The 262646-nt window shown below is 42.3% G+C and overlaps 11 protein-coding genes across 17 annotated transcripts in view; 3 read left to right on the top strand and 8 right to left on the bottom strand.

Annotated features, from left to right (window-relative positions):
- The window catches only part of nfic (nuclear factor I/C), a 72745-nt gene extending 43368 nt beyond the window's left edge, over window positions 1-29377 (top strand). Inside the window, exons 3-11 of one of the 2 annotated variants that reach the window (XM_030783759.1) lie at window positions 8967-9038; window positions 10596-10670; window positions 13368-13491; window positions 14880-15001; window positions 17912-18025; window positions 19147-19331; window positions 21052-21211; window positions 23530-23615; window positions 29302-29377. In XM_030783759.1, the coding sequence (XP_030639619.1) occupies window positions 8967-9038; window positions 10596-10670; window positions 13368-13491; window positions 14880-15001; window positions 17912-18025; window positions 19147-19331; window positions 21052-21211; window positions 23530-23615; window positions 29302-29322 (959 nt within the window). In that variant the 3' untranslated portion in view covers window positions 29323-29377. Of the gene's footprint in view, window positions 1-8966; window positions 9039-10595; window positions 10671-13367; window positions 13492-14876; window positions 15002-17911; window positions 18026-19146; window positions 19332-21051; window positions 21212-23529; window positions 23616-29301 lie in introns of both variants that reach the window. The other variant, XM_030783758.1, reaches the window with a different exon arrangement.
- Window positions 29378-46070: 16693 nt separating this feature from the next.
- smim24 (small integral membrane protein 24) lies at window positions 46071-47997 on the bottom strand. Its single transcript, XM_030784917.1, has 3 exons — window positions 47925-47997; window positions 47248-47380; window positions 46071-46518 (listed from the first exon to the last, which is right to left on the bottom strand). Exons 1-3 carry the CDS (start codon window positions 47989-47991, stop codon window positions 46413-46415), a joined length of 306 nt encoding a protein of 101 aa, XP_030640777.1. The 5' UTR covers window positions 47992-47997; the 3' UTR covers window positions 46071-46412.
- A 7361-nt stretch (window positions 47998-55358) lies between these two features.
- On the bottom strand, window positions 55359-62976 carry dohh (deoxyhypusine hydroxylase/monooxygenase). 2 transcript variants are annotated; one of them, XM_030784129.1, is made up of 5 exons: window positions 62969-62976; window positions 57434-57708; window positions 57230-57306; window positions 56774-57026; window positions 55359-56197 (listed from the first exon to the last, which is right to left on the bottom strand). In XM_030784129.1, the coding sequence occupies exons 1-5, from the start codon at window positions 62974-62976 to the stop codon at window positions 55881-55883; spliced, it is 930 nt and encodes a 309-aa protein (XP_030639989.1). In that variant the 3' UTR covers window positions 55359-55880. The 2 variants fall into 2 exon arrangements, with proteins under 2 accessions (XP_030639989.1, XP_030639988.1); XM_030784128.1 differs by lacking the exon at window positions 62969-62976 and adding an exon at window positions 58219-58292 and having other exon boundaries at window positions 55360-56197; window positions 57434-57736.
- fzr1a (fizzy/cell division cycle 20 related 1a) lies at window positions 62828-66531 on the top strand. Of its 3 annotated transcripts, none has more exons than XM_030784126.1 (13): window positions 62828-62943; window positions 63186-63314; window positions 63419-63482; window positions 63614-63741; window positions 63842-63924; window positions 64012-64195; window positions 64364-64429; window positions 64519-64621; window positions 64767-64951; window positions 65275-65508; window positions 65694-65798; window positions 65964-66056; window positions 66234-66531. In XM_030784126.1, the coding sequence occupies exons 1-13, from the start codon at window positions 62875-62877 to the stop codon at window positions 66273-66275; spliced, it is 1485 nt and encodes a 494-aa protein (XP_030639986.1). In that variant the 5' UTR covers window positions 62828-62874; the 3' UTR covers window positions 66276-66531. The 3 variants fall into 3 exon arrangements, with proteins under 3 accessions (XP_030639986.1, XP_030639985.1, XP_030639987.1); XM_030784125.1 differs by having other exon boundaries at window positions 63611-63741; XM_030784127.1 differs by lacking the exons at window positions 63842-63924; window positions 64012-64195.
- A 531-nt stretch (window positions 66532-67062) lies between these two features.
- haus5 (HAUS augmin-like complex, subunit 5) lies at window positions 67063-73211 on the bottom strand. Its single transcript, XM_030784362.1, has 19 exons — window positions 73114-73211; window positions 72968-73030; window positions 72829-72861; window positions 72591-72615; window positions 72211-72343; window positions 71954-72113; window positions 71656-71737; window positions 71392-71480; window positions 71243-71297; window positions 70895-71022; window positions 70528-70606; window positions 69959-70107; window positions 69025-69187; window positions 68830-68910; window positions 68577-68722; window positions 68190-68286; window positions 67921-68059; window positions 67629-67761; window positions 67063-67165 (listed from the first exon to the last, which is right to left on the bottom strand). Exons 1-19 carry the CDS (start codon window positions 73209-73211, stop codon window positions 67063-67065), a joined length of 1956 nt encoding a protein of 651 aa, XP_030640222.1.
- A 694-nt stretch (window positions 73212-73905) lies between these two features.
- Window positions 73906-83523, bottom strand: sin3b (SIN3 transcription regulator family member B). The gene is made up of 20 exons (XM_030784361.1): window positions 83148-83523; window positions 81922-82028; window positions 81665-81818; window positions 81066-81296; window positions 80707-80859; window positions 80424-80546; window positions 80234-80323; window positions 80005-80123; window positions 79663-79873; window positions 79203-79319; window positions 78857-79095; window positions 78286-78469; window positions 77763-78044; window positions 77288-77657; window positions 76861-77030; window positions 76563-76736; window positions 76254-76346; window positions 75969-76063; window positions 75114-75312; window positions 73906-74925 (listed from the first exon to the last, which is right to left on the bottom strand). The coding sequence occupies exons 1-20, from the start codon at window positions 83253-83255 to the stop codon at window positions 74695-74697; spliced, it is 3450 nt and encodes a 1149-aa protein (XP_030640221.1). The 5' UTR covers window positions 83256-83523; the 3' UTR covers window positions 73906-74694.
- A 5077-nt stretch (window positions 83524-88600) lies between these two features.
- On the bottom strand, window positions 88601-145807 carry xpr1a (xenotropic and polytropic retrovirus receptor 1a). Of its 3 annotated transcripts, none has more exons than XM_030784471.1 (15): window positions 145423-145807; window positions 140146-140197; window positions 105615-105716; window positions 102038-102258; window positions 101599-101748; window positions 100831-100914; window positions 99993-100074; window positions 99706-99893; window positions 98675-98854; window positions 96427-96610; window positions 95136-95330; window positions 90966-91132; window positions 90146-90285; window positions 89714-89935; window positions 88601-89452 (listed from the first exon to the last, which is right to left on the bottom strand). In XM_030784471.1, the coding sequence occupies exons 1-15, from the start codon at window positions 145489-145491 to the stop codon at window positions 89392-89394; spliced, it is 2097 nt and encodes a 698-aa protein (XP_030640331.1). In that variant the 5' UTR covers window positions 145492-145807; the 3' UTR covers window positions 88601-89391. The 3 variants fall into 3 exon arrangements, with proteins under 3 accessions (XP_030640331.1, XP_030640330.1, XP_030640332.1); XM_030784470.1 differs by having other exon boundaries at window positions 96442-96610; XM_030784472.1 differs by lacking the exon at window positions 95136-95330 and having other exon boundaries at window positions 96442-96610.
- A 2106-nt stretch (window positions 145808-147913) lies between these two features.
- Window positions 147914-174172, top strand: acbd6 (acyl-CoA binding domain containing 6). Its single transcript, XM_030784842.1, has 8 exons — window positions 147914-148303; window positions 148872-148936; window positions 149484-149580; window positions 153384-153466; window positions 157084-157189; window positions 161439-161528; window positions 171996-172026; window positions 173849-174172. The coding sequence occupies exons 1-8, from the start codon at window positions 148028-148030 to the stop codon at window positions 174001-174003; spliced, it is 903 nt and encodes a 300-aa protein (XP_030640702.1). The 5' UTR covers window positions 147914-148027; the 3' UTR covers window positions 174004-174172.
- A 6062-nt stretch (window positions 174173-180234) lies between these two features.
- Window positions 180235-188626, bottom strand: lhx4 (LIM homeobox 4). The gene is made up of 6 exons (XM_030785100.1): window positions 188517-188626; window positions 185019-185190; window positions 182886-183088; window positions 181724-181878; window positions 181278-181449; window positions 180235-180623 (listed from the first exon to the last, which is right to left on the bottom strand). The coding sequence occupies exons 1-6, from the start codon at window positions 188599-188601 to the stop codon at window positions 180235-180237; spliced, it is 1176 nt and encodes a 391-aa protein (XP_030640960.1). The 5' UTR covers window positions 188602-188626.
- Window positions 188627-197654: 9028 nt separating this feature from the next.
- On the bottom strand, window positions 197655-216987 carry qsox1 (quiescin Q6 sulfhydryl oxidase 1). Its single transcript, XM_030785098.1, has 12 exons — window positions 216599-216987; window positions 215245-215345; window positions 214190-214238; window positions 213734-213836; window positions 213100-213190; window positions 212740-212885; window positions 211111-211245; window positions 210659-210788; window positions 206039-206161; window positions 204617-204755; window positions 202887-203063; window positions 197655-199528 (listed from the first exon to the last, which is right to left on the bottom strand). The coding sequence occupies exons 1-12, from the start codon at window positions 216882-216884 to the stop codon at window positions 198630-198632; spliced, it is 2379 nt and encodes a 792-aa protein (XP_030640958.1). The 5' UTR covers window positions 216885-216987; the 3' UTR covers window positions 197655-198629.
- Window positions 216988-219198: 2211 nt separating this feature from the next.
- Window positions 219199-252249, bottom strand: cep350 (centrosomal protein 350). Its single transcript, XM_030783797.1, has 39 exons — window positions 252212-252249; window positions 249789-249877; window positions 249559-249602; window positions 248973-249087; window positions 248640-248805; window positions 247422-247987; window positions 247085-247198; window positions 245735-245848; window positions 244280-244396; window positions 242172-242833; window positions 241518-241642; window positions 239364-240328; window positions 238333-238492; window positions 237534-237679; window positions 237229-237412; window positions 235592-235824; window positions 235148-235317; window positions 234692-234802; window positions 234319-234459; window positions 233903-234042; window positions 233491-233592; window positions 233111-233277; window positions 232779-232981; window positions 231979-232163; window positions 231506-231593; window positions 231258-231404; window positions 230912-231069; window positions 228894-229016; window positions 226811-227043; window positions 225861-226057; window positions 224982-225129; window positions 224483-224643; window positions 224070-224206; window positions 223863-223945; window positions 221769-223765; window positions 220940-221410; window positions 220661-220807; window positions 220440-220562; window positions 219199-220303 (listed from the first exon to the last, which is right to left on the bottom strand). The coding sequence occupies exons 2-39, from the start codon at window positions 249859-249861 to the stop codon at window positions 220139-220141; spliced, it is 9381 nt and encodes a 3126-aa protein (XP_030639657.1). The 5' UTR covers window positions 249862-249877; window positions 252212-252249; the 3' UTR covers window positions 219199-220138.
- Between the last annotated feature and the right edge of the window lie 10397 nt (window positions 252250-262646).

Genomic DNA, 262646 nt, shown 5'->3' with positions numbered 1-262646 from the left:
AATAGAATGGAATGGAATGGAATGGAATGGAATGGAATGGAATAGAACAGAACAGAACAGAATAGAATAGAATAGAATAATGTTGAAAAGAATAATGTGGAAAAGAATAGTAAAGAATAGAATAGGATAAATACATAAATAAGGACAGTGAACAAATATACGATCTACTTCTCTCTCTCTCTCTCTCTCTCTCTCTCTATATATATATATATATATATTTATCATATATAATTATAAGAAATACCAGCTCAGTGTGTTATTATACCTGTTATACCTGTGTTATTTTTGTTTAAAGAAACGCTGTACGTCATACCCGGATTATGCGGAGAACGAGCGGTGGTTTAAAAAATCCTTACAGCTGGAAATTTCCACTTTTCTTAGTGAGGGGTAATAGACTCCAGCCCACAAGCCTCCACTGACTCTCACTCAGTCACCTGCAATAGACCTGGAATCAACATTGCCCCCTCTTGTTACGAATAAGAACCACGTCTTGCCGAGAATTTAAAAAAAAAAAAAAAAAAAAGACATCCAAAAAAAAAAAAAAAAACCTCACTGAGGACAGCTCGTTGCCCATACAGTGAAAAAGTTTGGTCATGTGTGACACAATACTGTTGTTAAGTTGTAAATCTCTGGAGACGCTGACATGTGTCGGGAGCGTGTTGACTACCCATAAACACGCGACGTGTGGTTTTTATAAATAGCATTGTTTGCTATCAATGAAAAGTGTCTTGGCTGGTACTGCTATCACTCCAGAGAGGTTTCTCTCGAACTCAGTGGGAATCTGAGAAGAAGGGTGCAGAGAACCAGATCAGAAGAGGTCTGCTTAGTCTCTGACCACAAAGAGAGAAGATCTCTTTCTTTCTTTCTCTCTTTTCTTTTTTTGTTGGGTTTTTTTTGGTATTTGTTATGGATATGAGACATGGTTGCCAAGCCAGAAAAGCCCTATTTGAAAGAGAATACGCGGGGAGACGGAGAGAGAGCGTTAAAGTTTGCCTGGCGCTATAATTCCCTCCCTGTTGAGGGTCTTGGTCGTGAGCAGACAATCCGGCCTTGGAGCCGTTTCCAACCCAAACAGCCTCACGCCGCCCACCCAGGTAGCTGCGCCGAACCCTGGACCCTGCCACACGTTCGCCGCACCCCCCCCCCCCCCCCCCCCCCCCCCCCAAAAAAAAACGAGGAGGGTGACCCAGGGGTCAACGCCATGTCGTCCTGACGCCAGCACCCTCGCCTGATCTACCGTGTCTGTGACATAGGAAGGACAGACATGTGGAAGAATATGAGAGGAAGACTTTTATGGTGACCTTAAACCAAAACTCTGAACTCCTTGTCCTTGTACGCTACGGAAAGCTCCACCACAACGTCACGCAAACAGACACAGGCCCCAGCTTCACCACATTTCACTTGAACATAAGCTATGTTATAGTTGTTGAGTGTATGAATGTGTGTGTGCGTGTGTGTGTGTGTGTGAGCTTGCATACATTTGCACATATGTGTGCGTGTGCGTGTGTGTGTGTGTGTTCGATCATTTATGATTTCATGTGTGAATTTTTGTGTGCACATTGCTGAACGAGCCCTCACAAATGACATGTTGTGCTCAAATTGCAGGGAAAAGATCTTTATGGCTTATCCAACTGCTATGGTGGGTGGTTTAAGCTGTTTTATATAAATATATATTTTAATATGTCTATGAAATCCGTCCAAAAATAACTTGAAAAGAACACGACGTTCGCATCTGGTTTTTATATTGTGGCTTGTGGAGAAGCGGGAAAAATAGAGTTTTATAATTCTTTACTCACAATATGAAAAAGGGCCTTCGTTTCAGACCAGTAAACCTTGGGACCGATCACCATTGTTGTTTAATAACTCTCTGTGCTGAAGTAAAAATCCCTTTGACCTGTAATGACAGAGCGGGAGCTGACGCTGCTAATTGGAAGTGGGAGACACTTTGGCTTCTTCGCTGGAAGTTAAACGATCCCTTTTTTTTTTCCTTTTTTTTTATATCCTCTGAAACAGGAACGACAGTCTCCTGTGGATGAGATGATTCATGGTCACTTACCCAAACAGCATAGTGCACGATTCAGTGTCATTCTTAGGAAGTAGTGTGTGTGTGTGTGTGTGTGTATGTGTGTGTGTTTCATTATATTTTATGTGCTTGTACATGGATCGAATGTGTGTGTGTGTGTGTGTGTGTGTTTGATTCTGCACCTGCAGTTGGAGTCTGTATTTAACAGAATGCCCCATTCCAGCTGGCAGCTATTTGTCCTGCCCCCTGATTGAGCAAATGACTGGTGTGTCTCATTACTGTCAGGCCCTAGCCACCCTCTAAAGATCCCATGCCACAGGAAGCTGCAATCTACTCCAAAAGGTCAGCTGGCCCAATTAGCAGGCCTTGCCATTTTCGCTGAAATAAACTCCTGACACCAACACTAACCATCTTCTTCCAAGGGGTTTCAGTTAAAGAGCCCCCCCCCCCCCCCCCCCCCCCCAAAAAAACCCCATATATTTTGGATTTTGCAGCTGTGTGACATTTTTCTTCCCCACTGACATGCAGTTTGTTTTTTATCTGTGGATCTTTTCCGATATTCTGCTTTTGTCGCTTGACGCATTCTTGACACGCCGGTCTTTCGCTCGGTCATGCGCTGCCCGGCTCGGTTTTTTCCTCACCTGCTCCACGCTATTCCTCTCCGTCGCCTCTCTTTCGGTTTATTTGTCATTCTACATCTGCTTTCCGCAGTGCGCCCTGCTTTACGGTGGGTCAGAGCCGTTTATCAGAGAGAGCACGGCGCGCTCTGCCTGACAGATACGACTTAAAGCCGGACTTCTCTCCTGCACGTTGCCCCTCTCAAACTCTATATAGGACATTGTAACACTGAAGCATATAAAACCATGGCTGCATTCATTTAATGTCAGAGCTGCAGCATCCGCCTCTTTCTGCTGAGCTCAGCCGCTTTTGCCAATGAATTAAGAGCGAGAATGCCTCTAAGCTGACTGAAGGTTCGGTAAGACCGCGTAGAGTGGTCCTCTGCACCCTTACAGCTGCAACCGCTGCGTGTCTGTGTTCTAGCGTTTTCCATTCCAGTGCGAATGAGACGTTGCCCACCGAGAACCCTAAAAAAAAAAACGGACCTTCCTCATTCAGCACAGAAGAAAAATACATGCCAATATAGAATGTTCAAAGAAAACATATTCTGGTGCCACCTTTCTGACTTTAACCTTGTTCTCATTGATTGAGAGAGTTTGCACTTAAATTAACAACAGTCTGATGCTTATTAGATATTATGGCTAGCCATTAAGAGTTTCCCCCGATGGATTCATATCTGTGAGGGCCTTGAGGCCAGACCACTCTTCTCTACTCCTTTTCCTAATGCACCAAGAACACCCCCTTCCCCCACCCCTACCCTCTGCACCCCCTCCTTGTACAGTTCTGACATTCTCCATCCATTCCACTCTAAATGTTAAACAGCGTGAGCCAGACTGAAGGGAAAGAGAGCCTGTGGGCTCAGGCACGGTCGATAAGTCAAACTCAAGCAGCTTTTCACGGTCAGGGAACGACAAGCAGAGATAGGAAAACAGCAAAGGAAAGAGAAGAAATTGAACCTGGACAGAAGCAACCGAATGAAAGATAGAGAGGGAAAGAGAGAGAGAGAGAGAGAGAGAGAGAGAGAGTTGGAGTCTTCTCACGAAGTCCCTTTGTATCCACTGTGTCCGTACTGTATCAGAAATGAGATTATAAATTAAACTGGTGCTGTACGATTGATCCAGAGTGCCGGACAGAGTGAATTCAGAGAGGCAGAAATGAGGAGTGAGAGACAGGAGAGATGGAGGTGGAATAAAAAGGTACCAGTACCACGTCAGAGAGTCATCGATCGGTTTGTCGTCCGTTGGCATGCAAGACAATAGCACAACAATGCTAGCGCGAACATTCTGCCCAAGGCTCCCAACACCAACCTAACTTTAACAATACTTCCCAAGACAGAAAGAAACCCACATTCTTTTGGTGAAAACCTGAGTGTTGTGTCTTAGCAGTCCCGCAGAGCTCTGGCTTAAAAAGCCTTGTTTACAGTGAGCATACTGGAAGGATTGTGTCGGGCATTACGATAAAGCAAGGTGCTGAGGTTAACCGGGGTAATCTCTCTGGGTGCACATCTCCACCGGTAGATACATGGGCTACGATATGATTCAGGGACGATACATTTTAATACCGAATGATGCAGTGCAGTTCAATTCGGTGCGATTCGATGCTGTACTTAAACACAGACCTTACAAATGGCCAGACTTTTTCTTCCAACCTTCCTTCGTACTTATAAAATCCAAATGTCTATCAAACGTTACATTTTAGATTTGATGGTGCGCTGTGCTCCGTGTCGGCGCTGTCGGACATGTTGTTATTGTTTTTATCTAGCAAGCAACGCTAATGTTACGCTTCTAAAAGGTAAAAGGTCAATGCAAGACGCTGTGCAGATTTATTAGCGAATGAGAAATGGTCGTTATTATTTTAAAAGTAACATGATTTGTAATGTTAGATCAGTGGGTCCTCTGCAGCAGCTTAGTTTATACCAAAGCAGAATTCGCAGCAAAGCTTCAGTCAACCGATTCGTAACCTTGGAATCGGGCTATCGACCGGTTCATGGTACATTTAGATCGACCGTGGGGTCCGTGTATCGATGTAGACGCATCTTTAATGTTAAAACTGGTTTCCGATTCGTATTGGTGAAACTTCACACCCCTAGTAATCTCATTCACTCAGTCAAGCCAGATGGAGCCTAGGATGAGCTTTGCCTTGTCAAATTCAACAGTGTTAAAAGGTCCATTACTCTGACTACTGTCTTACCAGTCACTGAGGTGCTATCCAGTCCATGTTCATGTACAGTTCTGCTCAAAACTGTGGAAGCAGATTTTCCAGACCCGCGTAAGACTGTCAAACGTGCCACCGCTTGCACTGGATTAAAGGCATTTATGGGTTCAGATGTTGAAAATAAATATTTGTAAATTAGTTGCAAAGAAGGAGAGCCTGTGGTAGTAACATACAAACTGTATATATCCTTAGAATATCTGTTACGTATTTATGTATGCATATATGTATGTGTGTATGTATGTATATATGTATGCATGTGTGAGTATATGTATATATATATATATATATATATATATATATATATATATATATATATATATATATATATATATGTGTTTGTGTGTGTGTGTGTGTGTTTACTAACGAGGTGAATAGACAACCAGTAACATTTCAGAAATACTAGGCGTGGTGCTTCCCAAACTGCGTATGAATCATACAGATATCTGCTTTTCAGTGTGAAAGGAACAGTCAGGTCATAATTGTTTCAATATTTTGGCTGAAGCTTTAGCGGCTCTTAGGTAACGTCGTGCTCAGGGTTTCCTGTTTCAGCGCAGATGTAATGCAGGAGACATAGCACCTCTCCCCTTTTCCAATAGAACGAGAAAGAGAGGGCTGAGAGATGGCAAAGGTTGTCTCGCCAAATCAGTTCAGGCACAAGTGTGAATGAAAAGACACTTCTTTTTTTTTTTTTTTTCGCACCAGCGGTGGTGTCGGGCCAGTTTCTATATACACACGCAGAGCTCTCGCTCTCCCTTAAACCATTCTCACTCAATTTCTAATCAGCTCTTGGCAAAGAGAACCCCTGGAATGGTTCACATCATGAACATAAAATGAAGGGAAAAGCAGGGGAGTGAGGAAAAGTTTCTGTCCCTAGCACTGGTTTTTATTTCAAGCTCCAGTTTCATGGTAATAGTGGAAACTGTTTGTGTATTTTGGATTGCGTTTGGGGGGATGTGTGCATTTGTGATCCTTTATACGTTTAGTTGCTTTATGGTGGGGGGTCCAAATGATCTGGCCGAGCAAGTGTGCTGTGGGGTAAACGAGTGTGTCTCTAGGGCTGGAAAGAGAGAGAGAGTCGAGGAGTGTGTTCGCTCTCTCCGTCTGTTTGCCCTGGGTCTTTTATGTCTCCTTGTGTCGTTATTTAGCTGTTAGTCACTTTAATTGCTGGGTTAGTCCCGAAGAATGTCTGTCTCGTTAGGTCATTTTCACAGCAAAACTTTCTCTTTCCTCTCTTTCCGTCTTACTCACTTTCTCTCTCTCTTTCTCTCTCTCTCTCTCTCCCTCTCTCTTTCTTTCTACTGCTCTCTCACACATGTCTTCCTTTTTCTCTCCTGCTTTCTGTCCTCACGGTCCCTGCCAACCATTTACTGGCACTGGTTTGTTTCTCTCTCTCTTCTCGTCTGAACGGGGTGACTTGGCAGTGGGGCACATGCTGGCACTACTCAACAGGGTTTGCTGTACTCTGTGTATTCTTGCTCTGAGAGAGAGAGAGAGAGACAGACAGAGAGAGAGAGTGAGAGAGAGAGAGAGAGACGGGAGAAAGAGCAATCTAAAATGGCTGCCAACGGCAAAACTTCTCTGCACATGAAATGTCTGCCAAAAAAAAAAAAAAAAGAAGAAGAAGAAGAAGAAGAGAAAAAGAAATTCTGTGCCGATCAACAGCCCTCGTCTAGAAAAATAACCTAGACAAAATGAAATTGTATCAACAACAAAGTTACCCACCGAGAGTCTTTGTGTGAAGCTGTGGATTTGATGACTCAGACTTTGAAGGAGCTTGGTAGACAGACAAGCACTAAATGTGGTACAATAGGAACAGGTATTACAATGATAAAATCTCAGATTACATTTTAGTTGCTATATGATTTTAACTGTTGTTAAATATTCAGGGAGAGGTCGGAGAAAAACCATTCAGTAAATGTGTCTTTCACAGTGAAACTCGATTTTTTTTTCTCCTCATGCTAGCTTTTCAGTCTGAATATCTCAATATATTTATGACACGATAACATAATCCATAAAACAAGGAGTGAAATTGCGATATGCTAGCTTGACAAAATGGCTGCCTGGAGCTCCACACAGAGAGAAAATGGACGGTCTGTCTCGTGTTGTTTAAATCGTTTTTATTACATCATATTTTCCTTTTCGCGTTTCTTCTCATTTATATTCATATTTGTGGGGGGTGTAGGGGGGAAGGGGGCCCAAAAAAAATCGAAGAAACAACTACACGAATTTTCTGACATTTTTCTGTTCTCCTTTATTTTAGATTTTGTCGTTTTCACCAATACCAGGCTATTGAATCTGATGTGTTAGAGTGTGTTTGTGCCAACGCTCTCTCTCCTTCGCTCACCCTTTTTTTCCCCTCCTAACTATTCGTTCTTGCCAGGGATTTTGTCTGAGGGCTCCTTGCCTAGAAATTGCTGCAACACTTGGCAAGAATATTCTGGATATTCATGATAGCTAAGGAGGAGAGAGGAGAACAATTGGACAAGTTCCCTCCCTGTCGTTTGGCAGCTCTCAACTTTGGCCTGACTAGAATCACTATGATAGACATGTTTGTTTATATTTTTGTTTTTTGTTTTTTCTTTGTTTTTTTTTCATTTGTAATGATCATGTCTTTATTCTAAATCAACTGCAGCACTCATCGATTGGAATCAGAGCTTAGACTTTTCTGTTAGATGCTCCTTCCAAGTTCTCATCACTGTAGACCTCCACTCTTCATATATATGTCATTGATATCCCTCCATCAGCTGCCAAAATGCATTTGGCCTCCTATTTGACTACCAACAAATAATATTTTTACATAGCGTGATATGATTCAGGGGATTATAAAGGGACCTGTTTTTTCTCTTTCTTTCTTTCTTTCTTTCTTTCTCTTTCTTTTTTACTGAACAACAAAAAGTTGAAAATCGAAAAAAGGTCGAGTTGCATCCTTGGAGGGGGAGGCAGAGAAAGGGCAGATGGTGACGTAAACATGAATGGATGACTGGACACGAGGGGAGAAAAAAGGGAAAAAAAAAAAGAAAAAAGAAAAAAAAAGAACAGAAAGGCAGATAAGAAATCACGTCAGGAGGTACGGATGACATCACAGATGTTATCGGGGCTGCGATTGTGAGACTGTAGTGACGTAGGCACTAAGACAAAGCCGTGGTGTTACTCAGTGGCTGTCCCCCCCCCCCCCCTTTTTTTTTTTTTAAGTGGCGGAGTTAAAAAAGGCTGTTGAGTGCGAGTGGCGTAATGAACTGAATGCTAAACTCAAACATATGCGACCGAAGCAGCAGTTTCCTTGGCTTTGATTTGACAATGGAATCAAGCCTATCTGATAGGGTAGGCAGTCATTTATTTATCTTACTCAGAGTTTAGGATTTTCCCTTTGAACTCTCGCCAGAGTCCTTGTGGTAAACTTTCCTCTCTCATATTCAGCATTTTTTAAAAATCTGTCTTTGTATGTATGTGTGTCTGTGTTTTGTTTTTTTGGCTTTTTTCTCTCCTTTTTTGTTTTGTTTTTCTACCGAATCATTTGATCTACACTTACTAGGTGCTACAGAAAGACTGAAATTCACTCAAATAAAGTTGTTTTTTTTTATGGTTCGACCACGTTGCTGTGTCATTATTGTGCAGCTTAAATACATTTACAATCGCGATTGATCTGCCAGTAAACCCAGTTGGCTTAAAGTTTTGGTCAGGCTTGCCGTGCACTTTGTAATGGAGAAGCGGTATTTGAATGTTTATGTGTACTTTTGATATGGTGTGTTTCTAATTCCTGTGGAATATGTTAAACTTTACAAAGCCCTGTTGAGTTGATTGAGGTTTTGGGTGGCACGGATAAGTCTCTTGAATCGATTTACATAAAACACACCACACAGTCCCATCTTTTGCCATTATTTATGCTTAAACATGTTTTCTTATGTCAGATTACGTGGGTTATCTGTCCTTACATCAGCCGCATTTCAGCCTATGTGACGTTTGCGTTTATTCACACTTAGCAATGAAAATGTAAAGTTTAAAAACTCTCTGTGCGAAAACCCCAACAGGTCTGCCCAGTAACTGTCATATATATTCATAATGAATGAATGAAAGACTCATTCTCTCTCTCTCTTTCTCTCTCTCTCTCCAGAAGCAGAGCAGAGCAGTAGTCCGCGCACAGCTATTGGCTCAGACCAGGAAGACAGTCGAGCAGCCACCATGGGTAGGAACTTCCTGTCTTTTCTGAAAAAAATTTTTTTTTATTCAGTCAAAAATTGACCACTGAACCACCCAAGCATGACATGACATGACATCACCCTAGACCAACTTTCACCTAGATTACCACATTCAATACAAATGCAAATTTGATTTAGGTCTGTAAACCCCCTGAAGTGATGCAACAGGGGTTTCTTAATTGCTTTTTTATTTATTTATTTATTTTTTTACTTTCTGTTTATCAGTTTATTCATTCATTTTGTGCTGTTATTGTGATCAATGCAACAGAGAGTTCAGTGAGTCATAGTTTCCTTTACCTCTCTGCATTTTTTGGTTCTACATCTTAATGAAAGATTTCCTCTGCATTGTTAATCATAATCAAGTGCATGTGAACTGAATGTTATATGGAGCTGAACCATTGCAATGTCATAAATCATCAATTCAAGTTCCTCCTCGGCCTAAAGATTTCATCTGAATTGTAAAGAGTAATCCAATGCATTTGAGCTAACAACGTTCACTTATACAGACGTAAAACACTGCAGTACCATGGGAATGAAATCACCTAAAAAGAGAGTGCGAATTATACAATGACAATTGTGGGGTGGGGTGGGGGTCCCAACCTCCAGGGCTATATAGCATAGGATATATAAATGTTTTGACCCCCCCCCCTGCCCCAAACTGTTGTTATTACCTCTTTTGGGGGGGGGGGGGGGGGTCCAAGCCTTAATTAGGGGGGTCAGACCCCCCAATCCCAGCACCCCCCCCCCCCCCCCCCCCCCCCCCCAATTCGAACCCTGTATAAAAATCAGCTCCCGTATGTGCCTAAAAAAATAAATAAATAAATACAAAAATAAATAAACAAACAAGTAAAAGATGGTTTCCCAGTGTTGTGAACAACCACAGTGATGGAACAGACAGCAGTCTCTTTTATCTGCTCTTAGTCACTGTTCAAACATCCTGTCTACTCAGACCAACCTACACACAGCCCAGCTTGGCAAACTTACACTCGCTTCAGCAAAAGAATACTTGTCTTTTTCTCCCAGCCAGACTGTTACTGTTTTAATGCAGATGTTCTTATCACGATCTGTGGTAATAGTAGGTGTGAAACACTGGTATAAGTGTGAGACACTTAATCCCAAATGTTGTCGAGCAATCTGCAGTGTTTTAATAACTGTACGCAAATCATCATGCGTAGGGCATAACGCCCTGCTGTCAAACACCGTGCCCTGGTTCACAACTCGGATTGGTTGGGCATATGCAGACTTTAAACCATTCTTTTTTTTTATTATTATCATTATATTTGAAATAGTTATGAGCACTGGAAATTCTTTCTAACTCTATCAACATCAAAGTTCTAAATCGTAAAAAAAAGAGACAGATAACAAGGGCAATATTACACACTCATTCATGTCCTGAACTGCCCTTGGATAAATATACACTCCTTCTCTTTTTCTCCTCTTCTTAACTGTCTCTCTTTGTTTTCTCTCTCTCTCTCTCTCTCTCTCTCTGCCTTTATCTCTTTATCTCCCCGTCTCTCTCTCTCTCCTCATTCTATCTTTTTCAGATGCGCCTGAATTTCAGGAGAGCTTCGTGACGTCAGGAGTTTTCAATGTAACAGAACTGGTGCAAGTGTCCAGAAGTAAGACGCTTTTCTTCAGTTTTTACTCATGTCCATGAAAATTTACTCATGTTTGACTTCCGCTGCTGCTGCTGCTGCTGCTGCTGCTGCTGCTGCTACACGATCGAATTAACCAGAGAGTTTGGATGACGAAAATTACTCAACGATGACTCTTCTGTCTCAGTGCTGATATTTTAACAGGGGGATTCACATACACCGTGCTAAAAAAGAACCTAGACTCCCCTTGCGTGGATAGAAACTTAAAATAACCACCAAACATAGGCCCTTGCTGCAGTTGCTAGCTAAACGTTCTCTGTCAGTTACTACACTTCAGTCTCATTTTTCTGCTGGATTTTGTTTTTTTTTTTATCGCAGCTCGAATCAGGCAGCAGACACAAGCTAATGGACAATGGGAAAAAAAAAAAAAATTCAGGGATGGCGCAGGAGTGGGGGGGGGAGGGGGGCGATGTGATAAGCATCTCTGTGAACTGGCAGACCTGAGGATTATGGGAGGGAGGGGGGAAAGTCCTATCCACTTAGAGCATTAATCTCAGACAACATAAAGAGTAAAGCCCCCCCCCCCCCCCCCCCCCCCCCCCACTAACCGTTATCCCCTCTAGATATCTCTGTCTCCAAATATGGTCTATGATTCAAGGCAAGCTATGTCAGTCCACTGAATGTGCTATGCAAATTGTCGGGTTATTAGCGTACCCTGTTAGCCGCCACGTGTTGTGTGCATCTCTGAATTCTGCTCGAGCTATTCCCATAGCATTTTAAGCTCGTTTCACTGCATCCGTTACGGAGAAAATGCTCATCAACGCACACAAGATCTCTCCATCTGTGGCAGTATTGTTTATTCATTGTGTCAGAACACAGCTACGGACGCAGCGGGACACTGATAGCGTACACTGATCGCTCCCATCATTTGCATTAGCTTTGAATGGAACCTGCAAGAGTCCAGTGCCATTCTGTAACCTGACCTCACATCACAGCTGAAAAGAGACACACACACACACACGCACACCCTCGAACAAAGAGGGACATTCACCACACAAACTCTCATATAGAGACACACACTTATGCGCGCCCACACACACACTTACGCGCACACACACACACACACACGCACCTGAGTCCTCCACCCAAAACTTTCACTCATACCCAGTGTCTCAAGGCTTGATAATTGTTAGATTTCTGCAGCTGATTTTAGCAGTATTTAACGACAAAGCAACTTGATCTGTTCTTCTGTCAATTCTAATGAATTTTTATTTTTGTGTCGATGTTGTTGACATGGTTTTAAACCCCGATAGACTGCTTTTGTCTTTCAATCTGATGATGACAAGTGACAGGGAAATGAGTGATTAGTGTGTATGGAAAATATTTCGCACTACACCTGTTACACATAACCTCAGTGTTTTCCCTGTCAAAACGAAAATGATTGATGGAAAATGAAACAATGTGTTTAAAAACATTCATCAGACACCTGTCAGCTGTCATCTCATAAGGTCACAGCACAGATTTCAAATGTGTTCATATTCTCTGGACTTAACCTTTTCAAAAAGTCTCTATTCACAAGAAATCAGCTCAGGATAAAATTATTGCTCCATTTCCCATTGACGCTTCTAGACACTTTTTCATCATTTTGAGGAATTTAATGAAAGTCAAAATGCATGCAAGTTCATAGTTGTTGATAATTATACACAGACGCATGGTAATTACTCATGAGATTATCTTTTTTTTCATAATTAGTTTACTTAACTGATATATTCAGCATTAAAAGATCTCATTTTGTTTGTTCAATCTTCATATGGAATATTTATCCTATCAGACACAAGACGCTCCTCTGAACATCAAATTCCTCGTGGGATTATACATATTTTTTTTTTCTCTCTCTCCCTCTCTCCTGCTTTCTTCCAAAATTAAATCGAGCTGAAAATCTCGAAACCGCAGCTCGCGTATCGACCTTGCTAGCTTTCATTTAGCACGATTTGTGCAGTGAACAAATCTCGACTGAGAATAGTTTGATGAGCTTAAAGGTTCCTGTAAGAACAATAAGTGGGACTTTTCATGCTTCGCAGTGTGAATCCCGCCTTTGTTTTCCTTCATGTGTCGGAGAGAGAGAGAGAGAGAGAGAGAGACTGACTGATTGCCCGGGGAGTTTGGAATGGCAAAATCAGTTTGCTAATAGGCATACCTGTTTTAACAAGTAGGCCATTGTTCTCAGAATCTCTCAGCTCCAAAACAGCAGAACACGTGCATTACAGACAGAACCCCGGCTACACCGCCACTTCCCTGTCCACTCTGGTTAGGCTGCCGCTGCAGAAGGCTTTAATGGAGACGACCACAGAGCACATTAGTGGTAACATGAGAGGGTTCTGCCTGGGCATTTGTTGATTGATAGCTGTGTGTATGCAGTCCTGTCTTGGGCCCGAGCTTTAATTCCACATAGTCCTCACAGTGTACCCAGAATATGCCGCTGATGCTGTTCCCAGTGCAAAAACATCTCCGCAGAAACATAGTTTGCTTTGAGCGTGCCTTGATTTTGCATGTCCCTGTGCCCACTGTTTCCATCCACGTTCAAAATGTTAGTGTTTTTCATTCAGAGAGTAAGGGTGTTTGTTTTGCTAGTGCCTGTTTTCTCTGATCTGTTATGTCTTTGTGTGCGTGTGTGTGTGTGTGTGTGTGTGTGTGTGTGTGTGTGTGTGTGTGTGTGTGCAGCGCCGGTGGTGACAGGGGCAGGGCCAAACTTCTCTCTGGGGGAGCTGCAGGGGCACCTGGCCTACGATCTGAACCCATCAGGTGTGGGCATGAGGAGAACTCTGCCCAGCACCTCCTCCAGCGGGTCAGTATACACACACACACGCATGCACACGCATGCACGCGTGCGCACACACACACACACACATACACGCGCGCGCACACACACACACACACGTATGCTCTTGTATGCAAATTTCTGGGGACCCTCTATTGACTTCAGTTATAAAAAAAGTAAAGAATACCAACTTAACCATAAGTCCAACCCCTAACCAAACAACACTTTCACACTTTTAATTTTACCAATAAGAACAATATCATTTATAACGAGATACGTATTTTTTTTTTACTAGTGGGAACTAACTAAAACTTTCACCCTGGTTTTACAAGGAGTGGGAAAGTATGCTTTCAGTAAAATGCCCTCCAAATTTTACTGAAAACAAGAACACACACATACGCACACACACATACACACATACACACACTTTTATATAGAAATCCCTATTCTGGGTCAGTATACACACACACACATACACAGACAGACACACACACACACACACGTACACACACACATTCCCTGCCCATCCATCAGCTAGCTCTGATCATACACTGTGTCCTTGGGCTATTCCTGACTAAAGACAAGACTCCATAAACTCTGCATATGTATATCTGTATGCCTGTGTACGTACACGTGGATTATAACAGGAAACACTTAGTTTAAAAGAACAGGAAACACTCGGCTCCATTCAACTCGTGACGTTCTTAAGAGAGCCAGAAATCAAACGAGATTAGACGTTTTTTACGAGGGTGGATTAACCAGTATCTTTGTGTGATTTATTTACCCCGTATTACGCTTAACTCTGTTATTACCACCAAAAAAAAAACCAACAAAAAAAACACACACACACATACACTCCTCTCTCAGCCACAGTCTAATGAGTGAGACAACAGAGGACAGAGCCTGAGTTCAGTGTAAACCGATGGTTGATTAGCCTGAGCCCAGTGGGAGACGCCAGGAAAGGGGGCCGTTTGATTTCGGCTCTGACTGCAGCCGTGGGCTCAGGAGAGCCCAAACAGAACAAGAGCCTGTAGCTCAGGTGACTGCGGAAACTTTGATTTATCTGCAGTCGCTCTCAAGCAGAGCCACACAAGTGATTCAGCCTCTTCTTTCTCAGCGTAAATGCACGGCTAAGCTGGAACAAAGGGTGTCTGTTTGCAGTTCTTTTTCTTATCATAAGTTCCTTAGCTCTCTCCTTAGATTTCCAAGATCCTTACCAACTCAGCATCAGTACGAAAGTGTGTGTGTGTGTGTGTGTGTGTGCGTGTGCGTGTACGTGTATGTGTGTGTGTTTTCTCCTTACATTTTTTTATCTGACGGTAATGCTACATCTTTTCTGGTCACTTAATGTATTCTCTGTCATTCATATGTGTTTCCTGTTTTTTTTTTTTTTTTTTTACTCTTTCTCTTAGAAGTAAGAGGCACAAATCCGGCTCTATGGAGGATGACATAGACACCAGTCCAGGAGGTGAATACTACACTTCACCCAACTCCCCTGCTAGCAGCTCCCGAAACTGGCAGGAAGACATGGAAGGAGGTTAGCATTAGCATCTCTGCTAACCAACGTTATGATACACTGCTTTCATATTTCCTGATAAAACAATAAGGTTAAAGGGAGGAAGACGTACAGTATCAGTGCCACGATCAAAATGTCACACCCGCCATTGGTCTCATCCGAAAGGTCGTAAAGGCCAAAAGACAAATGGGTCATGTTTTGAAGTTTCAGTTTAAAGAAAAAAAAAAAAACCCTTAGCTCAGACTGTTAAGTTACTGATGGCTTTGAATTTCCTTAACCGAGCCCCGAAGCGTTCATTAATTCATGAACTCTCAATTTCGTGAAAGTCTGCAAAAAAAAGCTGAGTGCTACAGTCTATTGTAGCTCTAGGCAGTACTCACAGATGTAGTCCTCCCAGGCTTTAAGTCTCTGCTGGATTTCTTTTCCCTCCCAGTTCCCACACTGGTACCGAAGCAAACGAACTACTTCTCTCAGTCTAAAGGCTAAAACTGCTCTCTGTTTGATCTCAGTGACAAATTTCAGTTCCATCCGTGTCCAATGATTAACTGTAGACTGATCTAGCATCAAGGACGCTCTTTCCTCCCTGGAGTGCGTTGTCATACAGAGCGCTTTTTGTTTCTTTGTTTTGTGTTCATTTTGCGATTCAATAAGTGTAACAGCATCACCGACGTGTTAATTAAGCCACTTTATCAGCCGTGGAGCATTTTATTGTACCATAGAGCCTCTTCCTCCATCGTTGGCCGCCGCTGGCCTGCCTACTTAAACCCAGCAGGTAAAAATTAGGCCAGGCAGTGGTGAGAGACTCAGCAGTAGGGATGGTGTTTTTTGAGTGTCTGTGGGGGTGTGTGTCTTTGAGTAGGCCCTAGCAATATTCGGCGCGCACTTTGTGGACGACAGCTGAGTTTGTGAGCATTCAGCGCTAAGTGCATTTGCAAGTGAAGGCACTGGGTAAAACAGTGGAGCCTGTGGTTAGTGCGTTTGTGTCAGTGTGTCGTATTTGATTTGACTGGATCGCCGTGTATTGCAGAGGAAGGCTTTTTGCACAGCAGTGCAAACTCACTGGTGTTCACCTTAACTTTAAGCTTTTAATTCTGAATTGCTTTTAAGTGCCGGTTTAGGAGCGGGACAGAACTCCGCCCTGCTTCTAATGATAGAAACGGCAGAAGCGTTGTCTTTTCGGTGACGGAGCACCACGGGGCTTGGTTCAATGGCTCTTCTCTCCAAACCTCCATCTCGCTTGATGCTCTCTGGGCTGTGGTTCTGCCGCTCACTTAACTGGCCTAAGACCAGCTGCCTCTGCTTTTCTCCCATCCGTTAACTCCTCGCAGGGAAAAGACCAAATTGGTCTCAGGTCAGCCCTTGAGGGGAAGCTGTAACATGTGTGGAAAGTTGAGGAGATTCGGGGGGAACCGAGGCCCTCGTCCTGTTACCCACCTCTCCTCCTGTCTAGACACCCTAACGAGTTCCTATTTAACGACCCCCTCGGCTGATTGCTCTGAGAAAGGGAGAGGGAGAGGAGAGAGAGAGAGAGAGAGATAGTGAGAGAGAGAGAGAGAGAGAGAGGGAGTCTACTGTATGCACATTCTCCAGTACATGTAGTTGTGTAGCTTGGGATACTCATAATGAGTGAGTACACTTCCTTTTCCCAACCTTGCCCAGCAGAGCCTCGATTTGAATGCAGTCCTTCAGGTTTTCAAGCATTCTGCCTCAGTGCCATTTGTTTGTGTAATCAGATAAGAGGCCGTTAGAGTTTGATTAAGAAGAAAGATCTTCTTCTTTTTTTTTTTTAAAGAAGTGTTACTAAGAAAGTCTAGAGCTGATGAATGAAAGCGTGCGAAAGAATGGCGTAATTGCCCCAGTATTACAGTTCAGCATCTACATGTTTATCTGTTGCTAGTGATCTTCAGCCCAGCTGGCCTCTTGCATTCCTGAAAAGCTGCCATTTAGATAGACACAAGTATGACAACATGGAAGGAGGGGGGAGAACTCTCTCTCTTTTCCTCTCTTCTTTTCTCTCTCTCTCTCTCTCTCTCTCTTTCTCTCTCTCTCCCTCTCTCTCTCTCACTGTCTGTTTGTCTGTCTCTGAAAGTTAGGATTGCTTCTTGAATGTTTAAGATGACATCACAGACGTTGGAATCCCATTATGTTACGTGATATAATATGATCGGTCTACTTTTCCGACACCTCTGTGTTTGGTAATTCGGAAATGGCGTGATCACACATGGCAGTTTGAAACCCTCTGAGATGTTTAAATTGGGAACAAGATGTGAACATAATATAATGCACAAATAGAACAAAGGCATTCTTAAGAGTTGATGTACAGTTACGTCAAACAAACAAAAACAAAACAAAAAAATATCTCTAAGCCCTCCGCATGTTTTCACACAAATGCAAAAGACTGAATATCGACGCCAGAAGAGCATTCATGACCCAAGAGTGACTGGTCTCAGTGAATCACTCCAAGAAATATTCTCTTTTTCCAATCCCAATGTTCTTGTTCCATGAGGAAATTAGGATCCAATGTGTACACTGCAATGCACTGCAGCACTGGTAGGGAGGATAGCGTGCTCTCGTTACACTGTGCCACCTAGTGGCTGCTTTAAGTAAAGACACCAAGTCGATGTAGCTCCTCAATGACAAGGACGGATACAATACAGAAAGAGACTAATGTCAAAAACTGTAGGTCTGTTTCTTTGCATAGACCTACACGTTAGAGATCCATAGATTGACCGAACTGAGGTTTTATTTGTCTCAATCCTCAGGAGAATAAATAACAAATAGAAGCAAAAAAAAAAAAGTGTTTTGATGGTTGGAGGGACATGTGTTAGAGGGGCCTCTTTGTGTTTATGTTTATGTTCATGTTTGTGTATCTGCTTAATATTAGTGATGCTGAGTGTAAGTCCCCTCCCCATCCACTCTGTGTGTATTCAGGGATTTCCCCCACTGTGAAGAAGACTGAGATGGACAGCCCGTCTCCTCAGGAGAGCTCCCCTAGGCTCAGCAGCTTCACACAGCACCACAGACCTGTCATCGCAGTGCACAGCGGTGAGGGCCCGGGTCTCACACATACACATACACATAAACACACACACACACACATAAAAACGCACACAAACACAGACGCACGCGCAAATACACACGTGCATGCGTGCGCACGCACACACACGCACACACACAGTTGTAAACACGTACAGTCTCTGCAGTGTGACCAGACACTAGTTACATCACATCACATCACACTAACATACTGTCAACAGCAAAGCCAATAAAACAAAATGATTGTGTTCCATTATTTTAGTAATTTACTTGTCCTGGAACTCTTTAAATTCACACTGTCTTTCCTTTCTAAGGTCTCTTTCTTGATCACTGTAGAGAGGATAAGGCTGACAATTTTCATTAAATGTAGACGTTTGTCCTGTGGGAATGCATGTTGCTAAATGGATACAGACAGCCAGTGTCAGACAGGCAAAAAAAGCAGTTTGTCTGTGAATGTGTTATTAGATGTTTTATCGAACTAAACAGAGCGGGAGACTGCCGTACTCTTTTTGACAGGTAATTGTTTGTGGGGACAATGAGGAGTAATCTGTTCCCTGGCAGCTCTCCACTGCCTACAGACCGCTGCTCGAACAATTAGCGTGGCTGTTAAAATGAATTGGTTTGTGCATCGCCATATGCCCGCCGCATTAGAGCATTACGTTGATAGCATAGTTGCCTCTTTCAATTATGGAAATTAGCATCCCTTTAATAAACTCATTCTGTAAAGAACTCTGGCAGCAGATATTACACAAAAATGACTGTCAAGCAAGTAAAGATACATTAAGTTGTTGGCAGTGTATACCATAGAATGCTGAAGGCTTTAAGCTGTTGCTTCACTGGTCTCTGGAGAATGCGATGCTAATTCTTAAATCCCACCCAACACATTTACATTTTTTATTACACCAACCTAAATGAGAGAATTTATTGTTCGTTATCCATCGCATTTCTGTCAAATAATACGTATTAAGTGCTGTCAGCTGCTATGAAGGAATGGCATTCGTTTTTACCACAAGGCTAACCGTCCGCGACTGAAATAAAGATGTTTACGTCGGGGCGGAGACTGTCTGTAAACGCTGCTCTCCTCTCTCTCTCTCTCTCTCTCTCCCCCCCCTCTCCCCGGCAACCTCCAGGTATCTCACGGAGTCCGCATCCTTCCTCGTCTTTGCACTTTCCCGCCGCCCCCATCCTTCCCCAGTCGGCCTCCACCTATTTCCCTCACACAGCCATCCGCTATCCCCCGCACCTTAGCTCACAGGACCCGCTCAAGGACCTGGTCTCCCTGGCCTGCGACCCGTCCAGTCAACAGCCCAGTCCGGTAAGTCTGCTCCCAGCACTGCTCAGACGTTCTAGTACGACTCTTTTTTTTTTTTTTTTCCCCTCTCGGTCTGATTAAAAACATGACCAGAACACAGTTCTGAGCCAGCCATAATTCCAGTACAGAACCAATGTATGTTCGTCTATAATTACATTTGGCCTTAAGCTGTATTCTGTTATGTTATTTGTGTATTAATGAGTGAGCCAGACGTTCTCAAAACTCTAAATCAATTTTCCCCATGTTGACGTGGAGAGGAAAGCATATTTTGAGCTGGAATCAATTTTATCTTAAGAAAACAAATCCTTTTTTTTTTTTTTTTTTTTTCCCTAAATTTGTGGAGTTAAGTGTCTCTTTCAGTGTGTCGCGATCTTTGTGAGAATCCACTGGTGACAGAAGAAAACACACACTCTCCCCCCGTCCTGTCCAGTGCTGAGTATAGCCGCTGTAACCCGAGCGAGAGACAGTTAACCACTGCTATGTAGGAGTGTGCTATAACACAGGCCAATGTTTCTCCCTGTTCCCTTCTCCAGCATTGCAGTGAGCAGACCTTACTTTGACCCGCGTGCCTACGAGGGGTTTGCAGCAGAAACGAATCTCTATAGATTTCGCTGAAATGAAACTAGGTTAACTGGGTCCTTTTAAGTCAAAGTCAGCATCTTCATACCGTAAAGATTTAGACCTGGATTTTTTTTTTTTTTTTTTTTACCTCAGGGACCTTACGGCCGTAATCATTTCTGCGCGGTGAGATGTTTAGCACTGAACCAGAGTAAGAACAAACGCGCTCTCTCTCGGCATTGCCGTGTCCTGACACACGCCTCTGGTGCTGGAACCGAAAAACAAGACGCAGCCTTTGTCTCGAAAGGTTCTGATTTTGTCGGGGGGAGGGGGGGGGATATCCAATTCTGTGACTGATGCGTCTCTACAGGGTCAAGTTTTGCCTAAGAGTAGGGCAGAAATCCTTACAGGCGCCATGTAAAAAAATGTCAAAAAAAAAGAAAAGAGAAAAGAAAAAAAACCAAAAAGGAGGGTGCTAAGGAAGAAGAACGGATCTGAAGGAGATCCCCGGCTCTCTGGGTGATGATGCTGACGTTGGCACAGTGCGGCAGAAAGAGAGAGAAATTTATCAAGCCTGGCCCCCCGGCACTCGCACTCAGTCTCATTCTGCAGACTCATTGAAATTCCCCTTACTGCAGTGCGACTGCAGCCAGGCATCCACAAAGGACAGGCGCATGGGACCACAATGTAGCTGACTCATTCACCATTCATTGTTGTGCAGGACAGTGAGTGTGCAGTCCTGTGTTGGGGGGGGGGGGGGGGGGGGGCGGGGGGTTTGGGGGGTGAGGGTGGGGGTGGGGTTGAGAAGGACTGGGGTGCAAGAGAGTTTTGGGGGGGTGGTTTATCAGACGAAGGGGAAGAGGACGGGCGATGGGCGTCCGGGCGGTACGGTACCGAGAATGCTACTCTCTCTCTCTCTCTCTTCCAAATAACTGCTGATTGGTTAGAAATAAAAGCATTTAAGAGAAAGTAAGAGAGCGAGAGAAAAAGAGAGGGAGAGAGAATGACAGAGAGAGAGAGAGAGAGCGCTGGAGCAAATGCTGACTGTACAGTAGACGTGACTGTAGAGCCCCGAGGGCTCTCTCCCCGCCCCCCCCCCCCTCCCCCCTCCCTCCCCAACACGTCAAAACAAGGAGCTCATCCTTGCTCTCTCCTTCATTTTCAGCTGAACGGCAGTGGTCAGGTGAAGGTGCCCAGTCACTACATCTCGTCTCAGATGCTGGCACCCCCGCCGCCCCCTGGCATCCCCCGCTTGGCGCTGCCCCCTGACTCCAAATCCAGCACCACCACCACGGACGGAGGAGCCAGTTCTCCCACTTCACCCAGTAAGTGGGCTAGTGGGATGTCCGCTCCCTCCTGCCCCGATCAGGCTACCCATAATGCCAGACACTAGAAACTTATCGCCCCCATTGCCTCTCTCATTGCCAACTGTACTCCCAAGCTGGTTCATTACTAACATATAGTATCATTTTCAGAGGCAAAGCTCAAAGAAGTGTTCACTCTCTATCATACATTTGTCCTTAGACGCTGTATTTTCAGTAATCAGTAGAACAGTGTAATGTCAAGATGTTTGATTGCATGGTTGAGTGTTTGATCTCATGATCTGAATCTAATCGGAATGTATTCATTGTCCACACTGGACTCTGTGATTATTGACAAAGATGTGTAATTATGGTTGGCTCAGAGTTTATGATCTGGATTCATAGTCTCCATCCAGCCATTGTCACAGGGAATCAACATCGTAAATTCGCATAATTATAAATGCATGCCTGTGTTTGTGATTGCTTCTTTGATCTTATGATTAGGTGTGTGTTTGTGTGTGTGTGTGTGTGTGCGTGTGTGTGTGTGTGTGTGTGTGTGTGCGTGTGTGTGTGTGTGTGTGTGTGTGGTCCTCTTAATTGACTTGTCTTGCTCATCTTGATATGACTATTAATTGGATGATTAATGTGGATTTCAAGCATTTTTGCTGACATGTGTTTATGCAAAGCATCACAGATTGACTCGATTGCATATTTTATTGCAGTCAGTATGGTCGTCCCAAATGGGCTCGTTTCAGAAAAAAAAAACCCTGAAGGGCAAGGCCACTGTGTTTTCCCCAAGAACAGGAAGTCCATAAACAGCCTTCCTACAGCCTTAGACAACAAAGCAGTCAGGCGTAGCAGCCCGGCTCCGTCACCTCTCACCATTAATCATGATAATTTAATTAAGATATGCAGAGGACAGCTCAATATGCTAACGGAACGCCGAAATGCTGCAACAGAATCAATCAGTCGTCCAGTTTCGCGCTGTCCTTCATCGCTTCACATTACCTCATAGGCTTATCCTCCACGCACCCTAAGCCAATAACCTTCCTTCTCTGGGAAGGGCTGGTGCCCATAAAATGATGAGCGTTTTTTCGACAGGGAGCCAAAAATTAAGGTCGTGTGGATGTTATTGTTTATGCTTTGGGAACTGAATTATTTGGCCATTTTCCACACCGTATTTTGACAGGTGTAGTTTATTAAAATGGGGTAACGTAAGGGTGACTTGACCGTATTTTGACGTGTAGTTTATTAATATTAGATAACATTAGGGTGATTGAGCATATTTTGATATGTGTAGTTTATTAATTTGGGGTAACGTTAGGATCACTTGACCATATTTTGACGTGTAGTTTATTAATATGGGATTAACATTAGGGTGATTTGACCAAAAGCAGTTTAATACTCAGAACATTTTAAGTGGACTGCCAAGTTTCAAAAGAAAGTAGACCCTTAAGTTTCAAAAGAAATTAGACCCTTAAGCTACTCCGAGGAGGCATCAGACGCATGTTTATGTCCTCATAGATTCAAGAGACATGGTGAACGCGTAAAAGAGCTTCACTTTGCGCGGCACGAGAATTTCAAATTCCGCCGCGAATCCCGCTGATTGCATTCCCTAAACACAAAATTAGTCGGCGGATCCCAAGTGGTATATAGTTACGTTTAGAATGGGATTCCCAAGAAAAGGAATGTCGAGCAGCATCTGCCCTTTTAATTATCCCGCGCAGGCAGCTAATTCAGTTTACAAGGGATTAAGACGTGTATTCATTAACAAGGAGCTCGACTGACATAACAAGCCATTAAGTGCAGGCAAGCATCCTGTCTCTCACGGCTGGCATTCCGACTCTGCTCCCTGTCGGAGCAACACTCCCAGACGGCACATCCTCGCTGGGAACAGCAGGCAGATGCCACGCAGCTCAAAGCTTGGCAAAGCCTAAAATATTTGTGTGTGTGTGTGTGCGTGTGTGTGTGTGTGTGTGTGTGTGTGTGTGTGTGTGTTTTAAAGCCATTTTACAAAAACCTCACTCACCTGTTTTGGCTCTCTGACGAAGTGGCTCACACAGTTTTAAATTAGAACGGAGAGTGAACAGGGGAGTGAGAAACCGAGCCTGTATTTCATCTCTGATTAAGTTCCCGAAAATGAGTGAAACGGGAACGAAAATAATTTCAGTCGCTGGTTCGAACATGGAATAATGGCAAAAATGTCAGCACACGTGTGTTTTAATGCAGTATTTGACTAGATAAGGCAATTTCAATAACCAGAAGTCACAACGTCTTAAACAGATGATCGAGTAGATGTTTGACACTTGTTTTTTTTTTTTTTTTTCTCTGTCATATTGCAGCTTACTCTGCTCCAGGGACACCACCTGCCAACCGCTCCTTCGTAGGTATCGGTCCACGGGACCCTGGCAGCCTCTATCAGGCTCAGGTATGGATGTAAAGACGCAGTGGCTTTGTCCCACTGTTGCTGGATTATAAGCCTAATTACCACCAACTCAAACTTAACCACTGTCCCCCATAAATCAAAATGACTGTGGATATTGTGCTCAGTCAAGATACCAGCTCAGACCTCTTCTCTAAATGTCACTGCTTTGTGTAAAGATTACATTACCGTAAATACCACTGTATCTGAAACCTAGAAATCCTATAGAAAACCACAGTCCTCAATTCAAGGTTTATACTAGACGTATCAACATTTGAAACTGTTTAACCTTCACTTCTGTTATTTGAATGTGTTGCTGAAATTTAGAAGTTTACATTTAGTAGTTGTCTCTGTACCTTGCAGTTCACTAAAATTTGCTGGTGGTGTGTTTCACAGATATCAAAGCCACACTACTGTGTTCAATTATAGATCAGAGGATAGCAGCTATCTCCTGCAGACAGTCAGTGTTCACAGCGTTCTTTAGACTCTTTTCAATAAAACAGGGTATGGATGTGAGGGACAGGCAAAGATAGATTGCAACCCACAGTGCCTTGCTCTGTCTCAGTGCATAGGTATATTAAAACGGTATGAACGCGTACGGTCTAGCGCCATAAATGTGTCATTCAACGGTCGTATTCTCCTTGTTGTCGTCAGTGGCTGGCTGGTCTGTCTTTTTTGATATCTATTGTTTAGACCATCTGAATTTTTTTTGGAGACTTGCTAGCAGTGCATATGTTTGCACTCAAAATTGATCCAAGATTTGCAGGTTAATTGGGGGATAACTGAAAACTTTCGATTACTTTTGGTCTCTTATAAATGAACAGTGCAGAAAAAAAAAGTCCTGTATGTCGACAAGGCTTTTCATACATTTTTAATTTTCAGTCGATTGGACTGTTATTTATTTTTGAATTGCTGCAAGTCTTACCAGAGGTGGACAGTTTTATCGTTTAAAAGAAAATATATTGGACCCTATATCCTGCCAAGCTAGAAACAGTTTGCAACCAAACATAGTCAAGTTGGGAGAGTGGAGAGTGTTGTTGTTTTTTTTTTTGTGTGTGTGTGTGTGTGTGTAAGTGCAGAGCTGAGGAGCTTGCTGCTGCATTGCAGTGCTCTTTGCTCCATGAAGAGAGCAGGAGCACCTCAGTCAGGCATGGGATGATGTAGGTAGCACTGAGAAAAGAGAGGAAAAGAGAGGGAGAGAAACAGAACAAGAGAGAAAGGAGTGAGAGAGAGAGAGAGAGAGAGAGAGAGAGGGGAGTTTAGATATGGTGTGTGTGTATATGTGTATGTGTGTGTGTGTGTGTGTGTGTGAGAGAGAGAGAGAGAAAGAGAGAGTGTGTGAGTGCATGTGTGCACATTTGAGCGTGTGTGTGTGTATGTGTGTGCGTGAGAGTCAGTGTGTGTGTGTATGTGCATGTGAATGCATGTGTGTGTGTGTGGTACAGTGGACAAAAAGCTCCAGGACAGATGAAATATATATATATATATATATATATATATATATATATACACACACACAGTCCCAAGGCACTGTCCTGTCTTTCATCTCTTGGTGCATCTTACCGTAACGCGGGATGAATCCGGTCTGCGAGGGAAAGTGCGGGAAAGTCTTTCTGCCGTAGAGTAAACTTTCCTGGGACTCTGCAGCTCTGTGACTGTGGCTGCTGGGGTGAATTATGTGTGGACTTTAAACACTGCAGCAGTGTTTGGGGAAAGGCAAGCAAGAGCTGGAGGAAGAGAAAGAAGAGCCCTTCTGAGCGTGCTCTGGGATGGTCACGTCCAGAGCTGTCTGGTTGCTAGGGGAAACCAGACATGATGTAATTGCAGGATGAACTTGAACTTTTAGGGAGGAGAGGAGAAGTAATGTCAGACCAAGCTAATTCATGCATGTCCTGCTTGAGCCACCGTTTAAAACTGAGGCGGGATAGAGTATGAGCGGGGATTGATTGTTCAGGCCTACCTGCATCTGAAATCTTCCCTCCCCCTTTTCTCTCCCTCTCCCTCCCTCCCTCCCTCTCTCTCTCTCTCTCTCTCTCTCTCTCTCTTCCACTCTTTCTCTTTTTCTTTCTCTCTCTCTCTCTCTCTCTCTCTCTTCCACTCTTTCTCTTTTTCTCTCTCTCTCTCTCTCTCGCGCTCTCTCTCGCACTCTCTCTCTCTCTCCGTCTCTCTCTCTTTCTCTCTCTCCTCCTCTCTCTCTCTCTCTCTGCATGTGGGTATGCATTCATGTTTTAGTAGGCATAAACAGTTTGTTCTGCTTTGAAAGTGAAATCACAGTGCTCATGTGCTCATCTTTCCACTTACAGATTCTGTTAAGGGAGTTTAATTAGAGACTAAATTTGTCACAAGCTCTTGTAATACTTCTCTCTCCTCCTCCTTGGATGTAAACACGGCCCTGTACCCCACCAATTTTTTTTTTATCTTTGCCATCTGTCACCCAAAACAAAGTATTTGTAAGAAACAAAATATTTCTGCTGGAGCAGGCAACTAACCACTGCAACGAACAGCTAACGGTGTTTGTGCGCGCCCCACACCCCCCCAAAAAAGAAAAAAAAATATTTTCCTTTGGGAATTGTGGTTAATATTCAAATAATAGAGCCCTTTTAGAGGCTGGCATGCTTTAGAATGTGCTGGAATAACTGATGGGCACCAGGCCATGAGTATCATTACACTCCAGCTCTTATCCTAACCACTCCATTTTATCATACGCCAACAAAGTCAAATTATGTATTCCTAAATGTTGGCAAAGAGTAAACCACACTGATATGCAGCAAAATGATGAAGAGCTCACTTAAGGAGGAGTGCAGAGAAGAGCTTCAATGTAACGTTGCAGTAATTCCTCATTAATCAGTCTTATGTAAATTACAATATACCTCAATGTACATTTTGCACTTACTAACTATTATTAGCCGTTCAAGCTAATGAGAAGATGAAAGAAGATTATGAGACTATGGAAAAAGAGAGAATTCTCATCATATTTGTCTTCCCGGAAACTTATTTAGATAATGTTGAGACATCGTGTTCGTTAAATGGAAAAAAAAAAGACTCATGCTACATAGAAGATAGCCTTTTTGCACCGTAGATACCAATGATGCTAGCTAGCCGCCTCACGCGGCGGCCTGAACGGTTGTCTCTGCAGGTTCTTCTGTCACCGTATGTTTGTTTCAGTTGATTTAGCGTATGCAATATGAGCTCCTGAACTGTTAAGCCATAGCATTGTTTGTCTGCCTAATTGCCCAGGGAGGTTCGGTTTCTACTGCCCTGACTCGTTCACTGTAATCGTCCCCAAAGAGCTGTAAGGATGGGAAAAAAACTAAGTGGTGTCAGCGCTCCAAATGTGTATGGTTTTTATTGTATTTTTGAAATAGCTCTTTCCAAACTCTGTGTGTGTGTGTGTCTATGTCCGTCGTTGTGTGTATTTGTGCGTGTCTGTGTGTGTGTGTGTGTGTTCATGTCTGTTTTTCCATCTCTGAGAGTAAACTTGCGTGTGATCGACAGCTTTGAATATTTTTTTCCATTTCAACCGACAGTACTCAGATTTCAACGTACCGGTGCTTACAGAACCGTAAGAACAGAGCTTGGATTCGGTTAAGGCAGACATGAGAAGTACTGAGAAATATTTTAATCTGTTTAAATTGAGGCAAGGTAAGAATTTGCTGGTAAATCCCATATTTGTTTGTTAGGCCAAACGCCAGAGGTTGCCACAGATGAGGCCAAATGAAAAAAAAAAAAAAAAAAGGGAGAGAGACAGAGATGTTCAGCATGCTCAAATCCCACTCTGTGCTGTGGCAGAGATTCGGTTTCCTTCGTGTAAACTGGAAACATATTGAATAAGGGGCCGGTGTCTTGAGAGAAAACGGATTGTATATTTATCTTCAACAAAAAAAAAAAATCTCAATACACCGGAATGGCACGCAGACGTCATGACATAAGGTACAGATGAGATCCAGAACTTGAGGAATATATTTATGTATGTAATTATTCCTCTGGAAGGCCCCTTAGAGGGTCGTTTTTTTTTCCCCTGAGTCAAAATGAATTTTCAGGATTGAGCAGCTGCTATGCCGGGTATGACGTTAGAGAGTTGCCAAATGACAGGATCACAGCGTACGGTCTGGGCACAGACATAGACGTGTAGCATCCGTCGATGCCCGTCTCGCCAGATTACCTCTCTATCAGCGCTCTCACGGTAATTAGATTGAGACTCTCCCTTCTCGATACGTGTTCTTACCAGAGAGGTCTTCCTATTTTCACACAGTGCCCCCCTGTTTCACAGGACATAGCCCCCACCTGTCTCAGCTCCCTTGCTGACACAAAACTGAACACCTGTCCTGCATCCTGTGTTAATGCCTAGTACCGTTTAATGGGCCATGCCGTACCGTACTCCTGGCTTCTCTATGTTCCATTCGATTTGCTTTTTTGTTTTTTTTTTACGCAGTTTCTTTTTAATAACACTAGTTTCCCAGTCACTTCTGATCTTCTCATGCGTGAATGGTATGTTTTGACCAACGTTGTCTGCTGTGCATGTGTGGATTACATAGCGTAGCGATGGCATTGAGAATGTTGTTTATGTGAATGTGGGTCTGCTAACACAAAATGAGGTTTCTAACCATAGTCATCAACCAGATGTTTCTTTTTCTCTGTACCCCTATAGCATTAGGCACAGCAGTAAGAATGGTTCTTCCCTATTTAGCTTTATGAAATCAATACAGTTGGGTGTAGTTAAGGACGTCTGTTGGACCGCTGTTAAATTACTTAAACCTTCGTGGAAAATGTTGAGCCGGGGGTTTCGGGGTATAAGCCTTGTCAAATTTTTTAAAAAGACTTCAGTGGTTTGTGAGCAAAAGCCAAAATCCTATTATGTTTTTTAAAAGGTTTGGGTGGGATCCTGCTGGGATCTCTCGTTGGCTAACGTAGCCCTTTTTTTTTTTTTTAGTCCATATTATTTTTAATAGCCCCCCATTCCATTTCTGGGCCCTGACTGGCGCTAAGTGTTTTAGAGCCCATTAGATTAGAGAACTCTGATTGCAGAACGTTTTGGAAAGTACAACTGATTTGCCTGAGCTTGGAACGAGAGAAAGCTGTGGTTTTGCATTATTTATAGCTCACAGCCTCCTAACACCGCGGATCCAAGTCTAAAGTCCTCACGCCGACCTCTCCCTCCAACGTATATATATGATTATCAATTATCTTTAGCTTATTTATATTCTGCCCCTAGAAGCAGAGAGCATTGTTTCTTAAGTACAGAACTGAAGTCACGTAATGGAACCGTGTAACGATTGGCTATATCGTATAAACACAGCTCAATTTTTCCGAGCCTTCGCCCGAAGAGAGCTAACAGATCACGACAGACCGTAAGCTCATTAAGACCGAGAAAAAAAACAAAGGAGAGAGAAACAGTTTACTCAAATTACTCATTAGTTATTTCTGTTTTGGAAATGTACTTATACAAGTAATTCAGTTGTTTCTGTCTGTAATACTGGGTCTGGACTGGAGCATTTTAAGGCTTTGGTTTATTTGGCCTTCTTACCCTGGCTTGCATGATACCAGAATGGGATAAGTTAATGTTTACATGTTGTAGTCTAGGGTATTATGGTATGATAACAGAATATTTCTGCTGTTATTTTCTCATTTGAACTGAGTACTGACGTTGTTTTTTTTATCGTTGTTGTTGTTGTTGTTTTTGTTTTCTTTTCAGTCCTGGTATCTGGGGAACTGAACAACCCAAGGATAAAACAAACGGGGCATGGACATGGATGTGAGATTCAAAAAAAAAAAAAAATTTTTTTTTTTTTTTTTTTGGTGGAATTAAGAAAAAAAAATTGTGAACGAGATGCAAGAGGGAAGAAAAAAATGGATATATATGCAGTGTGTATATATATAAAGTATGTCTGTGTGTGTATATAGTCATTCAGGATATTTTTTTTGAATGATAATGAAGAGAAAGAGAGGAAACGGACAGAGAAGAAAGAAGAGAGAAGAGGATGTCTGGGGGCAGCCTAAATGAACTCTTGGGGGGGCAGAGACAATACCCCACATACCCCAATTTCGCCTCCCTCGCCTTTCTGGAACACCCTTCTTCAACACCCCTCCCTCCCTCCGCTACAGGTGCTGCTTCCTCATATATGCAAAATAAGTATCCTTTATTTTCTTAATCAACAGGGAAGAGACAGCCTAATGTAATGAATTGAATGATTTTTTTTTTTTTTTTTTTTTTTTCACTGGCTCTGGGATGCAAATTGCCCCCCTGCGTTTGAAAGTTGGAAGAGGTTGAAGCAAAAAAAAAAAAAAAAAAGAGAGAGAGAGAGAGAGAGGGGGGCAGAGGCAGAATGAAGTGGGGAAAAAAAAAAAAAGTTTTGACGGGTCGATCGCTTCCCTTCACCCAAACATTTTTTGACAAAAAAAAGAGAAAAGTCTTTTACTTTTCATCGAATTTTATTGACAATCATGTTATCTATGTCAATTTTTTTCTTTTATTTTCTTTCTTTTTCTTTTTTTTTTTCCTTTTTTTTTCTTTTATTTGGGTTCAGAGGGTGATATTTTTAAAACACACATTCTCCACCATTTGTATTGGAGTCCACTTTTTTTGTGGATGCCTTATCATTTTTTTAAACACTGATGAATATTTGTGGTACGTCTGTGACATTTATGAGTCACAGTCAAACACACACACACACACACCAACAGGCATGTGTGTTTCTGTACGCACACGTGTGTGTACAGAAACATACATACACACACACACACATACACATACACACACACACACACACACACACAGACACACAAACACAGAGGCTTTCAACACTGGCCTGTACTGTTATAGAACTCACTAGGTGAGGTTACTTTTTTAAAGTCCTCAAACATAGAGCAGTGTTTTAGGAGCAGTGAGAGAGCGTGGATCCTCTCCTCTGCTCAATGTGAAACAAAGCCCAAGAGCTCCTTCAGTCTGTTGTGTGTGTGTGTGTATGTGTGTGTGTGTGCGTGTGTGTGTATGTGTTTGCGTGTGTGTATGTGTTTGCGTGTGTGAATAGAAAAATACATATAATTGATAGTCCCTCATACATCCTCCAACGAATTTCACTCTCACAGGACATTGTCGTGTTTAATGTAGATAAGTAGGTTGTATTCTGCATAGTGACAAAGGGAGTAATACAATAGTTTTGTCACTATAAGACAGTATTGGGGGTAGAGGATAGAGTTGTTTTTTTTTTCCTTTTTTGTGTAATTAGTTAAAACTGCATTGGAAATTACAGGCATTGCACTACTTTAAAAATTAATTTTCCTCTTTTGCAGATATCTTTTGGCCTAATCATATGAAATGCTGCAAGTCAGAGATAGTTTCTTTTTTTCTTCTTCTTCTTCTTCTTTTCTTTTTTTTTTTTTTTGTAGGATTTTATTTTAGTAACTTTTTTGTGTTCTGGTAGCAGGGTAATTGAGTGTTGGCTTTGATTTGATCAGAACAGTCCAACCCTTTGTGTTTTGAAAATCGTACTCGCGAAGCTTTTCCCTTGTTTATGTGTTTAATTACCGTGGACGTTCGTTGTTTTTCTTTTTTTTTTTCTTTTTTTTTTTTCTTTTTTTTAATTTATTTATTCCCACCAGTCTGGCTCTCTCTCCGAACACAGTTTAATTTGAACACAGCCTGTTCCTTTTTTCTTTATTCTTTTTTTTTTTTTTTTTTTTTTTACACAGGCTTTATATGGCCTATAACAAATTTTTTTGATTGTGTTGAAGGCAGATCACACACATAGATGCACAGCTGAGAATGTGAATGAGTCGATCGTCTTATGCATGGCAGTCAGAGCAACTGGAGACGGTGCCCTCCGTGGCCTGTCGCTCGGTCATCGCTTGGGCAGGCCGTCGGCCACGCCGGGGTCCGCTCGCGTCGGTTCGACGCTCGCTCACGGCCGACCGGAGCGCGTGGCGGGGTGGGGGGGTGGGGTGGGGGGTTGGTTGAGCCGCTGACCGGCAGTATATTAGACCATGTGTGTTTACTTAAAAAGAAAGTTCTCCGAGCTGGTTGGCCAGCGTCTCTGATTGGATGTTGTTTGGGGCGTATGCGAGAACAGGCCCGGAATGCGGCGTTCTGCAGAGATTTATACTGAAATCAATCAGCATCAGGGCTTAAGAAATCCTCTACCAAACCCAAATCTCTAAGCCATGAAAAGTGCCTCAGACATTGAGAGAATTTCATTTGACCTGTGTGTTTTTTGTTTTTGGTTTTAATGTTTTTGTTTATTGTGAATTTCCTGAGCCTGCGTTAGCTCCAGTTACAGTAGTAGAGATGGGGAAAAAAAAAAAAGCAATGATTCACAGAGAGAGGAGAGGTGAAGGAAATTTGGCAAGCTCTCTCAGTCCTGTGCAAGCAATCTATCCTCAGCATGGACTGTATGCCTGAACAAAGGCTTCATAGGCACTACTAAAGACAACCGAAAACAAATCGAAAATACGAACGACCCCCCCCCCCCCTCCCCCCCCACACACACACACGTTATCAGCGACACGATTAAACCTACGACATATCAAAGCTACACACAGAAACAAGCTGTACATACGGATACAGTCTGATTGAGGTGATAAGGAATAAGGCCCAGACACACTGGTTACTCTTTCTGCTAATCTTTTTATATGGCTTTGCTATGGCAAACTTTTTTCAAATTCAGTTGCAGATTTAAAGAAAAAAAAAAAAAAAAAGGAAAAAAAAAAAGAAAAACCCAGATTTGTTAAGAGAATACATACAACATGACTCGTGTTTAAGGTGCTGAAACGAAATGATATTGAAATATATACAAATATATATATATATATATATATGAATATATATACAAATGCATGGTGCTTTCTAAAGAAAATCATGAGAACTAAGCTGAAATGACCACCGTACCGCTGACTTGGACGCATGGCAGAAACTAGTAGTACCCATCTGAAGCGAATCCTTTACCCCATGTTCCTTCTAACCCCTACAACAGAGAGCAAATTACATGGATGGGTTTTTACCTTTGTACCACGTCGGTTTGGACTTTTATGCCTCCCCATCCCTATTCTACTTTGCACGATATTTTATATAACACGTTATGTGCCTTGCCTTTAGTTAAGAACAATAATACATAATTGAAAAAAAGTGTAAATTCGTTTGTTTTCTTTCTTTTTTTTTTTTTTTGATGTAACCAGTGTCGCTGCAAAAAAAAAACCCCTAACAACAACAAAAATGCAAACAAAAAAAACAAAAAGCAAAAAAAGACAAAAAAAAAAACAGTGCTGCATGTTTGATTGCTTCTCATTATCCAGTTAAAACTAACAGATAACAGTAGTTTCTAATCAGCAAGATTGGTTCTTTTTTTTTTTTTTTTTTTTTTTACCTTTTTTTCCCATTTGATAAGTACAAGTGTTGTCTTTTCATTGCATGAAAACCCTTGCTGCGTTTTAAATCTGTTCGATCTTATTGTTTTTACCGTTGCTTTCCCTGTTCATGAACCGTCTTCCTGCTTAAGTAGAATTAGAATGTGAAATATGCAAGAACAGGTTTTCTCTCTGTTCAGCGTTTGTGGACGCTGAATTACTCGCCCATGTTTTTTGAGTCTGTTTCAAAGTTCGTAGAATGTATTTAGCTTGCTTTTAAGAAAAAGGAGCATATTTTTCATGAGTTGGAGAAGAACGCCCCTCGGCATAGCTACGAAATCAACTAGGTACACACTTTAGGGACACGCCCCTTTTGCACTCAGTCGGATTAGTCTGTTTGGCCATGTGGATCGAAGGCTAGTGGGGAGAGGTTGGAATCTTCCGATTTGTGTAGTTGCTAACAAAATGCTAACGAAACTGATTTGTTTTTTTTTTTTTTGAAATCTTTTTAAACAAATCTCTAGGTTGCCGATTTCTAAATTGACCTAACTAATGGAAGGGAAGTTTTAGCACTTTGAAAAGAAATTGAAGAGACAGTAAAGTTCAGCTGATTTGAACTGAAATCAGATTCTTTTTTTTCTTTTCCTTTTTTTTTTTTCTCCCTCACGAATAAATGCAAGCCATGTGTTGAAAGCAGTGGCACAACTGAGGCATTTTTGATCACAGATGCTATTATTTCAATACGTAAGAAAAAAAAAACAAAAACAACATTTAGATAGATTTTTGGAACATTTCTATGACGTTGGATCTCTCTGACTTTTCGTTTGTTTTTTTTTGGTTGAATGTAAACTGTCCAGTTCCCTGTATTAGGATTGAGCCCTCGTGCAGTGTTTCTCCGGTCTGCTGCGTTGCTTTGGACTGGGGGTGCGTCGTCAGTCTGTTTGTGTGTGAGACTTGGCAAGAACCACGAATGAAAGATTAAAGGCAGCAGTTTGTTGAGATGGACTCACAAAGCTCTGGCATTTCGCTAGACTTCTCAGTTGAAGAATCTTTTAGCGCGTAAGTTGAATTAATTCAAGAGGAAGAGAGAGAGAGACAGAGAGAGAGAGAGAGAGTCTTAGATGGGGATACAGGGAGTTTTAAAACGCTAACCTCGGTGGACTTGATAAAAAAAAAAGAGGGGGGGGGGGGGGGGGGGGGGCTTTGTATGAGATGGGTCTTGGAGCACTTCCCCACAGAGATGGGTTTTTAATGGAGCAGAAAAAATGCCCGGGGTTGAGTGATGCCTCATAAACCATGAATTTTCCATCTCTGATTGACCAGGCTTAATTCACCTATATCAAGCTCATCATTACTCCTATAGTTTGAACTCTAGACGAGTATTATTAATATGAATGATTCAAATGAAATTAGTTATTCTTTTTGTTCCCCCCTAGCACAAATTTTCTTTGAGGGGTCAAATTCACGTTTGTTGTACCTTTTTCTCGTTTTGTTTCTCGAGAACCCTAGAGTGATTGGTTTGAAATATGAATTGAAAGAGAATATGAATTAACACTGGCTAAAATAGAATGTTTAGTGATATTGTTTGTGATTTGTAGATAGGTTTTTTTTTTAGTTTTGTTTTGTTTTGTTTTGTTTACATTAGTAAATATATAGGTGAAAATTTATAATATCCCTTATCCCAAACTTTTAGTCGTCTACTTCCAGTGATTAGGCCGAGTTAATATAGTGAGAATGTCCAAATGTATGTTTTGAGGAAAAAAAAAAAAACACACCCCTCATTTACTACTTGATCAAGTTTTGTTTAAAGGCACCACAAAGCTTCCGTAGTGTTGACATTTTTTTTTTTTCTCTTTCTCTCTTTTTCTGATTTAGTGTTTTGGTGATAATTTATCATTTCCTGCTGCATACTGTACTGGGATTGTTAGAGAATAAGAGAGAGAGGACGCTGGTGTATTTGTTTTTTTTTTTCAGCAGGGTCAGGAAAAGAAAAAAGCCTGTGTGGTAGTTTGTGATGCAGTGTACAGTATTGTTTCTGCAATGGATATTGCAACGCTGTTAGCGATTAAGATTTGATGGTAGCTAATAAGAATTTAAGTCAAATTGCAGAACAAGAGGTATTGTTTACATGCCCGTCGGAAGATCGAAGCGGTGACGGTTTGTTTTGGGTTTTTTGTTTTGTTTTTCTTTTTTGTTTTTGTTTTGTTTTTTTCATAAGCCTCAGTGTTCACCCAGGTTGAAGTGGAGTGCTGTTGCAAAAGGCATTCCATCAATAAATAAATCCATACAACCCACAACACACATCTAACAAGATGCTGTCCACATTCAGCATGTAATTTTCTATATGTTTAACAGGACAGGTGATGAAACAAGGGTCTGACCTTTTGCTCATACGGATATAATAGTTCACCATGCATTTCTTTTTCTACGTTCAGCGTGCTTGAGAACTCTTGATTTGAATATTCCCCAATGATAGAAGTGGTTTTATGCAGAAATATTAATAATAACACATCTATTGGCTACCAAAACCTCCCATAATGGGTTCCACAAACACCTTTTACAAAGTAAGTGAATCATCTTAAAATGACCAACTCCGTTTCATAGACTAGTTAAAACTGCAAAAAAAAAACCCCCAAAAAACACCTGTCATCTCGCACTCTCAAAAATCATCGAGAAATCTCAATTTCCACACTAAAACGTTCAAATGGAAGTTTCCAGAAGGGCAGACTTTAATTGTTTCACCACATGTTCTGTGAAGATTTGCACTGCTCCACACCCACCTATCAACCCTCCAACCTGGGTGAGACTGTGGCCCTTAGAAACAGGGCCCTTGATAGCCTAGCCAGCGCAGTGGCCCCGTGGGACATCCGCAGCACGCCATCTTCTTCTTGTTTGCTTTTTTTTTTTTTCTCTTTCCTTTTTTTTTTTTTTAAAAATGAGCTCAGCTATGTGAGACTGACAGAGAGAAACACTTTTTATGAGATAGTCGTTACCCCAACGTAAGCGTTTTAAAGTGGCCGCAGGTGATGGTTGAAACTTACTAATGACATTGAGAATGCATCGGCTGTGATGCATGCAAAAAAAAAACCTTATCATATTTTTATTTCAAAAAACCCTCGACTAATATTTTTATATAGAGCAGTAATTATTATTGTTATGCTTTGTTGAATTGTTACATTTTTTCTTTTTTTTGGACACAGTATATTGTGTATAAATGCTTACAGTATATCCATTAGAATGAAAAAAAAGGCAAAATGTACATAAAATGTCCTTTTGTATGAGAAAATATATGTTTATGTTTGTGTGTTTGGGTTTAGTTGTCATAAGCTTGTGGCTAAGCCACAAAGTCATGAGAACTCCTTGTAAAGGATCTGCTAATTGCTGGTGGAAGCACAGCTCCATTGCTGCATACCTTGTGTAAGAGGGTACCCAGCTCTGTTTTGTTTGTTTTTGTTTTTGTTTTGGGTTTTTTTGCCTCTTTTTTTTTTCACTTTGAAATGTGGACTCCAGTAATTTCAGCATCACTTGTAGTCATTTTAAATACAGCCAAGAGCTTCAGTTAGCTTTGAGGGGATATGCAAATACCATTGCCGTTTTTTTGTTTTTGTTTTTGTTTTGCTTTGTTTTGTTTTTTCTTTCCACAATTCATTTAACAATTTCTGCACTTCTTTTGTTTTCATTATTGTTGTGCAAGCTTAAAGTTCTTAAACACAATTTTTCCTTCCTTCCTACCTTTTTTTTTTTTTTTTCTTGGAAGATTGCACTAGATAACCTGGTATTGATATTTTGTCTTTTTAAGATGTGTGTATCTCTGAAAATATTTCTGTAACTCAGCCTGTATGGTGTTTTGTGAAGAGGAGGTTGCACATGAGGAAAAGAGAAAACAGCTGCTTTAATTGCGTTCAGTTTTTAGGAACATGTATTTACTCCCCCAACCACACCCCACACCACCCCACCCCACCCCACCCCCGTTGTTCAAGTGAGTCATCTCTACCCCTCTGATGGTACACCTTTCATTTTTCAACCACGTTTTGATTTTGATTTGTGAGTTTGAGGATGGCACACTCAAGCTATCGGACCGGGTCTTGACAATCCCCCGACTTGACCGTCCTTGGTTTTTTTTGGCCACCGGTCAATAAGCGTGTGTGCGTGCGTGCGTACAGCGGTCGTGTGTGTTGAGTACGAACGAAGTGCTGTCGAGCGGGAGTTCAGGTGTGAGCGGGAGTTCAGGTGTGAGGCCCTGCCCTCTCTGAGTGCCTTCTTTGTCACAGCCTAGCGTTGAATGTCATTGGAGTTTTCAACTCTTTAAGAATGAGCTGCTTCTTTCAGCGACGCGGAGCTGCCGCTGAAAGGAGCCGGCAGACCTGGTTGTTATATGTGCGTGACCCGAAATCCTCCCTAGCGTCAAACAATTTAACGGAGAAAGTGTTTTTAAAAAAAAGACCTAATCAGTACTGTATTTATGAACAGTGACTTAATCAGACATCGTCGCGGTGAAGCTCTGCGACCCGGGGTCTTGGCAGAACACGGAATTCACAGCTGAAGTATCGGTCCTTTCAGATCGCGATCGAAATATATGTTTTTGTAGGCAGCAGTGTTAAGATGCGACCCGATTTGGAAACCGGATAGTTTGACCCTCTGTGTCTTTGATGGAGGGAAAAAAAAAACAACATTTTTGTTATGACAGACCTGGCTGTAGGTTTTTATTTTATTTCGAAACCACCCGTAGGAATACAGTCGCCTACCTCCTGCCCGTTGATCTTAAGTTAACAAGGAGAACAACGTGCACAGGCAAGTCCGGGAGAGACGAAGAGCTGCAAAGACTTGTTTTTTTTAGAGCTTTGTTGTATACTTTTCTTCCGTGGTTCGCTCGACCGTCAGCACGTGCTTTTCGAAAAAAACAAATGTGCTAGGGTGAAGCACATACCAATACAAGCTTTGCTCTATGCAGTTCTCCTTAGCGTTGTAACTTTTCCTTATCTTAAGGGCTGAACTTCTTCAGGGCAGAGACTATGGTGTTTGGTTTCTTCTTTCTTACCTCCATTTGGATCACTTGCTTCTTTAGTCTTAGTACATCGTTTTTACGTTGATCTCATTTGGTACAGACTACAGTTACTGCTGGACTAAAAACAGGCCCCTGAAACGTCCGGGATCTCACTCGTTACCGCTGCACGGTTAAGTCAGCGTGCACTTGCAAGAGACTCGGAATAGCAATGCCCAGAATGAGTAACTGATTCCATATTCCCGAGGACGAGAAATTGCTCTGTTCACCGTGCCATATTCTGACTTAGACACAGGTGGACTGAAACAGTCTCAATATCCCTCATCCCTTTAGTTTTGCCCAATAATATTCAAACGTCTTACAGTTCAGGGTTATAAAGTGTTTTTTTCAGGAAGTTCATACGTAGATCTAGATATTGAATCCTGATAAAAATAAATAAATAAATAAATAAATAAATAAATTGTATGGTAACCTGTCCACAGCAGTATTGTAGTACCAAAGCCTGAACTCTGCTTATCCCTGTTTCATGTTTTGGAGATAGAGAATGTGCTCTATGAAGAATTGGTACACTATTGTTTAACAGCAGTCTAATTCGAGGGGTACAGCAATACCCTCGTGTCAATTTTTGCTTGTTCAGCAATTGCAATATGTAATGACAGTGTTTAAATGTGTTTGCATTGACCAGGGGCACTAAAGGAGATTATTTTATGCAAACTACAGTGCAGAGCAGAACACCACCCCACCCCCACTCCCTCCCCCTCCTCCCATTACACTGTATTGAAATATTGATAAAAAAAGTTCCGTTAAGGGTTTGAGATATCCTTAGGTTCTCGTTTTGAAATATCCTCGGGTCTGTTTTAATTCTGGCCCCCCCCTTTTTATTTTATTATTTTTTTTCTTTCTTCCTCAACAAACCAGCAGGTGAAAGCAAAATACATACATGTGAATAGTAAATCACCAAAAAAAAAAAAAGCAAAACAAAAAAACCCTAACTTTCTCAACAAGCAGGGCCTGCCATTTCACTGCTTCCTTTCTTGGGTTACCACTTTCCTTTACTATTATTATTAATTTTTTTGTTTTTTTTCTAGAACTGTGTGTTTAAGCTGTGACCTCTCATATGGGCTGTGACCATGAGGTTAGAGTCATTGTTCTTTTGACTTGGCCTGGTTTATGTTCTGTTCACTACTCAACACACACACACACACACACACATACACTGGGTCAGATTTGCTCATGCTTTTTAGGTCATGGTAAAAAAAAAAAAAAAACCCAAGTAGGCTGCCTTTTGATTGGTGCAATACAGACTCTCTTGACCGGTCATAGGACGCGTTGCTTGGATTTGCTTGTCCTAAGGGCATGACTGCAAATCTGGTCCCAAAAATGTAACAACAGAAGTAAAAGGTCCCTTTTAAGGGTGAGAGGTGCCTACTTGTCATTGTCTTTGTCCAAAGGGGTAAAAAAGCCATGCAAACAATTATGCAATTTTTTGATAACAAAAAAAACCTAGGAATAATAAACATGCCAAACCTTCCTGAGGTACACTTTTTTATATGATAATGTAGTGTCCTCCAGACATAGAAAAAAAAATCCTTTAAAAAAAAAGGTAATACTTGAATTTGGGCTCATTCTTTGAATATAAAACTCATTTTCTTTGGCTTAAGGCTCCCTCACCCTATCAGTACAATTTCTCTGACTCACTTTGATTTCCCCAAGGTTTGTTATGATTCCATTTCTTTCGATGATTATAATCCATGTCGATTTGTTTTTTTTGTTTTGTTTTTTTGTAGTTGTTTTTTTTTTTTTTCTAAAGTACGCTCTTTTCTCTGTGTGTTGAGCTTGATTTGAATGGAAGAAAGGATGAGGCTAAGATATTTCTCAGAGAACATTCTAATGCAGTGTTAAATTTCAAGGTTTTTTTTTTTCTTCTTTTTTTTTTTTGTTTTGTTTTGTTTTGTTTTGTTTTTTTCTTCTCATTATTCTTTACAAATATTACCATAGTAGTTACTCATTCGCCGCTTGCTTGCTGCACAGACAAACACACTTCACACCAGGACAGATCATGTGAGCGTTTAGTTCAGACTCAACCAGTAGAAAGACAATATAACCGGCACAATTACCTACACACACACACACACACTCTCTTTCAGTTTTTTGACAGCTTGTAAATTTTTTTGTCGTTTGTTTTCTTTTCTGGACTGTTATGACAAAATTGTATCAGCAAAAGTCGGTAATCTTTTTTTTTTCCATTTAATCATTTAAAATAGAGAAAAAGATACTTTTTTTTTCTCATGCACAAAAAAAAAAAGACTAAATTTGCCATGTGTTTTTGAACTGGTGTGGGGGGGGGAATTACAGCTTTTGACAATATTTCATTATAACATTGTATTCAGCCATCGCTGTTAGCAAAGCGCTCATGAATTCAATACTGGAAGTGAGTATGTTTCCCTATGCAAAAAAAAAAAAAAAAAAAAACTATAAAAATAATAAACAAGCTATGCTACAACTCAGAATACCCAGGCTTTTGTTCTCCTTTGATGTCCAAAAAAAAGCAAAAACAATAACCCTGGAGTGGATGAGTGTTGAAGGTGCAGAAATGGTAGCTGGAGCTGAGCAGAGTGTAACGTGTAATGTGTCTGTGATGTTTTGACCTGAGCTGCTTCGCCATAGGTCAGACCACAACCCGCTGCTGACAGCAGACATGAGCCATGCCTGAACACGGCCTAATTTTAGCCCGCTCTGAAATACTTCCAGACACACACTGATCTGTTTCACCACCAACCCTCTGCCACGCCGTCGCAGAAGGAGCGGGGTGGGGGGAGGGGGGGGAGGGGCTGTTTTAATTTCTCAAACAATATATGATAGATTATTTGGGCTGGTAATGATGTATAAAAGTGACCGCTGCCAAAAATACATAAATGAGTATTTTTACATATTCGCTACCTCTGGGCAAAGGATTATTTCAGGACATTTAAAATATACAAAACAACCCTTTTTTTTTACTGGATTCAAAGTTACATTGTCATTAGAGACCAGATAATATCAGTTTAATGTTCTCAAATAACATGCATACTTCTGATATGAATAATCTAACTATTCAACTCATAAATATACCCCCACTTATGTACTCGATTCAGAGTCGTCAGGGGGCCTGACCATATGAATGAATTCTCAACTCTCTGCTCTTCGCGGTCGATTAACTCTAGCTTTTGTCAGCAGAGCGGTCTTCTGCCTACCACAGTGACATGGATGGAAAAAGAGTAGGTAATGTGTTGTAATGAACAAACATTACGCTCACAGGGTGGTTTTGGGCTGATAAAATGAGACAGAACGAAAGGGAAGATGAGGGCGAGAGTGGAACACTTGCAGTAAAGGGGTATGTTTTCATTCTTGGCTTGGCTGCAGGTTTTAACGCACCTGACTCTAATCATTCTTCGATCCATTACCCCAGATATAACTTTACTGAAACCAAGATTGGAAAAATACAATTTCAGCTTTGGAAAGGAAGTCAAGTTTTATTTCATTTTAATGATTCAAAATAGCACAGGCCTGCAAAGAGGTTTTTTTTTAAAAAATTTTTTATTATTATTCTTTTTCATATTCCAAGGGGTGAATGAGTACAATATCCCTCGTTGAACGGTTATACACGAACCTCACAGAGTATCCACAAACCGATGGTTTGGTTGATACGTGCTTGTTAGGATCCATTGAAATGAACTTGGGCAGCTTCCACTGACGTCTTTTCTAATTACATGCCACATCAAAAGATACAAATGTTCGGAAATTCTTTGACGTTGTAATTAGATTAACCAGCGCTTTAAAAACGCGTGGCGGTATCACACCAACTTTCCGACAGGATAACCTCGTGGGATGTTGCGAAGAATGGGTGTTAGGATAAAAGAGTTTTCGAATGAAACCAGTTGCACTCGAAGTGGCGCGAAACAAAGGCGCTGAGGTAATCGTTAATGGGGCGACTCGACGAACTGTGAACCGATCCGCTCCTCGCTCTGAAATTACACCTCCCGGCTCCAAAGAAAACAACGTGCCTCTGAGTCAAAGTCGCTTGTTTTTGCAAAGGGAACTGCTGCTTTGGGACAGGAGCTGAGGGAACCGAGGCCGGTTCGTGAAAAGGGTCCATAAACCGACAACAGGAACGTTTTAATTTACGTACTGACCTTAGCTGTGCCTGCAATGCAGTTTCTCCCTCTTTAGTCTTAGGCACCTGAGCGGTTGTCTTGCAGCTTGCTGGCTGACTTTGTCAGTGAGACACTGTAAAGTAACTACTATATAGACCTGGATTATCACTATTCCACACATCACGTCTGAGAAAGTTTCCTGTTTACCATGGTTTTGTACCTATGGTTTTGTCCATGCATGATCTTATTTTTAGACTCTGTACCCCGGGCACAATTGTTGTGATACGGCCAATTCTGAATCCAATAGTGAAATCTACCACAATTGACCTTATGTTTACAAACACAGCAGTTAGTGGTATTAGATGATTGTATTATTCTCAGGGCATTGCCAGAGGCACTGATGTAGCAAGAAAAAATCATAACCCAGACACTAATCTGAGTGGCCTGGAAAGTTGAGAAATACCAATACGCATACTCATGTTTTCAATCTGATCCAACCAATAATCATTTCTATCTGTTTCTTATTACCTGGTTAAGGATTTTTTTCTTTTAAAGCTCTCTCTCTCTCTCTCTCTCTCTCTCTCCCTCACCCACACACACACACACTCACACACACACTCACACACACACACACACACACACACACACACACACACACACACACAAAGCCTTGAGCACAGTTGCATAAAGCCAAATCAATACTTCAGTTAAATGGCTTTGACATGAGACAGGCTTCAAAGTACAGTTCCCACATGTAGTGAATATGGGCAATTAAGGTTTATAAAAGTGTATAAATGTGTGGTTGATGGAAAAATGTTTCAGAACTACTACCAGATCAGCTACTGATAATACAAAACAGTTTAACCACATGCCCCCTCCCACGGACACAAACACGCAAATCAAACTCAGAAGTTTCTCTGCAGAGCTGTTCCCGGGGTTTTGTGTGTCAGTTTAACATTGGGGGGAAAAAAAAAAGATTTCACAGTTTCTTTCCATTCTGTGGTTGCGTAACCATGGATATCTGAAGGATGTCCAATGGAAAAGGTGGCACTATCTGAACCACCAATAAGCAACTGATAAGTTCCCACCTGGTGCCTGACTTATGCAATGGTTCTCATTCACGTGAACTGCCAAATGAGGATGAATGGTAAGTACAGTTTTATCACTGTCCATGTGCATAATGTCTGCCAGTTCAGTGTAATCATGGTAACCCATATATTTTAATTACAGCTGTTTAAAACGTTGCACAATGCGTTGATCTTCTGATTTCCTGATACTGGAGAGCGTTTGTGAGAATTTTTTTTTTTTTTTCATGTTTAAAGTTTTTTTTTGAGTCCATTGGTTTGTAAAACTGTGTGTATATGCGTTTGAGATCAAGACCTCGTTTGTTCCTTTACTGATTGCACGTACACACGCAATAAAAAAAAAGGAGAACTTGATGCTCAAACCATGTGTGTTTTAAATCATATAAACTTTTCCTGGTCTTACGTGATGTGAGTGGCATATAGCTAATGATAAATAATGATTTTCACACAGTTGTTGGAAGGACAGAGTACCATTGTTCTGAAATACATATATCGTCACATTCTTCGTATGTATACACTGAATCACACATGTATATATTTAACTAATGTTAAACACACAGGAAAACAAACTACACACACGATGACCGTGCTCAGCAGGACCAGAGCGAGGTTAATCTTTGGTTATTTTCGTTACCTTTATATAGACTTGTGTTTTAAAAGTGATTTTTCTGGATAGCTTTTTTTTTCCCCCCCTTCTCTACTGTGCTCTGACTGCACTTATCAATTTAATATCTCAATTTACAGTATGTGATGTGAACATGTTGTAAAAATAGAGCCGTAATGGCTTCCAGATGTCTTAACAAAGGGCTGTGTTCCCCCGAGGACTCTCCTTTTGCCTATATGATCCCAATCAGTCCATGGAGCTGAACAGAAACTGCTGGAAAAACTGCATGGTGTTGCATTATGAAAATGACCCCGTGCTTGTTACCAAGACCTGTGAGAGAACTGTGACTTTTTAAAAAATATCCCAGTGAACCTTGACTGGTTCTTCCAGAACTTTACCAGTGCTCTGGTAAATTCAATAAAGGCCGAGTGTTTGATAACATCTGGCTAATGTGTCGGTGATTTGCTAAGATTATTAGAATGAGAGGAGCCAATCAAGGTCTTAATTACTGATCCTGGAACATTTTTTTTTTTAAACACTCAAACCGCACATACTTCAAAAGAGAAGTGATTAAAATGCTGAACGTTAAACGTGTATCACACATGATTCCTAAACCCTTTTCATTTCGTCCCTGTCGCTGTTCCTTAGGCACCATAAGCAAAACAGAGGAGAAATCTCTCTTTCACACCAGCAGCAATGCCTGCTGCTCCAGCGGGACCCCGAAAGACTCCATACTTTGGACCGGGACAATGTTGTCGGTCTGTAAAGAGTAGAGTTTCAAATAATACAGTCTGTAGCAGAAGACCCTGTAAAACAGCTATCTTACACACGCTCCTCGCTCTCCTTGCGATGTGCTGTGAGATGCTGATGTCTGCGAGAAGCTGAAAAAGAAAACAGTGAGACGGAAACTTCAAAGGAAGCTTTGACTGTGCGTGACCTCAGAGAGAGGGATCGAATCTCTCTTGACTAGGGCTCACCCCCGGCTTGGGTCTGCGCGCACACGCTGCGTTTAGTTCACGTCAGTCATCAGCTGCTTATATCTTAACTTTGGGCAGTTTGATTTTATTTATGTAGATGCGGACAACGGTTAATATTTATCGCAGCGTGATAGAGTATGTCCAAGTTTGCCTTTTTTTACGAGTTGTATTTATACGGCGCGGAGGAGTTTGGCCATCGATGTTGGCTTGCCGCTCTAGCAGTCACTTGAAGGTTCTCCTTCCAACCATTTAAGTTGCGTAACTCAATGACTTGGTAATCACCACGGTTACATGGAAGTTAAAATGTGTTAAACGCTGAGAATTTTTCCCCTCTTTTCAGTTGGAAGGGGAAAAAAAAAACCTGGCAGGTGACACCTCTCTCTCTCTCTTTTGAAAAAAATCAGTTGGAAGACTTGTTCAGTATATCTTCAGAAACTTTCTTCAACTAAATCAGATTAAGAATAAAGGGTTTTGTTTTGATTTTTTTTTTTTTTTTAATATATCAGAGCTTTAGGATGTAATGATTAAAAATGAAAAGCGCTATGAACTGCTATATATGACATCATCGCACTGGAAACATTTAAGCTGTCAAAACTGTCATTCAAAATGAGTAATCGGCCTTATTTTCTGAATCGCTTTGCATACATACATACATATTGAATTTAAAATTGTCATATAATGAAAAAGCCAGTTTAATCAGTCCACCATGGAGCTGGCAAAGTCTAATGACTCAAAACCCCACATGATTTAACAATATGGTAGAAACAAAACATTGTGTATTCCAATTTCATACATCTTCAATAAGAGACTGCATATGGGCTGGATATGGATTGGTAATAATGGGTTCATTTTAGGTCTTTAAAAAAACAAACAAACCCTGTTTTTTAGTTGCCAATTTGACAGTTAGCAGAAGAGTTCTGGATGGGAAATTATATCTGCTATGTTTAATAAGCTGTTCATTATGCATAAAGCAGAACATTATCAGTAGTTTTCAAGTTTGTCCGATTACCTTGATTTTTTTTTTGTTTTGTTTTGTTTTTTTAGCATTGGTCTGGACAAGTAGCACACTTGTCCAGATCAATGAAGCAGTTTCTTGTGGAAACGTGAGGAAAATGTTGTGTAAATGTTTTGTGTATGTGTGTGTGTGTGTGTGTGTGTTTTCTGAGAACAAAACAGTGAGGGAATTTCTTTAGTAAATTCTGTCCCCTTCACTTTGTACAAGGTGCGTTTTGTTCCATCTAGTGGCTGACACAGGGCATAGCAGATGCCAAAGCCGCATAGCTTTATGTGACTGGATTGCTTTCAAAATGAACTAAAACCACACAGCTAAGAACTACAACTAAAATGAGATTAAAGAAAGAAAAAAAAAAGACTAAATAAATATTTTCTTTAGCCAGAGGACTTTTGCTCAGATTTAGTATCAGGGTCAGAAATGCAGGTCTTTATGGTTGAAAGTTTGATTCACAGTGAAAGTCCAGCAGCAAACCAGTGCTAGTAATCAACCCTGAAAAAACGGTGCTTTCCAATTTGTGGGAAAACGTTTTAAGAAAAGTACCCAGATTAACAATACATTATATTTTATGCAAAGAGGAGTTATAATTTATGTACAGAACAAACAACTGAGAGATTTCCACAGGAGGGCCTTCTTCTTCCAAAACGTTCCAGTCTAAAAGCTGGTCTGTAAGCTGTCTTCAACATCTTCCATCTTTCTCATCTTCTCCTCAAGCCTCCTCTCTTCATCTTTCTCTTCCTCTTTCTCTTCCTCTCTGGAGCTGAGAAGCAGAAAACTTCATTACGACGTGAAATACTCATTTGTCATTTCACTTATCAGCACAGACAAACGTGATGAATACTAACTGGTTGTATATTGGAAATGATTATTTCAGACTGTACTCTGGACACAGGTGTCGCGTAGTAAACGTGTTTCATAAATAGTCATAAACAAGTGAGCCAAGGCCGTGACTTGGGTTCGCTTATCGGCCGTCATTGTCCGAATGTGACCTTGGGGAGGGGGGTTTCGGGCGAGTGCTGATAAGAATGTACTACAGTCCACATCCGAGACGCAATAAAAAAACTTCAGCGGGGCCCTGTCATTAAGTCATTATGACTGCTGTATTTCACTCAAGCCAGCCTAGCAACAACACAACACTTTTCTCTCAACCAAAGAGAAGGTAAAGAAGTTACAGAATAACAAATGAAATCTCTTCCTGATCAATATGAGAAAAAAAATATGGTAACTATGTGTGTGTGTGTGTGTGTGTGTGTGTGTGTCTGTGTGTGTGTGTGTGTGTGTGTCTGTGTGTGTGTGTGTGTGTGTTTGTGTGTGTGTGTGTGTGTGTGTGTGTATGTCTGTGTGTGTGTGTGTGTGTCTGTGTGTGTGTCTGTGTGTGTCTGTGTATGTGTGTGTGTGTGTCTGTGTGTGTGTGTGTGTGTGTGTGTGTGTCTGTGCGTGTGTATGTGTGTGTGTGTGTGTGTGTGTGTCTGTGCACGTGTGCACTCACCGCTCTTTTGTGAAAAATAGGCGTTTCACAATAAGCAGGACGAAGACGATGAAGAGGAATCCGACGACGGCAGCCAGGCCGACCAGCCACGGCTGCAGGACTCCGCCTTTGGCTGTGGTGGCCCTCTGTCCCCCTGAGGAGGGAAATGTCACATATTAAACATGAACCAATGCTCATTACTATAGTTCTGTGATATTATGGCTCACTGACTATTACATTCTGCATTTTTACGGAGGTAACTTAGATCAGATGTGATCTGATTACAGATTAATGACGGTAGTCATCCTGTTTTGTCTCAATACTGTCATACTTTTATGTCAATATTGTTAACATATTTTATCAAAGTAACTGTATGTTATGCAGTTGTGGACGTTTTGAGCAATTCAACGCATCTTTCTCTCACAGGAAAAAGTAATCATGCAAGTTGCACGTTTAAAGAGATTAACCACCGCAGACAAAGCATGCACATCCTGACAGCTGATTTGACTGGACTGTGACACAAAATCTCAAAATCAATGATGGAGTGCATTGGCATGTAAATCAGGGATTCTGCGTCGCTTTATTATTTATACCATAACTCCACAGAAATCAATTCCTGAAAAACAAACTCTTTAAAAAAAAAAAAAGAGGATCAAAACATAACATCTATAGAATAAAGTGAGACTGGTTTGACTCACCGGCTGCTGCCTGACAGAGGGAGGCCGAGAGAAGTAAACAGGCGAAGACGTGTCTGAGAGGAGACATTGTGGCTCTCTGGACGACGCACCAGCTATTGTTGGTTTCAGGGAATGGCTCTTCACTTTAACTATGCGGATATGATATTCAACCGGTCAAAGTACGAGGCCCTAACCAAGCACCAGCTGATTATATCATCGAATCAAATGACTCGCAGCTCTTAACTGCCCTCGGATGATCTGCTCTCAAATTTATGTCTCTTTCATTCATGTTGTAAAGTTAGTTTTTTTTTTTTTTCCTGGACGCATCTGCACGTCTTCAAGATAAAATAAAATTAAAAAAAAAAAAAAAGGCCTATGGTGCCACAGGGTGCAAAAAAAAAAAAAAAGAACTTGGAACTCAACTAAAAAAATGCAAAATATTAGAGGATACTCGATATAGACAAACTGAATTTTATTGATTTGTTTATTTATTTTTTTGGTCTTCATTCATGTTTTCGTACATGTTTTAAGGTGTGTAGCTATGTGTGTGAGATACTGTAGTTGGTTGTCCTGTTGGATTCTTAAGAAAGTGGGACTTTGAGATTCAACAATGCAAACATCTACTGGGATTTACAGCCCTTAAAACTGCGTTCTTCGGCAGGTCTCTGAACGGCGAGGTGTGCGTCCACGGTGCCCGTCCCCCGTAGCTTTATCCTGAGGCTAACTAATCCTCCCGAATGCCACTCTGGGCATCGACCGTTGGGCACGCAAGTCTCGTCCTTCAGATATGACCCAGATAGCTGGCATGTTGTCGGAGGCCTCTGTTAAAACCTCAATTTCCTCCGCTTTGACCATGGCCTCCAGTTCAGGGTTGGTCTCGGGACACCAGTCAGCTCTGAATTTATCTCTGCTCTGTAGTGCGTCCACCACTTCTTCCTCTGGCTGCTCACCAAATAAGAAATCTACAGGGAGAAAAAAAAAAAAGAAAAAAGAAACTTGAGGTTAAATGTAGTGGTCCACTGATATGAGTAATCACTTATCTTTTTTAATATGTCCAGTTTCATTTGAATACAGCCTTGTCTACTTACTAATGTTTTCTTTTTTTTTTTCAGTTTTGTTTCATGTTACAGTACAATAATGCAGCATCTGCTATTGCTGTTGTATTATTAACCTTTGACGTGCCAGCCTAATTATTCCTGTAGAATCTTTCCAAAGTTTAATCAAGAACAAAATCTCAGAGAGATCATTCTAGTATACATCAGTGATTTAACTTTGAGTCCAAACTGTCAAAACCAGACTGTCATATATTAACCGCAGTCTCTTGTATCATTTCCATGGTGGAAGATTTATGGTCACAAATTACGTTAGCTGAACATTGTTTAGTCCACCAACAGATTTATTGATGAAGAATTTGTGTATTTGAACACTAGAGGACAGTGTGTTGCATATAGTGGAGTTTAGGGGGTTTTGTTACAGTACCTGCCAGATCATGGAGGAGGTCTTTAATCAGATGTCTAATGATAGCAAAGAGGGCAATCATCATCATGCCAGCCGCCAACAGCAGGTAGATGACGTATTGGGGTAGAAGTATTGCATCCCGTGCAGGAGGTTTGTACTCCTTAAAGAATACCTCCTCTTGCTCCAGTTCATTAACATGATCTGGGTCCATAATGCCCGGGTCTCTGCACACAGTCCCTCCTCTTGTCCGGTTTACTCTGCGCAGTGTAAAAGTTCTGTCTTCTGAGTTTTCATCTCGTCTTGGGTTTTCTCTCTCATGAACCTAAAACCGGGGGGGGGGGGGTCGACAGGAGGAAACACCACGACATTCTTCATTATAACTACAATACAATTACTACATTGTATGTACTGATTACTGCGTTATAATGACTAATTACTACATTGTAATTACTGAATTTGCAATTCAAAATTCCAAAATACATAATGATTTTTTGCGGAGTCTACCTCTGAATATCAGCATGTGTAGCATATTAGGAGGATGGAAAAGGACGCATGCACTGCTCGGATGGCTCTCTTTTCTCTTCCTTTGTGTTTGACTTTGAGCGATAATCCTCCAATTTAATCCTGTTCATGGGTGGCGAAATAGTGAAGTGCCGTTAAGGTTGACTGCTCATCAATGGTGAGTATTCATAACAGATTCTATACGGGAAGCAACTGCAAACCGCGCAGTTTTGCAGCGTCGTATTATTAAACCGATGTGACGGTGAAGCGCGGTTCTTTGGCCACAAAATGCCGTAACAGCACAAGGCATTGAAGCTAATACACTTAGTGACATAAGGAGCAGATCCAGGTCAGTACCCTGAGCCAGGATTGAGCCGTTCTGTAAGAGAAGATTTACTGATAACATGTCGTCTTAATAGCTGTAATACCAATATATACACAACTGATCTATTCATAGACTATTATAAATACTCTACAGATATACACTGTTGGAAAGGCTATAGTTGTAGTAATTAGCGTTGCTACTTTTATTAGAGTGCTCCTTTATGATAATTACATGACTGTTATAACTATTTAACTGCACATGGTGGTAGGGAACATGCTGTATTGGCAGCACATGGCAAGAAATAAAGTGGGCTTCAAACTTAAAAAAAAAAAAGTATTAATATTAAAGTCCACTGGAAAATATTTGAATATTGCTGTGAATGTAGTGTGTCAGGGGGTTGTTTGTTCTGAACCTGACAAGGATTTTTATTTTTCAGATATGCAGTTTGTGCAGGTTGGTCTGACTAATGATTGTAGAGCCTGGAAAAATGTTTTGTTTGTTTGTTTTTTTTGTTTGTTTGTTTTGCCCTTCAGTTATATTTGCCTTTTGACGAATGAAACTTGTACCACATTTTCACATCTTGTTTGCAGTTATATATCTCATGGATGAATAACCTAATTACTTGCGGATATTATCGTGAAATGACTGTCTTTTTGAGAGCAAATAAAATTCTTTACACTTTCACTGTCAATCATCTGCAAAAGTGTCTTATTCATATAAATGTAGGAAGAATCAAAGCAGATTTAGAAAAAGTTTTCCACTTCACATACAAATAATTATTAACTGCCATACTTCTGTTACTATTCCAAGAGGGTGCTGCAAGTGTTTGTTCAAATCTGGAGTTTCTGTCTGTTTGTTTATTTGTTTTCAGTGGATCGTCCTGTAATATTTACTACAACTACTGTCATTTTTAAACATGTTTATTATGCCATAAGTAATTGCTCAAGCATTATGTTGTATAATTCAGTTTGGAGAAAAAAAAGATACTTTTCACACATATGGACTTGCAGGACAGATGAAAACAACAGGTTGCATGTAACCTCTGTTCTTTAAGACTAATTATGATAGTCCCTGCCCACTCGGGGCACTGAATGGTCCATCTCGGCTTAGCACCTGTGATCAGATTACCCGTGAGTATTACTAAGAGATGAAGATCAACACATGAAGCAGATACCACACAAAACAGGTCCAATCCATCTTTTATTACAGGTGGAACTACCATTTTGGTACATGAATAACAATAGAGACAAAATGAAAAAAGCACAACGTGTAATAAAAAAGCAGTGTAATTATAATTGTGTTAATGTTACAGTGATATTCTCTAAAGGACTGTGCACATTATTAAAGATCAGATAAACATATTTCAAAATTATATTTGATGTAAAGAAAGACAGAAAACAATGCCAAAACACTATGAAATCACAATGGGGAAAAATGAAAAGCAAAACAGAACAAAACAAAACAAAACAAAAAAATCCCAAAACATTCAGCATGACAGTTCAGACCCTGAACAAAGTATGGGTGTTAATGGATTTATCGAGTGAAGTGTTCAACTCTGAAGTGTATGGTCAGAGTTGTGAACACCTCATGTTTTACACCGGTTTTAGCGATTTTGAATGACAGACAGGGACAGACAGATAGAAGTAAGAGACTGACGATTTTTTGGAAAGAAATCATCATTTCCACATTCTTCTAGCGTGCAGGTGCATTTTTTTTTTTTTTGTTTCCTGGTGTGTTCGAATCCTGGTAGAGTCTCCAACTTCTTCCCTGTGATGTCACAGAGTGGACTCATCCTGTTGTCTGTGGTATATCTGTCCCTCTCCTGCTCTTCCTCATCAGGATCTGAACCAATGACCCGGTCTAGTATGCAAATACAGTATTAGCACAGAACCAAAACACTACTCCAATCACTGCACACAGCATGGTACTACCTTAACCGACCCTCTGTAATCTACAGACAAATCCCAGGTGAGACGTCTAGCTGACTCTGATGTTCCGTGGCTGGTAATCAAAGCTGCCTTTCATGAAGGTGAATGCTTTGTATCAAGGGTTGGCTATGCTGTAATCCACCAAAGCCTGCCAAAGATATTTCTTTGTGCTATGCTCTAGTGTGTGTAAGGCGAAGGCAGACGTACTTGTGCGCAGCAAAGTGAAATGGTTTGCAAACGTCACATAGTTTCATACTTAATATATTACATTTTAGCCATGAGGAATTGGTCTTTCTTTTATAATGTATGCTGAAGAAGCCTTTGGAACAAATCAGTCAATTATTTTCACTTTTCACTTTGCTGGCTGAATTTAATCAGGTCGTCTCTGTTCAACATTCCTTAGGGTTTATGTTTTTTCACACTGCCTGACGACTCCAAGATGAGTGAATTGTGAAAAGAATTGTTGAAATGGTAGGCTACTCGATGAGGTCACAGTACGGGCTAAAACGCAGGTAATGGCCCAGCTATGTGAGTTGGATGTGGAGCAATCTTTTTATACATGAGTTTAAGGTGATAGGTTTAAACGATGATAGAAAGATATGAAGCTCTGAATTAAGGTCTGAGTTAAATAGAGATGAAGTTAAACAAATCGGATATAGTCCTAATCATAGAGCACAGAGATAAAATAGCAAACAACAACAACAACAAAAAAACGGATTTATTTAATAGGCCTAGTACTTTCAAAAAGATGCATTTCTCATATACCATTAACCATTATTTCCATTCTATGTCATTCTTACCATGAATTTTAATGTCTTTTCTGGTTCCTGATTTTTCAGTTGTCTACATCTAAATGTTTTTTGGGGTTTGGGGTTTTTTTTTGTTTGTTTTTACCTCATTGGTTCATAGTTTTTAAACATCATTTTTAGCCATCATAGTTTTCGCAAAACTAACCCGCGAGGTGAATAAACATCCTGAAACTGTAACTACATTAAAAATACACCACAGAGATGTTAAAACAAGCAAAGCTTATATTTTTTTAAGCAGCAGAGACAACTCTTACATATTTATAGCTGACTTGGAACACACGCTTGCTGGTTGAGATCCGACAGACTACCTCTAAGCGCTAGCTTTCTCCAAGAAAGTAAAATACAAGCTCACTCAAACAGGAACATCCTCAGGGTGAGGTGCGTCCTTTATCTTCCTGCAGAAAGTCTGAGACAAGATGAAGTTCCAGAAGACTATCGTTAAAGAGGTGTTAGCTGTCACGATGCCGACCAGTATGGGATGCATGTTACCGTGCGTGCGTGCGACGCTGGCGTTTGAAGGAGAAGCGATACCGCTCTACCTAGGCCGCTGACCGACCGATCCTGGAAACCGACGGAGTGAAAATGTCAGTGGAGGAGCTCAGACAACTCCTCCTCTGTCTCTCCTCTTCCCTTTATCCGCGTGAGTCACCTCTTCCAATGACCTCAATGCGAGCTCAGACCATCGCACTGTTATGACTGGAGGTATTAACCAGGTAGGAGATCATTACAGGTTATCCACATATGATACGTCAATCAGTATGTTATGAAAAACAAATCGAGATCCACAAACTATGAAAAGAGTATTTTTTGTAAACACTAAGCTATAACCATAGCTTTGATTACAAGCAAAAACAAAATATACGATGCATGAAGTATTTAGAAGATCCCCATAACGTAAGATATTAAAAACTGTAAGTAGATTCGTTCTTTTCTTTTCTACTTTGTCAGTGGAATGGGATCGCTTATGTGTTTTGTTACTCACAATATAAAGCTTTTTAGACTGATCATATATTTGTGTGTTTGTCCTTTAGAGGTGACATAGGTACAACTTGACTTAGAAACATGACCAATCTTTTAACAGATATCACCCTTTTCACCCTTGAGTCACAGATAAAATCCATCAAACCAACAGAAGAGATATTATCATTACATTATGATCACATTACATTACTCACTATGATCACTGAAATAGTCGTTAGCAGACCTCAGCATTAAGCTTGAATATTTCCTATTCACAACAAAGTCCAAAGTCCCAAAGTTGTCCAGCTCTTCTAGGGCTTTATACTGCAGATTCCACTTCTGAAGAGGCAGCTGTTTGGTGTTGAACTGGGTCATCTGGTGTTCAGTGGATGACTCTCAAACTTGAGCAAGACAGAAGGTTTGTTTCACAATGTGACAATTTATTTAATCTGTACTGAGAGAGGGAGACACCATCTGTTACAGAATTATGACTTTCAAACAGAAAAACAACCGGTTAATATCACTCCCCTGTCAAAACACACAGTAACGCTTAAGCCTTAACAAAGGCAGAGGAGAATTCATTATTTTTATGGAGCCATGCCTCGATGAATCAGGAAACCGTGGATAAATTTCTAATGCGTAACATATGGGAAATATTTTTAATGTGGAACTCATTACGGTACCATAAAATTATAGTCATACCTCATACTGAAATGCATTACCTGCAGGTGGATGGTTCTCTGTTTATGAAAAAATGCGGAACATTCTCGAAAAGTACGGCTCACAAGCCAAATCCGTGGGACGATGAAAAACGACCTCGGGTCCGGTAACGTATAAAACAATCAGTTACGTATATATCACTCAACGCACACCCACAAAATATGCTCCGGGCTAATCTATTCAACGCAGGACTACAGACTTAAGGTACAGTGGGTGTGTGGTTACGCTGGATTCTCCTTAGATTTGGATTCATCATCTCTCTTCTTATAAAAGGCCTCTACGAGAATGAAGGTCCAGTAAATGACCGTGATGGAAGTGTTGATGGTCACGATGCCGATCATGATGGGGTGCAGCATGTTGACTCGGATCGCGGTCCTTTGTTCCAGTTGGGCTTCGAGTCCACGTATCCTCCCCCGTTCCCTCTCTGTCCCCTATAACGCCGTTTATAATTCCAGACCCACCTGATCAGGAGGGCCGTGCCCACTAAAACCTCTCACTCTCGTCTCGCAAAGCCTGACAAAGGGGACACTTAAAGATATCAGATTGTCAGATGTTTATGAAGCATCAAGTCCAGGGTGCCTTTTATTTATCTATTTTTTTCTTTTTTAATATACATTATGACTTAATTTGGAGCTATTCATCTTTCGCTGATACCAGTCTAATCCTTTGGGGAGTAGGTGTGACTGTATTGTGGGTTTCAGATTAGTTTGTACGGATTTGAGCGCTTTTGGATAAGGTTACGGTGAGGTTAGGGAACTCTTAGTGAATGAGAGAACCCGCTGTGGGTTGGATTAGCTGTAGCAGCGAGTACACCGTTTGATCCTCTTCTAAAACTAGCCTTGGATGAAGCCTTAATTAACTCGAGCTGGATGAGGGCAGATTCCCTCTCGCAGAGACAGGTGAAATACACGTTACGTTGTAAAAACCTATCCCTGTCTGACCTCAACCAACAACTCACTGAAGACTCACAACAGTTGACCTCAGACAAACCTTTATTGTTTATCATATTTTATGCACAGAAATGCCAAGTTACAAAACTGACCAGTAGTGTGATGAGGACACTAGATCGACGGGAATTCCTAAGAGGAGCCAGAAACACACATTTTTACCTCAGCAATAAATAAATACGCGGATCGCATCATCCTTGAGGTATACTGGATCTGTATTCTCTGAATAAGGTACAAAAGGTTGAAGGCCATCTCCAGATATTTTTTTAAAACGACGTCGGAAGAGAACGCGGTTACGACGATCACTGTCCGTCAGCGATACCTTGGCCTCACTGAACCTCCTGGAGCCGTAGGAGTCCGTCGGCGTACTGAAACTGCGAGCTGTTCTCGTATTCCAACATGTCCAGCGCGACCTCGCAGCTTTCCTTCACCACCCGCTCCTGGTCTTTCCTGTAACGTTCCAGGATCTGGAAGCATGCCTCTTTGCCGATGGATCCCAGGGCCTCCGCGCACTCGTGCCTCACCATCGGGTTCTCGTCTTCCCTCTCCAGGGCGGCCTGGAGCTGGGGGATGCTGGCCTCGTGCTGGATCTGACCCAGGACGTAGCCGATCTCGTGGCGGAACAAAGCGCTGCCGCACTGCAGGCCTGGAAAAAAAAAAAACAAAACAAAACAAAAAAAAAATGAAAGGGATTATATTGAAAACCAAGTTTATATTCTCTCTCTTTTTTTTTTTTTGGAGCATATTTTATTGGCGTTTTAGGAATCATCACAAAACAGCAGAGTGACACGTGATGCCCCTGTAGTGAACCCATCTGCCCCCCCCCCCCCGACCCATCCGCGTCAGCCTTTTGAGCTCCTCATAGGACTGACAATTAACAGAAAGACATAGCAATTAACATTAGCAATAATGAATTAGTATTAAAATAAAATAAATTAATTAAATAAAGAAAAAATAATAATCATATAATAATAATGAGGGAAAAATAATTAAGAGAGGAAAGTGTAGTGAATACAAGTTTGTATTCTCTGTTAACCAGCAGGTATGGGTTTCAGGACTACAAGATTGAAGGCAAATGCCTGGACCTTTCACAAAACAATGATCTTGGTATAAGTTTAAGCTGTGCTGACTGAAGATCACATCTTTTTTTTGCCATGTATGACACCAAACCATCTTCCAATAAATAAACAAACAAACAAAAATCTCTTTCTCTCTCTCTCACCATCTCCCAAAGCCAGGACAGCTTCCTTGGTGCCCAGGTTCCTCAGGGCGAACATGGCCCGGTAGCGCTCAAACAGAGGCAGGCTTTCATCCAGGAGCTGTGTCCTCAGCTCTGAGACGCCCCTGCGCTGGGCAGGAGGGGCTGGGTCTACAGAGAGGTAGGGGTTGTTATCTGTGGTTTCCCCTGAATTTCTGTCACCCCCACTGATCTTCCACTCGAGAAGTCTGACAGCTATCTGACAAGTCTCTGCCACCTGAAAGGGGAGACATTTTAACACAGCTTAATACTGCATACTTCTGCATGCTTCCAATGTCATTTTGTTTACCATCACTGATACAGCCTTTATGAAAACAAAATTTCTTGTTTTTCAATGCTTTTGACCAAAGTAGGACGCCTGACGTTAATAATTTAAATAAAGTGTTTACTTATGGAAGTTTTTTTATATATATATCATACCTCAATAACTGGATCTTCTGAATATTTCTTCAGTAAGTCTAAGACTTTTGGATTTCCAATTGCTCCAAGCGCTTCGCCTGAAAAAATTGAATGGAAGGTGAAAAAAAAAAGCAAAACAAAACATTAGTTGTGTGATGTGATGTTATTAGACCAACATTTCCTCTGCAATACAGCTTGTACACAAATAATTATGAAATTACTCACCTGCTTCGTGTCTCACCATTGGCTCCTGACTGGTGTCCATTAAGATTTTCTCCAGAGTGGGAATAGCCCTCTCGTCTTGCATTTGGCCAAGACAATATGCTAACTCATGTTTAAGCAATGCAGAGTCATCCGTAAACGCCTCACCGATCCATTTAATGGCCTCCGATCCTCCGAGGTTACGTAAGGTAAAAAGAGCCCTAAACCGAGTTGTCAGACTCTCATTTGGGTTAACCAGTATCCTGCCCACGGCCGCCACATCCTGCTCGCTTGCCATGCTTATGGGTTAAGATGCTGGAAAGACAGCTGGTGAAACAAAGAACAAAAATAAGTTGATGAAATGTCTATCCAACGTGCAACTGAATTGCGTTAAGCGTCTTTCATATGCTAGTATGACGACAATTTGTCGAAAAGCATGTGTAATATTATACTGAGCTAACTGATTGCTCACAGCCCACCATACAATTATTTTATCTATGACGTCGTAAACAATCAGTGGGATAAAAGCTGACATACCTCATTAGCTCTCTTCGGTAAAGCTATCTAGTTGATCTATTATTAAAATGACTATGATACACGAACTGAACAAAACTGAACAAATTAAATGCGTAGTTTGGTCAGATGTCTCTACGTTACACAACGATCCGGACTAGCTGGCCAGCCAACTAGTGGCTACTCTAAGTTACAGAAGTTTACGCCTCAAAATGCTGACAAAACTGGTGTTAATGGGCTTAATTTGCTAACTATGATTGCTGGCTATGAAAAAACAACGTGAGCAATGTACTTACTATTAAAACTGCGACTTTAACCATTCATAAGTTGGTAAGCTAGCGTCCACCTTTCCATGCGCTCACGGCAAAGGGAAAGGTTTCTTGTTGCACATCAGTGGGGAATCTCCAAGGTTCAGAGTGGTGATACTGCCGCCTGCAGGATCGGGGTGTAAATGTCATTCTTAGGGTCACAATTTTATACAAGGAAACAGCGAGTAATGATCGGATTATCGTCACTTATCACTTTATTGGGAAATATTTTGCTCGGTGATAACATCATGGATTCCAAGCTTAAAGCCGGATCAAAATAACTCGCACCATGTCACAGACATGATAAGAATATATTTTTTGTAAAGAAATATCATACAAATATGACAAATAATAATAAAAAAAAACCCAGTATGAACTATTGCAGCGCGGATTGAAAATGTCAGTGAAAACTCATAAATAGAATAAAATAATAACAATGATAAAAAAAAAAAAAGGCTTTTGGAAACATAACACAAAATGTGTCAGAAAGCTCAAGTTTCTAGTCAGAGCGTAGTTAAAAGTTGTACTGGTTCAGCACTGCCTTGTGGAATATTCATGGGGACACCGGGGAAAGGCGTGTGAGGATGCGAGTGTGCTCTACCCTGTGCATGCAGCTGGAAGTAGTTGCAGAGCAGCGATCGGACCTGCTCCGCGTTCGGGTCGTCCATGTAGACGGGAGCTGTAACGCTGGACTGCAGACACTCTGATTGGCTCAGGTCTTCCAACCACTGTTCCTTAAACGGATCATTGTGGACCATACTCACGTTGTGCAAGGTACAGCAAGCGAGTGCCATCATGGGAACGAGATCCAGCTGGGTGTCGTTGGTCTTGTGCAGACACTGCCAACGGGCTTTGAGGCGCTGGAAAGAGTTCTCTATCACGCTGCGGCATCGACTTAGGTGTATGTTGAAGGTGTGCTGTTGTGGTGTTAGCTGAGGTGTTGTTGGGTAGCATTTAAGCAGCCAACTCTGCAAAGGATAAGTGGTATCTCCTAACAGCAGATACCCAAGTGGCTGGCCCATGAGTTTTCTGGGTGGTTGAGGGCACAGACCCCCTTGACCAGCCATGGTCCAAACTTCAGAGCTCTGGAGGATTGTCAGGTTGTCTGTGCTGCCTGGGAAGCCCACACAAACGTCCCAGAAACAGCCTCTGCCATCAACCACGCCCTGGAGGGCCACAGAGTGCCACCCCTTCCTGTTCCAAAAGTCATTTGATGACCTGTTTGTTATTTTAACTGGAATGTGAAGGGAGTCAATGACACCAACGCAATGCGGGAAACCCCACTGTGAATGAAACTGCCTGGAATAATCCTCTAACTCATGTATGCTAGGAAGATGCATGTACAGCGGTTTCAGTAGCAAAACAATAGCTTCACAAACCTCCCGAACACATCTGCCAATGGTGGCAACACACACACCAAACAGATCGCTGATGAAACAGTACTCCATGTTGGTGGACAAACGAACAAGGGCAATAGCGACTCTTTTCTCCGTAGGAACACTCGGCCTGCTTGAAGGTGCCTGGTCTAACTGAGGTTTAAGTTTGGTGCATATTAAAAAGAAGACGTCTTTGCTGACATGAAACCTGTCAAGCCAGTCTTGAGGCTGAAACTCTGTTAATACCACCCTTTCCCACCAGTCTGAGCTCTCTGACGCACGCGAAGGCCGACAGTGTGGTCCAGTAGACAATGGCAACGCAGGACTCTGGAAGAAAAGGGGACATCGAATATGAAAAGCACTATCCCTGCATATAACTAAAAATCAGCCAGATCTTAACCATTTAATAACAAAAATGTACAGAGGCACGAAACTTACCGTTCGCATTCGTTCGAGTTTGTGAAGTAGATACCTGCGATGTCTCATTCGTCTATGAATTTCAGCTCGTCTATCTATGATGAAGTTATGCAAAACCTCTTTACGACGTCTAATTTTGTAAACAAGCAACGCTTTCATATCTGCAGCAGACTTCTCCCTGTCCATTTTAAAGCGCAGACCTACAACCCAATACAGTATCACGTAGGTAAAAAAGCGAGTTCATACACACCGGTGTTTCTTCAATAACATCTTTACACCGGAAGTTAGTATTTGTCGTCCTGGCGTCCATGAAGCGGGAGCCAATTAGCAACAACAACAACAAAACTATAGCCGAAGAATTGCGATTGTTTGCGTCAATTTAAAAGATGTAGTGTCAGTCGTCTGCAACATTTTCTTTTCGTTGGGGTTGTTACTTCATGTGATGCGTAACTACAATGGACTTCTGTGGTGACTTTGGACACAAATTTGTTTAATTTAACAAAATGGCGTATATTTTGTATATTTTCCCTGTTAAATATTCTGACATCGTGGAACCACAACAATATGTGAGTTTTCCAAAACCTATTAGCCCTCTAAAATCAGAAAAGCCTTGTCTTTTTTTTTTTTTTTTGCCTTTTTTCAGTTTATATTGAACTAAACTCACTATTGATAAGTAATCCAAAATCCTAAAAAGTCCCCGTAGGAAACATTTCAATAATGTCACAATATTTTAGTGTTTCGATTTTTGCCCAAGGAATTTTACAGTTTTTCTAAACTTTGATTTTATTTTTGTAATTTGTTAGGTTTTGGCATTCTTACATGTACCCCATTTCTGAGTTCATCTACATTGTGAATCACAATGGATTGGTGAATCACCATGGTACGTTCTTTTACAGTGCATGTATAAAAAGTTCCACACTCAGTGTAATTTTGTAAAAAGGTACATAGCTCTGAATTTTCAAAAATATGTAGTCTGCTTGAACTTTTACTTTAAAACTGCTCTTTCGGTGGCCATATTGAAAACTTGTTGCTGGTGTTGTTGCATATTTCACATTCCTTCAATCGTTCCTTGACGAGCTGTGCCGTTAATGACAACTTCCGGATCATGTTTTGGCCAAAATAAAAGCATTTGCAACAACAATATAAATCACTGAACATTGATTATAATGTATCGCTTTTGTGGGACAGGAAAAAATGCTGTCTTCTAGGTGATTATTAAATCACATTATTTTATTTCATTACGATGCTTGATATTTACAGATTGGGGATAGTTACTGAAGAATATTTTGGTTTTTTTAGACGTTTAAAAGATGTTGTTATGCACGCTCTGTCATAACACTCTTTATCTCTGTCAGCTGTTCTTTTTTTCTTTTCTCTTCTTTTCTTTTCTTTTCTTTTCTTTTCTTTTCAGACACCACAATGTACGTCCTCCACTCATTCAATTTTGCTCGTAAACTCTCCATTTATTTTTCAAATGATCTTAAGTCTCCTCCAGTACTACACTCCAAACCCCTCTCTATTCCAGTAACGATGGCTCTTGAAATATTATAATATTGTTTAATTTAAGAGTGGTGGGGAGCAAGTGAGTGAAATGGTAGTCATGTAAACGTGGCTTTTAGTGTTTTTGTTTTGTTTCAAATAATATGACGTCACTGATTCAAGCATTTACCCACAATCCAATGCAATGCCATCAATAACATACTAAAGCAGACAACCAGTCAGCGAGCTTTAACTGCGCTTTAACCAAAGCAATCCAAATCTTTTGAAAATTTTTGGATGGTGAAAGAGAGAATCGTATTTGGGGTTAATTCTGTTGATAATTTCCTAAATTACCAACTCGAGGTAAGATTGTTGCATGTTGGACATAATCTGCTTTCAGACTAGGTAACCTAGGTGGCCTGTTCGATTATACCAAGTATAGTCTCTTGTTTGCTCTATCAAAAAGATAATGAAAAAGTTAAATCGCCTCCCGGAGTGACTTATATACATATGTGCTCAAACCGAGAAAGCGAGCTGCCTAATTATGTAACGCATCAATTAAGATTTACCACCCATAGATTTAGCTAGCTTCAGCAGTTTGACGCCCTTACGAAATATGTAAAGCGAGGATATGCTCTCTCCGCAAGCTTTAGAAGTGATTTTTCATTTATTTCTCGTGATGAATCCATCAGTCACGTTTGCTTGATATCGGAAGTAGCGTTAACTTACTAGCGTTAGTATTTTTTCGGACTAAAAAACACAAAGTCATTCGAATGTGTGGGTATATTCGTAGATGTACGCTGAATTGTACAACGCTAATGCGTTCAGCCAGCCAGCTGATGCGGGTTGACAAATTTAGCTGGACTAATTTCGTCCACCGCAAATTTTAGACCGCATTATCACCTTATACATGCCCGTCGAGGACAGCGCTTTTAGCATATTACAGCTTGCTATTTAATGGGTGTCGAGAAGAAAATTTTGGCCCGTTTGGAAAGCACTTGAGACAGACTCGTACCACTGGGTGGGCTTTACTGCAGTGCGATGTTATGAATGTAAATAATAGACCAGTTGTCCAGCACCTGTTCAGCGGAGAACTTAACAGTTGGTATTCGCTCGAGGTCCTTTTGAAAGCAGGAGAGTTTACCAGCAGTTTCGATTAGACTGTGTTACATAATTAATATGTTTTGCTGACATGATACATTACAGATATTCTTTTTGTTCTTGAAAATAAGGGTGTTTATCAGAAGAAGTAATTGTGCTGATTTTTTAATGTTCTTTTTTTTTTTTTACGGGTGTACCCTGGCCCCTGACTACAGCCGAAGAACACATCTGTGAATTTACGTCTTACTGCCTACCTCTTTGATTCACCTCGATGGACCAGGACTATGAGTGCCGGTTATTACGGCAAATCAACATCCAGAATGATAACACCAGTCCTATGGTTAGTGCTGCAGACTGCATACCACACACTCATTTCACAGTAGTACATTCTAGAAGCTTTCAACAGCTAGGCAGTGATAGAGAGCCCACTTTGATGTGGACAGCTTTGCTTTTGTGGCTTGCTGTGCAAATTGCCAGTCAAATATTTAGAGGACAGTAGAATTATTATTTTTTTGAAAGAATTTGTCAGTAAAAGGTAAGCTTGAGTTCTTTCCGTCCATGCACTGTCTTGATGATTAACAGAAAGTGACACAAACGATTCGTCACCTGACGCCCACGAAGTCCCCAATGTCATCCCCCAGCAAGCACGGGGACAGGTTCATCCCATCCCGAGCTGGAGCCAACTGGAGCATCAATTTCCACAGGATCAACGTAACCGTTTATTTCCTCTGTCTTTGCCTCAGTGTCACAGATAATCGTGACTCCTGAAGGAAATGGAAATCATCACCAAACAGTTGCTTTTTGTTTATGCACAGGAGAATGAGAAATCACCGAGCCAGAATAAAAAAACAAAGGATGCCTCGTCAGACGCCAGCAAAGGTGGGTGGTCCAGGAAAGCGCCTGCCGAGAGAGTACCGTCCTGTGTTAATGCAGTATCAGTCGTCTGATTTGGAGTTTTAGACTGTCGATCTTCGTTGATTGCTCTGTTCTGTGTCGGTCGCACGCAGCAGATGGGTTGGCGTATTCAGCTCTGTTGAAGAACGAGCTGCTTGGAGCGGGGATAGAGAAAGTTCAGGATCCGCAGACGGAAGATCGGCGTTTGTTACCGTCCACGCCCGAGAGGAGAAGTCTTTTTAATGTAAACCGCTTTCTCACGCTGGTTAAGGGTTTATGTTTGTCAAACGCTCCTGGCTGTACAGTACGTTAAAACAGAAACCTGTTTCTCACTTCGCTTTTAGTATTCTCTCAGTGCCAAGAGGTCAACCCCTGATGATGGCAACTGTGTCTCCCCATATTCCCTCTCTCCTGTCAGCAGCAAAAGGTAAACTGGCAATATTTCAGCAAAGTAAAATCAAATAAAGTCTGAGAGGCGTAATTAAGTTCTTACGTGTGGCTGGTTTCTTTACAGCCAGAAGCTGTTACGGTCTCCACGGAAACCCACTCGTAAAATTTCGAAGATTCCGTTTAAGGTGCTAGACGCGCCTGAGCTACAAGATGACTTCTACCTCAACCTCGTGGACTGGTCCTCCCTTAACGTTCTCAGCGTCGGACTTGGAACGTGTGTTTACCTCTGGAGTGCCTGCACCAGCCAAGTAAGCAAAAACGTTCAGTAAAGCCTTCGATTGTTATGTGTCTCTCATTTAATTCGTCTGTAGTCAAAGTAATGAGATTGTCCTCGTTGTTCCTGGTGAGACATTCGTCGAGTAGACACAGCATGTGTTTTGGTCTGCTAATGGGATTTTATTGCGATTTCTCCTCAGGTAACCCGGTTATGTGATCTATCAGTGGAGGGAGACTCGGTCACGTCAGTTGGCTGGTCTGAAAGAGTGAGTTGAACCTCTGGTACGCTTTGGAGAAGGAAGCATTCAGAAAAATGTTTCGAGATGAGATTTCACATTTGTGATTTCATATTTAGGGAAATCACGTGGCGGTTGGAACACATAAAGGATTTGTACAGATATGGGACGCAGCTGCTGGCAAGAAACTGTTTGCATTAGAGGGTCACACCGCGCGAGTCGGTAAGACGTGCATGTCTGATCAGCAGAATCACAAGCGTCTTTGGAAAACGAGTTTTTAAATGGTGAAACAGTTTTCCAGTTCCTGCCTTGAACATTACTGTTGACGGCCTCCCTTTTCACCGCGCCTTTGGCCCGTGGTCCGCAGGTGCGCTGGCGTGGAACGCAGACCAGTTGTCGTCCGGTAGTCGGGATCGCATGATCTTACAGAGGGACATTCGCACGCCCCCCCTCCAGTCGGAGCGCCGTCTGCAGGGTCACAGGCAGGAAGTCTGCGGCCTGAAGTGGAGCACCGACCACCAGCTCCTGGCCTCGGGAGGCAACGACAACAAGGTTCCTGTTCCTTTCTCCTGTATCACGATTTAACTGTAGACCAGAGTAGACTGTCTCCTTTCTTCACACACCCTCTGACTCACCAAAAGTTAAATTTGGTTGTCTAGCCGGTATTCTTTTGTATTTAAGGTGTAATGTACTCATAAGTTGGATCTAGAAAATGCTGCTAGTCTACTGGATTTTAAGAGGACAGTTTTGTAACAGATACTGGGGGGGGATAATAATTCTGTACTATGAATGTTTCCACTCCTGAAGAAACTGGTCAAACTGGCCGTTGGGTTGATGGTGGGTATTGATGGTCCCAATTGTCTTTGTGTTGTCAGCTGCTGGTGTGGAACCATTCCAGCGTGCTTCCGGTCCAGCAGTACACAGAGCACTTGGCTGCGGTGAAGGCCATAGCCTGGTCTCCACATCAGCACGGACTCCTGGCCTCAGGCGGAGGGACGGCAGATCGCTGCATCCGATTCTGGAACACGCTCACCGCCCAGCCGCTGCAGTGCGTCGACACGGGCTCGCAAGTCTGCAACCTGGCCTGGTCCAAGCACACCAACGAACTGGTACGAACACACCGTTCACCTGACAACTCGTTTGTTTCTCAGAAGGTTATTTTTGTTGTTTTTGATATTGCTGTGGTTTATTATACCTCTCAAAAGAATCAGTTCTTTTTTTTTTTTTTTTTTTTTATAGTTGGTGAAAGTGCCAGTTTGTATTAAATGGTCTTGTTTGTTTTTTGCTTTTCCAGGTCAGCACACATGGTTACTCTCAGAATCAGATCCTGGTGTGGAAATACCCTTCTCTCACTCAAGTCGCCAAGCTAACTGGTCATTCCTACAGAGTGCTCTACCTGGTGAGAACTGGGCTGTGTTTTTTTTTTTTTTTTTTCTTTTTGTTGAACAGTTTTACAGTGAAACAGTCATTTAAACAAGTTTTTTTTTTACAACCCTTTAAATGCCATCGCTTTCTCATTCCACCCTTTGGTGTCTGTCTCTCTCTCTCTCTCTCTCTCTCAAAGGCCATGTCTCCTGACGGTGAGGCAATAGTCACGGGGGCCGGGGATGAAACACTGCGCTTCTGGAACGTATTCAGTAAAACACGGTCAACGAAGGTGAATCATTTTGATTTGTCAATCTGATTTATAGCTGTATTGCAGCTTTTAGATGTTTGTTCCTCGTTTTTCTTTTCTTTTTTTTTTTTTTTTTTTTGAAGAGACTGTAGTTTAAAATGTCCATCTGGTTTCTGTTCTGCTTAAGTATCTGACGGAAATCTTTGCCTTCCCATTCAGGAATCCGTATCAGTGCTAAACCTCTTCACCAGAATACGGTAGTGATGTGGACAAGAACGTCATCCCATCAGAACTTTCATATTTTGCAAAAACAAAACTGTTCATTGAGGCTTTTTTTTTGTGGTACAGTTAAAAGCAAGGAGGACTGAGTTAAAGCATTATCTGTTATTCTTCGTTTACAAAAAAAAACAAAAAACAACAAACAAACTGTGGGACTTGAATTGGCACTGCCATCTGCATTCAGTTTGAATGTTATTTTTACTATTAATGTACAGTTTAGTTCATGTTTTTTTTAATTGTTTGTTTTTTTGTTTACCATGAAGTGTCTATTGTACATATATGTGCTACAAGCCTTAAGTCAGTGGATGCTAAAATGGTGCCAGCTAATCAGGGTGTCAAAGAAAAAAAAACAAAACGTGTGAGTAACTTATTTCACATTGCTGGTTAACCACACATATATTTGTCAGTAGTATATATTACGCAGTGTTAATTTGGCAAGGAGAAAAACACCAGCCCGAGATCATGCTAAAAGACATTTTAACATTTTTAAGATAACATTGACAAATATTGCTGTGTGAAAGTAGATTAAAAAAAAAAAAAACCAAAACACCCTCAAAAACGACTCTCTGTCGTCATTATTTAATTCTTTATTTCCTGTTTTTGCAAGCAAGTCGGATGAGAACTTGTCAAACCACACTTCAACACGGGTTAGTTTCTAACACAAGTGCGTGCGTCTCTGCTTTTTACATTCACGCTTCCAGCCATTGTTAAAAGTAAAGTCATCTTCTATACATACACTAAAAAAAAAAAAACAACAAACACAAACAAATTAAAATCCTTTGGCTGCTAATTTCCATCTTTGCAGCCACTGGTGGAAGGTCAGACCCCCCCTCTGCATCTCTGGCATGGCAAACTGAGCTGGCTGTTCCCACCTACAAACGGCACAGGGAGCGTTAATAATCATTTCTTTAAAGACACGACATGTAAATGTTTTATATTACAGCCTCCTGTCTGTGTTGCAGTAATAGGGATTTTGATATAAAGGGATGTAATTATGATGTCTACCCCATCCCCAGCCTGTCAAAACAGTCACGTGTATAGCTCACTCTTAGCCATTATATGCAGTCGTTTAAACAAAGACAACTTAGTTAAGACAGGAGAGGATAGTACTTTGGTGTGTGGTTTTCATGCACAGATAAAACCACCAGGATGAAATGGCTGGAAAACAGACAGCACAAAAAATAGAATGAATAGGGTAAATGACTAAGCAATACAGTCACCCCAAAAAAAAAAAAATATATAAAACCATGAGAAGGTCAGGAGTACGTTTTGACATTTTGAATCTTACTCCACCCCGGGGCTGTGTAGGAATAGAAATGTTCACTTGGATCTCACCAGTGTGTGATGGCGGTTTTGACTTGACTGCAGTTGGACAGGCCTTTGGAGCAGCGTTTGATTAGCTCTCTGGCCCGAGGCAACAGAGACTGCAGCAGCTCCGCATCTTCCGTCCGCACCAGCTGCAGGAGAGCTGAGAGACAGAGAGATAGGGAGAGAGAGAGAGGGACAGAGGGAGGGATGTGGAACTGAATTCAGACAGTACGAGACTAAAGTACTCCTAAAGCAGCTGATTTTTTATAGCTCTCTGCTGTTCGGTCGACGGCGTAAAAAAAAACGGAGATTTTCAGACCTTGCTGATCAGATGCGGGAAGCTGAGCCGTCAGCCTCTGCAGACTGGCTGACGAGGAGGAGAGGAGCTGGAGTAACTGGCGGAGGTGTCGCAGCTCCAGCTTCTGGGCCACAGTCTGAGACCACAGCTCCTCTGGAGCCTGAATGAAAGAGAATGAACGACAGAGCGGTGGTTTTAAGAGTGGAATAATCCTGAGGGGATAGCACATGTTAACAGTACTGACGTGTGTATATGTTAACAATGGCTGGGGGAGACTTGTTTGGACTCACCATGTACATTGGAAACACCAGACTCTCACACAGCTGATGACAAGTTGGGGAACGCAGCCGATAAAGTGAAAGCCAGCCAGCCGGAACTCTCTGCTCCCTGCAGAACAGAACGCACTGCCTTAACCTGTGTGTTAATAGCCTTAATTCAATAATACCTGAAGTCAAATTCAAAAATTGCTGGACAAGTGAATAGTTAAGGTGCTACGCTACATAGCAGCTGCCTTAAGCCCCCCCACCCCTCCCAATCATTAGACTGTTTGTAATTTCTCTCTCTTCGGCGAGTGTAATTTTAATTTGTAAACTTTGATCGAACAGCCAAGGGGAAACATAACATACGTTGATTCAAATACGTGCACAATAACTTAAAAAAAAAAAATAAAAAATTACCCATCCATCACTCTGTAGTCAAGAGCAGCCAATGACACCAAACTGAACTGTCTGGCTTCCTGTGAGACCGAATTACGAAGGCCACCCGCCGCTTTGACAACGTCGCCGAACTGGGGGCCGAGTTTCTCTCCTACGAACTCTTTTATCTGAGGAAGTGTACGTGACAGACAAACAAACGTAATACACTGGCATACTCACGGTTAAAAAACCCAAAATGCAACATTTCAGACCAGATCGATGTGATATGCTCTACCTCTGAATGAACTCTGGTTAGTTCAGATTTCGCTGTAGAGTTGGCTTTGATCAAACTTCTTATCTGTTCCTGTCTGATATCCTGAGGACACACACACACAAACAAAAAAAGATCAGCAAGCTCATCAGAAAAGCGCACGTTACGAGCGAACCCCAGAGGAAACGGTGAAGTGTGTTTTTTTGCTTGCGTCCCCACCACTAGCCGTCTGAAGTTGATGATGCTTTGCCACTGTGTCTGGAGGTTCTTCAGGGCCTCTTGTCTCTCTCTGGCCTGCAGCTCCAGCTGCAAACACTGCTCCCGTATGCTGTCCCTCACCGCCGCCTGTAAAACACACTGCAGCTCCAGGCCAAACACACACCTACCGCAGAGAGAGAGAGAGAGAGAGAGAGAGAGAGAGAGAGAGTTACATATTAATGTAGAACACAAGGTATTTATTCAAATCATTTCACTGAGAGTTTAAAAAGCCAACAGTTTAAAGTGTCTGTAATTCACTTAAAGGGATGTTCTCCAGCGTTGACATAAGGGTTCATTTCGACAGCGGTCTCCTTGTTAAACAGTTGACGAGATCTTTGCGGTTCCAGTAAACCCGATATGTCCAAGGTTTTGGTTATTTATACTTTGAAATCCAATATTCATATGAATGTGTTAATGCACAATTTTCGCTGTTTGACTGAACAAAAACCCCTTCACATCAGTGAGTATATCCCAGAGCGATACTAAAATACCTGCTTCCCCATGCCTCCAGTGGGAACCACTTAAAAAAGGATCAAAGAGCTTACACATCAGAAAATATGTCAGAAAACCCAGTGTCTGCAAGAAATGTCTTTTTTTTCTTTTTTTACCCATTTGACATTTTAGAAATGTTTTTTTTTTTTTTGGGAATTCATTGTTGACACAGTTGCCACCATTACTGGCAGGTCAGCATTTCGACTTTTGGGTGCGTTTCAGGTTATTACAGAATATGAGTGTTCTTGTTGAAAATACCTCCCTCCAAAAAAATCCAACTGCTTGATCAAAAAGAGACTGTTTGTTCCACCGCTTGAGATACTGACAAACACTACGGTTTAGGTTTACAGTGAACCCGCGCGTTAAAGAGGGACAAACTCAAAGACCGAGAAACAAGACGTACCACGCGAGAGAGTCTGTCGCGAGGTCCTGTCCATGCAGTCTCAGCTCGGCTTCTTTAATACGGGCACCGAGTTCTGTTTTGAGCTGTTGGGTTCTGGAGCGGGTCTGCGACAGCCGGACGTAGCTCTGCTCCACCTCCTCCTGGGCCCACTGCGTACATCGCCCAAACAGAGACAAGACCAGGACGGAAACAAGATCATCAACCAAAGTTAACCAGGACAAAACATCTTTTCAATCCGGAAATGACCGTGCGCGTGAACAAATCTTATCGCTTTCGTTTCTGACACAAAAACGCATGTGCATTACAGAAATGTGTCCGGACTCTACCAAGCAACCTGAATGACTGACTAAATGAAAGAACTGGGGTAAAATACCCTTTTTTTAAAAAATAAATAAATCTTATATTCAACAAATCTGGACACATCAAACATATTTTAGATTTTAAGCAGATGCCTTTATATGGTGTATTTCTCATCATTAGTGAGATGATAATTATAAAAACGATTTGTCAGGAAAAAAAAAGACCTTACACCAGAATTGGATGAATGAATGAATCTCTATGCAAATTACCTGTAAAAGACTCTTGACGGGCGGAAGATCTTCTCCGTCTCTTGAAACATCATGCAAATGGTTACTCTCATAACGAAACCTGTCCAATTTGAACATCAGTTGAGATGATGGGCATGCTTTCTCACTGTAATACAGGCATTTGTATTCAGGATGGCTAGAATCGCATCCTACATATTTAAGAAGGGCTCTTTAGTGAGAAAAGGAACATTTGGCATTCACTTAAATTCATATTTCATCATTTTGCAGATGCATTTGTCCAGAATGATTTACAGAGAAACATAGCAAACAGGCCCTCAATCAACCCGTCTCAGCAGGTAAAAGCTAACGTCTCGCGACCACTCAGTTATGACCAAAGAGTCCAATTCACCCCAAGGCAGACACGTCACGCCCCACATCCAAAGCGGCAAGCTTCTCCTCCAGCACCACCTGCTGTTGGGAGGCCAGAGCCTGCAGGGCTGACACCACTTGACTGGGTGGGTGAGACTGTAGCAAGCTCTACAAATAAAAGCATCAAAGTATAGAAAAGGTACTTAGTGCAGAAAACCACAATATATCCACACTATATATCAATACACATACACATCATCGGCATCAAAGAAAACTCATAAGACATGGTGCTCTCAGTTTGTAGGTATTTTTTGACAAAGGTTGAGAGATTGTGTGGTATAAGTTACACATACACAGCTGTATGCATACAAACACAGTCAACCCTTACCTCCACAGCACTTAACCACTGCTGGAATACAGCAGCTCTCTGATCCCGGGTCAGTCTGGTGGGAAAAAAAAAACGTGATCAATATCAGTGAGAAAAGTAAAGGAGCAAAGCCCCCTAATCTTTTTTTCTCTGTTTAGAACAGCTCTTACTGTGTAGTGGATGGATTTGTCTTCAGTTCACTCTCTTGTAAAGACTGGAAGAAAAGGACTCTCTCCTCACAGAGGTTCCTCACATCACGCTGAGAGAGAGAGAGAGAGAGAGAGAGAGAGAGGGAGACAAACAGATGTGTGGCTGATCAAAAAAAGATGAATAAAGGATATATGGTTTTACAGTATGTTTGATATATTCTTGTAACATGTGATATTTTTTGTATGATCAATACATCTAAACAAGCCAACAAAAAAAACCCATACTAAAATCACAGGTTCTGGCCCTGTGGGGTCGAGACCGTCTCCACTCTCAGTAGGTTCGAACACCAATTCCACTTCAGCTTTCCTGCAAAATGTCAAAATATTACGTGCGGTGTTTTTTTCCCCCCCCAAGCACAGTTCAGTTCACTGTTTCTTTCTGTGCCACTGTAAACAATGGCAAAGAAAAAGCCCATACAAATATATTTCCCCCACCACAATTACACAGTCATCATGAAGCTGTTGTGGTATATGGAGAGCTTTGGAGTATTAGAAGTGACAGTGAAGGACAGACAAGGCAAACCTGGAGAGGTCCTCCAGAGCGTGGCTGTGTACACTGATCCGCTGCGCGTCCCCCGAGAGCGCGCGTCTCTCCTCGGCGCAGCGCTGTCTGAAAGCCTGCAGGAGAACGGCACGCTGTCGGTTCTCCTCGCACAGTCCCCAGCTCCTGCTCACGGACTGCTCTGCTCAGAAACAGAGAGAGCGCGCGAGGGGTACCAGACGTACGTTAACGTGTAAAGTTAAAACGACGTGGAATGGCGTGCGTGAGAGGGAACTCACCCTCGGCGGCCAGCTGGGACTCGGCCCCGCTTATCTGTGAGTCCAACTGGTTGAGCTCTGCCTTCATCTCTTCAATCTCTCTCTGGAGCTCCAGACGCTTCGCCGCTTCACTCTGGCCCTCCATCTCTTTCAGCTACATATGAACAGTTCACACAAACAGTTACAACACAGTTCTAATTGGGAAAAATAAGTCTTTTTTTCCCCCACTATATCTTACCAGAGATTTCAAGCCCATGGCATCACAACCGATCTACACTATATTACAAAGTATTTTTAGTCTGAAAGAAAGACTATTTAAAAGAAATAGTCAATTTTTTTTTTTGCTGTTCTCTTATTAGTTTTGACTTTTTACTTATGCTTATGAAAACAAACTTCCTTACCTCTTTATCCTGCAGGATTTTGTACCTTAGAAATCAAAATGTCAAGGAAAAAAATGTTCTTCTCATTGACAAGACCTAGGTCAACAGTATCCTCCATATCCTTACAAAGCCTGCATAACGGTGCTCATCAAAACGGTTAAGTATGACTTTACCAGTCACTGTACACCTTCAAATAGGCTTGTATGCTTTTCGACATTTACAACTTCGACATTTTCAAGTTTAACACGTGGAAGGATACCACTGAAGATTCCCACGCATCATTCGTACATTCCTGCAATAATAGGAAACATTGAAGTTCTATTTAGTAAGTAAGCAGCAACACAGTCCGATCAGCAACTGAAGGTAAATGGAATATTGAAGGACCATCACCCACTCACCGCTGATTGAAGACATGTCGTATCACATACTTCCAAATGGAGGCTCCAGACCCAACGCACAGCCTGGCGCACCGTAACAGAAATGCATGAGACAACACATTTGTAAGAAATCATTGATGTAATACAAGTCTTTCAAGGTCACTCACGTCTTGATGTAACTGTCGTGTGGTAGGCTTTGAGGGGGTATATTGAACTCCTCGATCGCCCAACGCTTAAGTTCTCGAGTAAGGCTTCTATCACCCATCTTCACACGCCACTCGCACACTGGTAGCTAGCAAGTTACAGCTCACTATATTTCAGATATACAGCTCGAAACAGCGAGGAGTTAAGCAAAATAAACTGAACAAATAGCCGCACTTTTGTTGTCTCAGGCTAGGACAAAATGGCAGAAAACCTGACTAGCCAAAAGAACTGAATTTTGATGTTAACTTATAGCGTGGTGTGGATAACACTTAGCTATCATTTCTGAAACCATGCGAATCCGATGAAAGAGTGCTGCTGTAAATAGGGTATCACATGTATAAAAATCAGTTTGTCCGAAAAACTTGGAAACCTTCAACGAACTCATATAGTCATATTTGTTATGGTTTGTGTAATGTTCAAAATCCCACCCAACTTCCCGCCGCCCATATGTGCCCAGGTCACTAAACTACATCCGGTTAGAGAATTATGGGAATTGTTGTACTGTTGGAGCAAAGAACGTTAAAACCCCGTTAGCCGTACTAAAGTTAAATTGGTACGTAACTACCCATATTAACAATACTTACTTTGTGTTGAGACTGTGAAAATTCAGCTGAAGAATAAGATTATAATAAAGTAAACAAACAAACAAAATCTACAAAAAAAAAATCCCCCAACTCAATATCTTATGAACTTCACAACTAGGTTGTTTATTTCGTGATAACTGATACAGGATAAATGTTATACATTCTTTTCAAACACTGATATTCTGTTGTTTTTTTTACGTTTACGTAAAATTACACCAACCAAAGCAAGGACTTGGTGAAATCATTGACGTGATACATAATTCAGATGCTTAACAAAATTAAATCAGTTGAGAAAAGAGCCGTACGTCGGACGACAACTGGCAATGATCTGTTTAGTTACGAGAGAAAATGAAAAGAATAAACACTCAACATAAACGAAATGAAAAAAAAAAGACATTAGGACTCAGTCACAACAGAAACAACAAAATGTTTCGTTCACCATTCATCATAACCTTTCATCAAGTTAAAGCATACATAAAATGCATAGAGCATATGCAAATACAATATATATATGCAATTACTTGAGTTGACCATACTGTACAAAAGACATACAGAGGCAGAAGACACACTTACCATTTCTTTCATTACTTCAGTATAAACATGTACAAACAAAAGGTCCTCCTTGCTTTACATAAGCTAAAAACTATGATGGACTTTTAAAAATGTAGACATTCACATTTCTGGAACAAACTCAAGGATTTTGATCATACTGCATCTCTTGCAAACGGCCACCTTTTACAGCGGAACCTACGTCACCTTTTTGTTTTGTTTTTTTTTTTTTTTTTGCGACCGGCTCCCCTTAAAAATCCAAAAGTAATGCTTTCCTCCAAGATGTCTGTCCCCTCAGGCTCAACATGTCTATTATGGTCAGCTCAAGTCCATCCAGTCTCCGTCATGTGATAGCGAGAGTGAGAGTGTGAGTGTGTGCACAGGATACCGAAAAAAGAGGTGGACGCCCTTTTAGGGAGACGCTGGGGGTTTGCTGTAGTGCACTTGGTACCTATTAACAGGTAGGGCTTTAACTTGTGTGGAGATACACGTGGTCTTGCACGGAATCATATCCTCCTCTTCCTCTCCCATCAGCCAGTCCTGCACCGCCCTTTCGGCGGTGGAGGGCACGTGCTCGGCCAGCCAACCCTGGTGCCACTTCTCGAACCTGTCGTGCTGGGCGCGCGCCACCCTGTGCTGAGACTGAGAGGGAAAGGGCCGAGGGGCAAAGGCATCAGACGTTTGACTGGAAATTGGCATAACTCGAAGAGTAAATCAAGCATGTGTGACTGAGTTGTTAACAAGGCGTACAGTAGAGCAAAACAATTAGAGGAAATTAGAGGAGCGACTTAACAACGACAACGTTATTGCTCATACATTCGTTCACGTACCTTTCTGGCTTTGACCAGGGCACCCCTGCGATACATGTAGTCCTCCGAGTTCATGACAAAGACCATCTTGTGGGTGTTCAGCTTGAAGCGGCAATCCAGGCTTCCGGCACTCTCCACACCCAGTTGCCGATGCCACTCTCTCCTGCAGCGCATGGCCTCCACCTGCCGGAGCTGCCAGCGACGGAAACGCCTCAGATTCCTACAGAAAGGACACGCCCGCAAGTGCAATTTAATCAACTGAGACCCTCTGAATTAATTAAGAGTCCAAGAGAAACCAATTAGGGCCGAGCGATATGAATTATTATCTTTATCATGGAATACTGTATCACGTTTGCCTTGGCGCCGTTAAGTGAAATGATGACAATTATTTGTTGTATGATACTGCAATTTCTGAATGATGGTTAAAAAAAAAAAAAACATGTATGAACAGAAAAAAGAAATATGAAAAGACACAAAGCAGCAGCACAAACTAACATCACTGGCTGTTTGGTGTTTTTGATTCCATTTGATGTACACAAAATTTCACACAGATCTGCGCATATTTACTCATCAAATCAGTATTTTCTGGAAATTTTTCAAAGTCTAGATTGTGTGTGCACAATGAAAGGATTTGCTAAAGTCCTGTTCTATTCAAATGCATCCCTTTGTGTTTGAATGTGCCTGAGAAGTGAGTCACCGTAGTGACCGATCTGTGCGAAATCAGGACAATGTGAGACTTAAAATGAACACAGGTTTCTGCTTTCTGTCTTGCCCGATTCTAACGCAGATTAAGGACGTCTCTTAAAGGACATCCTGCTTAGGATGTTAAATCAATATGATGTCCAGCTCATTCACGCATGCTTGGCAGTCAGTTACCTTGGCAGGAACACTGGTTTGAAATAATAGCCCTCAGTCTGGGAAGACAGCGATGATTCTGTTCCCACAAACTGCTCCATGTAGTTTGAGAGAGACTGCAAAAACAAGACATCAGAGCATAACAAATGTAGATAACCTGAGACACATTTAACGAGTAATTAAATATGGAAAAGATCATTTCGCACCGTCATTCTGTCTCAGAACAAACTAGGCGTCATTAATCTAATAAACAGATCATTCAGAAATCAAACGAGCAATTGCGAGATCATTAACGACTCGTGTTACCTGCACGTCCAGTGGGTCGTCCCCCTGTGCTTCCTCTGTGTCCAAGAGCTCAATTGTCAAAGTCACTTGACCTTTGTTTTGTATGAACATGACCTGCAACGTCAAAGGAACACTAAACTTTAACTCCTCTGATATCATTCAAACCACATACATGAATTATCATTCACTGAAACGGAATAATTTTATAACAGCTTTGATATTTCATTGGTCAGAACCAAAATCTCTGGCCTCCGGGGCCTACAGCAAAGAGAAACCTTTGGAGACGGCGTCTCCTACATTGATCCTCTAGTCAAAAGACTGGTGCGCTACCTTAAAGCAGTTCTCCTCAGCCATGACTCTTTCTGCCTTCCACTGGTAGCTGGTCTCCCAGGCGGCACGTACACACTGAGAGGAGAGGTTGCCTCCTGCTGCCCCCCGTTTACGCTCGGCAAGATACAGCTCCGTCACCTGAAGACAGACTTCATCACTCACCAAGTGCTGGAGCTGAAAGGAAAAAAAAGGACAGAAAACATGTTACTTTCAACAGAATGAGAGACTGCAGCATCACTGTCTTCTAACCACTTTTCAAAAAAAAAAAAAAAAAAAACCATTATGCATTTCTCCTTACTTGTCTGACGATATTCTGGATAAGTTTGTCGATGGTGAAGCCAATGTAGGCGTGAATGGTAAACATCTCTCTCAGCGTGTCCTCGTACTGTGTTGACTCGAGGTTCCCGTCCAAGAGACTGCGCACCATGTCCAGGAAAGCTGGGTAATATTCTTCCAATTCCACCTCACCTACGCAACAGATACCAAAAAGCAAGTCATTAAACAGTACCCTTACCAACAGTACCCTTACCAACAGTACCCTTACCAAGACTCACACCAAACCATTCACATCTTACATCCGTTAACACACACAGCAATGTAGTATCTACAGAGCTGTGTCCACAAGCATGTGCCCACGCACTTCCGTTTGGTAAAACCAATAGGATCTAAAGAGCATCGCCGAGCTGAACTTGTGTTTTCGACGTCCGCTGCACAAATGCTCTTACTTGGCTGTTTAAGGCGAAGCTCCATAGCCAAATCGCTGGCCTTGTCCCTGCGGCCCTCCGCCATGAGGAGCCTCTCCCTGTTCTGCTCCGCACGGTGCTCCAGGAGTTGCCTCTCCGCCTGCCGGTACACCCGCAACAGCCGGGAGCACAGCGTCTGGTGCAGCCGCAGGAAGAAGTACCAGTTGTTGTTGACGAAGAACAGGTTGTAGACGCCGTCCAGCTCTTTCTGGTGTTCAGCTTCCGGGTCGCGCAGGTCCACTTTCTCCCCTTCCGAAGCCATGTTGTGGGAGACGGAAGGGTCCATGTTTTGGGGGGAGGTGCAACGCCGCCTTCTGGATTCCCCGTTCAGCTGCTGCTGCTGTTGCTGCTGCTGTTGCTGCTGCTGCTGTCCTCCTGCTGTCGAGGCTCCGCCACCTCCTCCTGCCGCTCCTCCCCCAGAGTTTCCCCTGTCTGTTCCTCCTTCCTCCGTCTCGGCCTCTTCGTCCGTCCACTCCTCGGTCTCGCTGAGCTCCCCGCGACGGGCGAAGAAGAGGTCCGGGACGAAGTGCTGGATGATGCGTTTGATGTGGTCCTTGTCGTCTTTGTGGATGGTTGGCTGGCGCTTGACGTGGTAGATGATGAGCGAGGCGGCGTCCTCCAAAATCTGTTTGTCCTCGTACGTGAAGACCATGTGAGGCTCACTGACCGAACCGCCTCCGCCGCCGCAGTCGCGCCCCTGCTGACCAACTCCTCCTTCTTCAGTGCTCTGCTCCTGACGCTGAGAGGAACAGAACATCATTACATTCACTTAAGCACTTCAGTCTCTTATATTGACACATGGAACAGCTACAAAAAAACCCCAAACATCTACACTCCTAAGAGCAAAAACGACTTGACGAAAGTTAACACGGACGGGGACGATTCGAAGAACAAACCTCTCAATTTGATCGTCCGAATGGGTGAGAGCTTTTGTGAAAACTGGCCCGTGGGAGGTAAAAAGGTTACGGTAAGTGACATACCTCATCATAAATGCTCTCTATCTCATTAAGGAGGCTCTTGGATCTTAAGGCCTTCATGTCATTCTGTTTGAAGTTCACGCCCTGGTGGTCCAGAGACTTGAGGTAAGCCTTTTCATACTGCTCACGCCAGATTTTATTGAAACCCTGTTGAGCTTCTCGCCACTCTTCCTCCTTGGCTTTCAATCTACAGAGACAAACACACACACATTAAACAAAATCATCTAAATGTTTGATCTCCTAATAACACCAAGGAAGTCCCAAAAGGGAAAATATTATCCACGCTGGTTTAAGTAGCTCTAGTTTCCTCTTGACCTGTGTAATGCACTATAACTTTTTCAGAACATGTAATTGAGTTTTAGCACTATGTTTTGTTTTTTTTACACAAACACTTTTACGCATCATAGATCAAACCAATTTCACACTGATGCATGTGAGATGCCTGTGAATGTGAACAAGGTTTAGACCAAGAAAAAAAAAAAAAAAGTTATTCAGAAAGTGAAACTTTATAAGTTGTACCCACAACAAACAGGGAGAGAGAGAGAAAGAAAGAAAGAAAGAAAGAAGCGTTAACCTTTTGAGCACTACAGGGACAGCAGTGGCTGGGCTCCTCTTTAGTCCTTCTATGATCTCTGGGGCTTTGTCCCCATAGATACGGTAGACCGCTCGCCGTTGGATGACCTCAGAGGTGCCTCCCAGACAGTCGTCCAGACGGAAACGGTCCTGATCCTCTGGCGAGAGGCGAGACAGTTTTTTCTGCACGCTCTCCAGGACGCGGATCGTCGCGAGGTTGGTCTCCAGGACGACGTCCAACTGGTCGAAATGAAATTAAGCACGATGAAGCGCGGGGACGCATTTTTTTTCGAGCGAGACGAGCAAAAGCGTGTGTGACGGGTACGGCTGGATTACCGCCGACTAACCTCAAACCTCTCGTCCTCGCAGCGATGGAGTTGCTCCTCGTACGGCGTCTTCTTTGAGCTCACAAACGTCGAGTCCTCAGACCAGGAAGGGAAGGACACCCAAGTGTCGTTTAGCACCTGTAAGCAAACAGACACAGTCAGCGTTTTCGGCCGTTTAAGTACTAAAGCAACAAAACGAATCTCTCTTTTTTTTTGACCAGTGTAAGATAAAACTTAGGAGACCGCCGCGCTCTGTAACGAATAACTGAAGCATGTTCTCATATTTAACAAGCTCAAACTAAAAAAAAAAAATAATAACATTGGAAAAAAAATCTATTGTCAAGCAAAAAAAACAAAAAAAAACCCAAAACACAAACTCCTGCCTTAGGCGGGCGGGTCCAATGAGGTTTGACAGTCTCACTGTGGTTAAATGAGTTTAAGTTTCTTTAATGCTGGATCGTAACATGTGTCAAGTGAGTACCTCCCTGCAGAGAGCCGTCCGGCCGCTGCACTTGGGCTGCTGGTAGGTCTTGGGCAGAGCTCGGTAGCTTGATCCAAGACGTTTACAAGAGGCATAGTCCACTTCCCTGCCCCCACCCTCCATGTAACGGTCTGACAGCCCTGACACCGAGTGAGACAGCTCTTTGTCCCCAAGAAATGACTTGAACTGGGTGTAAAGCTCTGGAAACTTCCTAAAGGGGGAGACAAAATGAAAAACAACAAAAAAAAAAAATGAATAGAAGGCAACACTTGCAACACAACATCTTTTAATGTGCTGTTTGCAGATCAGTAAAATTAGAGCGTTTTCCTTTTTGCTACTTACCCTAAGAAGGGGGTCACTAGTTGTAGCAACTCCGCTCCCGAAACTACTTCTTGATTGAATAGGGCGATACAGCGGAGGAAGTTTTCATACACTTCCTGGCTCTTGAACAAACGTCGGACCTAAACACACCGAATAAGTTACAAATTCGGCATCGGACAGCCGTATCTCCGTCACCGCTCTGAAGCAAAATGATGCAACCTCATAACGGCTTGGCGGGAGAAGAACTCACTTTATCAAAGAAGGTGAACTCGCGCAGAACTCCGTGTTTCCCGACAGACGCGAACGACTGGTCTTTGGAGCACGAGTACTTCATTTTCTTCTGAAACGTTAAATCAAAAGAAACGTGTCACTTGAATACGTAACTGACTCAGTATTGGAGAACGACATGGGGACAAATCCTATGCTGAGTTAATCCAAACCTTTAACAGGGGGGTCATGTGAGGCAACAGCATGGGTCTGGGTCTCTTCTTGCCCTGTTTGCTCACGTCATCCTCTTCCGTCTTTTTCAGATGGTCTTTCCCCGTGAGAGAGCTTCCGGTGAACTGTGATTTTTTTTTAAACACGCGTAAATTACATACACGTTACCACGTGTGCATATACATTTCACAGTGAGCTCTGTCAGGTACGGAACACATGGGTGGTGCAAGGACAGCGCAGTAACGAAACTCCGTACGGTTCAAAGAAAAAGAGGTCGATTCTTACCAGTGACCTTTTTGCGTCGGGTAGAAACTGTCCAAATTCTGCTAGCAGGTCCTCTTGTCCTTTGAAAAGGCTTGCAACCTTAGAGAAGACTTCATCCTCAGTCATACCCCCACCGCCACGACCTCTAATCTCCTTCACCTCCAACTGCTCTTTCTGAACACCACAAAAAAAAGGACATGTTACGGTACCAAAAAGTGAATACAAATATCTCTTCATGTTTTCAGGGACACCAATTGAAGACCACATTCATTTTAATCATAATTCTAAAGGACAAACGGACACTATTTGAAGACACTATCTAATGCCCCCACTGAAGCATTATGACAACCATTTTGAAATGGGCCGGTTGTTGACCGTACCTGGTAGGTATGTAGAATCTCTAAGAAGGACCGGTAGATCTCTGGGTTGTCTAAAAAACGGTTTTTGATCTTATTAACGTAACTGATGGCACTGTCAAACTCTACAGGGCTGGGTTCCGAGGTGGGGGGGGAGACGGACGACGTGGCCGGCTGAGCCTGGCTGTCCCGACTGGGGAGTGGCAAGGAAAGTCTGCTGGGAGGTTCGGGAGGTCCAGAAGACGAGGAGATACTCTCTGGAGATCTGACGGCCTCGCTCTGAGCCGGGCCTGCTTCGGCCACAGCCGAAGCGGACGCGCTGACAGCTGGGCTGGCCGCACTCTTCCCCTGTCCCGGAGATACCTGCAAATAACATGCTAGCAGGTCAGTACACTACAATACAGGCTAAAGCCACACTCCCCCCCCCCCATTTATTTCATTCACATCAAATTAGGTAGCATCCGTCACAACACGAAGAATTGCTTTATGAAGCACAGTGACATTTAGCCCCCCTTTTTTTTTTTATATACAGCGAAGTTAATCACATGTGAATTGAGAAAATGATTTATCTTTAACCATCAGGACATGGAGGAAGAGTCTTATTCACATGTCATTATTCTCACTTGAGCAGAAAGAGGGGACTGAAGAAATACCATTCCATTCTTGGGCAATTCTATTCGATAACCTGGCGGCAGAAAGGCATTGAATCCCAAGACAAGGTCCGGATGACCGTGGAACAGCTGAGATACACGATTGATCACACCCGGCGTGTCAATACTGTAAAAAATAGTGGAATATGATTAAAAACAAAAATGACATATTTTCAGATGAACCTGAAGCCTGTTTTATTGTTTATGGTGAAAGTCAAGTTATTCCATACTTTTGTGATTTGAACTCCTTCATGATGTCGAGAAATTTGTTGTAGATTCCAGGATCATTTGCAAACCGTATTTTAACCTGGTCCAAATACGATAAGGCATCTTCGACCTGAGAGGGAATAAAAATCTGTTTTTCATTTCTCAAATCAAACGTAATTTAAATGCATGAATAAATCAATCAATTTCTGGAGAGAGCACTGAGACAATGGGCGAGTGGTACCTCCACTGCTAATGTGAAATCAGTTACAGACAGCTGTCACACTTGAATAAGCTCCAAAAGTACTTACGTACCTACGTATTTTCGGTAAAGCAAAAATTAGCCGAACATATTTTGAAATGCTGCTGATATAGTATCACGGAGCCTGAAATAGCCTGCTGTATGATACTCTTTATCAGAAATCAAGTCGACCGGAGAAAACAAGCCATCCTCTGCAATGAACAAACTCAAAAACTGAAGCAAATAGGTGCTCTGCACATCTAAACAATAACAAACACTGCGAACACAAACGTTGGGGCAAATTCATGAAAACAGTGAACTGTAATCACATCAGGTCGTTTCAATCATCCACCGAAGGCTAGTTTGCAGTCCTGTAAATACTCCGTTTCTTGGGTCTCTCGACTCCGAAAAAGAGGAGAAAATAGTACCTAGACAACATCGTTATCGAAACAACTAACTAGTTAACCTCGCTAGTTAATTCTCTTGTTACTAGAAATCGTTACCTTGTAATTGTTCGGTTAACGAGTGACTGAAAAACATAGGGAGCTAGATAAGTAGCTATTAGCGTACAAGACGAATGCTTCAGCCTGGTGTTAACAAAGACCATTCTAGTAGCTGGCGACATAATGAAAACGGGAAGAAAACAGTGACTTTCTTCTGCGATCTGGCTACAGACATGACAGACTGACCCCTTAATGTAGCCGGGCACAACTGTAAAAGTAGCTTACACCCCCAAAACATGAATATGTTCTAAACATTATCTGATTATCTGGCTCCGTGAATACATGTCGAAGATCGCATGCATCTACTCTGCCGTTAATAAGTTTTACTGTGAGCTTGCCAGAGTGCGTTCAATTTTGTCCCATGTCTTTTTTCACATTAGCGGGTAAGACTGAATAGTGTGCTGAGAAGCCATGCACTTTCAATTTGGAAATGGTTCTGTAGGAAGCCACGATATGACTGTCTCTTTTTTCATTGTTGCAGCGCCTTTACGTTAGATTATTGCCTTACCTTCAGTTTTTGAAAGTGCTGCTGTTGTACTTGCTTTTGAACAACATAGGCCTTGTCTTGGATTTGGTTTATTTGCTTCGTGTTGCTGTGTGACTGAATTTTCGCCATTGTCCCCAACAGCTACCAAGCCACAACTTGATTATTTGCTTCGTTCCGTATCTGCCGAGAAAGCAGACGGATCTTGTAGCCTCGTATAAGTAGCCAGTTAGCTAGCAACGTCTATTTGGCTAGCTGATAGCTAGCTAGCCAGCTAAAAAAAAAATCTTGGCAAGTGTGAGTACCAGCGACCACTTGATTTGAATTAAATAAAACATCCAACACTGAAGTTTACAGATGCATATCTAACAGAAGCCCAACTGGCGGAATTAATGTAGAGTCTAAAGAAGAAAAAACGTTTACGTAAAAGATTGCAGGTTATATTATTTTAAACAACTATTGCCTGTCTCTTTAAATTCGGCGGCAGCTTTGCAGTCTTTCTTGGCGTCCGGAAGCGAAGGGAGTGCAAAAGATTAAAGGACGCATGTGCAAACACATCGAGGCGGAGTTTTCTAACATTTCCCTCTCCACAAATATGAATGAGATTCAGGGAGGAGGAGGGGGTACACAGTTCCAGTGGAGTGCTCGAGGGAAGGGGCACTCTGTCAAATTGATTGTAGATCAGCAGATAGTTAGTGATTCAAAATTACAAGGAGGAGGACAATATAAACCCAGCCAAAATCGACGCAAAGAAACGTGAGTGTTGAGGCAATCAATATGATATATGAATATGATATGTTACAGAATGAACATTATGTTCCTTTTTTTCCAGATATCTGGTCCACGGTGATATATTAGCTAAACGCCTGTCTTAATGTCTTTTGTGTGTGTCAAGCATTTGTATGTATTTATCAAAAATAATATTTTATATATATTAATAATTTTACCCTGTTTATACATGGTTACATGCGAACAGAAACGATATGCTCACTGCATTTTACAGGACCTCATGTACCACCTGTGCGCGTTATGATAGGTACGCATAACAAGTGGATGGGAACTGGTTGCATTGAATAAAAAGCCTGACACAGAATGAAGGTTTTAAAAATAAGCGTGGTTTATAAAACCCAGATATGACAGGATCACCATAGTGTATACAGAAATACAAATGAGACCATCAGTAGAACCATCATAGTACAGTGTAATACACTCAACATTTACAAACTACTCTGTAAAAGGGGAATTGTAAGACATTTCCTTTCTTTTATGTCTCTTTTAACACATAACCACAAAAAATGTATCTTTTTTTTTCTTAGCTTAATCAAAAGTACCACCAGCTATGTACTACAAACATTGTCACAGTCATTTGTTTTAGAAAGAAAGGACAGAACATCAAGAAGTTAGAAAAAGATACAGAAATGTCAAGCACTTAACATCATGGGTTTAGCAAGCAGATAAATTAGCAAATAATCGTGTTCTCCCATGAGAAAATGATGCTTAATCGTTCAGGTCTTGAAGTGTAAAAAAAAAAAAAAAATGTACAAAAGAACCCTCAGAGCTGAGGAGTCTTCACTGACCCCTTTTTTTTTGTCAATGTCACACATAGGGCAGTTGCCTAGTATACCCAAAGTGTTCTCCCATATCGTGTTTCTTGAGTATAGATCTGTATCCTCTCTTGAGTGGTTTTGTATCAGCCTCGAAACCATTTCCACTCTTACCCTAGCCCGTTTGCAAAACTATTGGATAAGGGGGGCCAGGAATAATTCAAAAAGAAACACCAAGACAAGATCGAACATATTCCATATTCACTAAGCTTATTCTTAACACACCAACAGGATTTCTACATATGACAAAATGTTGGATTGTGAATAATAATAAAAACAAAACAAAACACCTCCCTCTTCACCTTAATACTGCTTGTTTAAAGCAAAAAAAAAAAAAAAAAACAACCTCCCAACAAGTACATAAATAATTAGTACAAGTACTAGTCGTTGTTCTTATGCACATCATGTAAAAATAAATTAAAGTATTTACAATGCAAAATGAAAGCAGCATGCAGGCAAGACAAATTGGCAAAGCGACACAAAAATAGTCAGTGAGGGTAGAGTAGAGGCTTGTGCTGTCCAGGGAAGGTAAAATGGCTCTAATTAGTAAGAGCTTTTAAGAGGGAAAGGGTAGAGAGAGTGTGTATGTTCGTAAACATGTGTGTATGTGTGTGTGTGTGTTTGTGTGTGTGCGCGCGCCAACATGCAGGTGAGTGTTTTGGAGGCAACATGGCATGCAGAGCACTCAAATGGTTCTAAAAACTCCTAAATGCACAACAGCTACAAGTAAATACAACAGCTGTGTTCTATCAAGATCAAGGTCTTTGGTGATGTGACTGGTTGGCTGTCCTCTTCAAGCAGTTTTGGCTAGGAACTCAAGGTGGAGAAAATGCTTTCCTCCCCCCAAAAAAACAATTGCAATTTTATGAACTAGGTAGAAATGAATTATTTGCCTCCCAGTGATTCATTAAGATTTGAGGACTTTGTATGACAATACACTTAATAGCACATTTAAGACAGAGGTCAATCCTCTAGTCACAATTACAGCCACAAAATTACCTTACATAGTTCAACATCACAAGCCATTGAATATTTTACTTGTTAATGGTGGGTAAAGTATGTTACACTTCCTACGTGATTTTTTCTTTGTTTGTTTGTTTACATTTTGGGCGTACCACCCTGATTTTCACATGTCTACAAATCAAAAGGTTGATCAATAAAAGCAAAATAAACCAGCTAGTGACAAACAGTACAACTGTTCACTGTACATCAACTTGAGAACAAGAACTCATCTTTCCACAGGGATCAGAGAGAGTGAGAGAAAGAGAGAGAGAGAGAGAGAGAGATGGTGTATTACAGAGACAAGAGCAGATAGCCATCCAAAATGCAACAGTTAGAGTTTCTTTGAGAAGTCCAGAGGCCCTGGAAGAGGAGCTCACGCACTTTCAGAGCTAACAGCCCACAGAGATTGTGCTTGCAAATGTCCACAAAAGATATGATAAAGGGAAGAACAAAGCATGAGAGAGGGGGGGGGGTGTTTCTAAACACACAAACAAACAAAAATATTGTATTAATAAGTTGTACATTGCCCTGAAGGGGTTTGAAAAATACAAGACAAATAAGCTAATATGACAGCAGATATCTACGTTTTATTAAAAACATGAAGTAAAAAGGTGGAATGTACCATCTTGACTCTTCAGAGGTGGGGTTTTTTTTGTCATCAGGGAAACGCATGAGGTGTGTGAGGAGTCAAAAAAACCCCCATATTAATGGTGGTTGAGAAAATGAGTATAAACTGGACAATAGTGAGAATAAATAGGCTTTGTTCTCCACTAAGGATAGCAACACAATCTGTGTTGTATTCATGTGAAAAGTTGTAATTTCGCACAGCACATGTAGAGTTGACTGATTTTTGCATTTTTGCCAAAATTGTTTTGTATTTCCAAGGACCATAAACAACCTGATAGATAAGGGAGTTTATTATGAGTTCTTCCCATGTGGACATCATGCCCTTTGTAAGCAAATTCTCTCTAAAACAGAGCTAATGCTAGTGACTGAGCTTGGCTGCGACAAGAACACTCAGAGCATACAAAAAATAACAAACCTTTAACCTCTTTGTACAATGTTTTTACTAAAAGGTTAATGTGACATTGTTTATTAGTATTCTTCTTATTATTATTATAATTATTATAGGAATCAGCCTTAGGAACCTGTAGACGTGGCTGAGGTTAAGGCGTAGATCTTCTTAAAGGAAGCCAATCAGCTCCTTCGATTTTTCACGTCACACAGACATAAGCATCGCAAGATCGATGTCATCAACGCTTTATGCATCGTGCTTCCCTTTTCTTTCTTTCTTTTTTTTTTTTTAACATGTCTATGATATAAAACAGCAATATTATAACAATTTATACTGTTTAAGACTCCATAGAAGGATGGTCTGAGCCTATGCGTGCACGAAGTTTACGGCAGTGTTTCAATCTCCCTTTTTAACAAACATTTCAAACAAAAATAATGGCGTTGGAAATGTCTCCTGATAAATGATGAAGGTCCTTTGGGGACCTTAACTGTCACATAATTGATTTGTGAGTGTGTGTGTGTGTGTGTGTGGGTGTGGGTGTGGGTGTGCTGTCTACAAGTGAAAAATGGACTACAAAACTTCAGGTCCTTTTAAGTTAGCCTTGCGACCGTCATGCAGAAGAGGATGCACATGTCCTAAGTACTTTAAAAATAATCGTACCAGTCACTGGTAGAGAGATGTATTTGAAACCAAACTGGTTGCTCTCCGATGCTTAAAATCCCCCTCAAGTGGCAAGAGAGGACTGTCTCGTTTAGTAAGCAGAGCACAAACTAGATTAGTTTGCTTAAGGCTCCAAAGTTCTAGAACAGTCCAGGGATGCGCTTTGTGAAGATGCTGATTGTTCTGCAGAGTAGGATGTTTTCCAGGAAGACCCTGGAGTGGGCCTGTGTGTCTCTGCCAAGTTCTCACAGACTCGAGAATCAATCGTTCTAATCAATCATTATGTCACAGATCATTTTGCTTGGTCCCAAAACTCGGTCAGGTAACCTCAAACAGCAAGGACAACAAACGGGTTCAATTACGCATCAGGAATGTTGCAAAAACAAACAAACAAACAAACAAAAGAAACCCCTGCAACTTCTAAAACTCTTTTTTTTTTTTTATCTTTTCCTGCTTTAAGTCTTGCAGTCCAGTAGAATTTGGCTGATATTAGCATTGTACCTCAGCAATGAAAACATTCAAATGAATAATACATTATAAACAACATTAAGCAAAGTAAAGCTTTGGCATTAAGCATTGTGCACATGCAGGCCGCGTAATGCAAGTACATTTAAAAACTGTTTGGGCAATTTAATTCCTGTGAGCTTTGCCGTTATTAATGCACAAGCCGAAAGCTGTCAATGTCAAGACAATCTGACAGAACTGAAAAATAAGAGCCGGTCTAATTTGTTTTCAAAGCCTGACACCATCGTGATTTCACAAACATCTCTAAATATCACTTAACATTCATCTTGTTTTCGTCTCTCTGTTCAATCTGAAATTCTGTCAGATTCTACAGTCTCAAAAAAAAAACAGATTTTCTGACGACTCAACTTTTTCTTTTTTTTTTTCTTTTCCTTTTTCGTTTTGCGTGGAGTTTTGGCAAATCTCTGTAAGGGACAAGTGTTCACTGTCTGAGACAGGGAGGAGTAAAATGCCACCTGAAGAGTTTTTATTCACCTAAAGAGACAAATCCGGTATCAGCTTTTTAAAAGTTAAACCTCAGCCTTTCCTCTCTTGAGAAATGTTACCTGGGACATTGTTGCACAGATAATCTCACTGCTCTCATTCTCATAAATAACAGATGTTAAAAAAAAATCAAAATAACAACTATGAGATCGAGACAATGCACATTCAAAAATAAAATGAGAAAAAAAAGCAACTCTGAATATTAAATATGATTTAAAAATGTCTCTCTCCTATATGTTGCTTTTGAAATCAAAAGCACTTCTCCTGCAAGTGCAGCCAGGGCTGTACACTGACTCGATGAAGAAAACGATTGAAAGAGATGAATAGAAAAAGTCCAACAACCATTAAGCTGTTGTCTTTTTTTTTTCTTTAAGATGAGCTGTGGTTATTGTTCAGTTCTGGAGTCCATGCTCTGTAGTATATTATTATTATTATTATTATTATTATCATCATTATTATTAAAATTATAATTCATGTTAGTTCTCTGATTTTTAATAATGATTCTTCTCCCTGTAGATCCTGATATATCAAATGTTTGTAAACAGTCATATGTTTATGCATTAATACATCTTCCAAAAATGAAATTAAAATAAATGTACAAACACAAAAAAAAGTATTAATATTGAGAAATCAAATTAAAAAGTCTAATAAAAAAGTACTTGGAGGAAAATTCCATTCCTGGCTTTTTCCAAGAGTGTGCCTGTATGTGTGTGTGTGTGTGTGTGTGTGTGTGTGTGGGTGGGTGCGTGCTGACAAACAGTTAACCAAAGGTATTGCATGTTTGTGCTCAAGTCTGTCTACTGATCTTTCCCTGTGAGTGCGCGTGTGTGTGTGTGTGCACATGTATGTCTGTGCGTGTGTGTATGTGTGTGTGAGAGAGAGAGAGAGAGATAGAGAGAGAAATGAGGCAGCTCTGTGATGGACTGATTGGAAAGCTGAGAGAGGATGAGTCCTCTGGCAGTGATTGGCTGCTTCGTCTTCAGCTGAAGGCTTCATCATCCGTATCTTCAATCAATACCTTGGTGTCTTTTGTCTTCGACCTGATAATAACAGAGAGAAAGGGAGATAGATAGAGGTCGCCCATTCTGAAATGAATCGCGTTATACTGTATTGAATCACATATTGAAATAAATGACAAGTTATCCTATCACTACTTATTATCCTCTTGCTTTTTTTTTCCGTCAATCAAAATTTTAAGAATTTCCCCTTCATTCTGACAGTTGAGAGCTGATGCTTGAGTTTTCAGACGTTAGTTTGATGAGATAAAGAGCGCGTGGGAGTGTTATAGAGTGTAGTCATACTGGGAGGAAAGCAGAGGTCGTCTTAAGGACAAGCTGTAGCTTCGTTTCCAGCTCTTCTTCCCCTGCCGGTTCCTCACGCCGTCTTCCTGGTCCATCATCTGCTCCAGAAGCGTCTGGTCATCGGCGTTGAGCGGCGCCACCGAAATGTCCCTCACGGCACGGAATTCACCACAGTTATTCAGGTGCTCGTTCTCCAGTCGGAAGAAGTTCCACACGAATCGCCTGAGACGACGGAGAGAGAGAGAGAGAGTGGGACGAAAAGAGAGAGAGAGAGAGAGAGAGAGATCTCAAAAAGGGCGAACAAGATAGCGAGAGAGAGAGAGGGATGAAAGATGAGATGAAAAGAGATGCGTGGGAAGTTCTTCCGTTTGTCGGCAGTCTTCCCTTCTCTGAGTCTTTCTCGACATTTCACCGAGTTTTTTTTTTTTTCACCTGAAAACCTCCAGCGGAGCCAGGATGGTGGTTAAGATGTCAGCGATGGAGGGGATTCTGGTCATGGTGATGAGAGAGATTTGAAGCGTCCAGGCAAAGCGCAGGATCACGTCCTCCACTATGGCACAATAATAGTACGCCTGCGAGCAACAGAAAGGAAAAAGGGTGAAAAAAAAATTGTGAACCGTGAAAACAATTACAGCAAAACTGCGTGTTTTGATAACCTTCCTATCTATTTTCAGCCTCACCTATTTTCGCACCTATTGTCTTAATATCTTGTTTATAGGATGGCCGGTTACCCACCATCTCTCACAAAGCGTGCCCATACCCCAAACTGTCTGGGTAAGTGGAGGGGAACACAACTGGCAAGAGGATACAAGGAACCAGACAGGTATCTAACCCTCAGTGACCACTCTTCAGACATGAATGTGGGAGTGAACCTGCCTGATACAGCCCTGACCATGGTCTAATGGAACACAGCCACACTGTGACTGTGACAATGCATAACTTCTCTATGGTGACTCTGGGCAGACAGACTGTACAGCCATAAGCCAATAAATCCCTCTATTTGAAAACAAAAAACGGTTATGCAGAATGTTGGGAATATATATTCCATCTTGGTACTCACATAGCATACACACAGTTACGCACATTTGACTATGACCCATTTCACATATAAAACATAATAGAATATGGATGTCACGGTATAATAATACCCATGAGATTTGACATTTAGTAAAGGGATGAGAATCATAACATAAGAGATCATCAGAGAGCGAGTAAGAGGTTGAGATTTCAGTCGAATGTCTAACTCTCTTACTTTTTGTGGGTAGACGATTTCCTCTCTGAGGAAAGTGTTTTCCCCAGCGGTGCGATCAAACAGACCCCAGTCCATCTTCAGATCCCAGATGAGCGTGTACAGGGAACTAATCGTCGAAAACACAATCAGGAGGTAAAAAAACACGTCTGCATCTCCATGACCCAGATCTAGGAGGGGAAAAAAACACAATAAACATGTAAGTTTTATGTGATAGGAATGTAGAAAAAAAAAACAAACCCCTCAAAACAATTATCAAAAACAAATCCCTCAAAACGATTATCAATGGATACTTCCAAGAACGAAAAAAGACGAAAACTAAACAAGTATCACAACAATCCACTAGATGGTGCTATTCTATCATTCGTATTATGTTTCCCCCCCCCCCCCCCACCTGTTTCCCACCATGCTTGCTGTCCTTTCCATGACTGAAGCATGACTGAAATATCTTTAAAGACAAAAAACCTGACAACCTATCAAAAGTTAGTGCCTTGTTGATTCATCAGTAGCCTCCGGTGTTGTTAGTCAACTGAGCAGAACTAACGGGCTGATATCTGTAGCCCTGGGCTCATTGTTATGACTGAAATACATCTGAGTCAAAACAACCCATGCTGGGATGTGACAGTTTGAATGCCAGCAGGATTAGCCATGACAAGGATATTCTGAGACCAGAAGTTTCCCTATTGGCTCCTCTGTTCTGCTCTGACTAGAGGACCATGTACCTGTTGCGAGGGACCGAGGGGGTCTAACGTAACCGCCCCTGCCACAGCAACCAGACAAGATTAGACACATCACACAGTACGATGAAACCCTTTTCGCAGGTTGTTTTAAATATCAAAACTATCATATCAAGAGACTTTTTGGCTAGAGAACAGTAGTCTTGGAAAGACTAAGTGGCACCATAAAAAGCATTTACGATTACAAGTTTATGACCCTCCAGTATTTTTCCAGCATGTCTTGCCGTTTGGCAGAAGTTTAAATAGGAAAGCTGTTCGTAGCTGTAATGCACTAGGCTGCTTAGTCACGTTATGACTGAAACTGGAAGTTAAACCAAATGGATCCACACATGTGATGTAATGCATACATAATGATGTGATAAGAACCTCGTGAACATTTGTTCGGTTGGAAAAGAATAATCACGGCACGCTATTAATCAACGAACAAGCACCTCGGTCCGTCTGGTCCGGGCCGAGTTCAGTCGGCAAACACGGCTGGAACGGGGACAGATCCATCAGTCTTGGTAAATGGCCCCTACTTACTGCCGCCAGGGCGCCAGGAAATCAAAACACAGGACATTTTTCACAGGAAAAACACAATGGCCCAGACAGCTCTCTTTTTCCTGCTGTGAGCTATGGAAGCCTTCCCTTAAATGGACTGTCCCAAGTTCACCCTAGCAACCGGACGTGAGTTAGAAATACAGTCGAAAATCAAATCAAGTTAAATCACTGACACCAAGCGCCGAGAGAGGAAATACATCTCTTTCATTACCTGTTATTTGTCCAACCGTAAACACACCCGTGTATTACTTTAACAGCATCCAGTGTTGCTGGCAAAATCATGTTAATATGTTATGTCAACAGCAATAACAACCATTTATGAAATCTCTGAAGGTGACCTCATATCTTGGAGAGCTGGCATGCTAAACATTCCTGGTGTATCAGTAATCCGTCCGGGGTTTATACGTAATCCTTTATGAAGCTCCTGAGACTGACACCGGGCTAATGTCCTTACATGACAATCCAACACTCCAAGGACTCTGTTCTGGTCTGTAGCTGAACAGACGCTAACACGGGTCACAAAGACTTAGCAGCAGACAAGCAAAGAAAATAAAAATGTAATCACGAACATGTTTTTGAAAAACAAAATAAAAACCCTGACCCTAAGATGGTTTTTTGTTTCATCTGATCAAGTTACTTTGTTGGTTTTATTCAGATGGTAACCAGTGCCGTTGCTATAATCCATCACTCTGGACGTAATCATCTTTTCATTTGGCTTCTTTTGCCCATCCCTCTTTCTCAAGGACTCCAAACTAATGACAGGTAACAATTTCAACCCCTCAAGTTTAAATTTTTTTTTTTTTTTTCAAATTTCAGTTTCCAATTGGGCTGTGAATCCAGATTAATGAAGGGAAGCGCTACACCTCTGACAGGAATTTTGGAATCCGTTCCAAACTCACTGACTTACATGTAGCTGAGACATGAATGACTCAAGTACACCATTATAATTTTAGCATTTTAATCATTATGATCATATTGTGTCATTTCATTGTATCAAAAATCCTGTATGGAATCAATATTCCAAACTGTATGTTGAGGTCATAAACTCTCTACTCCTGGCCAGACATGTGGTTAAAACAGGTGTCTATATTGTGAACGACCAGAGTGGAGGGTGGGGGTGCTATCTGGTGGCTTTTCACCCTGTGAGCTTTAAATCTCTCACACAGAGAGGTGTAGTCCACCCTCAGAGCCAGAGACGCCGCGAATGATAAAGTCATTTTTCCACAAAACCTAAGCCTCATCGTTATTCCAGTAGCATCGGGCAGAAATCTGTTTCGCCACAGGCAGGCAATTATGGCCGGGCCTCCTCCGGCAAGTCCATTCTCCCTTTCTTCCTCTCTCTGTCTCCACCACCCTCCCTCCTGCTCCCTCTCTCTCTCTCTCTCTCTCTCTCTCTCTCCACCCCTCATTTTTTCTTTGCTTGTTTTCACCCTTCCATCACACATTGTCTTCTCTTCCATTAGTGTTTTGTTCTGACTGCTGTATCAGTCTCGCTCTTTAGCTAACATTTAGCAGCTCTGAGCGATGTCTTAACTCTGTATTTCCTCTCTCTTATTCATATATAGTATCAGGAGCACGTCTGATGGTAGCTAGGACCTTGAAAGACTGCTAATGGAAACAAATGTATTCTGTAATACTTCCAAAATATTTTTGCAGAATAAATAAATTAGGCATATGTGATTTTGACGTTATACAAAGAACCGCGTGAAAAACGTTTGATCATCTCTCATGGGAGTACAAAAAATGGAGAACACAAATGCTATGAAATAAACAACATTTAACCATGAAAAGTATCATTTGAACTTTAAAATCTGACATTTGAAGAAAGAAAGAAATAAACAGCAAAGAACATGTATATAAATAATGAAACGGCTAAAGCGGCTTAAGCGAACCCTTTGAGATGATCAGTGTGGACAAAGTACGATAAAGTTCACAAGAGCCTGAATATTTGAAGACTTCTCTTTGTTTAACGTCCTCTGTTGGTGATGAGTTTCACAGAGGGGGAAAATCAGTGACTAATTTTAATCGGGAAATGCACGAGAGATGAGCTTAGACTTTTAATGGCGTGCCTCTCTCTCCCACATTTCTTCAACTGAACTCAGATGCCCTCGGTTCACGGTGGCTAACAAGATCAAACAGAAATGTACGACCACTGAAACCCTACATATTACACAGGGACACACAGAGAAAGGAGTAATTACTGTAAATCATCGATTGGACCGAGTGTGTGTTGTTTCAGATTGAAGCTATTCAGTTCGGGAACGAATAATTTAAAAGGGCCACATCTCAGCAATGTTTCAAAGAACAGTCTGAATCATCCTATCTTTTGTTTTCTCTGTCAGTGTCTCGATTTTTTTTTTTTTGCTTTTTCATTCTATCTCTGCTTTCACCTTTATGTAAAACACATTTTCATTTTCCTCCTATTCTTTGCTGTGACACATTGACAAGGAGAGAGGAAGATGTGGGTTGCTATGTACCGAAGAGACTATGGATCGGTTGTCAAGGTCACCTCTTTTCTTTCACGTTAGAGAGAAAAAAAAACCTATCAGCCTGCAGCTCTCCTGGACCGATATCTCAAAGCACTTCTCCGGTCCAATCCACAGGGACCGAGAGAAAAAACATGGCAAGACCGTTCAAACCAAAACATCTCTTTTTCGCCACTCTGATGGCGCGTCAAGAGCATCTTCTACCTTAAATTTTTTAGTGGACAAAACCACTGAAGACTACTTTGAGGAGAATTTACCCCTCAAGAGGTCAAATTTAAGCATGATATTCGTCATGTGAATTTGACCTCTTTTTCTATACTTATTGCTTTTATATTCTTAAGTCCCCATTTTAATTCAACATTGAAACATCAATTCAAAACACAACCAGGATTTGCTTCGGGGCAGATTACCTTTATGGGTGCTATAGAGTGCGGCAAAGGTGACCACAAAGAAGGTAGTGGAATATTTTCCGGCATTAACCAGGTGAGGGAAGGCCCGCTTGGTGTCGCGGTAACGCCGCAGACACTGGACGAATCGGAACCAGGCGGGCAGACACTGGATGATAGCACGAACGCCATAGGAGTAGCTATGGCATCTGTCATCGCCTAATGAGAACAGGAAGAAATGTTTTATTATTAAAAAATCTGCTAAGTCATGATGTCAAACAACAGAACATCCCCGCATTCTCACATTAAGTCATACATATATGCATAGTGTATGTAATACATAATTCAGAAGTAAACAAATTTGATTATGACAAGATCAAACGGATGTCATAAATTACTCACACAGATCAGCAATACTCATGTCTTTTACTGCTCATGAACAAATTCCAAAAAGACAATTTCTGGACATGTATGACAATCTCATATCTTTCTTTGAGGAAAAGTGAAGGGTGGATGAGTTTACCATATAAATAGGGTGACGAGGATTGAGGGATGCTAATGAAACACTGGTTCACAGGATCTCAAGGTCACAGGATAAAGTCATTGACATTACTGTTTTCAGCACTCCCTTTCCACCCCTCCCTCTCTCTAGCTCTCTCCCCCTCTCCCTCTCTCTCTCTCTCTCTCTCTCTCTCTCTTTCTCTCTCTCACTGCTCCCTTGGCAAAATGCAAAGCAGCCAGTAGCATGAGGGTTGCACAGCAAAACATTTCCATTCAATTACCCTGCTGCTGTTTGTTCTCAGCAGATACGCAGAGAGCAAGGTTGAGGGTCTTTAATGGCCTATTTCACACACACTCTACTCCGAACTTCCATTAATGTTTAGCACTTGGGTCAACTTCACTCGCATTAATCTATTTTAAGTTTTGTAATGTGCTTCACTGTTTACTTAAATCGTCGTGAAGTAATTAAAGACAGCATGTTGTGACAGGAAAGTAAACATAATTTGGAATCCGTCAGTACACAATGTGTTCTGTACATGTCAATCAGTATTTACAAAAACCTGCTTGTTTTTGACAAAAGGTTTGTTAATCACCATCTATTTTACATGTAAACCGTGATCTTTAATGAGGAATCATTTCAAAAGAATATATCTGTGGCATTCTCAAATAGAAGAACTGAGCTCCTCAAATAATTAACCAAAAGATATTTTACTTTGTAGAGGTCGTAACAATTCCACGTGACACGTGAAGACCAAAACTTCCAAAAAAAAAAAAAAGTGGCTTTTCTGCTCCGGAGTCATCTTAGCTCTGTAACTCCGTGACTCCTTACCATGAGTTTTTGGGAGCAGTCCTTGGAGTTCACCCCACTGAAGTTCCATGCTGTAGTAACACACCAAATACTCCAGGTCCATCAGAACTATCACGAGAGAGTTCAGCTGATCTGCCAGCCAGAAGTCTGCAAACTCCACCCTGTGGAAGGGTGCTGTGAACACACGGAACTGGGAGAGGAGGGAAACAGAAGGTCAAACACAATGAACATTTTTAAGCATCATACTTTAACGTGCTTTTGTTAACGTCAATGCTGTTGTCGTACGGCTCTGGAACTGAACATCGGTTGCCGAGGTGGCAACAAACAAGATTTCCAAAGGTAATCACCAAATGTGGTGCGGCTTATGTACGCCGTGCGCGTAGGGCGAAAACACTCGCGGTATAATTGTTTCGATTTTATTTCAATGGAGAGGCTCCATTAGCATGCATGTGAGAGAGTTCGGGTTATTACTGATATACAACACAAAGAAAATGAAGAGTGTATTCTCAGAGTGGAGTGGTACCAGAAGGGCAACGGAGCCCTGCAGCTATCCAGACTCTGTAAATGAGCTGACGGATGTGGTCTTATATGCACTAATGAGACATCAGACTAAGAGAGGAGTACTGTACTTGTCTCATTGACTGTAGCTGGCTCTCACAGACTTCCTAATGCAGTTAAAGGATTGAATGAATGGAGAGGGGTTTTTTTGTGCAGTATTACAGACACACTAGGCACGCTGCATACAGTGTTTCTCCAGCGCAATCATATTCTCTCCCTCTCTCTCTCTCTCTGCGGTATTACAGCCTGCAGGGCAATGTTGACATTTTTCTTGCTATGGTTTCCTGCACTTCTGTTTTCCTGCCTTCAAAGTCTCTCAGCTCCAAATGCCAATGAGTATCGACTGATTCGTCAAAGCATATTCATTAATTATTTTGACCTGTCGGCGCGTAATGGGATGTATTGCTTCTCTACCAGTCTGTTCCGCTAAAACCACCTACCTGAACATCTCAGTGACTGAATCAACTTAATCTCTGTTTAAACACATCAAAAAATTTCATTCTCACTTTGACTCCACACATGTTCTATGATACAACAGACACCCAACGCTAATTTCTGATTTCTCCCATTATATATCTGTTTGTGCATAGAGCGTATGTGAGCGAGTATCGAGCGAAACCTATCCGCTGCCTCCACGCTGAAATCAAGCCCAATTACAGGAGGGTCGGGCCGGGCAGAGACAGCCGCTGATGGATCTATCTGGGTAATGATTGCGAAGTCACAGCCTCCGCACCCAGAGGGACGAGTCGCATTTTTATTATCCCGTGCCTCACTGCCCTCCGTTTCACACACACAAACCTTACACACACACAAACCTCACACACACACGCACGCCAGCCCCCCCCCGACTCCTCATGTGTCAAAGCCACCGACGGAAAGACAATCGACTAATATTGGTGAGAAAATAACAGGGCTGAGAAGGACAGGTTGTAAGGAGTAGAAAGCAGAGTATAAATTCATGTGATAATGCTGGCAGACGTAGTTTGCACACAAGAAGCCAAATTCGATTGAATGTGCTTGCCTGTTTGTTGAAAACACATGACTGAACAAATGTGATTTCAGTATTGACAAAACAGATTAAAAACAACAAAAAAAAAAGCACACAATGTTGGCTTTTACGGATTATCTCGAGGCGAAAAGAAACAGCACGGAGTGACAAAATTCATTCTCACAAGCTTTCGCAAACAATTCGGTAGAACATCTGTGCAGACATCAGGTGAAATTTCATCACTATTGCCCTCTGGGATATCGTAGACAGAGTATCAAATTGTGTTACGACACTCCTCTGCTTTACATTACATGGCAGAGTTGAAGGTCTTTCAGTAGTGACTGTAAAGCCTGCTATGAAGGACCTTCATTTAATCACAATAGCAATCAACCAAAGGCCATGATGGAGACTCTGAACACCTCAGAGCTACAGTTATGCACAATTACAGCTTATTCAGCATTGAGTTATGGATATGGATATCTACCGTCTCATGAAAAGGGTTTAAGAAGTTATGAAAGCCAAACTAACAGACTGTTTAGGCTCTGTTGTGTTTTAAATACAGAGATAAGGATATCAGTGACGACCTATGATTCTTGATAACGGCGTACGATAAAAATAATAATATCCAGTCCCAAAGCTGTCGTCGTTATATTTGACTGTTACGCAATGGGGACGGAATGTTTTTGAGGGCCCGGAGGAGTTTCTCACCAGTAGTTTGAGGAGCCAGAAACGAGACTTGTAGTAGAACGTCTTGAAGGGGTTGATGAGGAAGAGAAGCATGAGGCCGTAGAGGATGAGCGGATTGGCGTGCATGGGAACCCGGGTGAAATCGGCGTACAAACAGGACAGGATGCTGATGCACCACAACACTCCCAGAAACCCCGCAATCTGGAGGGACAGCGAGAGATCGACTGACAATCAAAACAGTCGGTTCTTGGGTCTTAAACATTGTAAATGCTCCCCGCATTCATTTTTTTTTTTTTTTTTAAAAACTGTTTGTTCAGCATCAAAGCCAAACGCACAAATCAAATCTATCACAGTCTAAATCAAATCTATCACATTTTAAACTTTCGATGAACTGCCCTATTCATTTGCCCAAAAATACATAAAGTATCTTTAAACGCCTACATTTAATATTTGACATATTGCTTTATTTACAGACCTGCATTCACACTGATGCACATGGTCACATAGCTTCTCATAAATAAACAAAAGCTTTTTGTGTTCCAAAACCCCTTTTTATGTTCCTTACTTTGAACTGCTTTTCATGTTAAACCTTGTGAGCAGAAATCTCATGACTTAGTCAAAGACACATCTCTTTGTATTCACAATCATTATAAACTCTGTTACAAACCTTAGACCTAGCAATATAGATGGTTTCCCTTTTTATAATGAATTTGTACTGACTGATATATGGTACAGTGTGTGTAAAGCGTTCTTCTCCGTTTGATTCTTAACAAAAGGGGCATTAACTGTACCTTTTCAAATATCTATTTATCTATCTATCTATACTGCTTATGAATGCAGACAACCGATCAGCTGTAAACATTCATTTGCAAGTCTGAGTTCTTGTGCTGTTTTCTGTGCTGAGCAGAGGCATCCAGAATAAACCTGTTGTACGATTTCCCAGTTTACTGAACGTTTTGCCTGGTTTTATTTAATCGTTCTTATTTTTGGTCTGAAGTATAGTCTGTAAGTATATCAAGGGTCTGTCTCAGAGGCTTAACTGTTCCCCATACCTCAAAGAGATGCTGGTGGGAGAGGTTGTTACGTGGGTTCAGCTCAAAGATCAACACATGGTTCACACCAGCCTGTCGCCATCCGTACGTGTTAATGCCGAGCAGGAAAAGGAACTGAACGAGCAGGAAACCGCCGCGGTAGATACGCACCAGAGGCCAGATGTTTTGATTGCGTATGAAAACAGCAGCTGAGGGAAAAGATCGATTCGTTTTTTTTATTTCAGCCGTTCACAAACATTTTCAGTTGTGATCGTGATGGGAGGTGAGAGGTGCGTTGTAACCATTACCGGCGAGGACGAAGGAGACCGCAAGAACGATGAAGACTCCACAGAACAGTCCGACCCGAAAGGTGGTCCAGGCGGGCGCAGGCTGTGGGGGAGCACAGACAGGAAAAACGTGTAATTTAAGTTTAAGTTTAAGTTTACGTCCTTTATTAATCCCACAAACGGGGAAATTCGACCTCAGCATTTTGACCCACCCATAGCAGTGAACACACAACACACACTATGAGCAGTGAGCAACTGAGCGCACACACACACACTAGGAGGCAGTGAACACACACCCGGAGCAGTGGGCAGCCACACAACCGTAGCGCCCAGGGGGCGAGGGGGCAGTTTTGGGGTTAAGCGCCTTGTCCAAGGGCACTTCAGCCGTGAATGCTGAAGGAGGGGAAAGCGCTGTTTGCCCCACCCTGCCCACATTTTTTCCTGCCGGTCCCGGGGACTGAACCGCCGACCCTTCCGGTCGCAAGCCCGTGTCTCTGACCATTACAACTCTTAATTTCTCTCTGAGTTTTATGTCACTAGTCTAAGCTGATATTTAAGGATAAAAAATGATACTAAAAATGTTGTGAAACGCCTTCTGGGTCGGCCAAAAAAAAAAAAAAAATGGCAGATTAAATCAAATCTGAAAGGGCTTTCAATGCATCAAAAATGTCTTTTGCCTTATTTGAATTCAGAATTTTATGCAAATAGTTCACTGACAGTATGGAAAAGTTTTTTATGCCAATATATAGCCCTTACTTGCGGTACGTAACAAAATCAGTGTGTTTATTTCTGCGTCTACAAGCATGCATCTAAGACAACTGGTTGATTGTGAATCTCAGAGTTTCGATGACGCTGTTACCTGTGCAGCACCCAGCGGTGGGACCCTCAGTCTTTTCATGGCCCTCTGACGGTCCCCTCCCTCCAGATCCGTGGTGACCAGAGCCTGGACACACAGACACGGGTCACAATCAAATTTCACACACAATGACCTTTGAACCTGTAAATTTTTTCTGCTCATTTTCATGTACTTCTCATAAACACTAATTATATACTGATTATTTTTCAGATGCTGTTATTTTTTCCGTGCATTGTTCTACAGTACTGGCTACATCCGCACTGCTTCTACACTTGGACTGTTTTGCCTGCGCAACCTTCTGGATTTCTCCTATCTTACACTTTGGCTGCCTTTTTTTGCAGAGTTTGTACTGCTGTGTGTCGACATGTTGCACTGGTGGAATTAAGTTCAAGTTTATTTAGAACCCAATATCACTATTTAAAGTCTCAAAGGGCTTTACATGCCCACAACAAACAAAACAGGACTGCACCCCCTGACCTAATCCTCATAGCGGGCAAGAAAAAACTCCCCTAAAAAAAGTGAATATGCTTTGCGTTTTGCTGCAAGGTATATGACAATGAAGCTGAAACTTGAGCTCGCATTGTCTAGGTGTGAAAGTTTGAGAGCAAATATAAATTGAAAACAAATACAAATATAAAATAAATTAAATTTGTGCTCTCTGGCAAATTGCTCGCTTTATCCAGCAATTCAAGAGAGACCGTGAGCTGAACTAGATGAAACTAAAGTGTGTATACGAGCTTTAAAGCCGTTACTTTTTTGGGCGGTTCTTACCTCGGTCTCAGAGATGAGCTGAGTGATCTTCTTACAGGTGTAGAACGGAGCCACCTCCACATGAGCCACCCTCCAGTCCCCGCCCCGGGAAGTCTCCAGGATCTTATCATGCTTCTTCAGAATCTTCCGGAAGCCGGTGAAATTCAGGTTCTGGACGAGAAGCAGGAAACAAAGACGGTTCAGCGTACAGGCAAACGCAGAAAACATACAACAGAACAATCTGCTTGGTACATCCCAAGCTAAAATGAGAGGGAGAAGAAAAAGAAGAAAAGAGAGGGGGGGGGGGGGGGGGGGGGGACAAAGAAAAGAACGACGAAAGATACTCAAGACGGCGGGGCGAGTAGACCAAAAATACATTTGAGAGTGAATATTGAAAGAAAGAGAGCAGAAAAAAAAAGACAAATACTAGTCAGACTAAACGGGAGAATGGGGTGTCTACCTGGTAGTTCTGCAAAAGAATGAGGCTGAGGTAGAACTCGCTGAAGGCCAGCTTTAGGTCTTTGATGTTGCGATGCGTGCAACGTTCTTCGTGCGACAGGTGGAACACCGTCTTGTGGCGTTGACGCAAGCCCGGCGCGTTGATCTCCCTTTGGGCGTCCAGAGACGACTGGAGCTCATTCTGCAGGGTGGCGAAACGTCGTTGAGCCTCGGCCAGTTTCTCTGAAGACAACGCGGTGAGAGGACAGACTGAGCATAGCAAAATATGGGCCAGTCGAAAGACAAACAGTTCTCTCTGCGAACCTGACGTAGCCATTGCTAAGAAGGGAGCTGGTATTTGTGGCCCTGTAGTCAGGCCAGAAATGTTCAATTGTTCATCTGCGTAACTGTTCTGAGCATCCGTGAAGCCAAACCTAAGGTTGTGAGTTTAAGGCTTGGTTGGGACAGACAGGTTACATAAGCATAGTGTTCCTGACCGCTAAACATTTTAAGTCTTGTTCTGCAGTCACTCGAATGATCAACTTTCACCGTGAAACACTGAAGACGGCTGTTTTATTTAGCCCTAGCAGAGTCATTCTGTGTCATTGCTTTTGGAGAATGAGAGGATAACTTTTCAACATTATTTCTGATCTGAATAATTTATGAATGTAACAAATACCTGACATGGTTCGAAAATTTTGGAGAAGAAAAATGGAAAAGAAATGCATATTAGCCATCAAGTATTGCATTAAAAAAGTTTATAAATTGATTAACTGGCAAAAATATGGAACTTCCTGTAACAGCCATCTCCGAGCCATTAGCTGCCGTGGCCTTAGACACAGGAGGTAAACAGGCTTCAGTATCTCTCCTTTTCATTATAGGGAAGCGGAAGGCGAGTATTAGGTTTTACAGACATGTGGAAGCAGAATTCTGCTGGCCCATTACCCTGGTCAGAACTGGGTTAATTACCCTCTCCAAGTGACAACCCAGCAGAGCAAAGTAGAGGGGTCAAACTGGTTTTGGATCAGAGCCCCACATTCTAACCCTTCTGCAATCAAGCACCCCCACCCCCCCACCCCCCACGCCCGAAGGAGAAATTCCAGGACTACTTTGTGTCTGATTTAACACATAACCCTCACTGTTACTGCCAAACACAGGCTCTCATCATAGCGGTCCGGTCAGCTACACACCCCTCTTTCCTATTCATAGACGTGTGGCGGGGGTGTTCTGGAACAGTCCGTGGGCTTTCCGAGGCAGGGGGTCTATTCGGTAGCCGATACTTGACCAAAATGGTTAGAGAGTCCCTGTGCTTATCGGCTTTAGTCGGTTAAGATGAGAACTGTGTGTACACAAGGTTCAGAGGCCAAGCAGTCAATGCACAACAACACTGGGGGCCTTTGAATTTAAGTGGCCCTTAACTGCACTGAACCGATCTGAACAGAACGGTGCTGTTGCATACCTAACAAAATGACACCTAACGATTCAGTTTCTGCATATCTGATGAAGGTAATGTGCAAATTAACTCTGTGAAGGATACAGTGAGTTCCCTCACCCCATACCAATATATATATATATATATATATATATATATATATATATATATATATATATATATATAGCATTTATGCATGTGCTGATACACATAAATGGTGGAAAAACTGACTGATACCAGTAAAGGTGTTACGATTGTTCCAGATGCAGAGAACAGTTGATGTTTGTGAAACAGAGAAGCAGATTCTGAGTGCATGTTTCATGCAGCATTGTTTTTCTCTGAGGTATAAGCAAAATGAATTCTCAGAGTGGAATAAGAAAAAAAGTATTTAAGACAACACAAATGAAAATTCAATTCAGACAATGACATTGCTTCTGCTTTACCAGTGAGGATTTAATACCCACAATAGCGTTAATTTTACTGTTCAGGGCTGAACTAAAGGGGTCATTGACCCCTTTCAATGGAAAAAAAAAAACCCTGCAAGGAACAGCACAGCTTGGATGAGCCCCTAATGGTAGGGACCCCCCCTCCTATTCTACCTACACCCACACACACACACACATGCGCATGTACGCACACATACATACACACTCACACACACACACACACACACACACACACACACAAACACAGAAAAAATAAAGGACAGATAAGACTGTCTAATTTAATTCCATTAAATTGCCTATTGTCATTCAGATATCCAGTTTGGAAGACCAAGACAATGGAGCACTGAAAGACAGCAGGAACTGGGCCATGTCTAAGAGTGTAAGAGTATTAAACATTATCAAAATCTTTCAGTTAAGCTACCTTAAAAAGGGTGTCAAAAAATCCAAAATATTTCAATCACGCCTGAATCTGTGGAATAATATTTCATCAAAAAGCATTAATTATGTATGCATTTAGGTAATTATATCCTTCAGATTTTTTTTAATTGAATGGATTTAGTTGGGTTTACAGTATACCTTGACTCTAAGCATGGCAATGTGGCTGTTTTTCTTTTTAGAGGACAAACTGCGACTGGCACTTCTGCCAGACAGTTTTCCAGCTTGGTCAACATGCCAGCTTTCTATGCCACTGGAACTTGATTAGAGTTTATTTTAGTCTGCTTGGCAAACCTACCAGTTTAAAGGTGCTAAGTATTTTTTATTTATTTTTTTTCTTACGCAGTGACACTGAATGAACACCAATGGCCAATGCAAATGACAAAGTTATTCAAAGATACTTTAATAACCCGTTAAATATTCCCATCTCCTAGACGAATTAGCACTTTATTTACTGACTGCAGCACCCTCTCCTTCTCGTTTAAAAACTGCACATGACTGAGATCACACATGATTGACTGTCTTTTTCTGGAAATGACAAACACAGCTGAAAAAAATAGCAGTGCCGTTACCTCGCATTTTCCCATAAAAGATTCAATAACGAGACAAAATGCTCTTGTGTTGCCAAGCAGAAAAACCATTGTCTTTGTTTACCAACTGCTAACCGCTAACCACTAGAGGCAGTAGAGTCTGGACATTCCATTACCCATGGTGCACTTGTTACAGGAGTTCTCATATGACAGTAAGTGTATATTATGAACCTCCCAAAAAAAGCCTGGCCTCTCTAACCAAACGTCAATCACACTTAAATCAAAGTGTCCTCTGCAGACATTACATCATGTTCACAAATAACACTAATCACCCACAACCCAATGAGCAATGAGAACCAGACCACAGTATAACATTCGTTCACACTGCAGCAGGCAGACACTGCAAGACAACTGAATATTTCCATTGAGAACCTGACCACAACACAGCACACATCCACCCTGTGGCATGCAGACACTGCAAGAGCACTGTACACTACCAGAGAGAAGAAAAAATGGTCATAGTTATGTTAGACATCATGCAATACCTATGTAATGTGGTGTCTATTAAACTACAGAGAAAGAAACAGAGAGAGAGAGACAGACAGACAGACAGACAAACAGATAGACAGACAGACAGACAGATAGATAGATAGATAGATAGATAGATAGATAGATAGATAGATAGATAGATAGATAGATAGACAGATAGATACATACATACATACATACATACATAGAACTTTTTCTGTTTTTTACCTGAATAGAACGTGTTGATTTTGGCGAGTTCCTTCTCACATGTTTGGAAGAACTTCTCCTCAAACTTGGCATAATACCTCTTGACAGTATCTTCATCAGTAACTAAAAAAAGGAAAAAAAGGAACACGTAAGAGTGCATTCACATTTTTCGAGCTTCAGTGTCACCTGGAAAAAAAAAGTAGCAATAAAGAGACAAAGAGGTTATGGCTGATCTGTCATTCAAAGTTATGCTAATGAATCTAATTGACACTTATGACATGCCATCCAGTCATGTACAGTGTGTAGCACTACTTCTCCAACCTTTCTCTCCGACTATGTAAATGAAAGCTGGTTTCACAATTAAATTCATTAACTGTGTTAAAGAGAGGTCGATTCTTCAATTATAAGAATACCAACGTGTGTGAGATCTTTTGTGTAAAAGCTTTAGGCTTTTTCTGTGGTGAAAGGTGAATCAGCCATAGAATACAGAAATTCCCAGTGGCAGAACAACAAAATTCAAGAAATTCATTTTTTTTGTGTGTGTCTTTTATAGTCCCAAAAGCCCTATTTTTGTTATTCTGTCATATTGCCTTCTTCAGATGATGGTTGTAACACAGAAGCACAGAGAACAACAACAGCTCCCCTCAAAGCAACTCCTCACAAACAACAGCAAGAGACTCAAGACAAAACTGCTAACATGCACGCCCCCCAACCCCCATCCCACCCCCTGCTCCAGGGCTCTGCTGAATTCAGAGTGTTAAAGTGGATGCTAGTTGGGCAGTGGATGAACTATCAAATCAATTTTGGGACAATTTGTTTTGATTAGCACTGAATAAAACTCACTTCCTTCGGCACAAATTTAAATTTGATTTCTATATTCTGTGGGGTATGGTCAATTCAATTAAAAATCATGAACTGTATTAGATTTCACACACACACACACAAAGGGTGTAAGATGGCAGAACACAAAAAAGAGCTTTATCTCCAAATACACAGCTGTTTTCTCTCATCCTGTTTAATAAATAAACATAGTTAAATCACCAATTATAATGACCATTTTCATTTATTCATTTATATGTATTGTTTATTGATATTTGATATGATTTGGTATTAACGTTCACAAAACACTGTTAGTCAAAATGTTAGTCTAAATGTCACTGGAGGGAAATATCTAGAAACATTACATCAAAGCATTTTCATGCAGAAAAAAAGTAAAATCAATAAACAGAAAATGTGTGCGTAGGAGAGTGGTATGATGAAGGTCTAAAGTTTAAAACGACCCTCCGCATGGAGGCCGCCCTTCAGATGAAAAGCCATTCAATACATGTTCTCTTTATTAAGAGCAAGACGCCCAAGGGTGCACTGCTGTCAATTTTCAAGCTTTCTGAACCTGTGAGAATACAAGAGAACAACACAGCTCCCTGAAAAGCATGCGGAGGCTGAAAACCTGAACCTAACGGCAGTAATCAAGATGAGAGAAGCCAGACGAATGCGATTATTAATTGTACGGTTATTGATTAAACCCAAACTCCCCCCAGAAAGCCCAACAACAACAACATCAACAACAACAACAAAAACCCGGAAAACACACATTTTGCTACATTTCTTGCATGAAATATATTAGAACAATAGGATAGCAGGAATACATAACTGTTGAGCTTTCTCCATAAAAAATTCTGCTGTATTTCTGATGTCTTTCTGTAGTCAGGCCTTTGTGGGAACATTTTGTGGGAACAATGTTATGAAGACACTTTCTTGGTCTCATTAATTTTAGGGAGTCAGAATAAACTGCTATTCATGTCACACACATCTTGTTATGATGCCATGCTGGTTTGAAACAAAATATTTACTAGTTATTACCTGGTACTTAACAAACTGTCAAACTGAAAAACGCTCCCACACATCACAGAAAAAACCTTGTTATCAAATTGTCCCATCTGTTGTTCATCTGTTCAATGACAGTGTCATTAAAGGAAGGAGAGAGAGAGAGAGAGAGAGAGAGAGAGAGAGAGAGATAGAGAGAGAGGGAGAGAGGGAGAGAGAGAGAGAAACAGAAATATAGACAGACAGACAGACAAATAGGGAAAGAGTGAAAGAGAGAGAGAGAGAGAGAGAGAGAGAGAGAGAGAGAAACAGACAGAAGGAGAAAGAGTGAAAGAGAGAGAGACAGAGAGACACAGAGAGAGAGAGAGAGAGAGAGAGAGAGAGAGAGAGAGAGAGAGAGAGGGGAAGTTTTGTTCTATGCAATTCAACTGCTAGGCAGAGCAGCGGTGAATTTTCAGGATGTGGCCGTTCTGCCCAAATGACCTACATTCCCCACAAAACTACTCTAGCCAGAGCTCACACAGAGAAGGATACGGGACATGAATGGAGAAGTACGTCTGCTCTTAAGACCGTCTCCGCTTCACTCCCCCAGTTACGCCTCAGTCACAACACAGTTTGGTGGAGGGTAAACCAAAGTTCAGCCGCAGCACCACCGTGAACCGTACTGGTTCGCCCCATCTAACCTAAGCTTTCTGGCGCCTAGAGACCTGGGAATGCGGTTGCGCACCCACCTGAGCCATGCTTGACAGCCAGGGTCAGGTCAAAAAAAGATGAGCGTTTCGTACAAAGGCTAGGGAAGGAAGGAGGGGGGTGTAGATGGACAGAGAATTGAAACGAATGGGAGATGAGCACTTTTAAAGAAGCTGGAGAAGAAGATACAGTAAAAAGCACGGGCCTACACAAAGTGGCCTATCACCTCTCTCTCTTTTTTATTTTTTATTTTTTTGCCTCAGCCACAAAAAGGTAGCAACACATCTCTCCTGGACCCCAGGAGAATCTAACACGTAGCTTTCCGACGTAAAGGAGAACAAAGCGGCGAAATACAGTGTCTCTTCGACCGCCTCTTATCCACAGGGACGCGTGCTAAATATTCTGCCCACGTCTCGTCTAAAAACATCTCTATAACTAACCTGCCACTCTCATTCAACCTGTGTGTCTCTCTCTCTTTTCTTTTTTAAACCAGGCTTCACATTTGCATAAATCAACATAATTACATGCTATATATATATATATATATATATATATATATATATATATATATGAGGGTTGCATGAGCGCACCTCTGCTTATTCACTCGGAATCACAAGAACGTGTTAGACAATGCTAAATGGCGACTCCTGACAAGATAATGTAACGGGAGAGGACATAGTCGAAGAGGACCAAATTAGTTTTAATGTTGAATAGCTAAGCCCGTGCTGTACGGGTTAGCGCGGTAGTCACGGTTACAGAGGAGAAAGCTCATTCTGTTGGTCTGACTTATGTTTCTACAGTAGTCCTCGGCCTTACTGACTAGCCTCATTAACTCTCTAAGTAGTGTCATGACCCCTCCGGAATCCCGAGATAAAACAAACTGTCATCTCTCGGTGAGGCTGTTTTTTTCAAAGGCAGAGACAGAGAGAGAGAGAGACAAAAAGAGACCAAGAGAGACTGAGAGATAGGGAGCAAAGAGAGAGAGAGGGAGAGAGAGAGAGAGAGAGAGAGAGAGAGAAAGAGAGAGAGAGAGAGAGAGAAAGAGAGAGAGAGAAAGAGAATAAAGCTTCGACTAGCCCGGTGGCCAAAGCAGCAAATGGCATCCGTTAGCAGTATCAGCCTTGACATTTCACTGATATGTAAATATTGTGTCAGGATTGTCTGGCTATAAAGGGAGCAGGATGATGAAATACTTCTGAGTGGAGTTACAGCACTGTCCCTGCTGGCTATCACCTGATGGATGCCTGCTTTGACTTTGCTTGTGTTGCTTGTTTGGCTTTTGTTTACCGAGGACCCATATCTCACAGCTTCAGGGTTTTCTATCTGCCATTTCTCCCCTGTCCAGTCTATCTAAATGCCTTCAGTTCATTTAGCTATTTTCTATGCTGTCTGTATGTCTAGACGCATTGGTTTACTTCATGGCCATACCTCCTTGAGCATGTTATTACATTGTATGGGGATAATTAACCATGTTGGCAACACCAACAGTTTTCAGATGCGGTTTTGATTTATCGCATCTGCTCTCGTCTAGCATATCTGGCCTTAGAAACCTGCTATGATTTCGTTTTTTAACTGTGCGTGTACATTAATATCTCTTATGAATTACCAGCAGGCCCTGAGTGTGAGCAGCAGACGCAGGGGAGAACTTCAGAATCCATAAAGTGTCGCTCCTTTAACCTGTCAACTGGAAACAGTCTCGACAGGCACAGAGAAGGGACGTGAGAAAAGCTTTAGTGCTCCAGAAAAGCTAAGAAAAGACAAGGCACTTTATCACTGTGCGGATGAGAAATACGGCCACGTTACCGCGCGGGACTAGAATAAGAGAGAGGGAGGAAAGTCTATAGAGGAATCGTACAGCGATAGGAGTATATGAGTGATCTCCATTCAAAGCATTGCACCGTGTAAGCAATGCTAAGAAAATACGCAGCATTTTAGACAGCCCCAAACTGTCAGTTGTGAGGAAAAGGATTCAGAAAAATACAATTCTGTTGGAATTTTGTCATTAACAAGAACACGCACAGTATCATGCTATTCTGAGAAGGACATTTTAAAAAAAAACACAAAAAAAAAAACGGGTATTTATGAATTCACCGTGTATATGTAAATGAATGCATAACAGTGCGGCAGTATCTTTTTTTCCATCCAATCCAACCTCATGAAAAAAACAAGTGTGTCCATTTCCCGGCAGGTTGCATAAGCCAAGCCCCTCTGTGATAAATAAATGATGAGAGACACTGGCATATTCCAGCCCCTGTCTCAAATACACTTGTCCCTAAATGGGAGTTCTCTGTGTGACCCCATAAAATCCTGCACATAAATCCTTCATCGAGAACCCCTGCAGAGGTCTGAAACACAAGACCTCAGTCATGTCAAAACTCTTTCTCTCTCTCTGTCTCTCTCTCGCTTTCTCTTTCTCTCTCTCACTCTCCCTCTCTTTCTCTCTTTCCAAACATACACAAACACCCCCCCCTCCCCCCAGGCAAATATCATCTATGTTGTCTGGGCTCTTAAGGTTATTTGGACAGTGCATTGCAGAACATTCATTGTACATGTGAATCCATGGGTCAAAAATATTTAGTCACTTTCTAAAGCCACTGAAATTGAGCGTTCGTCGTACATGACTTTCTTAACCCATTTTAAATTTAGAGCAAAGATGCGGCATTGTATGCTTTTCTAATCACCCCCCCAGGCTTGAACTGGGGTAATTCTTTCTGAGACGTTCACATGAATGTGGAGTATGAACATGCATGTTAGGATCACACACACACACACACAGAGAGAGAGAGAGAGAGAGAAAGAGAGAGAGAGAGAGACCGCCTTTTGTGTCAAGGTGGGTGATATCATCTTTTATTATCCTCCAGGAGAAGGCTGGAGAGAGTCAGACACTAATGTTTAGACGGCTGTATCACCTCTATTCATTTTACACTTCATTTAACTAGTGTAATGATGGTGTATTGCAGTTTATCACCAGTGTCCTCCTGTTCCCACAATCAGTCCAGCTGAATACAGGTGCCAGTAGCAATGTTTTCCCTTATCTTCTGTCTTTAACCAGGCTTTCAATCATTTGAATGGAATGAAAGTGCACCACTGGTAGCTATTAAAAATGAGAGATGTTCTCTTGTCAGGGATTTTATGAAACCCCATCAACCTCTCTAAATTAGACAGAGTAATTATTTTCTCTTCCTCACACAAGTGAGTGGGTGGGCTGCCTAAGCTGGTGGTGTTGGAGGGGGGGGGTATTTGCTGCGTTATAGGGAAAACCTGAATGGGGGTGGGGGGAGATAGAGAGAGAGAGAGAGAGACTGACATGAGATAAGCTTTAGTGCTTCCTCTTGCTCCAGAGATGCAGCATAAAAGCACGAAACAAAATCAGACCTCCTGCAACCTCCCCTCTCTCTCCTCTCCTCTCCTCCCCCGACCCCTTTCCCTACCAGTTCTCTTCCTATTCACCCCCTAGCCACAATTAATTCCACCGATCACCCTCCTTATGGAGCCAAGAGACCATTAAGAATGCACATCTGACTGGTTGGCAAGCTCCGAGCAGCATCCAGGAAAAGCAGGGTGTAAATAAAGCAGAGCTAAGTAAGCAAGTGGGGGAAAACACACACACACACATACACACACACACACCCTGGCTCCAGACATTTTGACACAGACTCATTCATCTAGGTGCCATTCAACACACCAATATAAATCTTTGTTTGTTTTTTTTTTGGGGGGGGGGGGGGGGGGGGGTTGTTTGCAGAGCATCAAAAGTGAACAGCGTATGCGTTTTAGTGGATTCTCGGTAACAGTGGGTAGGCGCTGCAGCAGATGAACGCATTAACGGGAGCGGATGGGACAGGAAGTGGGTTGGGGGAGCAGATAGGATATGAAGTGGGTTGGGGGAGCAGATAGGATATGAAATAGGTTTAGGGGAACAGATAGGATATGAAATGTGGAGCCAGGGTGAGATGAGGCTTTGGCTGCAGGAGAAACACGCCGCAAAAATAACAACATCATAAAAAAAAATGGATTCATCTGTCCCCTTTTTGCATTCAGCTTTTCATCACAGACTGGAGATGAAAATCTCTAAGTGCTCTGTTCAAAATGCCATAAAAAACGAGCCATTACTGCCTGTTTTTTTTTTTCTTTAAAGAAACTGTATTGTATGGAAAAAGCCTGGTCAAATCCATTCTAATTCCGCCGGTAAGCTTACATATGGCAGTACACAATGACATAAAGAGAATATTTTAAGTACTCTTTCTTATGTAGCCAAAAGTTTATCTATTTGCCTGAACTAAAATGCCCATGTAGGAGTAAATCCTGTCAAACATAATGAAGCACTTCCTCCTAAGGGGCAATTTGCAGTTCAGAAATTTACTGAACACACATTATAGGCGCATGAATTGTTTCTGGAGATAAAAAGTATTTCAGGTAAGTAAACATAATTCAAGATGATTCACGGTAAACTTGTTAAAACAATCCACTGTCAGTTAAAAAAAAAAATTAAAGTTTCAAAGGATTTCTTTGGCCTATATCTTTCGACTCCATTTAAGTGACATTTACAAGAACGAACAGAATGTCTCCTTACATTAAACTCCAACCTATTACAGCTTCAAAACGTACACAAAAAGTTCTGCTTCAAGTCCTTAACTTAGGAATCTTACGCTGCTATAGTTCTGTCAAGGGGAAATTGCTCCAACATAAATTGACATCAAACGTCTAAACAAGAGAACTTGAGTGAAGCCATTTAATCTGTGCTCGTTTAGCGATGGTTTGCGGTAGGTTTTTACAAGGACGGAAATGCTCCTGTAATTGTTTTAGAGATTCCTGAGGCTCAAACATCATACTGTATCATATTTTACAGAGAAAGAGAGAGAGAGAGAGAGAGAGAGACAGAGAGAGAGAGAGAGAACGACGGCTGTTAAGCCTGCCTCTGCCCTCACTGTCTCCAACATCACACAGATAAGCTCTGACAACCTCACTGTGCAGGCACCATTACACTGAAATGACTCCATCTGGCTGAGAGGATCCGGGTCCAATTTAACAGATACCCTGAGCAGAGATAATAAAAAGAGTTAAGATGCTCAGAGGAAAGAGGAGCATGTGAAGTTTGAGGCTGGAAAGACGCAGACAACAGACTCCTCTTGACTCGTGATTAATGAGAATCATGGGATGAAACGTACGGAGAAAGGAAATAATGGGAATTTCTTTATATATATATATATATAAAACACAGCATTAAGAGCTCTCTCACTCGCTGTGGTTCTGTGGTGCAAGATAAGTTTGCTCTTCAAAACAAAGCGAGGGACGCGCTGAACTTCATCTCCAGACAGCATGAGTCACGTATCGTTCAGACGTTAGAAATATGTCACCTCAGGCTGAGCTGTGCTTTCTGGGCACTTCTCCATCTCCACGATAAGGCTGAATTTATGTGACTCGTGCTTTTTAACAATACATGCAAACGATCTTGGCCAAGCAGATTCAGTTTCGCACGGTGAATGCGCAAAACTGAATTTTGCAATGGAAAATAATAAGCCAGATCACTGTTCGTGACATACCTCAGCATCTAGTCAAAATTGGATAGAAGATTTTTTAACAGATGAAGAGATTTTTTTTCCCTATGCTAACGCGACAGCTTTTTTGTAATTCGGCCGATTACCGTTGACTTTATTAACGCGGGTATCTCTGTATCTCTTTGATGGATTATGAGAGACTGACAGACCAAAAGGACCTCCTCAGTCAAGCCTGGCGGTGCGCCCATCTGTCTGTCGCTGTGAAATGTTATCTGTTATTCTCACACAGACAGTGTGAGGGCAGCTGGCGCACACATCTGAAGACACAGCTCGATATATCGCTGTGAAAAGTTTCCCTCCTCAGTCAAGCAGCAGGTAAAGGCAACAAGAAAAGTCAGTTTGATAACGGAACCAATTGAGGACCTGCCATATTACCGCCACTCCTCTTCGGCGGACTGGGAGTCTAATCTAACCATTAGGGAGATATGACAGGCACATTCAAATAAACTCAGTGAACTCTGTCCAAACTGTCTTTCCCAAACAGTTAAACTTTCATGTGACATTTACAAAAAAAAAGTTAAAAAAATAGTGCAGAGTAATGCAAAATTACTATCCAAGTGATTCTATCCCATAACCTTTGAAAATTTAAACCTAACACTGTAAAATGACTCCGTACTGGAGTTTTCATCAGTAACAGACTGCTTATTAACCTACTTATACATAATCAAAACAAAATGTCATTAATCTGCATACAATTTGAGTTTAATGTCTTATGCAAATCTATGGTAATGAGAGGGTCTTCAAGGACCAGTTGAATCCCTACGTTGCTGCTAATGATGCTGCTAATATCTCATGAAATGATTGTGTGTTACTAGAAAATGTCAAATTACAATAAGTGAGAACAAGATTAGTTAAGTAATCTCATGCATGCCACGGCAAGCAGAAAAAAGAACTCCCTGATCTACATTATATTAGCGATGGACAAAAAAGTGGTTGATTTCAACAAAACTGATCAATATTCTATAAAGCAGGGCATTAATGGGAAACTGTGAGTCTTTTTCTCTGTAATGGATGAAGCACACTCATAAGATTCTCAATTCAAAATGGAATTTAGTACAGAACAGAAGTCTGGATCCTTGTCTTAGGAACCAACTCTGTGAATAGATCTGAGAGAGTGAGTTTTAAAAGTCCCAAAAGTGATTCATTAAATTAAGCAACAGGAAAAAAGCTAAGGGGGGAAAAAACAGACTGAAACTTTTATGGCATTTTAACGAGATCAAACCTAATCCTAGAGATTTCATCTTATATCAGGCAGCTCTTCACAACGGAAAAGTTAGCCTGGAGAACAAAGAGAGTCCCTACTTAGCCTTCAAAACCGAAATCACCGCAGAGCTGAGCTTTCAATTATTTGAGTGCTGAAACCCAGCGTGGCTAAAACACAACGTGTTTCAGCCGCAGCCCCTGTGGAGACAACGGTCTTCTGAGTCGTAGGGCCGCATATTTTATCACCTCACATTAGCAGCGTAAAATCACACCTCCTCTTTTGCCAGGAGGCGCAGGTTTATCCTCCGGAAATGTCAGGGAATAAAAGGGGCTTCGAACGCAGAGCGGGCTGACTGGGACGCTGTGGGTTCCCTGTTGGATCGTTCCGCCGGGTTGCGCGGGGGTTGAAAGACCGGCCCCTGCATATCGACGGGTGGGGGGGGTGGGGTGGGGTGGGGGGATTTGCACATATGTGTGTCTGAGACTCAGCAGGGCAGGGCGGGGCCTGGAGGAGGAGGAGGAAGAGGAGAAAGGGGGTGGGGGTGGGGTGATGGCCCAAGGGATGCCAAGCTTCATCAGCGTAGCTTACACTCCCAGCAGATGTCTCCAAACTGGGATCGCTTGCCAAGTCTCTGTCTACAGACCTCCTCCTCCTCCTCCTCACCCACAGGAGAGGAGCGCAGCGGTGCATGAGCGCGGTAAAAAGAGACTGCGACGTGGCGCAGCCACCACGGAGGAGGTGCTGTGCTGTACTTTACGGTGTCGACGGAAAATGGCCACAGAGTTCATCGTTGTTTGAGAGAGAGAGAGAGAGAGAGAGAGAGAGAGAAAAAAAAGGTGTACATGAAATCGACGGAAATAACGAAGGCCTGATAAATGAGAGAGAGTAAAATAACCCCTGGTTACGGTTTGTTTTGATAGGAAAAAAAAAAAAATCAATGCAGCTTATGTCAACCACCTTGATTCTGAGGGTCAAAGTCTACAATGTGACGTTCCTATACGACAGAGAAGTACAGTAAGAGAGATAGCGCATCACGATAGCACATACCTAGAATTTCTGAAGCTGATATTACCACAAAACCATCCATAGACATGCTTGAGATTAGCTTCTAAATCCTGATGGGACCAAAGTACAATTAGTGAGTAAGCACTCGTCTCTCTAGACTGGCTTTTGAAATGTGGCTTGGCAACGGGTCTAAGTCTGTCTGCCAAAGAGCCAGAGCCGGTCTCCCGGAAACCAGGGAGCATTCTGGAACCCTCCCCTGTTGTTCTTAGTGTGACCTCTAAAACCTTGAAAAAGCTCCAGAAACAAACAGCAAGAGAGCTCCCTCAGGGCAGATGTCAAGCATTTTTGAATCTCGAATTCGATAAAAAAAATTAAGACTTCTCCATTCATTTGCTAAGACTGTATTCAAGTTCTTAATATTCCTCATAGCGATCGGAATAGATGCTTTCAAGTAGAGGGAACGGCGATGGGGTCGTGTCACGAGACTGACAAGGGCGAGCACAGAAGCTTGTCTCATCACAACCCTTGTCATTGCCCTACGTCCCAGAACCACCAAGTCTCGTTAAACAATGCCCCCGGTCTAGGTTCTTTCCCATAATCAATCAGATTAGACCCGGTCCACATGGTCACGCCTCATAACAAGCTCTCCCATTGGCATTATTAAGACAATTCTGTTTATCGTTTCGTCTCATTGCTCTTCCGCCCACCGATATTAATACCTGTCCAATCGGCTCATCAGCCGAGAGACGCGTGAAGAGAGGCGCCGACACGGCCTCTCCCTGAGCTGATGTCTCATTTATTGCTCAAACGGAGCGAGATGGAACAGCTGCATCTCTCTCTCTCTCTCTCTCTCTCCGGATCCTCTGTTTTTTCCGGACTGTTCAGGTGCAAAGACATGCGGGTTGGCGTTCCCACCGCTCACCAAAGGAATCCAACACTTCCAACCCTATTTCTTTCTTCCTTTCTTTTGGCGTGACCTCTACGTCAGTCCATTTCAGTTTTGGACAAATGGAAAAAGGTCTCCAGGTCATCTCCTCATTGATCCTCAGCAAGAGAACCAAATGTTGTCACACAGAATAAGGCAGGTGAGCTTGGATTTGCCAACAGTTCAGTTAGAAATGTTTTGGTCAGATATCAGACGTGACTACTAATCTGAACTCAGGGGGGTTTTTTTTCTTTGATGATATTTAAGGAGGAAGTGCATTAGTTGAATCCTGTTGACGATGACTCGTGCAAAATGTCTCCTCAGATCTACAATGCAATTTAACGGTCCATTAAAAAAAGGATAATGGGATGTCTGTCAGTCTTGTCCGTTGGGACTATACCACAGATCAAACAGCTGATCACCGATTCTACAAAGAAACACCCCACAAACTGAAATCTGTCAGGCTCCAGTCACCCTTAAACAGGGATTTTCTCTGCATGAAGTAGTGGATAAATAAAGAAAACTGATGTGTGTTGTCACTGACATATCTAATATTTTTCTTTTTTTAAAAATAAAAAAAAAGACTGTGATATGTCAGTACTTCAAAGGAATACAGTAATAGCCTTGGTTGCCTGCCAAGCAGAAAATAGTTATTTTCTTTTTTGTGTGTGTGTGTCTGTGAGATTTTGGGACTGTAATAGACCTCTTATTCTGACATACCCTCAGCTGTGTAGCCATTAGCAACCATCACCAAGAGTGCAGCTTTTCCATCAATGCAGCCAATTGCTTTCACATGAGTGTGTGTGCATGCATGCGAATGAGCAGGTGTCCAAAGCTTGTGGTGTGTGTGTGTATGTGTGTGTGTGTGTGTGTGTGGGTGTGCGTGCATCTTTATTTAATTTTTTAAAACTGAAAATAAGGCATCTACCTAGGAGTATCATTAATCTAGACAAAAAAGCTGACCAGTATGAAAAAAAGAAAATGCTAATTTCTAAAGGTAGCTTGTAGAAAAGAGGGACTGGCAACGCATAGCAAGCAGTCTGCAAGAAAAACCAATCAATGCAGCTCGGACGGATCCGAACCCAATATCTTTCTGCTCTATGGCATCAAACCTTCCTATGAATGAAGCCTCAAAATCAATAACCCACACCCTCATTGTGACTCAGGTTACATCTAACAGGGGGGAAGAGTAAGAGACCAATCAAATCATCACTATTGTATGCACTGCAATACCAGGAAACATCGCTAATGTGACAGTAAAAATGTGACCAAATTAATTTAAAACAGCCAAAGAGCTCGGAACTCAGGAGAAGAGGAAATGAAAGAACTCGCTAATCCTTCAGGTCAATATGTTCCTTTCTGGTTCCTCTAACATGGAGAGCCTTTTAGTCACACTGTTCAGTTGGGATATAATTCCAAGGGCACACTGGTCTCTTATTTATTGTGATTGACACATACCAAGACTACAGGGCTGGAGCAGCACGCTAGAGATAAGGCCTGATGTCCATTGAGTCGGCTGCAGATTGGAACAGAGGATGAATACAGGTATCAGAGGCATCTTGTAATTGCCAGTGTTTTTCCGCTTCACTAACGATCTGGAGGCTTTGTCTGGCATTTCCATGGATCCCTGGGTCACGTGACGCCGGACGGGCGTGTCCTTCTTATATGGAGGACCTGTGGGACTGGTTGCACGTTTGTAGGGTTGTGTGTGTGTGTGTGTGTGTGTCTGTGGGGGGTGGGGGTGGGGAGTTTGCAACTGCTGGAGGGGTCATCTTGAATCCGTCTGCATTAATTCATCCTCATAAAAGAACACATGGTAATGATGAGGGAGAAACCTCCCCTGAGAGATCCACTCCTCCACTGTCCCAGAGTTCATGCTGCCAAGGAGCATGATGGATGTGACAGCGCCTCCCTTTGATTTGAGGCTGCAAGCTTTATCTAATCTGATAGTTTATTCATTAAAACACTCTTAACAGTCCTTACGGGACACTAAAATGTCAAAGCTTCAGACTGTATCCAAGGTAAACACAGGGCACGGTGCTTACAACAATGAAACGCATTAATTCAATATTCACCCTAACATACGCACAAATTACATGTATGGAAGTTTACCTGTTTTTCATTAAGTTTAAACAACATACACAGCATAGACAAAGAACACATTTTTCGTTTTCTCAAAAAATTCAACAACAGCAGTAAGATACATGATTTATCAACACTAGTTTGTCAACAAAAAAAGTGGTATGCAATTTACAGTGGTGTATATCTATGTTTGCTTTAGCGTGACAGACAAGTAAATGTGTTGCACAGCCAAAGCTATAGAAAATGGCAAATTGTATAAAGCTACATAATATGTGGGTGACTAAGGAAGGGCCTGAAAATGGAGCACATTTTGCTCTGTCTATCTCCTTGACTAATCACATCTCACAGAGTTGCCAAATGTCTCCAAACTATTAAACACTCTTAATAACCTTGCAGCAACTTCCAACGTTACTCATTAATAAACAAGCCTGACGCACACACACACAAACACACACACACATGCGCGCACGCTCACACACACACACACACACACACACATACACACACACACACACCCATACACACAGATATGCGGCTGATGAACAGTGAAAGGGACCTGAAGTTCAGCCAACAACACTGGCTTGTTTATCAGTGGCTGGTGCATGTGAAACATTAACAGTGACACACTGAAGCTCAGTTAATTATCCCAGACTTTAATAAACAGCAAGCATACCAAGAAAGAGATCTCAATGCCCTAATGCACAATCACTCAGCCTGCCCTTCTGAACAACACATAACGTCACACGGAGACAATCTACTCTTAAAATAGCATGTGTGCACTATCCATCACAAAACTGCTAAAGTTATGATTTTTTTTTGGAATTATTCAGCTTGACGAATATAAACGTGGGTCAAAGACCTCATTGTGTGTGTGTGTGTGTGTGTGTGTGTGTGCGTGTGTGTGTGTGTGAGAGAGAGAGAGAGTGTGTGTGTGTTAGTTAAAGGCCACTATTAGACACTTGAGTAAATATTCATAAAAAGCACCATAATTTAAAAGAGGAAGGTTGTGATCCTTTTTTTTTTTTCTTCCTTTGATCATCATGCAGATGCATTTCCTTAGGAGCACAGAAATTTAATCATTCCCTTTCTGAGCTTCTGCTTTCCTTATCTTTCATCTCCAGTGATCATTAATGAGACTCTACCATATGCGTGAAGAGTCCACAGTAACAGGCCTCTGTCTCCTTCGGTAACCCAACACGCAGCCCAGGAGAGCTTAGCTCTCTCTCTCTCTCTCTCTCTATGGCAAGTGCTGAGTAGAGACCCTCTGTCAGTCCAAGGGTTTTAAAACTGTGATTCACTACAGTCGCTTGACCCGCACACGGCCGCACGAAGGAAGCCAGCGCGCATCTACGGCTCTAAAAAAGCTCCTTTTAACGGAAAGTCGTAAATCAGTCGCGCGAAGCGTTAAAATACACCGCGGCCACACTTCGCGTCTTAGCACTGAAACCCAAAGCTGTTACGATTAGGGCGCGAGGCGACAGAATGGCAGGTTTTTTTTTGAGCGGTGCCAATCGAGGACGCCGATGTCCCAAACCCCCCCCCCCCACCCCCTCCGGAGCCATCGCCCCAATGCTAATGCCGTGACCTTTCCTATCGATCTGGCCCTGTTCGCGTTGCCTTCCCCCTCCGCTGTCTCGTTAAAGGGCTAACCCTCCTGAGTGATTCCTAATGAGCCACAGTCCATATAGCCATTCTCCTCTCCTTCATTTTCTCTCTCTGTCTCTCTCTCTCTCTCTCCCTTCTCATTCCCTCTTTTCCCGCCCCTCAGACAGTGCCCAGTCAGCTGGCTGGAGCAGGAATAAATCTGGCCCATATATCGGCAGATTGGCGCAGTGTGTGGGGATTTTTTTTTTCCTGGGGGGGGTGGGTGGAAGGGCTGGAGCAATGCTCGCGTGGAACGAGGGCCATAAAAACAGAGTGAGTGTTATGGTTTATATGGGCGACTGTCAATCAGGAGAATTCAATTATTTTTGTTTGCTTCGCTGGAATGACCTCAATAAGGAAGTCCTTGAGTCGATTTTACGTTTAATTAGATCAAAGCCAAAAAAAAAAAAAAAAGAAAGAAAGAAAAGAGTTGAACCTAAAGCGAGTCGAAGTATCACAGATCTTTACATTAAAACAACACTGCTCCTTCAGTATGTCTCATGTCAGCTGACAATATATTGCAATGCAACTCACAACATTACGAGTCCTATCTTGAGTTTCACACACACAGTTTCAAATGACAGCATCTGTTAACCTCTGCCAACATACACTTTGTTCTCATGCAACACAGTGCCAATGAGCATCGGATTTAGTATAACGTTTTCATCTGTAAATTTACCTGATTAAATTGTCTAATCATTGCTATGCAAATACGTAAAACAAAAAGCCGGAATAATGGGAATGAATTCAATTATCTCCTCCTATCTCCTCCATCTTCCTGCACCTGCACCGTATCAGTTCAGTGAGACATCCACGCTCTTTCAGCATGAGCTGCTTGAAACCCCTCAAACACACTGCTAATGCGAACATGATGTGTCTTCCAGCTCATGAATAGCATTATGACAACAGGTGAAAGGTCAAACCTGCTGTTGCTGTGCAGGATTGGTCATATTCTCTGTTTGAATGTTGGCAGTCATACAGCACCAGGGCTGTGTGTGTGTGTGTGTGTGTGTGTGTGTGTGTGTGAGAGAGAGAGAGAGAGGACTGTACTCAATAAACCCATCACAAAGAGAATAAGAGATAGAAAGAATGGGACATACAGGCAAGTGTCATAAAGACCCTGGTTTCTAATGGAGAACCACTCACTACACTTCTGAGGTGGATGACCACACACCAATGCGTGTACATCACTCACTCACACACACACACACACACAAACACACACAAGATGAAAGTCAGGCAGTGGATGCTCATGGGAAGAGCGAGGGGATTGAACGACGGACAACAAAAGAACAGTCCAGCCTCCGAGTTCAAACAGCCCCTTTCAAGAGCACATCTGTCAATAAACACACACACACACACACACACACACACACACACACACACTGAATTGTGTATACACGCATATTCAAAAACAAATATTTTCCAGGAGAGTCTCGAAAAGAGAAAGCGGTTTCCAGTTTACGCGTACTTCCAACACTGAGGTTAATGATAAAAATCTTTACTGACATAGCCAGCTCTCTCTCTCATTAGCGCAATGCACTGGGAGTCTGGGTCAAACAATGAGGGTCACTGAGAGGCTGAGAAACTGGCTAGAAATCAACAGCTATTTCAAACCATGAGTGAGGTTCATTGTTTCCTTAGATACTGTGTGAGTGTGTAAAGTGCACACTTGCACACATCCATCTCACACTTCAAAAGCCACGAAAAAGGACTAGGGCCCTCTTAAGTGTTTCAGCATGCTATAACACAGAGCGACAGATTACAAGTCCCTCTTACATAGGTTCATGTTACACTCCATTATTTGGTCCTAATTTCAGCTTCTGTGTCCGTCAATATCTTGTCTTTCTTTTCTTCTCCTCTCCCAAGTCCTCTCTGCAAACTATGCTAAAATATCATATCAGCATAACTGATCACAAAATGACTTTGATTAACATTTGATTACTTTTTCCTTTTTTTTTTAATCTACATCTATGTCTTGATTCTTTGCAAGAAAATTACTGTTGGGTGCAATTGTTCCACAGTATGTATTGTTCTGTTGCATTGCTTGAACAATAATAGAGAGACGACATGGCAAATCGCTGGTGATTTGAGAAAGAATAGCAAGTTGCCTAGCACTCTGATTCCCGGTTACCATGCAACACTCATTATAAAAGGTGTGACCGTTGGGGGAAGGGTGGCCATACTGAACAGCAACATGCTATGAAAATGTGGCTCCATCTAAAGCTCTCCGAGGAGCTTATCCGCAATATGAATGAGTTTTAAAAAAAAAAATCCCTTTTGACGTGTTAATTATGTTTAATTGATATTCTCTGATCAGATTAGCTGTTTTTTTTTTGTTTTTTTCAAAACAAAACGCAAATGTGCCATGGTGTTAGCAAATTTATGAATTCTAAAGATAGGTAAAGCATTCACTTTTATGAAAAAAAAAAAATATCTGACAATTCAAGGGACTCCTTCAGGCTCTACTGAGTGAGAGCAAAGAAAAAAGCACCGAGATGAAATACACGTTTTGAAAGTGAATCGAAACTGGTTTGTATTTTCTACCAGAAAGTCTTTGCTTCCCGCGCTCGACAGTATTCTTAATGTCATCGGCTGAGGCATCAAAGGGGACAAACTCCCCCAGGGCCCTCCTCAGCCTGCTAAAGAGCTTCAGGTAGGAGGATTGCTCCTGAAAGTTATCGCTCCACAACAGAGTAACGGCAGATCCTCTGTGTTTTGTAAAACTGAGCCGAAATCTGTCTCGTAGGTCCCTCCAGATGAGACATAAACAGGCACGCTAAACTACACCAGTTCCAGAGGTCCTGTCGCTGCATTAACATTCACTGTTTAGCTAGAATACGTTGAAATTTCAAAAGGGCACAGACACCTGTGATTAAATCAAGCGTGAAAAGATTTCTTATGTACATATAATCCTGGAGGAAGTAACGGAACAAATTAAAATGCATGTGTGAACGCACATGGTAATAGAGTTGTGCTGTGTCCAGCTACTCTACAAAACGTGCGATGCTGTTTACAATGAAGCGAGCGGAATTACAAGAAAGGATTTTTGCCGAACATGCAAAAAAAAACAAAAAAACAGAATGGCTGATCTTAGCATCACGGTAGAATATGGAAATGACACTTTTTGAAATTATTGCTACAGTGAGCATAAACCATTACACTGATGGAGGCCCTGTGACTGAAAACATTTTGCACTTTGCCCACTGTGTCTTTAGCAAACCTTGTGATGTTTTGGGTGAGACTTCTTTTTTTTGAGTGCAGATGTTTTTCTGTCATTGTGCATTAGTCATTAGTCATGCATCTGCTTTTCTAGAGAACGGCTTTAGTGCAATGCACAAGTTTTATCTGTCTCTTACAGCCTGCTATCATGATATTAAAAAAAAAAATGGGAGGATTGGAGAAAGCAGGAAGCAAGAGGGTGGAGGAGAGGAGAGCAGAAGAGAAGAGAGGAGAGGAGGGAAGAGGAGAGGAGAGGAGAGGAGAGGAAAGAGGAACAACAGAGAGATGGAATGCACAAATACTACACTCCTCCCCTCAAACTCTTGAGCATTGAGCTGCAGTGACAGTGATGGGCAATTTACAAAAACACTTTGGCTGTGCAGAATTAGCATAATTGCAGCACTTATCACGCCATCAGAAAGGGGGACGGTTTTGCCGAGGGAGGACTGTTGTCATGGCAACAGAGGCAAAGGTTCACCTGTGAGCATGTGTCAGGCCTTGGGGAGGGACAGAAAGGTGTATGTCTTTAAGTGTCTATGTGTGTGTGTGTGTGGGGGGGGGGCAGTGTAGGTGTACTAGAGATTATAAGATAAGAACACAAGATCAAGGCATCTTTGGCCAGGTCTCTGTGACTGAAAAAAAAAAGTGATAATTCCTCAAATGTAGTACAAGAGGCAGAGAAAGGGACAAATGTGAGAGAATTGCATACACAAATCATCATTAATCATTTGCCTATGGTCAAGGGACGGTGGTGAAGTAGACACTGAATCAGACTTGTTTATGTCTTGTCGAGTTTGACCACACAGCTCTGAGGATATGGTCAACTATTCATAGCTCACTGACCGAACCACTGACCCCTGACAAGGCTAACTCTGCCAGCTAATCTCATTTTAGAGGATCTGGAACATGGCGTGAGAAGCCCTTGCTTTCCTCCCACTTGCTTGTTGTTTATGACATCAATGTTTTTTTTTTTTTTTTTTGCTATATTTACATGTCTGTGTTTGTGTGCGAGGAGACGGGGAATGCAATTTTTCTTCTGTGACATGCTGGACAATTTTACAATAAGTGTTTTTAACGAAGCCCAACAAGAGGTAAACACCACGGCGTGAATTATTCAAGTATGCGCGGCCGCGTCGGCTTAACGGTTTCGTTATTTATCGCCCCGGCCGATTCCCGACGGCGGGAGGTCTTTAACGCGGTGTCGGCCGCTCAGTGACCGAGTTCTTCGAGATGAGAAATAAACGAGCTGTGGGTTGAGTCATCGTCTCAGGCCGTGAGTCAGAGCTGAGCTCAGCCCTGCAGAATCCGGATTCCGGAACCAACACGACGGCGGCGGTATCACACACGCCCTGCAGACACTGACACACACGGAGAGAGATCTGTCCGTAGCCACGGGATTCTGCCAATGCTGTGAAAACAGACCCGGTGAAGATAAAGAAGGCTACCAGAGATCAAGCAAGATCTCCTGCTACACCTGCTAAATAATACGACTGGAGATTTTACTACACCAGAAAGACAATGGATAAATGTTAAAACAAATGCCAGGGTTTGTTTTTTTTTGCTTTGTTTTTAAAGCAAATGCTTATTTACGCACAAATATTTGAGAGCCAAAGTGGGTGGGTTCAGCAAAAAAATAAAAATAAAAAAATAAATAAAAAAATTATATATATATATAAAAAATATGACTGGACAACACGGAGCAAAGCTATTTTGGTTCATTTGAATTTATTCAATTCTTCATACTGACCTGCTGACACAGTGCAAACCACATTAAATTCCTAAACTCAAAAAATTAATTTAAAAGAAACTAAATCTTTTGCACGAGATTGATAAGAAATTATGATTTCAAATCAGACTCTATTGCTCTCAAAAGCTCAAGAACTTTATTCCTTAAAGCTCAAGAACAGATTTATTCCTTAAACTCATTGACCTGTGAAAAACAATAGTGAAAGAATGCATGTGTTGCATTTGCAACGCGCAGATACTGAATATAAACCGAGATAGAGGGAGAGAGAGGGAGGGAGAGAGAGAGAGAGAGAGATGAGATGAGATGTGTGTGAAGGAGGAGGAGGAGGAGAGTGGATACCTCTGCAGAGCACTTAGCATGTCAGTCATTCTCAAGGCCACTCATACAATGCATGGAACTGCTGTTTCCAGGCAACACGCAAGACTGCACGGATACTTACAGTACCTTTTCATCCATCAGCCAATCATCTATCAATGTGGACATCTGCAATCCCATCGGGATCTGCTGACCTTTTTTAACTATCTACAAACATGACCATCAGAATATCTCCATACAGTTATCCATGCCAAAGAGAGATATCTACCCATCCAAAGCAATTAAAGAGCCTACAAGCCAACATTTTTTTTTTTTACACAAAATTTTTAATATTGTGTGCATGATTCAAGAAGAGCTGCTTCTATTCCAGTCCTACCACCGTGAAATGGAAAAATATTCCACTAAATGATTTTTTATACTCTTAATTTATTTTTTTTTATCAAATCATTTTCAGAGTTGGGTTTCTTTAATGAAAATTAGCATTTTCAAATCCAGAAAGACATGAAAGGCTTATCCCGGTGCGCACACACACACACACACACACACACACAAGAAAAACAGAGATATCATAATTTGAAAGGCCTCAATCTTCTGGTAAACGCTTCAGTTATTGTATTTCATTTCACTATCCCCGGAGAGCTGTGTGTGAACGCACACAGGAGGCACGAGGAGTCAGTGTCTCCTGACATGAGAACAGAAACGGAACTTCCAAACGCTCTCTCTTCTTTCTCTCTCTCTCTCTCTCTCTCTCTCGCTGACAGTCACAGAAAGCTCCGTGCAACAACTTTCGGCAGGCCAATCTGTTAGCATAACTCACCGCGACAGCGCGTATGACGCCTGCTTCAATGCTCCTTTGATCTACCAGGTAAAGAGAATCAAAGCTCCGAGGGTTTGATTTCATTCTCGTGTTACGCTCGCTTGTTGGCTGCGTACGTATCCAAACATTTAACAGAGATGCGAGATTAAATCAAGCTTCAATTACCGCCTGGAGCCACATCAATAATGTAGCGCAAAGGTGAGCGCATTAGCCTTAAAAAAAAAAGCAGGTGAATCGTACCGGGAGCCCGTCCGGCCAGCGCTGTTGTCTTTAACTCGGCATTTATGAGGAGCTATGACTACCCCAAGCAACCTAAGGCTCATAACTGCTACACTAAGCGTTGTGTCAATAGTCTAAACAGAGGCCATTTATCTCCACAGACAGGTCCTAGCTGCACAGCCAGAGAGAAAAATGCACAGCTACAGTCTGTAAGACACCATTCTCTTCTCAGAGTGGCAGGACTGTCAATATGTGGATATACCGAGGCACGTCCTTTTGATATACAGCAACTCTCTTTTGATCTCACGGGTGAATGTACGTACTGTTATGATTTGTATTAAAAACAATTTCAATCCTTCAGATGCAATATTATTGATCTTTTGGCTTTAGCTGTATGAGTAATCAGTCCTCTGTCCTCTCAAATCACAGTGAGTCATCATCAGCGATTTGAGGAATCACACATGTCGCACAGCCACGCTAATTACGAATCATTTTAAAAATGAATATTATACGATGCACGTTTTTTACTGGGAAAAAATGTGTATGCTACAGGAAAAGCTGATTGAGTTTTGCAGTGGAAAAAGTGCTGTATGTTTTTCATCCACAGCAGTTCTGAAGGTGGTTGTATAAGCCTGTCTCCTGTTAGGTGAGTTAGCTATACCCATTAGACTGCTGAAGCTTTTTCAGACCAGCTGCTAGCTCTTGATAAGGAGCATGGCTGGAAGTCTTTCTTTGAGGACAATAATAAGCTGAGTCACACACAGATACACACACACACACACACATACCAACACACACATATCTGGCCGTCTTCTGTGAGACAAGCTGATAGGAAAAGGCCAAAAAAACAGATTAACAAGCGTAAAAAAAACAGACCCCCCCCAACACATTATTTCTGCTGACAGGTGAAAACTTACTTACCGATTACAGTTTCACAAATTCACCATTCACTTCTTACGTTCTGCCCTTAGTCTAAATTTACAATAAAAAAAACGTTTTTTTGGACAAACCTTCATCCAACTATCCCCATTATATTCCCCAATACAACATTTTTACAAAGAAGAACCTCTAACCCCATCATCCATTGTCTGTTTTAAAGACAATTGTGTTTGCCCTTGAACGCATCAGCAGTAATTTATGTAGCGTGAAAATTTGCTGATCCTTGCTGGCAAGTAACAAGCATAGCTGTGACAACTGACATCTCATATAGGGGACTAATTATCTAAAACTGAGTCACATCGGCACTGATTGGAGAAGCACGCGGCGAGGGAGCCATAATGAGGCTTTAGCAATTAAGACGACTCTGTCAATACAGTGCAGTAGTATAGAAACAGTGCTGCTGCTCTATACAAACACACGCACATGTATGACATGTAACTTTCCACCAATGAAACGAGACGTCACAATCTTTTTAAAAACACCTCTCCTGTGGCTCCAAATTCATTTTGAGCTCTAAAATTCTGCTTTGACCGAATGGCGGCTGCATCAGTAATTGTACTTTAATAAAAAAATAACCGATTTAATCCTCTCTGATGATGAAATGGGATTTGAATAAGAGCAACCACACAACACAGCGCTGGGAAAATCAAAGCAGCTTTTTGGGATCGTGTATGCTGCCAGCGTCTATCAGGAGAATAATATACCTCTCGTGACAAAAGGCAAACAGCGCAACGGAGGATCAGACAAAATGTTAATGCGCACGTAATCAAACTTACATTAGACAGGGGACAGATTGACTCGTTGAATATTGATGCTATCGCCCTCAGCTGTTTGCAGGTTTTCAACTGTTTCTCATCACAGACAGAGGCTGACAATCCTGATTCTACATCTTCATTAGAGGGTCACTACATCTTTATTGTTTCTCTGCTGCAGTGGAGCAGGCAACAGATACTAAGGGTTTTTACGCTACCTTTGTTCATTTATCAAATGCTTTACGAGTGAGAAGTAGAAGTTGCTAAATCTTACAAGTAAAAAGTCCCTGTTGGTAACTGGTCTGGTGGAATTATCAGGCTCCTCTTTGGGATTGAGAATAAGTGAGATTTACTGACTGAGAATTACTAGAAGGCACAACTGATTCATTAGGAACACAGCTAGCTTATTTTAGCAAGTCCTAATCTGATCGTGTGTGGCACAGTGAGACTATCCGGATCATTCTGGGAACTGGCATAAATCTTATTAACTGTGGTGCATGTCCCCAGGAAGTCAGAGAACATGGAGAACAAGACAGGATCTCCCAAAGACTGAGGCCGCAGTTTGTTTAACACAATACACACATTACACGGGTGTCACTGGGTCACAGACCTTAGTTATTACCACACAAGGGTGTCTATTCATCACAATGTCATGTACAGTATCATACGGGAACACTGTAGTTAGTTTAATTTGATTATAAGCAATTTCCTTATTTTATTAAATAAGGAAACACTGACCTTGCCTCCTTTTTTTTTTTTTCAAACCTTGACTCATGTTGCATGGTAATTACATTACACAACACAAGCCGGTATCACAACAGAGAGATTAAAGGAGCGCACGCGAAAAACAACGAGAGGAAATTCTTTTAATTTTTTCTCAGATTTAGGACTGCGCAAATCGCAAATACGGTACGAAAGACATCCTCCAGTTTCTTGCGTTTTCTCACACCAGAAATGCCCATATTGTATCAGGATCGTATTTTAGTGGAAAGAACTGAAACCAAAACAGATCCGTTGCCACGGGCGATCGCTGAGCACGAGCAGTGGGGAGGCATTTGGAGTCTACAGGGGTGAAAAGGGAACTGTTTTTGGAAAGACTCAGTCAGTCACCCAGCAAGAACATAACAGCATACATCCTGCGGTGCACAGGAGGAGACAATCTATGGAGCAGCCCTGTGATCTCTAACAATGAGGAGAATTATAAAGTGGGAGAACACATATTCATGTGTCGGGTTAGGGGGGAGCTGGAAGCTGGTCGGTGGGAAACCAGGTTCTTTACAATCTGTCAATGAATAAAACGTTTATGAAATCTTAGGGTGTGTTTGTGAGGAGTCACCTATAAGCTTACAGGACAGTTTAGCGACAAAAGTTTATCAGGAAGGGTCAGTTATAAATGGGGCACAATGCCTGATCCTTTTAATTTAACCCTGATATGATCCTATTTTCTGCAAGCAGCTCAGACTCACTAATGCACTGCTAATGACCAAGCTATTCTGTATCCTTAGAGTCAGGTAAGCCTGAGGTCACACTCAAACAGAGACACAGAGAGAGACAGATACAGACAGAGAGAGAGAGAGGGAGAGAGGGAGAAAGAGAGAGAGGAGCTGGCATCAGCCTGTATACTTTATTTAAGGATCGCATTATTGGAATGTCAGTGAAATTACTCTCTTAAAGATGAATCTATTCTCCAAGTTTTTTTCACCCAGAATTTAATTCCCCAAAAGATACTGGGTCAGTGAATTGATTTTTTTTTTTACCCAGAATGAGAACAGTCCAAGGTTTTAGATTGGCTGAATGAAGGAGCGTCTCTCTCCTTCTGTGGTGCACTGAACATGACCGGGCACAGGCAGTGAGTCAGCAGATCTTCTGAGAGGAAACTATCAGTTAGCTGGGTACTACTCAGATTTATCAGATGCACGCACTCTGACAGGTCGTTTTGTTTTGGTTTGTTTTTATTTTAGGAGGACAAAAGTCATATACATTTAATGAGCTGTTATTAACCTGTAATGGCTCCATGATTAGACAACGTTAAACTTGAACATAATTGATTTTAAAACGGGAACTATAACATGAGTGTAATACGTCATTCATATAGCAAATACACCTGTAATAAAATATGTTGCGTGTGTCTGTGTGTGTGTGTGGGAGAGAGAGAGAGAGTGAGAGAGAGAAAGACAGAGAGCAATAGAGAGATCATTATTTCTCGAACAGACAGACTTTCAGCCATTTACCTCATCAAACGTCAGCAGTCAGAGAGCTTCACCTGATCAGCCTCAGCTAGCAGGAATATTATGTTGATAGTATGCATTTTAACACTTGTCACACACCACCATGGTGATAATTACATACCAAACACACTACGACAGAACAATCTGTATTTCACCTGAGCCAACAAAGCTATTTCTGTTCTTCAGATAACTAGTTTCAAGCATTACCTCAGTATTTATTGTGACTTTCAAATCATGAAAAGTGGAACAAATCACGAACGACCGGCTCAAACCTGGAGCAATACTGAGTTAAATTCAGGAAATAGATTCTGAATTATCATCAGGACTGGGGAAAAAAAAAACAAAAAACCTCTCAGGCATGTTTAGGAGGAAATCTGCTGATTGGTTGTTATGGTGTCTCTGCATAGAGGTTAGAGTATTCAATCAGTGTAACCATATTAGGGTCTCTCCCTATTGGTTGGTTTGATACTTCTTGTTTGCTATTCGGCTCCACCCCTGCGTCCCATGGGTTTTTTTTGGAGAGCCATCTGTACGTGGTGTAAAAGCTCTGACGCAGGATTAAAATCATGTTAGTCTGGTAATTGGTTATTATTAATACTCGTCTTGAATATATTACCCACAAGCTGTGGACGTGATGAAATATGCATATTTCCTCAAGCAAGCATATGGCTGGGATGGATAATGCAAATTGTTGACAATTATTAGAGCTGAAATTCAGCTCGAAGAACTACACAACTGCATTAAGCAACTCGTATTTAAAAACATGTCTAACAGCTGAAAAAGCTATGAGGGAGTATGTGTTTGGAGTATTCTTCACTATAAAGGAGCAGCCAACCTTCCTTTAGTTCCAGGTATCACAAAAGCAGTTTTTATAAAATGAACCATTCAAGAGGCGAACTCTGTCTGAGTATAAATACTCAGTATCAGATATACAAAAAATAATCATTTCAGTCAAAAAGCTTCTCAATTGCAAAAGTGACTTGGGCCATTTTGAATTCTAACAACACAATCCATATGATACTTCATCAACTTTTTAATCTCCAGAATAGTAATTAAAGACCACAGGAAAGGACACCAACGAGGTGGCTGCATTTCCTATCCTGTGATAGGTTAATAATTCATCATTTAATATAAATCAAACTGACTGGGAACAATAACCATAAATTATTCATACTCTACTTTCCTGCTGTGCCTTAGGACCCTGGATATGAAATATGGCTGGGCAGAACAAAATAGCTGAATCTTTTTGGTGGATGATTAAGGGGGTAAAAAGAAATAGTCCTAAATTTTACAACATGCATTTCAAAGTTTATAGTACTTTCTCATAGCTGTTTTTCATGAACTTTGTCAGTCGTGTATAGTTTTGGAGAGGTGCAGTGAAAGCACTTATCAGTGGCATCACTAGCCCATCTAAGGGGTTCACTACCTCCCTGCTCTACTGTCTTCCAATTACTGTCAATGTCAACAGTGTCTCTCCTCTCCCGTTTTAGCCAGGGGCTACGGTGAAGCATGAAAGAGAAACAGGAACACACACCTCTCCCCTTCACTCATCACATGAACATGCATACACTCACACAAACACACACACACACACACACACACACACACACACACATATACACACACCGTCCCAGGGGGTAAAACTCAATTTAAGCCCACCTGCTTCAACTCACAGGGGTGCCGGGATAAATTTAGCACAGAAGAGGGGGGAAAAAAAAGGTTAAATAATGTGTTTCCTATCATGGCTATGCTAACAGGCCAAGGTGACTAAAATGACTGGTACCAAAACTAAAGGTTTGAGAAACGCTTAGGAACAATCATGCCCGAAATGATTTTTGTAACAACAACAATTTTAGTTTCAAAGGACACAAAACCATCTTCCATTTCCTTAGTTTCCGTTTCTCGCTCCTGAGTAAAAGATACGAGGACCTCTGCGCTCCCTGATGAGAGGGACAATTAGAATATAGATTAAATGTGAATCCGTGGAAGACTGCAGGCCTCAAAGCAACAGCAGTGTGTTCGACAGCAGCGGACCCAGGAGACCCATGAGAACCAATCAGGTTTCTGTCTCCAGCTATCTCCTCTGAGCCAACATGGACGCTGTGACAGACCAGCAGACTGAAGGACAATCTTTTCCTTCACTTCACTGCAAATACAAATACATGTGTAGAAGGAAACAATGCCCTTGGAAAAATGAAACAAACTCTCCATATGTAAAGAGAGTGGAAGATTGATTTCCCTAATGGGTAATACTCTTTAAATATAGACGTGATTGAAATAGATGAGACGAGATTGCCTTCTGAACTGACCACCGCGTCTGATCCGAGTCGGCGCGATGAGGTAGTTCGACCTTAATTTCAGAGTTTGTAGATGCTGTGTGAAAAAAACGCACAACATTGAAACAGGCGGCTATGTCGAAAATGAGAAAGGAAAAATATCCTCTTTTTGTTTTCGCTGGAAATACTTGAACATATGGCCTCTCTGTCCCCTCCTATAGACAAGCCTTACCTCCTGCCTCCTTCAATACATGTGTGTCAATGTGTGTGTCTCAGTGTGAAGGGAAGCTGACTTTTCACCGAGCCACGACATTTTACTTCTTTTTTTCTTTTCAGAGATATTCATTGGCCCCCCCCCCCTTTTATTTCCTCTCTCGTTTTTCCTTTGTTTGGTTCATGAAGCATATCGCTATCCATAAAATTGAAATTGGTTCTGCATTGCATAGCACAGACAAGGCAAGAAATATCTATCAGTGCACAGAATCTATGGAGTGATGATGAAAATCATATTGACATACATGGAGTCAACAGTGCACAAAAAAGCAAATATATTTCCCACAAAAAAGGTTACATTTATAATATATTTATATATATTATATAAAATGAATGCCTCCAATATCTGTTTCCTAATACACCCTAAACAAATATGAAAACATACAGGACAAAGTAATATTTGGAACTGAGGACTGAATAAAACCAGGGAAATCAACTGCAACTCCCATTGTCCGTTTAGAGTACACTAAAAGAGGTCTCACTGTTTTTGAACTCGTACAGTCATACCCCCCTCCCCAAACAGACTCCCATGAGTAAGACTTTAACGGGGGTCCTCTTTTATAATTGAACCTACCATGAGGAAAAATGCCAGCGGAACACCATAAAGCTGTCTGAGAAGCCTTAAAAGGCTAAGTGCTGATTCTCCTCCAAGACCTTGACTAGCATGAGCACCAATAACCCCCCCACTAACCCTTCCACCCTCTCACCCTCTGCTCGCCAACCCCCCCCCCCCCCACCCCAACACCATTCAGCCAAGATGTAATTCACAGATGAATAATGGATGGGGAGACTTTCATCTATTCTGTCCCCCCCCCCTCTTCTTCTTCTCCTTCTTTTTCCTCTTCTTCTTCAGCTTGGTGCACTGTAGCACTAATGCAGAGCCTGCATTTGGGATGAGCTTCGGGATCCTCCAGACGGTCTGCTGTCTTAACTGGAGCGCCTTCCGCGTGCTCTTCGGCCAGCCCAGGATCCATAGACCGCACGACCCGGGGCGGATGGACGTGGAGAGACCGAGAACGCATCCTTTCAGCGCCGAATCATTTATATCCATCACTCTCCAGCAGCTATTAGCACTTTACCTCCATCCATCTGTGAGCTTCTATCTCTTCCTCTCCAATCTTTATTGACTCCTCAGTTTCTTCCTCAGTATCTTCAAAGCTTTAAAGTCTTAAAAGCCCTCTTCTGCAATATTCTTTAACAATCCACGTGACGTTGGATATGTTCCCCCTCGCAGTTTTATGATTTTTTTTTTCACCCCTAGATATAAAAGCACACAGCAGAAAAAGCTTTCTGTTAACATAGCAGAGATAGAGTGTATGTGTTTGTGTGCTTATAAAGAGACAAGGAGGAGACAACAAAAAAAACCAAACCGACCGACACAATTAGTGTGTTGATCCAAATCGGAGTAGCAGCTTGTAAAGCTGCACATCAATAATGCAAGCTGGTGGGTGAACTGGGCTGCTAAGCTACTGGCCCCTTGAACACGGCCCCGTGTCCTTGGGGCCGGCGCCGCTGCCGGGGAGTTTTCCAGCCCCGGATCTGCACCGGGGGGCTCCCACCTCGGCCATCCCCAGAGTGACAGCTGCTCTACCTTCACACGTGAGCGGAATAACAACGACAAAGAAAATAACACCGCCTTTCAAAATAGCGCGTAACCGTGTCTGTCAAAGCAAGAGGCTAACAAAATGGAGACTGGCCGCAACTGGTCGCAAGCCTTTTCATTCAGCGCAGAGATACGACGTGATTTACTCTACAGCATTAATTAAGAAGATTACATCCATCACATTAATTGTACTCCTAAATTAAACGTATCACATGCTGATGTCGGCCGATTTTAGCGTGTCTTTTTTTTTTTTTTAAGTTGCCTACTATTATTTTAAAAGGAGCTGTAAATTTAGTCCGCGGTCGTGTGTGATCATGATTTAAAGGCGTTCCGAGCCGTGCAGGAGATGTGAGCGGGAATGTTGGATGCTCTTTGATCAGAACAAGGTGGGAACGCTAATTGCACTGGCTGCTCACACAGCAGGAAACAAGCTGCTCTAAGCCTCCCCTCTGACAAGAGCCCTGCTCTGCTCCAAATGACCGACACCATCAGGCCAGCCGGCAAGCTCCGACAAGATCATCGCCTCAACAAGTCACTAACCCCCAACCGCAGCCAGGTTACAAGAATAAAAAAAAAAAAAAAAGTAATAACGTCCGATACTTCTTTCTGTGCTACTTTCATCTGCTCTCTCTCTCTCTCTCTCTCTCTCTCTCTCTCTCTCTGCACAATTTAATCTGGGAGATTTTCCTTTCTTTGTCTATTCAATTATCTGAGGTGTGCTAAAGGAGCCCGCCTGCAGGAAGTAAACCAGGAGGGGGCTGAAAGTTGCACCAAAATTGCTTCTCTGTCCTTATTGATTCAACGGCATTAAACATTAAAAGAGTGTGAGGGCACAGGAGCTACCAGAGAGGAGATTCAAGACAAAATCAGCTTATCCACTACAGGAGAGACGACAGAGACACAGGACAGAGAGAGAGAGGGAGACAGAAAGACAGACAGACAGACAGACAGAGAAAGAGACAGAGACAGAGAGACAGAGGGAGAGGGGCTGGAAAGAAGCAGACGATATAGAATTACCTTCAGTGGTTTAATAATGGTCTAATTATTTTGTGGGATTTTATCTCACCATAAATAAATAAATAAATAAATAAATAAAATAATAGACCAATATAAGAATAGTCATAGACAACTGAAACTTCTGAAAATTCTGAATCTTGTATTAATATTTGTATCATCTCTCAAGGAGATCACTGACTCCTTTTGCCAGTAGTCAACAGAGGAGCACCCTTCCCCCACGTCAGTGAGCGATGGGGTGGGGAGCAGGGGGCGGGGTGGGGCGCAGGGGGCGCGGGGGGGCAGGGTTGCCCTACCCACTCCTGGGACCACACAGACACAATGCCCCACCAAAACCCTCTCCAGTTTCTGGCACCTCACCCAGCCAAATGGCTGTGGAGGACAACAAATTCTTCTCATTGTTGTTTTTATCTGCTCTTAAAGCTTACAAATCTCTGCTGGGGTTAATTCAATTGCACTTGTGAGCAGTCCATTTTTTTTTTTTTTTTTTTTTGGCCAAATAGTCAGAGGACCCCTAAACGCTGCCCAGCTGTTACTCCTTTATTTTTTTTTTTCTCTTGTGCAGCAAAGTCCTCTTTAATTACTACTGGTGAGCCAGACAAAAAGCTTTCAGTGGAGGTTAAATGCCATACAGGACCTTAAATCCACAAAGATACAGGGGAGACACGGACGGCCCTTTTAATTACACTCGTGACAAATAAGCTGGAGCTGACACATTTTATCATGACGTCTAACACGGGACGAAACATGGCTGGGAATGTCACCGGTTTTTTGCTTGTTTTACCTCTCTGTCGGCTGAGCTCGAGAGGCTTTACTTAAACGCCAGGTTGGGGAAAAAAAATAACTTACCTTTGAAATTCAGAAACGGGATTTGAAAACAAAACAATCGTCCGACGAGATGTTAACGTCTGATGTTAGTTCTCAAATTACCCGGGTTCATTTTACCTGACCGACATGAGAACAGGGGGGCGACAGTCAATCTGTAAAGTGTCACTCTTACATCATGTGACCCGACCTGCGACCCTCCTTTAATGGTTAATCAGTGGACATAGCCCCGTATATTCACCTCATACAGTTTGGATGTGTCTGTGTAAACATAGCTGTCCACTCCTTGTTTGGACCTTCCAAATTTGGGGACAAAAAAATCTTTCAAAGGGCACCGTAGTACCTGACCACTGAAAACTGTGAGCCTGAGAACAGTAACGGTAAACAAGCGTCACTGGACATGCAGGCAAATTAACAAAGTGCTTGAAATCTCACTGCATAACCTTTTGGACATTCCCTTTTTTTAGTGTCACAGAATTGACTTTAGATATTTCATTTAGTCCTTCACAGGCTTTATAAATCTTTTAGGACCGTCTAATCCTTGAGGACTATAACTGTCCGTAGCCATGTTCAAAAGTGTTAGCACGAATGCGGAGTTGGATTACGTGTACCGGCAGGGTTGACAGCTCTGTATGAGGAAGTCGGAAAGATGCTTTTGAAGTGCTCCCTTCTCCATGTGGAAACTCTAGTATCACTATATCAGATAGCGGGGTCAGGGAGAGGGTTTCAGCAATAACCCAATAAATTGTCTCCCTGAGGCACCAGTGCGCTCAGAGAATACCAAATCTTATATTCACGGAGCAGCGAGAAGAAAAAAATATATATATCGTGAATCAAAATGTGGTAATTAGGGTTTCATGGGGAGTTATTTAATAAAATCATCACTTTTGATCTAAACACAGTCTGACGCTAAAGGTTTATACGAGGAGAAATGCTGCAGTAAGCTCTCTGTGTAATAAAATCCAGGTTAGACTTGTACTTCATATAAAAAGTAAATATTAAGTCAGCTTTACAGGAGCTTCAATAAACACCGGTCGCTTTCCTCCGGGTAACAAACGCAATTTCTCACCGCTCCTCATTGGTTTCCTCCATCTATTCGACACCCTCTACAACACAGGGGACATCAAAGGGATTTCAGGGTGAGGGTGGGGGTGGTGGAGTGGAGTGGGGTGGGGGGGGGGGGGGGGGGGGGGGGGGGGTGTAAGGAGCTCAAAATGACAACCCTTACAGCGCGTGTGAGATTTTTAAGCGATGTCCGGGATAAACTACTTTATCCCGGACATCGCTTAAAAATCGCTATAGTAAAACCGGTGTGAGAGTGCGGACAGCCCTGTCTAACAGGGCCACGATCATCGAAGGAAACTCGCTGAATGACAAATGCGCATGCTGAAAAGCATCCTCCATAAAACTCTCACACCTTCCCCCTGAAAGCAAAGTCCAATAGCGCCGGCAAAAAGTCGAAGATAATTAGATAGCAGGTTTTTTATCTGCTACTTATACTGTTACACGTGTAGATGTGATAAATATGTGTTTGTCGTTATGTTTTTTTTGCAATAAAGCGTTGGCAGCGTCTCTCTGTGAGAGGCAAATTATCATTTCTTCTTATTTTCATTTATCATTAGAAGGTTGTAAATGAATTGCTCTGAATCAAGAAGTTATGTCAACTGATTCTAATTTAATGATTCTCTAATAATAATCTGCAACGTCCTATTTTCATTCCTACACTAAATTTAATTGGATTACCCGAAAATACACATGTATCATTCATCCGCAGCACCATCTATGCACTGATAATATCATAATCAGATGAGCCCATCAAAACCTAGCAATGACAGCGATGAGTCATATAGTGATAATAACATTATCAGAGACAGATAATAAGGTTAAGCATTGTCTCTGATTCTCCAGACAGCTATACACCCTTTCACACATCCTTAATTGGGAATGTATTTATGGTATGGTGACCTAACACATTCACTAACGGATAACTTTCCTCAGATTGCAATGTACTTCAGAAAACAAGATGTTAAAAATTACTGTACAATGGCAGCGCATCAGAAATAAGTCTTTCAAATGTACGGTGTCCCATCAGAGTGTAACGGGAAACATTTATTTTTACATTACTGTGAAAAACGGATCACAGAAGACGACCTGGTTTCTGCAGCCGGTTTCTGCCCTTCATCACTTTAAATGCGGTTCTTGTTTCCTCCCTTCACTTCCAAGAGCTTTTTACAGAGCTGAATCAATCTCTTATTCTGTCAGGCAGATATGCCAACTTCTTTGCTTTCCTGCCTTGTCGGAAGAGTGGTTTTTACACGCACACACACACACACACACAGACACTCAAAAAGACATGGGCAGATACGGAATCACTGACTGGAAAGAACATCTTTCTTATGCAGTGACAGGGAATGACAGGGAATCATAGACCGGTCCCTTGACATATATGTAACCCTTAAAAACACAATTCATGTCTCACAGAAACCTGGCTCTACTATAATAAATGGGCTGCCACACGAATCCTTGTCTTCCAGATAACCCATAGTGTTGAATCACTCACTTCAGTTTAGTTTAGTTCAGTTTACTTTACTTATCTATTTTTGCTCTTGAGAGGGAATTACGTGATAAATAGGAAATTTCCATGGCCTAGAATATCCTATGCCTGTTTTTACACAGTTCTGATCAACATGTGTTTGCAAATGCAGGTTTGCTTTATAAAAAGTGAAATTTGAAGGGGCTGAAAGCACACACTGCCCTCTGTCTGAACGTCAGACGTTGACCTGCGCTTACGATATTTCAATGACCATTCAAGTTCAAACTCTATTTGTCTACATGCCCTCGTGAACACAAAACCCAGAATGCAGACAGGACAGGAGATGAACTTATATGGACTCCACAGTCGTAGCAGGTGTGAAAGGCTTTCCTTTTTCCATGCCTTTGTGAGTCAAGCGAAAAAAGAAAAAGCACCGTGCGTAAAAGCCAGTGATTCAATGACTCCATCTGTGTAAGTGCCTGTCTCACTCTTAAGGAATGGTTTTCCATGCCCGTGAGCGTCACTCGGTGACATAGTGCCGCGGAACCTAAGAACTTTGTTTATTCCCCGTTGGACGTCGCTTTGCTGTCGCCCCAGTCTACGTACTAACTCTCCACGTTGTCACATATCAGCAGCAGCAGCAGCAGAGCGACGTTCTATATTAATTATAGCCGCAGCCCTTCCCCGATACGCCGCCCGTGTCACCGGCTCGTCAGGTGGGGGGGGGGGGGTGGAAGAGCCTATGGGGGTGCTTGAACTTCACCCTATTTATAGCAGGGGAGGGTTTATTCTTGGGTGGCAAAACAGGGCCTGTTACAGCGCTGGGCCTTTCTGTCCAGGACAGGGAGTCTCCTTACCTTCTATGGAGGGGGCTTGGTCTTGAGCCGCATACAGCATCTCCTTGAAAGCCTGGCGTGGAAAACAGAAAAAATTAATGATGAGATTAGACCCTATGACCGTCACCAACGGCACATAAACGTACAGCATGTTCTTATAATTATATCATAATAGCAGTGTAATTAAATGACCAATTAGATTGACTGTTATACGCTCTTTGTTTTCAAGTGCTGTTGCTTGATTCAGAAGGAGCTAAAATGTGCGACACCGCAGACAAGATGAAATCTGAGGTTTTCGGAGTTAAACTGCCGCAATAACTTGAGGGGCAGGCTTTTGCAGACGATCTAAGATAATATCTGGATTTTATTATAGGACTTGAGTCTTCGGACTTCTTTTTTTTTTTTTGGACAGTTTAAGACGTTAGGAAACGACGTCCTTTGAAGCTCGCACATTAAAATGCATAGAGACGGTGAAACATAAGCAGTCAGAAAGTGGGCTTAGCCTATTTTCCCCAGTACCTTTGACCTTGCAGATAATGGAAACTGCTGGGCAACTGGGGGGCTGTTCTTCTCAGCTGGGCCGTGCAGCCTGACAGAGTTGGAACTCCACACACACATAGTCCTGCGTGCCCACCCTGAGGCGTTTTGATAAACTGATCTCAGAAGCAATAGCGCTAAATTGAAAACGCTTGATTTTATGATACTATGGTCATTTGCCATAATAAACATTGTTTCAGCTGTTTGGGCTGTTGAATCAGGCTCTACAGTAACACCGACACATTCGATTTTTTGAGTGTTAACAGTTTGTACGTGAGGGTTTCGACATCAACTGGGAAAAACTTACAAAAGACCATCTTTTGCGAGGTGAGTTACCTTTACGTAATTGGAAACTGGAATTTTCAGCTTAGCTATGCAATCAAAGCTCATCAGAAAGGCAGCTCAGCAGGAAACTACACAAGGTGCTGTCTGAGTGGGAAATTATCCAATCAATATAAAAGGCAGAGAGGAATGTTTTTACTCCACAAAGGGGAGTTTGAATTTACACTGACCTTTCTAAGCCGAGAAAAACATTCACCAGCAGCTTAATGGTATAAAATCTAACACAGGAGTGCTGAAACAATCTGAGACCACCTGTCATGTTTCATAACGAGGCCAGACCTTAACAAACACAGCAGCGACTGGAGTCAGAACACATTTGTCAAGATGGCGGATCCATCATGTAGAAATAACAAAGCAATAATGGTTCACAGCGAAGGTGGCATTTTCTCAGATGTATTCACATCATACAGCAGTGTGATAGAATCAAATAGCAGGTACAATATAAGTATGTCAATGTGCTCGCACCATGCAAAGTTCATTTTCTACTGCAGCACTGATGTGTGTGTGTGTGTGTGTGTGTGTGTGTGTGTGTGTGTGTGTGTGTGTGTGTGTGTGAACATGCACAGGTCTGCAGATCTGCCCAGATCCCAAGTAGATCTGTGTGGCCAGTAAGCCTGGCAGCAGATGTCATCCCAGTGGGACAGTGCAGAAAGGGCCGTGTGTGAGTGTGTGTGTGTGTGTGTGTGTGTGTGTGTGTGTGAGCGTGTGTGTGTGTGTGTTTGACAGATCAGCATGTCTCTACTGTCCTCGCAGTAGGATCCATACATTATAATGAGAATGCAGAAATGCTGTCCTGTTCAATTACAAAAATGGTTTTGATGGTTGGCTTATCACTACGAGATTACACAAAATACACAAATTATAAAATATCATTGATCTCAAACAAACAATCCTCATTTCATTACTATGACATTAGTTCTGAATTCCAGTTTCACATTGTTTCGCTTACATTTTCATCGCTTACAATACCAAAAAAATGCAACCAGTCTGAATGAATGAAAAACGAACACAAAAACAAAAGTTCTTAGCACTATCAACATATCATTCGACACCACTCATTGCATGAGATGTGTTGTGATATCACGTAACATGGTCGCATATTCTGACGGCGGTAATTAGGTTTCCCATGCATTGTTGTGCATAGATTAGCCCACGCAGATGATCTGATGATGGCAGAGGCTCGAACACAAAGAAACACTTCATTTGGTCACCCACGCTACAGCCCTGCCCTCTCCACCCAGCACACAGCCATCTACAGCTCTCTGCAACGACACCTCCGTCAGCCATGGGCTCCGGCTCTCTCTGGTCCCCCTCCAAAAAAACCCAAGAGCCTAAAACAAGAGCTCTGACCTACAGAACTCCCCCACAAAACAACAGACCATTAATTGTGTATGAATCCTCAGTTGTTAAAGGTTATATGTGTACAAAACATATACATTTTGTTATGATGTAGTGGTGGTACTGTGTCTGGTCCAGACCTATGCTAAATGGTGACAGTGAGAACAGCGCTTACAGATGCCTTTGGATCACCCATGTAGAGTGGTAGATTTCCCATGCTGAACAGGTGTTTAAAATTCATGGGATGTAGAGCGAAGTGACTTCATTAATTTATCACTCAATCACCTCGTCAATTCATCAATTCCGGGATTTATCTTTTCACCGGCCAAGCAGCTTATTTTCTCTCGCTCTCTCTTTTTCTCTCTCAGGAAAAATCCACTCCCAGTTGCACATCCAAACACAGAGAAGGTGTTCTTTATGTTTGTCTTCATAACAGAAAATGAGGAGAGAAGGTAAAACTGCATCACTTGCGATCAAGGGAAATTTGTGAGGTTAGAGGTAGATTATCTGAGAAGAAGTACAGTCGATTTTTTGAACGAGAACCATAAGCCCACTTTTATTATACAGGGACACCGAGGCTATGTCTAACTGGCTTGTGTACACAGATACTGGGAGCCACAGGCTAGAAGACAGAGCTTTGGGGAGAGTGAGATTACAGAGACCGTATGTTTTGCTTTGTTATGAGAGCTGTTCTCAGAGATACTTAAGACAAACAAACTGCAGCAAATTCTGTTCTAATTCTTGACAGACAAAGGCGATTCAACGCTACACGAGATCCAAATCTGTCTGTGATTCACTGAACTGTCTGCATCTTCAAAGTGTCTGCTGCCTACGGCAAAACAAGCCTGGACTTCAACCCATATGTCCATAGCAACACACAAAAGGGTAGGCACACACAGTTAAGATTTTTTTGGGGGGGGGGTAAAGGTGTTATATCGAATTCAAATCTTTTCAAATGCACTGGCAATAAGACACGCTGATCCATGCAGCAAAACAAGGCAAGCGAATCCAACACAGTTTGCAGATATGAAACAAACGAACAGACTGCTCACAGATGAATGTTACGCCAACAGCATTGCTTGTTTGCAGAGTCTCATTAAACTATCTCAGCAATTAATGTTATGAATTGTGTGATTTCATTTTCTTTGAAATGCATGGAATTTCAGTGGAATGCATTTTCACTGGGGGCCAATTTCATGGTGGTGAACCTGTTTGCAGCTGATCTGCAGCAATCTGATTACTCATTCAAGATTCCAGACAAAGGATTTCCTGATGCTCACCCTCCATAAAGAACAAACCAATTCTCTCATCACCCAATATCACCCAGCAAATCAAAAAAGATTGATGGTTTGACAGCAAGATCAATAACCACACATCGAGCCCATGGAAAACAGCTATAATGTGAGAGAAAAGTAATGAAACATAGCCATCCATCTGAACAATGAATACTCTTCACAGCTCTATCAATATCCTGTACTCCAGAAAAAACTGCATCAAACTAATATCACCAAATTAGTCCCAAAAAAAGGTGGGTTTTTTTGTTTGTTTGTTTGTTTCAACCCCCCCACCCCCACCCCCACCCCAAAACACTGCAAAAGGACCATTACAAATAAAAGCTGAAGACAACTGATATTTTTGAGGATTTATTTTCTTTTTTGGGTCAGTGGTCCACATAATTTGATTTAGGACAAAAAAAACCCTTCAGCCAAAGAAACGTTCAACAAAGTGATGCGTTCCATAAATACACGGTCGGACGAGGATATCTGGCCATAATTCATAATACAAAATAGAATTTAAAAGTCATTAACACCTTAAGCATTTCAACTGAATTTCAGAAAACTTTTTTTTTTTTAAATGATCACAGAATAAGTGAGAAAATCCGTTCCACTATCTTCTAAGATGTTGAGGGAGGTTAAAATGAGCCCATGTATATTAGTCTATAATTGGTCAGTCTTGCAGGCTACTCATTTCACAGTAATGCAACATCGATTAAAATCTTGCATATATCATAGCGGACAGCTCGAGCTTATCTCTTTCAAATGCAAAAATAACTGCCCAACATTCTCGACAGCTGGAATGGTAGCCTTTTCAAACGCACAAAATTATCATCAAAAATTCTCACAACAGTCCTACTGGCAGTTCTAGCTAATAGCCAGCTTTAATATCCAAGCTACACCTTAATTGACGCAAGGCGACTTGAATATCAATACAAATCAAAATCTTGAATATCAATTTCATTTTTCTAGATGCTCTTTGTTACTGGTCAAAGGAGAATTGAGAGGAAAGGAACACAAAAACCATGGTAAGAAAGCAAAATCAAGGATTATGGGCACTTTAATGCAATAAAACTAGATTTATTAAAAGTTGTAAATAAGTCTATTACTAATGGAGCCATGCAAAAATATCATCAGAACAATCCTTAACAAGTTCTTCTCGACGGTATGCTAATTTAGAAAGACTGCTGAAAAACTGTTATCACGGTGTGCGATCCTCCCCATTAATAATACAGCTTTGAAAGACAAAAGGGGGCAAACGCAAACAAGGGTCAACCATGAACATTTAGATTGCTTTTTAATTAAAAAAAGATTTTTTTTTTTTTTTTATTAAACAAGGTCATTCCACTTGTCACATCACCTTTAGATTACATTATGTTTCTTGAGTTTAAATTTTGAAAGCTGGCATAACGCAATATAAAAGGGACCGCAATACTTAAATACACCACAAAATGTCTCGTATTTATTAAGAGTTCTATCACTGATTAGTAACCTAAATTTGTCAGCTAAATAAATAGATTCTTCTCAAAAAAGACGGTAACTTCCGCGAGCTGCTTACATATCAGTGAGCTCGTTTGATTAAACTGGCATAATACCCTACACTTCGTAACTGGTAAAAGCTAAATTCGACTTGGGGATTTTCATTAACAACTAACATTATGGGATTTTGTTTACAGCAAAATTTACTGGGGAGAATAGTGTGAGATCGTAATAAAAATTACACATCACGGACAAAGCGTGCTGTGACTCTGATTCCACCTATTATTAGTCCATTATAAATCATTCATAAACTTTATTGAAGACTTACCTCGTACTGAATATACTGTTTCCTCCATTCTGGAGTAATATGGGCCGAAAGGTGCTCTGCAAATTTCATCCTGCCAGAGCAATCTCTTCAGCCTCCTTAAATCCTGACCGGACAGTTTCTTGTTGATTCGAGCTTTGTTATTTCTGTCAGCCAAGTGGCTGGTCCGCATGCGTTGCGCCGCACTACACGCAATATGCTTCTGTGCCGTCCCGAGTACAGTACTCCACAGACACCCCGTCCCACATATTACTTCGTGAAAATTATGGCGTTCAAAATACGCACAATAAGATTGGCCTCCTCCCTCTAACAGGTGGCTAGATGACAATGTCCGAGCGCCAGTGAGGACGTCTCAGCGAGGGACTCTGTCTCTCCACTCTCCGGTTAGTTCTGAAGTAATAGCAGTCCGCCATCACAGTGAGCAGACAACGTGGTTGCGTCACAGCGCTCGGTGACAGGCGGTTGTGCGGTATGGGGATTTATGGAGAGATATCGCCCTCAGTACTTTGACATGAGTGTTACCGGTGCTAGTGTACAAATGTAGCTGTGTCACTCGACAAGAACACATATAATACGGCTGGGAGACCCGTATAGTGCGGAGTTGAGAGTGAGCTGAGTTTTGTCTCTAGGCTACTTTAACTTTAAGTTGCATGCAACAGTCAGGTGAGGTCATCGCTGACCGCGTTTCTGAGAAGTCTGTATACGATGGGGCAATTTCCTGGCATCTGCCTCATTCCCATCGTGTTCCTATAGCCAGTCATGAAGGCATTTGTAAATACAGTGCTGCCATGAAGCAGAGAAGTAGGCATACAAATAAAACCGCAAATCAAGTCCATTTGATAAATTATTCTCAAACCAATCACTAGGTGATTTCACCTGAATGACATATTCGAGATCGTTAGTGTGGGTTGTTGTTGTTATTGCAAATGAGAAGGAAAAACACTTCATGAGCAACGACCTCATAGTAAAATGACCGTGCAGTTGGTTTACATTTCTGTATCGTGGTTTAATGGTTTATCATTTGTCTTCTTTTAACTGCAGAAGTTTGGATCTATTTTGTTAACAAGCATGATTTTCCAGGCCAACGTGCTTAGCTGTAAGTAGGACATTGTATAGGAAAACAACCAACCTCAATATAAAAAAAATACGATATGTGACTTTATAGAGGTTTTCAAGCAGTGCTCTAATACAGTAATATAACATTCTAAGGAAGCAAACGGGTCCGGGTTCCAGTTCTGTTTAACAGCTGTATAACCATAATAGATCTTTGTGGACTTTGAAACAGATGGGGACATGCAGTAGCTTATCCTGTTTCTTTCGAGACACGCCAAGAGTTTTCAAACTGTTCCGCACAGCTTTGAACATCGCTGTGCTACTTGCGACAAGATGACACAGATGCCCTGTGTAGTTGCACCATGTAGCAAGGGTACGACAGATATGCAGTCGTGGGCTGTTTTATGGTTTTATGACCATCTAAAGACTACGTGCATACAGTTTATTTTCTTTTCCTGAATGTATCCCTCTAGGATGTGCAGTTTTACGTTGAAAAGTTCCGTGGTTTGGGAGCCAGTTTCATTCGGCCTACATTAAAACCACCAATAGTCTTACTGACTTATTAAATAATTAGAAATTATTGTTAGTATGAGAACTGTTGATATACCATCTCCATCGTGAAACTGAAACGAAGTTGGTTGGAGATCGTGCGGGCATAACCCTAAATGAAACCGTAGCCTAATTTGGTTGGATACAGAAATTTACAAACATCCGTTCTTTCGCAATCCCAGTGTTACCAAATTACATTTGTTCAATAGGTCGATGAGTTTAACTGGCTGCGTCGCGCTAAATTAAAATTTAACAGATTATATGGATTTAGCGCCGTCTGCTGGTTAGTTTTGCTACAAAAATTATTACTGCATTAAATAGCATAACACTGGTTACCGAAGCTTACAGAACCCACCCACACACATGCACGACACACACACACACACACAGATATCATAATCATCCTATTACTGGGGATAGTATTGTTGGCGACTTCATTAGTAGTCTATAGTTCACGGTTGTCAGATTCACTGATGGGGAATTCGTCACTAATAAATTAGGATTTTATGACCAAACACATGCTAAAATGAGATTGCAACAATACTGGTGTTTTAATACTAATAAAACATGATTTTAAGTAATACATTTAAGAAATAAGTCCATTAGAATTGCTGCGTGAACCTGACAAAGTTTAATTAGGCTATAACAAACAGGTTATGATTCAGACTAATGATTAAAAGCATTTATGTGAAACTTTCGAAAAAGAAAAACATCCAACTGTTTTCTGGATATTTTTAAAGTACATGTAGGCGGTAGAAAAACAACAGAGAGAAGACTCAAAAACCATGGTCAGAACCATTCTTTCCAGTCGCAGTAGTTGTACCGACTTCTTAAACGGGCGTACCACACACGGACTAATTGTGACAACAAGCCCGACTGAAACGGATAAGCGATTTAGCGTTTAGATAACAAGTATCCAACTGTCCTTTCGTTTTATCCGTGGAAGTACTACACCAAAATAAAAGACAGATTTACTTTTAAAACAATAAAATAACGAGAGTCTAATATGGCGTCGAGATCTCCATCATCTTCCCCCGATTCTGCCACAGGTTCAGGCACCGATCCGGCTCGGCCTGACACAGGAGAGCCGCTGGGTGGGGGTTCAGATTCCGATTCGGATATTGGATTAGGAAAATTTGACTGTGGGGCAGTGGACTCGGCACATCGTTTGGAGGGTCCCGAGTTGGAGAATGAGTTCGAGGCGGCGGCAGACAGACTACGAGATCTAGTCCAAACAGCCAGCAGAGAGCAGTTATTGTACCTGTATGCCAGGTACAAACAGGTAACGAGAATTGCGTCTGTGGCGTAGTAACCCAGCAGCAGTGCACTTCAAAGGCGGAGATGACTTAAACAGATTCTGTAACAGTTTGTAATTACTGAGAAGCCCAACTGAATATTGACACTGCAAGCGGAAATGGAACTGACGTTACAGCAACACATGAGTTCACAGTGAGACCATTGTAAGACGAGTCATAAGCTTGTGTATGAGCTACGAATGCATTTAACAAACTTTTTTTTCTTATTATATATTATTATGAATCACAGTTCATGGAATCACTGTTGTTAGCTCCTCCGACTAATTTGCTTGGCTACAGACTTAGCATCCGTTTTTCCTGACTGGTTATTATTTTTAGTAGGCTGAGAGCCGGGGAGTATTTGATCGATTCTGAGCCTGTAACAGTCTGGCTGGACAGTTAAATCACACTCCATGCAGTGCCTGAATGCAAAGGGAATCCTCATACCACCTTGATACTAATCTGTTTAGGCTAATAAAGAATAAAGAATGCGGTGCTCCTGGTGTTTGCAATCTGCCATTGCCATCTTTTTGTTTGTTTTGTCATTTACTATAGGTAAAAGTTGGAAAGTGCAACACAGCAAAACCTGGTTTCTTCGATTTTGAGGGCCAAAGAAAATGGTATGCTACTGCCTAAAACAGTATTTCGTGATGTTTTGTGAGTTCTGACTTTTTGTGTTTCGTTCTCATGAGGTTGTTGTTGTTGTTGTTGTTGTTGTTGTTGTTGTTTTTGCGCAGAGGAGAGCTAGTTCAGAGAAATCATGAAAATTTCTGCTACATTTATTGTCCTAATTTCTACTGCATGAAGACGTGTTGTAAATACAGCTAAAAATAGTTGAAGATTGCAGCTGCCCTCCTTAATTTATCATTCTTAATTAATAAGGAAGAGAGTCACAGACCAGAATGAGCTGCACAGGTGACACTATTTCAGGACCCTGATATGACAGGATTTGCTTGGAACTGAGTAGAATGGCAATATTTCAGCTCCATTGTGAAAAGAAATATCATCTCTCTCTCTCTCTCTCTCTCTCTCTCTCTCTCTCCCTCTCTCTCCCTCTCTCTCCCTCAACCTATCTATCTGTCTGTCTGCTGCAAATGTACATACACACAGTCTGAATTACTGATGAGAGTCGATGGTACTGAAGGGAAAAATGACTTTGTTTGGTAGGCAAGCGTGGAAACAGCTCGGCGATATGACTGCAGAGCAGGCCATGTTGGAATACATTTCATGTGTACATGCACTGGACCCAGACAGCAGCCAAAAGGTAAACAAGACCTTCATCTTTAAATACATGATTAAATCGAGAGCATACTGTATACCCTGTGAAGACAAGCTAACGAATGGTGCATGTATTCACATGTTAATTGTGTTTTTGTTGTGTGATCTGCCCATGTAGTACATTTTGGGTGCACACTGTTTAGATATTTTGAAGAGTTGGTTACTAATATATTGCAATAATATATGCATAAAAACTGTATAATACATTTCAGTGTGTGAACAAGATGTTTAATCAGACTATTTTAATGTTGGATAAAAGAGAATTTAGTTCCAGGACTTTTTGTAGGCATTCATTATAATAGAGAGTCTACAGTTGGAAGAGAAAGTGCTGGAACTACCTTACACATGTGTCTCATATTAATTTCAGTTCAAATAACCTTTTTTTTTTTTTTTTGCTACCAAAATATGTTAAGATTAGCACTTTAATATGTGAGTTTCCGTAGCAACAAGAGAAATGTAATAGATTATAAGGTCACATAGCTTGTGACCAAACTGTGTGTACACCAGTCACAGATGGACAACAAATGAAGTAGTGTTTAAAAAAAAATGACAACTGTACGTGTCACTCAAGGAGAAAAAAAGTGCATCACAAGTGGTGATAGTGATTTATGGACATATGACAGGGTACTCGCTAAAAAAAAAACAAAACCACGGCCTTAAAAATGACCCACAGAATCTAAATCTGTGTTCCACATTCTCAACATAAATGTTACATCAAGACCAGTGCTGATGAACATGGTAGCACTTTCATACAGACATGCAGTACATAGGCATACAGGCCATTCTATCGATAAGACTGCACTGCTAAGTTGTTCCGATATCTGGGCGGGGTTATGTTTGGAGAGAGCCGCAATAAGCGTTCAATCCAAACTGCCCACTCCCCAGTTATTAAACACAGTTGTCTATCCGTTCTGGTTTTGAAAGCCGTTTGGTTGCAGACGTGAAGTCTGATTGTTACACCTGTGAGAAAACAGTACAAACCGTTGTAGGTGAGGAGATGCATACGTTCCTCTGACATTCCAAGACTGCAGTGGTATAACGAATACTGCTAAACACATTGTAGAGTGGTTTCATGAACAGCACAATAAAGTTTAAAGCTCTTCATGACCTCTCCAGTCACTGAATCTAAATATGAACAAATCCTTATGGAAACACAGTGTAGCACAGACGGCAAAGGAAATTTCTTCTTTCTTCTCTCTAGGAATTGGTGGCTTTCCATCCTGAATAATAGTCCAGTGTCCCCATAGAAACAACTTTGTTTTGGGGGGTGGGGCGTTCCTTTGCTGCATCTGTCCCTGTAGTATTGCCATGAAAAAATGATAAATGGATGTGTTATACTCGCCACCAGCAGAGGGCAGTGTTTGATAATACAAGCCAATGCAATCATCAAGATGAAACAAACACTAGATCAAATTTGGGAGAGGGCATCTTTATTTTTGGTATATAATTCTGACCTCTCTAAAACTGACAGCTTTAAAAAGTTGAAAACAACTGAGAGCAAAAACACAGAGCATTTTAAATGGCCATGTTTATCCTTGGCTTAATCTTCCTAACAACTAAAGGAAGCCTTACATTAACAGTGACATTTTCAAGTCAGGCCTCATTGAAAGTAAAACACATTTTGACAACTGTTCAGCATCCCTCTCAATTCATCCCTGCTGCGTCTTTACGGTTTGCCGACGTTTATCGGGGGACCGCGTTGTCACGCGTGCACGGCTGCTGCCCACAGTGGGAGTGAGGTCACGGAACCAGCCATGTGACAAATGACTCCCAGATACAATAACAGGTTTGCCAACAGGGACCTGCTGCCAAAGCTGTCACCACTGATTATTACACTGCCTGTTGCACAGAGAGCAAGAGTCACAGGCTCTAGGCAACCTGTACGAAAACATATTTGTTAAGTGTTGCTTTCCAGAACTAATTTAACCAAGAATGGAGCCGTTACAGTTATGTTCAAAGATTGCCTCATGTTAAGGGCTCTGTCAAATGGCGTTTTCAGGATGTTGATTGCGAGAGGAATCTTGCACGAGACAGAAAAACACTTAATGTCTAGAAGATATCTCGTTCTTACCACACACAGACACCCCCCCCCCCCCCCCCCCCCCTTCATGTTTGTTTTAATATTCTAGTGGAGACATTCTGTTGACTTTCCTGGAACTGTTATTGAAGTTTTCCTAGCCCTAACCATAATCAGAGGAACACTTTGACACCCTATATCTTGATAATAAGAACAGTCGTTAACAAAATGGTTCTCCCAAGTTGGGGCTGTCAGATGCTCCCTCCTGGTCTGACATTTATATATTACATATTTCAAACCTCATGGAACATTTTCAGGTATCTGAGGATCGGTTTGAGTATTTACACCTTCATTAATTGCATGGTCTCATCAGCAATGTGACTTTTATTTTCATTTTTCTATTAGAGTTGAACTTTAACAACCTGTAGGTAAGACTGTTTTGTCAATTATGAAACTACAGCAACAATACCATAGAGACCTTCCGCATTGAACTGACAGAGAGATACAAAGCGGTTGTACCTTTCACTCTTTTTTTTTTCTTTCCCTCTCTCTTTTCCCTTTATATCTAAAATGGAGGGATTGAAAATGATGTTTTCCTCTTTGGCATAAAAGCTTGTCAGGCATTCAGTTTTAGCGAGCGATTTTAACCCCCCCCCCCCTTCCCTCCCATCTCCCTCTTCTATCTACAATGTGAGTGTCAGAACCTATCACAGGTCTTTTACCCTCTGACAATTTTCTTTCTCACTGCTAGCGCTGCAGGCTAACGCGTTCTGACGGAGAGGCAAACTTGCACAAAGATACAGCCCTGAGAGATGCACAGAAATGCTCGTCCGCGTACGTAACTGATTGTATTAGCGCTGTAAAAGAAAGAAGAGACTTGTTTCCATTACGGTGATTCAGGAAAGGAAGACACGTGGGTAGATTGTAGTTAGTGTTTTGACCTCCCCTTGGGTTTGTTCTGCTGAATGTTCCAGTCCTTGCTTGAATAGAAGAAGCTGTATCAGGAGATATTTTCAGTGTTTTAATGAGGAAAGAAAAAGTGAATTACGCTCTCAAAAAGTGCACACACAGTGCTTTTCCATTGTTAGCACGTTTAGTGTTTCAAAAGTAAATAAAATAATACCCCTGAGGTTTTGACTCATCACTGGAGGAAGGTTTAGAGTGCTGTCTATGTGAAATTGTCTGCAAGGATACAATAAAATGTTTACACACATACACAAAGGAAAAAAATAAGCGTGTAAACGAAATCCATCTAAAAGCGCTGTTTTAGAGATGCTTTTGTATATGCGTGCATTTGTCTGTGTGGATAGATAATCATGAGGTAACACGGAACGAGTCTTTTTCTGTTATTGCTTTATTTATTTGTTCATTTATTGAAGTCATGTGTCAGTCTTCTTGTTTTTTCCAGAATTTTCTCACCCTCTCTTTTTAAACCGTCACACCTGCTCACTGCCCACTTGCTGACCTCTGTTAAAAAAAAAAAAGGGAGCCATTTTGTCTTTTGTTTTGCTTTGTAGAAAACAAAATGCTTTTTACACGTCTGGGGGGAAAAAACAGTGTGTGTTGTTATGTGTGTGACAGGACAGATTACACAGTGCATCACAGCACACTCTAAAACGTGTGTTCCAAGGTGAGAGACTGGATAATTATACAATGAAAGAGGGTGAATTATCTCCGTTGGGTTCTAGTTATACAGTGTGTCAGCAGTTAAAAAAAAAAAAAAATCACTACATGAATGAATGACTGTTTGTTTTGTTTTCTTACTTTCGTAGCAGTCAGACAGACGAGGAGGTGAACGAAGAACAGGATTTGGAGGTCCAGCGGTCAGCTCTCTTTATCAGGAGGAGATGATCAGGTAACAGACACTTGTCAAAAACACTCACAGTGGAGTGTAGTTGGGAATGTATGGGTGTTTGGATGTAGCATAGCGTTGGTGGTGGTATAAACAGTGGTTAACTTGTAATTTAGAGGTTTCCGTAACGCCGGGGACGGCGGATCTGGCAAATCTCGGGAGGTAGCGAATTGGTTTTACCAAACGCTTACATACGTGGGTGCAGAGACGACTGGGAAAACCACGCATTCCCCCTGAAACTCTCTTAAATTTAAACTAGCACATAGCTGCATAATGAGCCAGGCTTTTGACAAACAGACGCACTTCTCTAGCCCCTCCAAAAAAGCCTAGTGTCCACATTGCCATAAGGTGAATGGACATCGTTGTACAAAATATATCGACAGTATAAATCAGCTCTAGCCACCAGCACACCCCATCTGTCTCTGGCCTTTACTAATGACCGTCCGCTTTCGGAACCGCAAAAGAACAGCTCCACTCTTGGAAGTGGCGCACAGATCTGAGCTGTAAATAGGCTACGGCCTCTGTTTTGCGAATGCAGCCTATATACAGAGATCACAGAACAGCATTCTATGCAACGTTTACGTTTATTTTTAAGCGCTGGCGCTCATGTTGAGCTCGGTTCGAAGTCGAGAGGTTCAGGATGCAGACTCTGACGTTCCAGATCCGGGATTTCGAGGTTCTGGATCGGACAGGATTAAGCCCCGGGGTTTAAAAAGTTATAACTGATGCCGATATGAATTTTTTTAGCGATTCCTGTAGATACTCAAGGGAACAAGGCGCACACTGATACCCAAACACTTTCTCTGAACGCTGTTTTAGGAAATGAATTGAGGGGCTGAATTCACCCGCTTTTTTACTAAAATTATCGGTATCAGGCGGCCTGAGAAAGTGTTGGATTTAATTAATTTTTCAACTCATTTCTTTAAATGAACAAGATATGGTTGAAGCAAAGCACCTGTTCCCCTGGTGTAACCCCCCTCAGTGACTGCATGGGCGCATTCCCTTTGGGCTTTGAAGGAAAGAGAAGCAATTAACAACACCCCCCCCACTTCTTCCTCCTTAGTACGCGCCCTTCCTCGGGTGTGTCCCAATCAAACTGTTGCGCTCACTGGTTCGCTGAATTCTAATTTCCAGCAATACGGAAGGAGGCCTCCTCCCTATTAAACATTCTGCCCTTTTTTGCATCTCATTTTTATGAAACTTAATTGCATCCACTTTTGCTCATTTTATTTTTTCAAGAAAATTTGCTGAACGTGGGGCCTGTAGCCGCTGCCAAAATGTTTTACTGGGATTTCTCAGAATACAACGCGTTTGACAGATTTAAAAGAACTGGGCAACAATATAAAAAGCTCTGTAGTCAAGAGAAGTCATTCAAAAGTAGTTCTGCTGATCAGGCATTTTGGGGTTGTTGTTTTTTTTTTTTGCCCAGAGAGAGAGAGAGAGAGTGAGCTGGTTCTTTCAAAAGTGTGCTTGATTGATGGTGTTGTTGTGCAGTGGGGTTGGTGCAGTTGGATGAATCTGGAGTGGTGGCTATAGACGCGGTGGCACCCTGAGGTGATTGATGGCAGCAGGAGTGTCACTCCCAGAATGCCGTGATGCTTGGGAGGGCCGTGTGCTTTTGAAAGGTGAGGGTGACGTGTCAGCGCGTGCACCTCCGGCTCTGTGCCCGTCCTTGATTGATGCCGTTAGCATGCTAGGACTAAAGACGAAGGACGCACACGCCGCGTAAACTAAAGAGGCAGGGAACCCGTCAGAGCGCAGACGTTCTAAAGCGTTAAAGACCGAGCCATCCCGCTCCGGTTAGACGCGGCGAACTGCGCGGACAAACTTCATCGCTGCGAACCAAACGTCGTCAGCACTCCGCGCCTACAAACGTTACTCACTCGCGCAAAAGAGCGTCACTAGCTCAATCGCACAGTCTACTGGGTCAGCCAGAAATGGTTAAACAGACAACGGGAATGACAGAGTGGCCAGTGACCTTCCCAGCATGCCGAGTGCTGGTGCTGATGTCACGTCATTTATCAGAGACTCATTAATCGCGTGTAGGCTGGCAGCTGGCCGGCCGTGTTCGGGCTGGCCTTTGCCGGGCACCGGGCTTGACGGATGAGCTCCACCATTGATTAGTTGTTTGGGGAGATGAACGATGTCTGCGTGGCAGGAACCCACCGGGTCAGTCTACAAGCCTCAGAAAGACAGGCGAGAGACAGTGTACACAATGACCACACACACACACCCCCACATACACACGCACACAGAATTTGGTAATAAACATAATGCTCTCAGAATGAATGAGTATAATAAATGGGTATAATCGTGTAGGCTGAATAGTTGTACAGAAAAATGTTATTAACTATATACAATGGAGATAAATTACTTTTGCTCGAGAGTAATTCAAGAGTTATGTATGATTAAAGTTCAGCATCTATTGTTAATGGAAGCACTTCAGTTTATGATCATTTTTGGAGCTTTGTGCTTTGTTATTTTGCTTTGTCAACACTCTTCCAAAACAAGACCTTCTCTGCCAACACATCAACCTCTTAAATCTTCATCATCTTTTAACGGGGGGGGGGGGAGACAAAAAAACAGCGTCATGACCAAACAGTTATTTCATTTCTCAACTTCAGTTCCACAGTCAATCATGTAATTATACGCAAGATTTGTCAATTAATTCTTAAATGGGCTCCTAGTGTGCTCTGCTCTCTCTCGCTGCCCCATTGGTGATACCAGCCTGAACCTGACCCTGATATCCCCCCCCCAACCCCCCCAACCCACCCAAACCATCACCACTACCCCCGCCGCCCCCAGCCCCATCCACTCCCCTCCAGTGAGAAAGGGTAGCTCCATCAGACAGTAGAGGACTAAATGCAATTAATCAGGGATACTGCACTGCTAAGAGGGGAAGGCGTAAATCTCTAAATGAGATTTCTTCTCTCTTTCTCTCCCCCACTCACACACACACACACACACACACACTCTTTCTCTCTCTCTCCTGCCCCGTTGCCCTGTCTGCCTGGTCTAGCCCTAATGCCACAAGGTGATTAAAGAGCGAAATAATTAAAGCTGGTGTGGTGTGCACTGAGCCCATGGGGACAACAACAGAGGGGTGTGTGTGTGTGTGTGTGTGTGTGTGTGTGTGACAGAGAGAGTGTGTGTGTGTGTGTGTGTGTGTGTGTGTGTGTGTGTGTGTGTGCATAGAGGAGCAGGAGAAATGTTGTCTCCTTTCAATGTTTATGTCATCCTTACTTGCAGACACCTGACTGAACAGTGCTATTAAAAACTCTCTCTCTTTTTTTTCCATCCTCATTATGAGAAATGTCCAAGAAACAAGGTAGCACCAGGAAACAAGTGAAGCTTTTTGCCTTATGGGCATAGAACTGTCTCTTCCACTGTCACTGTGTCTGAGAAGATGCTTTTTTTTTTTTTTTTTTTTTTAATATGCGCCAGTGCATTTGTTCCTTATTGCTCTTATCAGATGCTTTGAATCTAGCAATGTGATTATGTGTCTATTGTTTGGTCTTCTATGAAAACAGTCTGCAAAAGATCTGATGAGACCTCTGGGTTGTTATAGACGTCACATTACTTCGACTGAGGTGTTTTCATATTCGTTTTTGTTTTCACAGAGAAGAGGATAAAAACATATTTGACTACTGCAGAGAGAACAACATCGAACACGTAAGCAAGGCCATCAGCTCAAAGAAAGTGGACGTTAACACAAAGGATGAAGAGGTACGTACATAAAAAACGATGATTTTTGTTGATCGTTGCGGTTGAACGGCATCGTGTGCATTAACTGAATAATTGACCAAAAAATACAGATATTTTCATTTTTTCAGTGAGAAACACCGATTCGGGGGGAAAGACAAAGATCTTGTTTTCTCTCATCCTGCTCCCCTGTTCTCATGATGTCTGTAGATAATCCCCCCTGTACCACGTGTGAACCCCGTAACCAGAAAGATCACAGGACGATTTTCCCCATTTAACCAGTTTTTCATTCATCTGCTATGTATTCATTTATCTCAGTGACCAACTGGCCCGTTCTGCCTGTTTCACTGCACCAATTCTGGAAAGTGGGTAACCATTTGTCCCAGCAGGAGTGAGGCCAGATGGCAGGTCTTGTGAATCCACTATTGTTTCCCAGGCTCATGCAGTTCATCAGATCAGCCTGTAGAGGGCACTGGTGAAATTCATCTGCTCTCTCTCTCTCTCCTGGGCCCTGAGCTTTCATAATGGTTCCCTGTCTCTGACTAACACAGAGGTTGCCTACTTCAGATTTTGAACTACAGAGAAGCCAGCGATTTTTAGAAGTAGTTCAGTCTAAGGCTACGACTTAAGGGCCGCGAAACACCTCAATATTTTTGTCATGAAGCCTCATAAATGTTTTTCCGCTGATGCAAATGTTAATAGGTTGTATTTTGCCATCTGTTGCTTCCTAAATAGTATTTCAGGCTTGCTTTACCTCACTGACAAAGCCGTTCATAAGCATTTTTGAAGGCTTGTACGGTGCTGATACGTAGCTCCGTTTTCTGACTGCACGCGTGTTCCACTTATCTACTCAAAGCGTTGAATTTACGATTAGGTGTGAGGGAATTTTCTCAGTGACAGTGCAGACGGACTTAAGTCGTGGCTTTGACTGATGGTGCACTCCACCTCAAAATCTAATGGCACCTGCATCATCTCCTCTGCAGGATGTTGTTGTAACGGCCTTGACACATCTCCAGGAGCACACCCCATCTCCTTCAAATGTTAAATGATGATGATACGGGAGACTGCATCCACTTGACTGAAGCATTGGTATTTCAAAACCAAACGTGGCCCCTCGTAGCGTTTTGACTTGACCTGACTTATGGAGCCTGATCAGAACATAACGTTGTTTGATGTTTTCAACGAGGGCTGCCACCGGCGTTTTAATTTGGCCTGATATGAGCTCCGGTCTCCCCTCCTCCTGACCCGCGGGGGTTTCCCGGGGCCCTCGAGAGGCCAAACGCATTAGGTTTAATGTACGGTGCAGCTGAGCAGGGGGCAATGGGGAAATAATCCCAGAGATGAGGATAATAGAGCAGGGCATGCTGGTGGGGTCTTTACGACTCACACAGCCCGTCTCATTAGCGCAGTGCAGCCACGCGAGGGGGGGGGGGGTGTCTGAGGTACCCCCCCTCACCCCCCACCCCCCGGGGGATGCATGACAGGGATGGATCGTTCCGGAAAGGCGTGACTTCAGGATCAATTACGCCACGTGAGGATTGTGTCTGGCGGCCACACAGAGCGAGGGACAGTGGAGTCAAATGGAGTGGACGAGTCTGTGTGTTTAAACTGTAGAGACAGAGCAGTAGATATACGTGTACGTGTACTCTGGTTTTGACAGACGGTCAGAGATGATCAGACCGGCGACCGTATGCCGAGTGTTTAGGCAGAGAGAGAGAGAGAGAGAGAGACAGACTGTTAGACAGTGACTGCTGGCACACCACTTCATCAAGTCGACTTTCAATGCACTTACATTTTTGGCCTACTTGGAAAAGGATCGGGGAAGAAGTTACACTGTTATACATATGTAATAATAATAATTATTGGAGATAGATAAAAACACACTTGAATGTAACTGTGAGTGGCGTATGGTGACATGCTTTACCCATGGTGTGGTGACATCCGTGTTCGCCCTGTTTTCAGAAGAGAGCATGCATTCCCACTCATCTCTTCCCTTCGTTTTGCGAAGGAATCACAAATCTTCTCTCTCTCAGTTGACTCTAAAGTAGATCTGGAACGCCTGGAAGACGAGAGGCTACATCACGCCAAACTTTAAGACGACACGCGAAAGTTTCAGATAAGACGTTCGTAAATTTAAAAGATATTCGAGAAAACTTTTTTTTTTTTTTTTTAGCTCACTCACTTTTCAAGAAGATGATTCCTGGATACAAAGCACTCAGACATTTTTAAATTGTGTTACAGGCGAATGTCTGGGGGGGGGGGGGGGGGGGGGGGGGGGGGGGGGGGGGGTTTGCATGTGTGTGTGTGTGTGTGTGTGTGTGTGTTACTTAGAGTGCATTCTTTGGAGCACCCGGCGGACAATGAGAGCTCATAGCCCGTACACATACAGGTCTCCACACGCAGATGAGAGACCAAACCACGCAGCTAAAGACATGTGCAACCACAATGGAGGGCTGGACTCATTTGTAAGAGTGTCCCTTAGAATTTCTCTTTCCTTTTTCTTTCTCCATTTGTTATAAAACAGACCCCCACTCAATTACCGGCGGCTGAGCTGACAGGTCCCCTCCCACCGAAGCAGGGGCGTAGTAAAGCGTCCGAGCCGCCTTTTGATACCGCGCCCCCCCCCCCCCCCCCCCCCCCCCCCCCCCGGCCTGTCCTGTTTACCACCTCGCGCCGGAGGAGATGCCTGTCAAGCCTAATCCTACACAAGACTCAGGAGAGCAGGCTTTTCAAAAGCCCGGACTTCCAAGCTTGCGTGGTCCTTTAGGGACCTCTTCTCTTCCTCTTCGCTTTGGCCCGTTTTCGGTAGCAGGCTGTTGGATCGGGACGGCGAAGCTGGAAAGACTCTTTTTTTTTTTTTTTGTTAGCATCTCTGTAGTGCTTACAAAAAACCTCTCATCAACGGCAAACAGAAAGATCTTTTAAATAGCTCGACGGACAGCTCTCAAGGACTGCATTGTTCCACGGACTACAATACCCACGTAGCTGTTAGTAATTAAGCTGTTACTATACAGTGTCACTTACGAACATAATACAGAGGAGAATCATTATTAAGGGGGGAGTGTTTTTGTCCTAAAAATGCAGTAGACTACAACCCTGGGTTGAAGATGAAGAGAACGATGCGTCAGAAGAAGAGAGCAGAGGAGAGGAGGGAAGAAAAATGCCTGGCTAGACCTCCGATGAAAATTTGACAAACAGTCATGGGTGCCCCCACCACCAATCCTCAAAAAAGAAGAAGAAAGAGTAGCTTGCGGTGTTAGGCTTTGGCTTTCTCATAAATATCAATTTTAACATGCAGCCTTGGTGATCAATATGATTTAAGCCATAGAATTGGACTTAAAGAGTTTGCTTTATTTAATTGGGTCTTCACTGAAAAATGAAGTCCCTTGCCTGTATTAAAACAAGCAGTCCCAGCCTGTGGTAGTGGTGTGTGTGTGTGTGTGTGTGTGTGTGTGCATGTATGCGTGTATGTGTGTGTGCGCGTGTATGTGTGTGCGCGTGTGTGTGTGTGTGTGTGGGGGGGGCAATGATCAAGGGGTACTCTCCTTTTGTCCAGGGAGGCCCATCAATCAATGCAAAAGACTCGGCCGCCCCCCCCCCCCCCCCCGCAATTTGTTCCTGGAGCATCCCTGACCCTCCACCCACCCCCTGCCACCCCCCCCCCCCCCCCACTCCCCCCCTTCCCATCTCCCGCTCTCGGAGACCCCAGAGAAGGGCTCATTCTGTCAGCACATCGTTAAATAGTTGGGAACCGAAGGCTCTGAGTTATAAATTGTTGTGCATAATTTATTTTTTCTAGAAGAGAAAATCTATTGTGAAGTTAACTTTATGGAGCTGTGCATAACAAAAACGGAATAAATGGATCTATTAGAGGTGAGGAGGGACGGGAGACTCCATCCGTCTCACTGATCGTTCAGGCCCACTCTTTATTTACATACTCCAGCGCAGATAGCCATCCTCTCCATCTCAATACAAGTGCCAGCAAGAGTCAATTCAGCAAACCAGCCTGGGCAGTGCACACTAGGTTTGATATGGGGTGGTCGTGGGTCTGTCTCAAAGTTTTGGTCATAGGAAATCATTTATAGAGTTTGTTGACAGTTAGAGATCGTGGCTAGCTGGATCTCAGAGAAAAAGGGTAATATCTCCGAAAAACGAATTTACCCGATGTGTGATCTCGAGGTGCTGATTTGTAGTCAGTTCTGACTGCAGAGTCAGATTAACGTTACGGGGAGAAGATGAGTAAAGATATGGAATGTTCTGGGTTATGTTTCAGGGTCGGGCTTTGCTTCACTGGGCCTGCGATCGAGGGCACAAAGAACTGGTGTCTCTTCTCCTGCAGAACAATGCTGACATCAACGGCCAAGTGAGTCACCTCCCACCACACACTCACACACACACACACACACACACACACACACAGACAAATACTACCACTCTGTTTCAAAGGGCAAGAGAGGTATTACCGGACACAAAAAGGAATCCTGAAAAAAGTTTGTCATTAGGTAACAACAGTAAGCAAGAGATGGCCCCTTCTTAGTACTTCTTCATACCCATCGAACTATCGAGTACATTTTTTTAAACGTCTTCTTATCACACAGAGAATCCTGTCCTGGCTGTAGGCCTGGGTGCGGGGAACACAGTGTCGTCAGGCTCTAGAGTGCCCATCGTTCCCACACAGTCAGAGTGTCCTCAGGTGGCAGCGCTGCTTTCGTTTAGTCACCGATACGGTATAGACTAATCCCCGAGGGCTTTAGGTGACGGCGCGAGCAGGTAGCCGTCGTTCGGGCCACGCCGGCAGTTGAGCTCTGCTATCGAGCTTTAAAGACAGATTTGGCTTTGTCTTAAGCCGGCTGAACCGTACATTGGGAAATTAATACTGTAGAGTAGGGTTTGGGAGGCCAGCGCCTTTACTTATCCACTGTTAAGACAAATCAATTGGAAGTAATCAACCAAATTGTTTGCATTATACAACCCATGTAATCAGAACATTTTCGCAAATGACTTTTGTTTCAGGGGTGGGGGGGGGGTGGGGGGGGGGGGGGGGTTGAATCCTCACGTGTGGGCAGAGATTAAGGACCGTCCCTCAAAGAAAGTCATTACATTTCAATAATCAAACCAAGGGAATGTTTTATAGACCTTTCATATAATACTATGGTCTAATATTACTCACTCTAATCTTAAACACAAAGGAATGTGACTATGAAATTTCTTCATGTCATACCATAGGTTATTTGCACTATTTGACTGCCCACTTTTATGAAATGATCCCCTTGAATTTATTCATCCAGTGTGTAAGGAGATGCTGAAATGAAACACAATTCCGGGACTTGTTTCTACAAGTAGCTCTAACTCTATTGCCCTTCGACCGATGCAGGAAGGTACGGTAATAGGTTAGTGTTATTGTACGACACTCTTACAGGAAGAGGAAGAAGTCTGTCAGATCAGACGACAATTTACTTATGTGTTATACAAGGGGTGGCTCTTTCCACGCTCAGGATCTCATGCATCCACTATGAGATAACGTTAAGACAACTAGACCTCAGCAGAAGAGTTATAGAGAGTGGATTTATGGGGCGGTACCGGTGGCATTGGCCGAAAAAGGAAATACGGCCAGCTAAATCATGCATGAGGTCATGACAAAATTATTGTGCTGTATAAACTTACAGGAACTGTGTTTTTTTTGTTTGTTTTTTTTACACAAGGCAGCAGGTTGTGGTTTTTTTCCTTTTTGAAATTGATTTGTTTTCTTTTGGTACAGCTGAGTAAGATCTGTGTAGAGCGTTGATGTTAGAGCAAATTTCCTAACCAGGGTTTTCCTCAGAAGGACATGGAAAATGGAAAAAAAAATCGAGATTGAACCCCTCAGCCAAACTCCTATTGTCTATGTGGATGATGAAATGTGAAGTAGAGAGTGCTGTGTGTGTGTATGTGTGTGTTTGTTTTCTGACCTACTAGTGATCCTGTTTCAGCCAAGCATTAAATAAAGATCAGAGTGATTTAATTTTAATTTGTTGATTGAAAAAAAGAGGGGGGAACGGTTTTAAACGTTCAATGAAAATTGTTTGAATTAATCAACTGATGGCTCCTTTCACTGTTGAGCACGGTAGCCCCGAATGATGCGGTGTATGGGTCTAATCTGGGATCAAGGGAAACTACAATAGGTAGAGCCCTTCATGAATACACAGATTAGCTTCAATGCCACCTGTCAGCAGCAAAACACCAGTGCTTCACACGGACCAACACCATTACCCTACCAGTTTGGTTTTTTTTTTCACACTCCCACTGGAATATGGAGCGTAGAAACTGGGACAAACAGCACAGATGCAATGTATCTTTGTGTATCCGTAACTACGCAGAACGCCTGTGTGGCGGATCCAGTAGACCTCGCTAAATGCTGTTCTTACCCCGTCAGACACTTTTGAATCAATATATATATATTTTGAACTTTACTTATAAACTGAGGTCATGATATAAAAGCAATTACACTGAAAGCCATGAAAAAAGTTATGGTGTAACGCTCTGTTTTTTTTTTTTTCTTTTTCTGTACAGCTCAGAAAAATGAATAAAATAGAGTTCAACTGTTAAATCAATAAACAAGACACAGGTGCCCCCCCTCCCTTTTTTTTTTTTTTGGTGTGAAACTGCAAGTTCATAGTAGGTCTGTACGCCCCAGCAGAAGAGACTGTAGCTTCAGTCAGCATCAGCTTTCAAGTCATCAAGGCAGGCATCCGTGGCTAAGGAACAGCAATTTTTGGCTCCAGATAACTCCTCAGGCAACTCTTATTCTACTTTTTCCTCCATTGCCGCCGGTGCTCGCACACCTGCGAGGCGGGGAGAGAGTCTGCCCCGTTCTCTGTGTGTGTCCTCCCGTCCCTGTGGACACTTGTGTGTCCAGCCCTGATAATCCTCAATTACGCGCACCGCCGCTAAACGCGCGGCCGGGTCTGTCTGCCTGAAAACGCTTTTTTCCTTTTTCGGTGCTAAAGGCACGATTAGCCTTTTGTATTCGACGCGACGAAACAAACAAGCGTCGGCTCGTCAGGTCCGAAATGTTTTCAGGGATTTGCGCTCCCCGAAATAAACAAAAGCAAAAACTGAAAGCCTAAGATTAGACGACCTCTGGGTTGTGACCATGCATAATGCATACGGTTTGAATTTGGCTTTGGCTCTGTCTCAGAAACAAGTGGACCATAGTATTGAGGAAAAATGGGATCCAAAAACCAAAAAAAAACAAACAAACCAGGAGACTGTTTAGAGGAGGGCGGACCATTGCTGGAGAATGAAGTGGGCAAAGCTGCAATTGGTATTGGCAGGAAGTAAATTCAGTTTGCGGAGGGTTGCCGGGTCTGCTGGGAGTTATCCAGACGGGACGGTCCGCGTGTGTGTCCTCCGCCCTGTAGCGACCGGCCGTGTTTTTTATTTTTATTTTTTTATTTTTTTATGATCCATGAGCCGAAGAGGGTGACTCCCAATGCCGCTAATTCTAATTAATCCACTCCCGCCCACCACTACCGCGGGGCAAAAGCGCTCACAGTCTATCAGATTGAAATTCATAACTTAATTGAGGTCAAAGCCTGGAGCCGGGAGAACAAAAGTCTCTGGCTGAGACCAGGTAGATCAATAGTAATAAATATCTGGCTTGACTACAAGTAGTTCATGGCAACAGATTATGTGGGAGAGAGAGAGAAGGGATCGGGGGTTTGGATACCGGTAAACTGGATACTGCCTCTGAGAGAGGTAGAGAGAGAGAGAGAGAGAGAGAGAGATGTGGAGGTCTTACTCTGTTTGATCATTTCAGTCAGGCATTCCAGTATGTTATTGACGTTTGGTCTACTTGCAGGAAAAACCATTTGAATTTTTTTTTTTTTCATCTACCTTTAATATAACAATATCAAAAAATGTCTTCGATTCAAATTTGTGTCATGGATATATCTTCAAATTTCATCGAACTGTAGTGTCAGACCTGTACGCGCGGCGTTTGGTCCTGTCTGCTGTTTTGACAATGAATTTTGAGTTTTGTTGTGAGCGCCAAAAAAAAAAAAAAAGCACGCAGCCCCGGATGAAAACTTCGTTGTTTTTTCAAAACGGCACATTATTGATCTCACCATTTACAGTAACCATCAAACCTACGCCCTCAAACGCGTGGATCTGCATTTCTATAGGTGCCTATCTGTTTCCATACTTCAGTGAAGGGGAAGCTGTTTGAAATTCCATAGCTGGAGGTTTATTACATGTTGTTGTCCTGGCTGTTCCTAGCACACACACACACACACACACACACACCCCCCCCCCATAACAAATGGCACAGCCATCTGAGTCATAACAAATATCTAACTGAATTTGTCACGAGTGTGGCCGAGAGAAGCAGCCAATCGTTGGCTGCATGAAAAAATGGCAGCGTTCCCAAACGAGTTGGGGAATAAATCTCCTCCTTAGAGGCAAGGCAACATTCGGGAGGGTCGCGTGGCTGCGACTCATTCGCACGCATTAATACTGATACATCAGAAAGCAAGCCGAGGGCCTTTCTTCTCTTTTAATAGGTCTATTGTCAAAAGAATTAATAGCTCCGACACATGTAATCTCCACCTGTTCCACTCTTCCGTACACCATCTCCTCAGTATTAAACCGTTTTAAATATGTTCTCGTGTGTGCAGACTCATCTTTTAGGTAGTCTCTAGTACACTGGCTTTATGCGTGTTCTGTGTGTGTTGTTCAGTTCAGGCTGGTTACAATGTCTCCTTTTACTCTTTGCTCTTATTCACAGTTATAACCTGTTATAACCCGTCGTTAGGATGCATAGCGACGTCATAGTGTCTCACCAAAAGTATTTGACGTAAAACTTTAGAAGTCACAACTCATAATGGCTTCAAAAAGCCCTTAAGATGAAACGGATAATAAAACATTTAGTAGGCTGCTTATTGAATTAAAAAAATCTTCTGCATTTCCTTTTATTTCTCTCCCTGTGGCCCTCTACAATATGTACACTCAACAGTTTTATTCCTGCTTTTTTTCACAGGAAATCCACATAAATTGCAGGAGGCTTTAAAGCTGTCTGCAGCTGCTTAGAAATGCCAGCCTGTGTGCTGCAGCATTGATTTTCATATTACGCTATTTTATGTATTTATTTGTTCCAATTTTTTTTTTTTTTTTCAACGATACCATCATCAATGAGCAGTCTCCCAGTTCAACCCATGTTCAGTCTTTGCTGCTCTCGGTTTATGCGAAATTGCTTAATGGATTTTAAGATGTCCCCTGAGATGAAGTGTAAGAGTGTGTGTGTGTAATTGTGTGTGTAAGTGTATAAGTGGGTGTGTGTGTGTAACTGTGTGTGTGTGTGGGTGTAACTGTGTGTGTGTAAGTGTAAGAGTGCGTGAGTGTGTGTGTGTGTGTGTTTTGGGGGGGGGGGGGTGATTGAGGAAGAAAAAGGACTTTGTAAGGTGAATGCTTTTGCTTTTATTTATTGTACTGTCAATTTCACACACAAGTCTAACATATGTGTCTGGGTTTTTTTTTTTTATAATTAACTTTTTTTTTTTTGGTTTCTTTTTCTTTTGCATCATAGGAAAGAAAGAAAGAGAACTTCATAAGTTTTCAGTGACAATAACATGACAACGCGATACCCAACGGTGACGACAAAGAGCGATCCAAAAAGCTTAAGAAAACGGAGAGAGCGCAGGGAAAAAGAAAAAGGAAAGACAGAAAATGAAAGAAAGGGGAAGATAAACGATACGTATAAAAGGTGACGTTAAAGTAAAAACCTACTTTAAAGACGAAGAGGAGAGGTAAAAAGAGTCTGAGAGAATAATACACCCAGAGCGTTGCGAGACTCTAGCATTGATTTCCATACGTGTGCTCTTGTGCATTAGTGTGGGGAGAAATGCGTGGAGCCCTACTGTTGAGGGATTGACTGTAAAAATCAATCTTCCTCCGAGGTCTTAATCAATCGCTTTCTGAATATTAAAACAAACTTAGGAGACCAGTCATCAACTCACTGCTGCTGCTGCTGCTGCTCAGACAACGATATTGGCTTGGCCTCACTCACAGTTCTGCCAATGGAAACACAGCACACTGCCGCCAGTTTGTTCGTATTACCATTGTCGAAATTTCAGCAAGCAGAACAGAGGTCATACTGTTCTTTTTGTGTTTCCGTAGTAATAGAACTTTAGAATAACAGTTTACGGGTCGACCTGCGGTTTTGACGGTTATGGGAGGGGGGGGGGGGTTGGGGCATCACGGGCACCTGAAGGACATTTTGGAAAGCGCTAATTTGCACCGCTAGGCTACCTCTCACACACTGATTGGCAAGGTTAACACTCTAAGCACAGAGAGGTGACTGAGATTCAATTACACTTGCCCCTGCCTTCTGATCCTTTTAACAAAGATCTCTCACCAACCACACACCCACGCACACACACACATACGCGCACTTTGTGTCGTAACTAACTTTACCCCTGCTGAAATAAAAAAAAAAAACCCATCTCCTGAAAAATACAGAAAGCCAAAAGCCGTTAACAACACGACGGCTTTCATACATTTAGCCTTTGTTTTCCGGTACTATTTAAGTCGGCTCTGGCTCAAAACGCATTCAGTCAGGGAATTTCTGTTGACTCCCGTTAAAATGCTCTCAATCGTACTTGAGGGAGTTCTGCCAAACAGGTTGGCATGAACTCTGAATAATTGTGTGTCCTCTCTCTCATCTTTTTTTTTTTTTTCTTCTTCTTCCCCCCTTTCTGCTCTGATTAATGGCACCTGCTCATCATAATGTTAATCTGCATATGAATGCCATTGGATCCTATCGATTCTCTTTTCTCTTTAGCCCCCACCCCCCACCGCCTCCCACCACCACCATTGTCATTAGAAAAGTCCACTGCCCCCCGCGTTAGGTTGATCATAAATCATAATTGCTTGCCCATTTTTTCCCCACTTGTTTAATGTGGCTGTCACAGGGCAGTGGATATAGGGAAAGAGAGGATTTTAAGAGAGAGAGAGAGAGAGACAGAAAGAATGAGAATGAGGCTGTTGGTAAGAGTTAGATTTAGCTGTAATAGTGAATGGTGTTAAAGGATAAACAAAACCTAGAATTGCTCCGAACACACCTACCATATGCCGTGGGCATTTGCCGGATTGTGACGGTATGAAAACATGAAAGCTTTTAGTGGCTGTGCGGGGAGAGAGGACGCACTCATGCTCTCCCTCCGTTGGCTCTCGTACGCTGCGGCGTACTCTTACAGATGGCGTAGGATTTTTCCCTCCGTCTGACAACCAGCACACTGCTGCTGCTGCTGCTGCTGCCGCCGCCTCACATGAGGATAAACCCGGTTCCGTCTGCTGGGTCTCTCTGTTTCTGCCTCTTTCTATGTCATTCTCTCTTCTCTTCTCTTCTCTTCTCTTCTCTTCTCTTCTCTTCTCTTCTCTTCTCTTCTCTTCTCTTCTCTCCCACATCTCTCGTCCACATTTTTCCTCTAAGGAAGTCCATTCCAGCCGTCCTCTTGGAGAGTAATCTAATAGTAGCATTCTCTAGGGTTTTCGTTGCGACAAACAAAGAGATAATCTGAGAAAGTCACATAGATAAACTCTTTACCGTACATCTATACACACACCGGGCAGCCCTGATGAACAAAGACAGGTGAAAATGCCGACTGGTCAGCAGACCAGCCGCCCCACTATCATTTTTAAAGATGTATTCTTGTTTGGGTGCTTGGTTCACTTAAACACACTGATCTTTAGGATTTTTTTTTTTCTCTCTCCGTTTGTGTCCTCACGGACTCAATCCTACTTAATGCGTACTCATAGCCACTTCAATGTTTTTTGCAGCGCAAGGAAAAACCTGGCTGGCATGTTTAAGGTTCTCCCTTCATATATGTTTCCATAATGGAATGGACTGAACATGTGTGGGAAGGAAAAAAAAAATGCTTGCAATGCCTTGATAGCCTCCTCTCCTCCTCCTCCTCCACCTCCACCTCCACCTCCTCCTCCTTTTTTCCCTCCAAAACCAAATGGGGGACAATCCAATTTAGCCTGATTCCATCAGTCTCCTGAAGCATTAGCTCTCGCAGGGGAGGAGTTGAGCCAGTCCCTGAACCTCCTCGTTCCTCCCGTCTCTCACACAGGTTTTTCTCTCACTGCAGAAAGCTGTTTAAATGCACTATCCCAGCAACGCGTACGCCATCGGTTTGTATAAATGAACCCACCGTTTTGGCCCCAAACACTATCCCGTGTGAATGCAGAGAATAGGTTGTTTTGAATGGCAAAACATTAGTCTGGGTGTTAATCGACTACCCCGCCCCCATTAATTCCCATAGTAAATAGCCATGTTTGTTAAGCCCTCTATTGTCTCTTTAGTGGTTAGCGCTGGTTATGAATATAAAGGCGAACAATAACTCTACCTTGTAATCCACCATCCATGGCATGTGTTTGTCTCTCAGTGAGTGTTACCAGGGAGAGTGTGACTGTAAAGCCTATATATACATGAAAAATATGTAAAACTCAGGAGTTCAGTGTGTAAGAAGGATGCTGGCATTGTGTGTGTGTGTGTGTGTGTGTGTAGAGCCATTCTGTGGATGTGCTGCAGTCAGCCAGCTCACCGTGCCTGTGGTGGCCCGCCAGGCGCAGGAAGGCAGATTAGTGAAAGCAGATTAGGCTCTCTAAAGCTCTCACTCTTTAATTATTCCTGTATGTATTTGTGTGTGTGCATCAGTGGGTTCCACTCACGCCCATTACAGTAAACATCTGTCAGTCTACTTGTCTATAGGCACAAATAAAATACGACCACACACCCAGGGCTTATTTTTAGACGTATGAATATGTATAGGTTTCTTCAGCCAGTTCTTTTTCAAAGCCAATAAAACAGAGAACTACTGCCTTATATAAATGATCTTGTTTCTAGAGCAGTTACAGTGTATTTGTTCTCTCCAAACAGTAAGAAACATATGATGTATTTTAATATATAAATACTGCAACAAATATGTTATTATTAATATAGAAAATACATCACAAGACCCTTTAAAACTGAAACTTTAAACACCTTTACAGGAAAACTGTTTGTAGTATCAGTTTGATTTTGAGTCGAACGATTTCCTGAATCTAGCCATAGAGTGAGTTATGTAGATGTTTTCAAAGAAAAAGAAACCCAGTCTTTCTATAGTGCTTTGACCTGTAGGGGCTACAAAAAAAAAAAAAAAAGAAAAGAAGAAGAAGGAAGCGATTGTTTTCCTCAGTGGAGATGAAATCTGCATCAGTATTCCATCCATCTCGTTTGAATTCAGCCAGCTAATCCAATCAGGTGGCCCCTGGAGTACGTGTCCTCAGAGCAAACAAAAGAATCGCACTCTGGGATCATTTCGCCCGTGGAGCACCGGATATTTCATATTGGGAACAATGGGATCAGGCTCTGGGATTGTTTAAGAGTCCCTGGCTGGCAGAACAGGCCAGGTGTCTGTCATGCCTTTGCCTTTGTCAATGATTTGAGGATGGGTTTACAGGTTTCTTGAGAAAGAAAAACAATGCTATAGCTTTTTCCCCCCCATATATATATATATATATATATATATATATATATATATATATATATATATCATTATTAAGTCAAGAGACAGCCTACGAAAAATAGTGCTAAAGAAAAATAAACTTCTTTATTTTTAAGTCACAATGCAAAATTTCATGGGACATGTGATCCAATTGCTGTGCTACCATGACAACCACAGGTTCCAAATGGTTTGAATGACTAGGCTTTTATTTTCACTGAGATTTCCTAGGTAGAGAGCAGTGTTAATCATAGAAGGTAATACAGCTTTATGTATTCACTGCAGGCATGTAGTGGGCCCATGTGGATCATCCGGACACTTGTTTAAGTTGCAATATGGCGTGTTCTCAGAGAACGTTATAGCCATTTGTCATCATCATAGGGGTTGAAAAGCCACAGTGAAGTGTTAATTAAAAGATGATCCCCCCCCCCCCCCCCCCCCCCCCCCCAGATGATGCGTGTCATACACTGAACGGTTTTAGCAAGCCCCCCTCCCTACCCCCTTTCTCCGACATTCCGTGGGATTTACGCCAACCCCCGTAGCCATGACCCCTGACCCCTGTCCTAAATATTGTCTTTCTCCGTCTCACCTCAAGCACACACTACACTGCATGCTTTAATCTGTTGCAAACTCCAGGACTTGCATGAAGCAGATTGCGTCAATTTGTGTGCTACTAGAACGCCTCCTTTTGCTAATGCATTTAGCACGGTTACCGCTAGAACAGTGACAGAACCCAGCCAGGCCTTTTTACGTCCATGCCTCCTTCACCTTTAGCACCTTGTTGAGCACGGAAGGCTAATTCTCACATTGGCTACACTGTCTTAATCTTTGACAATAAAGGCATTAGCTTCCAACCAGGCTAATACCGCTGGCTCCAACCACTCCTGCTACCTGGTAGAAAAGTCTGTTCTCATTTTAAAGGGTTTAATCGTCCACCGTGGCGAAAATCAATATTTAATCTTTTTTCTCATAATCCCTTTAAAGTTTGAAATCACCTGAAGCTGTTGTTTTAGTCCAGTAACAGTATTTTGCACCACAACAAGTAGTTTCAAGATGATGAAAAGGTATCTGTTTTGCCATGACATTGCCTTATAGCCAGTGAATGTGAGCAATCGGTTAATGGTAAATTTCACACCAAATCATAAGATATCAATCTAGTTAATGCTAGATCAAAAACGGTGAATGGTGGATTTGGTTGATGTACCTAGTGGTCAGTTTAATGAAAAAAAAAAAAAAAATCAGATGGCTTGTTGCTTTCTTCTCGTCGCTTCCGGTCTTTTCTAATTCTTCTACCCCCCCTTTTACAGGACGATGAAGGACAGACAGCACTACACTACGGTAAGGCCATTTTTCTAAACTCTCTCCTGTTCAGAGTCAACCAATGGAATTGTGTCACCCATCACAACAAAAGTCAACAATTCTTTCGGGTTGCCAAAAGATGATAAACTGGATGTAATAAATGAATACACCTGTGATTACCGCTGAAATGATGTAGGTCATCTCTACCAATGAACAAATGCTCCCTTATTGTAGCATCTTGTCATTCCTCCCCTAGCCCCCCCCCCCCCCCCCCCCCCGCAGTTTGAGATGCTGTTGCTCCCTCAGGTGGACTCCATCCATTAGAGCCCCCCCTCTTGCCTTTCTCTGTCTGTCTTTGCATCTCTTTTTTTCCCCATCTTTATGTCTTTGGAACAAGAGGAGGGCCGAGGGCCGCGTCTTTCTTAGCTTGCGAGTGTCCGTCCGCGTCCGTTCGCAGGAACATCTGTCCCGTCTACATACGTTTGCGTTTTTGTTGTGTGTGTTTGTATTTGGTGAACAGGGTGTGTAATAATCACCAGTCGTCCCAAAGGAAATCAGCACCGTTCCTCACGGTCATGTGATCCTCTACATGGGCGGTCCCCATGTCCTCTGAGCCCTTGATCTGGTGCAGGGGGAGTGAAGGGGGGGGTGGAACGGAGGGGGGGTTGTCTGTCCATAGATTGGGTTACTGCTGTGGTAGGGTGCTACTGGTCCCAACATTATTGAAGAAAAAGAGAAGAAGGGGATGGCACATAAAAAAATGACTAATAAACATAAACGATGAACTCCAGGAGACAAATAGCAGAGAATGAAAATTCATTTCCACCTCTCTTTGCACAGGGCCACACTTGCTGGCAAATGATTAATTGAGGGTTTACTGCACACCATAAATTGTTCCCCTTCTCAACGAGTCCCGGGGGAATGGAGGTTTTTACTGCCCAAGGCCCCTGTGTGTGTGTGTGTGGATGCTGAAAAATAAAACAGTTAAAAAAAAAAAAAGAGGAAGATAAAAAAAAAAAAAAAACCTGCCATAACCCAAGGTTTCAGAGCTGTTTTTTCCCTTCTTCTTCTTCTTCTTCTTCTTCTTTTCTGAAAAAAAAACCCTAAAGCACTTGCCCAGCCCCCTCAGGCTGGAGGTTAAAAGCCACACATGTCAATCAGGACTTCCTGCTGACATCAGCCCGTCAGACCTGAGCAGAGAGCTTTTTGGAGGAGAGAGAGAGCGAGAGCGAGAGCGAGGGAGAGAGGGAGAGGGATTGACGCTGGCGTGAAAAAGCATTCAGTGGTGGGGTGGGGTGGGGTGGAGTTGGGGGTGGAGGAGATATCCATGCATCAGCGCTGGACCTACACTAACTCAGTTAAGAAAATGCTATCCTGTCCTCATATCTCAGCTTTACACACAGAAGGGACCTTTTAGTGGGACACAACTTGCCAATGGGGCAGAAATTAAGGAGCTGAACCAAACGTATGATCATGCCAATGTCAGTGAGATCACACATGAGTTCCTCATTTACTCACACACCGCAAAAAAAATAAAAACACCTCCGTGCAGACAGCTGTACCAAAGGGAATCACTAAAGAGTTGGTACAGAGTGACGTCTCTAGTTTCACCCATGTTCACCTTTCTCTTTTGGATTTTTCCACTATTTTTACATGGTCGTAATGACGGTTCTGTAGCATATTGGTATTTGGTGCCGTTTGATGGAGAGCAGTAGATGTTCTGGGGGGAGGGAATGTCTGCTGAAATCTAAATACAGTTTGTCAAATTATGAATGCAAAAGAAGATTGCCAGTTAAATTGAATTTAATTCCATTTAATTTAATTTAATTTAATCCCATTGCGCTCTCTGTCTTCTCTCTAGCTTCGGCATGCGAGTTTGCTGAAATCGTGGAGCTTCTCCTGCAGGCCGGGGCGGACCCATTCATTAAAGATCAGGAGGGGTCTCTACCAGAGGAGGTGACAGAATCCAGTGATATCTCCTCTCTCCTCCGCCAGTACACAGCACCCAAAGGCTAAACCTGGCACCCTACCCTTCTGTCGTAGTTCTTAAGCTCCCGCTCTGTTCCTGTTCACAGATCAAAAACACACACACACACATACACACACATAGACACACATACTTTAGCCCTTGCAGTGAGACCTTTCAGACAACACAAATCCCACCCCTCTGTTATTTAAAATGGTACATTCCAAGAAATACATTGTTACTGCTATTAAAAAGAGAAAATCTGAAATACTCTCATTCTCATCTCGTTTTTTTTGTTTTTTGTTTTTTTTCCTCTTCATGTTTGTGTCTCGGAGCGTACAGTCACTTTTGATCTTGGATTCTAGCACGTTTCCCTGCTTCCCTGCTTTCATAAACCCGTGGTGTCTGATGACCATTTTTGATTCTGTTAATGGAATTATTTATTCATCATTTTTGGAAAACCTGTGAAGTATGACAATAAATGCTCAATCACTTCACTCGGCGTCGTCATAATTCGCTGAAAAGAAAGAAAAAAAACCAAAACACAGTACGTGAAGAACATACAGTATGTCTATACAGCCTCGGACAACAGATGTCTAAGATTCCATACGTGTCTCTACAGTCCAGCCAAGCCCTCATGTGTCCTTATGGAGACCTCATAAGACACATCTGCAACTACATAATACACACACACACACACACACACACATTCACACACAGATACCACTGAAGTGTCTCTAGACTGTCACACATATACATATATAATACAGTTTGCCTAGTTTAACTTACACCCCCACTCACTCACTCACCCCCACCCCCCACCCCCACTCACCCACCCCCCATCGACACCCCCAACCAGACTCTGCCTATTATGTCACTTAAGGTATATTTGGATGTTGTCCAAATAACCAACACATGGACTTCCCTCCAAATCTGCTTTAGTTGGACTAAAGCCCTTCTGATCGGTGTGTAGTGTCTGTGCTAACCCGTCCCCTCCCTTCACCAGATAAAAAAAAAAAACCCTCAATCTGGAGCCCTTGTTCCCAGCGACATCTTCCTAAAGAAGCTAATGCACATTTGTACAAACAATGGGGACACGCTATAATCCCTCTTGCTCGCAATCTCTCTTTATCTAATGCATTCGTTTACAGTAACCAAAGAGGTCGTCTTCTTTAAAAAGCAGATGGGCTTCGGCACGGGCGAACGCCAGGGCTCTTCCTTTTCGTGAGCACCAAGACGTTGTGGTAGCCTTTAGATGGGCACCTCACCTTTTTAAATATTCCATACGTAGGTGAGGATTACCGTGTTGGTACGTTCCAAAAAGGTTCTGTGTGTCGCTTATTCCAGCAATTTCCTAAATCCTCCTTTCGGCTGACGAGAGGGGGGTTAGGTGGGTCGGGTAGGGTGGGGTGTGGGCGGGGGCGGGGGGGAGGGGGGGGGGGGGGTTTGGCACTGGGGCCTCGGTGATGGCATGCTCCCTGCACTTGTCTGCACAACTGTGACACTAAGCCCATTACGTTTCCATTATGTGCTTCAATTTTCCTCTGAGCCTTTTTCACTCTTGACACTGCCTCCTCTAAAAATCGTGTCCCATATTACCCAGCCTTCTTTACTTAATGTTTATGCATTTTTACAAGTCACCCCTCTACTTGCTTCTCTAACACCATTAGTGACAGATGGCAGAGGTTTGTCACAGAGAAGAGCCGCTGCGTTGGCCTCTCTCTCTTCCTCTCTCTCTCTCTCTCTCTCTCTCTCTCTGTTTCTGTCTCTCTCTCTCTCTCTTTCTCTGTCCCTCTCTCTCTCTCTCTCTCTCTCTCTCTCTCTCTGTGTTTCTGTCTCTCTCTCTCTCTCTTTCTCTGTCCCTCTCTCTCTCTCTCTCTCTCTCTCTCTTTCTCCTGCTTGCTTTTCAAGCTAAAAGCAATGGCATGTCACTGTATTGGGTAGTGCTTAATGGAATCCTTTAGTCTACAGTGCCGTTCTACTCGCAAATTCAACAGCCGGCAAAGTCCAGCACTGTTGAAATGTATTTCTCCCTAATATTTGTTAAAGACCCTCTCACACTCGGTTCAGGGGTACCATTATGGGTTTCACACTTGGAATAATCACCACAAGATTCAGTCTGGTGAGCCTACTGAACTGAGATTAAATGGAACAGAGACTTTTCTAGAACCTTCTCACTAGGCTCTAGCTCTCATTACATTTATAGGTATACAAAGACCAAAATATTTTATGTTTAAATGAGAGCGAATTAGAGTGGTGTTTTCTTTTAAAAAAAAACAAAAAAAACAAAACAAAACATGTTCTTCTTTGGCATCAGCTGTTTTATAGGAATTTAAAAATAGCAAAAGAAGTACAACCTTGAAGTTCTCATTGGTTGCGGTTGCTATGCAGTCAGACTCATTTTTCCTCGAGCTCTTCCTCATGCCAACCCTGACGCCACATAAAAGAGACACAATAATTTTGGTGGGGGGCGGGAGGGTGGGCTAGGAAGAAAAATATCCCATCTCAGTGTCTGAGATTAACTTTTAGACTGAATATCTATTTGCATGTTAATTTATTACTTCCTACCAGAGGGAATACAGAATTGTTTGCCTTCAGGAAGTTTGTAATAAAAGCTTCAGATCGATGATAATGGCATTTGTGCTTGTGTTTGTCATCTTTGCAAAAGCTACAGTGCAGGAATTTTCCAGATTTATTTGTATACTAGTGCTGTAAGTGCCGTGTAAATTATCCTAACTGTCTGTGTTGCTGTTTATCTTTGTAAGACAGCACTATTAAAGACTATCCATTAATGGCCAAGCCCTGTCTAATCAATGACTGAATCAAAAAAAAAAAGAAAAAAAAACAGGCCTGTTTGTGGCATTTTATGCAAACACACATTCCCAGACTGCTCTGAGCCTTTTCTCAGTTTGCACGATGAGAATAGCCAAAAACCTCCCCAAATCAATAGTACCTTTCCCTGACCATGGTTCTGAAAAATTTTTCAGGCGGTAAGGGTTGTTTTATAAACCGAAAGTAATGATGTTTTTGTTTGGGAATAAAGATTTACTAAAGCCTCCTTCTTTCAGCGTTATTTATGTTCATTTTTAGCCATAATTTCCGAACGCGAAACCGACAAATTCCGTTGCTGTTTGATTTAAGATGCACTCTTTTTTTTCCTTTCTTTCTTTCTTTCTTTCTTTCTTTCTCTCTTTCTCTCTCTCTCTCCCTCTCTCTCCCTCTCTCTCTCTCTCTCTCTTTTTTAAGAACACACAGCATATTTATGCCCATTTCACAAAGCAGTTTACAGTTAGTTACCAGTGAGGGGATTAGGCAAAGGCTTTGACTGGGCAAAACAGCAATCTGCTGCAGTCTGTGAGAGCAGAGGGATCAGTGTGTGTAACCACAGAGCAGATGTGCTACCTCTGGGCCTGGTGTCACTCAAGGGTGGAGGGAGGTGGGGACAAAACTACAATATGGAAGAATGAAGTCGCTTCTCAGAATGCAGAGCGCAGTAGACGCCGACATGAAACGCTGCTCTTATTATTAATATTATTATTTAAGATGTAGCACATTTTAGAAGACAGAAGAACTCATGCGCTTACGTTGTGATCAGAAAAATGGCTTATATCATTTACTGCTTGATATGTAGCCCATAGCGACAGCTGATCGCAGTTTATCTGTTTTAAAGCCTCTGTTCTGTTTTCTGCAGACCAGGTGTGTCACTGTTTGTGGTGTCGTACTTGGTGATGTCATGCTGATGTCATGTTTTATGAGGCAAGTTAAGTGGGGGTGTGGACAGTATGCTAATACAGTCAGAAGGTGAGGGTTTATGTAAGTAAATTTGTGTGCAGTAAAATGAGAGGAGGGGAGAAGTCATTACATCCACTGGATGCGTAAGCAGGATGATTTCAACTCTGCGGAGGTTAACTTCAATTAATTATCTTAAAATGACCAAGTCTGTAAAGTGCCCACACATGGTCCTTTTTTAATACTCTCTCTCTCTCTCTCTCTCTCGCTCTTCCTCTTTCTCGCTTTCTCTCTCTCTCTTCCTCTTTCTCTTGCTAACCTCAAACAAAACAATTAAAAATTTTTATTCCAAAAATACATACTTACCAGCTTAGTTTAGACAGGCAGACAGACAGATAGATAGATAGATAGATAGATAGATAGATAGATAGATAGATAGATAGATAGATAGATAGATAGATAGGAATTAAACAGCACAAAGACTGATTAAAGATATGCGCAGTAACCCAAAGACAATTCAGCTTTATTTCTCATCATATAGATTTAACTGTACACAGTTCATACCATCCCACAGAAGGCATATATGAATAAAGTCAGTGCTCTCTTTTTCAAAGACACATGGCAATATATAATGATCATCAAACAAGACTGTCAACACTGTTTGAAACTGTACAAAATTTACAGTTAAGACTCAAAATTCAGAGGCAACAGAGATTTAACAAAAGTTATATGTTTGTCTTTATGCAGATGCAGTTTGTTTGTTTGTTTGTTTGTTATCTGGGTGACAAAGTTTTGTTTTATTTATGGTCTTATAAGCGTGTTTCTATTTCGAAAACAAATTTGAAATTGAATCTGGTGTGAAGTTGTATGACTGTATGTTTTTTTTTTTTTGCAGGTTTGATGTACGCTTCATTTATTTACCTCATTGTCGTGTTTTGTTCTGTTTACTTGCGAGCTGCGATTGCTGGATGTTAATTCAGTTTTCCCCGTTGCTACCTTTTAAGGGTTACATACAACAAACATACAAAATGGATGACAGATCAAGACATAAGACAGACGTTTTGTAAACTGTAGACGATCTCTTTCACGGTACACATGTTCTTACAATACTGACAGAATCAAATTACACCATATTCTGGACAGCAGTTTCATCTGATATTGTTTAAGAAAATAATACATGGGTATATAAAATGTTCCCTCTCACAAATTATGTGGTGTATTAGAAGCGCAACTGGCAGGCTACCAAATTCCAAGCCATCCATTTGATTTGCATACAGAGAATCATACACACACACACACACACACACACATACACACTCTTAGCTACATGTTTTTCATCATACATACCACTGCACAAGGTTGAAAAGAAAAACAGGAATAAGACCATACATTCCATATTAAATAAGTCCCAGTGAAAATGATATTTTTGACATTATTCCTGCCTGATATTTCTCGACTTTACTTACTTGTTTACTGGTGAGGAGCTTCAATAAATTATTGTGAGAGAACGAAAAACAAAATACTGACAGGTTTAATTTGCTTTCCTTTTAATTTGTGTCATATACAGAACAGAGCAAACTCATGTAGAGTTTTCGACAGCCTCTCCCAGTACAATACAAAACTGGGGAACAGCCGGCCAACTTCGCCTCGCGTGTAAATAGTCTATGTTCCCCTTTCTAACGGTAGACGTCACCTTACAACCAATCAGATTTCCCACTGAGTGTAACCACTTCATGTTCTTACGGAGCTGCGCTTAGAAAGTGGTTCAATTTGGCAACCCAAAACCTTCATAACCCCCAAGCTCCGGGTTACCCAGTAAAATTGGAGAGATACGCTTGTGCCACTATTATAAAATTCTCTCTGATGATGAAACGCCAACTGTACGTTGCATTGTGCATTCATCTCCCTTATTGTCACATGCGTCTTTCGTGTGTCATGTGCAATACAAGGGAAAGAATAAAGTGCATTGCCAATGTCAAGGCTTCTAATATGGACAGCAATCTTCTTTGTTCAGAAGCATGCATGAACCTTTCCTTTTATCCATGGATTCAAATTTTTGATTGTGTTTCCAAATATTGCTGCCGGATATCTTTTTGGGCGCGAGGGTAAACTCACGATCCCAAATTTACACAAACACATGCTGGAAATTTTGAAATCCAGTTTGTTTCTTTGTTTCTTTTCTTTTTTCTTTTTTTTTTTTTTTAAAGAATGAAAAAATATAAATAAAAAATAGGTATGATACAGCATAAGGTTGGACATTCTCTGGCAATGATTTAGTCAGCGATTTCAATGTGCTGTCCAATGTTTTCCCCTCCCAGACGCCAAGTTTCAGCCAATCAGTGACAACCAAAGGCCGACTTCTGCTTCCTTCATCGGAAGTAGCCTCAGACTGACTTGGTATATCGTGAGGATCGCGAGGCGTCTCCCCTTTAGCCCCACGAACGGTGCCTTTTCAGGGAACAGATGAATACAAAAAGCCTGCTTTGCGTCTTTGTTTTTTTTTTTTTCCCCTTTTACTGTCATTTATTTGGAGCATACTCTCCTGTCTGACCTCAGAACTGGGAATGTTCCATCTCATCCAGCCAGGAAGCAGGACTGGTGGGAAAGTCAGGGTAGCCCGTGCTACTTCCTGTCGATAGGTCAGAGGTGGGGCCTCCAGCCATGGCTCGCAGCGCCTGGCCAACCCCGGCTTGCCCTCCCTGGGCCATGAGGCCGTCCATGGTGAAGCTGAGGTTGTTTAGTAGGGGGGTGTGGCCAGGCAGTGAGGCGATAGATGAAGGAGACTGGGGTAGGCCGTAAGGGCTGCCCGCCCGCAAGTCATGATAAGGCTGTCCCGCCCCCTCCAGGGAGAAACTTCCGTTTAACACGTTCCCATTGGCTACGTCGCCCGCGCTTCCATACAGCCCATTGGCATGGCCAAGGTCGGAGAGGATCTGGTCTTCTGCACGTACAAACGAAGAAGTTTTTATTAGAGACAAGACAGTGTATTCTTCATTTTATTAACAACTCCAGACTGTCAGGTTTATCAGCATTATCTAGCTGTTATCCTGAAACAAAAACCTTAGCTTTTGGAAATGGAGTTTATTTAGAAACCATCACAGTGATAGGTGCGTAGTGTTCATGATATATTTGATTCAATTCACTTGGCGTTTTGTGAGGTTGAAGAAGGCATGATTTACCTTCATAGGGTTCACCTGTACCTGCAATACAAAGTCTCCCCCTGAGTCCTTCCTGTTTTGTTTCCGTAACAACAATGCCCCTAAGCACTTTCTCTCTAATTGACTAAAAGCTTCACCTAGTTTATAGAGTTTGCGCTACGGTGTTTTCATTTCTCGTAAAAGAAAGCAAAAAAAAAACCAGTCTCCTTTTCGAAGTGGCTTTGGACTTTTATGAGTCCTCCAACTAGGCTCGCAAAGATCACATAATTATATGAGAAATGTCAGAATCTACAAACTAATCCGAATGACAAATCTGCAATTATTTTAATAAGAGATCCATATTGGATTTAAAGTGAGAGACAAGAAAGAAAAGGTTGAGAATGAGGAGATTGGGTATTTGGGAGATTTTAGGATTTTTTTTGGGGAACTGCTCTAACCTCTGAAACAGAGTTCACTGTCGCTTAATCCGGCGTCCTCTGTCGAACTCTCCTTCTCTGTCTTGCTGGAATCTCGGCTGCGTTTGACGCTTTTGTAGAACTGACCCCAGCGATGCCGACCCGCGTCTTTCTTCAGCCGTTTCTCCTTCGCCCGTCTGTTCTGGAACCAGACCTGCCATCGTAGGAGGAGAGAGATTTCTCGGTGTGAGCGATGCAGAGAGATTTAAAGATGTATAGCATGTGTGTCTGGTAAAAAAAAAAAAGTGCCTGGCCAAAGTATTAATCAATTCAAGTCTAATAACAGGATGCCAAAAGGTTCAATTTCATGTTTTGAGATTTAAAGTATCTTTTTGGTTTGTTTGGGTTTTTTTTTTAATATCAGATATCAAATTTGAAGAAGATGGTTTCGTAGTTCAGTCACGTTCTAAAGGCAGCATGGGACCCACCTGAACCACTCGCATGTCCAGACCCGTCTCGGAGGAAAGCTGCTCTCTGACATGTCGTGCTGGCTTAGGGGAGTTTTTATACGCGTTTTTAAGGGTCTCCAGCTGTTTAGCTGTGATTGTGGTTCTGGGACGCTTTGCGCCTGCCTCTGAGTCATCTGCAAGTGATTAGAGAAAGACGATAAAGAAAAACGAAACATTTGGCTCTTTTCTCCTCTCCTCTACGTTAACGGCACAGCTGTTTGTCAACCGAAAATTAATCCAAGCATAACATCTCCGCTGACATCTGTGAGTAAAACATACTTGAATATTCAATGCTCAAATATTTGCAGTCATATGGTCTTAGTATAGAGACTAATCAGCACTAATTGCAGGAATTAATCATGTTTTTTTTTTTTCAAATCACTCCATCAAAACAGAACTGCAGGAGAACTTGAGCATTGTTGAGGCTTAGAGAAATCACATGTGGTGGTTAGTCAATATCCTGTTGAAACTGTCCCACTCAGGCTGGGTGGGTGGGGGGGTGGTTTGTTGGTTGGGGGGGGGGGGCATAAATCTCCCAGGAGAATGGCAGAAGAAGGGAGTTATTGGAGGCCCACAATAAAAGTGCATTGCATCGCTTAACATAATCAATCAGCGAGGGCATGGGCAAATCTCCATAAACACACAGTGAAGGGTTTCGCAAATCAAATCCATAAAAGGTCACATCAACTCGAGGTTAAATACTCAAGACCCCACCCAACTATTTTTATGATGATTTTGTCTCTTAGCCCACCCCACCCCAACCCCAACCCCCACTCCCCACCTTCCACCACGTCTCCCGATGAACCCTCACTGTCTCTGTGTCACTGTAAATGAAGAAGTTAATTGGGCCCCCTTCTTACTTGAGTGCTGAACTCTCTCTCTCTCTTTCTGAATGATGAGAGGTGGGCAGCAAATCTATACATGATTCTCAGCAGTGCCTCTAGTGGCTTTTTCCAGACAGCCGATGTTTTTTAATATTGTTCCCGACCAGGACGTACCACTTCATATAACGCACATACAGCCTCAACGTTTCCCAGTTCGTGGTTGTCGACCAAACAGACACACGAGTGAGTACATTAAAGGAGGGGAGAAAACAGACTGGAAGCTACGTGTGAATGAGACAAGGACCAGGAAAACCCACCGTTCTGTTTGGCCGTCTCATAATCCTCCTTGCACACCAGTCTGCCGTCTTCCATGAGATAAAACTCGTCTCCTGTGGCAAGCTGCCTGCTGCACATGACACAGGAAAAGCAGTGCAGGTGATACACAAAATCCTGGGCTTTTCGTACCACCTGATTTGGGGGAATCCCTTGTTGGCACGACGCACATTTTGTTCCAAAACGCCTAGGGGTACAAAAAAAAAAAAAAACAGAGACACCCGCCCATGCGTAAAAATGAATTCACGTTTTTAATGGGCTTCAAGATTAAATATCATACACTGCATCACAACACATTTTACACCTTACATGATTTTTCCATACAGCATTATCGCGCATCTGATCCTTACTTCCAAATCTTACAGCTGTTACAGCATCGTATCAGTAGTTGCGGAGAGTGGAAAAATGTGACTAAGTGCATTTGCGTTTGCGGTGGTCACGTCCTCAGCTTGACAAATGGGCCCTGATCAATGTTGGGAAGGCTGAGAGACGATGGTATATAGAGCCTACACTAAACACGCAGTAGAGGCACTAATAAAACACTGCTTCAGAATAGGCTGTAAATCAGCCGGCGGATACGGCTAAGTAAAAACCCTTCCTTTGGACCAAGGTTGAAGTTTCTTCGTTGCTGCTGGGAAATCCAGTTTCCCCCCGCACGAGCATCCTCCCCTCCAGCATCCTCCCTTTTCACGACGCACCGTTGCGGTTCTAACATTAAAAATCCTCCCTTTTGTCCCCTGGGCCAGGCTAATAAAGTTAGCCTCCACTCTGTGCCTCACAAGCTTTTTAGGTCTCATTGAAGCTTGTGACATTAAAACCTCTCAAACATGATTTAGTAAAAGCCAGTACTGATCCTGTTTTGGATAAAAGTCAAACTTAATTTTCTTCTTTAATGCTGGAAGAAATTCAATCGTAAAAAAAGAGAGAGAGAGTAGAAAGAACTGAGAGAAAGAAAAGAGAAGAATTGCAAAGTTTGCGTGTGTGCGTTCGTGTGTGTGTGTGTGTGTGTGTGTGTGTGTTTGTGTGTGTGTGTGTGTGTGTGTTTGCGAAAGTGTGTCTTACTAAGAATGGTAACAGCAAATTGAATCTGAATGGATCCGGTCTTTGTAGTTGAGAGTTCCAGCATTGCATATCATTTGTAACTAGAGTATCCTGAGTACTTCTGAGTACAGAAGGTGACATGTCTTACTGTATCATTGCTAGCAGTGAATCTACACAACTGTCAATTCCCCCACATACGTTATCAAAGAAGACCTCAGAAAACACAAGAGAGTCATACCAATCCTATTGGTTCTCATCAGTCAACTGAGACGGTAAGACTGTACAAATATGTTCAAGAGAGCAATCCCATAAGATCAAGACATGAAGGAAGACTGCTCTGACAAATTGTTAGCCATGGAAGCCTGTGTTTGGCCTAAAATAGCGACATTTTGCACAGCTCTGTTTTTGTTGCTGATGAAATGAGTGACAGCCCTGATGCGTTCACATTATCAAGTCCAACATTGTTACGTTATTGCAGTGCTTGACTGTTTGCTCTAACTGCTCTTGACTACTCAGCCTTTCACATTCACCCAGATAAATACATTTTTGTTTCCACTGTCTTGTGTTTAAAATGAGTAATCTTAGAAGTATGCTATGTAACCATAGAACCTTAAAACCCAATCATAAGTCAGCTTTAGATCATTTTCATGTTTTGAACATCCATCTCCTTGTTTTCAATCTGGGCACTGCTAAATTACAGTAAATATAAATATGTTATAAATGTCTGTTTAGCGTGTAATAACTCTGTCATAACCATGCGATGAATATAGTGTAATGAAAATATGATTAATTGTCTGTCATCTGTTAACCATGTCCATTTCGTTTAACATGTTTAATGACTTTAATTTTGTCATCCAAAACACTGCCGGAGTATGAAATAGGAAAGCAAACGTAACAGGGCACGTAAGAGGAACTACTGACGATAACTAGCTTTGCGGACATAAGGTTGCAACACAAACGACTTGATATGCTGAGCCGTACAGAAACCATCCGGCTAAAACGGGAATTAAAAACAGGTCTCGCAATAACTTGTTTTTCAAAAGACAAGAAAGCTAGAAAAAAAAAGTTGGACTCACTTAAAGAAATCCTCTTTGCAGTATACGTTCCCCGCCCGCGAGAAACACTTGTCTGCCAGCAATGCTTGACAATCAGCGCACTTAAGACATTTTGAGTGCCAATGCCGATCCAGCACCTTCAGAATGAACTTATCAAGGATGTGTTGACTGCAGCCGGCGCACTGGGGAATCTCTGCGGAGAGACAGTGAAAATGGCTTCCATTACATTACACTGGCTCGCTAAGAGCATAGAGAAATCCAAATTAACCAGACACAGAAATATACAACATAGAATCAACAAATGCAGAAGAAATCATTTTTCATAGCATCAAGAAATAGAAAATTTCAAAATACATATTTCATATGTCTTAAGAATGTATTCATCCTGAAGCGAAAAGCTGTATTTAGTGTTTCACACAATAAAATCACGAGCGGACGTTAATAAATGAACATGAGCTAAAAATCCGTGTAGTTTTGACAACACAGTAAAATCAGGACACGTTTTCATCACATATTGGTGAATACAGTTCTATCATAGCACATGAATGGCAATATAAAATATTATTATTATTATTGTTATTATTATTATTATTATTATTCAAGTAGAATTGTATGTTTTTACAGTACGTTTTAGTTCATTATTATCAGTTATTGTTATCTTCATCATCGAAATTTTGAATTCCTCACGCAGGCTGCTCTACATGCCTAATGGGATACTGAATACATGACAGGTGAACGGCGGACAGGTGAGGACAGACGTCCACTCCTATGATACATAATCAATATTTTAGAATAGCGGGTGAGGACAAGACAACACTGAAATTGGAATTCTAATTGACCCATTGCCTTCTTGTAAAAGTATGTTGGATTCATAACAGAAACAGCAGCTGAAACGTAGTGACAAAGATTATGGGTCCTCCGTTAGCTGTTTTTCCCCCCAGTGTATCTGAAATATATTGAAAGACACGTTACATCAAGAGTCAGCAGTGACAACTTTCTAGATATTGAACTCGAGAAATACGTTTTTAATTTTTAATTCATTCATAGGAGGGGAAACGAGCAAAATATTTTGAGCAAATTTTATCTGTCTTTCTAACATTGTATCTGTATTTTTGCGTCTTAGTAACAAAAATTAAAACAATGAGCATTATCCAGACTGCGAAACTCGATATTCCAGGGCAAGAATACCCAGGTAAACACATGAAAATCTGGGACTTCGATCAGAGCCCCTTGTTCTTCAACAAGACGGCGCTTTTAACTCAAGAGCTGGCTTATTTCCTGTATACAGACACGACACATACATACACACGCACACAGACACACACACACGACACATGGCCAAAGTGAGCAGCGAAACATAGATCACCAGTCACAACTCTAAGAACCATGAACCATGAAAAAAAATGTGTTAATATTAGTCGGCTCATAACTCAAACCAGTTGACACAAGTCACATCTTGGTATTTGTAATAACCTAATAAGTTTGTGTCCATTTTAGGCAGTAGTTTCAGAGATGAAACGCCATCCAGCCGATAACAGACAGACGTGGTGCTGAAAGGACAGCATTCACAGGTCCCTCAGCATGCCGGTCCAGTTATCTGAAACACCATGACTGATTGCAATAGCCCAGAGTGATATCAGCACATAAAAAAATACAGCAATCTTGACTTTTTTTCATTACTTTGGGTTGAAAGTGATCTTACAACTGTCCTTGAATATTGCACTCACTCCATTTCTTCAGGTAAGGTTTTGTTGTACTATTTGACTTGAGTGAAATAACTGAATAAAAATAAATATGATAGTAACAATAATCTCTTTCAGTGTTGAGACAAATGTTTAAATTTTATTTTTTGCGAGCCATTTTGGAAGAGATAACACATAGGGCGCGTTCGTATAGAACAGGGAGCCATTTTATCGAAAATTGTTCTGAATAATTACCCATATTTCATATAAAAACATACTAACAGACATTAAATATGATAATAATGTTTAAATACATAATACAAGAGCTGACTAGTTCTTAAAATAATCCGTATCTAATCCATCATTTATTCACCAAGGGGGGGCTGAGTAGCAAGATCTTTACCCAATCTTTTAATCTCTCATGATTCACAAAATTAAAGACCATTACTTACGTACATACCCTGGTTAAAAATGTAAACAGCACTTTGTTCATTACCTAAATTATTATGTTAAGTTATAAATTAGCCCCAAATAGGCTGCTCAAGAAAATATTTTAAAAAATGTATAAAAAGTATAAAAAAACATTCGATACATTGTGGTCTGCTTTCGCATTCTCAGTAAATACAGTAGTCTACAGTTACCAATAACAGCCTAAGTCTGTGTATTCATTCATCTTCCAGAATGTTCTTTTTGTCTTGTTATTGTTTATTTTCCCATTATTTCCTGTTGTGTAAGGTTGTTGAAGGTGATTTTACAATCACTTTTCTTTGACGTTTTTTTGATTGTATTTGAGGTAAAATAGGTTCAGTGTTAGGGTAGTAAACCAAGACCATATGTACAATTCACTGTCTCGCATACGAATAATTAGGTCAGGAATTTATCCAATTCAAACTCGGTTTTGATTGCGCCATCAGATTATATAGGCCTACTGCAGATTAACATGGTTGAGATTAAAACCAGATGCGAAAATAAAGGTAATTCTTTTCTTTGATGGCGGGCATTTAGACATCTAATACACATTAATAAAAAATAATTCAGTCATGATTTTATGAAGACAACAAAAACTAATTTCCCCTCTTTGATGTATTTTCATGCTCCGTGTCGTGAAATTAAAATATTAAACTGTACCTCATTTTATTCATTTTCTTCAGGCACTAAATTACGCGTAACTTTTTTAATCAGAAAAATTGTCATGTGTACACCGACTCTCAAAAACTATTATGTAAAGGAATGTTTTCAGTCAATACAGGGCCAGTTTAAACTGCGGAGGGATCTGATTCTACCAGTGATCCATACACACCTGTCCTACACTCAGCTCCTGCGTACAGCATGCGCCTAATCTCAAGTTAGAGGAAAAAGAGAGGGGATTGTGTAAGATCCAGAGAACGATCAGAAACCCAAACTTTTTCAGCAGAATCAATAGTACCGAAGCTGGTTTAAGTGATCTTATGCCCCATGTGTCACAGTCTGTAACGAACACGCTAAGGTGGCAGGTTCAAAACTTACATCTTACACCTTGACAGGCTGCTGTGTGTTTCTGAACTTACTCAATATTTGTGACATTTAAATGAAGTTAAAGGCGTGAATGGCAGAAAAGCGACAAAGATATCATTTCTTACATCGGCATCTCAAACCCCTTTAAAATAATGTCCGGAATACGGATGAAGCTGACATTCAGCAGAGCCTCGCTCATACACTCCTATCTGCGCCCCTCGTTCTCTTGTGTAGTTTAATTAAACGCAACATATTATTCCACAGCAGTGCCCTGCGGCAGTTCAGAGCAGGCCTGCCAATGTTCTGATGAAATAATCAATAGAGGAGGAGGAAAAAGCCTTACGTTGCATTGGCACCCCGAGTATGTCCGGTAGACCCTTCACTGGACTCTCCGTTGGTAGGACGGCCGCACTTTGCATCATTTTCATTCGGTCCGATAAAACACACACATGCACACACACAGCGCGGAGGTCTGCTGATCTCCCGTATATTACATGAAAATAAAATATGTAGAAGAAAAACTATAACGTTCCGATGTCTCGATGTAGTGTCCTCTTACAGTCCTTGCGCTGTTGTATCCTTGTAAAAATTCGCCGCACTCGGGACTTCTTGCTGTGCTCTTTTGCTCTGGATCACACAAGCTGCTTGATTCATTCACACTGCAGGGGCGGGCGTGACATCACTAAAGCACAGGCCCCGCCCGAGGACCAATGAGATGTTTGGATAGACCACAAAGGGGCGGAAGAATTTCAGCTTGTGCGTGCAGGTGAGCAAGGATAGCGATAAGGAAGTGATGACGATATAAAATTCTTCCAAATAGGCGGGACTCTCACAGAAACCCTTCTAATAAATAGGCCGTGCGCCCGTTGTGCCGTTCAATAAGCTTTTGTGTGGTGACCATTTAAGCAAAGGCAATGTTCAAAGGAAAAAAAATGTATTAATTGTACGCGCACAGAACTAAAAGATTCCAAAAAGATCTTGGGCTGTATCCGGGCCACCTGACATGTACGGTGTCAAAAGCAATCTTTTCATAACCAATAGTGATGTGATGTCCGTGGTTGTGGGCCTATTATAATGATTATAGGTCTGTTATAATATTTAAACCATATATCAGCTGCCGGCGTTTCAATCTAAATTTAGACAGGATCCCAAAAAGTGCAAGCGGACTCAGAAAAGAGAGCTTAACATTATCTGTCAGTCTTTACATTGTATTAGTAGTCTGTGCACAAACCTCCCTGACAGTGTTCATTGCGATCTTCCTTTCGACTGACTGATCCTACTTAGGGAAAAACACTCCCACAGGAGAGTGCGTAGACCCGGCTAGATGAACTCAATCTTCGCTTTCAATTTTCTTCAAGAATGGGATGCAACGGAGTGTGGTTGCGGGTCCATTTTTAGCACAGTTTCAAATAAATAAAACTGAAATTGTTTGAGGAAGCAGCTGAGTGGGCACTCAAAAACAGACCTCTTCATCTGGTCGAGTTGATATTAATGTGATGATGATGATGATGATGATGATGATGACCGTGCAGGAATGCAACATTAAGCAATTCTGATGGGTGCTAGTGACCTGTTTGTAGCTGTTTTACAAAATCTCTAAAACTGGAATGTGTGTTCCAACAAAATTGTACCATGATCGAAAAACAGAGGGGGTCAAATGAAACAATGGTTAACATTTATACAAAAGTGGGTGTATAGAAGCGGGCGCTGAAAAAGAGGAACACGGAATTTAGCTATTATATTTTGAGTAAATAATAACTGGACTTATTTCATCACAAATATAAATGTTGTTACATTACAAATATTTGCCTGAAAATTCCATTGTCTTTTTGGCGGGATGTAATTGTCCTCATTTAACGCGTAGCCTCGACTGCCCTGTGTCAGAGTATTGCCAATCAATAGACTAGTAATTATCGGACACACTAATAATAATAATAATAATAATAATAATAATAATAATAATAATAATGTATTTGACGAACGTATTTTCGTCTGCATTCAGAATTTTATTTAGCTCCACAGCGAATCACAGCTGAGTAACAAATCAAAGTAAATGTAGGTCTAACGGTTGGCTTTATTTGATGCTGGCAAATACACTCATCGTATTTTATTGTCAAACAATTTTGGAATACTGGTCCTTTGCCCTCCTGATTTTTTTTTTTTTTTGGATAAGTTCTTGCAAATGAGGAAATGGAAAAGAATGAAATCATTTGGGGGGGGGGGGGGGGGGGTTTCTTGCGTCTCAGTTTTTGTCCTCACTCGAAACGTCTGTTCGGGCCAAATCGTCCTTAATTTTCCTCTTAGGTATGGCACAAACTGTACCGTGGTACCACCCTTTATGTAATTTAGGCTATATCATTCTGCTCGACCCAGCGGAGCAGTGCTAAGCGAAGGGTTGGAGCGTATGCCCACAAACCTTAACTCCAATTAAGAGAATTTAAACTGACATACTGATTTCATTACCACATCACTGACTATTCGCAAGAAAATATTAGAGACATCATCAAAGAACATTTTAACAATGATACACAATACTATGTCTGAGTGAACATGATAGAGGGGACTTTTGTAGGTAACCCAGTCTAAGTTCCTCATTGGAACTAAACCCAGGGTGAGAGCTTGGAACACCATTCGGGTGGAGATTAGCCCACAAACACCAGCTGTGATGTAGATTTTTTTTTATCTTCCCTTTCTTCTGTTATACTCTCAATGTGGGATGGATGATGTAGCGTAGCACAATGTTTCACCTCATGTCATTTTTATTGTATATTTGTTAGCTTATGATGACTTTCACCTTTTACCTTTTAAGTCACCAATGCAGCGAAGCCACTGAACCCAAAATGTGATTTATCGTAATATTAATATCCACCAAGTTCAGTAGACGGCATATTTAAAGACTATATTGCCCAGGTACAAAAGAGATATGATTCAAATCTATATGCACTGCTTTAATGCATAACTAAGTACTTTGGTGTGATCAAAGTCAGATTATCCGCTGTTTTCTGAAGCAACGCCGGATCTTCTTTGTGGTTAATGTTTTCAAATGTAATTTTGTAAAATGAAATGGATCATCATCAAGCTGATTAAATCGGGTCAGCGTAGCAAGTGGCATTGTCGGACTGCGGCCCAAACAGACGACCGTTTAAGCCTTTCCCACGCCAGGTGTCCTACATTCTCCCTGCCCCCCCTTCATCGGGATGGTCCTGAGAGAATTATCCCAACCCACACTTTCATTTTCATTTTGATAACAGTTTCCCTGGTCAGATTATTCAATTACTATGATTGTCAAGTGCATTGAAAACGTGCATTTGGCCTTTTTTTTGAGTGGTAAATGCTCTTAAACCATCAACGTTCTGTCAGACAATTAAATAAATTGCTTCATGTACAGTGTGAATAACGTGGAAAGTATTTGATTTGGTATATCCGGGATACCCAGAGGAAGTTCGTATTTTTTTCTTAGTGGTGTCCTTTCTCTTACAACGTACCACACACAGATACACCGCACACACTCACACACACACACACACACACACACACACACACACACTCACACACCCACACACACACACACAGAAATTATATTCTATATGGACAGCTCATGTACAAGAGTACGCCATATATTTTACATGTATAGTACATATACAGGAGCTTGTCATATATAAGTCACAGAGATCCCATAGAGAGAGAGAGAGAGAGAGAGAGAGAGAGATTTCGTCTAAAAAAAACAAGAAAGAAAGAAAGAAAGAAACTTCCAAATCATGTGTCGATCCTCTTGCGTGGAGGGTCATTGTGAAATGTTATAATGGGAATCTATGTGTACAACGAGGGACCTGAACGCTATAACTCAGGCAGAAGGTGACTTCACCGCCATCGACATTGACCTGGCCGCCACTTAATTGGATATAGTATTTCAAAGTAAACGCAAACTGACGTCTGTGATTCGCAAATCTCTGTAAAATTGTATGTATATAAAAATGTAACACAACTTAGATTCCGTGAAATATGTCATCTTTACCAGAAGAATTCCGAAGTTCTGCAAAAGCCACAATGCATATTACTCACCTAAATACACCGTGTTACCTAAGGCAGCATCGGTGTTTGTGATAAATAAAAAAAACACATCGTCTTGAAAACGAGCAGTTCAGCTTGTGTACAGTTGTCTGCTTTAGAGGTTGCTTTGGAGGCATAAAAAACATTTGACCGTGTAAAATTAACCTGTACAAACATTACCAAAGTCGATTTTTTCCCTGCCGAATATACTGTGCAAATAGACTTGAATGCAATGTATGTATCTATAGCCTATATATATATTGGACGAGTGAGTTGTTCGTTTAATTATTTGAACATATAGTCCATCCATGTGGAATATTGACTAAACTTTACAACTACTCTTTAAATACTCTTTCTGTACCAGAAAGCATACCCAAGAAGAGATAACAGCCAGGCGGTATATCTTTGAGATCATAAATCCGTAACATAGATAAATTTGCTCATTCATGGTCTTGCACCCATTTTCAAATGTTCTCTTTAACATTACAGACCCCGTTCACCCCGTTTATCTGTGAAGTAGTCCACAGGTGTTTGTCTGATTTGAAGGTGAATCTGTCAAAATATGTTTGTTTACTAGATGTTTTTTAAATCATCATTTGGTTTGATAGAAATGTGATTTGATATCAGTGAAGCAGAGAATTGCCTCCCTCAAAAGCGTCAAAGCTTCACCGACCACGACACAAACGAATGATTTAAAATAAAATACGATAGATGTATTTTATAGACTACCATTAAGTCTTACAAAAGGAGAGAAATATTTTTGAATGAAACAGACATAGTTTGGTGTCGACTGACGGACTGTGCTGTGAGTCTTCAATGCTGAAATAAAAAGCGTAACGTCATGCAAACCTACCTCCTCAGGTGACTCCCGCAGCATGTTAATTTCAGCACCGCTCGCGACTGAACAGCGCATTTCGAACGTGGAAGCAATCGCGACGCTCTCCAGAAGGCTGTGTCTCTTTTCTTTGTTCATGCTCAGTTCGACTGAGTATACACTTGACCACTTTTAACCGAAAGAACCAGTTCAATTTTTCTCATTCCTGAGAAAACAGAAAATAAAAACTGACAGGACCACCGCGGGACGAGACAGCAATGTCAAAACCCTTTCGCGATTTCTTTGCGGGGAAAAGACGCGGAGAAAGAGACTGAGACCTCAGGAGAGGGCACAGAGAAAATTAAATTGCACTTGGGGGCAAATTCTATTAGGGAATAGTTATTGTCTCCTGACAGGTCCTGTCCATTTACGTAATTAGTTGAAGTACGACATTGTGCATTTTTTAAATAAACAAAATAGTGCAGTAGCTGTCTGAAATGATCTTAGCCACGCACTGAATTGTAGTCTTACACCCCACTTGATGTTAACTGTATTTTCCTCGATAGATTAGCTCATTTTAGCTATATGTAAGACGGTGAATAAACGCGTTTTAAGCATCAGCAGCAAACATGATCACACAGACAGACTAAGGGTTGTGTTCGTGAATATTAGTACAGCTGGAGTGGCTAACTTTTAAACTATATAGATTGTTTTAAATTAAACTTTTGACTGAAAAATGCCTTTGAAAGAGCATTGTAGAGAAGATTTTTCCTTTTCTACTCCTACAAATATGTGCACTGTACACATATTCTTATTATTGCATTTCTAAATATTGAATTTCATTATTCTTCACACGATCAAGAATATAATTGTGCTAAAATGGTTTGGGGCAAAGCATTACAAACAATAAAATTGTGTATCAGATCAGTACGCCACTTATTACGAGTGAAAAATCAAGTGTTTATCAGTGATTGTCCTCTGCCGCTGGAGAGGGAAAGAGCGAGCAGAGAGGTTCTTCGGCAGGACAAATTTTTTGTTGTTTGCTGACAAGACCGGAGGCTTTAGTTCATTAAAGTCGGGTGACTGACAGACTCAGGGAAACTATCCAACTTCAGTGTCTGTCATCATGGTTTGGAGTAAGCCAGGGAATAGCCTATTAGACAAAGATTCCACCAGAAACTCATGAGAATTCAAAACGACACGGGGAGCATTTTCACAACACCACTACACAGACTGTCGCCTACAGTACAGAAGGGAAACAACTGCGGACGCGGAAGATTTTTAGCAATATGCACATGCGGTAAGGATAAAAGTCAGTTTCGTCTTTCTGGACTTTCAGTGCTATAAGGCCTTGAATTTGTCTTTTGCAAATGAAAAATAAAACGAAGGCAAGTATGAGAACAGAAGTACAGGGATTTCACATTGAAGATTTACATTTAAACATTTTAGGCTGTGACAAATAATTTTACTGAGAGCCTGTGCAGGACTTTTGATGTTGGATGGCTTAACCACAGAGATAAATGTGATAGAACGACTGAGCAACAGGCATAACAATAAAAATATCTCATGCAGGCAATCAATGGTAAAACAATAGAATGATTCGTTTCAAAACGCAATAGGTGTAGAGTTGAGAAGACTAATGGGCCGGGATTCCCAGGATCGTAGTGAGATGGTGAACCTGTGTAGGGAGACCCCCCCCCTCCCCACACACACACTCACACCCACACCCACACCCACAACACCCACACACACACACACAGGTATTACATTCTACATGTACAGCACATGCACAATAGTACGCCATATATTTTAAATGTATAGTACATATGTAGGAGCTTGTCATATATAAGTCACAGAGAATCCCATAGAGGGAGAGAGAGAGAGAGAGAGAGAGAGAGAAAGAGACTTTTCATCTACAAAAAGTGAAAAGAGAGTGGCACAGAAACACACACACACACACGCGCAAAAAAATTCCCAGGGTTTGTTCTTAGGCCGTATTGTGGGTTGCTATATGGTGGTTGGGTAAACAGAGCTATGCAGATGTGTGTCTGTGGAAATGTATTCAAGCTGAATCGAGGAGGGGTGGAGCTTGTGCAGTAAAATGAGATTAATTTGACCCTGTCTCGCTCTCGTTTTAGGGGTAAATGTAAAAACTGGGGGGTCAGTGGGCAGATGGGATGTGATAAGAGTGTCATATATTAACCTTTTTCCCCCTCCTCCACTTAATTAATTCACTCTCAGATTTCACACACACAGTGTCCACGGTGGAAGCTTTATTGTATTATTAAAGTCATAGTTGGACGACAGAAAATGTATCAAACCTGTCCAGCATTTTAATATCAACACAAGATGGACCATAAACATTGGAACAGTATGTTGGAGAAACCCAGCAATAAAACAGAGCATTGTCTAGTTTATGGAAGACAACACCAAGACTCCAAGGTGAATTTTTTACCCTTGGGTTTTAAGCCTGGAGCGGGGGGTGGGGGTGGGGGGGTGGGGTTCCATTGTTCCAACTGTAACACAAACAAAACCAAAACCCAAACTGCAATCTGCTTTAAGTTTCTATTGGCGTTCGACACAATCTGGAAGTCGTTCGACATAATCTGGAAGGAGGAACAGGATGTAGTGCTATCTTAACACCACTGAGACTGAATTGAAGATTCTCGTCTTGAGTTTGCACTTTTCACCCGACTGTTGGCAAAGCAGTCGTCGTATATTGCACCGGAGCCAAGAGCCTAATTATCTCTCATTAGTCAAAACCCACATAATACCCACAGCTCCGGGCCACCTCAGGACAACCGGGACTACCTCTGACACCGGAGACGAAAAAGTGTCCTGTGACCCACTCTCCAGTGCTGTGCCAAAGACTTCACCTGAAACACCAATCTCAAAAGAAGAACACAGAAAAAAATTAAGACGGAATTGGTCGAAACTTTGTTTTAAAAGAACAATGAATCAGCTAATATTTGAGAGAAAATTCCTTACTTATGTCATGTGGCGTATTGAGAGGTTCACTACAGCAAGTGCACCTCTGGAACTTTTGGAATAACTGTCTACTGAGGGCCACTAATGATGTACTTACACGATAACTACAACAGTTAAGCACAGCATAACTTTCATGATCATGTATATATATATATATATATATATATATATATATATATATATATATAACTCTGTTATACTATGGTATAATTTATCACTTTATGTTGTGAGATAGACATTTTAAATAAGGAGGTGCAGTGCATGCCTAGTGTACCCACATTAGATAAAATGGACTACCTTAACTCACATGTAATTATATGAAAGAGGGTAACTAAACTTAATATTGGTTTATGAACTTTGAATCTATCAGTTTGAGGTCATTTACATCAAAAGCCATCAGCGTGAGTGCTCACTTGTGTAACAGTTATGATCCGATAGCAAAAACAATTAACAATTTATCTGTCTCAAATCTTGTATAAAACAGCTGATTGATAATTATCTTCTGCTCCTTTTGATGAGACCTACTCCTGTGACTCAAGTTTTTTTGGGGCTAATTGTGTCGATGCATCCAACGATTTTCGAAAGCTCTGAACCATCAACGTGAAAGCCTGTGCGTATGATAGAGGAAGACAGGTAAGGAGGGAGAGCAAGAAAGAAAGAAGAGTAGATGGGTGGAGAGCCATTTTCCACGAAACACAGAGCTCAAGATCAAGTGATGGTGTCCTTCAGATGAGCTTGTAATCTGAAGCACATCAAAACCTTGTATCCAAGCACCCATCACATCCGAGGCCCCCTGGGCTAGCCACCTCCAGCAGAGACCAATTCCAAAGTGTTTGAGGGAAGAGGCCCTGAAAGCCGATTGCATTTTAATAAAGTTTATTATCGGGTGGAAGCTAATCCTCGCAGTAATCTCCCATAGCCCAAAGGAAAGCTGGATTACTCACTTGCTATAATCCCAATGAAATTGTTAGGATTTATCCAGTGCAACGGACCAGATGGCAACAGGCTTGTTCTTCAGCCTCCATCCACCCCCACACATCTCCTCCTTATCATTGACACCCCCTCAGAAAAACAAAACAAGGGGCTTCTCATGCATACGTTGGACGAGTAAGTACTACGCTGAAGTGACTGATACGTCACGTGATCTAGTTTGATCGGGATTAGATGATGAGAACTGAACTCTCTCACTGGTGCTGAATTTGACATTGCTCAGTTCAGATTGGCAAAACGACTTTTGAAAAAAGAAAAAAAAAATCTGATTTCTCTCCCCAGTTAACTAAACAAACAACTTCATTTTAAATGTATTCGATGGCAGCTGATGGGCTGTGTTAGTTTAGATGTTTTTATAGATTTGGCTTTAATAGAATAATTGAGCTGTACTGGACAAACCTACACCTATGTAAGAAAATTGTGACACATCTAAGAGGTGGAACAAAAACTCAAAAAAATTAAAAACTTTGAATCAAAAATACCAGAGCTGAAGAGGAAACCATCCTTCAGCTCAGTGATTCTGCACAACATCTAATCATCAGGCACAACAGATACACATCAAAAAAAGGAGGCTACATCACTGGATAACAAACATGCATCAACATTGTCTTAAAAAAATCAACATGCGGACAAATATTCTTAACAAAAATAATTGTTTATTGATTTTTAACCAGCTGAGCAAAAGATTTTGGTACCTTTGAACAATTATTTTTAAATTATACGACACTAGCGATGTAGCATGTCTCGCTAAGATTTCTCAGTACCCTCTGCACTGTGTTGCTCCACAACACACATTCACCCTCACCAGCAAAGCAAACCCATGGCTTGAGTTGAGCAATTCACATCAGTCAATTGCAAATATAAGGCACTAACATGGAAAGGATACAAACTGATGAAAATCTCTCATCCGATGATATGGTGCAAATATTTACTTGGATTGTTAGCTACGTTTTCTGAATGATGAAAAAAAAAAACAGATCAAGCTTACAGCAGTTTTTTTTTCTTTTTTTGGGGGGGGGGGGTTACTTTACAGAAGATGGGAAATGATGCTTTGAAGTTCACTGACTTTTCAGCTCAGTGAATGAGCAGACAGTGGTTGGCATGAACTTAAGAAAAAAATGTATTTGTGTGTGTGTGTATGCATGTATCTGTCTGAGTAAGAGAGAGCACACATACAGTGTGTGTATGTGTGTGTGTGTGTGTTTTCTTCAGGAGACTAATCTGTGTTTCAGAAACTTGCTGGCAAAAAGTGTAAATCCACCATTTTACCATTTTATGTAATACTAAACATTTTCATTATATGTTTCATATTTCACAAAAAAATAAAATAAATACAGTATACAAATCAACTCTTACTAATCAACTGTTGAATTCAGTCTTCTTAAGTGGTTCAAACTGGCTCTCAGGACAGAACAGCTGCCCTCTATTCCAAAAAAAAAAAAAAAAAAAGACAACATGAAGTCTAAAGCAATTTCTGACCCATTTGCGAAATACATAAACCTATGAAATCACTGAATTTAAGTTTGAGGGGGCGGAATCTGACATTACAACGGTAGTCTATGATGACTGGCATAACAGAAGGGACTTGGGGGCCCACGCAGCTTCTGTCAGATTTCAGGGCAGTGCCACCTTGGCCCTTTTCAGCCTCAACCTCATTTTAAAGTACAGGTACATGCTGAGCAGACACATCGCAGAGAGCAAATAGAGCAGCAGGCACAGGCTGATGTCCAGTCTGGAGAAGCCGACACTGAGTAGGGACATCCAGCGCTTCTCGTGGGACCGCGGGTACAGTTCGGCCTCCGCTTCTTCCTCCAAACCCACGTACTCCCCTGCCAACCTCCTCCCTTCCACGGGGAGCTCGTCCACCTCCACCTTCCTCTGCAGGCTCCGTTTCTTAATCCGGCCGGCCATCGCGGCGGCGCGCATGGCTTTGGCTTTGTAATGCTGGTTGACGAACGAGTCCAGGTCCACTATGTCCTCCTGAGGCTCCCGTAGTTTTAGCCCGATGATGCTGGGCCTGCGGAGGCGTCTCGTCGGCTCGACCTCTCGCCTCGCGCCGACCGGCCACCACGCCCGGTCTGTGGATTTCGCCCCGCCCCCCGGCCGCGCCGTTCCTGCCCCGTCCAGCTCGTCTTTCTGCGCCGTGCCTCCCGCTCCTTCCATCTCCTCCTGACCCGCTTCTTCTTCTTGCTCCTCCTCTTGTTCCTCCTCCTCCTCCTGGACCTCCTCGGCCGCGGCGGGGACGTCCTGAGCTTCCCTGGCCCTCCTTCTCAGGGCCTCCTGCTCCTCTCTTTCTGCAGCGATCTGTTCTCTGTGATTCTGGAGCACCTGGGTCTCATCCTCCAGGTAGTCGTACAGAATGTGTTCAGAGGAGAAGTATGATCTGAGGAAAGCCAGCACCTCCTCATCGTTCCAGGAGTGCTCTCCTTTTCCTCTCACCCCATGGCATCTGGGACACTGGTCTGGGGAGGGCCACTGGATTTTGGGGAAGAGGGGGTCCTCACTCAGAGCGCCTAGAGAAGATAAATAAACACAGAGTGAACTGAGAGTCAAACAAATTATGTGAGTAACTTCATTCAGCAGCACAGTAAAATTCAGAGAATATAAAAAAAATAAATAAATAAAAAGTAAAAAAAATCAATACTAACTTTGGTGTCTCGTTTCATTTTGTGAGGATGTGTTTGTGTGTATGCCTTCTTGACATGTATTGATGCGGATTTGCGCGTTTCCACGAAGCTAAGGTACGTGAGTGTGTGACAGGGCCTAAACATGATTGATAGCATAGTGGGCTGTCCCTGTGGGAGGTTTGTGGAGAGAACAGATACGGTAGAGAAAGACAGGATCACCTCTCTGCCTCACCCCCCTCCACACATGTCCCATAGACCCTAACGCTCTTCTTTTTTTTTTCTCTCCCCTCCGACACCCCTCGGAAGAGGACCACCATCTTCAAATTGAATATGAAAGCAGGCACCTCTAAGGGAGCTTTCCTTTTAATGAATTACAATTTTTTTTTTTTTTGCTTTACATGTTTTCTTTATTCACCCCAACCCCTCCCCCCCTCCACCAACCCCCCCACCCCCTCCCTCAACCACCACCACCAAATAGAGGCATCTGCTAATAAATTGCTTGTCGTCAATGGGTGGGATGGGAGGTGTGTGTGTGTGTGTGTGTGTGTGTGTGTGTGTGGGGGGGGGGGGTGTTTCTGTCACTTTACTGCGCTGTCAATTTACATCCCACCCCGTCTATCTGCCAGATTAATCTCGGTCATATGCATGTGTGTACGTACTCCTCCGCGGGCGGCACTTTACATAAGAGATACATCAATTTTACTGTGTCCTGCCGGAATCCGCTCCCCCTTTTTTTTTTATACATTTCACTGTCACTGCTCTCATATCGGCGCCACCGTCTTCACGTGACGCCACTCCCCCTTCCGATACCTCAATTTTAATCACTGTCCTTTCGTTCCGAGGGTGACTTTAGCGATGCCACTGTTGATGTTGACACAAAAAGCTTGCTATGAGAACGCATTAATATTCATGGAATATGAATATGTATACTATAGCTGTCGCTGTCAGCATAAATGCTGCCAGAGGAGATGTGTAGAAAGACACCACAGTACTAAATGGTAGGGCAGGCAAGGAAGGAGGGAGGGAGGGAGGGAGGGAGGGGAGAGATTACGGACTTTTAGTCTTAATCTACATAGAACACAAACAAATGCATGAAGTAATCTTCTCTCTAGCATTTGTGTAAGAGAGAGAGACAGAGAGAGAGAGAGAGAGAGAGAGAGAAAGACAGAAAAACGAAGAGGAAGAAGACAGCTGCTTATCTTTCATCTGTAGACACGTGTCTCTATCTCTCCCCTGTTGACAAGTAGCAACAGTCAGAGGCAGACAGAGCCGCTGCAATGCTGGGCTTAAGGAGCCTGCCCCTCTGTGCCAGTTAAAATTAATTGTGTCGCCGTGTTACAAATAGGCCCTTCTTTCATGGCTCAGTGACCATGAAAAGGGAGGGGGAGGTGGGGTGGGGGATCTGCTAAAGAGGCACACTTTAAGGAGGAGGAGGAGGAGGAGGTACTCCCGAGGGATGGGCGAGATGAGAAACAAGAGGCGTGAGGAGCAGAGGGAGAAAAGGGAGGGGGCGGGGGGATACTGCTACTCATTGCCATCAAGCCTCTCCCCCCCCCCTCCCTGCTCTGACCCAAAACAACTAACCACCCCTCCCACTCTCAAGGTCCTTACCCCCCCCAAACCTTGCCACACTCCACTGTTTCAGTCACTTGGGCCTGGGAGGAAGGGGGGGGGGGGTACAGAAGCTGGAAAAGGCTTGATGCTGGCGGCACGGCGTGTGCCACCTGCTGTCACAGGCATCTTGGGAATTCTGAGGGAGGGCCATTCTGCTGGATTGTTGCCATATCAATTGTCAAGCCTAGGGAATGACTCCCAAGGGACAAAAAGGGGACGGAAAGACCTAATCGACAGGAGTGTCTGGGGACCAGGGAGAGTCGCTGGAGGGGACATATGTGTACTTTTGTCCAATTATTCATGACTCTTACTAAGCAGCGAACCAGACAGGGCAATTCCCATAGAAGTTACAGGCTGCGTAACAACTGACTTAACAAAATGTATTGATGAGGGTTTTAATCAATTAACTGACTTTATGGCCCTGATGGAGTTAGACTAAGTAACTTGTCAGAGGGCAGTGGAAAATGTTTAAAATACTCTAACAAGGAAAAAAAAAAAAAAAAGGGAGAGAAAAAAAAATTCCTGTAATGATGTGCATGTGTGGGCAGACTCGTTTACAGAGGATAACTCAGGTGGAAAACATTCAAAGTAATCTAACAAAAAAAAAGAAAAGAAAGAGAAAAAGGACTGTAATGATGTGAATGTGTGGGCAGACTCATTTATAGAATCTAATTCAGGTGGAAAACATTCAAGCAGAACAGGAACACTGAGAGGTATTTTATCTTTACAGTCACTGTCTGCACCACTTGTACTGAACAATACTTAAAACCTCTATGCAGGCAGAGAGAGAGAGAGAGAGAGAGAGAGAGAGAGAGAGAACGAAAGAAGGAAAGAAAGAAAGAAAGAAAGAAGGAAAGAAAGAAAGAAGTTTGAGAGAGAGTGAGTGTGTGTATTTGTGTGTGTGTGTGTGTGTGTGAGAAAGAAAGAAAGAAAGAAAGTTTGAGAGAGAGTGAGAGTATGTATTTGTGTGTGTGTTTGTGTGTGTGTGAGTGAGAAAGAAAAAGAAAGAAAGAAAAGAGTGTGATGGTGAGTGTTTGTGTGCATGTGAAGAGAGAGAGAGAGAGAGAGAGACAGAGAGAGAGTGTCTTGCAGGGAGAGAGGGAGAGAGAGAGAGAGAGAGAGAAGGAGCACGAGGAGGGCATCTCCAGCTCCTGGGAGGAGGGCTAATCCTTAATCAGAACTGGAGCCCTAGACAGGCAGAGGAGTGAGGGACAGCTGGTGTCTGCCCAAAGGATCGCTGAATTTAAGGGATTTAGAGCCAAGGAGCAGAGCTAGGGCACTAAGGCTGGGGGTGGCAGGGTTGGGGAGGGAGGGGGGGGCACCAGGCAAAAACTTATGGTGTTCTCTGTTTTTCTTTTTGGAAAAACAGCCAAAAACTGAAGGTGATCTCTGTTTTTCGTTTTGGATCTGTGCACAGGAATGATGAAGTGGGAGAAGTCATGAGTGGAGAACGTATTAAAGTAAGAATTTCTTGAGGACGCTGAAGGAGCACCTGTAGAGAGGCAATGTAGACAGTGTTACCTTCCTTTATCAATCATAAACGCTGTCAGGTTTTCCCCGCTGCCAGAACGCGCGGACACGGAACAGAGTCGTGAATAAGTGTAATGTGGGCGGGTTCCAGCGTCCTCACCTGCCAGCCTGTTGTTGACGCGGTTGTGTCGAGACCAGAGCCAAAGCACGGCGTTGCTTAACGTGTTCACACTGTGCATACTCTCCGCGGCCATGCCCTCAAAGTGCGCGGCACACTCCCTGCAGCCGAAAAACGAGCGAACGTAGCTCCTCATGGCCTGCAACACCTCGCGAGGGTCTTAGGAGAGAGAGAAAAGCAAAGAAAGAACATGAAATTGAAGAATGTTTTACATATACATGTAAATATACATACATATATATATATATATATATATATATATATATATATATATATACATACATACATACACACACACACACACACACACACACACACACACACACACACACACATATATACACACACTCATACATAGAGCATACATACGTACATTATGTAGCACACATGCGGAGAGAAAGAGAGAGAGACACAGAGAGACAGAGGGGGACAGACAGAGAGAACAGTAAGTCCTCACATGCGGAGAGAAAGAGAGAGAGACACAGAGAGACAGAGAGGGACAGACAGAGAGACAGAGGGGGACAGACAGAGAGGGACAGACAGAGAGACAGAGGGGAACAGACAGAGAGACAGAGGGGAACAGACAGAGAGAACAGTAAGTCCTCAACGCAGTACACATCTCTATCCGGCAAGTTCTGACACAGCGCACAAGATAATGGGGTCAGATGTAACTGGGCGGAAGTCCTCTTGGCACAGTGCTCTGCTTCTGTTGTGCTTTACTATAAAGCTTTACTCTTTCTTCCCCCCACCCCCCCTCTCTATGCCGAGGAGCACGGATGGGAATAATCCAGAGGGTCCACACGAGGGACAGATGGACACCCGCGGCCCTCCATCTGCAGGTTACATCAACTTCCCCCTGTCCTCCACGCACCCCTCCGCTCCCCTCTCCTCCCCTCCTAAGCTACTGGATTAACCCTGCAAGAGGAGGAGATCTCTGTTCAACCCCTTCTTTTATTAACCATTCAGAAATTCCACTAATCTGAACAAATCCCCCGCCCCCCTTTTTTTTTTTTTTTTTTTACCTGCAAACAATTAGGAACTGTTTTCAGCTGCTTTGCTAGAGCTTAAAAAGAGTTTAAAAAACAACAGTGTAAAAACAATAACAACAAGTCCTCCTGCGGGAATATGACACCCTTACATGAGTTTTGTGAGTTTAAGTGGGGTGGGGGGGGGCATTAACGCAGCGGGTCAATGGGACAGACATTCCAAGCTAATTTGTTCTCAAAGACCCTCTCAAAACATGGTCAAAGACCACCCTCTCTGCCTCCCCCAACACACACACATACATACACATACACAACTGGTCAATGCAGAATCCCTTGCACACAGTATGCTAAGCTCATCTTAGTAAAGGAAATCAGGGAAGGAGCTTGCTCTGGGAGGTGGATGGCAACCCCTGTGTGTGTGTGTGGGGGGGGGGGGGGGGTTGTTGGGGTCAACCGCAGGGCAGTATTCTCCATTGACACACAGTTCCCTTCTGAAGCTCAACTGTACGTACTCTCATCAGTGTAAAATCCATTCTTGACCACATAACCAAAAAAAACAACAACAAAAAAAATCATATTCTTTGCATTGGTTTAACGAATCTAACCCGTAACGATAATTACAGAATTTCAGCATGTAAAGGTTCACATTTTTGAAATCAAATGTACAGGAGAATGTGGTAAAAATGTTTCATTTTTCAGGTGAGTAAGGTCACTTTCACACTGTACCTGAGCTTGCTGTGTTTTTGGCCTGGACAGTCAAGACGTGGAAGAGGGTCCATACAGAGCAGGGGTAGCCTCTGAGGTGGGGCTGGGAGCCCTGACAACCCACCCACCGCAGAACATCAGGCAGCACTGCGTCCGTGTTCTAAACACACACGAGCACGCACGCACGCGCGCACACACACACGCACACACAAACATACATGCACGCGCACATACAAACACACGCAAACACACACACACACACACACACACACACACACACACACACACACACACACACAAATCAATGGTAGGTTCTTAACGCCGTAGGTTAAATCCTCTCATTCAGTAAACATCAATCAGTTTTCAGTCGCTCAGTCTACAAAATGAAATAGATTCAAAACAAAACACACTTTCGAATTACAGAAGAAATGTTTTTTTTCTTTTTAATGGCAGTCTGCCCCACACCGGTTTCACTGACATCACAACAAAGCACCTCATTCTGAGGAAAGACTGAAAACGCTGACTTAACTGAACACCATTCTTTGACTGAACACAATTCTTTGACTATGGTCTTTCACTCTCTCATTCAGAGTCATTCACTGTGGGGCAGGGATCAGAGAATCGGTGATTGACAGAATTATTGAGAAGTCGATTGGAGGGAGTCTGAGTGTGTATATGAGCTACTGATCTCCCTGACACGAGTCCATTTCCTTAAGGGAGTTGCTTAGTACGTCCACATTGATTCATTGATTCATTGATTGGTCTGCTAAAAGCTTATGATGTCAGTAAGTGACCTCTCCAGTTTCCTTTTTTGTTTTGTTTTGTTTTGTTTTGTTTTGTTTGGCTTGTGGAGGCATGCATGTTTTATCCAAAGAAAAACATAACACAGGATAAATACAGGTGGGGGATTGCTCTGGAATTCCATTAGTCACTCTCAAAGTCATAACTGACTTGCAAAAAGTGTAGGCTTGATGTTCCTGTAACATAAATGAAATATCTGTAACACAGATATACAAATAAAAAAAACCCCTACATCCAAATAAATCCAGTAAACATATAAAATGACACGAGTTATTCTATTATTAATTTCTTAAACTTAATTTTTTTTCCCCCAGCACAAAAGGGGGAGTTCAAAAGTACCCTTTCCTGACCTTCATCTTCCTTAGATAAAAGGTTAATGGTTTAAAAAAAAAAAAAAAAAGGGGGGGGGGTTGTTTACTCCTCAAACTGACGATCACCAAGGAGACAAATACTCCTGGTAGATCGTACCGGAACAGTTCCTGTGTCTAGAGGTGTAAATATTTGTGCATTTGACCCTAAGGGGTACGTCATGGTTTGGACTTCAGGCTCAAGGTGTCTGTCTGACAGAGAAATCCTTCCTCACAGAATATGGCCCCCGGTGTGATTCCCGACCCGGAACATCCTAAAATAAAGCAGTCTCACCTCCACTGTGCGATCCAGGATGTCTCTAAAAGCGCTGTATTTGATTTCTGAGCCGTGCTGACTCTGGAGCCAAATGTCCAACGTCTTCAGCAGGCCTCTCACCACCGGCCGACCGGGGAAGTACTACACGTGGAAAACACAGAGCAGACACGCATTTCATTCACAAACAAGGTCTAGAGCAATTTCCTTTTAAAACGTCAAAATAAAATACGGTGAAAAAATTTGTTTTTATAGAATCCAACCGGCATAATACTGAAATAATCTACAGTGCGTTAGAAACACTTTGTTCTGTTCCCTTAGGAAGAAATAACTGGGCTGTTTTTATGAATAACAGTCCACCGGTGAGCTATTAAAGTAGTTAGAAAACCAAGTGCTGTCTGTTGCAACTCTCATTCTTCTAGTTGTCAAGAAAAACACTGCTCCTCGGAGACACGCGATAACAGGAGAACCATTAGTTTTGTATTTGAGAGCGGCGCTGACAGAAACGCATCAGCCACAGAAAAAGACAGGCATTAAAAAAAAAAAAAAAACAGAGCCCGCTGATTCACAGGGTCGAGTTACTTCCGATCCCGGTAGGTCGCCGCGGGGCAAAAGATCACGAGGAGGTTCCATTAAGACAACTGGAATGAGCAAAAAACACGTGGACTTAATCCCACCATTCTAAAGCGCTCGTTCTTGGTTGGAGAAGCCATGTCTGAGACGGCATATTGCCATGACAACAGCCTGTCTTGTGTTCTAAACTTAAGCTCAAAACCGGGGAGGATCTCACGAAGCCACTTGAAACTTTTTCCCCTTCACAAAGGCTCTCCCCTACACGAGACAAATTACGATTGCGCGCACTCATACCGTCCCACTCTTCTCAAGGAGGTACTTAAATAAAAAAAAAAAAAAACAGACAATCACAACAAAAACAAACTAAGAGGGCGAGGCACAGTTTCCTCAGGGAAGGTTATCGATACTGACTCCATTCCTCCGACAACAACCAAAGACGGAGAATGTTTCTACGGCTGTGACAGGACACACGGAATTACAATAAGCGGCAGTGTAATTAGACGCTATGAAGCCTGCGTAACTACGCTGAGGTAATGTCCAGGAGGAGCAGCAGGACAGGGCAAATGGATGCACTAACTCACCCTGGACGCGTGCCAGTGCTGACCTTTCCCTTCTTTCCCAGCGTTGGGCCACGAGACCGTCGGTACCACCCAGAGGCAGAGGCCAAGGGGCCGCGGGGCCCTCGTTAGCCTCTCCCCGCCCCCCCCCCCCCCCTCCCTCCCTCCCCCATCCCAAAGGTAGACCTTTTTTTTTTTTTTTTTTTTTGATTTGTGCTCCTTCAGTCTTTTCAATTTTCTCAGGCCATCTGTTCAGCGCAGAGAAGCTGGGCCTTGGGTTCTATTCATCACTCTCTAATGGGATCTCCATTACACACAGTTCACTTAAAAAGGCCCCCGCTAAAGATTTACTCAACCCAGACGCCCCACTCTGCTCTGATTTGTTTTTCTTAATCTGGGAGATTCGGCCAAAAAGAATGCGTTTGGGTATTTACGGCCGCGGATCTCCGGTCGAGCCATACAGGTGGGGAGGACCACGATGGCCGGTCCGCGCAGCTGGGCGAGGTAAATTGGTTTAGCGAAGGAACAGGTCGCTAGCCTCTAAACCAGCCAGAAAAGCTCATTATCAGATGCTTGGATGTGACAGAGGGTAAAATGGGGATAGTTCAGACAAAAGGCTTTGTTTGCGAGAGACAATCTCAGCCCCTTTGGTTTTAAGATTCTTCTCTCCAAGCGAATTTGTTGATTCACTATAAGACTGAAGTCAATTACAAATCATTGCAGGAAGGACTGATTGATCTGAACTTCTGAACTGATCCGGTGCTTCAAGCAAATCAACTCGGAAAGAATTTGGCAGGGACTTCATTTCCGACTCTTTGAGGAAACGGAGATCCTGGGAATGTCCAAAATGACCAAGGGATAGACAGAATACAGTTACATTTAACGAATAAAACTGACTTCTCAATGTTGAAATGCCAGCCTTGTTCAATAATAAAATCATGGTTGAGTTGGTATACTCAGTTGGGCAGTCTTCCCAACATCTGTATTTTCATAAGGTAAGGCTTCTAACTATTACTGGCAACTGGAACAATTTGTAGTGAGAAACTATTGTTCATTTCATATCTACCCTCATCTGTCCCACAATTTCTAGAAGATTCCTCCTTTCCTTGCCTTCCAGTGAACCAGTGCTGTGGTCACGTTCGTAACATGCCCCGAGACTCTGCCTGGGCTCTGCATTCACAGGCCCTGGTACAGCGACGCTTCTGTCCACCCCTGCATCCTCAATGCCCCCCCCCCCCCCCTCCTCCGCGCACAGGCACTCACACACACACACACGCACACACCCTCTCATCCTCTCTTAGGACCATGACAATCCACTTCACCCTGGCAATATGTCATCTTAAATCCGATTAGTATCAGCACTTGAGAAACCGCAGTCTCCGCGGAGAGATGTTCAAAAGAGAATGCATCTGTCGGCTTGGCCTAGGGAAGCCGTCTTTAATCCTCCCTCGCTTGACCTCTGGGACCAATACACACGCCACAGAGTAAAAGCTGGCTAACAGCTCCCCTGTCTCTACTGTGGCAAGAGAACAACTAGCAGACCGGTCTGTTAATCGAATCACAATAGGGTTTCTCTCTTTTTTTTTTTTTTTTTTTTTTCAGCGGTTCCACTGTACCGCTACTGGATTTTGAGCTGCAAGCCCTTACACTCTTATATGGTGTTTCCACACTTTGGACACACAGCCTTATGCTCCTGAATACTTACTAAAAGGTGGAACTTAGGATTTGAGCACATGATTTGCTCTACCTAATTCTTTATTTTTTCTGTCTCTCTCTACATCTGTCTGTCTGTCTGTCTCTCTCTCTCTCTCCCTGTGAGAGGCTTCTTTCAAGAAAGCATGACAGCAGTAATCCTAAAACCCCATCAGTAATGCCCTCATCCCTCCAAGATTCGCCTCATTAATCCTCAAATACATGTTAGGATTCATAAATCCGGATTCCGCTTTAAAAAACATAGTTCGAGTTACGGCGCAACCGAGGAAAAAAAAAAAATATTAAAACAAAATAAAAGCCTGACTGGCCTTGCGCTGATGCTTACGTACGTCTAGCCTGTGTGGGCTGAGCCGGTTAAAACGTTCACGGTGTATCACCTAACTGAGACGCATGAACTCTCAAGACACAGAAAAAAAAAACGCCATCAGGATCATCCCATTAAGCAAGTGGCTTGAAGAGCGTAAGACTCTTATTTTGTTTTGCCACACAAGTAATCAAGCTAACTAGCCTAGCACAAGAGCCATTTGGACAGTCCAAGCAATGCGCAACGTTAATGTATAAACTTGTTTCTCATTTTTGTCATGAATCAAATTTGAATCTTTTTTTTTTTTTTTTTTTTTTTGCCTAAGCAGGACTAAACAACACCTCTTTGTTTGCGGGATGCTGCACGACACACAGCACCCGTAAAAACACGGCCAAGACGTCTAGGCAGTCAGAGGGCCGAACCCCTCGACAACAAGGACGTCCTGGAAGCAACCCAGCTAAAATACCACAGGGACACTGAGCTATTGACAAAACAAACTGGGGTGGGTGGAGGGAGCCAAGCGCCCCCCCCCCCCTTCTAAAATCATCCCTAGAGAGTCAGAAATAATCAGAGAGATTGGTGACACCGCGCCGGGCTGACGCAAAGCCAATAAGAGCAGGCTTGAGGAGGTCATTGCCTTGGACCTAATCAAAGAGATCCCTGGCACGCCTCTGTTCAGGGAGCCACTGACAAACCGGGCCTCCTGATCAGCACGCGTCCACGGAAACAGAGGGGTGGTGAAAGTACCCAACTCTCTATACACCGGGGAGGGAAATAAAAATGTCTAAAACACCCCGGAGAGCTATCGGTGGTCTTTGTTGTTCAAGGAGCAGCGTTCCGACTCTCCAAAGGGCGCTTGGCAGATTTACACTGATCAATGTAAATTCTGAGTGTGTAAGACTAAGTACTTATACAAATTGTTTTAGATTGAATTTTTTTTTTTTTTTTAAACATTTCGTTTGTCTGTAATAGAACTGAGCATATCCATTCAGTCACCGCGATTTTGAAACGTTCCTATTGATTTATTACAACGAAATTAATTTGACAGATGAAAACTTTGTATCATGTTTTGAAGGTTTCCCCAAATTCAGTTTCATGCCAAATCTGTTTCTTGGGATGTACTGACTGACTTTTTGACAAAAGTTTCAGGGTACTCTGTTTTATGAGCTTTGATAAAGTCAACAGAACAAAGAATTGACCAGGCTGACATCATGACACAAGGAAAAAGAAAAACTCTCGCTTTTGACAGGCATAATAAGTGAGTCTTTCTTTTCCCAGTTAGTCTAGTTACTCAGATAAATGGCACATTTGCCCCCTGGTGGTCAATCAGCTGTACTGCATTTGACTCATCAATGCCCTCATCCTAGCCTTGAAGTCATACATTCAGTGACAGATAGTGAGTGAGTAAGAGGTCATATATACTGGTGTATATGCGTATGTGTGTGTGTGTGTGTGTGTGTGTGTGTGTGTATATATATATGAGCATCCGCTCACCTTGGCTAGTACCGACATGTAGCGTTTTAGAGCGGTCAGACGTTCTCCACTGATGACAGGATGAGATGCCACCTCCACACGCAGAGAATAGTGAAGAGCTGACTCCAGATCAGACATGTACACACGGGAGCTGCACACAGACAAAGTCAGAAAACATGAGCAGCCCTACTAAAGTGAAACTGGCCATTTTTCTCAGCACTACAAATTCTCCCATTTTTATTTCCCCAGGTGCAGCAACAGTACACGCTATTTAAATTGCTACTAGCATAATACAATCATTTTTAAGAAATCTCTAATTAGTAGGGTCGGTAGTAGGGACATGGTTTCAGTGTGCACCACACTGAAAAAATGTATCCAAAATAGGGGAACTTAGCAGTTATCTATCTAGATTGTAGGGTGAGTCCACTCTGTATGAAAGCAATATCTGATGACTAAATATTGTCAACTCTGACCTGTTGAACAGTCTCCATTGCTCCCTTGTTGTGTTCTTGATCAGGTCAGTTATGGTTTGACGTGGTTTACCTGAACGCACTACCCCAGGGAGCCTCTGGAGGGCGTAAGTGTAGAAAGCACGGGCTTCACTTTGCCTGTGAGAGAAAAACAAAAATTGACGAGGTGGTTTGGATGCATTTTTCATAAACTTAGAGAGACATGATTCATTTTCCAATAACACACTAGTAAAATACACTAGGTATTGGTTTTCAGCAAAATTTGATTTCGAGCGAAAGAGAGAGGATTTGAGTGAGTTACATAAACTGAGGGGCAAAGTTTGGGAATGTTATAAAAAAAATTGCATTTATCGAAATGCAACAAATCTAATCCCTAAAGTCCAGAAAAGGGGGCAAAAGTCTGAAGATCGATTAAATAAGCAGAAAAATGTCCAAAAAAAAAGAGAGATAATCTCATCGGCAGAGAGAGCTTCAGCGTGTCTTAAAACGACAGGTGAGCTCCCGCGTTGGACCGCTTAGCCTCCTCTCTCTTTTCCCGAGACGAACAGATGGTGCGTGGGGAGGTGGGAGCGACGGAGAGATACCATCGCAGATCATTACCCCCTCTGCTAACCCTGGCAATGAAACCAAAGAGCGAGAGAGAGAGAGAGACACGCATGCTGTCTTGCTGTCTGTATCTGCCGCTGCTGCTGCCACGCTGAGAGAGCACGAGCAGTAAGGCACCGTGCGTGTCCGCGGTTGGTTGGGGACTCAATCAGACCCCTCTGGGGAAACTACGTTTTTTTTTTGGGGGGGGGGGGGGGGGGGGGTCTCAAGAGTCCAGAGGCACGTGTCTGAGAGGTTGGCGAGGGAGGAGTGGGAGGGCATCATTCACCTGGGAGAGAGATACCCCCCCCCACCCCCCAATCAATCATGCATTCAGCTTTGACGGCACACCATCTGGCGCTGCGTGGAACTGGGAACCGCTTGGCAGGTGAATCATGGAAAAGGGGAAAGCTATTGTTTCCACGCAAGAAATTAAAAACCTTTCTCCCTTCTGTACACTGCGCTGAAGGTAGAGTGGAGTGAATACATAAATCAGTCATAAATCATTTCTCTCTCTCTCTTTTTTTTTTTTTTTGCATTTGTCATCTGAAAGGACTCTGCTCGCATGCCAAGTTTTTCAAATAAGCACAACAAAGCAAGAAAACACCAGATTTATGCACTGGCTGAGAAATCATCGTGAAAGCATTATGATATTGAATAATTGCATAGATTATAATTTTATGATCCCATTAAAGAGGCCAGATGTTTAGGGCATTTTATAAATAGCTGTGCATAATAAAAGTGAGAGGGAGATCTGGATGAAACAATTGCTCAAATATTGAGCTATCAAAAATAAAGGAGAAAGGAGAAAACCTGTCTCCTCTTAGAGTTAGAGGTCTAACGTGTGCTTTAGTGAGAGGAGAAGGGAAAGCTGGATATGACCTGTATGCTCTGTCTCTCTCATACACTCACCGACACACATTCACAAACACACACACTCCCACACACTCTCACACACCCCCACACACTCCCCCGCAAACCCACGCACACCCACACACAGTGACCCATAGAGACCCACAGAGAGACAAAGAGACAAACAGCACTTACACGTGGAGCCTTGAGAAGTTTCCGGCAGAGTAATACAGGTAACAGGAGGGAAAATCCTTCACTCCCAATTTGGAAACAAGTCCCTCCTCGGTATTAAGCACTCGCCTCACTGCTATATTCTCATACTGAAGCAGATCCAAGGTAACCTGCCAAAGTCAAACATATACAAACTAACACTGCATTCTGCAAAGAGAACTGCCTCAATCTGCATGGAGGCACTCACCATACTGTTTAAACCCGATTACAGGCTTTGTCTCATAGTACATTAAAGGGCAGCGAACGGGTTTTATTGGTGATTCAGGGCTTCTCTTAGGCCATATGCTTTTTGCGTCAGCTCTTACGGGATGGTGTGTATCTCACCTCTCTGCCGACGTAGGAGTCGTCAGTCTCAAACACCAGAGCCAGGTGCTGCACGTTGTTGGTCTCAAAGAAATGATCGATTTCTGTTTCACTGTGGTGAAAAAAACGACAAAAAAAAAAAAAAAGGTTGCGACAGATGACCAAAAATTTGAAAGGTCTGAAAGCGAACAAAGGTAGCAAGTCATGTGTCTGTTTTCTATTGGTATTTCAAAACGAGCGGAGAGAAACCGAAAAGCGTGAGGGTTAACAGGACATGCATGACAAAACCTTTCATTATCAGTATGATCACTAAAGTCGATTTCAAAATAACTCAAATAGAACATCCCTCCTTGACCCTAATAAGCGGCTTAGAAAATGAATGAATGAAGTCGAGCATCTCCGTGTTGGTTTTTCAGGCAGAAATGTTTATCGTTAAACACACAAATGCTCTGTCACAGAGCAAATGTGGACTGGAGAAACCTATTTGGCTTTTTTGGCTGAGAGTGCGTCAGACCAAATACAGCTCTTGTTTGCAAGTATGTATGTCAAAGTGAGTCAACAACCTACACTACACACACACTGTCGGTCATGTCACGATACTCCGAAGGAGGAAGTTAACCTACCGGTGTTCTCAAGTGTATTCTTTGACGCTCACCTGGCTGTCTCTAGCGGTGGACAAGCTGGAGGCCATGTTTCCTCGTGTGTATGAAGCTTATCGATAATAAGATGACGCAAACCCCTCACATCCCTTGAAAACCCTGTAGGCCCATTGAGACAGAATGGAGAAATTATGACTTACATATTGATATATGACAATTCAAACACACGTATACAGTTAATCGAGTATACATGCAACAAAGCAGAGTTAATAAAGTATTTATGCATGTTTGTGTATGTGTGTACATGGGTTTAATGTGTATTTTTCAAAAAGTTGAATGAATCTTGACTATAAAGTAGCTCATTATAAAAACATTAGGTGGTAATGATTAATCTGACCAGCTGATAAATGTATTATTAGAGACTCTGACAAGTTGTGGAGGCAAGGCCTTAAAAGCAAACACTGGAATCTGAAAGTGCTGATTCAGGAACAAAAATGAAAACAACGCAATACCTCGCAAATCTTCTCCTTTGGACTCCTTTTTCGAGTATGCATGGAAAAACTGAAAAAGGTCAAGAGGAAGACAAGAAAACCACATTACCTGATATATCTACCGCCAGATGCACAGCTACACAGTTCTGATAACCAGAGCAAACTCAGAGAGAGAGAGAGAGAGAGAGAGAGAGAGAGAGAGAGAGAAAGAGAGCCCCTCCCCCCCATCCCTCTTTCACTACAAATCAGTTACAGCTGTGGCAGCTTTCTTCTCTCCCATGCAAAATGCCCATGCTTTTCAAAAGATCTTCACTAACTGAAAAAAAAAGCCCTTGAAAAGCAAATCCACAGATAAATGCTGAAAAGACATATGGATATTCATCATGTGGACTAATTCTCATTATTCATGCAATGTTAGAAAATAGCTCTCTTCTACCAAAACAAGCCAAAACGATGTCATACTTATCTAGAGTGAAATGAACAATGGTCGCATTGACCGGCCAGTTACACCAGCCACTGGTGCATAGCGCTGAAAAGTCCCGTAAGCTTAATTTCAAATGGGCTCACGTTGGAAATATGAAAAGAATTTCCAAGAGCACAGCATGTATTTAAAAGATGGTCTACACATATGACCATGAACATGATTCAAGATTACAGTTGCATCAGAAATCTACTAAGGACAAACATTGCACAAAGAATGACATATTCCACTTGTAAAAAGTTGATTGTGCTATGTGTAGTGCCCTTTAAGCTTGGACAAAGGCCAGGTTAGGGATTGTCAACTCTTATAATAGACCATGCATCAGCACAGAGTACCTTCTCCAGCAGAGTGACAAATAATTTCAACTATATTCATCATCACAAACACCCCTTAGTGAGAAGGCAAATGAAAAACACAGGCCAAAAAACAAGATGATCTAAATATGATTTCTATACACGATGAAGACATATTAGAAGTGGAAATTCAGTTTGCGGAGAGTTCAGCGCGCCAAGGATACCGTGCGACATAACGAAAAGTTCTCTCTTAATCAAAATGTAATAAACAATGCTTGCATTGTGATCCGTGCACACCCTACCTTCAGCGAGGGGTACCCCGTGATGCCAAAACGCGTGCACACAGTCGTGCCTTGCTCATCAGCACAGTCTATGGCTGCCAGATCAATCGCTGGCTTCCATTCTGTGAGAAACATGTGCACAAAGTTAAAAAAAACGACAGACGCTTTTATCTGAGAGAGAAAAACATGGACAAAAAGAGACCCAAGACACTTAACGACAGTATAGATATCACAATGTCTGCAGAAGAGATTAACATCTTCCAAACGACCTGGATTAGTTACAAAATACTTGGCAAAGTACGGTAGTGTTTTTCAAATCCAGCTGTGGAGATCCACTGGACAGCAGATTTCCAGGTAGTCCTGAACTAACGGTACTCATTTAACTATTTTAAGCGATGGCCGACATGACATGCCGTGTCAAATGTATAGAGACTGTAGAAAACTTAATTCTGGTTTAGTGACTGACTTTCCTTTAAGTGGTGCAAAATGACGATGCCGTCGCCTTGGCTGCGATCATAATTTATACACAAACTGTAGACTTTTGTTATAAATATGCATTTAAACAGGGCAGGGCTCGCGAAAGGGTTATGTGTAGGACAAAGTGTAATTCACCCGTAGCCTACCAGTAAGAATTGTTTGCTGTCGCGACACAGAGTAATTGTGAACTTCGTGATACATCCGTCCTCTAAATAAACAAGCCATTAATTGACCAGTAATATGAATTTGAATTAAACTAATGGCCATACCATCTAACTCTACATGCATCATTAAAGACAAGGCCTACAGTTCATCCTGTAGTCCACCCAAACCTACTTTTACTGGCAAAACAGAGTGAAACATATTTAAATGAAGTGTGCTACAATAACTTCAAATAAAGCTAAAAGTCATTTGCAGCACCAGGGGCGGGTGACAGGATACTGGGGAGTGAACTTCCAAATCGCATTATATGCTCTAATAACCACTGAAAGAACACAGCTATGGAGCGAAAGGTAAAGCCTAGTTCATAATAAATATGAAAAAGTTTCTCATCTCACAATGATTCAACAATGACGGCGTAAAAATTCACAGAGTGCAGTTTGACAGACCATTGTTTTTAACATTTAGTGCGAGACATCCATCGGCGCATCAGTTTTACAACAAAACAGTTAGCTAACGTGCTGGGGCAAAGGGATAAGCCATAAGTAAGGAAGACAAAAAATACTCCTTACTAAATATTCTCTAGTAAAACAATTCAAATATTTTAATACACCGGACTCATGTTTTGTGTTTGTGCAGACAATACCAGCATTTATCTTAGGAATTAAATTACCCGTTTATCAGACGTACCTCTTCAAGATCATTACAGTTATTTTATGACGATAAACAATTTACCAACCTTTTATATTTCGTGCAAGACTTTTCCAAATTGGAGAAAATGCGACACAATGCCCGCACCAAGAAGCGTAAAACTCTACTACGAGAGCGGCTGTGGAATTAAATAAAACGGCGTCCACATTTTCCGGGGTTAAGAGGATAATCTGATCAGACGCTGTGTACAGCCCAGCTTCGGCAGGAAAGGGAGACAGAAGACAGGTATATGCGGTAATTAACAACGATGTTTTAAAAGTTGTAACAATTCCCTTCACAAAACGAGACGTGGCACGGCAGCCGCGCCGCGCCATCTTCGCGTGATCCCCTGCTGAAAATGTTCCAGTTAAACTTGTGTATTAGAAAGTGATAGAAAGTTTCTTCCCTCTTGGTTACTCGTTGAGAGCCCTCCCACTTCGACATTCAATTTAGCACTGCAAACTTTCCAACTGCAGTCCATGTTGTGGAGACAAGTCATCCATATAGCGAATTCAATTCAGATGACCCGTGTGTTGTTGTCATTTTGAAATGTGTGTCAAGAATGCTGATAACATTTCCTGTTTTGTCGAAAACAAGCACAGGGCACATCGTATATCATGCCAACCTATCAGACAATTACTCGTTGTCTGGATGACTGACCTGGCACAGAATTTTTAAAGAAACCAACAAGTGTGTCCATAAATAAATGATGACCTCGCTATGTTTCAGATTTTAAACATAATTACTCAAGCATTTTTCGCACTTAACACACAAAAGTATTAATACGTGTATTGACATTAATAGGAGGTTGATCCATTTCCTCATCATTTACAAGACCAACTGTTTTTGTGCCAGTTTAACTAAACCGCAACTACATGCTTAGCCTTTCGCTAATTTCTCAATGTACACTTCACGCCCACATGGTCATTAGGGATTGAGACAACGTGAACGCGGACAGCTGAAAAAGAATAAGGATAACCGGTTTTAGCAATGGTATGACGTTTTCCCTGCTATGATGCAGAACTTCAACAGTGCTTCGTGGGAAATCGAAGGTAAATACTCATTTGATTCTTTTGTTAAGAATCGCCCTGCAGTCAAATATTTACATAATGATTTGCGTCTCAGGCCACCTGTCCAAAGTTTCTGGCTGTGCACTTTCAGCACGTACTGTGGAAACAATCCTTCATGCTCTCTAGGATTGATGCCTAAAACCAAGGAAACCGTACACATTCTTGATGAAGTATTATTATCATCAACTCCATCTTCTGACAGTTTGTGTGAACGAAATACCAGTGCAAAAGTTGATTACAGTCACACGCTTCAGCAAAAGAACTGGAACATCAAAAAACAATAACAACAGAAAGAAATGACTAAAATGATTAAGATTGAGAAGTAATGAATGCTTTATTTACAATTTCGAAGATCAATTTAGTTTACAAATCCCTGTATACTATGTACATATTTGCAGAGAACCGTGTTATTCTACAATTTTTTAAAGTTCCTCAGAGTCGGGTGACAAGGGATGATGCTCTACCATATTTACAAAGATGAAAAACAATTTTACACATCTTCAAGTGCACCTGTGTAACCCCAACACAGTTCATCATTATAAATAATCACACACTTCAGAGATGTAAAAAGTAAAAACTGATTATCAAACCATTTGTGCCACTTCAATATTTTTTTCCCCCCTCTTCCTCCAGCTCATCACTGTGCCTTTACATATACACAACAATCATTGTCACATCCAAGTAGTTTAGCCGATTCTTTGAACGAGGTAGACACACGTGACAAGAGATTGCTACTTCTGTACCGCACGCTTTTTTTTCCCCGATTCGGCATCATCCTTAGGCCTATCTGACGAGTGATTAACGCAATGACATCTGACATCCACAGACACGCTGCATAGCTGAGTTGAATTACATAATCCCTTAATTTTTAGCCACGTTAAATGACAAAAAAAGTAAGAGCGAGCCATTGCCCTCATTCATGCTGTAGGATGACGCTATGGGGGCTGAGGACACAAACTGTTTAAGAGAACACGCATTCAAGGACTTCAGTGAGGGCTAGTCTAACACTTAGGACTTGGTTTTGTTCTTAGATCCAGTTGACTAACATTGCTCTATCGCTTGATTTGCGTATATACATCACAGTATGTCACAGTATTCTTGATGGTGCGAGTCGGTGAGTACAGAAGATGGACTCTATAAGCCCTTGGACACACAGGGTTTTCCATGACTGGAGCACAAAACACAATGACTCACACACCTCCTTAATAAAATGCAAAACCACTGCGTACGTGACAATTACAAGGTGCTAGGGTGGAGACTACAGAGTTTTTTTTTTCCCCCTCTCCAACTGGATGCTAGTCTGCATACATATAATCTAATCTTGCACAAATACTTTCTTTCTATGTCATCTACTACAGATTTAGAACTCTGACAATGCTAACATTTTTCATTGACAAAGGTTTCTAACATTAGTTAAGAGACAGAGTAAGGCAGAAGTGGAAGTCTTGCCAAAATGGCGGTACAGTATCGTCTTACAGTGTGAATAGCAAGAAGGTAGCTCAACGTGTTTAGAAAACGGCAAAGCCAAAAGGACTTTCGGAGTACAGACATCAAAAATAAAAATTAAAAAAAAAAAAAAAAGGCTGGGATAATTTTGTGGCTCAATGAGGTGAGTCAACATAGAACCAGAGAGGCACTTAAAACGAATGAGATAAAAAAGGCTAATTTTAAGGCTAGAATCCAGCAAGATCATAATCAATACTTTTAAAATAACATATTTGAACTTTCTTGGCATCCGTTTTTTGTTTTTGTTTTTTCTACTGCCAGGTTGTCATCATCGAGAAAGTGACAGCAAAAACCATATCAAGGACAGTGCTCATAGCCATTGCCTTTAAAAGTCAGGCTGTTAAACATGTTAAATACACATCTTTTTTTTGCATTTGTTTTTATATTACTATGGAACAACTCCCTTTACATTTTATTGCCATTTTTCACATTCAGTTATACAATTTATTTCTGTGAAAGGTAGACTAATCTCTTCAACGTTTTAAAACATTTCTCACAAATTTAAATACAATTCATTTTTTTTTCCTTTTTCAAATAAATTAATATAACAATAGCGGCCAACATTTTGTGTTTTGCTTTTACAATCAAATTGAATCTATCCCAATAAAAACTATCATCTTTTTTTTTTTTTTCCTGGGTATCACCTTATTCCCAAAATGTCTATTGAATTCCTAACACAAGACCTGGTCACACAGAGGAACAGTCAGTTATATAGCAGCAATGAGAAATTTAATGCAGGGCAAAGCATAGGCCTACCAGGGACATAAGGACTAAACCCAGTGGGAAGGTTTGCCAAAGGGATGGCTGTGCATTTTCACATAACACCAAAAGGCTGCAGTGAAGAGCCTCCTGATGGAAACGACGTTCTCCACAACTTGCTTCAGGGCTTAAAAGAAGGCTGAACACAAGAACCTTTTTCTGAACCGGGATGTTGAGGAGATTAGACCGAATCTGCGTGCGCGGTCTTCAGTGCAGTGGGCACCTTAAGAGATACATCTCTTGAGGTATCGACCTCAACAAACGGCTCTTTTGGATCTTTTCTCGTGAATTTGAGACAGGACTTCAACCGTGTCCTTCAGCAAAGCGTCGAAGATACCATCCGCCAACTGCATCTTGACATAGAGCTCATCTTCATCATAGTTCACCCACTGTGACTCTTCCTCATGCAGCTCTTGAACCTGAGAGGAACATGTTAATTATAATTAAGGGTTCTTACACCCCAAATGGACAAGTGCATAAACTGACTTCATATTCATAAACCTCCATATTCATATATTCATATTATGTTCATGGTACGCTCTGTTATTTTCTTACCAGGATATGATCAACCCTGTCTCGCTTCTTTCTTCCAAATTTCAACATTTTCTGCCAATCCATTTTATGATTTTGGTCCTTCTTCAGGCCATACAACTTCAGCACCTCTGAAGTGACAAATTCCTGTAATAAAATGGACCACGGAAATGGAAGTTGAGTACACACTGCAGATATGTACATCTTACCAAAATAAAAAGGGACCAAAAGTGTTGTACACACACCTGAACTTTAGACATGTCATTAGGACACTTCACTCTGTGCGAGTAGGATGAACTAACACGACGGGGTTTCACCCACTGTGGTTGAGCACTATTAGGATCTTCTGCAAAGATCTCCTGGATGAGTTCCCATGACAAATCAAATACAGCCTACAGGGTGGAAGAATATGAGGGGGGGGGGGGGGGGGGGGGGGGGGGGGGGGGTGTTTGGGAAGACGTTAATTTCAGTTGATATTCTTAACTCATTTGTAGTTTAAGGATTTATCACACAGGGGACTTCACCTGTCTGTAGCTTCGTTTACAGCAAGCCTCCTGGTCTTCGGTGTCACTACCCAGGAACTCTTTAGAGGCTTGAGGCTTAGAAGCATCGGTCAGCGTCTGACAGCCTTGGCCCAGGTTACAGCGTGTCCAGATCTCCTGAGTAGCTGCACTAACCAGTTTCTCTACCTCAGGAGCGGTGTGAGGCACAATCATGACTGGTTCTTCAGGAGTCTTGGCCTGCACAGGCAGTTCAGGTCTGGGTGGGGTTTTGACCTCTCCTGTACTCAGGCCTAGGGAGCCTGTGAGGCCCTCCTGCTGCTGCTGCTGTTGCTGCCTTTTCAGCTTCTGCTGCTCCTTCCGAGAACTGAGGCCATAGTCCTCGTCAAACCAGTCCGGCTCCTCCACAAAGTCCAACAGCTCTTGGTTCAGTTCCAGCTCTGCCAGGCGCTTAGCCAACTCCTCTTGACCACTTGCCCCCAGCACAGGACTCTTCTGAAAGGGGAGAGGGAGGGGAAACACTTTGTTTAACCTACTACATTACAGTTGGACGATTTCGACAAAATGTATCGGCTTCTACCAAAGGGACAAGTGAGATTTTTTTTTCTGAACTCTGTACTTCGGGGTCACATCAATAGAGATGAAATGCCAGTTCAGGCATTACCCCCACTTTATCAGCCTACCAGTTCAATCATTTACTTGATTGTCTATCAGTGCAACTTGCAGAAAAGACTAGATATGGCACAAAGGATTCTAAATAAACTTAAGAGATAAACTAAGAGGTTAGGTACCCATTTTTGAAAAGTATTTCGAAGTATTTAAATCACCACGCAGGGTGGACACATGAACTCACCGGGCGGTTACAAAGCTCTGGGGAAGCCACTTCCTCTTGCTCATCATCGAAGAATGTGCGAAAACTGTCTACAGATCTACTGGATGAAGGCCTGAGCAGGGAAACCTTAACCCCTCCGAGTCCATCATCCTCATTGACAAAATCCCCTTTTATCTGGTTAGCAGCCATTATCTTTTCATCTTTATTTTTCTTTATATGTTGGAACTGCTTCACAGCATCCTTCACAAAGTTGTCAAGGAGTGTATCTGCAAAAGCATCCAGGGTTTTCCTCTCGTTCGAGTCTTGTTCATCTACCTTCGGAACAATCAGTTCCTCTGAGGAGAGAGAAGCTGTCCCCTGGTGGAGATCCACTGTGGACTTGTCAGTCCCTGGTGCCTGGTTTTTGGATGCAGCTTTGTCAAGGTCAGCAATCTGAAGACCACCGTCATTAGCTGATGCATCTTCAAACTCCAGAATAATATCTCTGCTCCCTCCATTAGGCACTGGATGCTTGTCTCCATCCAAATTGTCAAGGATCTTGTAGTTAATATCACTCAAGTCAAGGTTGAGGTTTGATTTTAAAAAGTTGTCTTTTCCTGAAGAGGTCAGTTTTGTCTGGAGTTCAACTGGCTTATCGGTATCATCAGAAGATCCCTTTTCACTAAATTCACTTTTGTTAGACTTCTCCTCTTTTTTATTCATCAGATTCCTGTCTAGTGCCTGATTCTCTGAGCTGTGCTTCTTGGCCTTCTTGTTAGACTGCTCGTCAAAGGAGTCTTCATCTTCTGTGTTATCACTGTAGGTTTCAAACTTCTCAGGTAGATGAGATATTTTGTCCGGAGGGGCAAAGATGCCATGACCTTCTCTGCACTGGAAATACACCACATCATCATATGTACCGTTGTTACTTCCCTCAGATTTGTCAAGCTCCACTCCAGCCCAGAATCCATTGGCAAAGTTAGTCTGTCCCTTGAATCTTAAGGTGCCTGGCTGAACATTGCTCACTAACACCCTATCTCCAACACTGAAGCTTGGCATTTCATCTATCTGAGAATGTGGTGTTTGGGATGGCATAGACGTTGGGACCTTTTTGAGGTGGCTGGTGTCTTCCTTGAACTCTTCCCTCAAGTCACTGGCCTGACTGTTAAGCTCCACAGGTTTTTCATGATGGAAGCTGCCATTGGTGGTGCCTGATTTAACACTGAGCTCCTCTTCAATTTCTTCCTCACTGCTATAGAATGGGCTCTTGTAGGACTTCTCTGTGTTCTCTGCAATGGACGGGGAAGCAGGCTTTGACCCTTTTTTGTCCTCCCTCAAAGATGACTCAAACGAGGATTCAAAGTCATCATTATAACCAGGAACTGAGGGTGAAGATGCTTGCTTGTGATTTGCTAGATCTGCTGTGTTGGACACGGTCTCTAAGTCAGGAGTATAGGAGCGGTCTACGATTGAGGGGCTTTTCTCCGTAGACTGATGGTCTGGAATTTGAGGCTTCTCTACGGTGGACAGATTTGAAAGTGGTTCCTTGAACTTTGAGTCCTTTTCTGAATCAACAGAATCGTCTCGTGTTGACTCTTGATGGTTCCTCATTCTAGACTGGTTCTCTTCTCCAGATTCTGGGGAGTCCTTATGCTCCAGAGAAGGTAGCTGTGGGGAAGATGCCTGCAGGTCCAGTTTGAACAGGGGTCCAGAATGCTCACCTGACTGAGAATGATGCTCATTTTCAGATCCCTCAGACTTCACAAACTCTAGCTCCTCCACAACCTCTGACCTGTGGCTAGAGATGATGCTCTCGTCACCAGAGTCAGTGACCTGTGGCTTTGCAGGCTCCTCCTGGCCAAATCCATGCTCTGAGAAATGACTGGGCAAAGGCTCCGGTGACAATAGGCTCTTTAGACCAGTCATGTGTTCAGGGCTTCCCAGAACTGGAGTAGGGGTGACTGTAGGAGGATCCTCATCTGAGGAGATATCCTCATGCACTGAGGTGTATTTACTGTGTTCTGATGCTGTGGGATCATCTGTAAACGGATCATGGGTAAGTTCATATCATAGTTGTCGATAAAATGTAATAATTCAAGTTCAAAGGAAGCTGTGAATAACAGAATATCAACACACCTTTATCTATGGGAGAGTCTGTAAGAACCTTCTCTGATTTGTCTGACTCTGTGACAATCTTCCAGTTTTTACTGGTTTCTGGCCTGAAAAGTTTAAAAATGAACACAGTTCAAAAAACCAGTTGAAAAGAGCCAGTGGTAGTAGACCATGAGTCAGTACAATGACAAAGCACAGGGAACACAAACAGGCTAAAATCCAAAGGCAAACCTTTGAAGAGGCGGGGGTTTTATTCTGGGCTTTTCTGTAGCTGACGTGGGCGCTTTAATCTGGGGTTTAGCGGCCGGTGTGCTGTCAGGTTCTTTATTCAGTTCAGCTGTGGTCTTCTGAATGAAGTCATTATAAGACTGTGAAACAGAGAGAGACATATTAGGGCAAAATACGAGCAACACACATTCCAGTCGCAGTAAAATGTTTCATAATAAAGGAGTACATGTGTGCAGAAACAGCCATAAGTGACACATATTACGCACAAGTGCAAAAAAATGACACTGCTGATGGTTACACAGAAAATGTATCCAAGGGTAGACATGGTCATAACTGATTTAAAAATTGAAATCAGCTGCTAAGTGTTTTGTTGTGTTGGTAGATAAAACACATTTTAGGTGAACTGAGGTGCTGACCTCCAGCTGTTTCAGCAGGCTGGCTTCCTGAGCCTTCAGTCGCTCCTTGTGTCGCCTTTTCTGTTCTTTCTTAAGCTGGCAGGCGACCAACTTTCGTTTGCGCAGCTCCTCCTTGAGGGCTCGAATCCGGCTCTCAATGTCACTCTGGTCTGATGTTGACTCTTTAAGTTTGCAAACAGATTACCACTCAAATTCTGTATGTCTATTCACATTCAGTAGTCCAAATAAAAGATGTCATAACCATCCATCTTAAAGAATTAGAAACAGCACTTCGTGAAAAAACAAAGCTCCAAAATGAAGATTAACACATTGGTAAAATTAGTGGAAAATACTACACTGTGTTCTTTCTCACTCTTTGAACACAGATTAAGCAGGCTGAATGTCAGATGCATACACTCACAACGCTTTGCATAAACCACGGCATCGGATTTTGCAAGCCCTGTGTTCTTTTCTAAAATGACACAGAGATCTCCCGTGGCCAGCCAGTCAGTTCACTCACCGGACGGTGCGGATGAAGGGGCGTCTGTAACACGGGGGTCAGTGGTCCTGGACACGGAACGCAACTGGCTCTTGCTGCCTGCGCTAGTGCCGGCCCTGCTGCTGTCTGGGTGTCTGGAAGTGCTGAGACTGGCTTTACCTGAGGGAGACTGCTCGTAAACAGGAAGAGGAGAGGAGTCGAAAGGAGAGGTCAGGACACATGCTCAAATTCACAACAGCTGCAACCCAAGAACAGAGCTGCAGCTGGTCTTACAATCTGTCACACTCTCGCTTCCTCAAACACACACACAGACCGGTGACATAACATCGGTTATATCTGGCCTACCTGTCCTGACCGTCAATTGAACGAACAAATCAAATATTAGCAGTGCAGCATTTTTTTCTAGTGCTGACTTTGCAACCTGTACAGTCTAAGTAAATAACTTACTCAACAGCAGCAAGATTATACATTCCTGTCCTGATCAATGCATCTGACCAATCACCCACCAGTTAACATTTAAACTAATCAGAAACCACTGAAACTCAAAAACCCATGAGCTGTCAGAGAGGAAGTGTAACTGTAGGTATTCACTGCGGGGTAAAGCAGGAGAGAGAATCCAGTTTGCATTCAGCAAACTGGATTGGGGGGGGGTGGTGCTCTGGCAAACTTGTTAGACAGCCTGTTAACCAATTAGAAATAGTTCTTCTTCCAATAACAATTTGTCCTGATACTTCCTGTTGGTTTACATAGCCAAAAAGCATTAGTAACCATGACGTTGCCAAAAGAGAGTCACAGTCTGCATGTAGATAACCACAGTTCATTCTGCTGCAATGAAAATGTGAAGAAACTCCAACTCTAAATGGAGCTCTTCCAAAACATTTAGTGTCCTGCGGTCCTTACTCGCTTGTTCTCGGAGGAAGACTCAAACTCCTGAGAGTAGGCCGTGTCTGATGGAGGACTACTGGTCTTATGCGTGGAGAGGACCTCAGAGACTGGCCGGTCGGTAGAAGGGCTGGCCAGCTGCTCTTGTGCGGAGAGTTCAGTGTGTACGCTGGACACGGATGGCGCTGGAGAATAGTCATCCTCACTTCCCACCTCTGTGTGCACAAACAAAGTCTCATGGTTAGAAAGGCAGAGTTTATAAGCTAATTTATACAGTGTTTGTTAACTCCAAATGACAACATTTCAAAATTTTTCCAAGACAGAACTTGTGAACTTAATGTGTTTGGACAAGTTATATAATACATATAAATGTACAATATATACATATGTCATTATGAATAGTTGAAGTGCAACGCGTTGCCACTGTTTTGAACACCATTATTGCAGCTAGATTCTACTGTCTAAAATATTGCAGTCTAGCACTGTGAACAATGCAAATTAAAATAATGTGAGGATTAGATGATCTCTATGACCCTTCCGAAAACTAGTTAATTATTGTTTTTTCTAAAGTGTTCAGAGGCTTGGGAAAGACTGCTGAAATATTGCTTTACTTTTGCATGATGTCAATGAATGCTGGAACCTTGATAAAGCAGCTCGGATATTACACAGCTAAAATGACACATTACAAAAAGAACAAGTTTGGTCAAATTAGTTGTAACCGCATGAGAAAAAGTCAAGGTACAACTTTCGGAAAGCCATGAATCTTGAAGAATTCACTTTCCCTTTAAAGTTATCTCACACGCTGATGTCTTACAGACCTGACATTTTGAGGTGAACTTTCAACGCCGAGGCGTAAAGTTAAGCAAAAATTTGATACAGCTGCCTCAAATAACACTTGAACAATGCTACCCCCCCCGTGATACACGGTGGCTCTCTTGATAACGACTGAGAGGTGGACTTTGCCTCACCTCTGTCTGTTGGGCCTCCTGGACTGCCGTTGGCCTTTGGACTGGTGCTGGCGGAGGGGCTGTCCCTTCGCTGCTGTGTGCTGTGGGCCTCGTCTTTCTCCCACGCGGCAAGGGCCTGCTTCTCCATGCGACGTACCTCGACTTCCTCAGCGTCCAGCCTGTGCCTCCACTCCAGCAGTTCCTCCGCATGCCTGCGCCGCTGCATCAGCTGCTGCTCGCGCTTAGTCAGGAACCTGTCGCCGCGACAACCGCAGCCATGGCGAGAGACAGAGGTCAGAGAAAGAGAGACGAGAGGAGGAGGAGGAGGAGGAGGAGGAGGAGGGGGTGGAAGCATGAGGACGAAAAAAAAAAAAAAGAGTAGGACAACCACCGTGAGGAAAAAAGTGAGATGAGCCAGAGAGACATCAAACAAACAAAAAGGCAAGGTTGACCCATCATCCAGCAGAAACACCAATCGACCCAGCCCAACCCAGCCTGACCCGAAATAACCCGACTGCTGGATCGAAACCCTCTTCAGCAAACTACAAACACACACACACGCACGCGCACACACACACACACACACACACACACACAGACGCGCGCGCACACACACACGCACACACAGTTAAATAAAACCATGCTTGGTTCCATTTTGACTCCATTGTGGGCAAGCAGTCCCAGCTGTTCCCAAGCAGCAAAGTGAAGTTTGATCACAATGGAGAAACCAGCACAGGAACTGATTATGCCCTTATCAGAACATTCATGCATCTGATTTATCCACAAGTATAAAAAAAACCAAACAAACAAACAGATCTTTAAACACAAGCACTTCCACCCAGGGTTAAAATGATACATTATTTCTTTGTCTCTATGGGTACAGCTTTGAAATGAGATCCACTGAGCAAGCACATAAGCAGACACAATTAAACCGATGATTTAAAAAACCGTATAAGGTTTCTACAGGTTCCACTCAGGCCCCATGATAAAGCATTCTGCAAATAAACAGCAACAACAGGCTTCTTATAAGACAATCGCTTTTTGCTTTTTTCTCACAGGAAAAAAAGGGGTTATTACACAGCCTAGCCTGAGCACTAGCAGTGTTTTTCAAAGAGTCTGAAGATCATTAAATGCATGTTAGAGAAAGGGGAAAAAAAAGGGCAACTTTATTTAAAAGCAATTGTCTCGCCTTGTGGGCAAGTCTGCTTTATAACTATCCTTGAATTGTATTATGTCCAATGGCTATATATACTCATTATCTCATCACAAGCAACAGTTATTTAATAAAGGGCCTCAGTTAAGATTTACCGAGGCCATTGTCCAGATGGAGGGGGCCTAACTACACTTAATCTCTGACATACAATGCATCACTCTACTGAGGCCTGTCTGCTGTCTGCATGCATGCTGGAGGACTCTGTTTCACCATCTTCATGCTATTCTAATGATAAAGCTTTTATATGTTTCTCTATACGAATTTGAATAACAGACGTTTCTTAAAAATGGTTAAATAAATAAATAAAATAAAGCAATAAAAAAAAAAAAAAACTGCACATAGCAAGTTCAAGAGGATCTCAGAACAAGACCTCATAGAGATGAGGCAGGTAATTAAAAGGACTCATTCAAAGCAGATTACAAGATGAACCCGCCCCTGTTCAAATGAGGAATTTTCCAGAATTTCCATTCACTTGAGGCTCTGGTTTCAACGCTAACTCATCTGAGGCTTTCAGGGGGGACACAAACTCGATTTATGACTTAATTTATGCCTCTTCCAGCCAAACAAAGGGGGGGGAGAAGGTGTCACCAATGTTTATGGTCTGGAACATCGCGTACAAAAATATGCGTAATACTTTGTGATTTGTCAGGCAGTCGGTTAGCTTGCCATTAGAGTCATCTCATTTGAACAGGGCGGTACTGTTTCCCTTTGATCCTTCAATTATCTTTTCCGTTTTTGTTTCCCCCCCCTGGCGTCCCCGGCTGGACCCCACCGGCTTGCCCCCCATTAACCCATTGCCCCTGTGGCGGTGGATGAACACAAGCATGCTCCATGGGAAAAAGAGGGTGCGGGGGGGGGGGGGGGGGGGTGACGGACACATTGGCACTGTACCTGACCAACTGGTTGTAGATAAACAACTGGAATTTGGGATGGAGGTTTGGGAGACAGACACTGAGAGAGGCCCAGTGGTGGGCGGTAAAGACAGAGAAGAAGTAGTGGACAGGAGAGCAGTGTCTACAAAAGAAAGCAAGGGAGAGGGAGATAAACAGGCATAAATACAACAGCACGGCATGGAAAATGAGATCAAATGTAAACCAGGCAAGATAGAGGAAAAGATGAGAGAGAGAGAGATACAGAAAAATGAACAGACAGACAAAGAGAGAGAGAGAGGGAGAGAGAGAATGAATAAGCATGTGTTTTATTGCATTAACAGCCACATTGACTATAGTCCTACTCACGACATATGAAATGGGATTCGCACCAGCTAAGAACTACCTAAGAACTTTGGCGCATGCTAAATACTAGGGGTAATTCAAGGCCTTTACTTGAGACGGTTTGAGACAAACTAGCCAGGATGTGTCTTCAGCTGATTTAGGTCGGGGCATATTAAACGGGTCTGTCCAAAAGCTCTCCATTTCACTAGAACATGCACTGGACACGCTTGTCTTCTGACCTTCGCTGCGGTACAAAATGGTAGTCAGGAATGCGGATCCCCTCACTCTGTTTCCATATGAAGGCATGTGTGGCTGATATCCTCTAATCCTTTTTGGTTAAAAGAGGGTATTCCCACATTTTTGCACTTCAGCGATTTCACTCGTTTTCCTTAACTAAAAGTAATTTTGCAGAACTACTATTTTTTTTTCATTATAAAGGCTACATACATAATAGCTGTACTAACGTTCACAGTAAGAGTGATTCAGACCAGATTATGTTTTTTTTTTTTTTTTCCAGAGTTACAACATGGGATAAAACATATTCATCAGCTCTCACTGTGCTCCACTAACAAGTCCCCCCATGTCAAAATGGATTCGTTAATAGGCAAAGTCAAACAAAAGGAGAAAATAGATTATTATTGGAATATTCGGCAAGCAGACAGAAGGCTCGTGTAAGCCGCTGGTGAATAGTATTGCACAATCATATTAGTGACATGATTAGTCGAATCAGACAACCATGAAATCCCTCATTATGAATTTCTGAGTTTGGTTCAGTGTTAGGTCACGTTATGGTAGCATCTCCAAAAGAAAAAAAAAAGTAAAGCTACTTAGCACACTGGGCAAAAAGGGACTTTTGGGATTTTTTTTTTTTTTGGATGGCATTGTCAGTGTAGCCACAAGCTGCAAATCCTATTGCTGAGAACAACTGCTGTTTTGTTAAGAGAGGGAGTTGAGGATAAATGTTACTCCCAAACAGAAAAGGGTGAGTAAAACTTAGCCATGAGACTGAGTTAGCATACTAGATCAAGTTTCCTCACCATGCTGCTGAAGCACCTGAATGGTGCTGGATTTCTTGACAGATCTAACTTATGTTTCCAACGTTGCATGCCTTGCAGAACGAGCAGTGAGTTGACGTGTGTGACAATAATATGGAGTATTTTTTTTATAAATTTCCTCTTTTCTCCTCTGCATTTTAAAAATATATTTTCCTGGAGAAGGATTTTCAACATAGAGCATGCTTATGTTCAAACCATATTTTCATACATGGTCACATCCAAAACACGAGACACACATGATCACATCACAGATCAAAACCTGCAGAAACATCGACAGCTGAATTGGACTGAATTACGGTCAGAGATTTAGAGAAAAATGGTTAGTAATATGAGTTTTTTTAATCACCAAAAATACATCAAATTTGTATATTAAGTACACTTTTGTCTGATGTCTCTCTGCGATTTAAAAGCAACTGACACACAAGACATCAAAACAGAAGTGTGGTTAATACACTGAAACTTAAAAAACGGTTTTTCTGTATTCAAACGGAAATATGCCAGAAACGTTATGGCTGATGAACACACAGCTGGAATTGGCAGTAAAGCATTCGGTGAGTTCAGAAACAGCAAAGGCTGACGAACAGGGCATCAGTGGGAATGCAGGAAAGAATAAAGACCAATGTTTTATTAAAAGGTTTACTTTTCATCCATGTGAGAGCGCATCTTCTTCAGTTTCTGCATGATGCTGCTCGTCTCGCTCCCCGACACCGACACAGGGGAGGGGCTTCGCGTTTCGGCGTCTGTTACTATGACGCTAGGCGCGGCTGTCTCCTCCAAAGCATCAGAGACCGACGACTCCTGAGGGTGCACGTTATAAATGTTATCATTTGGAAAAGACAACAGACAACAAAACCACCTCATACAAAAAGAATATTTGAATCAATCGCAAAATACTTAATGATATAAGTGCATGTGGCTAATGAAAGACTAATAAAAGATACAGGAGATCTTAACTAGTGGACAGTATTCTGAATGGCTGGACTGACCTGGTTGGCCTCTCCAGCACACTTAAGGCGTTCTTTGATTTTGAGGGTAGTGCTCCGCATCCTTTCTATCTCCTCCTGTTGTTTGAGGAGCAGCTGCCTCTCCTTCCGTGCTGCTCTGTTGGCCTCCTGGAGACGCTTAATCTCAGCCTGAAAGCATCAGAGAGAGAGAGAGAGGGAGAGATCAGATAAGCCAGACGAGACATACAAACAAACACACAAATAAACATCATGGAGGAAGTTCAAATGACCTGCTCCTGCTGCAGTTTCAGTATTAAACCTCTCTGCTTCTTTCTGATGGGAGGCATCTTGTCGTCTTCACCTTTGTCTCTGAGGCGTCTGGAGGTTGGAAAACCAAATGAAAACACTATTAATACGACAGTCCTCCGTAGGATACCAAGTTCATAATCCTATCTCCATTACTGTAGGGTCACTCAACTTATCTTGTATTTCTCTCCATTAAAAATCATGCTGTATGTATGTATCTACTATAAATCAAAGGCCCAACCGGGATCAGGTATTGGAAATGAACAAAGTCTTTAAACATTGTGATGCACGCTTTGAATTATTATTTTACAAATGTCTGTAAGTGTCCTTGATACGAGATAAAACACAAAACTAAAACTGGCATGTCCTAGTGAGAAAGTGAAGTTGAGGTGGGGAGACTGGGACAGTGACATATGTCAAAATAAAGAGATGTATTGCTTGCGGTATGCGGCCGTGCCTTTTCTGATGTTCCAACCAGGCCAGTTCGGCTTTGGTCTTCTCCTTCAGGGCCCTCTGACGCAGACGCAGCAGGGAGCTCTGGTGCTGGGCACGCACCTCCTCCTCTTTCATGTACTGACGCACCATCTCCATGGTGAACTTAGAGAAGCTGTCCTGCCCGCTGGAGAAAGCCATGCTACCGTCCTGCCAGATGTGGAATTTGGACGCGCGTAAGTATGTGTGTTTGTGTTGTGGAGATAAAGGGGCACATAAGATGACGGTGAGTCACCCACGCACAGATAGATACAAAGTTCTTATCCTGCATCTAAGCCCACACTAGAGTAAACAGTGACCATGGAAAAACACACGATGGTAAATAAATGGTTGCCAGCCAGCCTACATACTCCATTGCCTCGTTAACTCCACGACAGCTAGCTTTGGCTGTGGCGCTCATGGGAAGTGCGGTCCACAGGTCAGTGAGGCTCTTGTAAAATGGAACAGCTGAAATGTGTGGTATGCAGCAGGCAGGGGTCCAGATCGGCTTAGTGTGTAACAGCTAGGTGTGAGAATTCTCCAGGGCCTTGGCTACCCTGACTGTGGTCTTTTACTTTCCATACTGCACTCAGGCAAATATTAAGTTCCTCCAAAAGCCCCAAAGTCATGAACTGACCATTATATTTAATGACATGCCTTGCACAAATGGCAATATTTTATCAGAAGGGTTCAAGGGCATTAAATGAGGGACAGAGTGTGCAAATGGGTTGTGAACTTGGGAAATCTTACTCGTTTGGGCTCTGTTAAAGTGGGAGACCAGTTCACCTTTGAGTGGTCGTGAGGAGAGGGTCTTTCTCGACCGCGGTCGTCGTCCGGCTCTCCACGCGGGCTGTGCCTCTTCTCCATCGTCCCTCTGCGGTGGGCCTCTGAGGGAAGCAGTGAGCGGAACGACTGCTCCTCAATCTCGTCCTCCGTCATGGACTCGTCAAACTTCAGCGAGTACTCGGAGGCTACTGAGGTGCTGTCTCCTGATAAGGGGAGACAGAGCGAGAACTTTCTGGAAATGTTCCAGGAACAACATGTTCCACCCATATGTCTTGCTGTTACATGTTTATGAGCTAATCTTTCATTATGTGTGTCTTTTTTGAGGGGCTTACCCTTTTCATCGACCAAGGAAGGGGCACTATCAGTGCGGATGGACTCGTCTGCTGCGGTGTGGACCTCTTCTTCCACTGAACAGCTGACAGCGGCTTTTCTGCTCCCTGTACTCCTGTCTCTGTGATCAGATGACCCCGCCGAAGCACTGTTACTGCTGCCACCGCCGCTGAGGTCAGAGAGTATTTAAACATAAACACATCCACTATACCAGGAAAAGCTTACAGAGATCGACATCGTATAACCTCACAGAACCAAGGTTACAGCGCCACGGATCAAACTACAAGAAGTTGCTGGTAAAACGGGAAAGAAAAAAAGCCTAACTTTTGTTGAGCCTAAACATAAAAAAAAAAAACCCTCAGGATTAAAAGTGTCTTGTTACCTGATTGTGGGTCTCCTGGATGGTATGGATCCTGAGAGACTGTCTAGGGGTGTGGCTGGACCATCTGATCTGGTTCTTCCCGGAGATGCCGCACTCTTAGAGCTGCCGGGAGTGAGAATTGTTATTTAACGCTAAGATATGTGAAAAGCGCTGACTAATGTGAAATGGACTCTCTGGTTTATTTCCATGTAAAGGAAAAACACACGTTTAGTTTATTTTTGTTTTGCAGCTATGCTGATGCAGTAAAGAAAAATTAAGGCGTTCTCATGAAACATGAGTTTTAATGCACATTACAAACAAAAATGCGGTCTAAATCTCACAAACATGATCTCTCCTCTGTAGCAGGTATGTTTTGATAGTTAAAGAGGAGAAGCAATGTATTTTAACAGCGGTGAGAATGGTGCTTCTCTACCTGTCTGTATCTGTGTGTGAATGGAGCTGTTTTACAAAGCCGTGCTGTTCTTGGCCCTGGTTCTCGTAAAGAGCGTTGGTGGCGGGAGGCGCTGGGACGGTTAGAGCCCCTGCGATCTGAGAGCGGGCCAGTTCCGTCATCTGGAGGAGAGAGAGAAAAAAAAACAAAAACACGACCAGTCAGCAAATCTACTGACTAAACCCCACAGCTGGCCTCGGTGAGAAACCGACTTCGAAATGAAAGTAGCGGTCGTTCTGGGAGAAGAATCTCATTTTAAAAAACGCTCCTGCGATATCAGTTCGCCGTGTTAAATATTTACAATGTTAAATAAATATGAAATAAAACCGTAACGCTTGTGGTGGGGTTATTAATTGCTGGGGTTTGAGTGGAAAGCGAAAGGGAAGTGGGTGGGTGACCTCTCTGATGTGGCGGGCGGCGTCGGCGGTGTTGCGTGCTGCCTCAGCCTGCTGGCTGATCATTTTACTGGCTGTCTCGTGCAGGCCTCCCAAAGCCGCGTGCTGGGCCTGCACCATGCTCTCCTGCAGCTCTGCGTGAGCCTGGAAAAGGCAAACACACACACACACAGGTTATTCATAGCTGCACAAGGTTCAAGATGGCAATACTGAAAATGTACTCTTTGTCTGCTCAGTCTGAAAAAAAAAATGAAAAAGGATCAAATCATGTGATCTATATAAACAAAAACCATAAAGACATATGGATAATACATTCACAAAGCACTGAAAAGCTCTTAAATGTTTTTTTTTTTGTGTACGTGCGTGCTCTGCATACCCGTGCAGCTCTCTGTCTCGTCTCCTCTAGTTGCCGTTTGGTCTCCAAGGCCTCCTGCTCCGCCTTCATCTTCAGCATGTAAAGGTCACGCTCGTGCCTCTGCTGCTGTGCCTGAAGGGCCAGAGGTCAAATATGAATGTCAAGCTCACTTCCGTTGACTGTAGAAACAGAAAAGTTTACTATCTAAAGTCTGCATAAAGTTTCTCATCTGAAATTCAATTAACAACTGGACTAAGCTAAACTAATGTAGCAAAGTGTGTTTGGGCATTTGGGCATAAACGCTCTCATATAAAAAGTACTTCAAAAGGTCCAACAGGCTTGTAAGTCAAAAAACCTTCTACTGAAAAAAAAGAAGAAAAAAAACAACTTTGGCTCTTCACAGTCGGCATTAAGAAACTCTGTTTTACTTGTTTATTTGTTTGTTTAATATTAACAGCGTTGAAAGCTCGCCTTCACCTTCAGTATCTGAGCGAGGGATACACTCTCCTGCTGAGCGAGACACACGCCGCGTACACGCTCTGCATCGCTCAGCTGTCTGACAGACTCCTCCACTGCGTCCAGATAGCTGAACTCAGCAGAGAAACGCTGGTGGAGCGCCGCTGGGTTGAACTGCAGCTCGCCCGAGGCTGAAAGAGAGGCGTCATAGTCCGAACATCACTTAACTTCACATGGGACCACACACACAGTATGAAATGGACCGGCCACATATCCCTTACTGACCGTCTACCTCCGTGACCAGTCATAAACAGACAAACAGAACTATGACAGCATGGCCATTGTGATGCATAATACACACTAATGTGTGAACAATAATTACACAGCACGATGAGATTGTGTGAATGAAAGCCAGCTTCTTCTCATTCACATTGTATTTATCGATGACGTTGTTTCTGTGTATACCTGGAGGGTGAGGCTCCGCTCCACTGGGTGGAGCAAATGTTTTTCCTCTGACTGTGGACGAGGAGGACGAGGAGGATCTGGGTTGGGTAGCGTGCGGGGAGCCTGAGCCTTTACTAACTGCTCCTGGAGGAGAGCCGCTGCCTGGTGACACCCTCGGGGACGCAGAGCCGATTGGAGAAGCGGACGGGGTACCAACGGGGCTTCTGGGGGACCTCTTACTCTCAGATCCCAAACTAATTAAACAGGGTGAGAAGAGACCACAAAGAAACACAATTTATTATTTTCCACTTTACCAATGAGCTTCACTTATGTAAAGGCCGGAGGGGGGGGGCAGCTGTTTAATGACTACGAGGCCCTAAAATCATGTGCTTATTAACATGCTCTTCTGCATGAGTAAGTTATATTCGGTCACAATTTGATTAAAATCAACTTCAAAAACTTCAACCAATGAAAAAAAAAAAAATCTGTGGAAAATCTTAAGACATATCAGTCAGTTGAATCTAGGTCTCAAACAGCTTTCAGGGCAGAAATATCCCAAAACTAGAACAAGGAAGATTCTGTGTTGCTTGGAATGAGGAAGGAAAGGCCTCAAAGATGATTGACAAGATAGCCCTAAATCCAGGGAAGGTATTTAAAAATGAATGAATAAATAAATAAATAAATGCCGCCCAGAAAAAAGTTACCATAAAGTCCTATTTTACTAAATACCAAAAAACTGCAGCTGCATACGCTTGTTGGCAGTCGCTCGGTAATGACTAACCGCAGTTCACCGGCAGTGTTTGGAAATGGAGCCCTGAATGGCAGTATTCTCACAGTGAACGCACGGTAAGGTATGGAGGGAATCTGCCATGTCGGTTTCAACGAATGCCACTGGGAGGCTCAAATGACACGGTTTAAAAAAAAAAAAAAAGGTCTCCCTGGCAACACGCCTGACTTGCAGTGGAGATATCTGACCACCGCACGGCACAAACAAAAGGGCCAGTGTGTGTGCGACTGGCCTCCTTCTCCACCTCCTCATGCTGCTGCTGCTCCTGCTGCTGCTCCTGACCCAGCGGTACTCCGCACCTAAACATTTCAGCCTCGGGCAGATCCACAAGTGGCTTCCTGTTTTCACTGGAAGCGTTCTCAAGTGCTTCGATGACGATTTTACTAATTAACGTTTAGGCAAGAGCAATTACCTCCTTCACAATACAAGCACCTTCATGAATGAGAAATTCAGATTGCTGCTGAGTGGTTATTAAGGTGCGAGTTTGCCAAACATAAAAATTTTTATTAAAATCACTGACTGTGTGGAGGGAAAAGTCATAGGAAAGTCCTAGGAAAAAAATTCTGAAAAACCACCACTGGAGTGGCTGTGAAGTGCAAAGGCAAATACAGTTCTCAGACAAATTAACTGTAACGACAAGGCCGCTTAAAACTTCAACTACAAGACCTGAAGTTCATTGTCCTTTAGAACCTAGTTAAGAAACCATTGGCTAAATTATTATTAGTTATTAATGTTCCAAAACAGGGAACAGGAATAAAAGCTATTTGACTCGTTACTAAAAAAAGCTACACACAGAGGGAGCCATTGACAGTTCATGGGGGGTGGGGACAGGGGGGATGGATTTAAATACTTCGAGAGTTGAGTTTCTTACCTGTGAATAGATGGGACTGAGGCGCCCCCTAGTGTGCTATCCGTGTCTGTTCCTCTAACAGAGCTGCGGGCAGAGCCCCTCTCAGAGCCTCCTCTCCTGGAACCGTTAGACATGAGATCCGAGGCCAGAGACGACACGCTCCTTAATCCCTCCACCAGGGGGCGCTCCACAACCTTTTCGGAAGCTGCGGGGCGGACAGGAAGTTATAAAAATCAACTCGGTGTACCGACAGCTTCAGGCAAGTGGAGTTATATAATGCGCCTTTCCTACAGGACGTGTTAAGAAGGGTGTAAGTGGACTCTAACCTCTCTTGGAGACGGAGCTGTCTGAGCGCGGCGAGGAGACTGGAGTGGAGCCTGAGGAGCGCTGGGGGAGCAGATCCGAGGCTCTGGGCTCGTACGCAGACCTGCCTCTCAGAGCCTCTTCAGCAGGGCTGTTCACAATGTGATCACTGCTGAAGAGAAAGAACGGATACACTTCAAATAGCAACAATCAACATGTCTTCTTTACTTCAGAATCTGGTACATGTTCCCAGTGTGAAGGGAACAAGTAGTAGGGATATTTCAACGCTGCCTGAACAAAAAGGGCGTGTACTTGAGATCTGAGTTAAGGTTAAGTGATTTCTTAGGGCCACGACCGGTTGATAATCAAAAAAGTACCGGTAATATGTTCTGCTCCTTGGAGGTGAGAAAAGCTTAGCGCAAAGCTTAAGAAGAAAAAAAAATTGTCAAATACTGAAAAATACTCTGCCTCAGGAAGCAAAAAGCCAGGGTACATAAGATCAAAATATTCAAAACACCCAAAATAAACGCTTACACCTCATGAGTGCCACCTAGTGGTTAACAGCTGTAGAGCAATTATCCATTTCTGGTTACTAAATTCAGTCTATTGTTTTTTGGCAAGTGTGACTATCCTTGGCATTAACCCAAATAAACAAGCTAATTGCTTTTAATGCATTCTCATCTCTAAGCTTTAAACAAATAGAGGATGTTAGCACGGGCAGTAACATATCGGCAACGCATTTCCGATCAGTATTAAAACTCACTTACCTCCGCCCATATAAACCATATTTTTTTGAGAGACAGTTGTGGAACGGTGTCCTACCTGAGTCCGTTCGGCGTTCTCTTGGCTGATGAATGACTGACATCTCCGCTGCCGTGGGACGATATGAAGTCATCCTCGTACGCCGCACCGTCGAGCGAGTTGGCGACGGAGAGGTTGGAACACACTGCAGGGGAACCCCTCTCACCTCTCTCTTCCATCACTGAGAAGGGGAAAAAAACGATAAAAGATTACGCTCTAATGTAACCTATAATTATAAAAGAAACACGACTGCAGAGATTACAGTAGTGTTTTTGCTCACTAATATGTGTGTGTGTATAAATATATATATATTTAGATAGGTAGATGGACAGACAGCAAAAACATTGTTGTAATCTCTGCCTTTTCGCAGGAACAATATGTGGGATTATAGAATGATGACAATTCCTCAGAAGCTTGGAGTGGTTTGAATACTCATAGGTTTAATTAATCTGCCCTGGAAACAGCCCTCCCGTGCTGACTGTTCAGTGGAAATGTCTCTCATGTTGACATACGTGCTTATTTTTAACGCCTCCTTGGAATTACACTTTTTTGAGCAAAATCGTTCTGATATGTTATTTTAATAGACTAATGCTTATGATTTTAATAGACTAATGCTTACAGTTTTTGTGATTCAAATTTTGAAATTCATTGAATAACTCCATGTAAGCTACCACTTTCGCAGGTGAGTCAGGCATTCCTGTCTTAAAGGCCAACAGTAAAAGTTGCTAATTTATCATGTCCTCTGAGAGAACAAACAAGATTGTTGGCATTACAGAAAAGGGTTTCTGCACAGGAAACAATTGGTTCCTTTTTCCCTTTTCTTTTCTCTTTGCACCCACTTGATATTTTAAAATTTGCTTGTCTGGAAAGTCATCATTCACACTGATAAAGCCAGAATAAATCAATGTGGTTTTAACAAGTGTTTGAAAGTGACAATAAAAAAGCAGGTATGCTGGAGGACCTGGGGTATAAACAGTGATAAAGGGGTTTTAATGAGCCTATACGTCAACTGGGATTGACGTCCCTGTCAACAGATGACAATAATGACTCACCTTTGTTGTAGCTGTTGAGGTTCTTGGTGAATATATTGATGACGCTGTGCGGGCTTCCCTTCGCTAGCTCCTCCCACGGACCTTTGCTCTCCCGCGTCATTGGGCCGGCGTTGTACGCCGAGTATTTCTCCGCCTCCCTCTGGAAGCGGGAGATTTGGTCAAAGCCGTTGTGCTGGGCGGCGCAGAAGTCCGTCGCCCCAAAGTGCTGAGCTGCTTTCGGCACCCGTTCCAGGCTGTCGCGGGGACTTCCGGCCCCTTCTGACGGACTGCCCTCGCTAAGCAGCGGCCCCTCGCTGATGGACCCTCCGCTGGAGTCCAGGTGGTTGTTTTTAAATGTGTTATGAGGGGGGGTCCGCAGGTGCCGCTCAGACTGGTTTCGGAAGGTGGGGGGGGAGCGGGCGGCCGTAGACTGGAGGTCCCCTGCGTCCGTACCTCTCTCGCGTTGATCTCTGAAGCTGTGTAAGTTCCCCGCTCCCGGGAGAACCCCGTCGTACGTGGTGTGGCCGGCGCTCAGCAGCTGCCGGATCTTCAGCGCCAGGTCGTCCGGGTCGGACGAGCCCTCTTTCACGGGGGGGCTCGCTAGTTTGGCCCAGCGGTGTTCCTCTTGCGGTTGCGTCGGGAGGCCGGTGCCCATGTCGTGGGCGCAGCCGTAGTTGACGCCGGCCCCGGCGAGTTTCCGGGCCTCGCTCTCGATGCGGCTCGACAGCGAGGTCGCCGTGGCCCTCAGGGCCTCGATGCGGCTCATCTTGCTTCGGCTTGAGTCCGCCGCAGGGCCGCCAAAGGCGGCCGGGTGAGACCTGGCGTGCGTGCCGTCCCTGTCTGGTACTGTAGGCTCAGAGTCCAGATTTAGGAGACGGGTAAATAGCTGGCCTGAGGGGGGTGCCAGAGGACCGCTGTTCCTAACAACAGCAGGGTTACACCAGTCCGGCTGCATCCAAGACGATCCTGCTATTCCCAGGTCATTCCTAATGGGAGGGAGGCATGCGAGAACGTTATCTTCCCAGCTAACAACTGCCTTGCTGTTTCATTACCAATGTTTTATCTCTTCTTGCATTTAGAAAACCTTAAAGCAATCTAAAAACAACTGAACATTTTCTTAAAATTGCATTTTAAGATAAGATATTTTCGACGCGTAATGTTTTGATTAGGACTCATTTCACTATCGCTCTGGGGGAAGTTCACTAAATAAAGCCAAAAAAATACAACCTCAGTTTACAGTCAGCTGACTGTACAGGCGCCAACGATAAAGGCTGAAAACAGCCTAGTAACAGGAGTAAGTTTCCCCTATGATATACATAGCCAAAGTACATCTCATACCTTTACATTCTCTGAATGGTCCAAGTCCATTTTTCCAACTACTCAACACATACAGTTTCGTACAGCACATAAATTAGCACCCGAACATCTGTTTTTGGCATAACTGTGTATAATCTACTCTTAGATCTACTCTACTGCGTATAATCTGCTCTTAGAGTGTCCATGGTTACAGACAAGGGTTGGTAACAAACAACACTCCCTCACGTCGCAACTAAGTCGATGTTAGACCAGTGGGGTATAAAACTATGCACGATTTCTCAGTTAGCCGGATAATGTTGGTGTAAACGTCAAGGCTGTCGAACGGGAATGTTCCTATCTCTCCTTCTCTTAGGCAGGTTTTGATTGCTTTAATGCACTCCACTTCACTGAGACACCCTGAACAATCCTCCACTGGAGCCCCGACCAGGTGAATCTGACGCGAGCCACCACAGAGGAGCAAAAGTCTCCCTAAGCTATGACGGCATATGGAAGAGCAGGAGGGGGCTGTCAACTCCAGCATTAGACTATGGAATCTCCTGTTTCTGTGTTATCCAAAACACTTGTGATGAGACTGAATATGTGTGTGTTTATGAGGGTGCGACTTCCCAACTAAAGCAAATACCCACATATATAAATATATCCAGTTCATCCTACACTCTGCATCTCTGCTTTCAGCCAGTCACAGTATACCACGCAAAAACACAGGTTTAGGAAAAGGGAGATCAACAATAACGTGTAGTCCTTCTCTTTCCAACACAAAGAAAACTTTACTTGCTGCGTTGAATGCGATCTTAAAATCTTTAAGTTCTGTAGCTGTGTGTGTGTGTGTGTGTGTGTGTGAGAGAGAGAGAGACAGACCTGGAGAGCGGCTGTGGCTGGTGCTCGTGCAGAGACAGGTCACTGCTGGAGGAAGCACTCTGAGGCCGGTCCTGTCTCTTGTTCTCTTTGTCTGACTCTCCAGACGGCTGGTACAGGGGCCTCAGCTATGAGGGGGAAAACAAAAACCAACAACAAAAAACCCCACATTATTTACACAATATCAGATAAGGGCGCTATAAATTAAAAACAAATAACGAACAATCATTGACGTAAATGAAAAGCAGTATCATACACATCCCACACTATTTTAATTTATGGTTCTTTACAACGTGATGGCACAGAGATGCAGTACTGGATAAATCTGGAAGCGAGGCAGGACGAAGGGTCACTGATACAGGGTCAACCGTAGAGCCATGGCTCAATGTGTCGTTAATTACTTTGCTCCAGGGTACCATAACTATCAGGCTCTGAATGGGATATTTATTCCCATAGCTTCTGCCTCATGTTTTCCCCATTTGCCAGGGCCGAGCTAATGTGATTTAGCCAACATTCCTGAAATGATTTGACTAACAGGAGTTAGCAAACATTCCCATGCGGGTTAGCAAACGCGGTCCAGGAATGGTGCGTTGGCCCGCCCGACACCCTGAAACTGCGTGTCAGTAAACTCCCGTCTTTAGTCTGCTATGAATGTACCTGTTGACTGACAATTGTTGGTGCTGGGGCACAGGGGAGCTCTTCTCCCAGTTGGGCTTGCTCCAGCAATAGCTTGGTGTAGGTTTCCTGGAGTCGTTTGTGGGCCGGGCTGTCAGGGACGGCGTGCGCTTTGGCCACGCCTTCTCTCTGTCGTTTATACAGCTCCTGCAGTCGTTTGTTCTTTCGTTCCGTCTCCTCCCTCTGGGCTCTGCGTTCTTCCGCCAGCCTCCGCTTGCGTTCCTCCTGCTGCCGGGCCATGTACTGTCGTACCGTGTCTGCGTCGTAGTGCCGTCTCTTGGGCGCGGGTTCCGGCGCCTCGGCCGCGCCCTTACCCGGGCTGGCGCTGCGGGAGACCCTGGCGGAGGCCCGGGCGTGACTGGCGGAAGCCGGCCGTCTCTGCCTGCTCTCCCGTCTCGGTTCCTCCTCCTTGCTGTCTAGCTGCAGGTCGTCCAGGATGCCCCGGATGTCCGCGGACAGAAGGTCCGCGTTGGAGGTCTTTTCCCTCTCCGCGCCCACCGGGCGGGCGGACCCGCTCTGAGACATCTCGGATCCCCTCCCGTGCTCCTCTGACCTGCCGCGTTGACGGGATCTCTGCGTGCTACTGGGCCTGGATCTCTGATTGAGTTGCGGCCGAGGATCGGAGCTGGATCTCGACATCGGCCCTACAAAGAGAGGCGTTAAAAAAAAAAATCAGTGACAGGAAACAAGCTGACACACGCAGGCGCCCACACGTGTGCAGAAGAGAATATATTTGCTGAAAACAGTGTTTTTTCCCCCTGTGCGATGGCATAAATTAAAGTTTCTGCTCAGATTACATCAAATGATCTTTGAGCAACACATCCAAAGAAGTCGAACCGGGGGGGGGGGGATTTTGCGATGAATATGAGAGATTCATTGTAGAATGACTGCAGGAATTTTAGGGGATTTTTGAAGATGCACAACACTGCATTTATTCAAATCTGACGTTTGCATATAAAGTCAGAATAATGTCCGCTGTTGTTTTAAAATGGATGCGCACGCCCCGCGAAAATCAATACGACAGAAAGATAGTGCAGCAGAGCCTGGGAACTGATAAAAGAATTTCATTTTCAAATGAATAGTCACGATACAGAACAGTATGTGCACAGTCAACAGGCTATTTCACTGCTGGTAGTTCTAAACAGTCCAACTAAACAGAGCGCACGACTGTGTCCTTGGTCATCGTTTAGCCTGTGTTTAATTAGAGGTAATGAAGTACATCGTTTTAAAGACCGAGGAGCTGCAATTGGGGGGGGGGGGGGCGACTGCTGAACGCATTGAAGAAGGAGGAGTGCAACCTTGTAAATGTCAGGGGACTGACGAACACGCTTTAGAAAGAAATGAAAAACTGAACGCTGCCATTATGAGTCGTTCTAAACTGGAAATGAAATCAATAAAACTGCGATCCGATCTCTCGGTTCGTCCTCAGCTTCTCCATCTCTGGTTTAGCCCCTGGTTGCAAATATAGGGTGCCTATTACACATCCTAATAAACAGTTAACGTCGGGCATGTTTCGGAGACGGCAATGTCGTAAGCAACAATACGCGCTAATTTCTCTTCCCGCGTTAATGTACCGAGAGAAACCCGGCTTTCTGAAAATGCAACGGCTCCTAGTTCGGGGGCCGTGTGGAGATGCGCAGGGAAATCAGGCCGGGTTGCGCTGTGCAGTGAGTCAGAAACAGACGGTCAATCCCTATTCATTCCGGTCACTGCTCACCAAAGTCTGCTAACCCACCCACCAGAGGCGCCGCCTGTGTCTTTATTTATTGATGGTCTTTCAAACCCCCGACCGTCGTCCACTGGAACGTGTCATCGCAAAATACAGTAAACCGTGTCGCTACACGACGGTCACCCAGAGTCCCGACAGAGAGGAGGGCGAGAAAAAGAAGCAGACGACATTGAATAGCAAAATCACCCATTGAGAAAATGGGGGGGGGGGGTGGGGGTGTCTCTCCCAGCTCCTGCAATATGCAGCTCTGAATGAGGTGTCATCAACGTGAAGTGTTATAATCTATAGCATAAGCTATATGTGTCTAAAGTGCATTATAAAGGTTTCGTGTGCTTTAGCCACAGAGAAGACACACACACACCTGTTCTGGTGGCTCTGGCCGTTGAGTCAGTCTGGGATTCCCTTGGCAGCCGTGGCGCTGGACCCAGTATCATCTTCACCAGTCTCTGTCCATCTCGCCATGACGACGTGCTGATTGCTATAAAGAGAGTTTAGGGGTTAGGACAGGATATAGAGAACAGGTATGAGGAGTTGCTTATAGAACCGTAAATTTTAACCGCGCAGTGGATATTTACCGCTAAACCAAATATAACATTCAATATTAGCCTACTTTTTATTTCTTTCAATCTACTGATGAATTATTTAAATACAATTTCTCTGCGAAGCTCTAGGAAAAAAAATCCTTGAGAATTTCATGCACATTTAATAACTGCGCCTTTATGCATAATTCATTGAATTAAATTTGAGAGTGAAATAAATTCCAGGAAGGCAGCATGCCATTGCCCATAAAGGTGAATAAGGAAAAATGAGTCATAAAAAGAAATATAGCAGATTATAAAGCTATGCCACGATTTAAAGGGTTTGCACTTTTGTTCCCATTTCAGTGTCTTCAACTGAGGGCCATACACCTGCAAGTTATGATCTCACCTTTTAACGTTTTCCAACTAATTTACGAGCAGAGATACAGAAATATTACAGAGATGATGCAACTTTGCAGAGAATATCTCCGTTAGCACGAACGCTAAGCTAGTTCGGTAAAGCTACCAGCAAAACGAATTCCATCTGATCAGAGACGAGTTTTTGTTATGTAAACAACAGACACGAGGAGCTGCGTTTTAAGCGGAGCCCAGAGCCAGAGCAGCGCTGTTTGAGTGATCGGATTCTGTAGATTCACAGGCGTGTGGAATGACAGCTGTTTCTCTGTGTGGAAAAAAAAAAAAAGGGCTAGCGGTACTGACATTAATCACAGCCTCTCTCTGGGAGTTATTTTTGGAGCTTGCGATGAGAGAGGAGGCCGGCGTAGAGGGTTGGAAGGCTGTTTGACAGGGTCAAACCCAACCCAACCCAACCCAACTCTTCTCTCTCTCTTTCTCTCTGTCTGTCTGTCTGTCTATTCAGAAGTGCAGGCAGTGTGCAGTACTGGTGCTCTTAGTTATTGAGATCTGAGATGCATGCAAGTGAAGGGGTGCATCAGCATTCCGGCACCGGTCTGAGTCACAGTAAGCAGCTTGTTAATCTGCGTGCTATACGTTCTAGAAATTTCAGCTGGGATAAGGGACTTAGCAACGCACGCTTGTGCAGGCATAAACACACACAAGTCCCTTGTTCCCCCCCCAGTACCACTGAACTTTACACGCACGTGCACCACATACATTCTCCTGATTTAGTCGCTGGCCTGGACGGCCGCTGTGGCTTGCCTCTCGTCTGTAGAGTTCGCCAGGACAATGAAGCATAAAGGAAATACCGAGAGCGGTTGATCCAGATCAGTTATGAAGTTGGAGGGGGGGGTGGGGGGGGGGGGGTGGTATGTTCTGACCTGTTTTGGTGTCTGGGTCTGGAACGGAGGCTGATCTGTGGATTTTTCTCACAGGCTTGGATGGCTTCTTCTCCTTCACCTTTTCTGGAGCCTTCTGCTTTGGTTTTGTGCTTTCTAACAGTTGAGAGACAGAGAGAGCCATGTTACAGGAGGTTAAAAGAACTCCTAACAAATGCATACGAGTAAAAACAGTGAAAGCAGCACCAAATATGCAATTTTTCCTCTTACTGGGAACACTGTGTTGGCCTACGTTTCTATTGCTTTTCCATAGTGCAGTTTACTTTCTTTTCTTTTCTTTTTTTTTAAGTTATACATGGTCTTTAATTTATTTTGAACCTTCCTCAATCCTCACCATAAACCGCAGCTTAAAATCGCAGGGTAACGCAAAAACACTGTCATAGCTACAAAGCCAGTTAGACTTGCGAACACTTTCGCTTTCAGTAAACAGGGACAGCTGAGAATGAAGTGTGAAAAAGAAGAGTATGAAGGACCTTGTCTGAAAAGACTGTAAGATGCGTTTTAATGTTCTCAGCAGAGTTTGAGAGGTTTTAAAGAGAAAAAAAAACAAAAAAAACGAAAAAAGCTACTGCTGTGGTCAAGGCAATTTGCCCAGAAAGCCTGAGTCAGAAGACAACATGTAAATCAGAGCTGCCAATCCAGGGACTCCGTCACTTCTCATTTATGTTATACAGCTTCTTCCTTTCTCATGCCGTGTATCAAAGCTAAAAACATTCTTTTATTGTACTACTGCTTTGAGCTGCTTAACAGTGTTCCGTAACGTGTTTCTAAAAATGTTGTCTAAGTTTAACTCCCTTCCCTGGTGATCCAACATCAGTTAAAATCTTCCTTCACCTAACAAGCGTGATTCATTCGGGACATATCCATTTTGTCATCACGTTGTAATTTATGTTAGCCAGGTAAACTTCAGCACATACGTATCACATATGGTGTATCTCAGAACTCAGCGATATTAAAAAAAAGAAAAGAAAAAAACATCATGGCCGCTAAAGAAGAAAAGAAAATCAATTCATAGGAACAGCCCGCACAGTTTCACATTCCTAGGAAAGCGCCGGACCGAGTCGAATTTCATTTCATAATCGACGCGGTATGAAATGGCATAGTTGTCTACTCATCTGCCCGGTTTAAACAGGCCTGTCACGTACATTTCTGTCCAGATGTGAAAGAGGAACAGGGAGCTGACATGCTGCTTGATTACATTTTTGTACAGAACAATGCCACTGAAAGGTAAACAGGGCTTTAAGTTCCCCCCCCCGATTCCGTGTCTGTCTGTATCGACGCGTCAGTGTTTTGTTGTTCAGTTCCTGTGAGTTGTTCAATAGGGGAACGTACCGGTAAGTTGACGAGTCAGGTCCCTGTAGATCTCTCTGCTCAGGTTATGGAACGCCTCCTCTCCCCATACTTTCCCGTCCGGAGTTCGGATTTTAGTTTCACTGGTGCTGAAACCTGAAAGGGGGTTTGAACTAATCTGTTACAGTACCTGGTCCTTCATCAAAAACCGTGTCTAAAACTGCAGCTGCCAAAGCAGAAGTCTCAACATTTGACCAAAAAAAAAAAAAAAAAACAATACCGCAAGGGCCCTTCCCGACACGGGGGACGGCAGAGGGACCGGAGAGCCCGGTCTTATTTTAGACATTAGAAGCGACGTGATGATTTGTGCAGGTCTTACCTTTGTAAATCGGTGGGGGAGGAGCCGTTGTGACTTTTCGTACTTTAGCGGCGGGTACCGTGACGTTGACCCCCGCCGCCCCGCCGATGCCCACCGGCTGTTCCAGGTATCCCAGCAGCCTGTCTCTTTCCGCGCTCTCTTCCAGGTGCTCGCGTTGCCGTCGGATCCGCTCCTTCAGCTTCTCCAGCTTGTCGTCGGGCTGCCTGCGTCGCAGGTTCTCCAGCCGGTGGGAGGCAGAGCCGGGGCTGGAGGAGGCCTGGGAGATCTCGTTGAGGAGGGAGGACTCCGCGGCCCTGGGCTCCGGCCTCTCTCTGCCGGGGCCGCCGGCTCTCGCGACGCCTCGGGCCGCGGCGAGGTCGAGCGCGTGCTGGTCGTTGAGGTAGCGCACCGCTGTGCTTTCGAACGCCGAAGAGCGTGTGCTGTCCAGATCAAAAGTCTGCTGATTACGAGTGTCTCGCTGGTACACCATCTGACTCGGTGCAGGGTCCTGTAGAGCAGAACAGCTTGTCTCTGGTAGCAGCCCTAGGGCTTCCAGATAAGCTGCAGACGGAGGAGTTGTCGGTTCCCTAAATAAAAGGAACAGAGGCAAGACTGGTACTGTGGACTCAAAAGAAAAATTATGCACATAAGGATGTAAACTGATGACTCTCTAAGGGGGAGAAAAAATCAAGTAAACAACCAAACAGTGAACAGAAATAACCACAAAACAAGAACAGGAGATGTCAACAGCATATGTTAAATGAACCCTGGCCCTTTGTACTCGGATCTGCACAAGTAGATGTGACAGTTATTTGTCATAACGTTCTGCTCTAAAAAAAAAAAAACGTTCATTTAAAAAGCATGCCTAAGAGGATTACACAGACCCTTGAAAAGTCACAACAACACAGATCCTGCATTCAGTCTCTGTTCTATCTGCGGTATTTTAAGAGAACAAACAGCAAAGACTCCAGACACTTTTAACTGAACGAGGTTTCTCAATAGCATGTGCTAATCAGATGCAAAAGCCAAACGCTTCACTGAAATACATGTTGAATATTATTCTCTCATTTCTTGTTTTGGATGACTAATCATTCCGCCTCTGTGAATTGATTACGGTGATGTTTAAACAAAATGCGAGACAAAACAATACATGTCAGATATTAATGAGCGTTCATTCTCGTGATGAAATATATAGCGCTGAAGGTATTATGATAGCTGTTTTTTTTTTTTTTTTTTTACCTGTAAGAAGACAGAGGGTCCTTAAACTCCACTCCACTGTCTTTCCTCACGTTGTTATCCAGCGTGGTGCTTCTCAGGGGGCTGCGTGAGCTCTTGTCAGGACTGTGGCCGGCCCGTCCTCTGGATTTAGACGCTGCGACGCTGGGGTCTTCTGAGTGTTGCCCATCTGCGTCGCCAAAATATTTATTTCACGTTAGCCAAAAAAAAAAAAAAAAAAAAAACTCACATTTCTGCCCAGAGGCACCGTGGAATAACACGTAATACTGTTTTCAGTTACGCGGCATCGAACGAAAACGTTTTCTGTCTCGCGCGTATTCGTACGGTCGGTCTTACCTCTTCGACTGACTTTGCGCGTGCCGGTACCAGATGTCTTTCTGCTGTCCGCGACCGAGGCCAGCATCACTCCGCTGCTGGGGACAGCCTCCAGGTGATTCTCAATGTGGCGCAGCTACGAGACATTCAAAATCAGCAGTTTTAAAACACCAAGGACCCAGCCATTACACTTAAATAGTTTTAACCACACAGACAGACAGACGGACAGTCGGAAACGTCAGAAACTGCAGTACTGCTTTTCAGACATAAACGCTACTGTTTCATCACACCTGTTAAACAATAAAATTCACAGGAAACGTATACGAACATTAGACTGCACTTGACCACTAACCACATTAGAGAAGTACACTATAACTTCAGCTCTGTCTGATGTGGGCTGCAGCCTACCTCAGCAATTTTTTTTTTTTTTGTAGCAATATGAGGTATTTACTGAGAAATTCCTTATATATTGCAAGACAATCCCTTACATTTTAAAATGTCAAGTTCCACTCTCTCCACACGAAGGCACATAAGATTTAATGAGAACGAAATTTCTTGGCTCCGTGACAATTAGGTTTTAACATACTGTTAATGAACACATACTTACAGCGGTTTTGGTCTGAGGCAGATTCTTTAATGCAGATGAAAGCTCTAAAGAGAAAGAAACATTTGAAACCGAAATCAGCAAACTGGTGTGTGTAGATTAACCAGCATGGTCTGGTTGCCTTTACTATCAAGACTCTATTTAACAAGAGTGTATTGTATCTAGAAATGATATGAGAAAAGTCCTTTGGAAAGCATTAACTAGACTCCCCAGGACTTTGGTGAGGAGCTAACCTCTCCTGTTGTCCAGTCCAGCAGGCATTGAGGAGGCATGGACTGGTGCCTCACTCCGAGTGTGAGTCCACATTTCTCCTATTCACCTCCTATAGGAAAGGAGAAAAAAAATAGCATGCACATTTCCAAAGAACCCAAGGCTGTGGTTGCTTTTATAAAATGAACCACAGTATAGTTACATGGGACTTGCACTCTGCTGTGGTACTGACACGATTCTAGCGGCAAGTAGTACGATTTGAGTAATGTTAACTTCAGAGCCAGTGAAATGTTACTAGATATTATTAGATACTGCTGAAGAACAAACTGTCACACTCAGACCACTGACAGTCATGGTTACTAAATAGTTTGAACTACACAGACAGAAACACCCTCTAAAAGGCACAGAAAACAATTGAAAAAGCAACAATATTTATTAAGGCTGAGATTCCATAGGTGGAACAATACGGCTGGTGATGTCATATAGCTTTAAGAGGAGACTGAAGCGTTTCAACCCAACTCAACGTGCATTCAGATGAGCTTAAAGGAGCTTATTCTTCTCCTTAACACAGCTGCTGTATGATTATGATATCTCCACAGTGCAAAATATGACTATAGAGGCCACTCGAGGAGGCCAGATCTTGGATTGCTGCCTCGTTTTGCATAACATTTTGAATGAAAGAGCTGACATCACTAAATCAACACAGGTATGTGTTACTCACCTGTGTGCTGGCCTTACTGTTGATCATATCCATGATGATCTCAACATCACTCACCACCACTCTGAACTGAACCATGTTGCCATTTTTAAAAAATATATATATTCAAAGACTAAATCTGCCAACGCAAGCATCAGAATATTTTTGAATACGTCCTAACGTTTAACATTCATTTCAACCTTTGAAGTGCTTGGTCACTAACCAAATGCAAATCACCGGACGCTTTTACAATATCAAACAGGCTTCACAGTTTTGTCTTTGAATGCCGTTTTGAAAGACAGATCGAACTCAGATATTCAGTGTTCAAACTAGAACAGCCTTAAAGCATTTTCCTTTTGCTGGGTATGACTATAAACATGATTAATAACATGCTCATAAAAAAAAGAAGAAGAAAAAAAAAAAAACATTCCACAGGCTTATATCACAAGACTACCTTTCAAGTGTTGGTGAGAAGTGTTTTAAAACAGGTTCTGCAACTTGTACCAAGCAAACCCCCCCCCCCCCCCCCCACTCCGTGTGTGAGGCAACAGGAGAGAGGGAATGATGAAAACTATGTCTACATCAAAACATTACTGCAGAAAAATGACACCGCAACATAAATTTTAAAAGTGGCGTGAGGCTAAAAGAGAAAAATCGGAACAGCTCTTCACCAACCCAGATGTAACAAAACAAACAGTGACTTCGCCGTCAACTCCTGACAAAAAGAAGTCAGTATTCTTCTGAGGGAAAACGTTTGTGTATTCTGACACCTCGTATTTCACGTTTTGTTCATTCCACTCGTGACATGGCTGTGTGGTCACAGTAAAATGCATGACGAGACCTTGAGAGCAAAATGCTTATTTTGGCTTCAAGAGGGCTTTGAAGAACCACTACACCGTGTTTAGTAGATCTTTGGGACCGACTTATGAGACAAGTTTCTCACTAAAACACAACGTAAACTAGACAGCGATGAATTTCAGTGTCCGCAGAACCCAAAATGACTTTCCTTTCCACACCGAATTGCCCTATTTTCCTCCTACATTTCCTCCTTGTCTAAAGGAATGCATATTCATTTAAGGCCATAAATCTATGTGCTCAGCAAAACAGTGAGTCCCAACAAACACTATAATCGCAACCGATCTTCCCTGAGCCTGATCTGAGAAACTCATTCATCATTGCAGTGACAACTGAGGAGGGCAGAAAACAAGGTTTCCTTTTGAAGAACCGAACAAGAACAAATCCACTTAGATGTGGGATGTTTTCAAATGAACACCGGCGCGCAAAAAAAAAAAAAAAAAAGGCAGGAAAATGGGCTTCTGCATTTATCAAAACAAAAAACTTCAAAACACTGGGGAAGCTCCTTGGAAGAACAACTCTAAAATATCAGTTACAAAGGAGTAAACATACCATATTTTACTGTTACAAACAACACAACGTTCCCATGTCGTTTTCTCGTTCAAACACCTTCCCCATCAAACAAACTGAACAATATTATTTTAAGTTACGTGGCACAACATAACATGATACCGTACTGAATCTGTTAATTCAGATTAATATGAGCCATTTCTCATCTTTCCATTAGTATCTAGGTCTTAAGGAGCGCAGACAGTTGAAGCAAGAAAGAAGACTGTCAGTTAGGAGAGGCAATAAATGAAAACTCATACGAAGGCTTGCTACAGCTTTAAGGTACACTAGCCCGTCGTCTGTCTGACGAAGCATCATGAAGCTACCAGTCGCTTAGCTACGCACCTTCCAACAGCTCTATTCAGAGAAACATGATTCCGCCCTGTCCTCTGGACTGCAGGACACATCAGTCGGCCGGCAAGTCAAGGATCTCCCAATGCTGAAACACCAAAGAGAATGTATTTTCTTGAATACTTTCTCTTTCATTTAAAGATGACAGGCCAACCACAAATCTGAAAGGCTTCTGAACAGTTTAAAAAAAAAAAACTTCGCAACTGTGAAACATGGGATCTAACTAAACAGTTAAAAATTACTGACAACTAACTTTGAGTTAATGTCTTACAAACACTAGCGCAACAAAAAAGTCCATCGCAAACGCTTAAGCAACTTTAGGAAGGCAACTGTAGATAGCGAACAGTGCATTTCTATGCTACCTAGCTGGATGATACTCCATACTATTCATCAATCAAATGATATTAACTTAACTGTCACAACAGCTCACAAAATAAACTAGACGACACACGATGTAATGAGTTAACTGCTGACACAACTGAATGACGAAGCCAACAGACTACTCTAATTAAATAAACCAAGAAATTGTGAGACAGATTCAGAGAGAACACAGTAAGCCAACAAAAACATAACGCCGTGTTACAAAAACTCCGATAGATAAAAGTTACCAGGCAGTTAGCTGAGGCACTTGAGTTCTCCGCTAAAGCAAACACTTAGATGAGTAAGATATAATGAACCTAAATAATTAACCTTTTCTTACCATAGGAAGGTGACTGTCTTATAAACTCAAAACAATCCAAATAGTCTCAATCTCATATAATCACGGTCGCTAACACTAAGCTATATCTCAGTTTTCATTGAACAACCCAAAATCTCTACTTAACGTTAACTACTGGACATTTGTTGAACTGAATCACTGGCTTTTCCCGTCTTAATGACAAACAAAGCTTGTTATACCTATCTGTTTAAATCGAAACTGCTAGTATAATGTGTTAGTCCTAGGGTTAGCATAGTAGCTTCCAAAGTACTTCAGACAAATTCCAAGAAGTCATACGACTTGCTAGCTAACGTTAGCTAATGCTAACTTATCCAAGTATTATGAAGTTAAAGCTAGCATTAGCTCGACCAGTATTCGTGGGAGCTATAGTTCGCCTTCATCTCCACTGCTTAAGACATATGATTTCAAGTTATGCTTACCAAATACGATCAGTCTGTGATAACCGCCTTTCAGGCTCACTTTCCCGGTTTCAGTGTTTGCTTAAAACTGGCCGTTGGCTGGGCTGTCGCTCCGCCATTATCCAAACATCTGTGTGAATCAGGAAACAGTGACGAAGTGCCAAGATGGCCGGCGAAAGAAACACTATTTCAAAAACAAAGTTCGGAAACGTTCAACTGGAAAGGAAATGAGAATACACGTCCAACCCGTCACTTATTAGGATGTCAGTCTGTGATGTTTCCACTCAAAGCACGCAGGCGAGTCCGAACACTAAACTGAGAAACCAAGAAACCATAATAAAATCAACCCAATTTTATCCATTTCAGGGATAAAGGGAGGCAAGAATTTTAATGACAGGAGAAACCGGCAGGTGAAATTGCCATGATACTCGGTAAATATGAGATATATTCACATGAAAACCTGCTTTTCACATTCTGATGCTTGAGCAATACAGAGTCATGGTGAGCCCAGGAGAGTGATGTGAAGATTCATATATAATAAAGCCTCCTCATATATAATGAGGCCCTCCGCATTGGTGACGCAGTATGTGAATCGGGTAGTTTTGTGAATTACTACCATATACTCTCTCTCTCTTTCTCGTCCAGTGCATATTCCCTCTGAGAAAAGCCCTCAAACCACTTTTAATGTGTAAAATCTCTATATCAGCGACCATCTTAAAAAAATCTTCACCGTCGCTCCATTCACACAACTACATTCGTAGACGTATGTAAACACGCGAGACATTGGACGTATTGCGAGGTTTCACAACTTCAGCCAGCCCAACATGTTCTTATCTGGTTGCTTGGCCACGGTCTACCCCTTGTGGTCTTCTGTAAAACAACACATTTTATTAAAGTACAGACATACCAATTCCAAAGGGAAATAAAGTTTTTCATTTAACACAGAGATGAGAAAAATGTACTACCCTTGAAAGTAAGACGACTGGTCAGTTATAAAATCACTTAAAGTCTTATTACTAATGATGGTTATGCCATCTTGGTGACATTACATCTTAACTATCTATAAAAGAAAAAAATTGGTGTTAATCTCCTTTTATTAACTTTTACACATTTGTATTGACCACCAGCTCTAATTCCCAAAATCTCTGAAACCAGCAGACTCTGGTTATCTCTCTCTCTCTCTCTCTCTCTCTGGACATTCAGTCACAGAATTCAGTGACTGTAAGGACAAGACTGTAACAAAATGAGACACTACTTTAGAGTAGTTCATACTGGTCTTAATTTTTCATACAGAAGCATATATGCCACCACTTTGCACTGCAATAATATGATCAGGACTTCAACATTTTTTGTTTAGCAAACCAGCCAAGCAGTATAGGGGAAGTCTGTCACGAAAGGTTACAGTGGTATCCCTCAAATGGATATTGCTGGTTTTCACTTATTCACAAATATGTTCTACTGAGCAAAGGTTTACATACTCCCTCTAGATTCAGGTAGCATCTCATCTTAGTCAGAACTTATATTTTGTACTGGCACTGATAATACCTAAAAAAAACAAATGAGAAAAAAAATCAATAAATGTTCTTTAAAATTCTACTTCTTAATTTTATGTCAGTTGCCCCTATTATGAGGTAAAACACAGTCAAAAATTTGTCTTCCATCCCCCTAAGAAAAGATTAGAACCTCCAGGAGACAAAAATTTGTTAACCTTCACAAGAAGATGGTTATGGTAAATGAGTTGAAAGAATAGGTAAACATTACGCCAGAAGACATAATGTGGCTAAAAGACTAGTTTAAATACGCTAATAATTCTACTTGGAATATATATATATATATATATATATTCATGTGTGTGTGTCCACGGTTTATGGCCAGCCCTGGGATGAGATTGCAGGATGGTAATAGGTTTTCCCAACTTTCATTTCAAAGTGTAAGTCTTATGTAAAGACACATAGATATGAGACTAAATGATCAGACAACATACGTTATCTCCTCTTCACATTAAAAAACTGGCCTCCTAGCACCTCGTGAGAGATTATTACAGTATTTGCTTTTGAAGACCCACAGACTACTTTCCTTTGTTCAGCCTTCTGCCCTAAGGTATTTTACGGAGCCCCTGCCATCAGTAATTTCTTTTAGAGACATAGTAACAATGTGACAGTTTTAATTATTTATATTCGTTAATTACCAAGTCAGTGACTCTCGGCCCCCCTCTGGTGTGCTAACCTGTCTGACTCAGTTTCAAACAGGGACTCAGTTGCTATAGTCGCCCGCAACATCCCCGATATTTCACAAACCGTTTCAGTGCTGCTCACAAGGAAATCCGCAGATAGAGGAATGGAATTTCTCACCGATTAGGACGATCACGTTTTGAGAACAAATGTGCTTCAACATGGAAAAACGACCACTACTTTTAGGTAAATTACAGAGATTGACCGATAAACTCTGCCTTCCTGTGCGTTATTCTAATAGTCAAGCAAGTGGCGATGCGCTCCAAACACTTGTGGCTGAGCTATACCTTTATGTTTCGCAATGTTATGAGAATGTGTATTTTTCTGTTGCCAAAACGGGTAGTCTGTGGGGTTGCGTACAGTTTTTGACGATATGCTGGTTTTCCGCTGAAACACATACAATGTAATATTTCCATATGTGAGTCATTCGGTATCTTGAGTGAATTCATGTAACGGCTTTTCAAGACGATAACGTCGAACTTTTTGCGCAAATTCTCCTGAAATGTATATTCGTTCTCATTCTGATGTGTGTCTTTCAACATATGTTCTTCTTTATATATTAGAATAACCACATAACACTACTCTTGTCAAGACACGATTTGGAGGTTCACAAGATTTTTTTTTTTTAACAGTAAAGCGCATCCGTTTTCCTACAGCTATTCCTTCGAAATGTCACTTCGGAATGTCAGCAAAATGAAATCACCTAATTTGTATGACATGGCACAGGTCACACTGTTCATTGTTTCAATACCTGTGAGTTACTGTCCGAGGTGTCCAAATCTGTACTGCGCCGTAGCAACAGTGTGTGTTTAATGCCCATCGAAAAGAAAAAAAACACACACATTAAAGACGCTCAGCAAGTGCACCGCTGTCAGCTTTGTCAGTATTTTCTTCCATGAAATTGGCGGCTGAGGGCAAGAGGTGCTCGAGGTCATCGGGGTGACTCTAATACAGAGACCCTCTGAGCTAATAAGAGGACAGGGTGACGGGTTCGTTATGGCCGTAACTCTAAGGAACAGGCCAGAGCCATGCCAAAGACTAAGCATGTGTTGCATTATATGTAAGTTTTCGTCTGTGGCATGCGCAGCTGGAGGGATGAATCTCAATGGGCCTAAACCTTGGGTTAATCATGACATTCCTGGTGGCTGTGCTAAGAAGAACTTGATATTAAGGTGATGTGCTAGCTTTGGTCCCCTTCATGTCCATATACCAACTGAAGGCCTTTGACCCTGTGGTAGGTGAAAATGTTTAACATGGTCATAGTTATCTAACAATCTAATCAGTCTGTAAATTGGGTGATTGCTGTTGCTTTCCTCAATTTCATTTCTCAGTTTGTGCTGGTTTATGCAGTTTATGCTGGTTTCATAGACAAGGCTTAGGACTAGCCCTGGACTAGATCTTTGGATATTTAACGTCATTATTAGAGCTACTGCGTATGTATCACAGCTCAGTAAAATTACAGCTGCAAGTCTTTGAAGCTGAAGTCTGAAAGCGCCAGAGCACTGAATGCAGCAGTAGCCTCATTTAAATAGCCGGACCTGATTTTATCAGGATATGAAGCAATGTGAATGATATGCACTTTTTAATCATTTGTGTGGTAGGAAGGAATCCTTGTTTGTTGTCATGGAGATGACGATCAAATCAAATTGCTCTTTGTTGCTCTCTCCAGTTTTAATTGAGCCCCCCCCCCCCCACCCCCCCACTCCCTGAGATAGACCTAACATGTTTTAGTTTATGAGTTTACAGATCTAGAGAGTCCTTTAGGTTGTGTTTATTAGTGTACCTTTAAACTCTTCTCTTCACTTGGTCTGTCTTCAAGTGAGTTTTGACCTTGGTCACAGCCATCATCTTTCAGTTTGAGTGATGTGTGAGTCAGTGGTGTAACAAGAATGAACAATCATTACAGAGGACCATCAACCATGTCCCTGGAATAACAGTCTCCAAACACCAAAACAGAAGATCTTTTGCCATTGCAAGGAGAGCATTTTTTTTTCCAAACTCTTATTTTTTATTGATTTTTTTTTTTGCATGGACACAGAAAATACAGAGGCAAATAATAAATGCTTTAGATGTTTGCAAAGCAGAGACCATCTGTTCAAGAGCAAGAAAAAAAAAAAAAAGGCCAACAGTATTTCAGCCTTTTCCATACCTAAATGAGATTTTGGTAATTACGATGCTGGCTCTCTAAATGATTCTGAAAGCTCAAGTGGGAAAAAACAGATATTCTGTACATTTTCACTATTCAAGGGTAAAAGCAGTGACTAAGCATTTTAGAATTAAAGGAAATAGGACAAGGTACAAAAAAAAAAAAAATAGTGCTCAAGATGTACAAAGCCGGTTTTCCATCTCAAAGCCGGTAATGTTGCCGAGAGTAGACTATTGATGAAAGTCTTCACCGAGAACACTGTTTAGGCGTAATTACTCCCTGATTAGGTTTGTGCGGTGCTTTCACTTTGACTTTATGAACATGATATGAATTCCTAAAAGGCTGAGCACTCCAAAGCACGGCGTTTATGCGAGTGCGACGCGCCGTGATATATTTGAGAAAATTTGATGTTCATACACCTTATAAAAGTCATTTTAGAGCCAGCCAGTTTTATAGACGTCCACATGACACAGTAGGCTCGTTTTTAAAATGAAGCAAAGCCTCGCTGTAATTAAGTGTTTAGTATGCCATTAAGCCGTCCATGCCAATGGTCTCCTGAAAGCAAATACTTTTTGTCACTGTGAGTTTTTCCTTTCCTCATGCTCCAACATGCTCCCCCAGCTGATACTGTATGATGCTGTAGGTCGAGTAACTATTGCTCCTCATAAATACACATTTCCGGTTGAAGGACTTAACGTTTAATGCAAAGTTTATCACGTTATCTGAACAAAGCATCTCATTTGTAAACACTCATGATACATCGTTTAGTTTGTCCTTAACATGTAAAAACAAGACAGCTTTACCAGTGAAATGTTTGTATTTTATTCACTCTATCTACTTTAAAGCACAAAAAAAAAAAAAAAAAAGTCGCATATTTTCCTTTGAAGCTCTGGGAAGATGACAGAGAGGCGGCAGCCTGAATAATTTGTGCGAGAATTGAAGCTGACAGACACCCCATGTAACACACTCATAAAGTCGACTTCATCACTGTCTGTGCCTTTGTTTTTAACCTGGGGGGGGTCACGCCAAGCAATAGTGCTGACTACTCCACAAGAAAATACAATGCACTTGGGAACGCATGCACCTAACATATCTCTAAACTGCTGAGGGCCAGTGTAGTTTCTCATCCATTTTACAGGAAAGGACGGGAAGTTTCTAATAAGGTTTTTTTTTTTTGTTGTTTTTTGGTTTTTTTGAGCAGCTTTGATCAGCCTTCTAGAGGGGAATGGAACATGTCCAATTTTGAGGAAGCGTAAATTAGAAGTCCTGATGTGCAAATTAGTGTCATGTTCATACTTGATAAGAGCATTGTTTACATCGCCTTGGCTGTTTTTTGCATTTCACTTGAGACACATTTTACTGTAAACGAAACCTTCGTTTGTCCATATAAGAGAATGGAAATTTAGATGAAGTCGACGGTTCGTGCTCAGCTGGTCAGTCATTTATGTTTACATATGCTTAGCTTTCACTATAACCTCCCTGTGACTGGCAGCCCATTTTATGCCTGCAACAAAGAAATGAACCACCGGTTGTTTTCAGACAACTCGACTGTTTTGATGTTCAGATTTTTCTCTTCAGCTGCTTGTGTTTTTTCTAGAACAGATGCCACAGTACGGTTGAGCTGAACTGAATTCGGTGTTATTATAGCGCAAATCATTTTTTTTTTCTTTCTTACAATAGTCATTGTCACAAAGCAGCTTTGCACAACCTGGGGGCTGAGACACCAAGTGAGCACTGCTGGAGTGATAGGCAGATGGACAAAACTATCCATCGTATATAAATATGAAGAGAAACCTTGAGTGAAGCTCCAACAGTCAAGAAAGGGAAAACCATCCTCCCTTGACTGAAAATAGGTTGTCAGATTACTAGAGTTATGGTAATTGTTCTGTTTCAGGGAACTGAAAGACTAAAGGGGCCAAAAGCGGATATGAGTGCTATCTTAGGATGCTAGTTATTACAGTAATGCAGGGCCTTTGTTCACATTCCCTGACAGTATGCCTGTTTCTCCCTCTGTCCATTCACACTGACCCCTGCACATTTGGTCCATTCTTGAACACTCAGCGTATTTCATCTGCTTTGGTCTTTATTTATCTGGTTGACGCATGTTTGCACGTGTGACATGTCCCTGGGGTGAAATGTAGTTAATTTTCTCAAGCGAAATGGCTGTCACATGACATATTTAGTATAAGTGTGATAAGCTAATGGCATGTCAGAAGGGGGTCTGTGCTATTGCACTGCTTAATTCAGTTATCATGTGACTTATTATTTGCTTTTAAGAGTAGAAGTTCTTCATTGAATGACATCAAATTAAAATTTTCATGAGTAAAATAAATTATTCACATTATCTATGGTTTTAGCATACCGTTACTTTTACTTCATTTGATGTGACTCTCCAGGCTACTTTTCCTAGTCAATTAAGGATATAGTGGATTAAATGTAGCTTACAGCTGTTTCCTCCTACCACGGACACACTTTTATTGATATTGTGTGAGGCTCACTGATTTAATTAGACTGTATATTCTTGAAAGATTTGCGTTTGCCCACTTGGCGCTCAAGTTTTGCTCAGAACAATAGAGAGGCTATATTTCCAAACTTGCGTGGATCCTTCTTTGGCTCAAGTTCTCTGGCTCTATAAAGATATTCAGCATCATTGAGTCTAACATTTCCATTTCATTGTAAGCTGCCAAAAGTAATAAACTGTTGACTGGAAGACAGAGTTGGTTTGCTTGAAAGCTTTTCAATCTTTGTTGCAATTTTTTTTTTTTTTTTAAATTTCCTGTCACAGAATTGATCTGTTGAAAACTGAAGCTTGGTTTGATTTGAGCGCAGTATGGTTGTTTTGCTGTAAGTACAAAGGCAATATGCAGAGTAAGTACTTTTTGGATTAGACCGTTTTGACTTTGGCCTTGAGCGTTAAGTTAAATGTCAACTGGTTTTTGTTTGAAAACGGGCACATTTAAATCGAATTGGTCTCATTTCTAATGAAAATAGTGCCTATCCTATGAATAAGCGCTCTCTTAGTCAAAACAGACTGGATGTGGAACATTTTTGGTGTAGGTTATTCGATTGTGTTGGTGGTTGGTGTTAAACTGAATCAAGAACTGCTGTGCATGACTGCTGGAGCCCGTAACATGATTTCTTCTGTTTGTTTGAAACTAACAAGTCACTAACACAATAAATGCACCAGCTGAAACAGACCTGGAGTATACCAAACGTTGCTTTTTTTGAGTAGATCTGGTCCGTTGATGCAGTAGTGTGAGACTAGTGGCAAAACATTATACGAACAGTACTTCGCTTGCATATTTTAAGTCTTTCTTATATGAAATGCTTTAAATAAAACAAGGAGAATTGGCTAGGGAGAGCATGAATGCAATATGTAGAGCAATTTTTTTCTCAGTATACACACACACACACACACAAACATTTTTTTTTTAAATGTATTCTCTTGTTTTATTTATTTCAACCCTATGTCTTTTTTCTTTTCTTTTTTTTCCCCTCTTCTCATTTCGTCTTTCTCAGTTTTTTCATTTTTTGTTTGTTCTGTTTTACATACTTTCATGGTGGAAAATAAACAGCTTTTTTCAGGCAGTACCTCGAGGACAGGCATTTTCTCTTCATCTTCTGGAGCCTACTCAGTAAGACTTTGACACATAGCCACCAAGTGCTACAGTAATGAAGTAATTGTTCACTAACTGGACATCACTTGGAGGCCCCATTGTTCAGGGTATAACCAAGGGTGTGGTTATGTAAGCTGTTCGTGTTGAAGATGTGAGTCCATTAACGGCAGTCAGGAGAATGAACCAGGTTTTAAGGCCAATGTATTTGCAGATGGCTGTTTGTTAAAGCAGTGCCATGATCCGCTGCAGTTTTCAACCCAGATCAATTCAGCCAGCCATGAGTCATGTACTTTGTGCGTCAGGTGAACACATTAAGAAAAGAAAAAAAAAAAAAAACCCCACCACGGTATATAGCGATTTCTGCATCTCACTCAAAAGAGGGAGAGTTGATCACATTTATACAAGTTCAGAGGACTACAAGCTGTATGCCTACTATATTGGAAGGGTCAAAACAAAGCTCAAGTTCCTCTCAGTTTTCAGCAGAAGAAGCAGTAGTCTCAGTGAATTCTTCAACCTTAAAATAGGTTTTTATTTAAGGCAAGGCAAGGCAAGGCGAGTTTATTTATATAGCACAATTTATACACAGTAGTAATTCAAAGTGCTTTACAAATGAGCAGCTAAAAGAACATTGAAAAATAAGAGATTAGGAAAAAAGGGAGAGTGCATTAAAACAGTTAAAAGAACACAGAAAAATAAAAAAAAGGAAGAGTGCATAGAAGAATGTAGGGGAAAATAAAATAAAAAAGTAGAGTGCTTTCGATGAGTTAACAAAAAGCATCTGAGAGCAGTTGGGTTTTGCGTCTAGATTTGAAACTGGCTACAGTTGGAGCACCTTTGATGTTCTCAGGAAGTTGCTTCCAGAGCTGAGCAGCATAGCAGCTAAAAGCTGCTTCACCTTGTTTAGTTCTGACAGTAGGTATTACCAACAGATTTCTCTCCAGTGATCTGATTTAGTGATGGGAACATTCAGCACTGGACCCCAACTTCTCATCATCTGTTTTCTACTGCTATCACCTGGAAATATAAACCTAAACATGATGCTAATTGTCTGGAGGGAGTCCAACATTGCCTCCACCACCTACACATCAATGACACCATTAGTGTTCTTCTGAAACTTAATGAAATATCCCCCCCACCCCCCAAAAAGGCTTTTTTGAAGTAGAACTAATAAAGAAACGAACTGGTCCGCTCCAGCAGTTACACAACAGGAAATCAATCACAATTTCTGCTTCCTCCTGGCTCATCTTTTCAAAATGTGTTGACTTTAACTGGGCTAATATTTCCAGACAGCCTTTAGTCATGTAAGAGGTGAGTCAAAG

This window comes from Chanos chanos, chromosome 9 (genome assembly GCF_902362185.1).
Source record: "Chanos chanos chromosome 9, fChaCha1.1, whole genome shotgun sequence".
In the NCBI taxonomy this organism is placed as follows: Eukaryota; Metazoa; Chordata; class Actinopteri; order Gonorynchiformes; family Chanidae; genus Chanos; species Chanos chanos.
Note: the sequence above shows the minus strand (reverse complement) of the source record. Positions and strands in the feature narration are given on the sequence as shown.

Excerpts from the sequence above, each read along its gene's own strand:
- lhx4 (XM_030785100.1), bottom strand. The coding sequence starts at position 188,601 with ATGAAAATGATGCAAAGTGCGGCCGTCCTACCAACGGAGAGTCCAGTG. Across the intron at positions 181,450-181,723 it reads TGGACATGCGAGTGGTTCAG|GTCTGGTTCCAGAACAGACG; the intron begins GTGGGTCCCATG and ends CTACGATGGCAG. Across the intron at positions 180,624-181,277 it reads CAGTGAACTCTGTTTCAGAG|AAGACCAGATCCTCTCCGAC; the intron begins GTTAGAGCAGTT and ends TTGTACGTGCAG.
- cep350 (XM_030783797.1), bottom strand. The coding sequence starts at position 249,861 with ATGTGGACTCACACTCGGAGTGAGGCACCAGTCCATGCCTCCTCAATG. Across the intron at positions 240,329-241,517 it reads CAGCCACAGCCGCTCTCCAG|GAATGACCTGGGAATAGCAG; the intron begins GTCTGTCTCTCT and ends CCCTCCCATTAG. Across the intron at positions 237,413-237,533 it reads CAGCTCCGTCTCCAAGAGAG|CTTCCGAAAAGGTTGTGGAG; the intron begins GTTAGAGTCCAC and ends TCCGCCCCGCAG.
- sin3b (XM_030784361.1), bottom strand. The coding sequence starts at position 83,255 with ATGGCGAAAATTCAGTCACACAGCAACACGAAGCAAATAAACCAAATC. Across the intron at positions 79,096-79,202 it reads GCGAGGACGAGAGGTTTGAG|TTGGACGTCGTCCTGGAGAC; the intron begins GTTAGTCGGCGG and ends CATTTCGACCAG. Across the intron at positions 76,737-76,860 it reads TCCAGAATATCGTCAGACAA|CTCCAGCACTTGGTGAGTGA; the intron begins GTAAGGAGAAAT and ends TTTTCCTTTCAG.
- qsox1 (XM_030785098.1), bottom strand. The coding sequence starts at position 216,884 with ATGGCGCGGCGCGGCTGCCGTGCCACGTCTCGTTTTGTGAAGGGAATT. Across the intron at positions 214,239-215,244 it reads CGGGGTACCCCTCGCTGAAG|TTTTTCCATGCATACTCGAA; the intron begins GTAGGGTGTGCA and ends GACCTTTTTCAG. Across the intron at positions 204,756-206,038 it reads TCCTGGATCGCACAGTGGAG|AACACGGACGCAGTGCTGCC; the intron begins GTGAGACTGCTT and ends GTGTGTGTTTAG.
- acbd6 (XM_030784842.1), top strand. The coding sequence starts at position 148,028 with ATGGCGTCGAGATCTCCATCATCTTCCCCCGATTCTGCCACAGGTTCA. Across the intron at positions 148,304-148,871 it reads TGTATGCCAGGTACAAACAG|GTAAAAGTTGGAAAGTGCAA; the intron begins GTAACGAGAATT and ends CATTTACTATAG. Across the intron at positions 153,467-157,083 it reads TATCAGGAGGAGATGATCAG|AGAAGAGGATAAAAACATAT; the intron begins GTAACAGACACT and ends TTGTTTTCACAG.
- smim24 (XM_030784917.1), bottom strand. The coding sequence starts at position 47,991 with ATGTCTCCTCTCAGACACGTCTTCGCCTGTTTACTTCTCTCGGCCTCC. Across the intron at positions 47,381-47,924 it reads CCTCTGTCAGGCAGCAGCCG|GGGGACAGAGGGCCACCACA; the intron begins GTGAGTCAAACC and ends TTCCCTCCTCAG. Across the intron at positions 46,519-47,247 it reads CTATTTTTCACAAAAGAGCG|CTCCAGAGAGGAAGAGAAAG; the intron begins GTGAGTGCACAC and ends TCTGCTTCTCAG.
- xpr1a (XM_030784471.1), bottom strand. The coding sequence starts at position 145,491 with ATGAAATTTGCAGAGCACCTTTCGGCCCATATTACTCCAGAATGGAGG. Across the intron at positions 105,717-140,145 it reads CCAAGCCCCCTCCATAGAAG|TTACTGATGAAGATACTGTC; the intron begins GTAAGGAGACTC and ends TCCTTTTTTTAG. Across the intron at positions 96,611-98,674 it reads TCTGGCTCCTCAAACTACTG|TTCCGTGTGTTCACAGCACC; the intron begins GTGAGAAACTCC and ends CTCCTCTCCCAG.
- haus5 (XM_030784362.1), bottom strand. The coding sequence starts at position 73,211 with ATGGGTGATAGAAGCCTTACTCGAGAACTTAAGCGTTGGGCGATCGAG. Across the intron at positions 71,481-71,655 it reads GGCCAGAACCTGTGATTTTA|CGTGATGTGAGGAACCTCTG; the intron begins GTATGGGTTTTT and ends TCTCTCTCTCAG. Across the intron at positions 71,023-71,242 it reads AGTGGTTAAGTGCTGTGGAG|AGCTTGCTACAGTCTCACCC; the intron begins GTAAGGGTTGAC and ends TTTTATTTGTAG.
- dohh (XM_030784129.1), bottom strand. Across the intron at positions 57,027-57,229 it reads CAGAAGATCCAGTTATTGAG|GTGGCAGAGACTTGTCAGAT; the intron begins GTATGATATATA and ends CTCCCCTTTCAG. Across the intron at positions 56,198-56,773 it reads TGTCCTGGCTTTGGGAGATG|GCCTGCAGTGCGGCAGCGCT; the intron begins GTGAGAGAGAGA and ends TTTTTTTTCCAG.
- fzr1a (XM_030784125.1), top strand. The coding sequence starts at position 62,875 with ATGGACCAGGACTATGAGTGCCGGTTATTACGGCAAATCAACATCCAG. Across the intron at positions 63,925-64,011 it reads TCTCCTGTCAGCAGCAAAAG|CCAGAAGCTGTTACGGTCTC; the intron begins GTAAACTGGCAA and ends GTTTCTTTACAG. Across the intron at positions 65,509-65,693 it reads CCAAGCACACCAACGAACTG|GTCAGCACACATGGTTACTC; the intron begins GTACGAACACAC and ends TTGCTTTTCCAG.